This window comes from Apodemus sylvaticus, chromosome 19 (assembly GCF_947179515.1).
Source record: "Apodemus sylvaticus chromosome 19, mApoSyl1.1, whole genome shotgun sequence".
NCBI classification, from domain to species: Eukaryota; Metazoa; Chordata; class Mammalia; order Rodentia; family Muridae; genus Apodemus; species Apodemus sylvaticus.
In genome coordinates, this window is record NC_067490.1 from 31,270,453 (window position 1) to 31,554,724 (window position 284,272).

General features: G+C 38.9%; 2 protein-coding genes and 2 pseudogenes across 2 annotated transcripts; 1 reads left to right on the forward strand and 3 right to left on the reverse strand.

The window, feature by feature from the left end:
• LOC127669186 (very-long-chain 3-oxoacyl-CoA reductase-like) overlaps positions 1 to 13 on the reverse strand; it is a 9,234-nt pseudogene extending 9,221 nt beyond the window's left edge.
• Positions 14 to 22,608: 22,595 nt separating this feature from the next.
• LOC127669187 (60S ribosomal protein L21-like) lies at positions 22,609 to 23,050 on the reverse strand (annotated as a pseudogene).
• A 3,992-nt stretch (positions 23,051 to 27,042) lies between these two features.
• Positions 27,043 to 227,265, forward strand: Tbc1d32 (TBC1 domain family member 32). The gene is made up of 33 exons (XM_052163596.1): positions 27,043 to 27,405; positions 30,492 to 30,653; positions 41,153 to 41,330; positions 54,905 to 54,973; positions 59,293 to 59,418; positions 60,920 to 60,998; positions 61,121 to 61,224; positions 61,313 to 61,374; positions 62,667 to 62,811; positions 65,414 to 65,473; positions 70,630 to 70,720; positions 83,790 to 83,930; positions 86,808 to 86,900; positions 90,135 to 90,277; positions 91,546 to 91,673; positions 99,130 to 99,331; positions 100,119 to 100,201; positions 108,196 to 108,334; positions 112,779 to 112,866; positions 115,469 to 115,587; positions 123,671 to 123,787; positions 129,109 to 129,197; positions 158,097 to 158,219; positions 159,671 to 159,779; positions 160,496 to 160,589; positions 173,363 to 173,488; positions 181,391 to 181,474; positions 193,700 to 193,769; positions 195,997 to 196,112; positions 196,926 to 197,080; positions 207,223 to 207,363; positions 212,820 to 213,008; positions 226,962 to 227,265. The coding sequence occupies exons 1-33, from the start codon at positions 27,251 to 27,253 to the stop codon at positions 227,079 to 227,081; spliced, it is 3,900 nt and encodes a 1,299-aa protein (XP_052019556.1). The 5' UTR covers positions 27,043 to 27,250; the 3' UTR covers positions 227,082 to 227,265.
• Positions 135,854 to 137,637, reverse strand: LOC127669549 (male-specific lethal 3 homolog). The gene has a single exon (XM_052163595.1). It carries the CDS (start codon positions 137,541 to 137,543, stop codon positions 136,428 to 136,430), a length of 1,116 nt encoding a protein of 371 aa, XP_052019555.1. The 5' UTR covers positions 137,544 to 137,637; the 3' UTR covers positions 135,854 to 136,427.
• Positions 227,266 to 284,272: the final 57,007 nt, after the last annotated feature.

The following is a 284,272-nucleotide window of genomic DNA, read 5'->3' on the forward strand; positions in this document are numbered from 1 at the left end:
CACTGGAGGCCATGTTGGTATCCATGGTCAGAGCTGCCTCTGAGGGTCTTGTCTGGGTGCACTTACTGCAGCTGCAGGCTGTGTTGGTGATCTGTGTTGTCACCAGAAACCATGAAGAAGGCCATGGTCTGATCTCTAGCTGCTGACTTTAAAGAGCAAGGAAGTTACTTTGGCAGTAGTATCGATGATTGCAGATCGATAGAAAAGGAATCCATCACAGAGAATTCTTAAAGGTTGTGATCGGGTGTCAGGAATCATTTAAGAAAGACTAAGGAAAAGAAGTGACCTTCTGCAGGTGCAGTACAATGTTTGCTTTGCTGTTATGGGTAAATTCTGGATTGCAGGGCTTTCAGAGATCTCATCTCAGGATTGTTTCATGTTATTGTTGTGTCTTTCCTGTCATAGTCTGATGGTTCATGGTCATTAGCCCGCCTTATTGGGCAGATTTTCTGCAGCTCAATGAAGAGGTACTATGTATGTCTACAATGCTATGTAGACAAACTGATGATTTCATAATTCCTGATAATGATTTTATAGAATTCCTGATTTGATTCAAATAATCTTAGGAGGAGAGTTTTAAGAGATGGTTTTAGTTGCTTTGCCAGAAAGATATAATAAAGTTAGATCCAAGAATAGAATGTGTTTATTCTTCATAAAATAGTAAGTAAAGGCTGCATAATAAGGAATGCAATGAGTTTACACACATACACTAAAAAGAGAAAAAGCCTTGGGAAAAGTTTGTGATTAAGGAAAAGTATTCATTCTAGATCAGATCCTTGGATGAAGAAGCCACAGGTGTGCACTATGCTAAAGCTAGGCCATGTCAAAATGTTGCTTTGAACTTATAATGAGCTTACAGAATGAAACACTGCTTTGAACTTGATACCAACATCCTTCTGTAACTCCCCGTGAGTTAATTTTCGAAGAACTTTTGCCTATAAAAATGTCAGAGAAAAGGAATAAGGTGGTGGCTTAGAAGAGCTCTGTTCCATCCATCCATCCATCCATCCATCCATCCATCCATCCATCCATCCATCCATCCATCCAAATGTATATTGTGGTATTTGGACCTTCGCCCCATCCACTAAATGTATATATGTATATATCTGTCTATACATCTGTGTTTAGGTATATGTGTATTATGTAACTATCCATAAATACTTGTGGAGTTGATTGAGACAGGTGGTCCGGCCCAGCCAGAACGTATGTGTGCATAAATGTATATGTATCTGTGTGTGTTATCTCTGTAAATGAATTTGTTTCTTTCCTTTTCTTTTATCTCTGGTTCACTAAGAGTTAACAAGTGCAAGCCTCTCACCTGGTCAGCAGAGAGGTCTGAGAGCCAGAGAGAAGGGAGCCTTACCAACTAATCATTTTTTTTTCTTTTTAATCTCCCTGCTGCTAACAGAAAAAGTTTATAACTAGAAACCATTGGCTTTTGGCCTTAGAATGGCAAAGAGTTTTAGACAAAAGAAGAATTGGCAGAGATAAATGGATAAACTTTGACTTTGTCACTGACTCTATACTCTCCTTCTGCCTTTCCTTGGAACTCTTTTATGCCTGACAGGCCACTGGCAATAGAGATGCTCAGGTGTAGCTCTTCACAATTGCTAGCCTCTGGTAGAGGTGCACTTAGAGAAAAAAGGACTCAATCTTATTTAGGAAGCTAGTAACTGAAGGTTTGTCCATGCTCCAGTGAGTGTATGGACAAAACAAATTGGACTTACTTTTCTATTTTATTTTATTCATTTTTTTTAAATTTGTTGGATGGAGGTCACAAAGGAAGTTGTGGGGACTGGACATGGAACAACTGGGAAATGTGATGGGGTATATGAGATAAAATTCCCAAAGAATCAATTAAGAATATTATTTTGCAGAAGAGGAGGAGAGGATACAAAGGATGTTGAGGGTCCCCTCTCATATAGACATGGATTCTTATCCTATAAAGCTGGTAATTCTACATCTAATATTTTGCATGTTTATGTATGGTCATTTTATAATTCAGAAAATTCATTTTGAAATAAAATATTTGGTTTAGAAGTTAATGTTCTGTCATTCCTCAGTTTATGTATGAAATTGATTCCAGGACCCCATGCAGATACCAAAATATGTAGATTCTCAAGCTCTTTATATGAAATGGCACAGTCGCAGTCTGGCAGTTGTCCTACCTTTCTGTGGCTTCTCTCTGTGACCCCTAGTAGGTGAGGGGAGTCCCCACTTAGCTTGTAACTCTGTCCTCTATTGTCATCTGGGGGGGGGGACTGCCTTATGGGATGGCTGCCTCCTTCCCTCCAGGGAGAAAGGAGGTGTGTACTTGGAAAATATTGTATGCTTACATTTCTTTGCAAAGTCTTGTACATAGAGAGATATTTTTTAGGCATGAATGTGACAACATACTGTGAATTCCATCTTGGTTACAAATGAGAATCCTTCAGTCAGTTACCTGAATAAAACCAATTCTGAAACAAAACAAAACAAAACAGAAAAAAGGAAAAAAAAGGCATAGTGTTTGTATACAATTCACACACATCCTTTGGCGTCCTTTAAATCATTTCTGTATTATATATTAGACAATAGGACTCAATATGAAATCTACATAAATGCTTATTTTGTTTATTTTAAGGAATAATCATAAGAAAAGGCATCTACTTATTCTGACACATTTTTTTCTGGATATTCACTGATTTTTTTCCTTGGTGGTTGAGTACATGGGATAGGAATGGAATCCTGATTATAATAATTCCAGAATTCAAAAGACAGAGTCAGGAGTATGCATAAGATGTTTTCATTCAACCAGGTATATATAGTGATATCAAGTCTTAAAATTATAACAACTGTCATCAGCAACAACAAAAAAATCATTCCAAATGTTATGAGTTAAATTGGGTGCAAGATTAGCATCTTTTCACTATAAAGAAATACCTGACAAGATGCAAGATGAGGAAACTGAGGTTAATTTAATGGAGCTTAAGAAAAAAGTGGGTTAAAACAATTTTCACCAACCATTAAATAATTATAATAAATATTGCCATTGGCCTTTTAATTTATAGAAATGATCTTAACTCAATATTAGAAAATTTCAATAGCTTTTGTAACTAAAGTTTTTTTTTAAATTTTCCCAAAGTACCTTTGTAGCACTATTCCTAGGGGAAATTATTGCTGATATATAAAACACTTTTATTGAACTCCCATTACCCACAGAATATGTTTAAAGGCAAAATGAATGTAAGTAGTCATGCAGTAAATTTTTACTTCACTGTGAATTTTTATATAATTGCTAATCCTTAACATTTTTCCCTTGAGATTTTTTTATTTTTAAAAAACCATAAATGAGTAAACAGAAATGTGAAATATAAAATCTACCCTTGAATAATTAGGACTGTCAGATTAGCACTATAAATATACAGTACATAGAAAAAAGTTGATATTACACAATAATGAATCATAGACAAAAAAAAATCATTACTGTGGAAGCTGATATCCCAGCAGCACAGGAATCAGAGAGCAAGTAGGTAATAGAGCCTGGCTGTAGAGCCTGAAGTCTCTAGGAGCCACATCCTTCAGGTTCCCCAGTCTCCCCAAGCAGGGGTACAGCTGGGGATCTGGTACTTTTCACTTTCATATCACTAATTAATTTTCAATAGAAAGTTGAAGTGTTTACAAAGTTCTTTATTAGCTCAGTAAATAACTAGGTATGCAAGAACTTTGTAAAATGATTCTCTCTCTCTCTCTCTCTCTCTCTCTCTCTCTCTCTCTCTCTCTCTCTCTCTCTCTCTCTCTCTATTTTTCAAGAAAGAGTCTCTCTCTTTAGTGCTGGCTTTCCTGGAACAGGTTCTGTAGACCAGACTGACTTCGAACTCAGAGCTCTGCCTGTTTCTGCCTCCAGTATAATGGAATTAAAGGTAAGCACCACCACTCCTCTGTAAAAGCTTCTCTCTGCTACTTTAATTTGATGTGTGAGTGTGTGTGTGTGTGTGTGTGTGTGTGTGTGTGTGTGTGAGAGAGAGAGAGAGAGAGAGAGAGAGAGAGAGAGAGAGAGAGAGAGAGAGAGAATGTTCTTTCTTTATTCTCTTTAGAATAAATCTAAATGGTTATCTTAGTTAGGGTGTCTGTTGCTGCAATGAAACACCATAACCAAAGTACAAGTGAGGGAGAACAGGGTGTATTTTGTTTACACTTCCACAGAACTCTTTATCATCAAAGGAAGTCAGGTCAGGAACTCACACAGGGCAGGAACCTGGAGGCAGGAGCTGATGGAGAGGCCATGAGAGGTGCTGCTAACTAGCTTGCTTCTCATGGCTTGCTCTCTCTGCATTCTTATAGAACCTAGGACCATTAGCCCATGGATGGCCCCACCCACAATGGTCTGGACCCTTCCATATCAATCACTAATTAAGAAGATGCCTCACAGGCTTGCCTACAACCCCATTCACATAGAAACATTTTCTTTTTTTCTTTTATTAAAGACTTATGTATTTATGTGTACAGTAGCTATCCTCAGAAACATCAGAAGAGGGCATCAGATCCCATTCCAGATGATTGTGAGCCACCATGTGGTTGCTTGGACTTGAACTCAGGTCCTCTGGAAAAGACATCTGTGCCATCTCTCCAGTCCCCTAGAAACATTTTCTTAATTTTCTCCTCTCAGATGACTTTAGCTTCTGTCAAGTTATATAATGGACCAGATAAAGTCCATTGGTGTATTTCAGATTTGTGGCCACCAACTCCTTGTAGGGTATGGGTGTCTGATTTGGGGAGCTATGCCCCTAGCTCTCCTTTTTCCATAATTAAATACCATTCTTCTTCACTTGCCATTTCAGTGAGCCTACACTTCGATTTCTTACTTACCAGAGACTTTTACACAGTATATCTGCTTATGTTTGATAAGGTCTGATTTGGGGGAGCTGTCTTTGACAAAGGCTGACCCAATGCTACTTTAACTGGAAATAAAGCTGGCCCATACTCAGCGCACAGACATCTGTCACAGTGCTCTGTCTTCTTGCATGTCATGGTTCAGGTTTTGAGAACCTCTTATTTATAAAGACCGTATCTTCTTCCTAAAATATGCTTTCTTGTACAGGATGAGGGAACTCTTCAACCACAGTTCCTCAGCAGTCTTCCCAGAGGGTCAGCCTGTTTCAATATTTCTACATATCAAAGCTCCAACTTAAAGTCTCTACATTTAACAACCAGATTCTTGGCTATCTTCTCTTACATTTTCATTTCCCTTGTACGTGTCATAGTTATTTATACTTTTATTGCTATATTTGCATAGAACAGAAATAAATGTGTGTGTTAAAACTGTCATATTTAGCAGACTAGATATTTTTCATGTCATGAACCCCTGGCAAAAGTTCCATAGATAGCTTTTCTGGCTAAAACAAATGTGTACTATGGGAGGGCGGGGCGGGGGGCCTTACTTAACAGCAAGCTACATTTCTGGAAGTGATAAAAAGGGGATTTAAAAATGACTAAGTGTTTACTTTTATTAACAATACTACTAATGCTTTAATATAATTTTGTAATATAGCAGAATAATATGAGCATTGTTGTTTAACATGTGTTGTATTATATATATAAGATATAATATATTATATATTATCTTATATTATATCTTATATGCTTATAAGATATATATCTTATATTATATCTTAGAAGAAAGATAACTCAGCTAATACATACAGAAAAACTCCAGTAAGAGGAAGATCCTTGGGTCTTTTCTCTAGCTGATCCATTGGGAACCCAATGCTCAGTCTATTGTGTGGCTGTGAGCCATAGGTATTTTGATCGACTTTCCAATAAGGATCAAAGTAGCCACACTTTGGTTTTCCTTCTTCTTGGGCTTAATGTGGTTTGTGAGTTGTATCAGCGAGTGCACACAATGTGTGTTATTTTGTGATTGGGTTATCTCACTCAGGGTGGTATTTTCTAGCTCCATCCATTTGCCTAAGAATTTTATGTATTCATTGTTTTTAATAGCTGAGTAGTACTTCATTGTGTGAATGTACCACATTTTCTGTATCCATTCCTCTGTTGAGGGACATCTGGGTTCTTTCCAGCTTCTGGCTATTATAAATAAGGCAGCTATGCACATAGTGGAGCATGTGTCCTTATTACACATTGGAGCATTTTCTGGCAATATACCCAAGAGTGGTATAGCTGGTTCTTCAGGTAGTGCTATGTCCAATTTTCTGAGGAACTGTCAAACTTATTTCCAGAGTGTTTTTAACAGCTTCCAATCCCATCAGTAATGGAGGAGTGTTCCTCCTTCTCCACATCCTCTCCAGCATTTTCTGTCTCCCTGAGTTTTTGTATGTATTGGATATTAGCCCTCTATTGGATGTAGGATTGGTAAAGATCTTTTCCCAATCTTTTGGTTGCCATTTTGTCCTATTGACAGTGTCCTTTGGCTTACAGAAGCTTTGCAATTTTATGAGGTCACATTTGTCAATCCTTGATCTTGGAGCATAAGCTATTGGTGTTCTAGCCAGGAAAAATTTCCCCTGTGCCCAAGTGCTCCAGGTTCTTCCTCACTTTCTCTTCTCTTAGGTTCAGTGTATCTGGTTTTATGTGGAGGTCCTTGATCCACCTGGACTTGAACTTTGTATAGGGAGGTAAGAATGGATCAATTTTTATTCTTCTGCATGCAGACCACTAGTTGAACCAGCATCATATGGTGAAAATGCTGTGTTTTTTCCTCCACTGGATGATTTTAGCTCCTTTGTCAAAGATCAAGTGACCATAGGTGTGAGGGTTCATTTCTGGGTCTTCAATTCTATTCCATTAATCTACCTGCCTGTAAGTGTATCAATACTATGCAGTTTTTATCACTGTTGCTCTGTAGCATAGCTTGAGGTTAGGGATGGTGATTCCACCAGAAATTCTTTTATTGTTGAGACTAGTTTTTGATATACTGGGTTTTTGTTGTTGTTGTTGTTGTTGTTATTCCTGATAAATTTGGAAATTGTTCTTTCTAACTCTTTGAAGAATTGAGTTGGTATTCTAATGGGGGTTGCATTGAATTTGTAGATTGATTTAGGTAAGATGGCCATTTTTACTACATTAACCATGCCAATCCATGAGCATGCAAGTTCTTTCCATTTTCTGAGATCTTCAGTTTTTTTCTTCAGAGACTTGAAGTTCTTGTCATACAGATCTTTCACTTGCTTGGTTAGAGTCACACCAAGGTATGTTATATTGTTTGTGACTAGTGTGAAGGGTGTCATTTCCCTAATTTCTTTCTCAGCCTTTTACCCTTTGAGTAGAGGAAGGATACTGATTTGTTTGAGTTAATTATATATACAGCCACATTGCTGAAGTTTTTTATTAGGTTTAAAGGAGTTCTCTGGTGGAATTTTTGCAGTCATTTAAGAATACTTTCTTATCATCTGCAAATAGTGATACTTTGACTCTTTCCTTTCCAATTTGAATCCCTTTGACCTCCTTTTGCTGTCTAATTGCTCTGGCTAGGACATTGAGTACTATATTGAACAGGTAGGAAGAGAGTGGACAGCCTTGTCTAGACCCTGGTTTCAGTGGGATTGCTTCAAGTTTCTCTCCATTTAGTTTGATATTGGCTATTGGTTTGCTGTATATTGCTTTTACTATGTGTAGGTATGGGTCTTGAATTCTTGCTCTTTCCAAGACTTTTATCATGAAGAGGTGTTGGATTTTGTCAAATACTTTCTCAGCATCTAGCTAAATGATCATGTGGGTTTTTTTTCTTTGAGTTTGTTTATATAGTTGATTACTTCATGGATTTCTGAATATTGAACCATCCCTGCATCCCTGGGATGATGCTTACTTGATTATGGTGGATTATTGTTTTGATGTGTCCTTGGATTCAGGTGGCAGGAATTTTATTGAGTGTTTTTGCATCGATATTCATAAGGGAAATTGGTTTAAAGTTCTCTTTGTTTGGTCTTTGTGTGGTTTAGGTACCAGAGTAATTGTGGTTTCACGAAACGAATTGAATAGTGTTCCATCTGTTTCTATTTTGTGGAATATTTTAGAGAGTATTGGTATTAGGTCTTCTTTGAACTTCTGATAAAACTCTGCATTGAACTCATCTGGTCCTGGGCTTTTTTTGTTTGTTTGTTTGTGTGGGAGACAATTAATGAGTGCTTCTCTTTCTGTAGCAGTTATGAGATTGTTTAGATCATTTATCTGATCCTGATTTAACTCTGGTACCTGGTATCTATTTAGAAAATTGTCCATTTCATGTAGATTTTCCACTTTTGTTTTGTATAGGCTTTTGTAGTAGACTCTCATGATTTTTTTTTTTTTTTTGATTTCCTCAGTATCTGTTGTTATGTCCTTTTCATTTCTGATTTTGCTGATTTGGATACTTACTGTTTTTTGTGCCCTTTCTTTAGTCTGGTTAAGGGTTTAATCTATCTTGTTGATTTTCTCAAAGAACTATCTCCTGGTTTTGTTGATTCTTTTTATAGTTCTTTTGGTTTCTACTTGGTTGATTTCAGCCCTAAGTTTGATAATTTCTTGCTGTCTACTCTTCTTGGGTTTACGTGCTTCTTTTTATTTTAGAGCTTTCAGTTGTGCTGTTTAACTGGTAGTTTATGCTCTCTCTCTATTTTTTTTGTTTGCTTGTTTGTTTTTGCTTTGGGGGAGCATTAAGAGCTATGTGTTTTCCTCTTAGCAGTGATTTTATTGTGTTCCATAAGTTTGGGTATGTTGCACCTTCATTTTCATTAAATTTTAAAAATCTTTAATATCTTTATTTTTTCATTGACCCAGTTATCAATGAGTAGACCATTGTTCTGCTTCCATTTGTATGTGGGCTTCCTGAAGTTTGTGTTACTGTTGATAACCAGCCTTATTTCATGGGGATCTATCTTCTTACATCTGTTGAGATCTGTTTTGTGACCTGTTATATGGTAAATTTTGGAGAAGGTATTATGAGGTGCTGAGAAGAAAGGTATATTCTTTTGGTTTAGGAGGAAATGCTCTATGGATATCTGTTAAATCCATTTGGTCTACAACTTCTGTTAGTTTTACTGTGTCTCTGCTTAGTTTCTATTTCCATGATCTGTCCGTTGATGAGAGTGGGGCATTGAAGTCTTCCACTATTATTGTGTGAGGTGCATTGTGTGCTTTGAAGTTTAATGAAGTTTCCGTTATGAGTGTTGGTGCCCTTGCATTTGAAGCATAAATGTTCCGAATAGAGAGTTCTTCCTGGTAGATTTCCTTTTGATGATTATGAAGTGTCCTTCCTTATCTTTTTTGATAACTTTTTGTTGAAAGTTTTATTCTACATTATAATGACTACTCCAGGTTGTTTCTTGGGACCATTTGCTTGTAAACTTGTTTTCCAGCCTTTTACTCTGAGGTAGTTTCTGTCTTTGACACTGAGGTGAGTTTCCTTTATGCAGCAAAATTCTGGGTCCTGTGTATGTATCCTGTCTGATAGTCTCTGTCTTTTTATTGGGATTGAATCTATTGATGTTAAGAGACACTAAGGAATTTATTGCTTCCTGTAATTTTTGCAGGTATTTTTATATTTGTGTGGCTATCTTCTTTTGGGTTTGTTAAAAGATTAGTTTCTTGCATTTTTAGAGTGTAGTTTCCCTCCTTGCTGGCATTTTCTGTCTGTTATTCTTTGTATGGCTGGATTTGTTGAAATATATCGTGTAAATTTTGTTTTGTCATGAAATATCTTGGTTTCTCTATGTATGGTAATTGAAAGTTTTGCTGGGTATAGTAACCTCGACTGACATTTGTGTTCCCTTAAGGTTTATATGACATCTTCCCAGGATCTTCTAGCTTTCATAGTCTTTATTGAGAAGTTTGGTGTAATTCTTATAAATCTGCATTTATGTTGCTTGACCTTTTTCCCTTATTGTTTTTAATATTCTTTCTTTGTTTTGTGTACTTGATGTTTTGACTACTATGCGATGAGAGGAATTTCTTTTTCGGTCCAATCTATTTGGAGTTCTGTAGGCTTCTTGTATGTTTATGACCATCTCTTTCTTTAGGTTAGGGAAGTTTTCTTCTATAATTCTGTTGCAGATAGTTACTGGCCTTTTTTTTTTTTAATTCGATATAATTTATTTACATTTCAAATGACTTCCCCTTTTTTAGCCCCCCACTCCCCGAAAGTCCCGTAAGCCCCCTTCTCTTCCCCTGTCCTCCCACCCACCCCTTCCCACTTCCCCGTTCTGGTTTTGCCGAATACTGTTTCACTGAGTCTTTCCAGAACCAGGGGCCACTCCTCCTTTCTTCTTGTACCTCATTTGATGTGTGGATTATGTTTTGGGTATTCCAGTTTTCTAGGTTAATATCCACTTAATAGTGAGTGCATACCATGATTCACCTTTTGAGTCTGGGTTACCTCACTTAGTATGATATTCTCTAGCTCCATCCATTTGCCTAAGAATTTCATTGTTTCTAATGGCTGAATAGTACTCCATTGTGTAGATATACCACATTTTTTGCATCCACTCTTCTGTTGAGGGATACCTGGGTTCTTTCTAGCATCTGGCAATTATAAATAGGGCTGCTATGAACATAGTAGAACATGTATCCTTATTACATGGTGGGGAGTCTTCTGGGTATATGCCCAGGAGTGGTATAGCAGGATCTTCTGGAAGTGAGGTGCCCAGTTTTCAGAGGAACCGCCAGACTGCTTTCCAGAGTGGTTGTACCAATTTGCAACCCCACCAGCAGTGGAGGAGTGTTCCTCTTTCTCCACACCCTCTCCAACACCTGCTGTCTCCTGAATTTTTAATCTTAGCCATTCTGACTGGTGTAAGATGAAATCTTAGGGTTGTTTTGATTTGCATTTCCCTAATGACTAATGAAGTTGAGCATTTTTTAAGATGCTTCTCCGCCATCTGAAGTTCTTCAGGTGAGAATTCTTTGTTTAACTCTGTACCCCATTTTTTAATAGGGTTGTTCGGTTTTCTGGAGTCTAACTTCTTGAGTTCTTTATATATATTGGATATTAGCCCTCTATCTGATGTAGGATTGGTGAAGATCTTTTCCCAATTTGTTGGTTGCCGATTTGTCCTCTGGATGGTGTCCTTTGCCTTACAGAAACTTTGTAATTTTATGAGGTCCCATTTGTCAATTCTTGCTCTTAGAGCATATGCTATTGGTGTTCTCTTCAGAAACTTTCTCCCTGTACCGATGTCCTCAAGGGTCTTCCCCAGTTTCTTTTCTATTAGCTTCAGAGTGTCTGGCTTTATGTGGAGGTCCTTGATCCATTTGGATTTGAGCTTAGTACAAGGAGACAAGGATGGATCAATTCGCATTCTTCTGCATGCTGACCTCCAGTTGAACCAGCACCATTTGTTGAAAAGGCTATCTTTTTTCCATTGGATGTTTTCAGCCTCTTTGTCGAGGATCAAGTGGCCATAGGTGTGTGGGTTCATTTCTGGATCTTCAATCCTGTTCCATTGATCCTCCTGCCTGTCACTGTACCAATACCATGCAGTTTTTAACACTATTGCTCTGTAGTATTGCTTGAGGTCAGGGATACTGATTCCCCCAGATTTTCTTTTGTTGCTGAGAATAGTTTTAGCTATCCTGGGTTTTTTGTTGTTCCAGATGAATTTGATAATTGCTCTTTCTAACTCTGTGAAGAATTGAGTTGGGATTTTGATGGGTATTGCATTGAATCTGTATAGTGCTTTAGGCAAAATGGCCATTTTAACTATATTGATTCTACTGATCCATGAGCATGGGAGGTTTTCCCATTTTTTTGAGGTCTTTCTTCCATTTCCTTCTTCAGAGTCTTGCAGTTCTTGTTATACAGATCTTTCACATGTTTGGTAAGAGTCACCCCAAGATACTTTATACTGTTTGTGGCTCTTGTGAAGGGGATCATTTCCCTAATTTCTTTCTCAGCCTGCTTATCCTTTGAGTATAGGAAGGCCACTGATTTGCTGGAGTTGATTTTATAACCTGCCACTTTGCTGAAGTTGTTTATCAGCTGCAGGAGCTCTCTAGTGGAGTTCTTTGGGTCACTTAGGTAGACTATCATGTCGTCTGCCCCAGATTGTGTCTGTGGAGCAGATGGAGCCCGTGTGCACCCCCAGGGAGTGCCGATGGTGTATGCTGCTGTGATCTCCCCTGTGTTCCGCTCACTCCGCTGGGCAGCCGATCCGATCCACCAACCGGGCTGTTGCACACAAGGTTAGCCTGGCCGCCCAGTCCCTGAGTCCAGGCAAAAGCCTGGGAGGCCAAGGTCCGAGCAAAGTTCCCCTAGGGCTATGACTGTCAATTGGGTCCGCCAGGTGACTAGGATGGCGGGCGTGCGCGCCTGTGCTCCCTGAAAGCGCCGGGAGAGTCTGCTGTGCTAACAGTCACCTGGGCGGGTTGACTCACAGATGGCCCACCAAGCTGCCCAGTCCTTGGGGTCAGTCCTGTGCCTTTTGGGGCCTGGACCCCCGCTTTGTTAGCCTCAGGCTATGCCTGTTACAGGTCTGCCCGCCAGAGCTCTCTGTTGTCCTGCAGGCAAAATGGCGGCGGAGCGCGCGCAGGCCTGGGCAAAAAACCCCCTGGCTGGGTTGGCACCCAGATGGCCCCCCGACCAGCCCAGGGCCTGGGTGCAGGCCAACACCCATCGGGCTCAGACCACCGCGGTGTTGGCCTCGGATTATGTTTGTGTACCTCAGTCTGTCTGATCCCCGGAGTCCGGAACCAAGATGGATGCACCTCTCCTGACTGGTGGGAGGCCGAGTTCTGAAGTGGCCTCCATGCAGGAAAGGCGCAGCACAACTGCAGCTGCTTGCCGCCCGGCTGGTCAGCGAAGGTCAGTGGTCGTGGGCGCAGGGCCTAACTGGTCCCTGTGTCGCCCTGGCTCCACTGCTGATGGCCCTTCAGCTGGACCAGCTACTGCTGCACTGCCGCTGCCGCAGCCGCCGCCCATTTACTGGCCTTTTAAGTTGGGAATCTTTGCTCTCTTCTATACCTATTATCTGTAGGCTTGGTCTTATTGTGTCCTGGATTTCCAAGATGTTTTGCTTTAGGAGCTTTTTGCATTTTGCATTTTCTTTGACTTTTGTGCCAATGTTTTCTATGGTATCTTCTGTACCTGAGATTCTCTTTTCTATCTTTTGTATTCTGTAGGTGATGCTTGCATCTATGAGTCCTGATCTCTTTTCTCAGTTTACTATCCCAAAGACTGTCTCCCTTTGTGGTTTCTTTATTATTTTTATTACCATTTTTAGATCCTGGATGCTTTTGTTCAATTCCTTCTCCTGTTTGGTTTGTTTTCCTGTATTTCTTTAAGGTAGTTATTGATGACCTTCTTAAAGTCCTCTATCATTATCCTGAAAAATAATTTTAAATCAGAGTCTTGTTTTTCTGGTGTTTGGTTATCCAGGGCTTGCTGTTGTGAGAAAACTGAGTCTTGATGACAGCAAGTATCCTTGGTTTCTGTTGATTATGGCCTTATCCTTGCCTCTCACCATCTGGGTATCTAGTGTTAGCTGTTTATGGTGTCTCTGACTGTGGCTTGTCCTCCTGCAAGCCTGTGTGTCAGTACTCCTGGAAGACCAGCTTTCTCTGGGAGGAATTTGGTCTGGGCAGCTGTGGCAGAGGGTCAGTTCTAAGTGCAGATGAAAACTGGAAGGATCCTGTTCCAGGCTGTTCCTTAGTTCCTGTGACCTGATGGCTCTGGTTGGGTCCCTCTGAGCAGAATTGGCGGTCTTCCCTGCTCTCACAGGCTCATCAACACTCCTGGGAGACCATCTCTCTCTTGGTGGTATTTGGGTATGGAGTGCTGTGGCACAGGATCAGCTCCAGGTGCTGAAGGACCTTTGTGTATATATATATATATGTGTATATATATATATATATATATATATATATATATATATATACACATATATATATATGCATATGCATATATATATCTGTATGCATATATATCTGTATGCATATATATCTGTATGCATATATATATACATGTGGATGTGTATTAGTGTGCATGCTTGTGTGTGTGTGCATGGGCATGTTTTTGTGTGTGATGTGATGTGTGTGTGTGTCTGTGTGTGTGCACATGCATGTATGTGATATGTAAGCATATGTGTACAGTGCACAGGTCTGAGCATTCACAAAGGCCAGAGGAAGATATTGAATATATTCTGCTCAATCACACCCTTGAGAAAGGATCTGTGAGCCTGAGCCTGATTCTGATCCTGAGCCTGATCCTAAGCCTGGAGCTAGACCTGTGGCTAGCAAGCTCCAGCAATTCTCTCTCTCTGTGTGTATACACTCTCAGTGTTATGGTAACATGCCAATGACAATGCCTCCCATTTAAAAAAAATTCTAACATTCCTGATGAGGTTGGGAGAGGGCCTTGATTGTAATCCACCCACTGAAGATGCTCAGAATAGGAGAAGCAAATGCTCGTAATCGCCGAACCATCACTCATGTCCTGTCATATCTTTCTTTTTACTTCAGCTGTGGGGATTTGAACTCGGGTCCTCATGCTTGTGCAGTAAATGCTCTTGGCCTTCTTTCTAGACTGGTAGTACTATTTTCCCAATGCAAATATTAATGAACTGAAAAGACTTTTGTCTTAGCATGTTTATTGTTTTTGTTCAGATCTTAGTTTACAAAGCCATATGATGGGACTGAATGGATGTAGCTTCTCTGGAGATACAATGCTAAGCAGCTTTCCCTAGCTCTCCCAATGATCTTTGAGTTTTAGGTGCAAGATTTGTATTCTATATGTATACATGTATAGGAATGAAATATTCTTACTGGTGGAATCACTTGATACTACTTATCTAATTATTTGAATACATATGTTCTCCTTTCATGGTATAGGTCTCCATTACCAACTGTAAGCTACTGAGAATAGTAGTCTTGTCTTACCTATCTCATTGTTCATTTCACTGTCCATAGTAAAGAATCATGCTCAAAACAGAAAACTTAAGCAATACAGCGAGTGAGCTGATGGTAGTGTCCAGTGACTTCAGAGGAAAACTGACTACGCTTACTTCAACTCTTTTCCTGTCATTCTTAAAAGCAGCCATTGTACAAGATGCATGATGCTGTTCCAAGCTCTTCCTGGCTCTGCGAGGATAACTTGTTTAACCTCTGTGTAAAGGCCTGCATCTGTAGAAGGCAATTCATTGGGGAAATAGCAGCAACAATGCGCACCACTATCACACTCTTAAACCTTCGAGAAACATGAAACTTTATCTTTTGCTGTCTAGTTCCTATGTTTACCTCTTCAAGAATTTTCATCATAGATGGGAGAAATGAATGGTATTAATTCCTAGTTTACCCACTTGGAAAAGGTAACATTTAAAAATAAGAGTAATAATAGATATCTATAAATATTAAAGAGTGTGCCAAATATAAAGAAAAATAACGCTTTTCCTCATTACTCTTTCTTGGACATAATTTTCACATTTCAAAAACAACCAAATTCAAATGTTCTATTTAACAGTTTTCTTATAAATACAGTACAACTTTGCCAGAATTTGTTGAACTTTTACTATGGTGTGTGGGAAGTTAGTACTTTTATGCCATCCTTGTACTATAATTTTGTTACACATACACATTCTCTCTTACATTTACAGAGAGCTCACGATTGCAAGCAAAGGAGATTTTTACCCCAATTGTAAGATACACAGATAATATGTATGTGTTGCTGGTGTATAATTATGTATTGTGCTTTGCAGGCATTCTTTAACTATATTAGAAAATGTATAACATTTTAATTTCAAAATATCCATTTGAAATGTTATGAGTATTGTCTGTTATCAGAAAATCTGAGTGGATGACATTAACAGCATTTGGATACACCGGCATTCATTTAACTTAAAACTTACTGCAAAAATTTCAGTGACTTTCCAAGTTTCTAATTCTATGCATAATCTGTCTGTGAACACAAAACCAGCAAGCTATAAACCTTGTCTCTGCTCCACGTGAAGCCCGAGAGATGCAGTCACTGAGTCAAAAGCTCTTGATAGACATTCTCGGTTTCCTTTCCTGGAAGATACTTTTAAAAATTACTCCTAATATTATTATAAAAGAATATACATTTAAAAAGTCATAAGGAAATATATTATTATCTATGTCCCATAATACATATGTGTTTGTGTATATGCAAACATGTATAGATTAAATGAAATTTCCCCATCTGGTTGACAATATTCCCTCTAAGAACCATTGACTATCTTGCACAAACCTTCACATTAGTTATGATCAGACCTCTTTTGCATTGCTGGTTAGGGTTTTCTAAGAAACTCTCTGTCTTAGTTAGGGTTTTACTGCTGTGAACAGACACCATAACCAAGGCAAGTCTTATAAAGGGCAACATTTAATTGGGGCTGGCTTACAGGTTTAGAGATTCAGTCCATCATCATCAAGGTGGGATCAGGGCAGTATGTAGGTAGGCATGATGTAGGCAGAGCTGAGAGAGTTCTACATCCTCATCTGAAAGCTGCTAGTAGAAAACTAATTTCCAGGCAACTACGGTGAGGGTCTTAAGACCATGCCCACAGTGACACACCTAATCTAACAAGGCCACACCTCCTAATAGTCCCACTCACTGGGCCAAGCATATATAAACCATCACACTACCTGAACATTAGAGGCTGTTGCTATTGCTCTTGCTTCTCTATCCTATCTCTCAGAAGTGAAAGTTTAAGTTTCTGTTGCAAAAAACATCACACACTCTGGACACAGGACACAGAGAACCTGATCTAGATCTGACCTGAAATCTTTCTCCCTGAGGACTAGTTTTCATGGTATCAGAAGGTTCCATGCAAGTTTCCAAGGAACAAAAACAACCAATAGTCCTTCCCACCTATGACACCTGTGAACCACAACCAACATCCTGGCATAATAACTAGAAGGGTATGTAGTCATGACACCTATACCTCGACAGTAACAAGCAGACCTCTAATTAGAATTAAGGTTAAGCTCAACAAGAGGGAAACCATGCCTGGTAATGGAAACAGCCAAATACCTAGAACCAGTGAAGTCATGAATCTTGGAAGAGAACCTAAAATTGCCAAGAGTGGGGAAGCTCATGATATCTTAGCACTGGACAAACAAATACAAACAACTAAGGAAGTAGAGAAATAGTCCTTCGTCCCCAGTTCCTAAACCAATGGCAAGTGGACATCCATGAAATCATATACATAAAAGCAACATTACATGGACTTAGCAGGTTATATTTATATACTTAGGAATGTTCATATATATATATATATATGATATACATTATATATATGTATGATATACATTATATATACATATATACATTATACACACACACACACACACACACACACACACACATATATATATATATATATATACATGCATATATATATATGCATATATACATATATAGACCAGGCTGACATGAAACTGAGAGACCTGCCTGCTTTTGCCTCCTGAGTGCCAGGATTTAAAGTGTGTGCCATCATGTTCCATACCACACCCCACATTTCAAACTGGGGTCCTTGCCATGTAGGCCAGTCCTGTGGTTCTACTATAAAGTGTCCCCCATATGCTCACATATTGGAACACTTGGTCTCCAGGTGACTCTATGGTTTGAGAAGGTTACAGAGCCTTGTTTGTGAGGTTCTTGTTGAAGCCTTGCTGGAGGAAGCATGCTCCTGGGTGTGGACTTTGGGATGTCACAGTCTGGCCTCACATCTTGTTCCCTCTCTACTTTCTGTAGGGATGAAATGTGGTCGTCCATATTTCTGTTCTCCCTGCTATGCCTTCTCTACCAGCCCCCATGTCTTCTCTACCACAGTGGATTCTTCTCCTCTGGGGGCAGATAAGATAATTAACCTTTTCTCCCATAAGTAACTTTCGTGATGGTATTTTATCTCAATAATAGGAAAGAAAGTAGTTGGAGGCTAGGTGACTTCCAGTTTGTGGTTTTCCTGCCTTAGTTTCCCCAGTGCCAGCATTATATGCCTGCCTTAGCTTGAGTTTTGTTGTCTTTCAGATGACTTTTAATGATCTAAGAATTTGCTCAGATATTCACTACTTATCTTGGGAAAGTCCTCCCCATCCCCTGGCTTTTCTAAACAAGGTTTCTTGGTGTAGTCTTTGCTGTCCTGTAACTTACTATGTAGACTAGGCTAGTCTCAAACTTACAGAGATCTGCCTGCCTCTTCCTCCTGAGTCCTGGGGCGTGCCCCACCATTGCTTGGCCATTCTTCTGAAAGTTAAAAATAGATTTATGTTTATTTTATGTGAGTGTTTTGTCTGGGTGTATGAGTGGCACATGCACACAAAGTTCTTGGAGGCCAGAAGAAGGTATTAGGTTCCTTGGAAGTGCAATTACAGACCATAGCGAATTACTGTGTGGGTGCTGGGAGCTGAACCTTGTCCTCTGCAAGAGTAGTGAGTGCTCTTAACCACGGAGCCATCTCTCAAGCCCTTACTCATAAAGTTTTACTCATTCAAACACGTTGTTTTCCGTTTTCAATTTACTCATCATTGGTGATTCATTAAAAATATCTCAAAGGAAAGAAATTACAAAGATTAGCAATGCTATTAAAATTCACTGTGAAGTGAAAATTACCTGCATGACCGCCTGCATTTATTTTGCCTTTACATATATACTGTAAGTAATGTTATTTTAGTAAAACATTTTATATATCAACAATAACTCTCCCCAGGAATAGTGCTACAAGAATAGCATAGGAAAAATTATAGCTATAGAATTTCCTGAAAATTTGTAACACTGTTTGGTATAATTTTGATAAATTAAAAGGCTATTGAAGGGAGTAAATAAATAAATTTTTGATAAATTAAAAGGCTATTCATTAGGGAGTATGGCACGGTGGTGTAGGGGAAGGGGGTACCTAGGCGGGCCCATGCCCAGACACCTCTTCCCCCTGGGGGACCACACACACATAGACATGATATAGACAGAATAGAGTTTATTCAGGGCAGAGGATGAGTCTTAGAGAGGCAGAGAGAGAGAGAGAGAGAGAGAGAGAGAGAGAGAGAGAGAGAGGAGAGAGGAGGGAAGTAGAGGCCCAGCCATGACCACATGGAGAGAGGGGGGAGGGCAGGAGAGCCCAAGAGCAGCAGGGAGGTGAGAGTGCCAAGAGGCAAGAGTGATGAGAGAAAGCAATGAGAGAGTGAAGAGAGAGAGGAGGGGCAAGTAGCCCCTGTTATAGTGGGCCAGGTCTATGGGGTGGGGCATGCCTGGCTGTTGCCATGTACGAGTGGGGTGCAACTTAGACAGAATACTAACAGCTATAGCAATGTTTATTGTACTTCTTCTACATTTGGTGATTAATGATCGTTGATTTAAATGACTTCACTCTCTTTTATATCTAATCTCATTTTGACTGGTGTGCTACGCATGGTCTTATGTGATTGAAAAACAAACACAGCCCAAACCAAAACTATGATCTTCCCATGAGTAAATTAGCCAGTTCACAATATTTGTACTGGAAAGTTAGGATATCACACCAGGGGTGTGTGGCAGAGATTCCGAGGTATCATCCAACATTCATTCTTATTTTTTTTTTTCTTATAATGATTCCTACTTTCCCTTATCCAGGCCTACATGTATTCATGTACCCTACTCTATTTCAGCTATGGGCAGATGTGTTCATGCGTTTTCATATTAGCCAACAAAGTTTAAACAGAGTGACATATGTCTCCTTCTGATGATGCCTTTTCAGGTTTGCTTTGGCTGAATAGCGGATGGAAGCCATAGAAGCAGGAAGAACAACCCTGGATACAAGGGCAAAACCTCCCGATGGTGATGGCAAAGCTGCCCTTGTGCTCTGGGAATGACTCTATCTTTACCCACACACAAAATATAAATAAACCTTTGCCATCCTTAAAGTACTATATTTTGCCCCTTCTTTTGATTTTAATAAGCAGCCTAGATCAAAAACATAAAGTAATAAAAGATGTGGGTAAAGCCAAGTTTAAAAGTGCATGCTAAGGGTGGCAAGATGGCTCAGTGCTTAAGAGAGTTTTCTGTATAATCACAAAGACTGACATTGGGGATCCTAGCATATACTTAACGGGCTAGGAGGTCCACACATGCCTGTAACTTCAGATTTGAGTCCCTCCTGAAATAGGAGTTCACTGTCGCTTGCTAGCTTCTAATCTAGCCAAGAAAACACTGGACGTGCAGTAAAAATGTTGCTTTTATCTACCTTGGAGTTATCAATGCATGTACAGGGGGAAACAAGGAATTCAGGACTAAGAATTCTGATTATGGGGGTTGGCAATATGGCCTCCAAGTTCTCAAAGGGATAGGATGAGACTGATAAGAAGAGGGCCCTGATACCCTTTCTGGTCTTTGTGTCCAAGTGCCTGTATGCCCACATACAAATTACAAACACATGAATAAATGAGTAAATCTTAAAATATTTAACTGAGGTTGGTAGGTAAAGCTGTCTGCTGCTATACCTTGATGTTCTCAGTTTGATTTCTAGGCCTACTTTGTAGAAAGAGGGAACTGGATTCTGAAGTCATTCTCTTATGTGGTATTCTGTACAGACACATAAATGAATAAATAAATACAATAATAAAATGTGTAAAAACATTTTTAAGCCAGGCATAATACCTGGCCCATGCCTTCAGGAGGCAGAGGTTGATGTTCCTATGGCATCTGTGGCCTGATCTCCTCCAGTAACACACATTTCTAGCCTTTACAAATTAGAAGAATTATTATTTAGTGAGGATGATGTTTATTGTGATTTACCTAAATGTATACTTCCCACACTTGCTGTGTCTGAGGCCTCCTTTTGATCTATTGTCCTTCCTCCTTGGTATATTCCTTAGCATAGTTCTCACTTTGTGTCATTCTATTTTTCCCTAGAAGGTATTTGAAATGCGGGAGGTCATTGTTTTTCTGTCATACTGGCAAGGAAGCAATTGCTAGCATCTACAGTGTAGGATAGGGATACTAATCCTTTTCAGGGGCTGGAGAGATGGCTCAGTGGTTTTAAGATTACTGACTTTACTTCCAGAGGACCTAGGTTCGATTCTCAGCAGCCACATGGCAGCTCACAGCTGTTTGTAATTCCAGTATCTGATACCCTCACACAGACAGACATTTAGGCAAAACACCAATGCACATGAAAACAAATAAATTGATTAAAAAACAATTCTAAGTACCTTGAAACACACAAATGGCAGTCTTGCCCATTCAAAGGAGCGCTCCGTTTCTTAAGTCACTTTTCCGTGGCACTCCAGACAGACTTCAGAATATTAAGGATGTACTTTTCCACTGAGGTAAAGCCACAGCCCCTTTTGCATTCTGTTTAATACTTCTGCTCATCACTCATATAGATTAAAATGATCCATTTAATAACTGAATGGGCATAACTGAATCCAAGTGCTAATACATTTATATGAAAATGCAGTTGTCACAACTATACTAAAACATTCAGGGATAAAAAATATATATAAATTAGGAGACATGCATATTTCCCTATGTTCTTAATTTTACAAAGTACCTTTATTTAGTATGCCAGAAAAATCATATCACTATAGGTTCCTTTTTAAATTTACATTTCGTTGGTTTTCTTTTTCCTTCTGATAATTATATATTGACAAATTATGGTGCCATATAATCATAGGATATAAAGTGATACTTTGAGTTTTGAGGGACTTAGAATGATTAATCCAAGCTGAGTTATCTATTTGTCACCTTAATATTTGGCTTTTTGTGGTGACAAAAAGTTTTATTCTTAGTCATACTGACACTCAATTAATAGCTATATTTGTCACACTGTTCAAAAAAGTAGTGCTATTATTTTATTACTGTATTAAAGTAAGAGGAGACATGAGTTGTACTGCCTCATGATTCTAGAGTTTTCTTTTCTTCTTCTTCTTTTTTTTTTTTTTTTTGAGAACCCACTCTTACCTTTATTGTCCAATTTCAGTATAGCTGCTGTAGCAAGCAACAGTATAAGGAGCTACCAGTTTGACACCAGATTCCAACCCTGGGTTACAACATAAGCATTGCCAAAATGGCCATCAGAGAACGCTTAAGGCCAATGACTAACCTTACCACTCTGCGGCAACATTAATGCAACTGCCAAGAACAACCTGAAAGAACTCCAGAAAGGAGAACCAAAGGCCAGTACCGATTTTGTTCCAAAGATGGTATGGTGGGCCATTTATAATCTTTAGGTTAGGAAAAGAACCAATGCTTTTTCAGCAAGTAGGACCAAATGTCTGCGGCCAGCCCTCTCCTGGCTTAGTTTTGTTTGCCCACTTTGGAGAATTTAGACAATCTTCAACGTGGGAACCACGTCAGACACCCACTCCCTGATATCCCCACCTTAGGATACCAACATGCTACTGTGCACGTCATGCAGGCCCGAAGATTCCCCGCTTTGGCCTCTATAGCTGTTGCACCACCCACCACGCCTGGCCACCCACTAAATTTTCCCAGCTTCCCCCCTGGTGATTCAGAACAACTCTCTTGAAACTAGCAGACACGTCTTGTAAATATTTGGCTATTTTCTAATCAAGAGTATGTTTTTTATACACTAAGCCATATGGCTTAGAAGAATAATTAGTAAAATCTGAACAAGAAAGACAGTGAGAAGACACCACACTTCAACCTAAGGAAAACACTTTGCAGTCCGAGTCCTTTATTTCTGTTTTTGTACATTAGCCGGTGAATTCGTATGGAAAGGGCTCCAACAGCGCATGCTCCTTTCCATTAATTCTCACAAGCATGCTTCTCTTGGGTGGTGCAGGCTGGCGCTTCTGCTGAGCCCAGGTGCCCTTCTCTTTGGCTTCCTTTTTCTTCTGATCGTTCTCCTTCACCCACTTCAGGAAGCTGCCTCTGCTCTTTGAGTGCTTGATGTGCTCAGTCCTCACACTGATCCTCTTGGCCAGAATCTGCTCTTAATTTTCTTGTTTACAAGGATGCGCAAGGCATGCTGGGTAACATTTATGGGGCATTCCATTTTGAACAGTGCCCATTCCCTTGACTATCATCTTTCTTGTAGATTCGCATGTATGTGGTCAAAGGAACAACCCCATGTTTCCTAAAAGGCATGGAGAACATGTACCAGGTGCCTATCCTGTTTCCCTTTGTGTCTGTCATTTTGGCGAGTTAGTGGAAGATGGCTGCCGTGGCCGAAAGCTAGAGTTTTCTTTCCATGGTCATCTGTCTCTCTAATTTTGGACTTCAGTCATCTTGCATCAGAATGGGAAGCACCTGGTAGAGCAAAACTGTTAATGCATCATGGGAGCTGTGGGGCAAAGAAATAGATAGGAGGAGGTCAGGGCTTCAAAATACCCTGTATGTGCAGACCTCGATGAATATCTTAGTTAACTTTAACTTCAACCTGACATAGCCTACATCTGAAGAGGAAGCCTTGATTGAGGAATTTCCTGGTTTAAATTGGCTTGTGGGCTTTATGTGATGGATCATGCTGATTATTAATGGATTTAGGAGGACTGAGACCATTACAGCCAGCACCATTCCTAGGCAGGTGGTCCCATGCTGAATTAGAAAGCTAGCTAAGTAAGAAACCTGCATCCTCCCATGGTTCTGGTCTCCATGGTATTGTTGTGACTTCCTTTAATGATAGATTGAATCCTTAAAGTATAAGCTAGATGAACACTTTCCATCTCAAGTTGCTTTTGGTCAGAATTTTATCACTAGAAAAAAAGCTAAGTCCTCATACTAGGCCGCAGTTCCTAAAGATTTCTTCACCTTTCAGGAACTCCATGAGTTTAGGAACAAGCCTTTATTTTGTGGGCCTTTGGGTGACATTCTGAAAAAATGAAGAGCTCATTAGTGTGGCTTGAGTCCTCTGTTCTGCCCAATGCCCACCTTGGGGGCAGTGGGTGGGAAGGCAGTTAATCAATGGCTCAGACTCTGGGAGCAGGTGAGAATGGGGGGCAAACTCATTTATTAATTCTCAGGGAGTGTCCTTTATACCTTCCACCTGAGCCCCATTGGTCCCAAGAACGTGTGTTCTCCCAATGGCAGTTCCTGATTGGCTGTCGTTGTCTGCGTCACCAACACCTAGGCTCCCAGAGAAGCTTCAGTTTATCCATCATGTGGAAGTGGCCTCCATGACTATGTGGTACCACTAGTTATTTAGTGACATTTATGTGGAAGCAACCACTGCCTTGTCACTGAGGCCTGCTGTTCCTTCTACGCATGAGTGATTGCACACGAGTTGCAAACACAACCCATTCTGTGTTGGTATGAATATTTATCTGTCTCACTGCTGGTGACTCTGCATGTGTACACACATGCCTACATATGTACTGTGTCAATAGCATCACCCATTAAATAAGGTTCTGTCCCTTTGCTGCCAAGTTGTTCTTACTAACCAAGGCAATAGGCGACACAATTTATAAGATTAAGAATATGTTTTAAGAGTCCACACACTTGGTTGGAGAACATTAAGAAGGAATCACGCTGAATGTCTGCTGGGAGATTCCTCCCTGCTGGCTAGCTTTCATAGTGCCAAAGGGTGCTATGTGAGCCGCTGAGGAGAAAATTCATCAATAGGTCTACCCAGCTGTGGGTCTGATGAACCGCTCTGACCTTCCTAGTAAGATATGCCCATGGGTGTAATCATGCAAGAAAGTTATGGGTAAACAACGTGTTTTCTGATTGGATTTGAAGTCAGCTTTATGGAGAGAACTCATGCCTGCTATTGTAAACCTGGTAAGAACACCTGTGGGTGACGAAGTCATAGGCTGTAGCTTGGCTAAGTGGACATATCATAGAGCTGCCTTATGGATATGTAGACTCCTACTCACAGATCAGTGCTGCCGTCAGCCTTTCTCAGAGACACATCTTGCTGTACTACACACATCAGTTAATGCAGAGGCTTCCAACTGGTCAATGTGGAGTCCTCAGCCTTAAATGGGACATCTCTGTGGTTTCCCCTCTCCATGGCTCAGGGAATAGCTTAGAAGATGGTGGCATAGCACCTGGAGATTGGAGATTTCTTCAAGGCAGTGTCTTCTGGACATGGGATACCCACTGCTCCCCGGAACTCACTGAAGCTGTCGTTATTTGTATACAACCTGCTCAAAACTAGACGTGGCTGATTTTGTCCTGCAAGGGGCAGGTGTTCATTAGGACCTTCCCCTTACTGAGAATTTATGAGCTCTAAATGGATGCTGAAGGGGGTGGTGTAATTTTCTTCAATGGTGTAACCATTGATACATTGTCCATATTTCAGTAAACAATCCCTCTCCAAAGATGCTAACGCAAGCAGCGGGGTGGACCAATAGAAAATCAAAAGCCATCAAAACAGGAGGGATTTTGCTGATAGAAGGCTTTCTCCTTGCCAAAGTGTGACAAAGGTTGTAGATAAGAAAAGGGAGAAGAAACTCAGTATATACATATATGAAATTTTCAAATAATAATTAAAAAAACCAAATGCTAGTTTTATACTAAGAAGCAAAGACCCTATATTCTGATTGGATATGCTGCCATATCTGGGGAGAAACATTCATTTTTCAAGAAACACTAGCATAGGCTGGGTAATTACTTGATCTGGCTAAACTGAGAAGTGTGTCTGATACTAGGGTAGAATATACTGCTGGATTCCGGAAGTTGGTTGACGTCAAACCATTCATCAGTTGTTTAGAATCAGTAACTATTGGCATCTGACTATTGCACACTTGCTTTCAGGGGGTGGGAGGAGGGGTTGAGGGTTTTCTCCAGGGAGGAGGGAAACTGGGAAAGGCTTTTAGCATTTGAAATGTAAATGAAGATTATATTCAATAAAAAAAATACTTTTTAAAAAAAAAAAGCACTGGCTGCTTTTCCAGAAGGCCCAGGTTCAATTTCCAGGACCAACATGGTGACTTACAACCTTCTGTAAGTCCAGTTCCACAAGATCTGAGGCTCTCTTCCAGTATCTGTGGCACAACACATTTGTGATTCCCAGATACACGGGCGTGCAAACACTATACACATAAAGTAAGTTTTTAAATCTTTTTTTAAAAGAAGGGACTGTGGCAGTGGAATAGGAAAGGTGACTGTGATTTAACACATTGTACAAATACGAAATTCAAGAAAAACCAAAGATGTATGTCTTTAAAAGAAAAGGATGGTGGTGTTACTTGCAGTGGAAACCTAAGATTTCATTTATAACCCAGTAGGGAGTTTCAAAAGAAAACACATTGGACATGTAAAGTGTGGGAACTTGCAAGTGTGCAATAGTCAGATGCCAATAGTTACTGATTCTAAACAACTGATGAATGGTTTGACGTCAACCAACTTCCGGAATCCAGCAGTATATTCTACCCTAGTATCAGACACACTTCTCAGTTTAGCCAGATCAAGTAATTACCCAGCCTATGCTAGTGTTTCTTGAAAAATGAATGTTTCTCCCCAGATATGGCAGCATATTCAATCAGAATATAGGGTCTTTGCTTCTTAGTATAAAACTAGTATTTGGTTTTTTAAATTATTATTTGAAAATTTCATATATGTATATACTGAGTTTCTTCTCCCTTTTCTTATCTACAACCTTTGTCACACTTTGGCAAGGAGAAAGACTTTTACTGCCTATATCCTCATGGATGTTGGGCCATCCTCTGGAGCCACACCCTTAAAGACCAGTGACTCTCCAGCGCCCAGAAGCCAGTTGTCCATAGCTTTTAGCTAGGGTTGGGGACTCAAGAGCTACTTCCAGTCTGTCCTGTGGCATTTCCTTAGCAAGACACCTAACTGCCCTGTAATGAATTGTCAGTTTCTTTTATGTTATGCAGTGCTATCCTCATTGGCAGGAAACAGTTGTTCTAGTTGCTGTATGAACACGGGTTTTCCACATTTCAATACCACCCAATCTCCCGTTGCTTTTCAGTTTGGCTTCCTTTGCGCTGCTTTTATTAACTGTCTCTTCCCATTCCGAGCCCTCCCTCCTTCCTGCAGGTAAAGGTTAGGAAGGTTCGGTGCCACCTCCTGCTGGATTCACCCCTCCCCCGGACGCATCAGCGAGATGACGTCATGCGCGCCGGGGCGGTTCCCGTTAGGCCCGCCCAGCAGATCCTGAGAAGTCTGTCGTTCCTGTCGGGGGCGTCCTGAGCTCTGCTGGTACCAGCGAACGTCAAGCACCCAACGCTAGCCTCAGCCAGTTGCGGGTCTCCAAACCCAGAGCCCAACCTTCAGCACAACGCCACTCATCCGCGTCCCCGCCCCCTGGGCTCGCGCGGTGGTTTCCTAGGGAACGACGGCGATTGGGCCGGGTCGCGCGTGCGCAGTGTGCTGTGTTGGTGGCGACCCGGCGGTGGTTGTGAAGATTTTTGACTGCAGCTGCTCGGCATGGCCCATTTCTCCAGCGAGGATGAGGTGATGCTGCAGGCGATGCTCCGGCAGCTGTTCCAGAGCGTGAAGGAGAAAATCACCGGGGCTCCCTCCCTGGAGTGCGCAGAGGAGATCCTCTTGCGGCTGGAGGAGACTGACGAAAATTTTCACAAGTAAAATCGAGTTTATCAGTTTTTAAGCAAACAAACCAATGGCCCAGGAGAGCTGAAAATGATTTGGATAGAGCTTTATTTGATTGTTTTTGCTAAAAGAGTTGATCTTTGGTTCAGTTTTTTCCCTCACATTTGTCCCAATGCAGAATTTACTTTTTTCAAACTGATTTTCTAGAGCCTCTTCTGCCTATGTTCTTTTCTATCACAGTAGCTTAAGAACATCAGTTGTAAATTATGCCTTTCTTTAAAGAACAATCTTGACACTTAAAGGAATTCCTTTCACATTACCCTCTTCCCCAGCCCCCAGGTCCTTATTATTATTATTATTTTGTTGGTCTGTTACTTCACTGTCTGCTGTCGGAAGCTCTTCAACACAGCAAGGGCCTCCCATCCTGAAGCAGGTCTGGGTGCCTGTGAAAGGTTAGGGCGCCCAAGCAAATGTCCTTGACCCACTGAAAGGCAGGAGGTTACCCAGCTTAGAGGAGCCTGTGAAAGGAAGCGGTTAGGTGCTACCTGAAGGACCTTTTACAAGGCAAAGGCTTCTTAGACGTAAAGATTCTTAGGGATCTATGCTTTTCTTTGGAGTCTGTTCTTATAGTGAGTTAAGCCTCTCAGCTTCACTGTTTACCTCCAGGCGCCAGATTACTGTAGCCTTTTACAAGCCAGTGTTTGTTTTTCCGTTTTCCTTGAGATGTTGCTTTTGTCTGTTTATTGACTTGGTCATTCCGGTGCTGGGGATGGAACTCTAGCCTCATGCCCAATAGGGGGCATTTTCTGTTGCTTTTATTGACTTTTGGTTATCCCGAAGTTCAGTTTCTCTAGAAATGGGCATTAAGGGACCTTTCAGTCCTTTAACAGTCTATGTAAAAGGTTATGTTTACTTGTAGTTTTATGGTGGTGGTCTTTACAATTTTCTCAGGTTCTCAAGGGAATTTTAAAAGATGTACAAAGAATCATTGTAGAGTTTCAAATTTAATAGTCCGGGTTTTTGCCACCCGCTTGCTGTATTGCCCAGCAAGCCCAGGAGAGCCTGGACATGACTATTGAATTTAAGCATCCCAAGTAGTGGGGGCCTGTATCGCCGTTTCCCTTGCTTTGGCTTTTCCAAATTAAGTTAATGCTGATCACAATGATTGGCTGATATTCTTGTTTAGACATACTTGCAATCAGTTTTGTTGTTTTGTTTTCTTTGGGTCATAGGTTTATTACAGTAAAAGCACAATATAGAAAATTTGTTACCTTAAATAAAAGTGGATTTATTCCATATTCATTTGTTTGTTTATTTTATGACAGGATTTCCCTGTGTAGTTTTGATTGACAGGAAACTTGCTATGTAGACAAGGCTGGCCTCAGACTCATAGAGGTCCACTTGGCTCAGCCTCTAGGGTGCAGGGACAACAGGTCATACCACCATACCTGGCGCATTCGTGCTTTAAAAATAGTCAGTAGTTTTAGTATTATATTTGTGGATTTTTTTCAATTTTATTTAGATTTTGAAGCTAATTTACATAAACATTTTCCTTAGTGTTTTCTTACCTTAATATTAAATCTGCAATTATATCTCCCTTTTATCATCCCACTTTATCAAAAGCTTATATGGATACTGAGTTTCTGGGATATTAGCAATTTTATAAGTAGATGCTGTTGGAGACAATTGAGTCAGTGACTAATGCCATTTCAGGCATAATAAACCAAAGTGGGAGAAAGTGTGGTCATTGGGAGAGACTTAAGTATAGACATTACCATTACAGAGAAGACTTGAAATGTGGAGATGCTAGCCTGTCCCTTCCTGCAGCAGCCTCTGTTGTTTTTCTCTCTAAGCCGCAGACCACATTCTCCTCCCTTCCTTTAATGTGGCAGAGAAGACTTGAGGCCTCTAGAAGGGGAGAGGGAGAGAGTACATGTTTTATGTCTGTCTTTCTGTTGTCTGTCTGTCTGTCTCTCTCACACATGACATTATGAAATATAGTTTTTGGTTTTCTGTAGTTTTGTATCAGTTTTCCAAGAAAGTCACAAGTTCATCCTTGAAAAACAATCACTGAGTTCTCTTGGGAAATACAGGTAATAGCACTGGGGAAGGAACAGTGGAAACGTACGTGCCTTCACCCAGCTTCGCAGTGTTTTCCTATGCAAAGGAAAGGTTTTCCTTAGTGGATGACGCAAGGAGGCTTAGGGTTATTGAGCTGCCTCAGAGATGTGGTGGCTTTCAGGTGTCTTTTCTTTTCTTTCTTTCTTTTTTTTTTTTTTGGATTTGTTTTTTTCGAGACAGGGTTTCTCTGTGTAGCCCTGGCTGTCCTGGAGCTCACTCTGTAGACCAGGCTGGCCTCGAACTCAGAAATCCGCCTGCCTCTGCCTCCCAGAGTGCTGGGATTACAGGCGTGCGCCACCACCGCCCGGCTCAGGTGTCTTTTCTTATAAGAAAAAAAATCCTGCAAGATTCAGATGTGAATCTTTGAGGACATTTTAAAATTCTATCTTTTTTGTTTTTAACACTGGCTCTGAGGAGCTGCAGGAGAATATATTAAAAAGATGTTTTCTGGTGTCACTGAAAGGAAGTTTAAACTTTTTCAATTTATTTTTAAAGTAACAAGATGTGTGTGTGTGTGTATGTGATATTTTCCAAAAAACATATATGATACCTATGCAGTAAATTGTTTTTATATTCTCACATAAAATTGTTTTAGAATTCTCACTTTAAATTCAGTATTATGACTGCACTGTATCATGGTCAGTTGCTCAGTTATTTTACTTAAGTAGGAACATTGGTCAGTCTAAGATGCAGAACTTGCTGGCATGGTATACACGTGTAATTCTAGGACTCAGGATGCTGATGCAGGAGGATTTTGAGTCTGAGTCTAGCCTGAGCTACATAGAGAAACCCTGCTCCTATGCCATAACTCTCTCAGTAAATAACTGCAAAGAGTTAGAGGCTGGAAGTGTTCTTGTCAACATTTGTTATTTATTTTCTTAATGACAAGGCAAAAACATCATAACATGTTACAGGCCTTTGTGTGTGAGATTTCCTGGATCCGATTAATAACTGGGAGGACGATATTTACTACATTTTATTTCTATGTTCATTTCAGCTATGAATTTGTGAAGTACCTCAGACAGCACATATGTAACACACTGGGGTCTATGATTGAAGAAGAAATGGAAAAATGCACATCTGATCAGAATCAGGGGGAGGAGTCTGGCTATGACACGGTTGTACAGCATGTTACCAAAAGAACGCAGGAATCTAAAGAGTGAGTATAACCGTAGCAGTTATGCACATATTTTACAATGCATACAGTCCTCACCCTGCGAGACCTCTGTCTTCCCCTTTCCGTGGACTCCTCTGACTTCCTGACCTCTGCAGATACTCCATATCGGAATCATAAATCTAAAAATTAGGCTCTAGGCCAGGCAGTGGTGGCACTTGGGAGGTAGAGGCAGGGGAATCTCTGAGTCCAAGGCTCTCCTGGTCTACAGAGCTGGTTCTAGAACAGCCAGGACTGCACAGAAAAATCCTGTCTTGGAAAAAAAATTAAAATCTAGAATCCATATGTGAGTGGGAACATGTGATATTTTTCGTGGTGAGTCTAAGTTGCATCACCTAATATAGTATTTTCCAGCAAATTTTATTTTATAAATCTCTTTATAGAGGAATAAAATTCCATTGTATGTAAATGATGGAATTTCCTTTATCCATCAGTTGGTAGACATCCAGGCCAGTACCATTTCTTAGCTATTGTGAATAGAGCAGCAATGCATATGGATGTGCAAATATCTCTGTTACAGAATATACATATGGATGTGCAAATATCTCTGTAACAGAATATATAGTCTTTTGGGTATATCACATGGCTGGAGCATAGGGTGGTTCTAGGTTTAGCTTTTTAAGAATTTTCTACACTCATTTGCATAGTGGCTACACCATTTACACTCCTGCCAAGGGCGGGTAAAGGCTCCTCTTCCCCCCCAGCCTTTGCTGTCATTTCATTCTTAATAATAGCCATTCTGTCAGGTGAGACGGAACTCCCAAATTTCAAAGTAGCATTCCTTTACATTTTACTGGGAGTTAATAGTGCAGAACACCTATAAAGCCTTTATTAGTAATTTTTTTCTTTTAAGAACTCTCTGGGTATGTGGCTCTATTTATTTATTTATTTGACTCAGTTGTTTATTTTGATGTTTTGTTTTTTGAATTCTTTATTCTAATACTAATCCTCTGTAGGATATATAGCTTTGGCTGTTTCTTATACTTTGCATTTCATGAAATCCCATATATATTGGTTTTATTTTCTGAATGATTCAGAGTCCTCTTCAGAAAGTCCTGTGATACTTCTGTGAAAGACACTCCTTTTTGCCCTTTGGAAGTTTCAGAGAATCAGGTCTTATGTTGAGGACATTGATCCTTTTGGAGTTGACTTGTTGTTGTTGTTGTTGTTTTGAGGCATGGTTTCTCTGTGTTCCACCATGTACTGGCTGGTTGACTTTTATGTGCAGCGAGAGATAGAAATACTTCCATTCTTCTAAATGTAGAAATATAATTTCCCCAGCCCCTTTTGAAGAAGCTTGCAGAGGTGAGTTTGGGCTACACCTCTTTGTGCTCCTGGAGGGTTGTGCTTCTCCAGCCACCAGCCCAGAAGCTCCCTGGATCCGAGAATGAAAGACACACATCCACATTAATTTATTTTTAGTATGCCATGTAGCTCAATGACTGGCCAGTTCTAATCTTCTGCCTGTTACCCCAGGCCCAACTGGGGCAGTGGATAGTGGTCACTTACCTGAATTCTTGCATGGCTCCTTGGCTCTTTCTCCTGCAGCTCTAAATCTGATCTGTCTCCCACCCCATGAAGGTGATCCTCCTCCTCCTCCTCCTCCTCCTTCTCCTCCCCTCTGTCTTAGCAAATCTAAAGGTCCCACCCCATCTTCCTTTGTCCAGCCATTGGCTGTTGGTTCTCTATTGACTGATCAAAAACCAATTGAGAACAAGGACCTTCAGCATTTGGACTCCCAGATTCCTGATTAAATCAAAGCAGTAGAACCATTATCCAACAGATGCTTTCTTTTCTGGAATGTGTAAATGCTGTGAGTCCGGTAATGTTCCCACCTTTCCTATTTTACGGACTAGTTTGAGATGCAATGGTGTTATTTTTCCTTCAAAGTTTTTATGCAGTTCCTCCATGAATCAGTCCATCTGGGTCTGAACTTTTCATTAGTAGGGGCATTTTAAGTTACTGCTTCAACCCCATTGCTCGTTATAGAGTCATTAAAATTGCTTAACTCAACTTGTTTATTTTTGTAGATCACATGCATTTAGAAATTTATCCATTCCTCTTAGGTTTTCCAATTTTAATATGTGATATTTTCAAGATAAAACCTAATACATTGAGTCTTATCTTTCTGTAAAGAGCCTTATTGAGGTGCCATGCCACTTGGCAGGAACTTGACATGGACCAATGTGAGACTCCTCTCCCAGCCTTTGAGCAGGAACTCAATGTTTTATTAACTGCCTGAGAATTTCATACATGCATATGACGTATTTTTATCATACTTATCCCCATTTATCTGCCTAAGTCCTCCTAGATACACCCTTCTCATCCTTCATCCTTCCAACTTCTTGTCCCTGTTTTTTAACCCCATTGAATACTATTAGATGTCCTCATTGGTGCCCCTCGATGGGTGTGGGGCCATCCACCAGAGCATGGTAGACCTATGGGGGTCACAGCTTTAATGTCAACTGTTTGCCACTTGGAAGCCATCAGCTGTCCATAGCTCTTCAGCAAGGAGTAAGGGCTGGTGAGCACCTCTCTTCTCTGATCATTATGATTTCTTCCCATCTACTGATTTCAAGTCTGGCTTCTTTTTCTTCTTTAGGTTTATAAAGTATAAATAATTAAATTATTTATTTGGGATCTCTATGATTTATTAACATAGGTTCATATAACTCTACACTCTCTAGGACAGCTTTATTTGTATGGCATACTGTGTGTGTGTGTGTGTGTTGTCTATTCATTTTCATCTGATTCTGGGAATTTTTTGCTTCCTTCATAATTTTAAAGCCTGTTTATCATTCCGTGGTGTGTTGTCTAATCTCTACGAGTTGGTGTATGTTCTAGGGCTTTCATTGGTATTGATTTGTGGTCACATTCCATTGTGATCAGATAGAACACAAGGAGTGGTTTTAATTTTCCTGTAGCTATTGTGCTCTAATATGTGATTTGTTTTGGAATAAGGTTCTATTGGCTGCTGAGAAGACTGTATTCTCTGCAGCATTTGCACTGAATGTCCTGAAGATTCCTGTTCAGCTCATTTGATGTATGGAGTCGTCTTTGATTAATGATGTCATCTAGTTTTACTATTTCTGGTTTCATTGTTGTTGCTATTGGGAAGTCCTGTCCATGCTGACAGTGGAATGTTGAAGTCACCTGTTACTGTTGTGTAGGCTTAATCTATGATTTAATAGATTATTAAAGAGGGCTTATTTCACAAAACTGAGTGCATCTTGGTTCTGGGAATGGATGTTTAAAATTATAATGGCCTCTAATGGATTGTTCCCTTATGAGTCTGAAATGATGTTAGGTGTCTTTCCATTAGTTTTGATTTGATGTCTGCTTTGTCAGATGTTTAGAGCTGTGACATCTGCTTGTATCCTAGGTCCGTTTGCTTGATGTTCCTTTTCCCATTCTTTCACCCAAACTGATTGTCTGCCTGTATGGTGAGATGTGTTTCTCAGAGGTACATGCTCTTGAGTTTTGATTCATTCTACTGCTTTGTGCCTTTTGACTGGAAAATTTACACCAATAATACTCAGAGTTATTATTGAATGTATATATCCATTTCTGTCTTTTGTAGTGTTTTTTTCTCTTCCTCTAGTTGAATGACTATAGTTTAATAACTATTATCAACTATTATTCTAGTGTTATTTATACTGTGGCATAGTTCATGGTTTTTTTTTTTTCTTTCTTCAATTAGAAGGGTTCTTTTATGTATTTTCTGGAGAAATGTCTAAGTGATCATAATTTCTTTAGCCTCTTTCTTATCATGGAAAACTTATTTTTTCTGTCAGTTATGGCAAATAGCTTTACTGTTATAGTATTCTGTGTTGGCAGTTGTTTTTGAGAACTTATAGTATATATGTCTAGGACCTTCTGGATTTAATGTTTTAGTTGCACAATCTGCTGCTGTTCTGATTGGCTTGTCTTTGTGCTTTGGTGTTTTTTTCTTGTCATTTTCAATATATTTTTACAAGGGTCTAAACATTGCTGAAGGAAGACCCTAACCTTAGATAGTAAGCAAAGACAAAGAGCTTGTATTTTGCAGAAACAATCAGCATACTGTGGTCAACTATTCTCCAAAATGACACTCCCCAAACCCTCAACCAAGTCATGCAGGCCTTCATATAGCGAACAAGGGAACTCTCTAAAAGAATTATGTAATCTCTACCATGGCTAAAGTGGTGATAGTAGTATAACTTTGATTGGCTACTATGTTAATTCTTCTATATTTAGAGCATGGGTTACATAATCTAAAATTTCATTAGTGGGTCTGGGGAGGTCACAGGGGTCTTCTGATTGGCTTGTGTCAGGTGGTCAGTGGTCTGCATTCCTCTGTCATGAATGTTTAACTACAGGATGAGATAGGACTGCCCAGCATAGATGGCCCATTCTGAGATATGACATTTCCCATTCTTGTGGTTATCCCTAGGCTGTTCTTGGGGGTTTTATGATCTTGTTCTGGATTTTATGGTCTGTTCCTGGAGCTGGTGTCTTATGGCCTTCTTTTCAAAATCAGGCCTGGTCTTTAAATGGAGACACATGGGGTTTATATTGTTCTTTCATTTCTTTGTTCAGCTTATTTATTGTTTGAGCTATAATATGATGATGATATTATCTTCTGGTCTTGTCTATCTAGCGTCTGTCTGGATTGGCATCTCCTTTGGTAATTCTGCACAATATTCTGTTGTAATAACCTCAGAAAATTTCCTATGCACGTAGAACTAGAATCTTCTCACTTTATATCTATTGTCTCTAAGTTTGGTCTTTTCAGAGTGTCGTGCATATCTTGTGCTTCTCACTGGGCTCTTTGTTAATTCCTCTTTTGCCTAGTTTGATGGCTGCCGTTCCTCAGCTTTGTGTTCCAGCGCAGACATTCTATCCTCTCCTTGGTCTGTCCTATTCAGGGGACATGCACAGAGCTCTTCATCTGATTTACGAGGCTTTCCTTTTCCAGCATTTCGTATTTCATTTTTCTTGATCATCTCTGTCTCTTTGCTGTATGTCTCTTTCACACTTTGCACTCTGTTCTTCATTTCGTTCAGTTGTTTGCATTCTCAATCACTAGCTAATCTTATTTGAACCCACACATATATACATATGTGGTTCTAATCATTCCCTTGCATTTCTTTCTGTGATTTCCTTCAACTTTCATTATATGTCATAGCTGCAGTCTGAGTGGGTTTTGGGAGGGTCATGTTGTTATGCTTGTTTTTTTTTTTTAATATTTCTTTGCTTGTTTTTTTTTTTGTATCTTACACACACACACACACACACACACACACACACACACACACGCACGCACAATTACATTGTTTTAATTTGAAGTTGACTTTTCTTTTAAAGGTTTATTTATTTATTATATGTAAGTACACTGTAGCTGTCTGCAGACACACCAGAAGAGGGCATCAGATCCCATTACAGATGGTTGTGAGCCACCATGTGCTTGCTGGGAATTGAACTCAGGACCTCTGGAAGAGCAGTCAGTACTCTTAACTGCTAAGCCATCTCTCCAGCCCCTGAAGTTGACTTTTATGTTACAGAATTGAATGTATTATTCAGAAAATAGTGCCTCAGCCCAGGATCTCGGTGTGCCTGATCAAAACTCTATGTTTCTTTTTTCCTTTGTTTGGATAGAGCGATAACTGCAGTAGCAACCACGGCTGCTTTAATGTTGTGCTGGACAATTAAACTAGGCTCCCCTTTTTGTTCAAGACCATTGTGGGATAAACAACCAAGGACAGGATAGAAAGATTATAGTTAATAAGATTAGGATTGGGAGGGAAGTAGGGTAGATCTTGCTCTTTATTAAGTAGTCCAGTAGGCGCGTCTGCTGGGTAAAGTGCCCTTTCCCTAGACCACGTGACTTACTATTCAGTTTGGGGGCATCTAAGTTCACTGTCATCTTTGCAAGGCCTTCCATTCTCAGTTCTGCTTTCCCTGTTCCAGTTTTTTATTTTGCTTTCAGCGCTTCTGTCACTACTAAAGGACAACATTTATATCTGTCTTATTTCAGTGTTCCTCACTAAGATGGGTGTTCTACAGAACTAAATTTTTATCTGATTTGTTTTCTATTTCTGTATCTTAATGCCTAGAAAGTTTCTTGTATAGTTTAGATACTTATTAATTAAAGTGTTCTATTTGCCACTGTAGATAGTTTTAGGTTACAAACTACAATACTTTCAATGTTTATTTTCTAGCAGTGTTAGAAGCTTGGTCATCATTGTGGCAGAATTCGGAGGTTATAAAACCCTGAAGAAAGGCTAGATACAAGAAGATTCTGTCATTGAAGACAGCCTTCTCAGAGAGGATTAAGGCAGTTCTTGTACCCTAGTTAGTTTTAGCAAGAGAGTGAAAAGCATGCATGCTTGCCACAGAGTAAGAGAAAAGGAGGGATGTTATAAAAAGCAAGACTGCCCTTCCCTATCTGCTGGCTTCTGGTCATGTCAAGTACTCTCCATATGTTGAATAAGCAACCACAATGTAGTATGCCGTGAGGATGACTAAGATGTTTTCTTCCCTTTACTAATCCATAGTGTCAAGAGAAATTGAGCGTACAACAGTTCTACTCAGTATAAGTGATATGATCCATGCAAAAGGCTGAATGAAAATATCAGAGGAGAAATATATTAGGAAAAATATGTAACGAATAACTATAACTGAGAAGCATCAAACGCCAGCCCCAAAGAAATTAATGTTTCCACAGGAGCACACGAGTGACCGATTGGTGGGTGGATCTGTTCGGTGTCCACATCCTGGGTGGCAGGTTCCTTTCACTGTGGTATTTCACTGTCTCTTATGGCAGAGGTTGACAGATGTTTCCTGTAAAAGGACATGTATATAATAAGCATTTTAGATTTGCTAACTGTGCTTTGTATCAACAGTATAAAAATAGCCTTGAGTAATATGTAATAGAAAGAATCTGCATGTGTTTCCATAAAATTTATATAATGGAAAGCCAGTTTAGATCAATAAGATGATATCTTAGGTGCTTTTTCTATTGCTGTGAAAAATTCTACCAACTAGAGTTCAAGGACTTAAATATATGAGCCCACAGGGGCTATTCTGATTTAAACCACCAAAGATAAGAATCTGCAAACCCCAGTATCAGAGGTACTAGAATTTATACCTGAGTATTTATCTCTGTATTGTAAAGCATGAAGTCTAATTTACTTTTAACCTAAACTTTTAAAAGCCAGTCTGGACAGGAGTTCTGCTTCTTTTGTGACAACTATTTATTGTGGTTTCCCACTGGGATGAAGTAGCAGTATATAGATATTAAGAGTGAGTTTAAACCATTAACATATGGAGCAAAACCCTTAAAGTTGGAATTTCTTATTTCTTATTTTAGAGAAAAATATAGGAGTTCTGTTGATCTTTATATTTTAATACCTAGTAGTCTATGTCTAGCAGCTTATTCCAAAAAGAATACTTACTAAAATTAGTCAGACAATGGGCACCCTTTAATGATAAGTGCAGAGCTTTATATGACACTCTTAGGAAATTATTTTAAAAATATCTCTAGGTAAGCTATTTAACTTGGTTTACTTTAATTTATCCATGTATCAAATTCAAAATACTACTTCTCAAAGATTTAAAAGGGCTTAATGAGTGTTTGTCTTATGCTTTATGAACTAGGGATGATAGACTTTTAAGTTGTACAGAGTATTATTTTCTTTTTTTTCTGTGATTTTTTATTATTATTTTCTATATTCTTTGTTCACATTCCAAATGATTACCCCTTTCCCTGTTCCCCCTCCTCATAAATCCCATAAGCCCTCTTCCCTTCGCTGCCCGTTCCCCAATCAACCCCCTCCCACTTCTCTGTCCTGGAAATGCCCTACAATGCTGCATCAAGTCTTTCCAGGACCAAGGCCCTCTCCTTCCTTCTTCTTGGGAATCATTTCATATGTTAATTGTGTCTTGGGTATTCAGAGCTTTTGAGTTAATTAATATCCATTATCAGTGACTGCATTCCATGTGTGTTCTTTTGTGAATGAGTTACCTCACTTAGGATGATATTTTTCCAGTTCCAACCATTTGCCTAAAAATTTCATGAATTCATTGTTTTTAATTGCTGAGTAGTATTCCATTGTATAAATATACAACATTTTCTGTATCCATTCCTCCACTGAGGGACATCTGGGTTCTTTCCAGTTTCTGGCTATTATAAGTAAGGCTGCTATGAACATAGTAGAGCATGCATCCTTATTGCATGCTGGGGAATCCTCTGGGTATATGCCCAGGAATGGTATAGCAGGGTCCTCCGGAAGTGACATGCCCTGTTTTCTGAGGAACCGCCAGACTGATTTCCAGAGTGGTTGCAATCCCACCAGCAGTGGAGGAGTGTTCCTCTTTCTCCACATTCTTGCCAGCACCTGCTGTCTCCTGAGTTTTTAATCTTAGCCCTTCTGACTGCTCTGAGGTGAAATCTGAGGGTTGTTTTGATTTGCATTTCCCTAATGACTAATCATGTTGAACATTTCTTAAGGTGCTTCTCAGCCATCTGAAGTTCTTCAGGTGAAAATTTTTTGTTTAGCTCTGCACCCCATTTTTTAATAGGGTTATTTGGTTCTCTGAAAGTAATTTTTTGTGGTTATTGAAAAATTACACGAAGGTCATGTGACCAAGTACATTTTTAATGTAAGAATTCCAGCCATCTCCCTAAATTAAACATTTTGATGGTTATTTCTCCAATATTGGCACATACAGGAGCATCCTTTTAGGTATTTCATGTTACTTAATGAGTTTGGAAGCACATAGGGAGATTTTCATTGTTGACGAGTTTTCATTTCTTGAAGCTTTTTATTTCCCCAGACTTTATGTGAATGTTTCTTGAAACATTATAGGGAGGTCTGGATGGTGTCTGTATCCTGTATCTGCTTCTGTTTGCATCCTAAGAGCTCCAGTAGCTGCTGCTGTGTTTCAGTTCATTTAACCCTCCAGGCTAATGATCATAGACTACATAGACTTTTAAAAAAGATCTTTGCTCTTCTCTTCTCTTCTGACTATTTTCATAGAAGTTTTTACCGAAGAATTCATAGTTCTGTTTTTTTAAAAAAATCCTGTTAAAAGCATCTATGTGCAAATGGAAATTTCAGATATTCTATGGATTTAATAAACCTCACATTTTACTTTTTATACTTCTTCATTTAACTACTAAATTGTCTATCTTTCTCTTTTTCTTTTGAAGTAGGCTTGAACTAAATCTGCCTGTCTCCACTAGGACAGCTGGAATTAAAGGCACACTACACCACATCCAGCTAAATTACCAGATTGTAAATTTTAAAGGAATGGAAGCATCAAGATGAACATGTGGACATAGCTAACTACAAAGAGTGCCGAGAGCATAGTTTAGCTACTATCCAACTTCTGAGGAAAGGAAGGACAGCTTTGGTTTCTTTAAGACACGGTCTCGCTCTGTAGCATTTGCTGTCCTAGAACTTGCTTTGCAGGTCAGGCTAGCATTGAATTTTCAAAGACATCCCTCTCTCTGCTTCCTGGGTCCTGGGATTAGAGGGCTGTGTCACTGTGCCTGGCCAGAACATCTTTTGATGGACAGAACTTAATGTTTACCAGAACATTTTCCTCCCTTCTTCCTTGTGACCAGGCATTCCTCTGTGGGTTGGGCTGCCTTTGAACTCACCATAGTGCCCAGGGTGGTTTCAAGGGACCCATCTCCCTTACAACCTCAGAGGCACTGTAAGCACATGTTACATAAAAACACATACAGACAAAATACCCATACACATAAAATTCTAAGGTGAAGTAATTCTTAAAATTGTAGGTTTTCTTCTTTCGAGACAGTTTTTAGACTTATAGAGCTGAGGGGATGTAGAAAAACTTTTTTTAGTTTTTAGTCTTACTTCAAGAATCTGTTTTCTGCCACCCCTTGTAATTGTTTCTGTGGCTTTTCTTGCAAAGTACCCTCTGACTGCCTATCTCCTACTTAGAGCCCAAGAAAACATAGAATGTCTCAGGGTTATGGGCGCCTATAGACATGAAGAAAGGAAGGGAGGGAGGGAGGGAGGGAGGAAGGGAGAAAGGTGGAGAAGTGAGGGAGAAATGAGATGACAGCAGGAGTGAACACCTGTGTCATAGTGTGTGTGGCTTCCGGAGGTGTGATGTGAACATTTGCTTGTGTTGCTGGTAACAGAATGCTTGTCACAGGAAAAGCTTGGCTTAGAGCTATGTTGATTTTACCACATTGCTTCATATTCCCAGATTCAAAAACTGTAAGAAATCATATGCTTTTTGAATTCCTTTTTTAAATTTTCTGTTTTTTTTTTTTTTTTTTTTTTTTTTGCAACAGCATTTTCTGTGTGACCCTGGCATTTCTCTAGCCTGTTGTGCCATTTTTATGAAACAGAAACTTAGATTTTCCTTGTTACCATTACGTTCTTAAAAAATTTTTCTTTTTTTCACAGAAGAAAGTGTACCTGAGTGTCTTGAGTTCATTGACTAAGTCTACCTTGAATTTAAAGGTATAAGGAAATGATGCATTCCCTGAAGAACATTATGATGGTGGTGGTCGAGTCGATGATCAACAAGTTTGAGGACGATGAGACACGGAGTCAGGACAGGCAGAGGAAAGTGCAGAAGGAGCAGAGCGGAAGCTGCTGCACGGACAACTGCTCAGACAGCGACTCCTCCTTCAATCAGGTGAGCTGTCCCCTTGTACAAGCTGGGCTGCACAATCAGAGCATCCTGGGCCGTGAGTGCAGAGACAGTGATCTGAGCCTAAGTAAGCACGCAGAGTTGCTGCTTCTGCTCTTGACTATGTGTGCGGTATGACTAACTATTCAAGTCCCTGCTTGATGGAATGCCTTCTGCCCCTGCTTGATGGAATCCATGATGGACTGGACCCCATCCATCTTGTAAGTTCAAGATCTTTCTTCTCTGGGTTTCTTTATAACAGGACACCAACAGAAACTGGGAAAGAGTTCTCGCATTATTACTAACTGGGACCTTTGCAGAAATACTTGTCATTTGATTGATTGATACTAGACTAGTCCTAACAGAAGACAAGGGTAAGCAGCTGGACATGTGCCAGGTGCCCCTGAGAAGCTTCCAGGACAAACTCTGTCAGTCTGTTCGCCCTGCATAATTTGTCAACAAATGTGAGAAGGTTCCTGCTGCTTAGCACTGGATACAGATCACTTACTTTCCTTAGTGTCTCAGGGCCTGGACTTAATCTCTTACACCACAGATAAAGAAGGGCATGCTTAGAAAGTGGACCTAAGCATGTTGCCAAGATAGATTGGAGGAGTTTGGATCAAACATGAAGAGTATGTGCACAGTGCCACAGTTGAGTCTGCACTGCTGCACGGTGGTGACTTGGAAGTGCTCGGAGCTGTGCTTAGGTGCCGCTGCTGCATCATTGGTCAGGAGAGACCCTGTCGAGCTGTGAACTCTACAAGTCAGGCTGACACAGTGTGACAGAGGATGTGAGAGAGACTGGGAGTTTTCCATGTTATAGCCCATAATAATCTCCTGTTGGTGGGCGTTTGGGAAGAAGATAACCTTGGTGTATTCATGGACTTGGCTTAATTGCTTAACTGAGCCTCTTTGGAAATTAAAAGACAGACTTTCATCTTAGGACTCAGGAGCTCACCATTAAATGATATTACTTATTTAATGAGTCCCTTTCATACACTGAAACACAAGAGAAGAGAAAAAGAAACAATGTTAATATGCCCTGGTCCTTATGAAAGTTTTCAGATCTACCTAAGTAAGCTTATTTGAGTAGCTAGGACTTCATCATTTGCTAATTCCAAAATGCTAAGTTAGTTCTAGTGATTCGAATAATAGATCTTTCAGGTTTTGAGTGAATGATGTCATAATTCCCTATACTTTTGTTTTTAAGTTTTGTTTTGCTGGTATTCAGATGAACCCATACCTTCAGATCTGTGGCTTTGGTATGCACACAGGCAGTATTTGAATCTTCTAGCAGCTACTGCATGAATGTGACTGTTTCAGGAGAGTTTTAATGGGTTGAAAGTGATCAAGGTCAGGGTGAATTACTCTATAAAGGTTCTGACCCCAATCATCCCTAAGCATCAGCAGCTGTGTTTTCTTTCATGACTGTGAGGTTGATAATGAGTGGGAGAACCACAGTGCAGCTCCCTGCTCTAGTCAACCCAGTGTGTATATGCCAGGAACTTTCTGTAGACACACCAATCAGCCACAGGAATAGGCCAAGAGAATGACGATCTTTGCTCCTGATACTTGCTGAACTGAGAAGTATCTCTGTCTCGGAACAAAGGCCAGAGACTCATCACTTGACCATCAACCTCTGTCTGTGAGAAGCTATTTACTAGTCTAAAGCCATCTGTTTTCCCATATAAGCCACCTTGGATCAGCCCCAAGAAAGTCTTTTAGGAGTAGCTTGTCTTGTACCTTGGCATCAGCCAGCTTACTGTTAGTTTAATAGAGCTGTTACGATTACCACTCATTGCTTGCTTTTGGATACTGGATCCTTAACTATGACAGTAAGAAGACAGACTCTGCCTTGTAAGAACTCCATTAACCGCTACGAGTCTCATCGATCCCTTTAGAATCGGTACTTGCCCTGGCCTGAAATCAATGTATCTGGATTTTTCTTCTCTATTATCAAAACCTACAGTTAACATCCAGAGGAATGGGTTTCACTGACATTGCACGCGCATGTGGACCTGTTCTCATTCCCCGCTCCGTCCGTCCACTCCCTCAGCATCCTCAGTGCCCTTTGCTCGCTAGTCCCCTCCCTTCTCCCAAGCAGCTTCAAGTCTACTCTCAAAACCTTCTCACACACAGAGTTACATCTAGATTTTGCAAGCGAAAGCAAGTGTGGCATTTGTCATTCTGAGTGTGGCTTATCTCTCTTAGCACAGTGACCGCAGCTCTATGCATTTTCCTTTAGTGTCTGTTTATTTTTTCTTTTTGGCTGCCTAAATTTCCACGGTGTCTCTGTACTACTTTATTTTATCCATTCATCATTTGATAGACATCCAAGGTGATTCCCTTTCTCAGTTATTAAAATAGAGCAAAAGTAAACGTGCAGGCACAAGTTTGTGGTGTGTTGACTTACAGCTCCTGACAATATAACACACCTAAAGCTGGAGCATATTAGAGTTTCATGTTCAGGTTTTTGAGGAATTTCTGTATTGATTTACATTTCTACCAGTTGTGTAAAGGATCTCTTTCCCCATAACCCCACCAGTCTTTGTTGTCTTGACGATAGCCATTCTGACTGGGATTAACCAGACTGGTTTAAAGCTTTTTTAAATTGCATATCCCTGACAGTTCAAAGATATTGCAGTGTTCAAAGATGTTGAGCATTGTTTCACATGTATATTTGTCATGTGTATGTCTTTTATTGAGAACTATCTACTTGGATTGTTAACTCACTTATTGATTGGGTGACTTTTTTATGTGTTTAAATTAATTTTAGACATCAGTCCTCTGTTTAATGTACAAATGGCAAAAAATGGCTTCACATTCTGTAGATTGCCCATACATTCTGGTGATTGTGATTTAATTTTCATGTTGTATTTTTATGAGTGGAATAATCATTTCATTATTATTTGAAATATTTTAAGTTGATCATATCTGTATTTTAATCTATTCCTGAAAAATTGGAGACTATTATTAATATATTTAGACTTATAGATACTGAAAAATAAGGAAGGGATAATAGGTTTTATTAAAATTTTGAGCAGAGCAATGGAAGAGTTTGGCGTTGAGCCATTTTCTACTGAAAAATTGGAATATTCCCTCTAATATACATTAAGATTTCACAATACATGTCCTTTCTTTTCTGCCATCTTCTCCTCCCATTCTATATGGCAAAGCAGTTATATTGCTTTGTAATGGGCCTGCTGTTTCTGTAAAGGAAACCTACCCCAGGAGGTATAGTTTTTATGAAGAAGGTATATATAATAGGGACTGCCACCTGTTGCCCTTACATTATCACATGTTTAAGGCATTAGCTTCTTCTTAGCTTTATAAGAAAGTTCACTTTGTGATGAGCCATCCTTTGGTTCTTGTGATGGGCAGAGTATGTGCCCTCCCTAAGATGTCCATGTGGTACTGTTTGGAACCTGTGAGCATGGGACCTGGGGCAGCTAGGACTTTACTGATATTATTCAGTAAGTGGTGTGCAGGCTGCCAGGGCTGTGGGCTTGAAGATGGAGGAGAAGGCCAGGAAGTGCTCTAGAAGCTAAAAAAGGCAAGGAGTGGTTTCCCTTTTCTGGGAATAGCACAAGCCCCATTTATTGGTAGGATCTGAGTTCTTCTTGTTGGAATTTTGTTGCGTACTTTCTTCCTATCCTAGGTGTATAGCCTTTCTCATGCTTTTCAGAATGTAGGGTTTCAACTCTTCTAATGGACTATTGTTATTATTTTCCACACCTCTTTGAACTTTAATGTCTCCAGCTTAACCCATTTTCTGGCCTCTTCTGAAATCCCCCTGACTCTGTGGTGCTCTGTGTAGCACATTCTCCACATGTTAGACTCCTTCATTTTCCACTGCTCCAGCTAATGTTTTCTATTGTTTTCTTTTCTCCAGATTTTTTTGAAAAAGCAGAAAAGCAGGAGCCTTATGTCTTAAAAATATAGAGATGAAAGGGGAAGATTGGTGAGACTTTTAAACATGAGAGTAATAGTATCATCTAGTCTCATTAAGATGGATAGTTTGGGGGAAAACCTGGGTAACCAAAGCTGGAGCTTGTGTTTGCCTATTTCTTGATTTGCTGTTATTCCTTTGGGGAGATAGTTTGACACTAGAAAACAAAAGTACTATGATTAATTATGTTAATATACTTCAGTGCTTCTTCATTACTTAATAGATGTTATCATTTTTAAATGTAGCACTTTTTTTTTTTTTATTGATCATTCCATTCGGTTGCATCTCAAATGATATCTTACTTCCCGGTTACTTCTTCCACCAACCCCCCATCCCACATCCTCCCTCCCCCTCCCCTTTGCCTGTTTGAGGGTGCTCCCCCACCCACCCACACTTACCTACTCTACCGTTCAGGCATCCACCAATGCTGGAGCATCAAACCCTCTCAGGACCAAGGCCCTCCCCTCCTATTGTGGTCAGGCAAGACCATCCTCTGCTACATATGTATCTGGAGCCATGGATCCCTCCAGATACACTTTGTGGTTGGTGGTCTAGACTCTAGAGAAAGGCATGGTCAAGGCCAGCCTATGTTGTTCTTCCAGTGGGGTTGCAATCCCTTTCCACTCCTCAAGTCCTTCCACCAGATCCCCAACCAGGTTCCCTGAGCTAAGTATGAAGGTTGTCTCTAAGCATTCACCTCTGTATTGGTCAGTTGCTGGCCAGACCTCCCAAGGAACCACTATACTAGTTTCCTGCCAACAAGCACCTCAACCACAGTAACAGTGTTGGGTTTGGTGTCTGGAGACTTGATGGATTCCCAGGTAGGGCAATCCCCTGTTGGCCCTTGCTTCAGTCTCTGTCCCAGTTTTGTCCCTGTTCTCCTATGGATGTTCTTTTGTGTCTGGGTTACTTCACTCAGCGATATTTTCTAGTTCTATCCATCTGCCTGCGAGTTTCATGAAATCATATTTTTAATCACTGCTTAGTACTCCATTGTATGAACCACATTTTCTGTATCCATTCTTCCGTTAACGGATATCTGGGTTGTTTCCAGCTTCTGGCTATTATAAGGCTGCTATGAACATAGTGGAGCATGTATCCCTGTTATATGTTGTAGCATCTTTTGGGTATATGGTCAGGAATGGAATTGCTGGGTCCTCAGGTAGAACTATTTTCAATTTTCTCAGGAGCTGCTAGACTGATTTACAAAGTGCTTTTACCAACTTGCAGTCCCACCAGCAGTGGAGGAGTGTTCCTCTTTCTCCATATCCTCTCTAACATTTGCGGCCACCCGAGTTTTTGCACTTAGCCATTTTGATTGGTGTAAGGTGGAATCTCAGGGACATTTTGATTTGCATTTTTCTGATGATTAAGGATGATGAACATTTCTTAAAGTGCTTCTCAGCCATTTGAGATTCTTTGGTTGAGAATTCTCTATTTAGCTCTTGACTCCATTGTTTTAATAGTATTATTTGGTTTTCTGGAGTCTACCTTCGTGAGTTCTTTGTATATTTTGGATATTAGCTCTCTATCAGATGCAGGGTTGGTAAATATCTTTTCCCAATCTTTTGGTTGCCATTTTGTCCTATTGACAGTGTCCTTTGCTTTACAGAAGCTTTTCAGTGTTATGAGATCCCATTTGTCGATTTTTGATCTTAAAGCATAAGTCATTAGTATTTTCTGTTCAGGAAAATTTCTCTGTACCCCAGTATTTGAGGCTCTTCCCACTTTCTCTTCTGTTAGATTCAACATATCTGGTTTTATGTGAAGGTCCTTGATCTACTTGGACTTGAGCTTTGTACAAGGAGATAAGAATGGATTAATTTGCATTCTTCTGCATGCAGCCCACCAGTTGAACCACTATCATTTCTTGAAAATGTTGTCTTTTTTTCTATTGGATGGTTTTAGCTCCTTTGTTAAAGATCAAGTGACCATAGGTATGTGGGTTCATTTTTGGGTCTTCAGTTCTATTCCATTGATCTACTTGCCTGTCACTGTACCAATACCATGAAGTTTTCATCACTATTTCTCTGTAGTATTGCTTAAGGTCACAGATGGTGATTCCCCCAGAAGCTCATTTATTGTTGAGAACAGTTTTTGATATTGTAGGTTTTTGTTATTCCAAGTGAATTTTAGAATTGATCTTTCTAACTCTATGAAGAATTGACTTGTAATATTGATGGGGATTACATTGAATCTGTAGATTGCTTTTGGTATGATAGCCATTTTTACTATATTAATCCTGCCAGTTCATGAGCAGAGATCTTTTCATTTTCTGAGGTCTTCTTCGATTTCTTTCGTAAGGGGTTTGAAGTTCTTGTTTTACAGATCATTCACTTGCTTGGTTAGAGTCAGACCAAGGTATGTTATATTATTTGTGACTATTGTGAATGGTGTTGTTTTGCTAATTTCTTTTTTAGCTCTTTTATCCTTTGAGTAGAGGAAGGTTACTGATATTTTAGAGTTAATTTTATATCCAGCCACTTTGCTGAAGTTATCAGCTTGAGTTCTCTAGTAGAATTTTTGGGGTTGGTAATATATAGTATATCATCTGCAGATAGTGATATCTTGACTTCCTCCCTCCCAATTTGTATCATTTTGATCTCTTTTTGTTCTCTAATTGCTTTGACTATAACTTTAAGTACTATATTGAATAGGTAGGGAAAAAGTAGGCAGCCTTGTCTTGCCTCTAATTTTAATGGGATTGCTTTGAGTTTCTCTTGATTTAATTTGTTGTTGGCTATTGGTTTGCTGTATACTTCTTTTATTATATTTAGTTATGCACTTTGAATTTCTGATCTTTCCAATATTTTTAATATGAATGGGTGTTGTATTTTATCAAAGGCCTTTTCAGTATCTAATAAGATGATTATGTTTTTTTCTTTGAGTTTGTTTATATAGTGGATTATCATATGATGGATTTTCATATATTGAACCACCCCTGCATTCCTGGGATGAAGCCTACTTGATTATGGTGGATGATCATTTTAATTTGGATTTGGTTTGCAAGAATTTTATTGAGTATTTTTACATTGATATTCATAAGGGAAATTTGTCTATAGTTCTCTTTCTTTGTTGGGTCTTTGTGTGGTTTAGGTATGAGCATAATCATGGTTTCTTTTTTTTTTTATTCGATATATTTTTTATTTACATTTCAAATGATTTCCCCTTTTCTAGACCCCCCACTCCCTGAAAGTCCCATCAGCCCCCTTCCCTCCCCCTGTTTTCCCACCCAACCCTTCCCACTTCCCTGTTCTGGTTTTGCCCTATACTGTTTCATTGAGTCTTTCTAGAACAAGGGTTTCATAGAGTGAATTAGGTAGTGCTCTTTCTGTTTCTATTTTGTGGAATAGTTTGAAGAGTGTTGGTATTAGGTTTCTTTGAAGGTCTGATAGAATTCTGCACTAAACCCATTTGGTCCTGGGCTTTTTTTGGGTGGGAGACTTTTAATCATTGCTTCTATTTCTTTAGGGGTTATGGCACTGTTTAAATGGTTTATCTGATCCTGATTTAAGTTTGCTATCTGGTATCTGTCTAGAAAATTGTCTATTTCATCCAGATTCTCCAGTTCTATTGAGTATAGTCTTTTGTAGTAGGATATGATAATTTTTTGAATTTCCATAGTTTCTGTTGTTATATCTTCCTTTTCATTTTTGATTTTGTTAATTTGGGTAATGTCACTGTGCCCACTGGTTAGTCTGGCTAAGGGTTTATCTATCTTGTTGATTTTCTCAAAGAACCAGCTTCTGTTTTTTTTTGTTGATTCTTTATATAGTTCTTTTTGTTTCTACTTGGTTGATTTCAGCCCTGAGTTTGATTATTTCCTGCCATCTTGTGTGTATTTGCTCCTTTTTGTTATAGAGCTTTCCGGTGAGCTGTTCGGTGCTAGCAGCTTTCCGGTGAGCTGTTAAGCTGCTAGCATGTGCTCCCTCTAGTTTCTTTATGGAGGCACTCAAGGCTATGAGTTTTCCTCTTAGCACTGCTGTTATTGTGTCTCATAAGTTTTGCTATGTTGTGCCTTTATTTTCATTAAATTCTAGAAAGCCTTTAATTTCTTTATTTCTTACCTGACCAAGTTATCATTGAGTAGATGGTTGTTCACCTTTTTATGTGTATGTGGGATTTCTGTTGTTTTTGTTGCTATTGAAGACAGGCCTTATTGCCTAGTAGTCTGATATGATACATGGGATTATTTCAATGTTCTTGTACATGTTGAGGGTTTTTGTGTGTGTGTGTGTGTGTGTGTGTGAGTATATGTCCAAATAATCCATGAACTTTGGCCTTGGTTCTCAACCTCTTATATGCCTCAGATTTCTTTTTGAATTTTTATTAAAAAAGATAAATTTATTTTGTGTGATTTTGTATTTTAACAGTATCCTAGTTTTGGTTTCTTTTGCTGTGAAAAAACTCCATGACCAAAAGCAACTTGGGCAGGAGATAGTTTATTTCAGCTTACAACTCTCAAGTTATGTTTAATCAGTGAGGGAAGAAGTCATGTCTGGAACCTGGAGGTAGGCACAGAAACTGAAGCCACGGGACAATGCAGTTTGCTGGCTTGCTCAACCTGTTTCATATTTAACCCAGGCTACCTGTCCAGAGGTGCCAATGCCCACAATGGGCTGGGCATTTTTATATCAACCACCAATAAGGAAAATGTCCTATATATTTGCCTACAGGCACTTAGAAGAAGTTGGTGGTTTCCTTGGAGGGCTGGGTTCTCTCATAACAATGATCAATCATGAAAATATTTCACAGACATATCCACAGATCAGTCTGACGGAGGCAATTCTTCAAGTGAGGTTCACTTTTCTCAGAGGACTCCAGGTTGTGTCAGTGTGACAGTAAAAATAATTAGGACAAAGATGAAGCATTATTTAAGGTAGCAATGCAAGGGTATGTAAGAACAACAGGTGGCAGTTACTATAAACTTCTGTAAATACATAAATTCAAAATCAGTTTTGTCCATCTTTTGTTCTTGCTTTTCTCCTTTATATTAGGCTTAGAAGTGATTTCTTTAGTTTCTGCTTTAACACATGCAATTATGGCTTAATTCTTTCTGGAAGCTTCTTATGTTGTCATGGTCACATCTGTTACCTACAACAGATCCAAGTGGTGCTTCCCAGATTAAGCCACAGTTACTGCTTAACACCCTCATGGGCTTTTCCATCCAGGCAGTATTTAGAACCACTGAAAAGCCAGCAAATATGTACTAACATCAACACTTTACATGCTCTAGTTAAGTATATTCTAATTAGATGCTGTAACTATTTATATTTATCCAATAATAAGCAACAACACAAAAACAGTTCTTAATATAATGTAGGTCAGCTTTAAGTCAGATTAGACTAGTGGTATATATGAGCCTCTCTTGGTATTTTATCTGAAAGATTTATAGAAGGTTTGGGGGGAGTCGTTTGGAATGGTTGATGAAAACCAGATTGTAAAGTGAAGGCAAAGGTTATGCTTTAATCATTATTTATAGATCCCAGCTATAAAACCGGAATGCTGAGTAAATATTGGCGACAAATTACACTCTGTGGCTAAGTTGTGTTATATGTGTGCAGCAAAGGGAAATCGTTTCAAGGTTTTATAGAATAGTGCTTTCAGGAAGACTTCCACTGTGTTGTAGGTGTCAGAGCATGGTGGGGCACAGTTGTCAGGAGACAAGTTGGAAGGCTGTCGCTGTCATTAAAAGAAACAATGAGAATTTGGACTGAGGAGGCTTGGTAGTAGTAAATAGAGAAGGATTCATCAACTTCATTGGTGGAGTCTAATAGTTGGCGCAAACAGTATCAGAACAAAAGTTGTAGCTGTGGTTTATTAGCTCTGATAGCAGTACCTTGAATTTGGTAGATTCTCAGATGTAGAGACTCAGATGTGGAGACATGGTTAAGTTAGTTTTTTTCAAAATCAGATGCTACTAAGATGACAAGTAGCGAAAAAATGCCACATTCTCCCGATAGAAAGGTGTTGGAACTAACACAGTATGAATCATCTGTGAAGTTTAATTGTAGACAAGTAAGTGACAGTTGAGGTAGCTAATGCTTTTAATGTGAGTAGAGGCATAATTGTTAGAGGAGATATTAGGGGCTTTGATGTCTTATTTTTATTGTCACCTTTTAATTAATGAATTTATTAAGTTAATTAACTAACTTAGTTTCTAGTAAGGATTTTGTAGTGTAGCTGACCTTGAACTCCCAAACCTGCTGCATGGGTCCAGCATTCCTGACTTTATATATGTATGCCACCTTGCCCATTAGGTTCTTTGGGTTGGGTAAATCTCAAAGCAGAAAGGAAAATTAATTAGCTAAAATGAATGATCACAGGATGCTAAAGGCAATGAGGCTGAACCGTAGGTGGTAGCACATGCCTGTGGTCCCAGTAGTTTGTAAGTGGATTCAGGAGGATAAGGAATTCCAGCTTTGGCTAGACAGGGAGTTTATCAAGTGCTGCCTGGCCATGGAATGTCTTCTGAAGAAACAGAGATGAAAGATTTTTAATTGTGGTGTCTTAGTTGCGTATTGTTGTAATGAGACACGATGATGAAGGTAATTTATAAAAGAAATTGTTTAATTTGGTGATCATGGTTCCAACAGGTTAGGACCTATGGCCACCATGGCAGGGATAATGGTAGCTGACAGGTAGTCAAGTCTCTGGAGCAGTAGCTGAGAGCTCATGTTTTGATCCATAAACAGGGCTGTGTGTGGACTTATCAAACCTCAAAGCCCACCCCCAGTGACACACCTCCTCTAACAAGGTCACACCCACTAACCCTTCCCAAATAGTTTCAACTGGGGATCAAGCATTCATATATATGAGCCTATGGAGGCCATTTCCCCATGCAAACCAGCATGAGAGATGGATGAGAGAGTAGTAGTGACAAAGGAGAAAGTTGAGGAACTACAGTGTTGGTGAGCCATGAGAGTTCCATAAACTATACGGTTAGCGATTTCAGTGTCTGGGAGGGATGTTAGAAATAAAGAGACTAGAACATGAAGTCTTGTTGCAGCAGCCACTTAAAAGAGATGAGTTCTGTTAAGAACTAAGGATTATCTTTTTAATTGACTGTTACTTAGCATAATGCTGCTTGTCTCAGCAAGTGTAACAGAACGTTCAAGTAATTGCTCGCTCACCATTTGTCACCGCTGTTCTGGAACCTGTAACTGTATTGTAGATAAGAATGGATTCATGCGGGTATCAGTGAATTATGTTTTCAGGTTTTTTCTTAAATAGGCTGTTGTAGGTGAAAAGCAGTTACTTCATATTTTATTATACAGTTAACAGAAAAATATAAGATTTATCTGAAACATTTTCAAAGTTTAATAATGATAAAGCAAAGTGCTCGATTAGCTCATGGATACTGTGATGCTGTGAGGTGATACCAGGACTGAGGAAGAGAGCTGGGAGTCAAGGCTGAGGCAGCGAGAAGGAGGAGCCAGGGCGTAGAACTCCAAATACAACCCCTGTCCTGCATCCATGACATGGTTTGTCCTTGTTTGCTTTCTTGACCAAAAACAATTTGGGGAGAAAAATGTCTATTTGCTTAACACGCCTCAATCATAGTTCATCATTCTGGAAAGTCAGGATAGAAACCCAAGCAGCAACAGAATCAGGAACCATGGAGAAAAGCTGCTTCCTGTCTGCATGTTTGCTTTGCTGAGACTGCCCATATCAAGTATTGATCAAAAAAATGCACCATAGCTGTGCCCATTGGCCATTTTGATGGAGGAATTCTGTAACTGAGGTCTCCTCCTCCCAGGATAGGAAACTAGCTTTTCTCTGCTTGTGTCATGTTGATAAAACCTAACAAGCATGCTCTTTTGATTTTTTTAAATCTTTCTAATGAGCTTGTAGGTAAGACATTTGTAGACTGATAACAATCTGTAAAAATCATATGGTAGAAATGGCAGCATAAATCAATTACAAGAGAGATGGAAGAGCATGGCAGAAGAAGCATCATCTGTTAATTGAATGAGTATGTATAATGAGTAATATAAGCATATGCTTTAGTGCATATATTTTCATATCCATATATATGTGCATGTGTATGTTGTGCACATTCAAATGTATACTTATAAAGGTGTTTGTATGTGTCATCTGTATGACTTCTACAAGTTATTTATCTTTAAGTATTTTTTCACTAAGCAAGATAGTTGCTTTCCTGTATACCTGTGTATATTCCATTATTATCTTTCATAATCTTAGTTACTTAATTGTAATAAAATTGAAATTCTAAGTTTGGGCTCTGTTTTCATGTCTTTTAAAAACAGTAGTGCCTAAATAGTAACTCATAACCATCTGTAACTCCAATTTCAGGGAATCTGATGCATCTTCTGATCTATTCAGGCACTGTGTCACCCAGACATAGGCAAGATACTTATACATATGAAATAAAACAATTAATTTTAAAATTAAATTAAATAATATGTATAGCCTTTTCTACAGCTAAATTATACAGTTTTAAAATGAGCAAGATGGGACATCTTAAAGTCTTTTCTAGTAATTTATAAAGATTTATTTTATGTGTATATATGTTTGTTTGTATGAGTATATACTGTGTGTGTGTGTGTGTGTGTGTGTGTGAGTGCACACCTATGGTGACTGGGAGACTTTGAATTTCTAGAACTGGAGTTGTTGACAGTTGTGATCTCCACGAACCCAACTCAGATCCTTTAGAAAAGAAAAAAGTAAGTCTGACTCGTATTCCTAGCCCCTGTTTTGAAATAAAACTTATGTTGTCTGATATGAAATAGTAAGTTCATTTGGCCTTTCGTGTCATGGGGCAACTAGGCCTGTTCTTTCTCATTGTCCCCAAGAGAAAGACAATAAGACAGAGCCTAGCTTTGGAGTAATTTTTCTTCAAACAAAAGACTGAGTATTTAACCCTGTAGTTGGACACTTAGCCCTGTAATTGGGCACTCCTTTAGGTATGGGTTTGCTAACATGATAAAGAACAAGGCCCAGACCTCTGTGTAGTAAGGGAAATACTTCGGCCCACTAGGAACTGTCAGTGACCATGTTATACTATCAGTAGAGCAGCGTGTGGAGGAGGGTGGTGCAGGGTGAAGACAGACCGTCCTGTCATCAGGGGATGTTTCTTCCAGAAGGGTTGTTTCTGAGGTAAGGTCTCAGTGGAAAGTGGGCAGGTGTGCAGATCTCTAGAGGAGCCCGTGGGTGAGCAATAGCCTTTCTCTAGATGGAAGCTATTATTTTTTTGGACAATTTTACCAAGTACAGAGGTGAAGGGAAGTCCAGGGTCACACAGAAGGGTCTCAGTAGTGTTCTTAGATGTTTCTGCATTTCTGTGTTTGCTGTTTGCTAAATTTGTTTCATACATATCACATTTCTGGGTACGCAGTGTGTGTGTTTTTAAATGGCTTTTGAGTCTCACAAGGTTCTGTACATTATGTTGTGCAGTAAACATGTACAGGAAGGTATGGTATTCTGTTACATAATTTCAGTTCTGACTATAATACTGTGGTAAACAAAAGTTAGGAGTTTCTTCAAGTCAAAATAGATCATGTTTCCCTTGTTCCGAATGACTGTGTACCTGCAGTTGTGTCAGCAGTCATTTATGGTGTCCTGCTGGAAGTCTACTAAATAAGTATTTGTTCTGTTTGTTCCATTACAGAGTTACAAATTTTGTCAAGGGAAGCTACAATTGATTTTAGATCAGTTGGATCCTGGGCAACCTAAAGAGGTAAGCTTGAAGGATGACTATCAAACAGGATGCACCTATAGGCTAGGTCCCCAGTAGTAGCTGGGTTGGGGTTTTTGTTTGTGTGGTTGATTGAGTTTTATTTATTTGTTTGTTTGTTTGTTTTTGTCATTTCTTTTTAGGAGGTTAGATGCTAGGCGTTTATTATACGTAGTTCTGGGTTGGTAACCTCGGTTACTTTTTCCATCTGAAATGGATACTTGTATCTTGCTTGTGTGCCTGCTTGCCCACTCACTTCTTTCTTTACTTCATGTGTATCCATGTGTGCACATGTGTTCATGTGTGTGTATGTTCTTGTGTGTGTGTGTTTGTGTTTATGTACGAAATCCAGGGGTCAGTATCAATTGTCATCCTCTATTGCTTATCACTTCATTCATCCATTGGTTTATTTATTTGTTCATCCACTGGTTTATTCGTTCATTCATTGGTTGGTGTATGTATGTATATATGTATGTATGTATGTATGTATCTGTCTATCTATCTATCTATCTATCTATCTATCTATCTATCATCTTTTTATTTATTTAGAGACAGGGTCTTCTCTGAGCCTGGTGGTGTCATAATTATTTAAATCAGGTCTTGGGGCCTTTTACCCCCACCCCCCACCCCCAGGACCATTTAGTTCCTGGATAAAACACACACAGCCTAAATATTTATAATAAACCTTAATCAGCACGAAAGCAGGGCACATCTCTACCCCCTAAGCTATTAAACTCTGCTTTTCTATCAGTAGCCCCAAGTCATCCCTTCCTGTTTCATCTGGGCTGCTCCTGACTAACTGTCCAGCCCTCAGAGCCATGCTCTCCTGAACTCACCTGACCTATGGCAGTTTCTCCGCCAATCACCTTCTTCCCCCTTGTAGTTCTCCAACTCCAAAGCCCTAGAGAAATGTAAACCCCACCTATGTCTGTTCTGCACAGCTACTGGTTGTTGTTACCTTTATTTACCAATCAGAAATAACTTGAGGGCAAGCGCTTGTGAGGAGTGTCTCCTGTCTCTGGGGCAGCCAGGTTTTGGGGCCTCCAGGTAGCATTATAATAGACAGTAGAGGACAACACCTTCGCAGCCTGGTGCTCACCGGTGGCAGGCATAGGCTGGCCTGTGAGCACTGGGGTTCTTCCATCTCTGCTATACCATCCCCCAGTGCTAGTGTTCCAGATGTGCATCCCCCTGCCTAGATATTTATCTGGGTCCAGGGGATGTGAACCTAGGTCCTCACACCCCCAGGAAGAATTTCTTTAGAGATTTATTTGGTTCAAGGAACACACATGCTCCATTTGTTTCCCCCGCTGCAGTTTGAAAGCGGTAACACTAAGTGTGGTTGTTTACATAGCTGTCTCCATTCAGTATTTTATTGTTAAGAAAACTCAGTGCTTGTTTGTTTTCAGAAAATCTGAGCATCTACTTAATGATCATTTTTAATAGATAATGTGGTATATTATCATGTATAATGTCCTGAAATTTGTGTATCCTGGGTAGTTATTAGGTTGAGCTAGAGAGCGTGTGTATATATATATATATATATTACCACCCATACTTAGCCTTTTGAACATTTTGATTTTGAGTGGCCCACAATCTTTCCAGACCAGTTTTTTTTTTAGAATTGGAAAACATTATATACACGCATTGTGCTATATAATATATCTCACTAACTTTTCTCTTTGCAACTGATATTTTGTATTTGACAAATGTCTGACCAACTTTTATTCTTGAAACTTTGAGCAATTAGTAGAAAAAAACACACACACACACATCTTGGGCGAGCAAGATGGCTCAGCGAATGAGGTACCCGTCACCGAGCTTGATGGTCTGAGTTCAGCCCCGCGGACCCAAATGGAAGACAGAGAGCCTGATTCCTGCAAGTCCTCTGACCTTCCTGCATGCTGCCGCACACGTCTGCGCCCACGTTCACACAGTGACTGAGCGAATAGTAAATAAAATAATGAAAACCATTAAAAAAGAAAAAAAGACTTTAGAAGAGTAATTGTATTAAATTATCTCTGTTCAGATTTCAAGAGCTTTCAGGAACTAGTAATTATTGACATTTTGCTTTATTAGAAAATCAGTTTAAATGAGAAACTATAGTAGGATTTGTAATGATTTAAAAAAAAGTGATAACTGCTTATTCTGTGTTCCTAATTATTTTGCATATTTCATGGAAAAATGAACTTATAATTTGTTAAGAGGGATTTAATATGGCTTTATTTTTAGAAATATGTTAGTAAGAGAAATAATAAGAGACTTGTTTGAGCTATTATGTATTTGAGTGAATTTCTGGGACCAGAGCCACATAAATACTCTAAAGTCCAGTGAATATGTTTGGCTTTTAAGTTGTTGATTGGTAGAAACAACTATTACCAAAGCTAGCAGATAAAAGGTGGACTGAGATTTCAAAAATATAGAAAAGCACAAGAATAGGTGAAAACAGAAATTTCCCCAGCAGGAAAAACTCGTAAGATTGCAACTAAAATTAAAAATCTGTGTTTGTCAGTCCCCAGAAGGGTATAGTGAAAAGGGTACTCAGCAGTGGGTACAAAACTGGGTACCATGCCTTTCCTTCTACCAGGATCTGTTATTTGGCAATATTTCAATAAGTAACACGGGTCCCATGAGCTCCTCTCCCATCCAGAGCTGACCGAGGGCAGGACTGGTCTTGCAGAGGCCAGGATTGCCAAGACCGTGTCTCGATTAGAAGATACAGCTCTCTTTCCACAGCCCAGCTTTTCTTCCCGCCTTCTGGCCCTCACTTCTGTGATGACTCCCAAGCCTTACACAGATGGGACAAAGGTTTCGTGTCGGGATGACCCCTCAACTGTCACTGTTCTCAGTATCCTGTCCAGCTATGGCCTCTGCATCAACCTTTTCTCCCTGCATTTTATTTTTCAATATTGGGGCTTAGAGACGCATTTATTGGTCCACTCCTTGGTCATGTAGAGAGGTCTTGGCTGAAGGTGTTTAGACCTTTTATATGTCCTGACATTTGGGCATATCGTTTGCTATATTTTTAGGCATGTCATTTAGTCTCAGTTTTTCAAATGAGTTACTTTTCAGAAATGTTTCTGTTTAAATGAATAGTTATTATTTATCCAGTTGGAATCTAAAAGATCAGAGAATGTTTTACTTTTGATATGTTAAATTCTGCCTTATTTTCTTAATTATTAGTAAAAAGTGTTAAAAGAAACTGGATATGAGACTATTTAAGCTATTTTTATATATTAAAATTTTGTATTCAATTTAAATTGATTACTTGTAAATATATTCTTGTTCAGAAACCTATCTTTGTTCAAGTAGTGAATTTTTAATGGGATGTTGTTCTAGTAGTTAACTTTAAATGAGAAATTATTTAATATTGAAGCTCCTGATTTTTCAGACTCCCCTTTCCAATCCCCCTAATCCCCGTGCCACAGGTGTGATTAGGACTTTTCCCTCAATGGGGCTTTATAGATATTTTCAAGCATCCCATATTCCTCCACATCAGAAACAGCTGAGTCTGTGATGGAGGAGTATGCTCTTGTCTCTGATGTCTCTTCCTGTCACTCACTGGTCTTCAATTGTTTCAAATGACTAGACTTTGAGTCGAAGCCTGCCTGGCCTTGCAGTATTGCCTTTCTGCAGTCATGAGCGTGCGGAGGAAGCCGTGCTCTACTGAAGTGGAGACATCTCCACTCATGTCCCTTGGGTCATAGTGTCTTGGGTGAATTCTGATTGGATTCCGAGTTGTCTGATTAGAAGAAGCCTTTCTGGGGGAATACAGAAATTCAATTTTGCATTTCACTGCTGAATTAGTTTTTCTCCTTCAGTGGCTGGAAGGTCAGAAAATATGGTCCAGGAGAAAAATGAAAATGTTTGCTCAGATTGTTCCGTGGGAGCTGTTCAGGGAGGCTGTCATGGGAATGCTTTTCCAGGGGCTGTGTGTACACTGTGCTAGAATTAAAGCTGGCAATCTGGAGCTGCTCCAATGGGAGCTTATGAGAGTGGGGAACATCTGGGAGGAGGCCACTGGAAGATGCAGTTCAGTAATTCCGATTCAGCCACCATCCATTTCTCGAGCTGTAACACAGTCTTTGGTATGCTGATTGTTTCAGACTTACCTATAACTTATCTTTTGTTTTCTTATTTATTACTTAGGTTATGAAAAAGTATTCGCAGGAGTCATCTTATAAATGCTTGTCTGATTCTTAAAGGGCCTCATTAACATATATTCTTACTGGTGGCTCTACCCTTTAGTAGTTTGTTAAATAATGTGTTGGAGAAACGGCATTCTTCTAGCGTTAATATCGTCGTTGTTTTAAAATCTGTAGGTGAGGTATGAAGCATTACAAACGCTGTGCTCAGCTCCCCCATCTGACGTCCTGAGCTGTGAAAACTGGACCACTCTCTGTGAAAAGCTGACCACGTCTCTGTCCGATCCAGATCCTATGTTCACTGTAAGGAGATGCTCACCACTCTGTGCCCGCAAGAGGGATTTGATCATGTTCATTAGTAGTTCAGCTATCGGACTTTAGAGTTTCAAACCAGAGTAGACAGTAGGCAGATAGTTATGGGGAAACAAGGTATCCAGATAACATTTGTCTATTTTAAATCACATTCTTCCATCAGTGGAGGTATATTAGACTGGGGAATAGAAAAGGTTTGGGTACCAATTTTGTTATTTATATCAAAGAAAAAGATGCTTGCTTAGTACTTAGACACAGTTCAAAGTAAGGACCAGCAGAGAATACTCTACACTTCTATATAAACTTTGATATGAGGAGTTCAGGTGGAGGGGGGAAGAAGTATTTTTAGGGTCACCTTTAGTATCTCAAAGCTAAGAAGAAATACACTTGTCAGTTTGCTGGTATTTTTTTTCCTGTATTTGATAGAAGAGAACCATGCTTGACTATATTTTCTTTATTTTAGAATGTGTATCTCTATTTTAAACACATTAAAAGTTTCTAGTTGGTCATTGCAACTTGCTTTATTCAGCCATTGTATACTACTGTGTAATAAGGTGCAAACAATTGTTATAAAGAATTGGAGATGGGATCAAATTATTTTAGAGTAGAAGACAAATATGCATCCTTTTTAAGTTTGTCTGAATTCCTAGCTGCATCATTGCTGTTCTGTAGAACTGTTCTGAGTCGTTGAAAAATGACTGATGCTCATGTGTTACTGCAATTCTAAGCATGGGCTTCAAACACTTGGTAACCTTTGTTCAGTGCGAATGTCTTAGCGTTATTGGAAGATATTAGCCATCTGGGGTCCAATTTTCTATGAAAATATTAGCCTTGGAGATAGAAACTAGACCATTTAATTTTATTTATGTAGCTTAAAACAATATGAGGCAAGATTGTTTTTATTTAATGGGAACTTGTATTTCACTAGTAGAATTACGCTTCTCATGGTATTTAAGTGGTTATAAAGAAAGTGAAGCGACAGGTACCATTTTAATGCCTGCTGGTGTCAGGCATGTTTGAAACTACGTTGACTTCTTGTTCAGTTTATTTTGTGATAAAATTTCAAAATATTGCGTAGTATATTTCCTCTAGTGACTAGGCAGTTACATATAACGAAACAATCATGTATTTGGAAATGTGAGGTCTCCAAACGTAGTGTTGCCTACTGTGCCACTGTCAGATGGCCCCATTAATGCCTTCAGCTTCTTTCACAGCACCCAGCTACCCTTCCTTCCTCCCGCTGTCCACTCCCACTTCCTGCTGTGGCCGGATATCACAGCAGTGCATTTTGTCCTTGGTTTTACCATGAGTTGTGGTTAATTTTACTTTTGGATAAATGAAAACATGCTCTTTAAAGTAGACAGGTCCTTCACCTGGTTCCTGAATAGTGTATTTTGTGTTTATTTTCTGATTTTCTGTTTAAATGTGAAAAGTGTTTCATCTGTACTGATATAAGATCGTAAATGAGGATGAGCTATTTTTGTTTCCTCAGGACCGGATTTTAAAGTTCTATGCACAGACTTTTACTCTCTCCCCATTGCACATGACCAAGGAGATTTATACAAGCTTAGGTATGTTCATTAAGTCACTTCAATTGTTGTTTTCCTATAGGCACTTAAAATCACATAAGAAATGACTTTTTCCAGAAGCCTTGCATAAGACAATGACTGTATATTTTCACTTTCCTTTTCAGCTAAATATCTGGAGTTATATTTTCTTTCTAGAGAAAATCACCTTCCTACTCTTTCAAGTGGAGTGGACATAACCAGTCCCAATGTGACCCGCTTACTGAAAAAGGTAACCATTTACTACAATGTACTTTATTTAAAGTAGGGCTTTATTTCAGAATTATACTATTCTGAGAGCTTTTGAATACTCCTTATAGGTTCGCCTTCTGAATGAGTATCAGAAAGAGGCTCCATCTTTTTGGATTCGTCATCCAGAGAAGTAAGTCCCTCAATTCATGCGATGTAAGGCACGGGCAATGTCACTTGAAGGACATCAGTGATGTATATAGTTCAATGTGCCGCTTACTTTTTGCCAGCTTGACACAGAATAAGACCACCAAGGAATTGGCACCCTCATCTGAGGAATCGCCCCATCACTTTGGCCTGTGTGTCTGTTTGTCACTGTAAATTGATATAGGAGGCCTGCCAGGGGCAGTAACTTCTGTAGGCGCGTGGGCCTGGGTTGTGAAAGAGAAGTAGCTTAGTGAGCCAGAGGGAGCAGGATTGAGGCAAGCCAGTAAGCAATGCCTCTGTGGTTCCCCCAGTTTCTGCCTTGAGCGTCTGGTCTGGCCTCCCTTAATGACGAAATATAATTTGTAAATTAAAATAGACCTGTTCCTCTCCAAGTTGCTGTTGTACATGGAGTTAATTGTAGCAACACAGAAGCCCATAAGGATAGAAGGTATTAGCACAGTTTTGTCGGTGTATTTGTATAATTGTATAAATGGTTCTCCCCAAGTACTGTTTTTTTTTATTAGATATAGTCTTTATTTTTTTTATAAATTTATTGATATATTTATTTACATTTCAAATGATTTCCCCTTTTCTGGACCCCCACTCCCTGAAAGTCCCATAAGCCCCCTTCCCTCCCCCTGTTTTCCCACCCAACCCTTCCCACTTCCCCGTTCTGGTTTTGCCCTATACTGCTTCACTGAGTCTTTTCCAGAATAAGGGGCCACTCCTCCATTCTTCGTGTACCTCATTTGATGTGTGGATTATGTTTTGGGTATTCCAGTTTTCTAGGTTAATATCCACTTATTAGTGAGAGCATACCATGATTCACCTTTTGAGTCTGGGTTACCTCACTTAGTATGATGTTCTCCCCAAATACTGTTTTTATGTCCCTTAAGCATTGTAAAAATGGGATGTTGAGGCCCTGGATTCACCTGATGTTTGCTACTTTGGCCACATTTCATAAATGTTATTTTATGTTTCCCTTCAGTTAAAAAAGTTCTGATGAGGTTGTAAGAGCCTCTGTGAGTCTCAAACTGAAAGTTAACATTTGGAGGCTTGAGTATTGAAGTAGAAAGAACTTGAGTTTTTTTAGAGAAAGAACTTAAGTTTTTTAGAGTAGAGTGTGGCTTTTAACCTCTTCCATTTATAGAAAACAATTTCTCAAGATTACATTTCACATTCCATAAGGATAAGGATATCACTGACCTCACATATACTAACTGTTGTCATTTTTTATTTCTTTTTACTTTGTAAAATCACTTCTTCCCTAAACTGAAGGTATATGGAGGAGATTGTGGAGAGCACTCTGTCCTTGCTGTCAGTCAGACACGAGCAAAGCCACCTGGTGTCACAGAAGATTTTGGATCCCATCTATTTTTTCGCGTTAGTTGATACTAAGGCTGTGTGGTTCAAAAAATGGATGGTAAGGGAAAATGTTTTCTCTCTGTCGTTTTAGGGACTGGCCTGTATTTCTGTGCTTGGTGTGTGCTGAGTTCTCATTGCTTTTCTGCATGTGCTAATGTCTTTAACCTGTACACAGACAGATGTGCTAATAGATAGGCATCAGTCTCCCATTTGGAAGCTATTTTGCCCAGGATTTTTGCCTAATCAAAAGTCAGGATAGTCTTTTAAGTGGTGCTCTGTTTCAATCTTCTTAAGATGATTTATTAAGGATTCTAATTGTCATGAATCAGAAGACTTCAAAATTTTTCCATAGGTGTTGTGTTTTAGGACCTAAGGATTCAGGACTCATTTTTCTTGAGTCTAGAGGATAATGCCTAGAATCAATTTCTGTTTGCTGCTTCCTGATCCTGGACTGGGGGATGGATATGTTTAATGCCAGAAATGGCATTTTCCTCTGAAGCTTATGACAGCTCAAAACTGAAAGTCGTGTTAAAGCTGTGGTCTTTAGACTGTCGCCCCTGTCAGCAAATGTGGAGTAACAGTTTCCCTTGTAGCAGTAGCTGCAGCAATATGGACTTCTGTGCTGAAGTCTTTGTCTTTCTCACCCCATCTACCCAGTTCTAGGTTTTTGTTTCCGTAGAGCAGAGAGAGGGTCAGGGACCTGCCGTGAGAGCACTGACCCCCTCATGTGTACCCCTCATGTAGTACTCAGCAGGGCAGCTTCATGATTGCCAGCTGTCTGTCTTTGCCTTTTGATGTGCTGTATATGTGTGTATGTGTGTGTGTGTATGTATGTATATATGTATATATGTATGTATGTATGTATGTATGTATGATATGCCCCATTAATTAGAACACAACTGTCTCTAGTACTAACCAACCCCTTACATTACCTAAGTAGTAGTGTCTGATGAATCATTATTTTTTAAAATTCATTATTTTTAATTAAATCAGTTTAATTAATAAGCGTGAATCTTTTGTGTCCCAGATGTGATAATTTTTTTTAATTTTCTCAAGGATGAAACTAGCTTTATTGAAGACAGCATGCAAAAATGTAACAGCACATTAAAAAAAAAAACCCTAAACAGCACAGGGATAACCCTTAAGTACTAGGCTTATATAGATTTATATTTCCATAATATATTAGTATGTTTTTTTGTTTTAAACAAAAAATGAAATGATATTCCAATAACTGTAAAGTTTTTCACTTACCCTTTGATTTGCAAAGCCTAAGTGAATGAGGTAGATTACAAAAGTAAATACCACAGAGTTATTATCAAAGCAACAGAAATTTTGCTCATTCTCCTGTATCCTGTGTGTCTAAGGTCAGGGTTCACAGACATACTGTGTAAAGGAATAGATAGTAAGTATTTATAGTTTTGGGGACTGGACAGTTTTGCAGCTTTTCAGTAAATGGTAACAGTTGGAGGGGGTTTCAATAAGATATTTGCACAGGTGCATAGTAAGTGGGTTTGGTTCAAGGGCTCTAGGCTGCCGATCCTGTTGATAAGGCGTAAATAAGGCTTGTTTCCCAGAAATCCCTGTGTGTGGACCAGGCTGGTCTCAGACTCACTGTGTAGCTAAAAGTGGACTTGAACTCGAGTCTCTCATTCTCCTCCCTGAAGTACTGGGGGTGATAGGTGTGAGTCACCACGCCTGGCAGAACAGGGTGATACGAAAAGTGCTTGCATTTAAATGCCGGTATATTTTCTTTAGTAACACTGAGAAAGGAATTAATGTTTTGCCTTGAAACATTTAAGCCAAAGGGTTAAAAAAAAATTGCAGGGTTTTGATGAACTTTGAATAAAAGCACTGTCTGGTAAACTAAAAATCCTATTACCATAATTCTAACGAAGTGTAAAATCATGTTTTTTTTTAAAAGTTTTATTTATTATTACATCTAAGTACACTGCAGCTATCTTGAGACACACCAGAAGAGTCTCTTAGAAAAGTAATCAGATTTCATTACGGATGGTTATGAGCCACCATGTGGTTGCTGGGGTTTGAATTCAGGACCTTTGGAAGAGCAGTCAGTGTTTTAATCATTTTATTGTTCTTAGATAAAATGAAAGAACTAATTAAAACATTAAATCTGCCTGGTACAATTTAGCTAAAATAGTTATAGTTTTCCCTTGTTTTCTATAGTGTTATGTATGTATTATGTATGTATGTGCTTTAATTCCACCTATTTTTGGTCCTGAAGAAATAAAACCATTTTAGGCATAGCTGAAAATATTACTGAAAATATGAAAATATTACTGGCATAAGGTGACAAAGATGCTGTCTTGTTAGAGTGTTTCACCTTTGCAGAATTCCGTGTATTTGGTCAGTATACAATTGATGCTCTTGTCTCTTTCTTGTTTACATCCTTTTCCCTTGAATCATGCACTGGTACGAATTGTTCTCTTCAGCTCTAATCTGTCCCTAAATGACATATGGTATTTTTTATGTAATTAGCGTTCCTATGCTTGTAATTCATTGCACTTTGGAAAACCTGCTTGACATTGTTTATAATATTTTCCACCTGAGTTATGGTGCGGTTTATGATATTATAAAGGATGGAGGAAATAGGTTTTAAATGACATACCTTTAACATTAACTGCTTTTCTCTTTCACTTTAGCATGCATATTACAGCAGAACTGCAGTACTGAGACTTCTTGAAAAAAAATATAAATGTCTGGTAAGGTACACATCTGTTTTTATGATGAGAAATAATATTACACAAAGATATGTGATATAGTGCCTTAAGTATACAAAGCTGAGTAGGAATGATTAATAGTGGGCAATGAATCAGTCACTTTTAATGTGACTTCTATGAAATATAAAGAGACAAAAGTTGAGTCTTAAAGTCCTGTAAGGGAAGCCGGGCGGTGGTGGCACATGCCTTTAATCCCAGCACTTGGGAGGCAGAGGCAGGTGGATTTCTGAGTTCGAGGCCAGCCTGGTCTACAGAGTGAGTTCCAGGACAGCCAGGGCTACACAGAGAAACCCTGTCTTGGAAAAACCAAAAAAAAAAAAAAAAAAAGAGTTCTGTTCTGTAAGGGAAATAGTTAACAAATAGATGAGTATGTGGCAAATTGGCCATAATTTTAAGTACTAACATGTAATTTGACTCAAGTCAGTTATTAATAAGGGAATTCCTTCTATAAAATATACTGATATACTTGAGTGACAGTTCATGAAAAAAAACTCAGTGAGAAATGTTTCTATATTTGCAAAAATTGCTGTAGATGATACCAAATACAGATGGATATTATAAATGTCTTACTCCCCCCTCAAAAACCCCCCATGTTCTTTGCCATTATGGAACAATGCATAAGGATATGAAAGAAGTTGAAAAGAAATCAGTAAAACATGCTACTTGACAAATATGAAAACATGTAATTTTAAAAAGTGTTTAAGAAGGCAATGATTACGGTTTATGTGTTGAGGCAGAACCTCGAGTCTAGCAGCTGTTAGGAGGCAGGACAAAACAAATGACCAGAAAGACAAATACATGAGAAGAAACACATAAGATGCAGAGATGCATATACGTGCACACACAGAAACGTCACAGACACAACCAGAAGAAAAAAACAAAACAAACAAAACCCACACCAAACCAAAAACCTCCAAAAATATCATTGAGTTTGTTTTGGACCTGGAGAGATGGGTCAGTCTTGAACCTTGAAGACTGGGTTCACAACCAAAACGTCAAGAGTTTGTTCTGTGTTGGTCAACTACTTCTGGACATGGGGCCCGCCTTTAGGTGTTACTTATATACCCAGTAAGACCCTGTTAGAGAGAAAATTTTCCTTTGTGAATAGTTATCAATTGGAGATAACTTCTGGGTTAGAGATAGAGGCTTGTGTCCACTTTCCCTCTCAGCATTAGGGCTCCATCTGGTTTAGTGCAGGCTCTGTGCATGGTCATAGTGTCCGTGAGGTTATAGGTGCATCAGTCCTCTTGTGTCTAGAAGGTTTTGGTTCCTTTGTGTCTTCCATCTCCACTGGCTTTTCCAGTCTTCATGTCTCTTTGGCAGAGTTCCCAGAGCCCTGAGGACACTTGATCTCCCCCCTTAGGACTAAGTGTTCAAAGGTCTCTCACTTCCTGGTTCCTGGCTTATCTGGTTTCAGAATTTTGGCCACTCAAGCAGTGTTAGGTATGGGTTCCATCTTACGGACTGTGCCTTAAATCCAGTCAAATATTGGTTGATTTCTGTCTTAGTTAGAGTTACTATGGCTGGGATTAGACACCATGACCAAAAGCAACTTGGGCAGCAAAGGGTTTATTTCATTCAGATTTCTATATAATAATTAATCATCAAAAACAGTGAGGGCAAGACCTCTACAGGGTAGGAACCCAGAGGCTGAAGCTGATGCAGAAGCCATGGAGGGGAGTGCTTGCTGGCTTGCTCCCCATGGCTTACTCAGCCCGTTTTCATATAAAACCCAGGAATACTAGCCCAGGGCAGGCATCAACTACAATGGGCTGGGCTCTTCACCATTGTTCACTAATTAAGAAAATGCCTTACATCCAGATCTTATTGGAGGCATTTTTTTTTCAATTGAGGTTCCTTCTCTGTGATGTCAGATTGACATAAAACTAGCTGGTGCAGGGAGGAAAGGGTTTATTTGGCTTAGTCTTCCACATCACTGTTTATAGTAAAGAAAGTCAGGACAAGATCTCACACAGGGCAGGAACGTGGATTTAGGAGCTGATGCAGATGCCATGGACGGGTGCTGCTTATTGGCTTGGTTCTCATAGTTTGCTCAACCTGTTTTCTTACAGAGTCCAAGACTACCAGCCAAGTGGTGACACCACCTCTCATGGGGTAGGCTGTCTCCCATTAATTACTAATTAAGGAAGTGCCCTACAGGCTTGACTACAGCCCATCTCATGAAGGTATTTTCTCAATTGAGGCTCCCTCCTCTCTGATGACTCTGGCTTGTGTCAACTTGACGTAAAACCAGCCAGCATAGTTAGCCCTACAACATTTTTGCCCCTATTGCCCCTACATATCTTGCAGGCACATTACCATTGCAGATCGAAGTGTTTGTAGCCGGGTTGGTGTTTACCCTTCTCCTCTGATAAGTGTGTAGAGTACCTTCCAGCACCATGAGCACTACTCAGCTGGGTTGAAGGCTCAAGGTGGGCACCAGCTTGAGGTCTTCATGCTCAGTGATTTATCATGCTCAGAGGGTGTTATCTTCAGCAATAGGGCCTTACCATCAATGTGTGGAGAACAACTAATAGTTTTGACAATAGTGTGTGTGGTTTTGGGGGTTCCACGGGACCCTTTGGCCAATAAGTCAATTAGATTTAACTCATTCCTGGCACTGGAAACTTCATTTGGCTGTGAGATATGTGTAGAAGCTTCTACTGTAGTGGGTTTCCATATGACCCCCTCAAATGACCCTTAGTTTTAGCTCTCCTCCCTGCATCTCCTTTCTTACCCCCTTCTTTCTCCCCTTTTTCATTTTATTCTCCCCTTCCAGTCCTCCTTACCCCCCCCCAATTCAACAGTAACTATTCATTCTATTTCCTTTTCCTTTTGAGATTCCCCCCTTCTCCCTAGTGCTTTACTCTGTATGTACTGTGTGGTTATACATATCGTAGCCTGCTTATTGAAGACTTAACAGCTAATATCCGTATTTAGGTGACTACACATCATATTTGTATTTTGGGGTCTGGGTTACCATACTCAGGATGATTCTTCTAACTCTATTTTACTGTGAATTTCATGATTTCAAGCAACTGCTATTTTAGATCACTTTAGGTGACGTGACAGTCTCATTTTGTCGGAAAATGTGTTGAGAGTTGTACTACAGAGAAGCAGTAAAGCAAAAAGTGACAGTTAAGAGTCTGAACAAAAAGGTGATGGAAGTATAAGTTAAGACTGTGACAGTTAATCAGGATACAAAGATGATTCAGGGATGCCATATTTAGGAGGTAGGATTTAGAGACCAGGGCTTTTGAGTGTGCAGTTGCTGGAGCCTTTGATAACGTAATGATTAATGTCCTTAGCAGAAGTGTCACAGTAGGAGAAGAACATTTTCTGGGAAAGATAATGGTGTGTAGATGTGGTCAGTTTGGGTATATTGAGTGTGTGATGCATACCGCACCAGGAATAGGTCCGGACCCCTGAAGTTTGATTTAGGCAAGGTGGAAGTGAATAAAGAGTCTGAAGACAACCTATGGATTTGGTGACTTTCTGGGACGATGCACAGGACCTTGCAGTTATGTTTCAGGCAGTCATGGTTTACAATGAAAGAAGAGAGAATGAAATAAAAAAGAAAAGATATATTCCGGTGCCTAATGACTATGAAAGGGTAAGGTCCTAGCTGTCTTTTTCCATTTGGGTTTCTTCAGGCCAGTTTACATCTTCCAGGATTGCCATGTGATAAGTTGAGTTGCATTGTCTGTGGAGAGGTCCTTTAGAGCCTCTGTACCCAGGTTATTTGGCTGGCTTTGATCCAGGGTCTCAGATTAGTAGACTGAAAGCAGAGGTGCAGTGTGAACATTTGTATTTGTAGAAACAGTTTAGGTATATGGAAAGCCTTCTTACCATTCTTAGAGATACTAACCAAACAAAACAGCAATGTCAGAAAACGAACCTCCATGTGACCATTGCCTACCCATCAGAAAAGTAGTATGACCCTGCTCCAGCACCGTACACCAGCCGAAGTTGTCTGTTATTCAGTTCTTTATGTTAGGTGCCTTTAAATTTTCAGTTCTTATTCCTTCATTATACTCTTGTTGACCCCACCACTTGAGACTGATGGTCACCAAAAATGTCACCAAATTCAATTCTCACCAGTCTTTATCTTACTGAGGGCATCTGTTTTGTTCAGAAATTATAAGGCAGAATTATAGAACTAAAAGGCCTCTATAAGAAGTATGTCTGTAGGTCAGGAGAGAGGGCTCAGTGGCTAAAGGCATTTGTTGCTCCTGTAGAGGAACCAGGATCGCTTCCAGCACCCCCATGGTAGGTAGCTCACAACCACCTGTAACTCCATTTTACGGGATTCAGTGCACTCTTCTGGCCTCTGAGTGCATATGGTGCCCAGAAACTCACACAGGCACATACACATACATAATATAAATAAATAAAACTTAAAGAGAAGTATGTCTGTGATGAAGGGGGTTGGGAATCTCTGCTGTGAAGAATGGAGGCATGATAAATGAGACCTTTGCGGGCAACATCATTTTTTACTGTGACCTTGTTCTTTAGAGCTTGAATTTTTTTTTTTATTAGTTGTATGTGATTCTGGTATTTGAGGTGGAAACAAATGCTTGATCCACTTGGCGTGTTTCTGGGTGGTGAGAAGAAAGTCGAGGGAGTTGTGAAGAGACTTTTGTAATAACAGGCACAGACCGATTCTGTTGGGTAAACAGAGCATTTAGAAAAAGAATGAGATTTTATTTCTATAAATATAGTTTATTATTTAAAAATGTTTAAATATGTGTGCCTTGCATGTGTGTCTGTGTACCATGTGTGTGCCTGCTGATGGCAGAATCAGAAGGTTTTTGGTTTCTCTGGAACTGGAGTTATATATGGTTGTGAGCCACCATGTGGGTTCTGGGAGTTAAACCTGGTCTTCCGTAAGAACAAGCTCTGTTAACCACTTATCCATCTACCCAGCACCTAATGTTCAATTTTTAACAATTATTAACTTGTATAGGAGTAATTGTCCCAATTTCTTTTTTGTTAAATTATTTTAAAAATTAGCGTGCTCAGTGATAGGATCTCATATCGCACACATCATTAGATACTTTTATAGCTTTGATTGATGTTTGGCTTTTTGGACACTATATATTTCTGAAACTAATCAGTTATTGTTATTTCTTCCTCAGATAACTACAGCAGTGCAGCAATGTGTTCAGTACCTGGAATTATGTGAAGCTATGAAAGCTGATGGAATTTTGGGACATTCAAAGCATTGTGGTAAGCATTGTTTTCTCTACTACATATATTAAAATAGCTAACGTTCTTATTAAAATAGCCTAGTAATGGCTTAAGTTGTTTAAAAAAATCTAAGTTTTTCATTGTATTCATTATATGTAATACTATATGGACTTTTTTGCTTATTTTATTTATTTACATTTCAAATATTGTCCCACTTCCCAGTCTCCCCTCTGCAATCCCCCATCTCCTCCCCCTTCCCTTTGCCTCTAAAAGGGTGCTCCCCAACCTACCCACTCCCTCCTCACTCCGCTAGCATCTCTCAGTGCTGGAGCATCAAGCTTCGACAGGACCCAGGGCCTCCCATCCCATTGATGTAATCCTCTGCGACATATGTAGCTGGAGCATTGGACCCATACATATATACTCTTTGGTTGGTGATTTAGTCACTGGCAACTCTGGGGTGTCCAGTTAGTTGATATTGTTGTTCTTCCTATGGGGTTGCAATCCTCTTCAGCTCCTCCAGTCCTTCCCCTAACTCTTCCAGTAGTGTCCCTGGGCTCAGTCCAGTGGTTGCCTGTGTCTCCATCTGTCTTAGTCAGATGCTGGCAGAGCCTCTCAGAGGACAGCCATACTGAAAGTACTCTGGGAGTAATTCTTGGCATCAGCAATAACGCTGGGTTCGGTGTCTGCAGATGTGCTGGATCCCAAGGTGCTGTGGTCTCTGGATAGCCTTTCCTTCAGTCTCTGCTCCATTTTTGGTGCTAGTTTTTTCTTTAGACAGGAACAATTCTGTGTTAAAAATTTTCAGATGGGTGGGTGGCCCCATCCCTCAACTGTGAACTGTGACTATTGACTGGAGGTGATCTCTTCAGGTTCTTTCTCCCCTCTGTTGGGTATTTCAGCTAATGTCAGCCGCATTGGTTCCTGGGACCTTCTTGCTTCCCTGGCATCTGAGACTTTCTACTGGTTCCCCCTGTCCTGCAACTCCTACTGCTACATATTTCTGTTTATTTTACGGACTCTCTGGACTTCTTTTCTGTCTCTTCTCATTATATATATACATGTAATGTGCATATATTTTAAATGTGCGTATTTATGAAGTGGTCAGCACTTTTCACCCTTACCATACCTCTCTATTTTCCCCTACCTTACTTCCCATCCTATTCTCCTTTATTCTCCTAGACGGTTTGGTCTCTACTTTACTCTTATATATATTATATGATTTATGTGATACTAAATATATATAATAATATCATATAGAATTAATTATATATAATAATATATCATATAATATCACAGGTATGTATGTGTATTTGTATATACATGATTTATATGTACATATAGACATGATTTTATGTATATGAAATGTAGGAACTTAGAGAAGACATATTTGTCTGACACTGGTGTAATTTCTTAATATGATTCTTTCTAGTTGAATTTATTTTCCTGAGAATGGCATAAATTCATTTTGGTTTGTGTCTGAAAATGCTATTAATTACACACACACACACACACTGCCATTGTGGATGGTGTCTTAATAAGACTGATATGTAAACATGTCTGTGGTACAAATGACTGGGAGTTCTTTTGGACATCCACTTAGGAATGTCTATGTATGGCTGGTGCCTGTGGAGGCCAGAAAAAGACACTGGATTCTCTGAAATGGTTGTGAGCCACCATATGGATGCTGGGAACTGAGCCCAGGTCCTCTGGGAGAGCAACAAGTTCTCTAACAGCTGAGCCATTTTCTCATTACAATTCATTGCTTGCTTCCCTTATGACTGCTATTCTGATTAGGGTGAGATGGAACCTTGGTATATTTTAGTTGGCATCTCTTCAATGGTTAGTGAGGCTGAATTTTTTTATACATTTTTTGATCATTTGTGGTTTATCTTAATTGTCATTCTTTAATTGGCTCACTTTCAATTGATGTGGTTGATTTTCTATTTTGTTTTTGAATTTGCTTGTATATTCTAGATATTAATCTTCTTTCTGATGTATAGCTAGCACAGATTTCTCTCCCATTGTGCAGACTGTGTGCATTCAGTTTGCTGTTGGCCTTGTTTTATAGATGGTTTTTGATATGTTTATTTCTGTCTTGACCAAGTTATCATTGAATAGAGTGTTGTTCAGCTTCCATGTGTATGTAGGCTTTCTATTGTTTTTGTTATTATTGAAGATCAGCCTTAATCTGTGATGATCTGATAGGATGCATGGGATTGTCTCAATTTTCTTGTAACTTTTGAGGCCTGTCTTGTGACAGATTATATGGTCAATTTTGGAGAAGTTACCATGAGGTGCTGAGAAGAAGGTATATTCTTTTGTTGTAGGATAAAATGTTGTATAGATATCTGTTAAATCCATCTGGTTCATAACTTCTGTTAGTTTCACTGTGTCTCCGTTTAGTTTGTGTTTCCATGATGTATGCATTGGTGAGAGTGGGATGCTGAAGTCTCTGAGTATTATTGTCTGAGGTGCAATGTGTGCTTTGAACTTTTGTAAAGTTTCTTTTGTGAATGTAGGTGCCCTTAAATTGGAACATAAATCTTCAGAATTGAGTGTTCATCTTGGTAGATTTTTCCTTTGATGAGTATTAAGTGTTCTTCCTCATCTTTTTTGATAACTTTTGCTTGAAAGTCAATTTTATTGGTTATTAGAATGGCTACTCCAGATTGTTTCCTGGGACCATTTGCTTGGAAAATTGTTTTCCAGCCTTTTACTCTGAGGTAGTGTTTGTCTTTGACACTGAGGTGATTTTCATGTTTGCAGTAAAATACTAGGTCCTGTTTGCATATCTAGTCTGTTAGTCTATGTCTTTTCATTGGGGAATTGAGTCCATTGATATTAAGAGATATTAAGGAAAAGTGATTGTTTCTTCCTTGTATCATTATTGTTAAAGATAGAGTTATATATATGTGGCTATCTTCTTCCTTATTTGTTAATGCAAGTTTACTTTCTTGCTTTTTTGTAGGGTTTAATTTCCTTCCTTGTATTGGAGTTTTCTATTCATTGACCTTGGAAGGGCTGAATTTGTGGAAGTATATTGTGTAAATTTGGTTTTGTCATGGAATATCTTGGTTTCTCCATCTATGGTGATTGACAGTTTTGCTGGGTATAGTAGTCCAGGCTGGCATTTGTGTTCTCTTAGGGTCTGTATGATATCTGCCCAGGATCTTCTAGCTTTCGTAGTCTCTGGTGAGAAGTCTGGTGTATTTCTGATTAGTCTGCCTTCATATGTTATTTGACCTTTTTCCCTTACTGCTTTTAATATTCTTTCTTTGTGGTGACATGGTGGTGAGTCTACACTGAGCATGGAACTTTTGGCTTCTTAGATCTCCCCACTGAGATGTTCCCATCACCCAGCACATTCTAAAATCTTTGAAAACTCTTGCACATGCAATTAGGAATTGGCCCATGGCGTTTCTGAGTGCCTTTTGCTTGTGTTGTGTTTCCTCAATGGATGCAATAATATGCTTGAGCTACTAGGAAGACAGAGTTTGGGGTTGTTTGAGGGTGTGCTTAGTGGTCTGCTGGGGTCTGTAGCAGATGTTTACAGGGTGAAGGATAGCAGCAGGTTGGAGGCAGCCAAGCACTTGAGAGACAGAAAATTCTGGGTTTCATTGTCTGTTTGGTGGTGACTGACTCCCAAGAGAGAATCTTGCAGTGCCTTGGATCCTGAAATATATTAGAAACTAGAAACATTTTGAAATAAAATCCAGGCTGTATTTAAAACAAATATTCTTTCTTTGTTTAGTGCATTTGGTGTTTTGATTATTATGTGACGGGAGGAATTTCTTTTCTGGTCTAATCTATTTGGAGTTCTATAGGCGTCTTGTATGTTTATGGGCATCTCTTTCTTTATGTTAGGGAAGGTTTCTTCTATAATTTTGTTGAAGATATTTACTGGCTCTTTAAGTTGGGAATCTTCTCTCTCTTCTATGCCTATTATTCTTAGGTTTGGTCCTCTCTTTGTGTCCTGGATTTCTTGGATATTTTGGGTCAGGAGCATTTTGCATTTTGCATTTTCTTTGACTGTTGTGTCAATGTTTTCTATGATATCTTCTTTACCGAGATTCTCTCTTCTATCTATTGTATTCTTTTGATGATGACTGCATTTATAACTCCTGGTCTCTTTCCTAGGTTTTCTATCTCCAGTGCTGTTTCCCTTTGTGGGTTCTTTACTGTTTCAGTTTCCATTTTGAGATCTTGGATTGTTTTGTTCAATTCCTTCACTTGTTTGGTTGTGTTTTCCTGTAATTCTTTTAGGGATTTTTGTGTTTGCTCTTTAAGGGCTTCAACCTGTTTACTTATATTCTCCTGTATTTCTTTAACAGAGTTATTTATGTCTTTCTTAAAGTTTTCTATCATCATCATGAGCAGTGAGTTCAAATCCGAGTCTTCTTTTTCTGGTGTGTTGGGGAATCAAGGTTTTTCTGTGGTGGGAGGACTGGCTTCTGATAATGCTAAGTAGCCTTGGTTTCTATTGCTTATGTTCTTGCCCTTGCTTCTCGACATCTGGATATATCTGGTACTAGCTGGTCTTGCTGTCTCTGACTGTGGCTTGTCCCTCTGCAAGCCTTTGTGTCAGTACTCCTGGGAGACCAGCTCTCTCCTGGAAGGACATGCACAGAGGGCTGTGGAACCACCTGGCTCTTGGGTGCAGATGGTGACTGGAAGGCTCCTATCCCAGGTGTTCCTCTGTTTATATGTCCTGTGTGCTAGCTGATGCCCTCCATACAGTTATAGGAGAGAATATGGAGATCTCACCTCTGAGCCTAAAAGTGAAAGCATTGCTGGGAAACCAGCTCTCTCTTGTTGGGCCATGCACAGAAAATTTTCTTCTGTTGTTTTTTTGAAGGTGTTTTCTGGGCCTCTGAGCTGGGAATCTTCTCCTTCTGTTCCTATTATTCGTAGGCTTAGTCATTTCATAGTGACCCTAATTTCCCAGATATTTTGTGCTCGAAACTTTTTAGATTTTGCATTTTCTTTTACTGATATATTGATTTCTTCTATTATGTATTCCATGCCTGAGATTCATTCTCTCTTCCATATCCTGTATTCTGTTGGTGATGCTTGTGTCTGTAGTTCCTGTTCTCTTTCTTAGATTTTCCATCTCCAGGATTGCCTCAGTTTGTTTTAATTCTTGCTTTTATTTCACCTTTCAGGTCTTGCACCTATTTGATTATATTTTCTGTATTTCTTTATATTTATTTTCTTCTTTTTTGAAAGCCTGTACTTGTTTGAATGTGTTTCCCTGTGCTTCTTTAAGGGACTTATTCATGTCCTCTATCACCCTGAGAAGATTGGATTTAAGGTCCCCTTCTTGTACTTCAGTTCCATTAGGATATCCAGAGTTTGTTTTTGCAAGATAGCTGGGCTCGCATGATGCCATATTGCTCTGAGTGTTGTTGAATTTGTTCTTATGCTGTCCTTTAGGCACCTGGTTTTCCTTGGTGTTGGCTGGATGATTCTAATGTCAGCAGGAATTCTCAGGAAGGTGGGGAGAATGGAGGGTACTTTCCTGCCTGTATTTCAGGTGGACCCCACTGGCAAGGGATTGGTGGATAAATATTCCAAACTGGTAGTTCTTGGGGTCCCTCAGGCCTCCATGGGAAGCAGGATACTTTTGTGTTCCTTGGGACTGAGTCCACAGCTAGACAGTGGAGTTCAGGGAAGCATGACCAACTCACTTTTTCGGGCTATGTCCTAAGTGAATTCTACTGAGAAGGAATTCTGGAGTAGTGTTCCAAGTTGGTTAATCTTAGGGCTCCAAAGGCTTCCTCAGGAAATAGGATGCTCTTGGTGTCCTACAGCTTCCTGGTGACTAGTCTACCAATCTTTGTCTCATTGATAGTATTGTTTTCTTATTTTCATGTCATTAATTTATTCTCTGATCATAATTTTTTCTAAAAAAATTGCCAATTTTCAGTTTTGCTTGTTACTGTTTTTCCAAGATCCTTAGCTATGTCGTTATTTATCTGATATCTGTCTGGTTTTCTAATAGTGCCATCTGTAGCTGTAAGTTATTTTCTTAGGATTACTCTTGTTATGCATTATAGCTATTCCTTGGTACATCACTTGGTTACAAGTGATGACTTGTTAGTTGTTGTCAATAACAGAGTAACATCACTTTCATGTAATATATATTAATGTTATTTTATAAAAATATGTATGTATTTGCCCTCCGAATGAGATGTACCTTCATGCCTGCCTGGGTGCTGCCATGTTTCTTTGCCTTAATGGTAATAGACTGAATCTCCGGATCTATAAACCAGCCTTAATTAAATGTCCTTTTTAAGAGTTACCTTGGTCATGGTGTTTCTTCACAGCAATTCAAATCCTAACTAACACACATACACAGACACACAGGCACACAGACACACAGACATACACACAGACACACACACACACACACACACACACACACACGATGCATTCAGTGACTTTCAGAAACATATCTGTCTTCAAAATGAATATGTAGCCGTGCTTGTTACATGGCCCTCTTTAGTGTGTACTTGATTCCCATGTCTGACTTGTTCTGAGTATAAGCTCACATCACCCTTTCCCCTCTGCTGCTGTGCTGCTCATTTAATCAGGTACTTATGAGCTTTGACACCAGAAGACGCATAAAATACAGATTATTTACCTGTGTGTGTATGTGTGTGTGTGTGTGTGTGTGTGTGTGTGTATGATGTGTATGATTGGACACCCACTTCCATCCTGTGTTGTTCTCTGCCAGTTTTCAGTAAGAGCCTCCTAACTTGGCTCTCCGTTCCATTTATCATCTGTTCTGCATATGCTTCTTTGAGTATCTGTGCTTTTTATTAATTCTTTCTGCTCCTATGCCCTCATCCACAGTGACTGCAGAAATTAAATTATTTATTAAAAGGAGTGAACTTCATCTTGGATGTTCAACATTTTACTCTGCATCATCTGTTTTTTTCATTAAACAATTTTTTAAAAAAATATATATTATTTTTATGTCCATTGATTTTTTTTTGTCTGAGTTCTCTGTCTCTCCATGTATGTGAGAGTCTCAGATCCTGGAACTGGAGTTACAGACAGTTATGGGCTGCCACGTGGGTGCTGGGAATTGAACCAGGGTACTTTGGAAGAACATCTCATGCTCTTAACTGCTGAGCCATCTCTCTGGTCCTGCATCACCTGTTTTTCATGCCATCTTTCTTACATTTTATAGATCAAGCTGTTAATCTGATACAGTTTGTGACCCTGTTATTGTTATTTTCTGAGCAAAGAAGGTATTTCAAGAATGTGAACATATTTTATGATTTATCCTTGGGTGAATTCTTAAACTGAAAGCAATGAAAAATCTTCAAAGATAAGTAACTAATTTTTTAAAAAGCCAGTGCATGTAGTAGATGAAAAAAAGCAGAAGTCCTATTTTACTTTTCACAATAAATTTGTGTTACTCCACACATTAGTTAACTTTTCTAGTTTGTTGATTTTAGAGGTTGCACTTTACACTTGCTTGCCCTCTTTTCCATTGTAGTAGCTTCTCTTTTCTTTTCTTTTTTTTTAATGGTCAGCTTAGTTTATTGAATTATCTTTTTTTGAAAATTTATTTATTTTTTTACACTCCATGTTTTATTCCCCATCCCTGTTCACCCTTTGACTGTTCCACATCCCATACCTCCTTCCCACCCCCTGTCTCCACGTGGATGTCCCTACCCCCCACCTCACCTGACCTCCAAACTCCCTAGGGACCTTGAGTCTCTTGAGGGTTAGGTATATCATCTTTGAATGAACACAGACCTGGCAGTCCTCTACTGTATCTGTGTTGGGGGCCTCATATCAGCTGGTGTGTTCTGCGATGGTACAGTGTTTGAGGGATCTCAGGGGTTCAGATAAATTGAAACTGCTGGTCCTCCTACAGGATTGCCCTTCTCCTCAGCTTCTTTCAGCCTTCTCTAATTCAACAACAGGGGTCAGAAGTTTCTGTCCATTGATTGGGTGCAAAAATCAGTATCTGACTCCTTTTTTTAGCAGCTTGTTGGATCTTCCAGAGTGCTGTCATGTTAGATCCATGTTTTTGTAAGCACTCCGTAGCCTCAGTATTAGTGTCAGGCCTTGGGACCTCCCCTTGAACTGGATCCCATTTTGGGCCTGTCCCTGGACCTTCTTTTCCTCAGGCTCCTCTCCATTTCCATCCCTGTAATTCTTTCAGACAGGAACAATGGGTCAGAGTTGTGACTCTGGGATAGTCCCCGCCTCTCTCATTTGATGCCCTGTCTTCCTACTGGAGGTGGGCTCTATAAGTTCCTACTCCCTACTGTCAGACATTTCATCTAAGGTCCCTCCCTTTGAGTCTTGAGATTCTCTCACCTCCCAGGTCTCTGGTGTAGTTTGGAGGGTCCCCCCAACCTCCTATCTCCTGAGGTTGCCTGTTTCTCTTCTTTCTGCTGGCCCTCAGGGCTTTAGTCCTTTTCTCTCACCCAATACCAGATCAGGTTCCTGTCTCCTTCCAACTCCCCCAACCCTCCCCCCATCCACTTTCCCTCCCAGGTCCCTCCCTCCCCACTTGTGATTGTTTTGTTCTCCCTCCCAAGTGGGACTAAGGCATCCTCACTTTGGGCACTTCAGCTTGTTGACCTTTTTGTGGCTAATATCCACTTATTAATGAGTACATACCATGCATGTCCTTTTGGATCTGCAGTGCCTCACTCAGGATGATAGTTTCTAGTTCCATCCATTTGCCTGCAAAACTCAGGATGATCTTGTTTGTAATAGCTGAGTAATATTCCATTGTGTAAATGAACCACATTTTCTGTACTCATTCTATGTCATGGGACATCTCTGTTGTTTCTAGCTTCTGGCTATCACAAACAAGGCTGCTATGAACACAGTGGCCCCTGTGGCCTGTTGGGACATCTTTTGGGTATATTCCAAAGAGTGGTATTCCTGGGTCTTCAGGAGGTTTTCTAAGGAACCTCCGGATTGATTTCCAGAGTAGTTGTACCAGTTTGCAATCCTACCAGCATTGGAGGAGTGTTTGTCTTTCTCCACATCCTCTCCAACATGTGTTGTCACACGGGGTTTTGATCTTAGCCATTCTGGTTAGTATAAGGTGGAATTTCAGTGTTGTTTTGATTTGCATTTCTCTGATCACTAAGGACTTTGAATATTTCTTTAGGTGCTTCTCAACCATTTGAGAATTCTCAGTTGTGAAATCTTGGTGTAGTTCTATACCCCACTTTTTGATTGGGTTGTTTGTTTTTTTTGGCGATTGGTTTCTAGAGGTCTTTATAAATTTTGGATATTAGCTCTATATCAGATGTCGGGTTAGTGAAGATTTCTTTCCAATCCTTAGGTTGCCAATTTATCTCATTGACTATGTCCTTTGCCTTACAGAAGCTTTCCGGTTTCATGAGGTCCCATTTATCAATTCTTAATCTTAGAGCCTGAGCCATTGGAGTTTTGTTTAGTAAATTTTCCCCTTCCAAGTTCAAGGCTCTTTCCCACTTTTTTTTTTCTATTAGATTCAGTATACTTAGTTTTATCTTGAGGTCTTTGATCCACTTGGACTTGATCTTTGTGCAAGGTGAGAAATATGGGTCTATTTTCATTTTTCTATATATAGACAGCCAGTTGGACCAGCACCATTTTTTAAAGATGCTTTCTGTTTTCCATTCTATATTTTTGGGTTCTATGCTAAAGATCAAGTGCCCATAAGTATATGGTTTTATTTCTGGGTCTTCAATTCTATTCCATTGATCAATGCGTCTGTCTCTGTACCAATACCATGCAGTTTTTATCACTATTGCTCTGTAGTAAAAAGCTCGAGGTCATGGATGGTGACTCCCCCAGCTGTTCTTTTATTGTTAAGAATTGTTTTCATTATTCTGTTTTTTTTTCTTTTCATATGAATTTGAGAATTGCTCTTTCCTTGTCTTTGAAGAATTGTGTTGGTATTTTGATGGGGATTGCATTGAATCTATAGATCTCCTTTGATAGGATGGCCATTTCTATTATGTTAATTCTGCCAATCCATGAGCATAGGAAATCTCACCATTTTCTGAGATCTTCTTAGATTTCTTTCTTGAGAGACTTGAAGTTATTGTCATACAGATCTTTCACTTGTTTTGTTAGAGTTACCCCAAGATATTTTATATTATCTGTGGCTATTGTGAAGGGAGTTGTTTCCCTAATTTCTTTCTCAGCCTGTTTATCATTTGTACCAGAACAGAGAAGTGGCAGGGGGTTGATTGGGGAACGGGCAGAGGGAAGAGGACTTATGGGACTTACGAGGAGGGGGAAACCGGGAAAGAGGAAATCATTTGGAATGTAAACAAAGAATATAGAAAATAAAAACATAAATAAAAAAAGGAAGGCTACTGATTAATTTGAGTTAATTTTATGTCTGGCCACTTTCCTAAAGTTGTTTATCATCTAGAGTTATCTGGTAGAATTTTGGGGGATCACATATGTATACTATCATATCATCTGCAAATAGTGATACTTTTAGTTCTTCTTTGCCAATTTGAATACCCTTGATCTCTATTTGTTGTCTTATTGTTCTAGCTAGCACTTGGAGTACTATATTGACTAGATAGGGGGAGATTGGGCATTCTTGTATTTTCCCTGATTTCAGCAGGGTTGCTTCAAGTATGCCTCCATTTAATTTCATAGTGGTTGTTGGTTTGCAGTAAATTTCTTTTCTTATGTTTAGGTATGGGCCTTGAATTCCTTATCTCTCCAATATTTTTAACATGAAGGGGTATGGTAGTTTCTCAAATGCTTTTTCTGCATCTATGGAGATGATCATGTAATTTTTTTCTTTTTGTTTATATAGTGGGATACATTAATGGATTTTTGTATGTTAAACCAACCTTGCATCCCTGGGATTCATTCATTGTGGTGAATGATGGCTTTGATATGTTCTTCAATTCGGTTTGCAAGAATTTTTTTTTCTTTTTTTAGATTTTTCCTTAGATATATTCCACATAAGCAATCTCCCATCCCACTGTTCCCCAATCAACCCTCTCCTGCTTCCCTGTCCTGGTATTCCCCTATGAGGCATCGAGCCTTTCCAGGACCAAGGGCCTCTCCTCCCTTTGATGTCCAACAAGTCCATCCTCTGTTGCCTATGTGTAAGGAGCCATGGGTAACTCCATGTGTACTCTAGGTTGATAGTTTTGTCCCTGGGAGCTCTGGGAGTACTGGGTGGCTCATATTGTTGTTCCTCCTATGGTGCTGCAGACCCCTTCAGCTCCTTGGGTCCTGTCTCTAGCTCTACCATTCGAGACCTTGTTTTTGGAGGAGTGGCTACTTCAGGAGGTGGGCTTTTGCTGGAAGAAGAGGTTGCCTAGGATGTGTCACTTGAAGGTTCTAGCTTGTTCCTATTCTAGACTGAGCTGTTTTTGCTTCCTGAACTACCAAATTGTGAGCAAGTAGTCTGGTGCTCATGGATCCCTTGGATTTTTCCATTTGGTGCCCTCTGTGCCATGACAGGTTATATCCCCTGAACTAGAAGCACAAATAAACTTCTTTGCAATTATGTTGCTTTTGTCAGGTGATCAAGAAAATTTTTGGAATATGGTTCAGTAATGTGATAAATTGACCTTGCAGTTTTTAATCTCTTTGAACATGCTTTGTGGGAGGATTCTGCACATTTTGGAGGTCTGGAATGGAGAAGCACTATAAGACATCAAACAACACATATCAAGGGCTATGCTTGTTGAGGCTCCAGGGACCAGAATTCCAAGAGCAAGAGAGCCCAGAAAGGTTAAGCTTATGGTATTTTACAGAAGTCAAGAGCGATATCAGGATCTTGGTTAAAGTTCACTTGTGTTATATCGTGGGTATTTGGAGTCCAACCAGAGTCCAACTTCAGAACCGTTCCTTTTAGACTGCCTTTCTTGAGACAGGTTCTTTTTCACTAGCCCGACACTTGCTGAACTGGCTGAGGTGGGAAGCCAAGGACCCTTGGGACTATAATGTGTTCACGTTTCCTGTGCTGGGATTAGTATAAATGTGTGCCACTATGTCTTCTTGATATTGTTGTTTGTTTGTTTAATTCTATCTTTAATATATTCTAGGGATGAAATTCAATTTCTTGTTATTTCAAAGTAAGAAGTTTATTGACTGAGTTATACCCCTGTTTCTTTGAATAGTTCTAAAGTTCACTGAATATATTAAAGTCTTTTAAAACTGATGCTCAATACTCCTTGAACATATGGGTGAGGGATAAAGAAATGGAGAATAGATTAGATTAGATTATACTCATTCTAATTTTTGTTGCAAAAACAGTTGTAATAAGTATGACCTTCTGTATATAGTGCAAGCTGAGTATCCCTTATTCAAAATGCTTAGGACAAGAACTGTGTCAAATGTATTTCAGAGTTTGTGCAATATTGGAATATTTTCAAAGACTTTATCTGTGTTGGCTTTTTACATGGTTGTTCCAGTTTTATTTCTGTTGCTGTGACAAATGGCAACAGATGGGAGGTAAGGATTTATTTACTTGATGATTCCAGGTTATAGTCCATTCTGATGGGGAAGTTAAGAAAGGAACTTAAAATACCACATTCACAATTAATTATGTAGAGAGAATAAAAACATGTAACGTTGCTTGCTTGCTACCACTTAGTTCTTTTCCTTAAATTATTCTAACCCCCCTGTCTAGGGCATCATACACCCACAGTCACTGGGGTCTTTATTTATCAGTTAAAAATCAAAATAATTTCCCAAGGACATGTATAGACTTCTCATCCAGACTCTCTTTATAGGTTGTTTAAGTTTACAGTTAAAACCTGCACAGTGGTAAAAATGAAATACTTTTTCTGTTGACTTCTTCTCACCTTGTTTCTTTTTTATGAAGTCTGTCTTTTTAGCGATGGATAACTCCCTCAATATGATATTTTTAGGTTGAAGACTGGCAACAGTAGTTACTAATTTTATAATGATTACCTTCCCTCCAATATATTATAAAAGGTAAAAAGAAATAACAAGAAAAATAACTTTAGAATTTATACCAATTGTTTCCTCCAATGTAGATGATTTTAGGTTTGATTTTCAGGTAGGTTTAAAGACAAGTGTTATGAAATATAATATAATTAAAATAAATGTTCTTGTTTGCTTCTCTTTTAAGGAAACAAGCAAAAAAATTTCTACTACTCAGGACAAGAATTGCAATATATTTATTTCATTCACTCACTGTGCCTTTTAGGAAGATTGTTGATCTATACACAAGGCAGGAAATTATTCCCCATAAAGCTGAAGAATAGAAAAGGTAAGTCTCATTAGGACCAATGAGAAGGAAAAGGTATGATAAGATTTACAGTACACAGGTTCACGTTTCTAAACTAGGCTTGGTATCTGTCCTGGTCACTGATCAATCACTGTGAAGACACACCATGACCAAGGCAACTCCTATAGAATAAAACATTTATTTGGGCCTGCCTTGTAGTTTCATAGGGCTAAGTTCTTTATTCTCACGGCTGGGAGTATGGTGGTGCACATGTGCTATAGACAGACATGGTGCTATAGAAGTAGCTGAGAGTTTTACATCCTGATACTCAGGCAGAAGGAAGAAAGAGACACTGAGCCCGGATTGGGGTTTTGAAACCCTAAAGTTCATTCTTCATGCCATACTTCGTCCAACAAGGCCAGACCCCCTCATCCAAGTAGTGCCACTGCCTGATGACTAGGCATTCCAACCAATGAGCTGATCGGGGTCATGCTTGTTCAGACTTCTGCAGTATCTGCTATGGTACCATATTACTTTGCTTTTCATTGTTGTAATAAAACACTGTGACCAAAAGCAACTTGATGGTGAGAGGCTTCATTTCATTTTATAGCTTATAGTCCACCAAAAATGGAACTCAGGAAAGGAATTCAGAGTAGCAACCTTGAGAATTCAATACAGAAACTTGAAGCAGAGGCCATAGAAAAGTGCAACTTTGCATCCTATGACCAAAACCAAGTCAGGGCATTCAGAACCTATTTTACCTTAAGGCTTCCTCAGTCCATCACTGAGGAGAGCCATGGCAGGAACTCAGGGCAGGGACCTGGAGACAGGAGCTGATGCCGAGGTCACGCAGTATTGTTGATTATTGACTTACTTCTTACAACTTGCACAGTCTGCTTACTTATAGAACTCAGGACCACCAGCACAGGACTGGCACCATCCAGAATGAACTGATCCAGCCAACATATATCACTGATTAAGAAAATGCCCTACAGGCTTGCCTACAGCCTGATTTTATGGAGGCATTTTTCACAGTTGAGGGTCCCTCCTCTCAAATGACTCTAACTTATGTCAAGTAGATCCAAAATAGCCAGCACATAGGATGAGCCTGGGGAGACTATTATAACGTGTAGTGCCATATTGTTTTTATCCACTCTCGTTTATTTCAGCAAATAGAGATCAGTTATCATCGTTAATTCTCCCAAGATATTATATCTCTTCTAAGAACACAGAGGTCATCAAACCTTCTGAAAATTAACAGTAAATATTATAGCTTTGGTGAATAATATTCCATGATTATGATCATGCAGGAGAGTCACCATAGCATGCCTAAGGCTGCTTTCCTTAGAATGACCTATTTGTAAGCTTGGCTCTTGGCTGCCATGTGGGGACTTGGGGTCGTATTAGTCCCAGCACCAATAAGGGCACTTAAATTGTTTGTGAACTGTTCCCTGTGCCTAACCTGTTTGTATAAGCCATTTATGCTGAACACCAGGTTTGCTTTTGGGACTTTAGAATTTTAATAGGCACGAGGCAGAGGACATCTATGTACTCACCTTCCCTGTAAGAACTCCAGGCACTACATCTCTAGTGAGATTTTCTGGAGTAATTGAATGTCTTCTTCATGACTCCCCTGGGAGAGGCTCTCACGTGCTTGTGCCTGCTTTGCTCTCTATTTCGCCTCCTATAATCTTTGTTTTTGATTTTGCTTTGCATGGTTTTATTATAATGTGTCATGTGAACTTGGTTATATGAGTCCTATGGGTCTTCCAATTCAGTCAAATCTGAACATGGTTTCAGGACCTCCGATACATTTTAGAAGTGGAAAATCCGTTCTTAGCTTGTCAGCCCCGTCATAAGAACTGTAGTTGATTGATACTGCTTCAGAGTCTATTCATTGTGATGCTCTTGACTAGTTTATTTGTTCTAATTTATTTTGTCCCCATGAGAACTGACAGGGCATTATGTAGTTCTCTTACAGTGTTCAAGGCTGTGTCATATAGTTTAAGACAGAATGGGGACATCATGAGCTCTTCAGTTAAGGAGGTAGTATTTCATATGGTTTTACAAAACTACAAAAACTAGCGAATACATATGATATTTTTGCAGGAATTCAACTTAACTTTACATGCCTCTCATCTATAATAAATTTAGCATTTTATGTTCATTTTTTAATGACTGTATTTACTCTATAAACAATCACATCCCATATCAAAACTAAGGTTTAGAATAACACAAACCAGCAATCAACTTCAAATTACATAGTTTTTCCAGAATGTTTTAATGAAAGAGTCAATAGCAAGCCTTGGTAAACTGTGCCTGTGGGCCTAACTTGGTCTTCCAGCTGGTTGGTGCCCTTGTGAGCTAGGCATGGATTTTAACTGTTAAATAGACTATTTTGTGCCACGTGGAAAACATGAAAGCTAAATACACAAAAATGGTTTGTTTGGCAAGCCATTATACTCATTATTTATTTGTTCATTGTGTATGGATAACTGTACTACAAATACCAACTTTTGTCTTTGTGATAGAGATGGTCTGGGCACAAAGCTTAAATTACTTAATGCTGACCATGTTCTGATGTACTAAAAAACTCAGCAGAACCAACATATTAAGATGAATTTTACTTATCATAACTGAATTAACTTAAATAGCCCTAGTGAGTCTCATGCATCTGTTGTGGATTTACATGATCACTTCCAAATGGTAGGCAGAACTGTGCCTGAGCACAGCAAGACCCTAGGATGGGAGCCGCCTCTCACCATGCTCTGTTCTGCAGTGATATGTGTGGGTTCGCAGCTCACATCTGCCTGGGTTTATGTAGAAATTATGATGTAATCTTATAGGTGAGTGAAATACAGTTAAGGATGTTTTAGATGGTAAACTTGTTATAACTTCTTTTTTTTTTCTTTTGTAAAGATTCAGTATCTCTCACAAATCTGCTGGTTTTGTTTACTCAACTTATCTATTATTCACCAAGTTGTCCAAAGATGACATCCGTCATGTATTCAGGTAAATGCCTCTTCCCTATGTTGATTGGATGATTGATTAACTGTGATGTCTAGTCAACCTTTACTCCGTCTATTTTAAATGGAGGAAAAACAATAATTAAAACGTTTGATTATTTTCTTGTCTAGATGTTTGAATTATTTATCAATTTTGGTAAGTGGGTTTATTAAGGCTACATAGTACTTGTAAGACATTACATTGCTTCTGAAGCAAGCCATGAAATTTAATTTTGTTCATAGATGTTTTAAGACATTTATAATCTAAATTAATGTTTTAATTTAGAGTCAGTTTGGCTGGAAATCTTAATGTTTTCTAAATATCAAGATGTTCTCAAGTGATATCAAGGGAAATTTGATTAATTGATGTGCTCTCTTTTTGGTATTTTCTGCTCTTTTTATTTCTAAGGTATTTTGATCAGCTAACTAGTTTGTCCGAGTTAGGGTTTTACTACTGTAATGATGAAACACCATGACCGAAGCAACATGGGGAGGAAAAGATTCATTTGGCTTACACTTTCACATCACTGTCCATTCTTGAAGGAATTCAGGACAGGAACTCAAACAGGGCAGGAATCCAGAGGCAGGAGCTGATGCAGAGGCCATGGGTTGCTGCTGCTTACTGCTTGCTGATCTGCTTTCTTATAGAATCCAGGACCACCTGCTCAGTGGTGGCTCTACCCACAGTGGGCTGGGCCTTCCGCATCAATCACTCATTAAGAAAATGCATTAATGGCTTGCCTATGGCTTGATCTTATTGAGGCATTTCCCCAGTCAAGGTGTCTCCTCTTGAGAATGATTCTAGCTTGTGTCAAGTTGACATAAAGCTAGCCAGCACAACTGAACCCTTGTCAACTTGATACAGAAACACAGCACTAGTAAGCAACAATCTCTACTTTCTCATTTATCTCCAAGATCTCACATTAATAAGATCATCACAATATTAAAATATTTCAAAGCTTGAAAGTCACTTAGTCTTTAAAACTTCAAATACCTAAAAATTTAGCCTGCTTACTGCTATTGGAAGTATCACCAATAGAATACAAGAGATAGAAGAGAGAATCTCAGGTGCAGAAGATATCATAGAAAACATTGACACAGTAGTCAAAGAAAATACAACATGTAAAAATCTTCTAACCCAAAAAATCTACGAAATTCAGGGCACAATGAAAAGACCAAATCTAAGGATAACAGGTAAATAAGAGACAGAAGATTCCCAAATTAAAGGGCCAGTAAATATCTTCAACAAAATTATAGAAGAAAATTTCCCTTAACCTAAAGAAAGAGATGCTTATAAACACACAAGAGGCCTACAGAACTCCAAATAGATTGAACCAGAAAATAAATTCCTTTTAAAGTTTAAATAAATTTTAAAATTGGTTTAGTACATATTACTTTTAGCTTCAGTAGATATCATATATATTTAAGAGGCATTGAAGTATTACAAATTATTTTGATGACTTAAAAATGTCAATACTGAGTAGTATAGTTTGAAATAAATTTTATTAGTTTAATATAAAATGAAAAATAAAAATTAACTGGAAACATGAGCTTGTGTTTTCAAGCATGAACTGGTTTCAATCTTTTCTTGACTTCAAATGCAAAGAATATGTAACTATATATAATATATTTTCTGTATCAATGCCTCCACATTTCTGTACATGCTCCTTTTTCTTATTTAAACCTGAAATCCAGGGAATGGGGATAACATTTAAAATGTAAATAAATAAAATAACCAATAATAAATTAAAAAAAATAGAAATCCAGTCTTTTCAAAGATCCAAATTTAAAATTCAGCATCTCTCAACTGTGCCTCCTGTCAAATCAAAAATAAATGCTTGCTTTCTTCAAGAGAGAAGAACCAGTATGCAGACATGTATTTCAAATCCAAAAATTCACTTGTTTTCAGGATCTTCTTTGTCAAGTGTAAAGTAATAGAGAATCTGTTCGTATTTTACAATAAATTGTCATTGGCTCTGTGCTTGCTGCACAGCTTGTAAAAATGTCTTAAATTATCGCCATTTAAAATAAATTCCCCCTTTCTTTTGTATGTCTATAAAAATCTCCAAAGCAAAACCCAATATCTGAAATAGTAATGCAGATCCTAGTCTTTTAAAATTGGGAAATAGCTTGGAGATGTTACCACAAATTCTGAGAGAACCTGGAGTTAAGAGAAAAAAAAATGCATTGGGCTACATGTTAGTCATAGAATACATGTGTCAACCAGAAGGGTTTTCCTGTGTGCTTATAATAGTGTATTATTCTTACTGTGATTCCTAGACCTCTTCTGCCTTTACAGCATTTATACGGTAGAGTAGTAGCTAAGACCCCGGCTACATGCTTCTACAGCGTCGTTTATACTGAAAATGAACTTCCCTGGTCAGAAGTACTCAGTATCGTGGCTCACTGTCCACTCAGCTGTCTCTGTCTTCTCAGACTGCAGTGCCTAGTGCATTGCTCAGAAGGCATTTCCTTCTATATGTCAGTGGGTAAATACATATCCACAGTGTTTGTCACTGCACACAAGATTTCTCATCTGAAACGGAATGAAAAGTCACTAAATCCTTCTTCTGCTCAGGTATGAACTTGAAGTTAGCACACTTATGGAATGACATTAATTAAAAACGTTGTCAGTTTTATACTGTTTCTAGGGCACTCATGTCACATTTGTACAAGGAAGTTAGATTAAATATCTAATCAAATTAATCAAATTAAATACCTAATCAGAAAGTCACATTTATTTCAGGGTCCGTTCCCTGCACGGTCCATTGTGACGCCTTTTGGTTTCCTAGCTTTGGAGGATGACTTTGGCAGTGCCTCTGTGTCCCTGCCTCTTGTGCTCACACAGGGTACCACCTTCTTCTGGAGGCATCCATTCTTTGGTGTCTTCCTTTTGCTTGTAGTTTAATATAAATGTTTCATTTAATTCCCGACTAAGCTCCCGCACCCAAGTACATTATGAAAAGAAACAACAAACAGTGAATGTAATTAACTTGTTTTCTGAGAGGCTAAAAGTTGAGTTATTTGGCATCTAACTGAAACATGTTACATGTCTTTTGTACTTTTTAAATTTGCTTGACAATATAGTAAGCCAAATGAGTTACATTTCAGTTTATAATTCTCATCCTCTGGGCTTTAGTTGTCTGATTTTTTTTTTTTTAAAACAGCTAAGTTCCCTTTGACCTGAGAATCAGAAGTAGGCAGTGCTTTGACTTTCTGATTTGTTCTTTCTGGTTCTCAGAGAATTATTCTCCTGCCAGTATGGTGACTGACGTTCTACAGACGCTCTGCGACCAGAAGGAATGTGCTGTTGAGTGCTTATACAATAGCACCGTGACCGAGGCTCTTCTCCAGCCCATTCATAACCTGATGAAAGGAACTGCGGTGGGTGTCACTGAGGAGGAAGAGGAGTCCTTCAGCTGCTAGGGCTGGTCAACAGCCAGGGCCTCCACATTTCTGACATGGCTGTGATGTTTTCCGACAGATACTTACATGTATTTTTGGGTTTTTTGTTTTTTTTGTTTTGTTTTGTTTTGTTTTGTTTTTTTTGCTTTTGAGGATCTTTATTTGTTAAGTCATAGTGTTTATGCAGTTATTAAATTTATTAGTTATGATGGGTGTTAGGGATGTATACCCACAGACCACATCTTATTTTTTTATATATACTTAATTTCAGATATCTAGAGTCATATAGTGATCTACTACCATATCAGTGCTCTGTACTGGGCATTGTAAGTATAGAAAAGAATAAGGCAAGCTTATGTTAGCTCCCAGTTCAAGGGACAGTCTGTCGTGGTAGGGACCTCGGACCTTGAAGGTCCTGTTCATGTTACACCCCACAGTTAAGGAATGGAGACTACTGCTCAGCCCTCTTCTTACACTTATACACTCCGGGATCCAAACTTGGGAATTGCACCACCCACAATGGGCATATCACCGCCAAATCAGTTAATATAATCACATTTTAAAATACATAGACTGTGGACATTAGCATCCATGCAGGCACAAAGCAGTAAGTAGACCCTGAAAATAACAGGAGTTTCTGTAAGCTGACTTCATCATTAACATAATTTCTAGGTTTCAGTATTTGTTTTTGATATTTTCTTATGTGTTGGCCAATCTATTAATGCTTCCACTTAAACTATGTAGATATGATTGGTCCAATTTGTTTTCCGAGTGGATGATATTGCCTGCTGTCTAACTCGTGACCTGGCTGCCTCTTGTCAACCTTTATCCAGCAAGGTATATAAGGTGATGACATTATTTGGACAAAGCCACAGTGTATTGGATAGCATTTACAACTCGATGAATTTGTAGGAATGTGGTACCTGAAAAATAGAAGAAAATTCAGGTTGGTATGGAACTATCATATTTAGTAGCCAGAACTGCACTTGAATCTGTAACACAGACAGTGATTCTCAATAGCTGGCTTATATGTAAATCTTGGATTGATTTGCCTCATCAGCTCTGCTAGTAAAAGAATATCATCTAATGATACATGTACCTCTCATATATTATTTCACAGTCAGCAGTTGTGAAGGTTTCTGTTGTTGTACTTGTTATACAACTTTATTAGACTGCATACATCACCCCTGCTACGTCGCACAATTACATGATTTATCTTGTCATTATTTTTTTTTTTTAATGTGCAGGCTGCTCCAGATTGCTCTGAAACAGCTCTTATTCACATAGCTGATATTTTGGCAAGAATCGCTTCTGTAGAGGAAGGACTCATTTTGCTTCTGTATGGAGAAAATATGAACTCTTCTGAAGAAGAGAGGTGCGTGTATGTTTTAATCGTCGTAACTCTTTGGGTGTACTTAGGTTTCCTGAACAGGTACACGTTAAACTGTCTTTGATAAGCCCTTTTAGATGTTTATTGTTTTTCTGTGTCTGTATGTGTGTATGTCTGCATAAGCTTAGGTACATGCATTCAGGCATCCCTGGAGGGCAGAAGAGGGTATTGGATGCCCCATAAGGGAAATTACAGACAGAGGTAAGCTTCCATGCAAGTGCTGGGAACCTGGATCCTCTGCAGGAGTGACAAGTTCTCTTAACAACAGAGCCACTTCTTCAGCCCCTTTCCTATCTAATCTTAGCTCACAGGAATGATAGCGGGAATCCTTCCAGATGGGATCTAATATCCTCTTACCTGCTCTCCAAGACCATCTTATAGGCTTCTGAAGCCACAAATAGTTGGTTCAAGTCAAATATATTCCTAAAGGAGAAGCCACACCTTTCCTCCTCTGTTGTCACCCTGTCCTAGCTCTGCCTGTGCCCATGGTAACCTTGTGGTACTTAGACTTCAAGTGCTGCTAGACTCTGTGCTTCTGATTGTCTGATACTTCAGTAAACCTGTGAACCTATGGAAGTGTTTACTCTTGGTCTGTAAAAATGATATCATATATGCCATCCTGAGATCTCAGTTCTTAAGTACATTGTGGACATTTTCTTGGGTGAGTACAGAATAATACATCATTATATTTTAGCATTATACTCTTATTTCAGTTTGCTGTAATTTATACAGATTCTACTCCACTCCCCCTTTAATAGATAGCAGGCTGTGCCTCAGACCTTGCCTCCCTAAATGACTGTAATGTGCTCAGCCAGTTGATATGATGAATTACATTAATTGGCTATTAAATGCCAAGCATCCCAACTCAGGGACTAAATCACACCTGGTTGAGGTGAACATTCTTCTCCCCCATTGTGACTTTGAGTTTCTAGTGGTTGCTGTGGATCTTTGCTACTTTGACAAATGACATTGGCCTTGAAACCTAGAATGTCTTTGTTCTTTGATATTACTACAGTGCTGGTTTCATACGTTAAAAATGTGCCAGGAGCTAAGGCTGTCCCACAGCCCTTCACACCCAAATCCTGCCAGGAGAGAGCTGGTCTCTCCCAGGAGTGCTCTCACTCCTGAGCCCTGAGGTGAGATCACCACTTTCTTTTCAATAACTGTCCAAAGCCAGACATGCCAGTAACACACAGGGCACAGGAACAAGGGAACAGCTGGGGACAGGATCCTTCCATTCTGCATCTGTATCCTGGAGCTAAGGCTGTCCCACAACCCTCAGCACTCAAATCCTGCCCAGGAGAGAGCTGCTCTCCCCAGGCCTGCTGACACACCAAAAATCACAGGCTCATAGGCTCACAGGAGGGACAAGCTCCAGTCAGAGACAGCAACACCAACTAATACCCAAGATAACAAGAGGGAAAGAAGGAAGGGCAAGGAAGCAAACAACAGAAACCAAGGCTACTTGGCATCATCAGCACCTAGTTCTCCCACCAAAGCAAGTCCTGGATACCCCACCACACCAAAAAAAAAAGCAAGATTTGGATTTAAAATCATATCTCGTGATGGTGATGATAGAGGACTTTAAGAATGACATAAATAACTCCCTTAAAGAAATACAGGAGAACACAGGTAAACAAGTAGAAGCCCTTAAAGAGGAAACATAAAAATCCCTTAAAGAATTATAGGAAAACACAAACAAACAGGTGAAGAAATTGAACAAAACCACCCAGGATCTAAAAATGGAAATAGAAAATAAAGAAATCACGAAGGGAGACAAGCCTAGAGATAGAAAACCTAGGAAAGGGACCAGGAGTCATAGACGCAGGCATCACCAACAGAATACAATAGATAGAAGAAACAATCTCAGGTACAGAAGATACCATAGAAAAGATTGGCACAACAGTCAAAGAAAAGGCAAAAGGCAAAAAGCTCCAAACCCAAAGTATCCAGAAAATCCAGGACACAATGAGAAGAGCAAACCTAAGCATAACAGGTATAGAAGAGGGTGAAGAGTCCCAACTTAAAGGGCCATTAAGTATTTTCAACAAAATTATAGAAGAAAACTTCCCTAACCTAAAGGGAAAAAAAATGCACAAAAGAAAGAATACTAAAATCAGTCAGGGAAAAAAGTCAAGTAACATATAAAGGCAGACCTATCAGAATTACACCAGACTTCTCACCAGAGACTATGGAAGCTGGAAGATCCTGGGCAGATGTCTTACAGATACTAAGAGAACACACATTCCAGCCCAGGCTACTATACCCAGCAAAACGTCTCAATTACCATAGATGGAAAAACCAAGATATTCCATGACAAAACCAAGTTTACACAATATTTTTCCACAAATCCAGCCCTACAAAGGATAATAGATGAAAAATTTCAACACAAGGAAGGGAACTACATTCTAGCAAAAGCAAGAAAGTTATCTTCTTTCAACAAATCCAAAAGAAGATAGCCACACAAACCTATTTCCAACTCTAATAACAAAAACAACAGGAAGCAATAATCACTATTCCTTAATCTCTCTCTCCTTTTGATTAGATATTTTCTTAATTTATATCTCAAATGCTATCCCCGTTCATAGTTTCCTTTCCAGAAACCCTCTATCCCACCCCCTGCTTACTAACCCAGCCACACCTGTTTTCCTGACATGGCATTCCCCTACCCTGGGGCAATGAGCCTGCACAGGACCAAAGGCCTCTCCTCTCATTGATGTCCAACCATGCCATCCTCTGCTACCCATGTGGCTGGAGCCATGGGTTCCTTCATGTGTACTCTTTGGTTGGTGGTTAAGTCCCTAGAAGCTCTGGGGTTACTGGTTGGTTCATATTGTTGTTCCTCCTATGGGGCCGTGAACTCCTTCAGCTCCTTTGGACCTTCCTCTAGCTCTTCTGTTGTGTACCCTGTGCTCAGTTCAGTTGTTGGCTGAGAGCATCCTCCTCTGTATTTGTCAGACACTGGCAGGGCCTCTCTGGAAACAGCTATATCATGCTCCTGTCAGCAAGTACTTGTTGGCATCCACAGTAGTGTCTGGGTTTGATAACTGTATATGGGATGGATCCCCAGGTGGGCGCAGTTTCTGGATGGTCTTTCCTTCAATATCTGCTCCACACTTTGTCTCTGTATTTCCTCCCATGGATATTTTGTACCGTATCTAAGAAGGACCAAAGTATCCACACTTTGATCTTCCTTCTTTAGCTTCATGCGGTCTGTGAATTATATCTTGGGCATTTCAAGTTTCTGGGCTAATGTCCACTTATCAGGGAGTGCATCCCATGTGTGTTCTTTTGTGATTGGGTTACCTCACTCAGGACCTCACTCAGGAGGATATTTTCTAGTTCCATCCATTTGCCTATGAATTTCATGAATCTGTCATCCGTAAAAGCTGCATTGTACTCTACTGTATTGAGTTGTATTGTATTGTATTGTATTGTATTGTATTGTATTGTATTGTATTGTATTGTATTGAAAATACCATATTTTCTGTAACCATGCCTCTGTTGAAGGGTTCTTTCCAACTTCTGACTATTATAAATAAGGCTGCTATGAACAGAGTGGAGCATGTGCCTTTATTACATGTTGGAGCATCTTCTAGGTATATGCCCAGGAGTGGTATAGCTGTGTCCTCAGGTTTTACTATGTCCAATTTTCTGAGGAACCACCAAACTAATTTTCAGAGTGGTTGTACTAGCTTGCATTCCCACCAGCAATATCCCTTAACATCAATGGACTCAAATCCCCAATTAAAAGACATAGACTAATAGACTGGATATATAAACAGGACCCAGCATTTTGTTGCATACAGGAAATGCATTTCAGTGTCAAAGACAGAAACTACCTTAGAGTAAAGGTCTGGAAAACAATTTTCCAAGCAAATGGTCCCAAGAAACAAGCTGGACTAGCCGTTCTAATCATGAATAAAGGTGAGGAAGGACACTTCATACTCATCCAAGGAAAAATCTACCAAGATGAACTCTCAAGTCTGAAGATGTATGCTTCAAATGCAAGGGTGCCCTCGTTCGTAAAAGAAACTTTACTAAAGCTCAGAGCACACATTGCATCTCACATAATAATAGGGGGAGGCTTCAACACCACACTCTCATCAATGGACAGATCATGGAAACACAAACTAAACAGAGACATAGTAAAACTAACAGAAGTGATGGACCAAATGGATTTGACAGATATTTATAGAACATTTCATCAAAAAACAGAAGAATAAACCTTCTCAGCACCGCATGGTACCTTTTCCAAAATTGACCATATAATTGGTCACAAAACAAGCCTCAGCAGATACAAGTAGAGTGAAACAATCCTATGCATCCTATCAGATCACCACGGTCTAAGGCAACAAAAACAACAGAAAGCCTTCCTGCCCGTGGAAGCTGAACAGTGCCCTACTTGGCTACTTTGGTAGCAAGGTTTATAAAATTAAAAAAACAAAGTTACCGATTATAAAAATGTTAAAAAAAAGAAAGGTCCTAGTATTCCTGGCCTTATATCCACATGTAAGTTTTGTGTTTTTATATGAATATTATTAATTTTAATAAATCAGGGTTTTGCCAGGTACTGCCTCTAGAGTGTGTATGTATTTTTGTTTTTAAAGAAAGGTTCTGTCACATTGAAGTGGGACAAACAAGATATAAACTACCAAAAGTGACTTCTGATTATCATTGTGTAGTACCTTGATTGTTTCCTTAGTAGAAAGGCTGGAATGTTTGGAAACACAATTAGAAAGAGTCCAGCTCATTAAATTTTGTTTTTCACAATGGAGCACTGAGCAGCTTGCTAGCTGTAAAAAGGAATTAGGGGGCTAGGAAATATCTTAGCAGGGAAACGGGCTAGCTCCTAAACTTGATGACCTGTATTTAATTGCTGGGACTCACATGGTAGAACCAGAGACCTGCTTCCTGCAGTTGTCCTCTGATCTCCAGGCTGTCCCATGTCTGTTATGCACACATACCCCCCACAGAATTAGCAGTGGTTTTATGGACTGCTTGTGCTGTTAGCATTGACATTAAGTGAGAAAAGAGAAAGGACAGATGGATGTTTATGGACTGCCACCCTCCGTGGACCAGGCTCTCCATAGCTTATGTCACTTAAACAGATTAAGAAGCAAGGCAGACGGTCAGTTCCGGGGAACAGAAGAAACATACATGGAGAAATGTTCTCCACGGGATATACATTGTCATTCTCAGATTTTAGTTTAATATTAGGTGTTTTAGGCTCCAAATGTTAAACAAAATAAAGAAGAAAGAAATCACAATTTTTAAAACCTGTGAAGCAAATGAGTAAGCAAACTTAATAGGCTGGTTAGTGACAAAGCTGTATAAAAAGAAAACTACTTCAGGTAACCTCAACACGATTGAACTGTAGTCGGGTGTAGTGTGAGTGAGATAATCTTCAATGCCAGCTGCATTTGGAATGTTTAGAAGGAATATTGGTGTTATTTTGAAATTGTTATGGGTAATAGATGACTAGGTAATGGCATATAGAACTAAGATTTTTCAGTGTAACACACAATATAAACTCATAAAATTAAAGAAACAAGTAAAAAATTGTTCAGCACATAATGGAAATGCAATTATGAGCCTTTTTTCTAAAAAAGATACTTTTTTCTCAGGTCACTACCCTGGCAAAGGCCTAGAAGCTATGATATTACTGACAGCAGATTCTTGCATTGTAATATCTCTGTATCTTTCTTTTTTCCCCATAAGGAGATATAGGCAGCCTTGAAGAAATGACTTTTTCTACATCAGTAATAAGTATAAGGAACCATCCTTATATCATTTTGACTGTAGAAAACAAAGTAGCCATTTAAAAGTAGCAGGATAGTGCCAAAATTTCTCAAGGAAGATTCTACTGTCTTAAGACATGTAATTTAAGGATAAAAAAATAATGGGTACAATAGGGTAAAATATTATTAGGTCTATAAAAAACATGGATTAAAAAGATTAAAATAATAAACATGAAAATAGTAGAAATGAAGCACAAATGAACAGAATAATTTTTTTGATGTTGCTATGATACCAAGTATATTTATTACTTTACAAATGATATTAGAATAATTTTCTAACTTTTCTGTATACACCGTACTTTAACAAGTTACCCAGGAAACATTCTTTGCAGAAGACGTCTAGTTGCTAAATACCAACAAAATTCTTGAATCAGAAAATATTCATGAAGTGTTGTTTCTTCATGAAATCTTGGTAATCACTACAACAGTTTCTAAAATCATGAGGTAAAAAAGACTTTCTTAGAAATGCCAGCATGCTGCCATCTGCCAAGCTAACTTTTAACATCACCTCAACCGGGACCACCAAATAAGGGGCGTATGCAAGCGGCACACATCACCAATGAAGCTATTTGCCAAGGAAGAAACAAAGAACTAAAGTTTAATCCTCAGACCTAATTATTATCCTAGAGACCATTTGTGGAAATGGGAAATGGGTTGGAGGATACTATGGGGAAATAGTTATTCAAATATAAAACTATTGAATCATTGACTTGGAGAAAAACTGCACAGGGAGTATAAATCAGCCTGCAGAGCCTGCACAACTTGTAGGGAATGTTATTTAAACAAACCTATCTAGTGGACATGGCATCCTTGAGATACTAAAGAGAAATTTGATATGGGCTGTCTAACTAAAAGTTGTAGTTTTTATGTGGGTGCACTGCATTTAAGATAGAAGTTTTGTCATTTGGAGACGACACTGGGCCATATATACAAGGCAAGGAGGAAAACATGTTTGTAATGGTGCTGGAAGCTTGACTGCTCTCCCACATCTGACGCTTAGTGCTTTTGCTTTGACTTTTGCTTTTGTAAAAATCGAGAAAAAGTGTTAGTACTGCTTCTCTCTGGTGTTAGGCAGACTAGGTGATCTTGTTTCTTTCTCAGCATTAGTCGTGTGTTACTATGCAAGTTAGTTTCAATCTGTAAACTCCTATTTTAAAGGATTATTAAAAAAAATGTAAGCACATTAAAATACTTTCACACTAGAAGAATCTTTTTTTTTTTTTTTTGTCTCTGCCACTGTCGTTTCCAGGAAAATGATCTCAAACTTTGAGATAGGGTGGGTATGTTGTTGTTATTATAATGGGGAAGGTAGCAATAGCTCAAACAATATGATATTCTCACTGTAAGATTAGGAACCCTCATGCATGGCCCTGGCTGCAGGGCATCTGTGTCTCTTTAAGTATACACATATTGTCTGTGTCTCCCACTGGGTTCCCCTTTCCTATGTTCCACAGAATCCTTTGTCATGGCTGGACGTGTGCACATTGGTGAATCAGGTATGCTGACTTGTTAGCAAAAGCCTTTGAGGTTTGTCAAAGGCAACCAGCAAGGGAGCGGTGTGGAGATCGGCTGTCTCCGTTACTGCTCCATGATATCAGGCTCAGGTGCGCTTGGGGTCACATCTGTGCTCTTTTTCTCAGTCTCACAGGTGCTCACATCATAGCCAAGTTTTCAAAGAAACTTCTCGAGGAAGATATTTCTATTTTTTCTGGCTCAGAAATGTTGCCTGTGGTTAAAGGAGCATTTATTTCTGTGTGCCGTGAGATCTATGGTACATGTGAGGGCTTGCAGGTGTTGCTTCCTTATGGTTTACATGAATCTATAGCAAAGGCATGGAAGAAGGTAAGTCCTTCAAACATTCCTGTAGATCTTCATTTCAGTTCATTTCAGTTGTAATACCTTATTATGGGCAGGGTATTTTAATGATACGTGTATCTCTCTTTTTTCTGTTTCCTTTCCTTCTCCTTCCTTCCTTTCTTCTTTCCTTCCTTCCTTCCTTCCTTCCTTCCTTCCTTCCTTCCTTCTTTCCCTCCCTCTCCTCTCTTTCCCCCCTCCCTCCCCCTCTCTCTCCCCCCCCCTCTCTCTCTCTTCCTTTCTTTCAGTTTGAAACAGAGTCTCACCCTGGAACTCTAGTTGGAATTTACTATATAGACAAGGCTGATGTTGAACTTACAGAGAGCTGCCTGCCTTTGCCTCCTGAGTGCTAGTATTAAAGGCGTATGCCACTATGATAGATTAAATATTACTTCTCTAGCATTGTGGTTGTTGGTATTAGCTATCCATATTTTTTAACTTCACAATCTCCTTCGTAGGGCTATAATGTAAGCCTTTACCTGATTACCACAAAGGTTTGTACTCTGCTAGCAGAAGTTTGGGGTGAATTTTCTTTACATACCCCCCTTCTTCTGTGGAGGTTAAAACATCAAGCCCACAATGCAGCAGGAGCCATGTATAGACCAGTGGATTACTAAGTCTTTCACTTTTATTGAGCCAGATAATTTAATTTTGAAAACAATTGACTTAAATTAGATCAAGGATTAAAAAATGAGATACAGCATTAGAAATCTTGTGAGTAGTGTTATTGGTCAGAAAAGCAGAAAAATGAACTAATCCATTATTTTTTTCTTAGACAAGTTTGCTATCAGAAAGGATCCCCACTCCAGTTGAGGGCTCTGATTCAGTTTCCTCAGTGAGCCAGGAGTCTCCTAACAGGTAATTATCATTGTCTCGCATCTCTCTATTGTATTTGTTGAGATAATTTAGAGATAATTGAAGTACAATTGAAAATGGTGGAAAAGCATTTTCCAGGAAGTTAAACTGTATATGTACAGGTTCAAGGTAGATTGCATTTTATAGGATGTTATTATTTATAGATTGTGATACTTGTTACAAATGTAGACATATTAAGTAGTTTTCACTTCATCCGTATTTGTATTTTGTGCTAGGAAGCTTGGAGGATTATAAAGTTTTCAGAAAAATCAAGGAATTATCAAATACTAAAACTGGAAAGGAATCTTGCATGGAAGTAAGATGTTTCTAGACGGCAGGGAGATCCACTTCCTTAGTTGTCAAAAGACAGCAAGAATGCAGTTTAATTATGGTTTCAGCATTTGACAATTGTGTAAATTAATACTTCACTGTATATATTTGTGTTTCTTTAGAAAACTTAAATGGCTGAGATGTTAGGTTAACAGGGAAACAACTTATCAAGCTAAGGTTTAGTGCTCTGCATGTTCCAAGTTTTTATTTTATTTTATGACTGAGCATTGGCACAGTGTGGGTCATAGTAGGGGTGACTCTCATTGGCACAGTGTGGGTCATAGTAGAGATGGCTCTCAGGGATCGTCTTTGCTAAATGCTGACCTTGCTTCTTTCTCTGTTATAGGATAGAGCTTAACTTATAAAATCCTTTAATTTTTTAAAATTTAGGAAAAGTTTAAAGGTTCAAAGTAGTTCATCTTCTGAAAATTTCATGCATATTTATTTATAATATAGTTAAAAAAATACATCAACTGCTTCTTTTTCTCCCTTTCTTTGAGAGAGTATGGAGAAGTTAGACAAGCTTTGTCCGTTTCCAATCTATAGACATAGGCTTCCCTCGAATGCACACCTCACTGCGATCAACTTCATTGCATATTAAACAGAGCAGAGTACATGTTCACTATAGTGAACTGCTTCCTATGGAGCAGAAGTTCTCGGTCTTCCTCATGCTGGGAACCCCTAATACAGTTCCTTACGTTGTGGTGATCCCCAACCATAAAGTTATTTTGTTGTAACTTCATAACTATAATTTTGCTACTGTAATATAATGTAAGTATATGATATGCAGGATATTTGATATGTGGCTCCCAAAAGGGTTGCAGCCCACAGCTTGAGAACCACCACTATGGAGGTAGTGTACTGGAGAAGTGACTACTACTTATTCAAGAATTCATTCTTCCTTCATACAGAGTACGGATTGGTTCATAGGTAGAAAGAGGCAATCATACCTATGAGTATGTGCTTATAGGAAAGCAGTGCTAGGGAAAAAGAGATTTCCTAACCTCTGTTATTGTCTGTGTACATCAGAGCTTTATAGGGAGAAGCAAAAGGATAGATTCATGGATCAGTGTATGAGTGAGGAGAGAATCAAGTAGTGGTATTGGTTCATGCTGTTGTGGAGGACAGGATATTTGAAAAGTAGATTCTGGGCTGTTGATAATATTGCTTAGTTCAAGTGTCTAGAGTCTTCTGTTGTGAGATTTGGGCTGTGAAGGCCAGAAGGCTAGTGATTTTGATTTCAAAGGGCAAAAGAGTGTTCCTGGGTTCCTAGGGTAAAACTCTCTGTTGTCCTCCTATCTGGACCCCATCCAACTGAATGGCACCTTCTCTACACTGCAGATAGATCATTTCTACTTAGTCTACTAAGATTTATATACCAAACTTCCCTGGAGAAAATCTCACAGATATATCCACAAATAATGCTTAATCTCTTTTCTAGCTATTCTTCAAATCTATTGAGAGTAACATAAATTACTTACTACAATGTCTCAAGAAAAATCAAAATTTCAATACAATTCACAGTATAAGTGTATATATCACTTTTGTCCTAATAATTCAGTTTACCTTCTGAAAAGACTTGAACATCTTTTGTTCTTTTTTTTTTTTTTTGAAGCAGATTGGTGAATATTTATTTTTAAAGTAATAAATGGTACCCATTTACATTCCTCCTCTAAAGGCAATATATGGCTTCTTTGCTAGGGGTTATTAACTTGAGAGAGTATCACTAATGACAAATTATATTTTAATGATGGACAGAAAAAAACTTTTTTTTGTCTTTTTTTTTATTCGATATATTTTTTATTTACATTTCAAATGATTTCCCCTTTTCTAGCCCCCCACTCCCCGAAAGTCCCATAAGCCCCCTTTTCTCCCCCTGACCTCCCACCCACCCCTTCCCACTTCCCCGTTATGGTTTTGCCCTATACTTCTTCACTGAGTCTTTCTAGAACAAGGGGCCACTCCTCCTTTCTTCTTTTTTTTTTTTTTTTTTTTTTATTCGATATAATTTATTTACATTTCAAATGATTTCCCCTTTTCTAGCCCCCCCCCCACTCCCCGAAAGTCCCGTAAGCCCCCTTCTCTTCCCCTGTCCTCCCTCCCACCCCTTCCCAGTTCCCCGTTCTGGTTTTGCCAAATACTGTTTCACTGAGTCTTTCCAGAACCAGTGACCACTCCTGCTTTCTTCTTGTATCTCATTTGATGTGTGGATTATGTTTTGGGTATTCCAGTTTTCTAGGTTAATAACCACTTATTAGTGAGTGCATACCATGATTCACCTTTTGAGTCTGGGTTACCTCACTTAGTATGATGTTCTCTAGCTCCATCCATTTGCCTAAGAATTTCATGAATTCATTGTTTCTAATGGCTGAATAGTACTCCATTATGTAGATATACCACATTTTTTGTGTCCACTCTTCTGTTGAGGGATACCTGGGTTCTTTCCAGCATCTGGCAATTATAAATAGGGCTGCTATGAACATAGTAGAGCATGTATCCTTATTACATGGTGGGGAATCCTCTGGGTATATGCCCAGGAGTGGTATAGCAGGATCTTCTGGAAGTGAGGTGCCCAGTTTTCGGAGGAACCGCCAGACTGATTTCCAGAGTGGTTGTACCAATTTGCAACCCCACCAGCAGTGGAGGAGTGTTCCTCTTTCTCCGCACCCTCTCCAACACCTGCTGTCTCCTGAATTTTTAATCTTAGCCATTCTGACTGGTGTAAGATGAAATCTTAGGGTTGTTTTGATTTGCATTTCCCTAATGACTGATGAAGTTGAGCATTTTTTAAGATGCTTCTCCGCCATCCGAAGTTCTTCAGGTGAGAATTCTTTGTTTAACTCTGTACCCCATTTTTTAATAGGGTTGTTCGGTTTTCTGGAGTCTAACTTCTTGAGTTCTTTATATATATTGGATATTAGCCCTCTATCTGATGTAGGATTGGTGAAGATCTTTTCCCAATTTGTTGGTTGCCGATCTGTCCTCTTGATGGTGTCCTTTGCCTTACAGAAACTCTGTAACCTTATGAGGTCCCATTTGTCAATTCTTGCTCTTAGAGCATACGCTATTGGTGTTCTGTTCAGAAACTTTCTCCCTGTACCGATGTCCTCAAGGGTCTTCCCCAGTTTCTTTTCTATTAGCTTCAGAGTGTCTGGCTTTATGTGGAGGTCCTTGATCCATTTGGATTTGAGCTTAGTACAAGGAGACAAGGATGGATCAATTCGCATTCTTCTGCATGCTGACCTCCAGTTGAACCAGCATGTATTATGTTTGGGGTATTCCAGTTTTCTAGGTTAATATCCACTTATTAGTGAGTGCATACCTTGAGTCACCTTTTGAGTCTGGGTTACCTCACTTAGTATGATGTTTTCTAGCTCCATCCATTTGCCTAAGAATTTCATGAATTCATTGTTTCTAATGGCTGAATAGTACTCCATTGTGTAGATATACCACATTTTTTGCATCTACTCTTCTGTTGAGGGATACTTGGGTTCTTTCAGCATCTGGCAATTATAAATAGGGCTGCTATGAACATAGTAGAGCATGTATCCTTATTACATGGTGGGGAATCCTCTGGGTATATGCCCAGGAGTGGTATAGCAGGATCTTCTGGAAGTGAGGTGCCCAGTTTTCGGAGGAACCGCCAGACTGATTTCCAGAGTGGTTGTACCAATTTGCAACCCCACCAGCAGTGGAGGAGTGTTCCTCTTTCTCCATATCCTCTCCAACACCTGCTGTCTCCTGAATTTTTAATCTTAGCCATTCTGACTGGTGTAAGGTGAAATCTCAGGGTTGTTTTGATTTGCATTTCCCTAATGACTAATGAAGTTGAGCATTTTTTAAGATGCTTCTCTGCCATCCGAAGTTCTTCAGGTGAGAATTCCCTGTTTAACTCTGTACCCCATTTTTTAATAGGGTTGTTTGGTTTTCTGGAGTCTAACTTCTTAAGTTCTTTATATATATTGGATATTAGCCCTCTATCTGATGTAGGATTGGTGAAGATCTTTTCCCAATTTGTTGGTTGCCGATTTGTCCCTTTGATGGTGTCCTTTGCCGTACAGAAACTTTGTAATTTTATGAGGTCCCATTTGTCAATTCTTGATCTTAGAGCATACACTATTGGTGTTCTGTTCAGAAATTTTCTCCCTGTACCAATGTCCTCAAGGGTCTTCCCCAGTATCTTTTCTATTAGCTTCAGAGTGTCTGGCTTTATGTGGAGGTCCTTGATCCATTTGGATTTGAGCTTAGTACAAGGCGATAAAGATGGATCAATTCGCATTCTTCTGCATGCTGACCTCCAGTTGAACCAGCACCATTTGTTGAAAAGGCTATCTTTTTTCCATTGGATGTTTTCAGCCCCTTTGTCGAGGATCAAGTGGCCATAGGTGTGTGGGTTAATTTCTGGATCTTCAATTCTGTTCCATTGATCTGCCTGCCTGTCACTGTACCAATACCATGCAGTTTTTAACACTATGGGAGCTTGTGTGAGATAGGTGTTATAGCCGCTAACTGGTCTTATGTCTCTCTACAGCAGGTACCTGATTTTTTGAATGAGTGAAGAAATGAATTTAGTGAATGGGTTTTGTCTAGTCCAAGTTAGGGAGAATAAGAATTAGCTTAACTAGATAACAGTAAAATAATAGCAATCTATAAAAACCAAGGTTATCATCATCATCATCATCATCATCATCATTATACGTATTCTGGAAGATTCTGCTCCTACTTCCCATTTAATGATGTGTATAGTACTAGAGCATGACCAAGCCAGCTTAGTCAGTCAATGTGTTCTTGGCAGGCAAGTGGGGGAGGAGAGCAAGGATTGAAAAGAAAAAGACAATTAGACAACACTGTAGCATGACTGACTCCAGTGTCTCCTGAGGCTGAAGTCCATTTATCCCAGCCCCCCCCATCTGCTTTCATACCATTTTAATTACATGCAAGTAATAAGGTCTCTAGGTTAAGGAACAAACTGGGCACTAAACACAAATAGACAAGGAACAAGCAAGGCAATAAACAAATAAACAAAATAAACAGTCTTGATCTCTGTTTCTAGGGTCTTATCAGGATGACTAAGATATCTGAGCCTGCTTCCGAGTCCTAGCCCAAAGTCAGATTCTTGCCTGAAGCCTACTTCTTTGTTCTAGCCTAAAATTAGATTCCTGCTGAGTTTACTTCCAGGTCCTGGCCCAAAGTCAAATTCCTGCCTAAAACCTACTTCCTTGTTCTGGCCCAATGTCAGATTCCTGACAGGTTTCTAGAAGTGGCCTCATAAGCTCTCCACAAGAGAATGGAGAGGCTGATGCATCCTTCTGGTGGGCATTCGTGTCCTTTTCATCTGCCTATTGCTTGAAGATACCAAATAAAGTTTCATATAAGCTTATTCAAGTGCCCTCACACTATGTGAGCCAAGTCACTGTGTGACCTTAGAGAAGATTCAGTCACAGAGAAAAAGAAAGGATGTTAAATTTGCTACAACCAGCCCGTAAAAGATCTTCTTTAAAATGGGAAGATAAAATTACAGAGGGTTCAGAGCTCAGCCCATGGTACAATGAAATTAATCACCAGAGACTATATTTCCATTAGAAATACCTCGCTGGATAGTCAGTGTTCTGTCACAGTGTTCTTCCACTGACTGTGGAAACTCTTTTCAAAGAAAGCATCTGATTGGGTCTTGCTCATAGTTTCAGGGGTCTAGTCTAGTCTCATGTCAAAAAGCCCAGTGGCACATGAAGACAGATATGGTGCTGGAGAAACAGCTGAGAGTTCTATGTCCAGATGCTCAGGCGGCAGGAAGATAGAGACACTGGGCCTGGCTTGCGCTTTTGAAGCCACAAGTGACACATTTCCTCTAATAAAGCCACACCTACTCCAACAAAGCCACACCTCATAATCCCTCTCTAGTAAAGCTACTCTGTGATGACCAAGCATTCAACTCTGAGTCTATGGGGCCGTGATGGAGAGTGCAGTTTGCAGCTTCACACTGTTTACCATTGCTGCCTCCTAAGGGAAGGCAGTAAAACTGAGTGGCTCAGATCTTCTGCCCCCTTATTAACGAAGGGCAGTTAAATAGTCCCAGAGGAGATCTATGAAAGCACGGCAACACTTAGTTTTCAGAATTATATCCATTCTTTCACATTACATAGTGGTGCCACTCATATAATTTGTTTCCTGTTTTATTAGTGGTGAATATGGAAACATTTTTATTGATCTTATGACTAATTTATTGATTTAATGACATATTTCAAATGTATGTTCTTTTTTTTGAGTGGCTTGGCTTGGCTTAACTTTTCTAAAACTTACTTGAGTGTTTCTTAAGCATATACTAATTGTACATAATAATGTCTTTTTCATACGTGTACATAGTATATATCTATAATAGTCACCCTCTCTTGTTTCTTTTACTCTCCATTCCTGCTAATCCCCTTCTGCTGTCTAACTAACCTTGCCCTCTAGTTTCATGCCTTGGTAGTGACCCAGCCTGCTGCCTTAGGATTGTTTACAGCATCAAGGATAAGGGTTTGTTTTGTGGAGCATGGACACTTGGCTAGAGGTCAAACCATTCAAAACACATCTCTCTCTCTCTCTCTCTCTCTCTCTCTCTCTCTCTCTCTCTCTCTTTCTCTCTCTTCATTACCATAATTAGCTGCTTATAAATCCTCAGGCAGGGGTGGGCCTTGGCATCAATGTCATGTCAAGGAATGAAGAGACTTTATACAAAGAATAGTTTAGTCCAAGAGTGAGTCCAAATTTGAATTCTACATTTTCCTTCACTGCCTTTCTTCCATCTGTACTTTGTGATTTCTGTCTGCATTCTCTGTTGTGTCTTATCTATCCCTGTGTCTTTTCCTAACAAAGAGCTTTGCTCTGTGTTTGTTGAACAACATAGAAAATTTAGTATGGCAAAGGGATGTTACAGTTTTACCAGATGTTACTTTGCTGATTCCAACTGACCCAGAAGAGCATTTGAAACAAACACAGATGTTATCATCCTATCTCCATCTACATGTCGCTTTCCAACATTTTTAAATACTTGCTTACTTTGAGATTGCTTCCAATCTCATGACTACTTTCAGAAAATGATTACCACATGCATGTGAGCACACACACACACACACACACACACTTCTGGACCAGAGGCATGGAATTATACCCAATTTAAGATTAAAGCAATGCATTTAGCTTAGGCTGTAAAATCTGATTAAATGGGAAATACAAAAGTCCCATTATTGTTTTAAAGGCAGGTTCCACCAGACTGAACTGGCTGACTAAACGGTAAGATTGTAGACTGAGTTTACAGCTCTAGATGACCTCAGGGCACTACTAAGCTGGATACAAAGTCTGGCTAAAATTCAGTCTCCCAAAGGCTAGAGCTTTTTTCCTAAAGAAGATATTGCTACAGGCCTCATGCCCTCCCATTCCATGGCTGGCTGCTGGGGTTCAGTTCAGGTCCTCAGTGCATCTGAGCTGAGCACTCCATCACTGATGGGAAGCTGTCAGAGCAGAGTTGAGAAAAAAAAACCTCACAGACCATTTTCACCTCATAACATCTACAGAGTAAACTGCAGTCAATGTATGCTCTGTCAGTTTAATTATTGTCCACACCCATCTTACATATTTTCTATCCTGAGCGTATTAAATGTCCCTTTACCTTCCTTTTCCTGTTTCAGTGTGGCTTGGGAAGACAATTTGTTGGATGATTTACTCAATTTTGCTGCCACCCCCAAAGGACTGCTGCTTCTTCAGCGCACAGGTGCCATCAATGAATGTGTGACGTTTATGTTCAGCCAGTATGCAAAAAAGCCACAGGTATGACTTGCCATCTGCTTTAAGCGAAAGGATTGTTGTTGTTATGAAAGCCATTGAGAGCATCACTCTGCCCTCCATGTGTGACGAGGTTATTAAGCTTCAGTTAAAATCCTGGGTTGCATTGTAACACTTACTATTTTTTTTTTTAAAGGAAAGCTTTAGGTAATAGATATTGGTGTCTGTGTTTTGAAATTGCAAGCAGCCAGATGGAATTGAAAAATTCAGTTAATTTTCCAGATGTTTTATAAGTGTGATATCATACCTCCATATGTACTGGGTAGAATTTCTGGGAAAATCTAAATATATGTATCCATGAAGGTTTAGGCCTTAAGGATTTTAAAGCCACAAACTTCCCCTTAGAGAGATTATATTCAACTGTTAAATAAAACTTACAAGGTAATTTATTTAATCAAGTAATTGACTCATAATTAGCTTTGCTTTTTTTTTCTGGCATAGTAAAGACATTTCTGGGACTTTTGGAACTTAACTATGCTATTGAGGATATTTTTCTGCATAACAACTTGGTCTTTGGGCTAGCATCAAGGCTGGTTGGTATGTGTGTTTGTTTGTTTGTGTGTGTGTGTGTGTGTGTGTGTGTCTGTCTGTGTGTTGCACACTTGCATTCTTTTTTTCTCTTTTCAATCTGGCCTTGGTGGGAGAGAATGCACCTATTCCTTCAGTGACTTGATGTGCCAGGGTAGGGTGATGCCTGGTAGGGGACACAGACTCAGAGGGGAAGGGGAGAGAGGATTGGGCGAAATGTTGTGGGAGGGGTTGACTGGGAGCAGATATTGGAATGTAAATTGAATAAATAAATGAATAAATAAATAAATAAATATGAAACAACAGAAAAAGAAAAAGAAAAGAAAGAAAAGTAAAGAAAAAATGAAGAGAAAAATGGAAAATTTTAGGGAGAAACAGATTTTGCAGTGAGTAGTGTACTCCTGTGCAGGACCTTTCTAGAATGCATGGCAGACTGTGAGTGTTTCCAGGTCCTCTAGCATTACAGCCTTTGGCAGCGTAGGGCTTCTATTTTGGGTCCTTCGCCTTGGGCTGCCCCTTATAGGAGTGCTTCAGCCTTCTCCTTTGTGTCTGGCCCGTCAGCCTTCTCCCCTACCATCTTGCACAATGGCGAAGAGTTCCATCTTATTTTTTGAGCTAGGAACTCACCATTTTTGGGGCTAGGCTGGAGACCTTGTCTCTTCTTCCTTGGTGTTGAGATGCTAGGTCTGTGCTCCTGAGCCCAGCTTCCCCTGCCTGCCTTCATCCCGAATCCTCAGGCAGATTGAACTTATGCCTGTGTAGCAAGCACTTGACAGACGTAGCCAGGCCTGGAACCAGTTCTTTCATAAAGTGTTTTGATATTTTATGTTGCTAATGGCAAGTGCTTTCCCCTCTACTTCTTAAATTTGAACCTCCTCCTTTGTTTAAAACTATTAGAAAATAAATAACCGTTTTTGTTGTCTCTGCCTGATAGTTACCTCAGTTCTTTAATTTATGGCCTACGTACCCTATCCATCTGTATGAGGTTCCTACTCTGTCTTATTTATTTTATTCTAGTATCATTCCAGATTGCTAGTTATATTTCACCCTGTACACATTTTCCTTCCCCAAGCTTCCACATTTAAGAGTTTATTGTATGTGATACACACACACACACACACACACACACATACACATACTTTCTTCTCCACAGTTGTTTATGTTATTATAAATATTCTGCTTTATTTTGAGCCCCCCCCCACAACCCTCCCCCCCCCCCCAGCAAGCTTAGAGCTGCCCTTGTATACTAATTACTTGTTCAGGCTTCCTATTCTGTTTATACTGCTTATCATGATGAAGGCTTCCTGTGTGTTGATACTGTCTGTTGTCATGATAACGTGCAAGTAGTTCACACACATTTTTCTTCATGCATGTGCTTCACATCAGGCAGGCATGTCTTCACATGGTACATCTAGAATTAGATGTCATTTCTATGTCTGTAAATTTCAAAACCCAATATTCCTTGCATTGCCCTGTGTGCTTGCAGAATTGCCTGCTCCTTTGACATTGGGATTTTACAACCCATAGCTCTCATTTGCACATTTATCACTTTATTGTACCCCAATATACCAGATGTTTTCATCATTTACCTCCTAAGATATTTTCCACGAAAACCTGAAGGCTAGGCTATTTTCTTTATTTTGTGGAGGAAAAAGTGGATGCTCAGGTTAGTTACACAGTGTGTCTTATGGGTCTGTTAGCTGGCTCAGTTATAATGGTCAGACTAAAACTCAGATTACATCTTTTCTAGTTTTTGACCATGTGCCTGAAGACTTACCTTGTTTCATAAGCTGTCTTTGACTTATGATAAATTTCTCCATTTTCACACTATCTGGGAAGTGGACAAAGAATGTGGCTGCTAAATAATTCAATTTTTAGTGCCTGTGGGAGGGACTTATGAGCAGGCTACTTTTTGGGAGCAAGATGCAGGGAAAGAAGGATAGATAGATTTTTATCTTCCTGGTCATTTGTGTCACTCGCTGCTGAACAATGGATTCTAATTCAAGGAAAATTGTTGGTGTATTTAGTTTTGGCTATTTTATTGGGTTCTTATACCTCTACCTCCCTCCCAACCTTCTTCCACCCTAATCCCTTCCAACCCTGCAACACTAGGAAGTAGAGAAACAAGGTTAGAGGGAAAAGGAGATATAGAGGTCTATAGGCTACCTCCTGCTGTTTGGGTTCCTTGGGGCAGGTCCAGTCTTTGTCAGAATATCCACCAGTCTAGAGAACCATCAATCCAGCAATAGCAGTGTACCAGCAGGAATCAGCAGGGACCAGCAGCAGCAGGGGCAGCAGCAGCTACCACAGGCCCTCTTGGGTTTTCCCATTTATACCCTGTCCAGAGTCCCCAGAATGAAACTCTGCAGCTGGCAAGAATCACACCCCTGCTAGTGCATGAGGCAAATCATAATCACTTAGCCTGACTAAGTGACTCTTTTAAATCAAAGTGCTAGGATTAAACTCAGACCAGAAGTAAAATGGTTACCAGTACCACATTGGTACTAATTCACTGTGAGGCTTTCATTGTTCTCTACTGTTATCGCCTGGAGGAAATTTCTAGTATTCTCATTGCTGAGGAGAGTAAGTGGCCGTACCTGCAAGTCTGCATTGTATGTCATTAGGATGCTGTGAAACAGCATCTTATCCCACACTTGGGCTTAAAACAACAACAAAAAATATTCATAAACCATAACCAGGTTTTTAAAGAAACCAAAAAGTCTCACTATAGAAAATGGGAAATATGACTAACCAGATTGGAAAAGAAGGCTAAATTAAAAAGATATATGGGATATAAAATTGATGAAATCGGCCTAATTTTTAGCGTGGTCTATTGGCTCCCATTTAACTACATTTTTTACCTTTAAAACTGAGGGCACATTTTGTGTTTTAAGAGTTTGAAATTAAACCAGGCACTTTTAGTGAGATGTTCTAAAGTAAGAATTCTGAGTGGTTAACTCTGTTCAGAAGTTCACATCTGATAGGCTAGAGAATGTGGCGTGTGGTGGTTGCTTACAGTGCCACTTCGCCCTATATTCTGATTCATCCAGAGGTCAACTCACTTTTGTAGTTATCCCAAGCAGGTCTGCTCCTTGTAAAGTGACAATTACTGAAGGCCTTCTACAGCAGAAAACAATATATTGATGATTAGGACCAGGGAGCTCCTCTTTAGAAACAAAAATTATATTTTCTAGAAATACTTATTTTAAGGAGAAAGCATCGGATTTTAAGTTTGCTTTTTGTTTCATTTTTATAATTTCTTAAAAACACATTTAAGAATTTAGTGGTGAAAGTTTACATATGAGGATGTGGCCTAAATACTAAAACCAGAATGCTACAGTTTAGTAATAATAGTAATAATTAGCTGTCCTACTTTTGTCTGATCTAAGTCCCTTACTTTATTTATGAGAAAATTCAGGCCAAGAGTAATAAACGACTCCTCAAAAATATTTTTAACAACTATGTGTGTTCATGTGTGTGAGTTGTAGTGTCCACCAAGGCCATGGTGTTGGGCCACCTGGAGCTAACACTAGAGTTACAGCTGGTTATGAGCCCCCAGGTGTGGATGCTGGGAACCGAACTGAGTTCTGGGAACTGAGGTTCGGTCCTCTGCAAGAGCAACAAATGCTCTTAACTGCAGCCTCATGTCTTCAGTGCCCGACTAAGTGACTCGTTAAAATCAAAGTGCTCGGATTAAACTCAGACCAGAAGTAAAGTGGTTACAAATGCCACATTGGTACTACTTCACTGTGAGGCTTCCATTGTTCTGTGCTATTGTCACCTGGAGGACATTTCTAGTGTTGTAATTGCTGAGGAGCAGGAAGTGGCTGTACCGGTAAGTCTGCATTGTGTATAACTAGTATGCTGTGCTCTTTGCTTCTCCTTGTGTTCTTCCTGTTAGGTCAACAGGCAGAAGAAGTTTGGCTATGAAGTCTTGGTGGTGCAGGTGGCATCCACAGCAGCAGGTGCAGTGGCTCTACAGAATTCAGGTGAGTCTTTCCCCCACTAGATAGAATATGATCATCATAAATAAAGTGAATAACTGAAAATTTAGCATGATAAACTTTTGGAATATTTTTACCTCTAAAATTCTACTTCCCACGTTGTGACTATGTTGAAGAAAGTTTTTCAGGATTGTCTTTGCTCTCCATGAAATTCCAGTTGTACCTAATAATCTATGCTGGAACATTCAATTATTGAAGAATCTCTTTTCACTTTATAAACCTGAAGAACGTCTTTCTGTCTCAATATAATTATGCCTGGAAGAATAGCCCAATGTTTCATCTGGTTGATTTGCATGTGCATACAAAGGCACAGTCATCATAGTTGTCACATGTCTGTACCAGTTTCTTACTCCTGTCATTCCTCTTCTCCCTAGAAAGCATTTCCCTCATTCTGTAGCTTTCTCGTGCTCTTTGCAGTCTCTTATTCATATATATATTTTCCAATATCAATTTGAGATGTGGAAAAGAAGCCACAATGATTTTACTATGCCAAATGTTTAGTTTACCAAGCACTGGCTGATACATGCTTAGTGATAGAGAAGTGGAATTCCCAGTTGGAGGTTCCCAGTTGGAGGTGGTGAATCTTCATGTATGTATCAGTGATTACCATTGGTTCTCCACTTAAGCCAAATGTGTGCAAAATTTTATATTTCTGCCCAACAAATTTGGGCTCTCTGTATATGTTCCTTGACAAAATCAAAACACATTTTTCTTCTGCTTAGAATAAAATTTATGTAGCACTGTAGACAAGAATATAATAAAAGAACCATTTGAAAGTTCTATTTGATCCCAGAGCTGCTTCTCCTTAAGTAGTTAAGTTTTTGACCCTCATACTTTCAGTGTTTTTTTTCCAATGGTTAAATGCAATTCTACATAGGTTACAGGATGACTACCGATTCCTAAGCACTAACATTACAGGTACTGGACTGACCACTTTACGTGAGTTGTCCCATTTGCACGCCATGGAAACTCCGGAATTTTAATTTTCAAATACGAAAATGCCTTGATCTCTAAAGAAGATGAGGGATTTTTTCCTCTGTTGATGGTAAGACTTTTAAATTAGACCCCAGTATTCTCAGTTTTAGAGCCTGCATTGTGCCCCCAACCAAGCCCGCTCAGTCAGTCAACAGGTTCTCCAGCATAGGAGCAAGGATTGAAAAGAAAGAGACAATTATACAGTACTGCAGTATGACCTCTGTCAATTCTGAGACTCAAGGCAGGTTTATTTTTCCCAATCTGCTTTTATACCATTTTAATTACATGCAAGTAATAAGGGCAATAAACACAAATAATCAAGGAATAAGCAAGGCAATAAGCGAAGTCCTGGTGATCACTCCCATAATTGGGTCTTCAAACGGCTTGTCGGGATGACCAAAAATCTGAGCCTACTTCCTTGTCCAAGCCCAAAATCAGATTTTTTTTTGCCTGAAATCTACTTTTGTTTTACCCTAAAATTAAGATTCCTGCCTAAACTTACTTCTGTGTCATGGCCTAATGTCAGATTCCTGCCTGAAGCCCATTTCCTTGTCCTTGGCCAATGTCCGATTCCTGCCAAGCCGCCCCCAAAGCTCCCTACTACTGTCCCCCAATACTTACTTCTCTTATTTAGTTATAGCCATATAACAATATATACTCCCATCATTTCTTGGTTGCTTATAATTCTTTGTGTAGAGTTGAGTGCTCATGGGCTTTCCGCTGTTTGCTTTAATAACTTATTGTTATTGTCCCTGGTCAGCTCACATATAGGCAGTTGTATTGATAAAACTCTGTGGATATAACTTCTGACATTACCAGTAGACACAATCTCACAGCAAATACCCTGAGCTCAGGTTCTTCTGTCTTTTCACCCCATCTTCTGCTATGTACCCTGAGCCCTGTGTGTGGGATTTGTGTTGTAGCTGTATCCACTGGGATGGGACTCCACCACTCTGCATTTGATTGGTTGTGGCTTCTATAACAGTCTCCATTTGTTGGAAAGGGAATTAATTCCCTTGATGAGGGGTGAGGTCTATAGTTTTCTGTGGGTATAAAGACAAATATTTAGAATGTAATTAGGAGTGAAGACATACTGACTTTATGATTAGATATTAGGTTTTTATAGGTAGTGTATGATTTGAAGAATTTAATAATCAGCTTTAATATTCATTTTCATTTAGTGAAATAGTATTTCACTCAAGAGAACTTAAAAGTTAGAGTCAAGCAAAGTTCAGAATTGTTTCAAACATATGGAATTATAAGTGAATATTTTGTTAAGTAAACATATTCCTTGGATGCCTGCCCTACTTTTTAATGCCTCCTTTCTCTTCCTCCAACTCCTGAAAAGTTTTCCAGGGAAAAACTTTTTCATGATTTATTTAACATTGCAAGGAAATAGGGTATTCTCAACATTAAGTAACAATAGCAAGTACCATTTTTTCTCAAGGGTAGAGATTACACTATTATTTCTATAATAATCAACTATTTTTCCTCTGTGAGAAAATCTTTTCATAAGCATAATCTTATCTTTATTCCTTAAACCAAACCTGATTATATTATTTCATAGTATAAATGATGCTATCAGTATGACATCAGTAATACTTCTTCCTAGGCTTCATTAGTACACTTATAACTGAGTTATGGTCCAACCTCGAATGTGGAAGAGATGATGTAAGACTAACTCATCCCAGAGCTACCCCAGTGGACCCAATTGACCGAAGCTGTCAGAAGGTAAGAAGCTGTGTGACGTCATATGCACAGGCTTGAAGGGTGTGAGCAGAAATGATTCCATAAGCCTTACCTTTGTCACATACAAGCAGCAAACTTAATCTTAAGTGGACCCTTTCCCATTTAATACCTCAAGTTATTTTTCATTAAAAAGTAAAGTTAGTGAACTATAAAATACCAAGATTCTTTGTATAAATAGACTGGAAGGACACTTTCCCTTCGTGTTATTTTTATTATATTTTTTCTTTCTTAATAAAGGGTTATAACATGCCAGGTATGTTATGAAACACAGCATGTCCCTAAAGCAAACACAAAGCAGCATCACAGATACGCAGGAAGCTTTTTGACCCCTGGGTTTGAATCTGATGAATGTGTGGGGATGGAGCAGAGGTGAGCAGCAGAGGGAAGATGCTGCTGGTGAGGGGAGGGCAGGGCAGGGGAAGGGAGGGGAGGGCAGCAGTGTTCTAACTGCTCGCACATTCCGCCGTTAAAATTCAATACCTTTTCCTGGATGGAACACCTAATTTCTTTTGGTTAAAGTGATGATTCCCTTCAGCAGAAGCCAGAACAATTTTTGGTAGAAAGATGCCATAAAAAAATTTAAAGTACTCCCCATCATTTCAGACGTTCCTTTACCCTGGGATGTTAGGCTGGTTCACTCTTGTACAATACATGAACGTTAGAAAATAATTAAAAAATGAAGTGATTAAACAAATGTTTGAGGGAACAAAACCAGGCAGTAAGTGCAGGACAGTGACTTGCAGGATGCTCCTGAGTCGCAGTCTATTTAATAGGCAGTGTTTGTTTGTTTGTTTGTTTGTTTGCTTAAGACAGGACAGCTGGCTGGCTTTGAGTTCTCTATGTAGACCATGGCGGCCTTGAACTCTTTGAGATACCTGTGCTTCGGCCTCCCAAGTGTTTCTGCACCAATCCCGGCTGCAGAGTTTAAATTTAGGAAAAGTACCCATTGATCTTCTAAAGATGGCACCTCACAGTCTAGAAAGCTTAGCAGAACAGAATGCCAAGGTTAGGGTCATTTGGCAGCTGAAAATGGAGCTGGGAGTCTGGTGTGGGCAAAAGCACAAGGTAGGTTTTACAAAGAGATGTGGTAGCCTCCAAACTACAGTGTACCTGTGAACTGTCGTAATCCTGCTGCTCACCAGCAGTGTAGCCATCTCTAAAATCCATCTCATGTCTACCCGTGCTGGGCTTGCTGAGAATGTGACTTCTGAGGCTGAGGAGAAATGTCCATTGGTAAAGTGGTTGCTCTGTAAGCACAAGGACCTGGGCCTGATCCTCAGAATCTACATTAAAAACAACAGTGGGTTGTCTCAGTGGGTTAAGGTATTTGTTCCCAAGCCTGACCATCTGAGTTTGACCCCCTCAGGACCCACATGGTAATGGAGAAAACAGATTCTTGCAAGTTGTTCTCTGACCTTACAAACCATCATTCTGTGGGATTCCCCCTTCCTAACTTCAAATAAATAAATAAGTGAAAAGATAAAATTTGGAAGATTAAAATACCCCCCCACCCCCCACCCCACCACCAGATAAAAAGAAAGGAAGCAAAATAAAATTCTCCAAACCAGGCACAGTGATTCGAGCCCTGCGGGGGAGGGGGGGAGGGGGATGCTTGAAAACAGGCAGGTACTTGGCACTTATTGGACAGCCAGACAAGCTGACATGTGGAGTCACAGGACATTTAAAAGGTGAACAGTAAATGAGACAAGCAAAGATTAAAGAGAAAGCTTACAGACTGGGAGAAGTCTTTGCAAGCTTTGTGCTTAACAGAGGTTAATATTCATAATGTATAAAAAGTTCTAGAACCTAAAACCCCAGAGCCTCCTCATCCAGTCAGGAACAGGCCAACAAACTGAATAGATAGTTGTTAAAAGAGACAAAAATATGCTAATAAATACATAAAAAACATGTTCAACATCTTGAGTCATCAGGAAAATAGAAAGCAAGACTCCATCTCACTGCGGTCATAATGAAGTCAAAGGAAGCAAACATTGTCACAAGGGTTCAGGGCAAGAGCAAGCTCTGTGCATCTTGCGAGGTGTGAGTGACAGTTGTCAGTGACAGTCGATAGTACGAGTGTGAGTTACTATTGGGATTTCTAAGAAAACGAAACCTAGAGCTATGATACAGTTACTCTGTGCTGCTGCCTGCACATTCATGTTTATCTTGGCATAATTCACAGTGGCCAATTTAGGCATCAGCATAAGAGTCTATCAGTCAAGGAATACAACAGATGTCTATGCGACAATGCAGTCTCTTCCCTCCATAAAGAAAGAGGAAATTAGTTACCTGCAGGGAAATGGATGGGAGATCAGCTAGGCTCAGAACAAATTCTCTAACACTCATTCCACATTCTCTAACACTCAGAACCTAGATTAGCTAATGGCAGGGAAACCTCCTGACAGCGTGCATGCCCTTCACATATGTCCAAGAATGGTTGGTCTCCAGTTGGAAGTTTAGATTTTCCAGAGAGGAAGAGAGGATTGCAGATAGGTAAGACTATAGAGGTAGAGTATGTGGCCACATGAACATGAAAGTTGGACACATTATTATTTGACTCCACACAGTTACAGAGTCCTTCATATATGATATGAATCACCACAGTGGTATAAGTTGTAGATCTATATGAAATGTTTTTCATGCAAGTTTAATGTTATTAAAATTTTATTCATGTTATTTAACTTTGCAATGGGAATATTGGTATAAACAGGATTAATTTTTCTTGTGAAAAACTATATACTTTCCTAGTTTACATATGAAAACATCCAACAATTGACAATTCATAGTATTAAACAGATCTGGCACCCACCTTGAGATCTCAGTTGTTCCATGGGGTTCTTCTCACTTTTGGTTCTATTTTTTTTTTAAATTATAATCAGTATGTGATTACAGCCTCAACATATAATGAAGTACATTAAAACATGTATTTGAATTCCAGTCCCTTTCTTGTAACTCCCAGGTCTCTCTCTTTGGCTGCGTCATTAAATATGGTAGGCAGCCATCCCAATGCTGTAATTTAAATATACAATAAATAAAAAATAAAATAAAATAAAGCTCATTCCTCACAAGGCTCAATGACTATTACAGAAGAGGGGACAGAAAGATCCAAAGAACCCCAGAGATCAAGAAGGACCTGAGAGAAAGCATCTCGTAGGCCTGACAGTATCAGTGCACCACTTGAATTTGGGTGGCTGTGGTTGCCTGTACAATATTAAGCCAGTGAACATTCAAGCATGGAGGAGGGAGAGGCTTGTAACCCCCACCTTGTGTGGAGCTCTTGACAGTTGATGGCTTCTGCAGAGGGAGTGTCAGTGTTCTTAACGGTGGCCTTTGCCCCTGTAGTCATGATCCTGTGGATGGTGCCACACCCCCAAATAGTTGGGCAGCATGAAATGGACTCAGTAAATTTAAACAAAGCAAAACATGAACATGGGAGGAAGAGGGGAAGTTCAGAGGGTGGGAGGGTCAGCTGTCCCTCAGAATGATGTCCATCATGTAGTCCTACTGACAGCTGGAAAAGGTAACACGCACAGATGCTGGGAGGAGACTGCCTGGCAGAAAGGAAGTGCTCACATGCTGATTACCATCAAGTCCTCAGCACAGTCTTCTTCACGCCTTGCTGCCCAAACTCTACCTGCCATCTTTGCTGACCTTTTCTCTCCATAGACTTACATGTTCCCAAGGTTCCCTTTTAAAAAATATTTTATTAATTAATTAAATAATTAATTAAGCAATTAATTATTTAATTAATTTTATTAATTGGTTGGGAATTTCATACATGTGCACAGCGTGTTGATCACACCCACCTCTTCTCTTTCCCCAGATTGTCTCTCACCCCCACCCTCCCCAAACTTCGTGTCGTCCTTTTTTTTTTTCCCCCATAACCCATTGGGCCCAGCTCATGCTGCCTGTGTGTGCACAGGTGGCAGGGCGTGAATGGAGAACTAGTTACCTACCAGGTACCACACCCTGAAGAAAACTTCGTTCTGCCCTCTTCAACCTCTCCAAGTCCAGGCTGGACTGTTGACTGACGTGAGGTCAATGCAGGTCCCATGCAGGCAGCTGTTGCTGATAATTCAGAAGTGTCCCCATCCTGTCATATCCATAGCTGCTTGTTTGGATGCAGTCCTCGGGAACGTTCAAGTTCTCTGCCCCCACTTCTGCTTTGTGCCCTAAGTCTTGAGGGAAGAGGGTGGAGTGTCAATATCTAATGTGTGGTTGAGCACTTCATAAAAAATTATTCCCTGCATGTTGACCTATTGTGAGTTTCTATATTAACCACTGTTCACTGGAAGCAGAAGCTTCTCGGATGTGCGCGGAGACTTGCACTGTCAGGGGATGCAGAGATGGCTCAGGGGTTAAGAGCACCTCCTGCTCTTCCCGAGGACTTGCATTTGGTCTTAGCATCCTCATTGGTGCCTCATAACTAACTGTAATTTCCTGTTGCAAGTAATCTGATGCCTTCTCTGAGCACACCAGGCATACATGTAAGTAGGAAAATAAATAAAATAAGTAAATCTTAAAGACAAATTTAAATATTGAGAAATAAAATGCATCTCTTTTAGGGGACTGAAAATTGATCCCTAGAAACTATGTCAGGTAGCTTACAACTCCTTTTAACTCTGGCTTCAGGGGATCAAGTCCCCTCTTCTCCCTTCTGTGGGCACACGAGCATACATGATATGCACTAACACAGACACAGACACATATGGGTAAATTTTTAAAATACCTTAAAACAGAGAGAGAAAAATCCAAGAGTAAATATTTAGAAGGCAGTTCCATAGTATGTCCACTTAGCAAAATATTAGTGATAGGTTTTTCTTTAAGATCTGTTATTTCTCAGCCACAGATTTCTGCCCAGGATTACAGTATTAGGCAGAGTTTTCTCCTGTGGAGTAGATCTTAAATCCATTCAGGAAACAAGCAGTTATTCCTATCTTTTTGTTGCTGCTGGGAAGTGACCCCAGGGTACTGTGCACATGAAGAATGTTCGCCACTGTGAACCAGCATGTCCACACTTCATACCACATTCTGGGGTCACTTGCTGAGTTTTTCTTTATATAAGGAAAAACTTCCTGATATAATAGAACTATTCATGCCGCTCTTGAAACTTTGAAATCAAAATTAGTTTCATGCCTCCTAATATTCTTGACTACACACGCAAATTACTGTTCTTCAGAGAACTCTTTCTAAAGTATAAGGATAATTTATACTTTCCTGAAAACACTGCTCCCTTTTTCCCAGAGGATGGGTCGTACTAACAGAGAATTTCTATGTGTTTGAGGCCACCTCTCTGTAAACCACACTCCCACATCCCTTTACAAAGTAATGCTCCTCATCTCCTCTGAGCTCTCTGCAGAGCACAGTACCACCCCAGGCTACTTACAGTCCTGAAAGTCCTGAATGGAATGACTTCCCCCTCACCCTGTGCCTGCCTGTCCTCAGGGCAGCGACTATTTCTTCATTTACATTTTAACTGACATCTGGCTTTACTAGGACTGGCAGTAGGCATTGGAATATTTTGAGTGAGTAGTCATTGTGAACCTTAAAGTTTTAGTCCATAAGAAGTTTGTACTTAAGTAATTTTAAGTTTAGATGCTGATATTAATGCTATGAGGCTTTCAATTGGCTTAATTAGCATTAATACAGAAAACCTTGTTATTCCCAAACACAGATGAGCATATAGATGTTTGGTGCTGTTTCAATTTTAGGATTATATCTGGTACCAGAAACATATTAAATGTGCTTTTGTGGCAACTGATGATTGCATCAAAATATTTTCATTCGTATGAATGCTTAACACATACAGTTTATAATATGTTAAGTGCCTTTAAAATTGTCTAGCAAGTGAGAAACGGATTTGTTTATTCTTGTGGTAATCTACTGAAATCTTCTCAAGTCTCTTTAAAATTATCTGCAGGTTATTTGTTTTCAAATACACTCGTTTGATGGTTTTTGTCTGAAGCCCTACTTAATTCGCTGAGAGTAGTTTATCAAAAATTACCACAACTTTATGGTTATTTTATTTCTTTGAGAGGAGATTCCAGAGACCTCAGAGACCTCTATTCAGAGATGAATAGAACTGACTATGTAAACAAGAGACCCTCAGTGTGCTAATATATGATTGGTAAAGAAATCCACTTTTTCCTATTAAATTGCATGTTTATCCATTTTGTAAATTGCATTTATAATCCATTTACTGTGGTGAAGAAGAGATTTATTTATTTTATTAAAAATTGCTGGATTAGTATCATGAAATGTTTAAAGCATTTTTAGTTTTCATATTTTATCCTTGCTATATTCTCTGGATATTAAAGTGAACTTTTAAAAGTTATATTGGAATGTGTAAATTACCCTTCTGTTAACACCTGCTTGGTGAATTTGTGCAGTTGTTTCATTGGTAGCCACAAACCCTCTGGTTCCTTTGTAGGTTCTTTCATAATAATGTAGAGACATTTTTCTACCACGATTTCCCTGATAATTAATCTTTTTCCCTCTCTGCCGCACTACACTCATATAGAGTGGAAGTTTTCCTGCATAGCATAGAATTCTCTGTAAATTTTAGCTAAGCCATTGTACTTATTCTTTGGTAATTTTACTGTTATGCTAATATATATCAGGTTTAAATCCTTGATTATGTTGTTATTGTTGTTAAGAAACTTGATCTTTGTTTTAAGAGGTTGTCCTTGATGGGGGAAATGTGGACACCCTAAACTTAATGCACGTTCATTCTTTGTCCAGAGATACAATTCACTACACATCACCATATGTTATATATATTTATTATACGACCACTGTCACATGATAAATGATACTCCACCATGAATAAAAGTAAGGAAAAGGATGTGGACTCTTTTCCTACTCACAAGCAAGAACTGGACAGTGGCTAACCCTGTTGAATAGTATCTGATGGCTCTGCTTTTGTTTGCAGAGAGATCTTATCAGAGAAAGTAGAAAATCTATATTAGTTCTTGTATGAATGTGTTATTAGTCATGCCTTTTATCACAAGTTTCCTCACCTACTAGTGAGAAAAATGGAATCAAATAGTTTTTATATTTTTCTCAAATTTCGATTTTTCTTATAGTGAATAATCTGATTCACAAATTTTCAGACTACTCTAGTTTTAAAATCTCTACTTTTAAGCCCAACACAATGCTTACAAATATCTAATAAATGTGTCCAATTTTGGCAAAAAAGATGGAGTCGGGTGGAAAGAAAGTGACAAACTTTTGAGGTTAGTGCTGTTGAGGGCCAGTTCAGCAGGTTAGCAGCAGGAGAGAAGTCCCTGTAGCTAGCAGTCAGTTGAAGGAGAGCACAGGACTTCATATTGGGGACTGATGAGAATGAGGCTTTTGAGACAAAGGAGAAGAGGGTCAGGTGCCCTGAAAGTCATCTAATTTGGACCTCCTGCTGTCTAATGATGGATACCCATGGAATGCTTTAGGAGCTGAGAATGAAATTTGTGTGAGCATTATATCCACTTGTTGTTAAGTAGATGAAGTGAAATGTCATGGACAGATACACTTGGCTTACAAATGCCATGCAGAGGTGAACTTGGTCAGATTAGACCAGGATAAAGGAGCTATTTTTCATAGGAAGGCCGTTGCTTTGGAAAATTAACTATAATGTCTAGGTTATTTTGATTTTCATTGAATATATTAATAGATAATTTTATAGACTAAGCCTGAGAATATGTAGACTTTATTACCTTGCCTTAGAATATTATTCTCTTGTATTTTCTTAGATCTTATAGTTTAAAGAATGAGAAGGAGGGAACTTTTCATTTTCATCAGAATCTAACTTGATGAATCACATAGAATTATGAAATGTTTTTCTAACTCTTATATGTGCTTCTTGTATATGTTATATTAGCATTGGAAGATTTTAGGCTATTGCTATTTTTGTCATTTTTTAACCTATTATGAATAGATATCTTATACTGGTAATAGATATATTGAAATTACTAGTCCTCATAGACATTTAGTTATAGCCTTTACACAAGTTAGAGTGTCTGTGTAATATTGAAAATAACGAGTTATATCAATGTCTCTTCCCCTCCCCCAGTCTTTCCTTGCACTGGTGAACCTATTGTCCTACCCTGCAGTGTATGAACTCACAGGCAATCAGGAGCTTCCTAATAAGGCAGAGTATTCTCTTCGTGAAGTTCCAACCTGCATCATCGTAAGTCACTTTCTTTCAACTGTTCTCTTTTCTAACTGACTGCTGTTTGAGATTTTTAGGGAAAAAAAGTTAATTTGACAAAAACACAGGGTACCCAGTGCTTACTAACATCTAAATTGATTATACATCGTTGCATCATCAACTTTTGAGTTATCTTCCAGTGGAAACTTTGGCTCAAGACATGTAGTTGTTCTTTACCTATCGGAATGCAAAGCTAACCCACTGCAATCAGGAAAGCATCTTACCATACAGACAAGCTTTTTATGAATGAGTTTAAGATGATTCATTAGCTTATATGGGTGATATAAAGCCATTCTTAAACTGCTCCCTCCCTGACTAGGATAATAGTAAATTAATTATATCCAAGGAGTCTAATATCTTTTCAACCTGTTTTAATGAATTATTTATTATGTCCATGAGGACATTATATGCATACTTATTTAATTTGAAACTTAATTCATACTTAAAATTGGCCATATGGTTAGCTTGGCTTAACCATTAAAGGGGACCTATGTCATTATCTTTGAGTGCTTATAAAGTATACACAAATGAATATATAAACATATGTGCATGAACACAAATACATGAGAATTACTAATGAATTACTTAATCAGGAAATTCTATTTCTAACATTTTACCCTGTCATTTTGTCTTACATAATCCTAGTTTTAGAAATGGTTTTGTCATTTATGAATATGTTTCACCATTTGAATTCTTAAACTTGTTTTCTATTGTCATAAGGTTTTGGTAACCATTGTGAAGTAAAATGTAAAGTTGAATATGTTTTTCATTAGGCCTTTAAGAATCTAAGATCTCTTATTTCTTAAATTTTCTCAGTCCCATCTTCTTGTGCTCAATTTTATCTCATTGCTCATTGCTGTGATGAAACTTCATGACCAAAAGCAACTGGGGAGGAAAGGATTTATTTCATTCATATTTCCATATAGCAGTTCGCCATCAAAACCAATGAAGGCAGGAACTCCAACAGGGCAGGAACCAAGAGGCAAGGAGCTGATGCAAAGGCCATAGACGGGTACTGCTTACTGGCTTTCTCCCCTGCCTTCTTATAGAACCCAGGACCACCAGCCCAGGGTGGCACCAGCCACAGTCAGCTGGGCCCTCTCTATCAGTCACTAATTAAGAGAATGCCATAAAGGTTTGCCTAAAACCCAGTCTTACCAAGGCATTTTCTTAAGTGGGATTCCCTGCTCTCAGATGACTTCAGCTTCTATCAGGATGAGATAACACTGTTCAGAATAATAACCTGTCAGGGAGCCTGTCCCTAGACAAAGCCGATTCTCTTTCTTGCGGGGCCATTGGTTGCTTGTAGATCTTCATTGAGGAGCGGGGCTTTGTGAAATTTCTATCATCCTCTTTGTTACGTTGACTGGTGTTGTCACTGTTCAGGCAGCCAGGGTGCTGATGTTTCATGGGTGCAGCTTCTCTATCAAGTATAGAAGATGCTATCTTGCTGCCGACATCCTGGCTCTCTGACAATTAAATATTCCCATCCCATCCTCTGCCACTTACCCTGAGCCTTAGGTGTAAGGGTTTCATTGTATATGTATCGGTTGGGGTTGTGTACCTCGTGTTTACTCATTGTAAGCATTTTGATCTGTAATGAATCTCTGAAATCGCCACCATCTACTCAAATAGAAGTTCTTTGAATAGGAATGAGAGCTATAATTACCTGTGGGTTAAAGACAAGTATTTAGGATGCAGTTAGAAATTGTCTTAACTTAGGACACTCATAGGTTCTTGTATAAGGTGTATAATTTCTCCAGCCATATGTAGCTGGCTAGGTTTATAGTACCAGGCATGTACTCCCTCCTGTTAAGCAGGCCTTAAATCCAGTTCCACAGTTGTTGGTTACATATAGAATAAAGGTGCCACTATTACACTAGTGAGGGCATTTTGCCAGGTCAGTCATTGTTGTGGTTCATCTGCTTCACAGCTAACAAAAACTGCTGATTGCTTTTCTCCCAAAGCGTGCATGCCATGTTCTGATACTGTGTCCTCAAGGCAGAGGCTTTCAGGTCAGCTGTAGCTCAGTTTCTCCAAGTACTGTGTCCAAAGTACATTGCATCTTTAGGGTCTTAACATTAAACTTCTGGGAGTCAAACAAGGATACAACAAAAGGCTATGTTGTTTTGCAAGTCTCTTGGACTCTACAACCAAACCCAAAGAAAGACTTACAATGCCTAGCACTAGGGTTTTTGCAATACGGTCTATGGTTTGTTGGGGAAGCATTATCAACTGTGTACCATAATTCTATCAAAACTATCTATCTCTCATTCATCTATGAATCTATCAAAGTATTTATGTATCTATATATCTATGTATCTATGTATGTATCTATCTATGTATCTATGTGTATATCTATCTGTGTATCTATGTATCTGTCTATGGATTTATCTATTATATATTTATCTGTCATCTAGTTATCTATTATCATCTATCTATATCTACCCATCATCTATCTATGTATTTGTTTGTCTTTTATCATCCATCATATTTATCTGTCATTTATCCCATCTTCTATATAACTGTCTGTCTATCAGTCTATTAATCATATAAATATTTTTAGGTATTTCATGTCATGGTGCTGCTAGACTCCAGTTTTTTATATGCCTAATCATCTTTGACTGGCCCTCCCCTCTTCCTGACTGAAATCTTTATTTGTTTTTCTCTTCTCAGGATATTTGTCCTGGATAATCTAAGATGATCAGATTTTTAACTTAAATCTTTCTGCAAAGACCCTCTTTTCAGATAGGGTGACACTGAGAAGTTGTGGGGATTAGGGCACTGATGGATTTTTAGGAGTTTAATACTTAACCCACAGTATAGGGGAGTGGCCTTTTCTTCTACTTCCCCTGTAGAAAATGTCCCAAAGAAGGACCTTGACTAGTTTCATTTTTATCATAGGCTAAGCACTAGCCATCCATGTTTGGAACGTGCAGTTTTGACCTGCTTCTTACCCTGCATCTGCTCATTTCCCTGAAACAGTCAGATGGCATGAGTTTGGCCCCTGGACAGTCTGAATAGAGGGGGCCCTCAGCTGTAAGCCTCCCTACACAGAATTCCTCTTTGCTGATCTAGCTTGGATTGCAGTCTGACTGCTAGCTTACTGAACTTCTTCTCAACAAGGACAGTATCCTTTGAAACAGGATATCTGTAGACTGTTTGCCAGTTCTGGGCCTTAAACACTGGCTTGCTGCTGGATCAGTTTGATTTAAGAAGCTGATTCCTTTTCTGACACGCTGTGGTGCTTAAAAACCAAAGCTCTCCATAATGCAGGCTTCCCAAGAGCTCCACTTTGTTCCCTAGGTGGTGATACATCAGTGTAATCCTCTCTGATGAAGAACTTATTTACTATAACATTTGTTCCCTCAAATACATTATCCCTGATAGATTGCTTCAGTCTCGCTTTCCAACAGCTTGTTGTTGGTAGTACCATCTCTTCTGATCATGTTATTCATCCTAATCTACTACTTAGATTCAGAACCAGAACTTCAGATCTCCCAAGTGTCACCAGCTGTCAGGATGCTTAGCTGTGTATTTAGAGAGCTATGCAGATCTGTTTTAACTGAAGACAGAGGTGGGCAGCTGTGGAAATGATGACTTTGCAGCTGGAATATGATTGTGAGTTGTATAGTTCAGTTTATCAGTTGGAAGGATAGGAGGAAGAATGAGTCTTTTTCTTCTCTATTATTCATTCATATTTTTATTTAAATTTATTTATTGGTTATTATACATTTCTACAAAGTACCAATAAATTTGTGAATGTATAGGTATGTATGTGATAGGATGTGTGTGTGTGTGTGTGTATGTGTGTGTATGTGTGTGTGTAGAGAGAGAGAGAGAATAGTATACATCAGTGCATATATTTGAATAGGATAGTATCTCATGTAGCCCAGGGTTGTCTTTAAGTTGCAATAATTCCAAGGATGTCCTTGAACTTCTCTCTGTCGCCTGTATCTCCTGAGTCCCTGGATTGCAGGTATGAGCCACCATGACTAGTTTTGTCATATTAGAATCAAACCCAGGGCCTGGTGCATGCTAGGAGACAAACCACACACTGCACTATACCCCTAGCCCAATACATGAATTCTTTTAAATGTTTAGCCTTCTGTCTTACTAGGTTAGGGCTACCTTGTCCATTTTTGTTGAGCTTTAGTTAGGATTTATTATATTTTTAGTCACTTATTACTTCTTCCTCTCATAAACTCATCCCCTTACCTCCTATCCATGTGCTGGCACCATTTTATTTGTCATCTTTCATGAAGGCATTGATACATTTCATTTGACTTTGTCTCTTACCTAAACCTTCTTTTTCTCCACAAATACACAAAAATATGCTGTATTTAAATTCATTAATTTACTTATATATAAAGTTCTTAAGTCTGTACTCCGGATATACACAAAACAGAGCTTTATGTTTGGTTTTTAATTACTTAGTTCATTTTTCTTTATTTTTATTGAGACAGAGTCTCACACTATAGCCCAGGGTGAGCCAGAACTCACGATGTAGCCCAGTCTGCCCTCAAACTCAGGCAGTCCTTCTACCTTAACTTCTTACGTGGTAAGATTATGCCATGGGTCATGACATCAGGCAAAAAGCAGAGCTTTAAAGAAAACCTTTTAGAGGTGGCTGTATTAACAGAGGAAATTGTGTGGTAGATAATGCCATCAGTGCTTGAGGCAGCATTTTGCTTCTGATTTGAGGGATGGGCACATAATGGGAAATCTAGAGAAACTTTAAGAATACTAATGCTGGAATCTCACCTGTAGGCTTTGTGCCTTGATTGCTCATAAGTAGATCAATCTATCCGTTCTTCTGTCTATTGATCATCTACTTGTTGGTCATCTTTCTTTGTTTCCTTGATGATGACAGTAATATAAACCACTGATATCTACATCCACACAATAGAGAGGCTATTAACACAGTCTCAATAGTTTCTAGAAAAATATTTCATATCGATGTTGTTGCTTCACACTTGTAGACTTTATATTTTCTCTCATGATTAGTTTGTATTTTGGGCACTCCTATCTTTATTTTATTCTACATACAGTGTGTTTGCTAGGTTGAAAGTTAGGTGTATGTTAGACACAGTTTGGACACATTTCCAATCATAATGCTCAGGCCTCACTTAGACCTGTAAGTTCACAAATGCTAGGATGGGTCTGGGCATCCCTGATCACAACTCCTCATGGCTTCCAGCTGGTTCCAGGGTGAATCCATGGTTTGGAACCACAAATTAAAATGATTATTTATCGCTTTAATTGCTTTGAGAATCTCAGTGCTTCTCTCTTATCTTTAGGATATAATTGATAGGCTGATCGTTTTGAACTCGGAAGCTAAGATCCGGTCTTTACTGAATTATGAACAATCGCACACCTTTGGTCTAAGGTAAGCAACTCAATTTAAAGCATATTTTACAAATTTCAGAAGTTGAGCATTTGTTCTTTATATCTCTTATGTGACTATATAGTATATGTACATGTGTGGTACATGTGCGCAGGGAGGTAACTCTGAAGAAGTCGGACATCTTGCTCAGTTTCTCTCTCCATTATTGAGACAGGGTCTGTCAGTGATCCTGGGGCTCACAGGTTGAGATAGGCTGGTTGGCCATGAGCTCTGGGAAACCTGTGTCTCTGCCTACCTGCACTGTGCTTCCAGGAGGCAGTCTGTCCTCTGGGTGAGTGCTTAGGGTGAGGCCCAAGTCCTCAGTGTTTGTATAGCAAACACTTTACCTACTGAGCTGTCTCCACTGTCCAATTACCTATACCACTAGAAAGTGCAAAGATAGGTTAATTTAAAAGATCATAGCTAAAGATAGTGTATCATTCTATAGCACTATAGTAAAAGCAAATGATAATACTTGGGGTTTGTCATTGCAGCCTTTGTAAGAATTTAGGTTCTGTATGATTAGTGGCTGCTACCTTTGTTCAACATCTAGAAGCACAACATCTAGAAGCACATCGAGGACTATGTTCATTGAGATTTCTTAGGAGTCACATGAAGAGTCTTGAACCTGGTTGGTGATTAGATCCTTGTCACAATAAAGCCTTGAAATAGGTTGTTCTCGAGGTCCAGACTCTGCTCCTCAGCGTTGATCAGTAATTCTTGAGGTTTGAAACTTTCTGGTTGCATTCATATTCCTTGGCATTTTAGATGGGGAAGGGTACGTGTTTGGGCAGGATACAGAGAATTAGGAATCTTCAGTATTTTGCTCAAATGTATATGTGTAACTTGCTTTCCCATCTGAAAATGACGGCCGTGAAAAGCAGCTGATTTAAGGAGAATTTCTTTTCCTAGGTTCATGATTTTCTATTGTGTTAGCACAGTAACTTTCCCAGGCATGGAGGAGGCCAGTGATAATGTGCTTCATAAGAAATACAGTGAATGCTGCTCTAAAAGGAGGAGTCTTTGCTGGCAGTTTGTCTCACAGCTGTATATGTTAACTTCTTACTTTTTACTTGTTCATTAATAGCTGAGCTTCATTTTTTGACTTCTTGGTTAAAATATAAAAAGGCTGTAGCTATTAATGTGGTTTGTTTAGATATTGTATTATTTATCTTAAAACATGTTTTCACATTAAATTTTAACTATTAATTTGGGGCATCACATAGCAAGAAGATTGTAGATTAAAATTGATTCAATAGAATTCTTTTGTTTTGTATTTTGAATAATTGAAAATAGATTTTACTTTCTTCTAATTATACATCAAGTACATCAAATAGATACCTTTTCCATCTTGTATATTCCTTTTTGGGGGGGGGGGTGTTCGAGACAGGGTTTCTCTGTATAACCCTGGCTGTCCTGGAACTCACTCTGTAGAGGAGGCTGGCCTTGAACTCAGAAGTCCGCCTGCCTCTGCCTCCCAGAGTGCTGGGATTACAGGTGTCCGCTACCACCGCCTGGTTTCTATGTTCCTTTTAAAGCTTACATTTATTTATTTAGTATGTGTGCATATGTACTTACCCTGAGACCTGGGTGAAGGTCAGGGGCAACTTGTGAGCTGGCTCTGGGTCTTGGAACTCAGATAATCTGGCTTGGTGGCTACTGACTTCACCCCTTAAACCACATGCCCTTCGCCACCCCCTCTTCTGTCACCTTACCTTTCTTTTGTGATATTTTTAACAACTGTTCTTAAGGTAAACGATTCCTAGAAGTTTGTTAAATTACATAAAAGAATATAAAAATGAAAGCTCGCAATAAGCATTTTCTACATCCTTTCTTACAGTGTACAAATGGAATTATCTGTCTTGTAGCATCCCATTGCTGGTAGAGAGAGAACTACTTTCTAGCAGTCTGAATTCTGGACCCTCAGGATTGTTTGCCTGTATGAGCAGCTGCCATACAGCTGTAAAACGCAGGACACTCACAATATTATTACATTTATTATTATTATTGTTGTTGTTGTTGTTGTTGTTAGTTATTATTATCATTATCATTATATTACATAGAAACAATCCAAAGGGCTTAAAACAGTATCTAGCATATATAAACACTTGGTAAAAGTTCTAATAGATAGTCCTTTGTGTTTTTAAATACTTAATCAGCTCTATGTTTCAGTATGGAACAAATATTGCCAGGCCAGCAATCTCCAACACATTTGCCGCATTACCCCCTTAGTGTTCAGAGAAAAGGACTGTATGTAGAAAAGGCTGCATGTTAATTTTGGGCTTTCTGGCAGTATTTTTTTTCAATCACTGCTTTGATTTTCTTTTAAACATTAAAAGTGATTTATGTGTGTGTTTATGTGAGCACACCAGCATAAATCATACGTGTGCAGTTGCTTACAGAGGCTAATGAGGGTGTCAGGTCCCTAGTAACTGGAATTTCAAATGATTGTGAGCCCCCCTCTCGTATGTCCTCTGCAAGCATAGTTAGTGCTGTTAGCCACTGAGCCACCTCTCTAGCTCTCTCTGACATGTTCTTGTTTAAACCTTTGTATAAGAATCGTATTCATTATTTTTCTCCTTGGCTGTACCACAATACTTGACAAAAGCTGTCTATGGATGGAAATCTTTACTCAGTCTCATGGTTTCTGGGCACATTACAGTCCATTGGGAAAAGCGTCACGGCAGAGCTAGAGACAACTCTCCATATTGTATTTATAGTTAGGAAGTGGAGAAAGATGGATTCTGGTGCCCAGGGGGCTTTCTGGATCTTGTGATTCCAAGACCCCCAGCCTATGGGAAGGTGCTGCCCATATACAGAGAATCTTCTTATCTCAGCGAACCCAATCTAGGAAACCTCTCTCACAGGCATGCTCAGAGAGGCTCAGCTTTCTCAAGGTGACCATGAATATTAACCATTATCATTCTAAACTGATTTTCCTTGTATTCTGAAGTATTTTCATTGTCTCATTCAGGTGTAGTTTGAGGGAATTAGTTCTTGTCGGTCCACTGTTTAGTGTTTATTGAGGTTCATGATAGACCATGGTGTCCCATTATGCCCGAAACCTGTGCTTCTGTGCTTTGGGGTTTTCCCTGGAACTTCCTCTCTTACAGCCTCAGTGGTGTGCTTGCACTCTCTCCTCATTGTGACGTCCTTTCCAAGATGCTGCCTCATGAGTGTGTCTGGCTCCTCTTGCTTATACCAGTCCCTCTACTCTGTTCTGCCTCAAGACTCTAGAAATAGCATTAACGGTACGTTTGCAGTAGCTTGTGTCTAAACATGGCAGTGAGACTAATATGAGATTCAGTGAGACGCGGCTTATGGCTTTTCACATTTCAACAGCCTCACAGATTACTCTGAAGGCCATTTTGCCAAGATGGCCTTAGAGAGCTTTCAAGGTAATTCTCTGACACTCAAGAGCATTGCTTCTTTGATTAGTCCCTGAGCTCCTTCCCGCTGTGGTGCCATGCTGGATCATTCCTAGCAGGGTGAGAAAGTCTCCATCCATCCCCCCTACACTCAGCCAACACTAAACATTGTAAGACTCTTAACCCCCACCCCCGCCCCACCCCCCAGCTCTCCACAGCTCTTTCTCTACCTCCTGTCTTGTTCACCTCTCTCCTTTTCAGCCAACTTCACCTTGGCTTTGAGTTTGCAACCTCTCAGAGGGGTGCATCCTTCTGTTTCAAACCCTAGGTCACTTTCATGTTACTGAGTCTGATGTGTCCTTTTTTGCCTGATTCTCATCCCATTTTAACTTTCAATAGCATTTGATTTTTGTATATAAAAAAAACAATTGTCTTTGTGTCTGGGCAGCATGGCCCATGCCTGCAGTCCTAGCATTTGGGAAAGTATGAGAGGATAAACAAGAGACATTTAAGGCTATCCTTGGCTACATGGTGAGTTTGAGGCTACATTGAGTTTAGACTCTGATTCAAAAAACAAAACAAAAAAAATATAGTTTTGCTTTTCTGTAAAACTACATATGCTGTAGCTATAACTTCTACATCTTTTTCTGAGAGTAGTCTTTGAATGAAATTCTGAAGCTATTTCCTGGGTAAGCCTTCCACCCCCAATACTTTGCTTTTAGTTCTTATCACGTTTGGCCTTTTGACATGTCAATTCACACATTTCTCAGGCATCAAAAACTTAATATATCAAAAATTGAACTCTGGGATCTCCTATTCCTCCCATGAAAGCAAACAAAATGAATCTTTTGTTTCCATGTCGCTCCGTGGCTCATCCAGCTCTTGGGTGAGCTTTTGTTTGAAAGTCATCTTATTTTTTTTTCTGTTTTTCAAACAGTAATTTATCTTTATTATAAATAAATTAACCAATATGGGAAATTAAGTATAATAAATTAAGCAAAATTCCTATTAATTCCCAGTGTCATTATGAACATTGAAGAAAATTATTCTAGACATCGCTCTGTGTGTGTAGTAATATGTATGCATAGAAATTAATTCAGTTATGAAGATGGAATCAAGAGTGACACTTTCAATTCAGCTGAACTCCACAGGCAGGAAAAGACACCCTAGTGAGATGGAAGGAATTTCTGAATTTCAAATAACTTTTTTTTTTTTTACTTCAGTAAGTACTTTCCTCAGGATCCCTGTAAGGTTAAGAAATAACATTATGTAAAATCCTTTAAGAGATCTGATACTTCATTTTTGGACAGAGCTGATTGACTCTACTGTGAATAATGAGGGCATTAATGCTTCCGTAGGGCTTCCACTTCTCATGTCCCTATCTGCCTTTTCTGTTTTATGTTGTTATAACAAAATCTCTGAGGCTAATTATGAAGCGTTTTATTTGCTCTGTGGTTCTTATTGGCTGGGATGTCTGAACACCATGGTGCTGGTATCCAAGCCACAGCCTGGAGCTGTGCTGTGTGTGATACAAAGGAGAAACAGAAAGGGCACTCACCGTGCCCAGGAGGCAGAGCTCCTGTGGGAAGGCAGGAGGCTGGAGGGATGCAGAGTCAGACTCGTTCGTTTTGTTACAATTAGGGTCTTGTAATAAAACCCATCAGGGCCTTATAGGAACATAAATGGGCCAATGGGGAACTCAGCTCTGAAGGTGACATCCCATCGATGTCATCACTGTATTCTAGGCCTTATCTGTTAGATATTGTATCACTTGTCAAGCTTCTACTAAATGAATCCATGGGCAGTACATTCCAACTACACTGAGCCTCTCACCTGTATCAGTTCTCTGATTTGCATAATTCTGAGCCTGTCTTCATGAGGCAGAGGCCATTCTTTCCTCTACACTCAGAGAGTAAGCTGACCAGTGATGTGGGCTTCTCAGTATAGTGCCTTTTATATATAAATACAATTCTTGTTAATTTTTTTTTAAGACAGGGTCTTTCTATGTACTGGCCTCAAACTTATGGCAATCCACCACCTGCCTCAGTCTCCTGAAGGATTATGTGTAATTTCAAAATTTACACTTTGGGGGCTGGAGAGATTGGCTCATGGGTTAAGAGCACCGGCTGTTCTTCCAGAGGACCTGGGTTCAATTTCCACCACCAACATGGTAGGTCAGAGCCACCTGGAACTCTAGTTCCTGGAAAGTTAATGCCTTCTTCTAATTCTCCGGGCGTCAGGGATACACATAAAATAATGAGAAAAAACCCACCTTTCTTCATAGGTTACTCTGTTTCTGGTCACTGAACACTTAAGAACTATGCTCTGTGCTACAAGGGGGTGATCAATTGCCTGGAGGTAGGGTGTGGTTATTATTCTCTCCAATCTGTTGTCTCCAAAGAGTTCATGAATTAATAGAGAGGAAATTAATGCAGGAAATAAAACAGTGACATTAAGCTTCCTTTCCAGTTTCCCATTTTCAAAATCAGAGCTACCCACCTTTGGAGAGCTTTCTTGATCTATGCCCTCCTTTCCAGTGTCCATTATTTCCTATTTGTTCAGCTTTGACTAATACTGTGAGGAAGGCAGTCCTTATCTCCCAGAAGCAGTGTTCCTTGCTGCCTCTAGGCCTTTAGCAGTCTTCACTTTTCCCTCCACACACAAAAAAAGGGCCCATCCTGAAGGGCAAAGCTTGCTCAGTGACAGACAGCAGACTCCTAGCCCCTCCCCAGTGTGACCTTTGTCTTTAAGGTTGCTCCCACAGATTAATTCTAAACTTTTCTTACCTATCCCATTGTTCAGCACTTAAAAAAAAAACATTTGCTAAATTGGTTAAATAAAAGTATTGCCTGAACTCATTCATCATTCCCAAGGCTTAGCAGCTTAGTTTTCCTAGCCATTTGAAGTGTTTAGAGAAATATTTTCCTTAGGATGTTTTATTTCAACATAAAAAAATGCTTCTTTCAAGGTAAAAATAAAGTAACAGCATCAATCACTATTGTTTTCATTGTATCAGATTGGAAAGTGAATTCTAGTCTGTCAAACTGCTTTTTAGAATTTACATCTCATATAGTAATTCTTGAGTATACGATTAAACTTAAATAGTTTAAAGTATTAATGTAATGCTTTCATTGAGACTATATATCAAATTATTGTCAGTTCTCTCCAAAACAAAACTAGGGAATCTGCTTTGTGCAGCAGCGTTCTACTTTGTGAAATATTGGTTTTCATTTTACTTTATATTTATGCATCAGTAGCAAACTTTGCGTAAGAATAGAGAAGCCTTATGAATAATTTTGTCAGACAAAAATGCTTTATTTAGATAACCAAAGATAATGTTTCACAGAAAGGGAATTTTACAAATTCTATAGCTGCAAATTCTCTTTTGCTGTCAATATTTGTTTTCCCCGGAAGTAATTTGAGATTGCCACATGTCCAACTATAAACTCATATATGCTGAACAGAGTCCTCCAATCTCATCACATTAGAAATCTTCAAAAACATTTTGCTTGATGCTAAGAAAACTAAACAACTCTTGTTAACAACCTCTTGTGATGTCTACCAGAACAGCAGAACCTATGTATAGTTTCATGAATGTTCCCTCTGAACACAGGAGCGGCTGCTTCCTGCTGTCACACACAGCCTGTGTCATGACATGTATTTTTATAAATTATTAAGCACTTTACCTTCCCTACAGGCAAGACAACAAAACAAAGCACATGAAGTAATTGTTAACAAAAATAACTGCAGTATGCGAGGAAGTGAAATATGGTTTTCAGAGTCCTCACTCCCCCAAGGTGGGCCAACCTAGAACCCAGAACACAAAGCGAGGTGGAACAGCTATGCTTACAGAGACATTAAAACGTTAACAGATTGTCCTGGGGTTCTTGCTGCTATAGTGCGCCTCACAGGCAGAGACATAAGCTGACTCCAGGAAGAAGTCAGCCTGGTATTCTGCTAAGAACCTCAGAAAGAGATCCAAGTGCTTCAGTAGTGCCTTCAGATTCTTCTCAGAGAAAGACATCTTTCCAAGAATCTCTGGAAGTTTCACAAACAGTCGCAGTAAATGCTGTGCGCCATAAATGTAGGAGGGAGGAGGTGGCTGGTGTCCCGGGGGGTAGTTGTCGGGCACGAGCTTCCAGGAGAGGATCTCATTTATTTCCTCGGTGGTCCCTTCAAAGCCGGGGAACAGGGCCCCGCCTTCCTTCCCGGGGGTCAGCGCGATGGGGGAGGGCGCTGCGCTGTGCACCGGTGTCTTTTGCAAGTGCGGGAAGAGCTTGGGCACGCTGCGCTTGCCCTGGGGCGAGGCCCGGTCCTCGGCGGGCCAGTGGCCGTGGGTGCTGTGGCGGGTGGACCGCCGGGGCGCCCGCGTCGCCTCGGCCTCCGCCCGGCGCCTCTTGGGGGCGGCTGGCCCCGCCACGGCCTGGCTCTCCGAGGGCTGCGGGGGAGACGGGCCGGGCCAGGGCGCCTCCTGGCTCCTGCCGGCCTCGCCGGCTCGCTCCTCGGTGGGGAAGAAAAAGGTGGAGGAGGTGACCATTTCGTACTGGGCCTGTTCCTGAGGGTAGAGCAGCACCAGGGGGAGCGCGTGGTCGAAGGTGATGCGCAGCCCGTCCGCCATCTCCCGGCACAGGCCCACGCTCCTCTCGGGCGCCGCACGGTGGGGCTGCGGCCGGCGGTCCCCCGAGGCCAGCGCGCTCGCCGAGAAGTGGCGCACGTAGCACTCAAGGATGGCGCCCACGTTGGTCTGGCAAGGCAGCCTCACCAACCGCCGCCTGCGGTTGATGTAGTAACAGTCGTCCGCCAGCCGCTGCTGGAGCACTTCCGGGATGGGGATGCGCACGGCCCGCTCGTCCGCCTCCCGCCTCGCGTGTGGCTCCACTTCTTTCTTGCCTTTAGGCTTTGGGTCGCCATCACCTCGATCGCTCCCTCCCTCATCCTTCCCCTCACCGTCGTCCTTGGGTGCGCAGCCGAGTGTGGCCATGGTCGTCCCCAGCAACCCGCCGCGCTCGCCCCTCCGGCCTGGGCTCCTCCCGCGGGCGGCTGCCCTCCCGGCTGCTTCACACTGTAACCTGAGACTTCATGAGACTTCTCGGAGCCGGCGGTTCAGGCTGTCACCTCCCATCTCAGCCTTTCAAGCAGATCAGAGAGCCTGGAACTTTCTGCCAGTTTTTCTCCCCCAGCAGCTATCCGGTGATCTCAGTGCGGCTCAGCTCGCGCGCCCGCCGCAGTGGTCAAGCTGGAAGCGCAGCACTTCCTGAGTCGAATTGAAATTCAGTTCGTTTTTTTCTTAAGGACCAGCCACTATGTGACTTTAGGAGAAAATGAGTAACATACATTTTAGAAATAAATTTAGATTGGAAATTGATCATTTTAACCTAAGAAATACAGTTGAGAGATCCTTAATATTCCATCACACCAAATCACTTATTCTCAGTAACTAGTTAAATCTGATTAACTTTAGGAATGAGACAGTTAAAATTACCTTATGGAAAATATTTAATATCATAAATTAGAATATAACCTTGACTACAAATTCCTCATTTTAAAAATGTACGTGAGCACAATCACAAATACCCATATACATACCCAGTACTTTCTGATCTTTATAATCATTTAAATGATCATCTGTTGCTAATTATTTAATCAGCAACTAATGTTTTATTGTACATGTAGAATCTGCAGTGCTTATAAAATTAGGATTCATGAACATTTTAATTAAAACCGATACATAAATCTGTGGATATCTACATTTAAAGAGTTGGCAAATTTTCAAATTATACATTTCTGTCTACCCTCTTTGCATTTCTCATAGTTTGTAGCTGTATCCATTCTGCCGATCTGATGAAATCGATTTCTTCTATTCAGTTGTTCGTTCATTCAGAATATACTTAAGTCTCCACCAAGCACCATGGTCTATTAAATATTCTTTGTGTGTGTGTTACTTGTGTGTCTTTTGCATTCTTTTTATTTAGGGATTTATTTTTTTTTCACTTAGCTTTTTCCTCCTCTTCAAGCTCAGGTGCATTTATGCCCCCCTCCCCAGTTAGAAAAGTTTTTTAGACATAAGTCTAGTCCTCTGGCAATTCTTTCTACAGTGGCTTCCATGAGTAGTGGTTCTAGCTTTTGTTTGTCTGTTTTTATGTCTGTTTTTAATACAGCAGTCGTGCTATGTAGCCCAGGCTAGCCACCCTCTGCCTTCACTGCCAGGTGCATTCACTGGGCTTTGCAAATGTGTTCTACTTCACCTGCCAATGATTAGTCTGTATTGACCCTGTCTTGGTAACCAGGTTTAAAGCCTTGTTTTGAGCACAGACACAGCTTTTATTAAGCATTCAGATTTGCAAAATATGTAAGTAAATTCATCAATATATATAACAAAATGTGTATATTCACTGTGCTCCTAATTTATACTTTATCATATATATATTTGCAAAGCTATGTATTTACAAAAGTCCAAACCTGAAGTTGCACAAGGTCCCAGAGCCTTTCTGAAACTCAGATCAGAGTAGGGCTAGGGGCAAAGCCTAGCCAACATTTCCACTCACTCTTCAGTGCTAATTCAGAGTCCTGGTGGCAAACAGACTCTGTGCTCTTTCTTCTACAAATCTGTAAATACTGAAAACTTGAAGCTTCATCCTCATGTGCACACCTGGTATGCATGTCTACTGTTTATAATTTATGTCCCCATTTTTGGTTTTTGACTCTTAGGCAGTTAGGAAGTTTTCTCCTGCGCGTGGGAGGAAAACTTTTATATCAAAGAAATGAATGTAGTTAAGATATAGCTGCATACGTGAATACAGGAAATACACAAAAACGTATTTGTGTGAAACATACATTCTATAGGATTAGAGTTTGTAAAGGTATACTTTCTAGAATTTATGATAGTACACAAATAGATTTAAATTATTGTTAAAAATGAAGTGTACTTCATTTTTATTTAATGCACTGAATTAACAGGAGAGAGAAGGGGCTTGTGCCTATGGAAGGGACTAAATTAATAGTGAAATGTCTTCAAGTGGAGGAGAGGGTATCCAAGGCCTATCCACACAGTCGTTCTTGTACCCTAGATGGCTGCCTCCCTCCTCACACTAGTGCTATGCGATGTTGTAAAGAAGCACCGAGTATTTCTAGTAAGTAAAGGTAGATTTAGTGTGGGTTGTGCGAAAGTTCCTAAGGCAGTAATTCTCAACCTGTGGGTTGTGACCCTTCACAAAGCAGCCTAAGACCATGAGAAATATCAGATACTTACATCACAACTGATAACAGCAAAATCATAGTTTCGAAATAGCAATGAATATAAGTTTATGGTTTAACAGCATGAAGAAATGAATTAAAGGGTCGAAGCATTAGGAAGGTTGAGACCCACTGTGAGGGATCCATTATATTAAAGCATGTATTATGAAGCAAGTGAAAGGGTCTATACTACCACAGACTTTACTCAAAGACCTCAGGTATTTCACAGTGAAGTAATTGTCATCTCTAGTCGTGAATGAGGAAAGAGATAGGAGAGGAAAGAAATATAAGAAGGAAGAATGGAATGAAGGCTGAAGTTTTGGCAAGAGGATGAAAGAAGAGTAGGAGAGGAGGGAACTAAGGCAGAGTAGAGGGAGGAAGCCAGGGAAAGAGGCTAGTGGGTGTGTCAGTCCTGTTTCTGTGACAAAATAACTTGCAGAAACAGCTTTCAGGAGGGACATGTTTTGACTCCTGATTTCATAGGTTTCAGTCCTTGGCCAGCAGCTTTGATCGTCCACAGTCCTGGGGAGGAAGGGCGGGGCGAGGTAAAGCTCCTCCCCTAACGGCACTTAGGAAGATCACAGAAGAGGAGGAGTTGGTGGCATGGACCATCACAGGCAAGTCCCTGGCATCCTACCTCCTCCGATTAGGCCCCCTTCCAATTCCCACGGTCTCTTAGTAATTCACTCAAGGAAGAATCCATGAAAGGAAATCCATTGAGTAGAGCAGTGCCCTTATGGCCGGTCACCTCTATATGCTGCACTGGAGACCAAGTCTGTAGCACACAGGAGTCCTCCCAGGGGATGTTTAAGATCCCAAATTGTAAGATGATGTAGGATGAAGTGAAGGGATTGGGGGGTGGGGGTGATGTGTAATAGCGAGTATACTACATCCCTAGAAAGAGAACTAAGGTAATGTGTACTAGCCTTAGATTTCAGTGTTTTCTATGCTAGTCTAGTAGGTTCCATTTGCAGATGAGTAGTCTTCCTTGGCAGTTGTGAATGAAAATATGTCACTGGAGCTCAGCACTCTGGCCTAGTTAGTCCACAACAGGTTTCTGGAGTCAGCATCATAGGGACTTCAAGCACGGTGAGTGTGAGCTGATGTGCTTCACATGGCAGCCACACTGAGACAGTCTCTTCTTAGGCTATTGTTCTGATCATAGGTAGACTGTGCTAACTGGGACTATCAGAGCACACACACACAGAAATATTGGCATCTGCAAATAAGCACTGGGTAAGTTCTTTTGCTGTATGTAGGGCTATAATGGAAAACCAGATGCTTCTAAATTACTGGAGATATTAAAAGAACATTTTTGATTTCCTACACAAAAACCTCTTCTCTGTGATTTTAATATACATTATATAACATGAATCACAAGATGTCATCAGTTCAATATATCTAATGTATTCACATGTATATAATAGAACATATATGACCATTATTTGCTAGCAGGACTCCATTACAGTCTCACTGGAAGTCTTAATGTTTAAGAAGCTAATCCAGAAAGTCTTAGGAATCCAGACTGGTCCTGGGTCTGGTTCTTTGCCCTAAATTTCTGACAATGTATTTTGAGTTGTTCCTGAGCACCTTCCCTTTGGTAGGTTCATGTGATGGTTTGTATATGCTTGGCCCAGGGAGTGGCACTATTAGAAGGTGTGGCCCTGTTGGAGTAGGTGTGTCACTGTGGGGTTGGGCTGTAAGACCCTCATCCTAGCTGCCTGGAAGCCAGTCTTCTGTTAGCAGCCTTCAGATGAAGATGTAGAACTCAGCTCCTCCTGCACCATGTCTGCCTGGATGCTGCCATGTTCCTGCCTTGATGATAATGAACTGAACCTCTGACCCTGTAAGCCAGCCCCAATTAATTGTTGTCCGAATAAGAGTTGCCTTGGTCATGGTGTCTGTTCACAGCAGTAAAAACCCTAACTAACACAGTTCAGTTTCCAAGATTGTCAGTCATTCACCCAGGAAGAATTTTATTTCAGGTTTGTAGTATAAACCAGACAAACTTGTTTGGGGTGACTGACAGCTGTGTGCCTGTGTATTTCTTTTTGTCCACTTGCAAACCTTCTCAAACAAAAATCAACATTATTTAGTATTACATTAGAGAAAATATTCAGGAAGGAGCAAAAAACTATTTAAATTATTTAAATTATTTGTTTGATCTGAGCAGAAGTAAGACCTTCTGTGTATAAACTGACATTTTCGTCCCTTCAGAGCCTGTTCTGGTTGACAGAACACAGAGAAAATATTATTTCATAGTCTATATCAGCAGTTCTCAACTTGTGGGTCACGACCCCTTTGGCAAACCTGAAGTCTAAAAATATTTACATTACAATTCATAACAGTAGCAAAATCATAGTTTTGAGATAGCAACTAAAATAATTTTATGTTTGGGGGGAGGGGGGTCCACCACAACATAAACTGTATTAAAAGGTGGAGGTGGAGAACCACGGAGCTAGATGACACCTGGCAAACAGTGCTTTTCATTTATTTTCATTAAGTAGTAATTTAAATAGTTTAAAAGTCAACTAGTGTGGGAAAGCCTTTACATGGAAGAGTAATTCTTCATCCCTCCCCACTCCCACATCCCACCCTGAAGAGGCTCCTGCTGCCCAGTCATTGACTTATTTCCTTTGGGATTTATATTTAGGTCTTTAACTGAATGCATATATAAAGCTGTCTAGATGTTTCACAGTTAAGACTTCTGGTCTCTCAACTTTAGATACCTGGGTGATTTCAATTTAATTTTCTTCCCTTTCCCTTCCTCACTCCACTTTTTACTACATTCTTGATGGGATCATCCTTGAAGCCTTACATCATTATGTCTCTGTAAATATTATTGGTGATGAGTTCAGTAACCGTACAGTATGGCTATATGATTCTTCCTGTAACTTGGCTTTTCTTTAATACCGGTGTGATTTTATAGGTGCCTTATTCTGTGTGTCTCTTCTAACTATGGTACCTTGAGAATATCCCCAAATACAAACCATTCCTTTCCCAATACCATATTAGGCTTATTCGGTGCCATGAAGTTCTAGACGCTCTGCACTGGTTCTAATTTAAATTATGTCATTTTGGAGCAGTCTCCTAAGGGACTTTCAGGCTCCTTTGAAAAATAGCTAATACAAGTAGGGCACAGACAAAGTAAGCTATTTACTTCAGGTATTAGTAATTTGTAAAGCTTTTAACCACTGAGCCATCTCTCCAGCCCAGCTCTTAAAATTCTCCCCTCTACAAATTGTTAAGTTTGAACTGGTATTTTTAACTTCCCTATATTATATCTACTTTTGTTTCCTATTCAGAGAGTCTCAACTGCTTATAGGGTTCTATATCTAATCCTCAGTTCTGTGCCTAAGGCTGTATTTTTGTGGGTTTTGAGCCCTCACTGTGCTGCATTAATCTCGTGTTGGTTTGGGGTGCTAGATGGGCGTCCCCACGAATTGCTTAGGGAGCTCTCTAGACCCCCGCTTACTCTTCATGGCATAGATAACTGTTCCTACAGTTAACAATTCCCGAACTGTTCGGTGCCGAGATCTGGAAATGTGGCAGAATACTCTATGACTCTAGAATACCTCTCCAGACCCTTTGTTCCTTGAGACTTTGCTAGAGAACCGTAGCTTATGTTTGCCCAGCCCAGAGAGGGCACTGACAACAGATCGGAGTCCGCTAAAGTCCAACTTGGGAAATCGAGAATCTGGTGCTGGTCAGTGGATCAGGGAGGCTCCAAGGCAGTTGTATTTCTGAAAAGCCTACCTCAGCTCAGGCGAGGATTCAGCAAAGCCGCTACTGGACTGCTCTCTGCAGGAATCCCAGCCAACCGCTGTTCTTTCTCCCCGGGAGTTGTTGACTGCTTTTGAAGCCAGGGAGGGGCGGAGCTTGGGACCCTGAGAATCTTGCTAGTTTCTGTTTTCACCGGATTTGTCTGGTTTACTTCCTGACTCTCTAGCGCCCCCTCCCTCCAGGAGATGTTTCAACTTGAAGCCCAGTGGGTGGCATTGCCATGTTGTCTAGGACCCTCTCACATCAATCATCAATAAATAAAATGCATGACAGGCTAATCCGCTGAAGACATTTTCACAGTTTGGGGTTTCCTCCTCCAAAATGACTATAGTTGGTAATGAGCTGACCTAATGCTAGCCAGCACAGCTGCTGAAATCTTTGTAGACCCTGCTTCCAGCCTTTAAGACCTGAGGCCTCACCCCACTACTTGTCCCACAGCTCCAGGCTTCAGGGCGATCGATCCGCAGTTCCTGACAGGCAGGCTTGCAGGGCTGCTCTCAGATGATACTTCTACATCCCAAGAGCTTTTGAGCTATAAACACTTCCCAGAGCTATAACACGAATATCCTGCATCCACTGAGTGCGAACCTGATTCATTTAAATCCTTCATGGCGATCTATTTTTAAGTTGCTTTATCCTCTTTAAAGGCTGGTAGTTCTGAATTTACAGAGTACTTTATACTCGTACTCTTTGCTGTCTGCTCCCTCTCTTCTTGAAGACTGGCGGGGCAAGAGAGAACCTGTCAGAAATATAATCGAATCTTCAATTATTCGGGCACATCACACTCAGCTATCAAAGCAAGTGGCACTTTTGTAAAATAAGGTTAAACTGACCCAAAGAACACAGTAAATTTTATGAACATATGAATTATATGTGCAGCATAATCTCTAGTTTATGTGAATTTTCTCTAGCAACAGAAGAAAAAAAAATACCAAGTCTGGGTTATAGATAATACAATGTGCTACACCTGCAGCTACTGATCTTTTGACCGTGTGTATTTCAAAGAGGGGAATTTTAAAGTACCCTGTCTACTTACTCGCTTTGTCTGGGAAGATAAACATTTAGGTATTGATTTTTATAGCTTTTTGAGCCTTGGCTGATAAGTAGAAAGGATGGTCAGGGGCTCAGGAGATGAATTTAATAAGATGGGTTGACCATGGCACTTAGGATTCAGTGGATAAGCAGTGGGCACACAGGGGGATCTGATTAAATTAAAAGGGACACAGGACAAAGCAAAGCAGTCGTGAATCCAGGAAAGGGACTGGTAGGGATACAGGAGGGATAAGAGAGAAGAGAGGGGGATAAGGAGGAATATTGGGGAGCTAGTAATTGGCTTAGACTAAGCATATGCCCATATGATATTGTCAAATAACAAAGTAAATGAAATATAAAAAGAGAAGATCAGCAGAAAAGTAAGTAAAGCGTTCTCTAAGAATAACCCCAGTTTTTCTTGATATCTTCGCCATATTTATTGATGAGTTTAATGAAGTTGTTTAACGTGTACCATGTGCTTTGCTGTATTTACCCCCCACACCTTCACATTTCTTCCTCTTCCTGCTCCTTCAGGTCTCCTTCCTTCCTTTCCTCCAATCCTCTCATCCTCACATGCACACACAGGAAAGGGGGGGGCAGGGGGAGGGGAGGGAGAAGCTAAATAGAATCTAGGATCCAGGTGTAAGAAAACATTAGACACGTTGTTTTTTGGGTCTAGCTCATTTTGTTTAACATGATCTCTAGTTGCATCCATGTTCTTTCATATATTCTTATGTATTCACATATATTAATTCATTGTTATAATGGCTGATTAAACCTCCACATTCATACCATGTTTCTTTCCTGTGCGTTTGTTTGCATATGCCTATGCTGGCCTCATGACTTGAATACTGTGGATATTGCAGTCAAGGCAGATGGGCAGGTATTGCTGTAGCTTGCTGAATTTGAATATGTTCCCTGGAGTAGTACATCTGGATTTTCTGACGGTGTCCTTGCAGTTTTGTGAGTAGCATCCACACTGATTCCTATGCTGTCAGAATAATTTGTATTCGCACCAGCAAGAAATGAGTTCCCTTTTTTCTCTATACCTTTAACATCCTTTACTCTTAACTTAATTTCTGAATAACAGCCATCAGATTAATAGAATATTAATGTACTTTTGATTTGCATTTCCCTGGTGGCTAAGGATGTTAAATATTTCTTCATAAATTTTTTTTTTAAAGGAGTTTCATGTTGTCTAAGTTGGACTGTCACTCCTGTAGTTGAGGGTGTCCTTGAACTGATCCTCCTGCCTCCACCTCCCAAGATCTGTATTATGCTACCATGCCTGGTTGATGTACTGCTGGAGGTCAAACCGCAGCAGGCACCCTATCTGCAGACTCAGCCGTGGCCGTTCTGAATTATTGGCTACTTTGAAAGCTTTTCATTTCATTTGTCCATTAATTTACTGTTTTTTGTTTATTTTGGTGTTGACTTTTTCAAGTTCTTATACATTTTATACATGATTTCTCTGGTAGATGTATAGCCACCAAAGATTTTGTACAGTTCTGTGAGTTATCAAGGAAACGTGGTTGTTTCCTTTTCTATGTAAAAACTATTAAATTGCATGCAGTTTCATTTGTCCATTTTTGATATTGCTTTCTGTAGCCTTAGATTTTTTTAAAACCTACCTTAATAAGGGTTCTCAAATGCTTTGACCCTCATTCTAGCCCACCATATTGTAGTAGGGGAGAAAAGTTGGTAAATAAGACTTTAGGGGTGTAAATCTGTTTAGAAGTAGTTCCTTGGGGTGATTCCAATCCATTGTCAGGGTACCAGCAGTCTAGTTTGGTAGTGGCAGGTTACCAAGAGTCCGGTTCAAAAAGTGTCACCAAACATGAAAAAACAGTGGTGGCAAGGTCCAGCCGACATGGCCAGGCCTCTGCTAGATCAGCACAAGTCAACAGGAGAAGGTTTTGTCCATGTCTCTCTCCACAAAGTGAGTATCAGTGAAGAAGGGAGACCAAGAAAGAATTGCCCAGCAAGCAATGCAAGCACCCCATTCACTGTCTGCTGGGTCCTACTAAAACATCCAGACGTCACATGTCTTCTCGAGGGTCTGCCACAGAAGAGCATCACATGATACAACCAGAAATTTCCCGCTTTCTGAGTATTCAAGATTTTTTGTTTTGTTTTGGCTTTTCTTTTTTGATTTTTTTTTTTTTTGTATTTAAGTTCGTTTGTTTCTCTCTCTCTTTTTTTTTTCTTTCAGTAGAAATTCAGGACTAATTTTTCACCTTTTCCTGTGAAGAAGGCCATTGGAATTTTTATGAGGAGTACATGGATCTGGAAATTACTTTTGACAGTTTCAGGCAGTTTTAATTCTTATGAATGTGGGTAGTCTTATAGATAAAAAGAGATTTGAAAGACTGCAGAAAAGAAGTGATAAATCTACATTCGGTGAAGTAGCCTTCTACTTTGTAATCAACCCTTCCTTTCTCATGTACCAGAAATAAAAGTGTTAGAAAGAATTCAGAAAGGGGGAAAATATGAAAACCTAGAAATAAGCCTAAGCAAGGAAGCTAGTGACCCCTATAATGTAATGAAACATTTTAAATACTGACCAAGGCAATTGAGAGAATAGCCTGGCCTTGCATGTATGGTGCGTGAAAAGCTGCTCACTTCTGCAAAGGGAACCAAGTGATTCATGACGGGGTCACCTTTTCCACAGCGGCCCGTGAGCCTGCCCAAGAAGGATAATGGGGCAGGATGGCCTTGTGAAAGCTTGAAGTTATTTTTGTCAAAATAAGAACAAAATAGGTCTTTTTTTCCCTAACAGGAACAACTGGATGTACTCCAAAATTCTAGGAGTTTGCGTGCAGTTCCTGCAGTTATTTCGCCGGACACTCTTGTAGTCCATAGTTTCTGACTGAAATGTGGACTGCTGTTGCCGTTACCTGGTTAAAAGTCCAAATGATGGGCTTGCTGGATGTGGAGACTGACTGACATCCAGATTTTATTTCTGACCCGGGCTGTACACAACTGGCAGAGTTTACATAAGTCATTCAAAGCAATATACAGATGGTACCTGCTGCTCCCAGAGCTAAGAGAGGCCAAAATTACACAGCACACCACTTTCTTAGAGGTCAACACTAGAAGACTTAGCAACTTGTGAAGCATTTTAGAGTTAGTGAAGTTCTTCTGAGATGGTCAACCTCTCAATTTCTTTCTATTAATTAATTTATTCACTTTACATCCAGATTGCAGCCCCACCTCGTTCCAGTCCACCCCTCACACACCCCATCCTTTCATCCTTCCATCCCTCCATCACTCTACTCCTTTCTCCTCTGAGAAGGGCAAAGGTGCCCCTCCCCAAGTACCAACCCACCCTGGCACATAAAATATTTTAAGAGATGCTTCCCCTGTAGTTATTAAAACATTTAGAAGCAGCTATTTCCTCCTCACTCAATTAGTAACACATTACTACTGTGTTAACATTAGAATAGGATGGTAATGGTTCCACACTTGCAATCTGTCTTATACTCTGCAGTTCTATCTATACCAGGTGGAAGCAAATACCTTTCAGTACTCATATTAACCAAGTCATTGTTATGGGGTAAAAATGCAGAAACCACTGAGTACAATCAGTGTTCTAATTGAAAGTTTGTATAAATCTGGTATCCGCCTGTGGTGGAAACAGAGAGTTTTTTGTTTTTTGTTTTTTGTTTTTTTTAAAGAAAAATAACAGAGAGAAACTCTTGGCTGGCAGCTGCAGGGAGAAGCAAGCAAGAAGTTTAGCAAAAGCCAAGACAATGCAGTTAGCTGGGGCATTTCAACCCTGAACAGAGTTCTAGAACAGAGTTGGGTGCTTTCCCACAGGGCTTTCCAGGGTAGAGGTAGAAATGAAGGATGGCTTCAGCTGAGACAAAGTGAAGAAACCTTCACCCTGTTGCACCATCAGTGCAGTTATATAGCCTGTGCCGATTCAGTGTTGTAAAGAGAGTTTATATGGCAATATATTTCATCACACATAATGAGTAGACACATTACATATTATAACAGGGCAGAGGGAAATGTTGTGTGTGAGAAGTTTGTTTATTGGAGCACATGTCTGTTTATAGTGTCTCAGAGTGTTTTAATAGCAACAGTAAAAATATGAATAACTTTTGCTATTATAAGAAGCCTCAGGAATATCTCATGACTATTCATTGACACTTTCTACCTCTCCTCCTTTTCCAGTAGGAGCAAATACAGCTCTTAAATTGGGATTGTTTCAATATGGAAAATACTTTAGGGATTTCAGTATTTCTTCATGAAAAGACTACCTGTGGTAGCCAGGGAGAAAAAAAAAATGTAATGATGATGATGAGAACTGTGTAAAAAGTTGTCCTCTTGAGGGGCCTCAGATGTCTTTAACAGTGAAGAGGATGCAGCCTGTGGCACCTGAGCAGGCCATTTTTGAATGCTGTCAATAAGCTTGCTTCAGGTAAGGTTAGCTGTTTTGATGGAGTCTTGTCAGATGCTTTCCTAGTGAGAAAGGGTTTGGATCCTCCATGCTCAGCCTCATGCTGTGCTTTAAGAAGAGCCTCTATAGGCAAACAAGTTCTCTCATGTTGATTGCCTTCATTCCTTAACTCACATTCCCAAGAGTACTAGACTGTGCAGCTTCTTGGGAAGCACCAGGTCATAATTTACCACATGAGTTGTACCTTGTTAATGTTGTTGGAAATAGAGCATACATTGATAGCTAATATTTTTTGCCTAGCTTCTCTGTGTCTTTTGGTGTATAGAAATTTGTCTTGACAAAAGTAACCTAATAAGACATTGCCTAAGAAAGTTTTTGTGGGGGTAGCAGTCCCTCTATTATAATCATATTAGGGTTACCCACTCTTCTAAGACTTAATTTTAATTTGCTATTGATGATATATAAATATATCTTAAATTTTTTTGTATTTGTCTTTTATTTTAAGAAGTTCTGAAAACTTATATGATTTACTAATAACTTTGGATTTAAGATAGATAATTGTTAAATTTTGCTGGAATATTTTTTTAAAGATTTATGTGTTTACGGGCTGGTGAGATGGCTCAGCGGTTAAGAACACTGACTGCTCTCCCGAAGGTCCTGAGTTCAAATCCCAGCAACCACATGGTGGCTCACAACCATCCATAATGAGATCTGACCCCTCTTCTGGTGTGTCTGAAGACAGTTACATTGTACTTACACATAATAAATAAATAAATCTTTAAAAAAAAAAGATTTATGTGTTTATTTTATGTACGTGAGTACTCTATCTGCATCCCAGAAGAGGACATCAAATCACATTACAGATGGCTGTGAGCCACCATTTGAATGCTGGGAATTGAACTCATGACCTCTGGAAGAACAGCCAGTGCTCTTAACCTCTGAGCCATCTCTCTAGCTATTGGAATATTTTTGATGTTGTTTTTACAGAGTCTCATTTTGACTGTATTGTATATATCAGGTTTGCCTTGAAGGAATATTTCTGAATATAACCTTGTTGTATTGAAAACAACCATTTTCCCCCTATGATTACAGTTGAACAAAAATCAAACCTGACATTCTGTTGCTTATAAATCTCATGAGTAAGATTTAAAACAAATTTTCTAATTTTTTTGTTTTTTATTCAGAGAAAATACTAAAATAGTATGTATGTTTTAATTTACTTAATACTGCATTAGCAAAAATAATACTCTTTTACTCAAGTGACATTTCCTTCTATATTTAGTCTATTTGCTGTTTTATACAAATATGGTAGTATAATTAGTGAGCCATTAAGATTTGCTTATTAGAAAAATGCATAATTAAGTTGCAAATTGTATTAGCTGATCTCAAGTCTGGCAAGAATCTGTATTCTTTAATTATCATTAAAATGTTCTTTCTTATTAGTATTCTTCATCTGCTCACATGTCACGTACACATTTATACATCTTATGGCTCTAATAATATACTCTTCCCCATTATCCACTGTAGCATAGCACTTGTTTTTAATGAAATATTAAAGAAAATTTGAACATGCAGTTTAATAAATTGTTATAGAACAGTTACCCAGATACTCCTAGTCAAGTAAAAATTCATTAATATTATTTGTCACTCTTTTTTCATGGCTTCTTCTCTTCCCCACTAATGGTTACTATTATTTTATTTTTAGTAGTATTTAATTTTTATTAATATTTTATTATCTAGACATGCATCATTAAACAACATTTTAATTTCTTGCTCCTTGGGCTTTGTGCTAATGATAGGATAGACTATATGTTCTCTTGGGACTGCAATTTCTATGTAGCCATTTGTTATTTAAGTTAATATTACATGTATTTGTAGTCTAATTTAGTTATCATATAATATTCCATTATGTGACTGTGCCATGTTTTGCCAATACATGTCTATTAAAGGTCTTTCCTATTTGGGTTTTTGTTAACAAAGGCCTTTTTAAATTTCCTATTTTATTCATTACATTTTTGTCTTTCATTATATAAATATCAAGTGGTTTTTGTTGCTCTGTAGCTCTATACTAGGCTTCAAGTAGTGGTAGGGAAAGTCTGTTGTTCTTATAAAAAGTCAACAATAACAACAACAACAAAACACTGCCTCCTTTCTGATCTTTTGTCATGTAATATTTGGAATCAGCTTGACACACTGACCTCACTACTGGGATTATAATGATCATTGTACTTACTCTAAAATTAATACTGAATGAATTGGCATCTTTACCATTCCAAGTTTTCTAACCTATAAACGTACTATATATCTCTGTTTAATTAAATATTGCTTAATTAAACATTAACAATTATGTCTTTCCTCCGAGAAGCTTTACAGCATGGGGCACTTGTTTTCATCCCACTGTTTTGTGTAGCATAGATACTATACTGTGGCCGCATCCCCAAGTTGCTCATTGCGTGTGCGATATGAGGCTCGACCTCTTTGCTCTTGGGTCCCAATGGGTGATGTGTTGACAGGGACTATGTTTGTGAGGTAACTATGACACGAAGTGTGGCTCGCCTCTTCCAAGCTTGGAAAGTAGGAAGCACTTGGTAGGGGGAATTTTCTATTGGATTATGAAAATACATAAATTATTTTATTAATGCTTTAAAATTATTTTAGCTCACTATAGTGAAAATTTTGATAATACTGTGTTTAAATTGAATCCACATTTTTTGCTACATTTATCATGTAAGTAGGATCTGTCCTTCCTTACTGTATTACTTATATTCTTCAGTCATACACTTATAGTTGTCTTCATCAGATCCTATGCTTCTGATACTTTAAAAGATATTATATGCTTTCCTATTATTAGCAAAACTTCTTTTTTTATGGCAATGTTTAATTGATCATTGCTAGTATAAGTAAGTGTATTGAGTATTTAAAGAATCATCCCTCTGGCTTCCCTATATAATTTCCCTACGAAAGACATTCTCCTCTCTCTCTCTCTCTCTCTCTCTCTCTCTCTCTCTCTCTCTCTCTCTCTGTGTGTGTGTGTGTGTGTATGTAAATCTTCCCCTATAAGTTCTAGTTGCTTTGTCATTATCAGCTGAGTGGCAGGATTATGCTTTTAATTCTTAGTGTTGGCCTTAGAGTTTCTACTGCTTTTCCTTCTCTCATATCTCATACATTCCAGAATCCAAAGTAAATACCTTACATTTTGTATAATAGTAAATCTGATATATATTACAGTTTTTGATTGCTATGATAAATATCTTATTAATAAATTAAGTATAAGAGATAAACAATTACTAATAACAATTGTAGATTCTAAAATTGGTTTGAATAATGCCGTTCTCTGAAACTGCTCCATTGTGCCACGCTCTGCCAGTCTGTGTGCCTCTCCAATGGCACACATGGTGCTGTTCTTCTTGTGACAATGTATGGTTCGATATCACACCTCTGTGCCGGGATGAAACAAGGTGAGTGACCAGAGTGAACTCACTCTGTCAGTGTTGCTTCCACACAGGTTCTGTATGTGATACCTGACAGTCGATCTAACCAGCAAGCCAGCTACTGCATGCCCAGTGGGCAGCTAGCATGTGCAGGCTGCGACAGGTCCTAAGCCATGTAACAGTCACTCAGAACATCTAACCCCCTTCTCTTTAACCTACTCAGCTAGTTCTAGGGCGATCACAACTGCCGTCTACACTCAGCAGTAGCAGTTCACAAGGATAAGAGCTTCATGGGATTAATGAGACTGGTATATGTTGTCCTAAAAGATCCTCTTTCATTCCGGTAATCCTTACAATAGCCTGCCTTAAACCACTGTCTTATCTAAGTTATGATAATATATTCTTAACTGATTTCTGCAATCTACCCCTATCTAATTTCAGACTATTCTGTAATAGCCACCAGAATTATTCCTGCCTCAGGATTGCAGTTTCTGACATTATTCTTTTAATTTTTACTGCAGAGCCCTCATGTTAATATATATTTAGTTATTCATGTTTATATTTTACATTTTAACACATACACATATTTATGGGATAATATATGCCTTTCTATATACTATTCAATGTATAATATCAGGTCAGGTTAATTGTTGCATCCTCTTTGGATCATGTATCATTTATGTGTGTTAGGAACACTCAGAATTCTAGCTACTGGTTATATTTTTAGTTTTTAATTTTTTTCTTTTTGAGAATTTCACACATGGCTGACTGTAGAAAGGTGTAGAGGCATCACTGTTGCTGATGTTGTCTGGATGTGTGGGTCCCTCATATTCCTCTGGCCGTGCCTTATCTCTTTACTGTTTCTTGCCACTTTGCCTACTGTGTTCCCTTCTCTGTTGCTCCACTGTGGTAGGATTGCTCCCCACCTAGGCCGTTTGTTCAAGCCCTTTGCTCTTTGGTTGGACGCTAGTCATTGGTGTCTCTGTGACTCATCCTCCTTTTGTTCTTTGCATATTTGTTCCCATCTCGGGGTTCTTTTCAGATGGCTTTGCTTGGAATCCCACAGTGAGCACTCCTTGGTAGCAGCCCCCTTTGTATTCCAGGGTTAGATGTATCCATTCATGGCTCTACCTTCCAAACTTCTCAAGACTTTGCAGTTTCTGTAACTAGTCAGTGAAGCTAACTCACTTCAGAAATGATGAGTGATGCACTAGGAACGTCTAGACTGTGTATACACCCTTATAATAAAATCCTAACACCTGTTTATGAAATAATATTAACTGCCTATTGTTTGTGTTGATAATCTGTGTGTTTCATTGATTTGCCTAGTCACCATAAGCACACTGAAAGCCACACACCACTATAAAATTGAAACTACGCATATACAAATCTCAAGAACGGACAAATGGGTGTTTTACATTATTCTTAGACATGAGCTTATCACCTACAAAATGCTTGCACAAAAAGCGAATAAGTAAGTTACAAAAATAATGCAAAGATTCTTGCCTTTCTATTGAGTTTAAGATTTTGGCATTGGGTTATCATAGCTATCCTGTATCCTTGTTTAGGCATTTAGTCAAGTTGACAGATAAAATTAGTCACCTTGAGAGTGTATCAGTCCTGGCCTTTTCTTTGTCTTTTCGGAGGCCAGCTATGAGTTTCCTTTCAAGGAGTTGGAAGGACAGGACCAACTCTGGGCTGACTTGAGTTCATTTGCATATTATTTTATTTCCGGTCTTGTGAATACATTTTCTTACCTTTCAGTGTTAAATGGGAGTAGTGGAGAATATTTCATGCCTAACTGCCTTGTCCAAGAATTTCCTGTCCATTGTTAGCTAGACTTGACAGAAGCTAGACTGATCTTGCCTGGCTTACTACAACTTGCCCTAGAGCCTTTCTATAGCCGCCTCTATTACTCCCTCTGTGTTGCAAAGCAAAATGTTTGTTTGTAAATTTTTAGACTATTGAGAATAAGATATTCCCCTTCCCTGAGAATGGAGAAGGGAGGACCATTTGGTCTTTTGTAACCTTAATGGGAATCTTGTCAAACAACATGTTTTTTCTGGGTTCCATATTTGTATCATGAATTACATTAAGGCAGACTTTAATGTTATACTTGTCTTTTTCTACCCATAATGAATTATATTTGGTTGCAGTATAAAGTCCTTTTGATTTATTGTGTAGTTAAATTTGTTAAACTTTGAGCTACTACTGGTGGTTGCATGATTTTTAAAAATCTTACATCATACATTGGTCTTAAGTCTTCATCATTGTACTGGCTAGTTTTGTGTGTCAAGTTGACACAGGCTGGAGTTATCACAGAGAAAGGAGTTTCAGTTGGGGAAGTGCCTCCATGAGATCCAGCTGTGGGGCATTTTCTCAATTAGTGATCAAGTGGGGAGGGCCCCTTGTGGGTGGTGCCATCCCTGGGCTGGTGATCTTGGGTTCTATAGGAGAGCAGGCTGAGCAAGCCAGGGAAAGCAAGCCAGTAAGGAACATCCCTCCTTGGCCTCTGCATTAGCTCCTGCTTCCTGACCTGCTTGAGCTCCAGTCCTGACTTCCTTTTGTGATGAACAGCAATGCAGAACTGTAAGCTGAATAAACCCTTTCCTCCCCAACTTGCTTCTTGGTCATGATGTTTGTGCAGGAATAGAAACCCTGACTAAGACAATTGTCAAGTGAGGATTTGGTGGAGTCTTGAATTTTTTTAAAAATAGAGTTGCTCGAGTTCCGCACGAATTACCTCTTTGCCCACCTAGTTAGTAAGGCCCTTTCATATGTTAATTGAAAGTGCAATTGATAGTCATTTTCATCATCAATTCAGTAGCATTCAGTAGCCTAGAAAAAAAAGGTTGACAGTTGACTAAATCTTTTTCTTCTGTTGCTGTGTGTGTGCGTGCGTGCGCGCGTGTGCGTGCGTGCGTGCGTGTGTGTGTGTGTGTGTGTGTGTGTGTGTGTGTGTGTGTGTGCGCGCGTGTGTGCGTGCGCGCGTGCGCGTGCGTTCTGGTGACAAGTTCCCCTTGCTTGTTTGAACTAAGCATCATCTATCATCCTCACTTGCTCCTTTGATATCACCTGTATCACTAGGAGTTCCCATGTATTTATTAGAACATACCTGCCTCTCAGCTCCAGTCCTTCGCAACTGACAGGCTACTGCTTTAAGGGTTTGGGCATACAGACGGGATGGGAACACAAGCCCAGTTTCCCCAACTCCTGCACATGTTAGATAAATCTATGATCTTATCCCTGAACCCAGCTTCTTGGCACAAAGACTGTGGCAGCATAAATCACGTGATGAAGGACTTCTCACCATCTCCTGAGAACTTGCAAAAGTCAGAAACTTTGGGGGATTTCTGTCTCCTGTCTCCAGGCCTCCTGTCTTGTCCTCCATGAAGGTGGCAGCTCTCTCCCTGCCCCCATGCCTCTTTCTCAGCTTTCTCTCCTAAGGATCCCCTCTCAAGGTTTTCCCAGGGGTTCCAGTTTCATTCTCTCTCTAGGCCCCACCTCACTGAACTGTCCTTTGTTTTATTTTTTTACATAGGCTCTGAGGATTCACCTGAGATCCCCAGAAGAGGTTTCCCCATTGTACTGAACTTTAACTCCTTTTTATGCTATTTTCTATAATTGTCATTGTCTGACCTTGAGCTTGCTTTGTGTTTAAAGCTCTCTGCTATTTACCCCTTCTTCCTTTCTTTGTATTATTGGATTTGAGCAGCTCAGTCTTTAACTAGTCTTCCCAGTGTCTCCATTTGTATAGAATCGATACAGCAGCAGCAGTTCATCTCTTGACTTCTGTAAGTTGAGTGGAACGTTTTTTCTGAACTGTCCTGGTGAACCTTGCTTTGGTTTTATATCTCGTGAACCATTGTAGTCAGGTTCTAGACAATGTTATGGAACAGCTATTTTTGGTAAGAATCTTATGTGCACTTTGAATAGGTAATATCTACTGTTGTGCCAAGATATGAAATTCATATCATTTCTGAAGACATGAATAGGTAGTGATAGTTTAGTGAACACCCGTGTACTAGTCATAATACAAACAATATTCTGTATTATGTTGGGAAACGTTGGGTGTCTCCCTGGCCAACGACTCTTTAGAGAGGTATCTCTCACCAAATTATAGGAATCTGGTATATATAACATCCTTTCCTTTCTCCTACCTCCTTCTAGATTTCCCCCTCCTCCCTACACAACCAACTTCATGAGAACCAAAGCCAAAGAACCAAAACAGATAAACTAAAAACAACAAACCAGCAGCATGAAAGAAAACAAAACAAAAAGCACACAACAAAACACGGAGTCCATTTTGTGCTGTTCCTCCACTGCGAGGCATGAGGTGTGGTGGACATATCCAGTGAAACTTCACTGGAGAAAACTGATTTTCCCCTTGCTAGTGGGTATCAGTCATGGATAAATTCTTGTTTAGGGCTGGAGACTGTGTCTACTTCCTCTCTCAGAGCTGGAACCCTGTCTGGCTTGAACCTGGGAAGGCCTTGTGTATATTGCCACAGTCTCTGTGCATGCCCATGTGTATCACTCTTGTTGTGTCTAGAAGCTCCTGTTTCCTTGGTGTAAACCGTCACCTCTGGTTCATACACTCTTTCTGCCTCCTGTTCTCTATGGACCCTGAACCCTGAAGGGAGGGCTTTGGTGAAGATACCCCATTTAGGTAGGATTCATTGTTCCAATGTCTCTCACGCTCTGCACAGTGTCCAGTTATGGGTCTCTTTGTTAATTCCTTTCTACTGAAAGCTGTGGGTTAGGTGAGGCATGAATTTCTGAGACTTCCATTTGCTATCCTAATACTTCTCACTTCCAGAAAAACAATTTTGAAACTGCCATTTTCATGCTATCATTTTATTTAGTAAGCAAAACAACTTACATTAATGGCAAAATTGTCATTTCATCATTCCTTCTGTAATTAATTATTGAAAAACTTTCAATTAAATATTGAAAAACTATATTATATATGGAATATCTAATATAATATAAAAATGAATATTTATAGTTTTAATGGATTTGCTAATGTTCCCCAGTTAATCTTTAGGTAAGAGTTGAACTATATTTGTTGTTATTGCTATTGTATTTTGTTTTTTGTTTCTTTTTTGTTTTTGTCTCGTTTTTGTTTTGGGGAACAGGATGTTCTATATTACAAATTGGCTTTGAATTTATGGTAGGTTTCCTGTCTCAGCCTTTGAGTGCTAGGATTATAGGTGCCCACCACTTAGCCTGGCTACAAACAATGTCCTTATAATTTGCGATGATATAGATACAGTTTGAAAAATCTGGATTAAACATTAAGAACAACTTCTGAAGCAGAGATTGCAATTATAAATATTCAAAAATTAGTCTGAGAGGTCAGTATGGCAGCTCACGGCTGTAGTCCCAGCCCTTGCAAAGCTGAGGCACAAGGAGTACTGCAAGTTTGAGAGCAGCCTGGGCTTCAGAGTTCAGCCTTCCAAGGCAAACTGGACTACAGATTGAGTTCCAGGCCAACCTGGGCTACAGTGTGAAACTGAAAATGAAAAGGAACTTGAAAAACCCATGTAGACATTCTTGTAACATTGAACCTCAAGGCTCAGGGATTATTTGAAATCTGAAGACTGTCCACATTGGGCTTTCCATGATGGCTCCTGTCTCCTCTTTGTAGGTTGCTAAGTGTGGTGTGCTGTGATCTGGATGCACTGCTCTTACTGCAGGCTCAGTATCAAGTATCCAACATGTTATTCCATGCTCAAGAAGAAAATACCTTTGAGACCTCCGAGAACCACAGGTTAGAATAAACAAACACACAGACAACAACAACAACGTCAACAACAACAAACAGGGCAACATTAGAATGATACAGTCAACAGGTCACCTTACAAATTATTTGAAACTAACTTTGTCTTGGAATTGCTATGTTTAAATGAAGAAGTAGAACACCATTTAAGCATGAATGGCCCAGAAAGATAACGGTATGTGTTTTTGCATGTAACATTTGTTCCTTTTGACTTAATATTTTTCTTTAGTTTTTACAAAGTCCTACTACTTTTAAATTCATATCATTTTTGACAATGACCCTTTGAATACAATTTTGGTTTTACATCTCTCATAGAGACATACTGTCGCTAGTTTCCTAATGTCAGCTTATGGCCATGCATTCTGATTATCTGCCAAGTGAGGTTTAGATCTTTTTTTTTTCCTTCTTATAAATCACACTTGCCATGACCTCAGTCTGACTGACATTTATAGAACAAACCTTCAGTAGCTCTCATTGCTGTCATGTCTGTAATTTAGAACATAGTAGCATACCTCCTTCTACCAGGTCATGGAGAGGGTATCTCATTGGATGTTGAGGTTTAATATAGAAAGGAAACAGCAGCAGCTGCAGCAGCAGAAACTGCCCATCAACACCTTGTGTGATATAGACTATGTCCACTGTAGAACACAGGCAAAGCTTTTGTATTCTTGGTTGACAGCCTAGTTTTCAATTGCTAATCCATCTCTCCAGCCCAACAGGAGTTTTCTTAAAGATACAGTTTAGTTACTTCAGAAATAATATAGGTCCTACTCTCATTTCTCCAAGTATAGGATCATTTATCAAGGACATTCTCTTATTAATCTCACTAGTCTCATGTCAACTATCAATTGCTTCCGCTTTACCAAAGAACTGATAATATCTATAAAAATGAATGTAGCCTTCTGTAATATGCTGATGACCAGTATGTTTTGCAGATACGTTTTTGTTTTTATATGTGTGTGTATTTGTGTGTGTGTGTGTGTGTGTATGTTATGCTATGAATGTGGTGTGTGTATATAAGGTATGTTATGTATGTGATGTGCTGTGTTGTGTATGTGGTATGTAAGTATGTATCTATATGTGTATATGTGTATAGATGTGTGCATATGTGTATGTATGTGTGTGCATGTGTTTATTTATATATATGTGTGTGTGGTGTGCTGAATATGTGGTGTGTGTATGTGGTGTGGTGTGTATGTAATATGTGTATGTGGTATGCTCTGTATGTGGTGTGTGTGTGGTATGTATGTGTGTATGTGTATATATGTGTGTGTATGTGTATGTATGCATGTGCATGTGTGAGTATGTATGTGTGTATATGTGCGTATATATGTATTTGTGTGTGTGTATGTGTGTGTTTCTTTGCAATCTAGTGACATGATGTAAAAATCAAACCATGTTCATTTAAGGAGACAGCAAAATTGATTTATATTCTCTTTCAGGAACTTTATAATTGATGGATTATCAGTAGAGAGAAATCATGTTCTCGTAAGGATTAATCTAATTGGTGGACCTTTGGAGCGGATTTTGCCTCCAAGGACACTTGAGAAGGTGAGTGAAATAGTTTGACATGTTTAGATCATGAAGCAACATTTTCCAACTGACTACACATCAGTAGTACAAGTCAAGTACAAAAGTATTCCACTTTCGTTGCTTGACAAACTTTAAAAACAGATAAACTCATTCAAAATGAAAGTAGTATTGTCTCCAAGAGTGCATGATTGCCAGTGTGTGTACAAGAGCAGTTGATTATTACTTCATTACATACTTGTCTTTAGTCTGTGTGTCCTTGAGTGATTGAACTTTGAAGTTTCTCCTTGTTACCACCCTTACCTCTTGTGTATTTACTCGTTTGGCCTTATGGTGTCCATATGATCTTTATGGAAGATGGCTGGCAACAAGAGCTTTCTTTCTGCAACTATCACCCTGAAAAGATGAGCTACAAATCATTGGTAGAAGAAAAATAAAGTTGTGGGGCAAAAGAAAATACGGGGCCTTTAAAACATAGTATTTTCTTTTCATGGAAAAAAAAAAAAGTAAGTCCATCATCATCAGTCCTAGTCAGAAGAGTAAGTTATCATATGTCCAAGTTGTTTAAAATTTCTATTACATTTTGTTTATTGACTTTAAGGAGTAGCTGATTCTCATAGCAAAATAACTTTTGATTAATTGAACAAGATGTTTATGAGAAAAAAAAAGTTAGCTTAAATGAATGATACTTCAAAGTTCAGTATCTTAACACAGCTCACTATCTGTTGTGTGTTTAGGGGGACAACCCATATCCTTGGCCAATGTTTTCTTCCTATCCAGTGCCACTCTGCTATCTGTCAGAAGATCCACGAAGTGCTGATGTAAAACAAGGTAAATCTTTCCTATTCAGTGATATTCCAATGCTTCTATACTTCGAGAACAAGGCTGTAAGGAAGGTAAGTGTGGGTTTCCATTCAGCATGTACACATGAATCCTTCGCTGCCCCCTCCCACTCCCTCTCGGTTTTTCCATTTACTCCTGTTTTTTGTTTAGCTAGTAACTGTATGATGTCAAAAAGTAATATTTGCTGCAAAGGTATAACACATTTCTCCACTAGCAAAAATGTTTGATTTAAAGACTGACTTGGTGGTGCCTGCAGAGACAGCCCAGCAGTTAAGAGCACTCCCCGCTCTTGCAGAGAACCCCAGGTCAGTTTCCTCAACCATCTTTAACTCCAGCTCTGTGGTCTTTGGCACCCACTCCTGGCTCTCAGGACATTCAGCACACATGTGCTACAGGAATACATCTTTAAAACTTTTTTTTTTTTTAAAGAAATCTAGATCAGTGGCTACTGTTTAAATTCTGCACATGAAGAGGTTTGTTTAGCATGGTAGTCTTTTTTTTTTTTAAAATAACTGCTGTGTTTGCACAAACCCCATGTCTTTAAATTTGAATTATAATGGGAAGTATTTTATCCACCTTTGGAGGAGGCATCCTTACCAATGGATAGTTGTATAGCTTTGCAGGATAACATGAGTGAAATCGACGAAGTAATGTGCTAGGATAGTATATAATCAATCACACTGCCTGGCCAAAGAGAGTCTTATGTGAGAAGATGTGTGTATTGCAGACTGTATGTGAGCTTTGAAGGGCAAAGCAACAGCGAGCAAAGACAGGGCTCAAGCAGAGGAGGGAAGCTCGATGACATCACACTCTGCTGGGACCACACCAAGAGGTTCTAGGCCAGGAAATCCCTACAAGAAATATGAGGATTCACCATCAAGCTTTTCATTATTTTCGTAGTCAATTCTTAACATCAACATCCTGTGCTTTATAATGCTGTCAAACTTACATTGGAAAGAAATCATGTGTGAAAGATAGATGCTGCATTCAGTTTATGTGCTTTCAAGTTTTGGCTTTGGGTTTCACTCTTGCATGACTAAATCTATTACTTTTTCAGACACTTGGGAGTAGCGTTGCACATTGTTCAGGGGGAGGGTCTTGCTGTGGTACCTTTGAATGTTTTCATGCTCATGCCCATCCTTCGGGGAACCCAGGCCCTTTTCATGTTTGCTCTCATCCTCCGGTTTGCTCTGAGACTTTCTTTTAGGCTGTTTATTCTGTAGCTTTTGTCTTTAGATTATTAACCTGCATGCTTGCTTCTCTACTGTGCACTTAATAAATGCTAAATGCAGGATGCTTCCCAGGAATTATAAATAATACATCAACACCCGTTTGTTTGTTTGTTTGTTTGTTTGTTTGTTTGTTTGTTTCAGTGCCTCAACGTTTAGCTTGGGCTTTCCTTGACATAATACAGCATTGTTTTCTTTTGCTAAGTTTCATTTGGCGATAGACATTTCTTTATTGTATTTTGAGTCAGATTCATTGTCAGTTTTATTAGCTGACTTCCACCTTTATTTTGGGAACTTGAACAAAGGAAATGAAAATAAGGCATAAATAGATATTTCCCCAAGGATAAGCATATCCGTCAGTACCTAGGAATCAGTACAGATGGAAGTGTATTTTTACTCCATGCAAAAGTGATTTATAAAAGAGCAATAGTGGATTTATGTTCTGCCAGTAGGTGCCAGACAGTTATAGGGTGTTTCCAGGTCAGTTTACTTTCCTGTTCTCTTGCATGAGTAATTTCAAAACTCTTTTCCCTCTTTCCCATTCTGCATCCTTTAGACAAAAACCAAACCTCTCATTTTGCTGCAATAGAAAGGGTCAGGAGCATCCGTGTGTTATTAATGCACATCAACCCTTTGACTGCCCACGTGCCTACTTGGACTTCAGCCAGAACAGGGAGCCTTGGCTGATCTGTAAAAGCCAACGTCCACTTCCTCCTCGCTTCCCCTCAGTGATAGTGATTCTTACGGTTCCTTCTTTGTCTCTCATTTTAGATCTTCATCCTGTGAACCTACAATGTGCCCATAATTTCCTGAGTCTAGGCTTAGATAAAGTGTGTGTGTGTGTGTGTATGTGTGTGTGTGTGTGTGTGTGAGAGAGAGAGAGAGAGAGAGTGCATTGTGTCTAGTAGAATAAGAGAATAAGCCAGGCCATCAAAGGTAAATATACACATAAGTGTGAACATACTCTCCTTTTCTGGAGGGCCCTCCGATATCCTTCACGATGCATAGCACAGTTGGATGGAGTTCACCCTTCAGCCTTCATCAGTCTCTGCTGCAATTGCCTACTTTTTCATTAATGGGTATTAATTGTACAGCCCAATCAGATTCATTAGGACATGTTAATGCTTGTTTATTATGTACCATGATAGTTTTTACTCCTCTCCTTGACTTCCGTTACCTCCCTTCCCATTTTCTTCTCCTTTCTCTTCCGAGTAGCCTCTGTTTACATTTCTGTTTACAAAAGCTAGAGTCTGTATATAAAAGATAAAATGAGACACTTGTTTTCATCATATAGGATATTTTAGTTTATATTGAAGACTTTCTGTTCTATGCAAGGAGTTTTCTCTTTGTGATTAAATACAACTCAATTATGTGTGTGTGTATACACAGACACACACACACACACACACACCACTATATCCTCCATTGGCAGGCTTCTGTGGTGCTTCGGTAGCTTGGTTTTCCTCAGTACTCTGTGGTATAAATGTATATACAATATCTATATGCTGACTTAGATTCCTTTAGGTATATCGTCAGGAATGGTATGTCTGGATCATTTGGTAATTCCGCTTTTGGGTTTTTTGAGAAATCTCCATACTGATATTATACTGACTGTACCAGTTTGCATTTCCATCAGCAGGGTTTAAGAATTTCCTCCTAGCCACTCCCAATTCTAGGTTTTGGGACCTGGCAAGCAGGAGGTGGGATTGGCTAGAAGGCAGGGTGCTGAGATAGGATAGGTAGGATAAAGGAAAGTTGAGTTCGCCATGAGAATCTATGGATTCAGGGAGTGGAGGCAGAGAGGCAATACAGGCTACTGCAGTTGCTCTACTATGTGACTGGGGGTGACAAGGGGCATTGGAATTGGAGGACAGGTAGAGGGTGAGGAGTAAGTTAAAAACCTTTCTTTTTTAGCATAGAAGGCTGTGTCTTTGCCATAGCCCTCCCGGCACAGGCTTTGTTATAGGAAGGACTGTACAAGTCTAGAATTATTTAGTCTCTCATTTTCCACATGATAGGAAGTTGTTTATACTGCAGTTCCATCTGTGAACAACCACAAACGTGTGCATCAGACAGTAGTCCTGATTTAGCAGGAGTACCTGCTGTCTCCTCCTAAGACCCCTCTGAACTCATCTGTGGTTCTGCATCACAAAGAAAATAATCTAAGTAGTAATGATCATGTGAAGACGACTTCAGGAAGAGTTCTTGCAAAGATATATTACATTTATAAATTTTATTTGTCATTCTGAGAGTCCTAATATCTTTGCCATGATTGAAGATGAGGGCAGAAAACAGCAAATGCTACAGGAAGTAAAAATATGTCTAGTTTTCCCTCAAATGTAAGTATGGACATCAGAGCTCAGTGAACTTAATGAGGAAAATGTAACCAACTTCTTATTCTAAAAGGGTAAGTTCATTCAGAATTAGTGAGGTTGAACCAGTTACACAAACAGTACTAAAGCTAATAATGACTAGCAGGGTTCATATATTTTGTGCTCTGCTTTTTGATTGAGAGGCAATAATTCATTGATTCGGACAGGCATCAGGTTAATCATCATTTGCACACAAAATTTTAGAATGTTATTTCATTGTTGAAAAAATTAATTTCAGTTATTTGCACATGATGAACTGATCCTCGTTCTTCTTCCAGCTTCTAGATTTATTCTGCGTGCGGCAGTTGGTATCTCCTCGTTGATTAAATTGTCTCCTGTTAGCCACTCAGCATCAGTATGAGCTGTCAGATGATTCGTCTCTAGAAACACGACTCTGGAGGCATTATCTAGTTCAGCCATTTCTCATGTGAACATTTCAATGCAACGTTATTAAAATTTAGGTGGCCTTATAAAAAGCTAATGATTTCCATTTGTATGTATACACACATATATGTGCACATACATGTATATGAGCAGAGAGGATGAAAGGCAAACATTATATTGCCTATAGCAGCAGTAATTATTACTTGGGATATATCTGAACTGTGCTAGTATATTTTATATTGTTCATTTTGCAGAAGACAAAAAACTGAATCTGTGGCCACAGAGCAGGTGCAGGTTAACCTGTTAGAAGCTATCCACAGGAACTGCTGGAAGGTAGCTCATGGGGTCCACCTGTTTGCAGCAGGATGCTTATAAGATGGTATTCATGCATGTTTCTTTTTATTCTCCAAGTTCCCCCAGGAGTTTTCAGGACCTATTGACCAGTCTGCTCTACTTTATTCTGTTTGCCTGAATGTAGGGTGAAAACTCTGTTTTTGTAACACGCGAGAGAAATGTAGGCTTCCTGTGCTGAAACCGAAACATAGTCAGAGGGATTGAGTTGCACACTCCAGATACTGAAGGCATTAGAGAGAAATATCTCAAAAAAAAAAAAAAAGACATTTTCTGTCTTTTTTTTCTCTGACTTTCATTGTTTTATTATTTTTTAAAATTACTTTTATCCCAAGTGGGGAGAGGACTTTCAGGATCAAGTACTCGCTGAGCAAGTGTGAGGGTCTGAGTTCAGATACTTTGCCACCACATAGAAACTGACTGGGAGTAATGGCACATATACATTGGAGGAAAATACAGCCAGACCCTGTGGACTCAGTTGCCAGTCACTCTGGACCAAACTGCAAGTTCTGGGAGAGACTCAGTCCTAAAATACAAAACTGAAACACAATTCAAACATGCCAACATCAACCTCTAGCATCCATCCGTAGCTGCACAGATGAGCACAGCAGCACACTTGGGCACATACAAATATGCCACAGAAAGAGACATAACATATATTGCCTTTATATAGCTGCCATAAGCCAACTCTACTATATGTACACCCCATGTATCTTGATGCTATGGTACTATACCTACTGTGGTGCCAGGGCCAGACCTGGGACCTCAAGGGGATGAATCAAAAGCACACACACACACACACACACACACATACACACACATACACACACACACACATACACACTTGGGATTGGGTGGTCTGGACTCTTCAGGAGACTCCGCATGTTAATTATATACAGTTCAATGGAGAGGCAGATTATTGCATTCAAGTATACTAGGAGGTAATGTTATAACAGATAAACAAGGAGTCAGGGCTTATGGTGAATAACTGGGTCAAGGAGACAAGTTTACAATCACAAAAGAACACACATGGTATGCACCCGCTGATAAGTGGATATTAGCCCAAAAGCTTGGAATACCCAAAATATAACTCACAGACCACATGAGGCTCAAGAGGAAGGAAGACCAAAGTTTGGATACTTTGATCCTTATTGGAAAGTAGATCAAAATACGCATGGCTCATAGCCAACCAATAGACTGATCATAGGGTCCCCAGTGCTGCAGCTAGAGAAAGGACCCAAGGAGCTGAAGAGGTTTGCAGCCCCACAGGAGGAAAAATAATATGTACCAACCAGTACTCCCAGAGCTCCCAGGGACTAAGCCACCAACCAAAGAGTATAATTGGAGGGACCCATGGCTCCAGCTACATATGTAGCAAAAGATGGCCATTTCAGACATCAGTGTTGGTCGATGGTCCTGTGAAGGTTTGATGCCCCCAGAATAGGGCAATGCAAGTCAGGAAATTGGAGGGATAACACAGAAAGGGGATATCATTTGAAATGTAAATAAAGCAAATATGTAATTAAAAACAGACAAGCTTAGCTAGTCTCCATCAGAGCAGTCTCTATAGTGGACCATTGACAGGCTGTATATATCCAGGCAGAGAAAGCTGTGGTAGGCATTTTCTTCACACACCAGCATTGTCCACATGTGGACCAGAGGAAGATGTTGCCTTCTTTCTGAGCCTTACTGTGGGGCAGAGGCTTTGCCATTTCCCCAAGGGTCTAAAGCTTCAGGGACCTGGCCACGGCCATGTCAACAATACGCCTTTGCTCGGGACGACTTGCACTCAGGGCTTCTACACACTGTGGAATTTCCTTTTTATTGTGATGTTATTTTGATGTACATTTAACACAGTGGGTGCTGGCACCCTCAGAGGTGGAGGGTATGCTGTCTGTCTTTCTCTTGTGTATTGTTACGTCCATTAATAAGTCTCTTGGGGTAGCACTACTCACTGGTTGTTTTCTCAGGTCTGAGAAATGTGTATGGGCCATCTTTTGAAAGTTAAAAATATTGTAGTAACTTCTCACAGAAGGGAGTGTTTTGTGTTCACGGGAACTCCTTGACAGGCACTCCTTGCCCATCCATTCCTCCTTCCAGAAGGTTCGCTTTCCTGTGTCTAAGTGAAGTGACAGCTAGTGAGCCCGCTGGTAAACACGTGCGCTTCTTCCCTGTCCTTTCCCCTAGTTGGTCCTCCTCTCTTGCTTCTGTGGCAGTCTCTATCAGAATCCAGATCAGTCATACAGACATTTTTCACTTCCGTCAATAACTTTGCTGAGATAAAATTAATATATGATATAATTCATCCGTTTAAAGTACACAGTTCATTTGTTTGTTTGTTTTTCTAGACTAAATGTCTCTGTGTAGACCTGATTATCTTAGAACTTGCTCTGTAGACAAGCCTCGCTTTGAATTTATAGAGATCTGCCTGCCTCTGCCTCCTGAGTGCTGGGACTAAAGGCGTGTGTCACCACCATCTGGCCAGCTTGTTTATTTTTAGTATATTCATAGAATGAATATTCACAGCCTCAAAGTGAAAAAAAAAAATCAGCAAAATAAACCAGATACAAGCAAAATCGGATAAAATCACCCAGTACTAAAATCCCTGGGACTGCAAATCAAAGAAATCTGTGTTCCCTTTGCTGATTTGTCAGGGTGTCAAGGGTCTAAGGAAGTCAGGCCATATCATCTGTTTAATGACATGGGGAGGGGAGTCAGCATGAAGTCTCTTCTCCCATCAAACCTCTGCCTTTGAGACTGTTCTCATTAGACGCTGGGGATCATTACCAGACTAACCCCAGTGACTCTGCCTCTCAGCTGTGGGACCCTCAGATCTGACCGAGCATCCACAGCATGTGTAGATTTGTGGCTAAAAGGTCCTCGCAGTGAGTACACTTGAGTTTACATCTTTCCTGAGCTGGGCACCCACATTACACTTACTTTATCATCTATAAAACATCACTGTCATTTTCAAAGGCACATAAATGTATGTATTGCTATCATTTTATCCCATTTTTCTCACAATTAAAAAAAAACAAACTTTATAATGTCTCATTGTACAATTATTCCACATCCATCCTTTTGTAGTGTCAGGGTTCTACTTTTATTGTTTCCTCTGTCATATTTCTACTTATTTGATGGAATAATGATTTTCTGCCTGACAAAAAAATTCTCTTACTACTATATAAGAGTGAGTTAGTTCCTTATTGATAATCATTTTCTGTAATGCAATGTGTCAGCTATTATTAAAATACAGATAAATTCTTCTGATATCTTCTCATATGACAAAACAGTTATTTCATCTTATAGTCCATAACTGTAAATGGTAATAGCTCTTAATTTTGGACATAATACAAACTATAAGCAAATTCTAGACCAGACTCATCGGCTTGTAAGTTGTAAGGTTTGAACAAATTTAGTATACGTGCTTAAACCTTTAAGCTCTATATGTTCCTGTCTGCAGGACATACCATGTCTTAGGTGAGTGCAAGAGCTCCCTGCTGTGCCACATGTCTGTTGTCTGACACATTACAACACATTATGAGGGCAAGTGAAAGTCCACAAATATTGGGAATTATATACTATGGAATAGAAAAGGATTTTTTCTCTGAAAAGTTTCTTTTGAGATAGGGTTGCACATCTCTCTCAATGGCCTGGAACTCAATCAAACTAGACATGTTCTTATTCTTTCTTATTTCTATATTGTTTTTATTCTTGGAATTTATATTTATTCCTTGAAGATAAAAGTAATTCACTCCGATTTGACATCAGCTCTTTAAGTGAAGGGTCTGATATGATAGTGATACTGCTAAGATCATGGTTTCTCTCCTGGACTGTAGGTGTTAAAGTAGCCAGTTTAGACAGGAAAATACACATTCTCTTTTGAAGAATGAGGATGTATTTTTATGTGTTTATCTCCTTAAAAATTGAAATAAGTATATAGGTAGCAATGAGAAAAAGTAGACCATACAGTATTTTTATCGAGTACAACCATAACCGTTATGTTTTCAAACTTGGCTGGTATCTCCTCCAGTAAATGTTTAGTCAACAAGTTAAAAAAATGAAGTGATCAATCGAAGAAAATGAACACTCTGCTTTAAATGAGTTCTGTCTTTTAGGAATGCAGTTCTTTAACATGGACTAGGAAGCCTTTAGATGCCAAGTCATTTATAATGAAACAGATGGAACTAGAGACCATCATATTAAGTGGAACAAGCCAGATTAAAAATGACAAATGTCACATGTCCTCTCCTTTATGGAATCTAGATTAAAAAGAAAAGGAACCGGAGATTAATTTGAAAAAGGATGGAAACTATTGGGGCCAGAGAAGGTAATGGAGGTAAATATGAGTAAAATATATGTTTTAGTCAATGTTCTCATGCTGTGAAGAGACTCTGTGACCATGGCAACTCCTATAGAGGGAAATCATTTACCTGGACTGACATATGGGTTTAGTGCATTGTTCCTGTGGAAGGAAGCATGGTAATGCACAGGTAGTCATGATGCTGGAGAGATAGCTGAGAGTTCTATATCCGGAACTGCAGAAAGAGAGAGAGGGAGAGAGAGAAAGGGAGAGGAAGACGGAGACAGAGAGACAGAGACAGACAGAGACAGAGACGGGGGCGGGGGTGGGGGGAGGTACCGCCTCATAGTGCCACTTCAAGGTCACCAAGCATTCCTGTCTGTGAGCCTGTGAGTCCATTCTTATATAAATAACCACAGCACGATATACACATGCATGAAAATGTTGCGATGAGACCTGTTTGACTAATTATAACATGGAATGTTATGTATATTTTCAAACTTAGAAACTGGTAAATCTGCCTGTATTAAGTGTGCTTCTTGGAAAAGTATTCTGTTGCTCTCTCTTGCTTATTATAATATAATCTGAAGTGATGGCCATGTTAATAAAAGAATAGAAACACAAATGGAAATCAGTAATTCTACAATTAAGCTTCAGGATGCAATTCTGGATATGTGCAGTAGGCTGGGCATCTCTTGGTACTTACCTTGAGATTCCCATTCCTTCCACAGCATCTCTCACATGTTTATATGTGGAAATTCACAATCTCATATGAAATTAAGGGAAGGCTTGTTTCCTGGGTGAACAGTAGGGCTTCTTTGTATTTATATCAAGCTGATGTTATTTCTTTTTTTTTAATTATTTTTTGTTATATAGTCTTTATTCCATTGTGTATAGTATTATATGGTAAATATAATATTTGAATTATACATTTAAATTATACAATATTTCCTATTATTAAAATGAAGTGAAAAGCTCTACTCTTCTATGAAACAGGAATGTTGTCATTCAGAGAGGAAACAAAGTCAGTTGTCAGTGGTGAATATCAGGAATGGGGAGCTTTCTGTATTTCTTTTCTTGTTTTTGTGTTTTCTTCAATAGGAGCTAGAATAGTTTAAATTGAATGTTTTCATTTTCTCCTAGTTTTTCATAGGTACCTTTGATTTATATTGATCTAAAGAAGCATATAGAGGAGTGATATGCCCTTTTCTATCTTTTAAGATATAGCAAGCTAATTTGGGCATAGAACAGTGGTAGTTTTTTGTAGTGAGTTCATCAGAGCTGAATTATATAATAACTGAGTATTGGTTTGTGATATTCAGTTTCTAGAAATACTATTATGCCATTTGAGTTATATAGAATTGTCTGTTCTTAAAATGGTGTTAGAAACCAATAATGAAATTTTTATATTCCTAGAAATATATATATATATAAATAAAGATTCATTTATATATATATAAAGAAAAAGATTCATTTTATTACAGGCCCCTATAGAGCACCCAGAAATTCATCAAAATTATAAAACTGTCATGATTATAAAAATTCTTAAACTAGTTTGGTAGCTGTCTTATTAGGCTGTCCTATTACTGTAATAAAACACCATGGCAAAGCAACTTAGAGAAGGAAAGGTTTATTTGGGCCTATGGTTCTAGAGATGAAGGGTCCATCTGGCAGGCGGTGTCAGCCGTGGTACTGGTAAGCTGAGAGTTCACATTTTAAATCACATGCTGGAAACCAAATGAATGGGGAATGGCAGTTGGTTTTAAACCCTAAAAGTCCACTCCTATCGCCATACTTCCCCCAAGGAGACCATACCTCTCCAACAATGTTACCAACTGGGCACAGTGACGGAGCCTGTCATCCAAACCACCACAGTGGCACGGGCTGTTAATCTCAGTGTTTAGAGGTATAGCCTCAGAATCAGAACTTTGAGATTACCCCCATGATATATGAGTCACTGTATCAAAAAAATAATTCTTTAAAAGATAAAGTATACTCTTGAAAACGTAATTAACCATTATTTGATCATTAAGGGTTTTCTTCTTGATGCTGCCCTTTTTTTTTTCGGGGGGGGGGGCACTTACTCTGTAGCCCAGGATGGCCTTGATCTTGGGCCAACCCTACCAGCCTCACCAGCCTGTGTGCTCCTAAGGAAATTGGGATTCTCTTTCAGGCTTTTAGTCATGTTTGTTAGTTACCGAATTTATGTTCAGAGGGAAGCTAAAGACCATTTTACTAAAGTTTGAGAGAAAAAATACAGGACAGGTAAACAGTAATCTTGGCAGTAGTCAGGAGGAGTGGGATGGAAAAGAAGGAAGTCCTGCTTTTGAGTTAGGGTCTAACCCAGGCAGCATGATCAGCAATGGAGAGTCAGGAATTTGGGTCCAAAGTTGACCATGAGGGAGCAATGTATCCTCAGTGCCTTCCAAGCTACTGGAACACTGGGATTGTTGGCATACGCTTTCACATCTGGCTTCCTTAGGATTCTCGTAAGTGAGCATTGTATAAAAGCGCCTACCTTTAATAAAAGTGTAGTCAGTTCCAGTGTAAATGGCATACCAAGTTGTGATATAGAGCCACTCGTAGTTGAGGGCATGCTAACTTGCTTAGTTATTGGCTTTCAATTATCTATAAACATTCACATATGCGTGATATATGCATGATATGTGATAAAATGCACTCATTTAAAGAAACTACTGTGAAATTTCATAAATGTCTGTAGTTATTCGTACCATAACATCTTCTCATGTCCTCACAGCAAGTCTTTCTTACCCCGAGTCATCTTTTCTCCATCCTCAGTCACGGGTAGACACTGGTCCTTCTCATTCCTCTGAATTGGTGTTCCTCCTCCTCCTCAGCTCAGTCATAATACTGTTAGTATTTTGCAATGTTCAATTTTTGGGCGAGCCAGGGTGTTACCACTTAGGCATTTTAGCAGTATTTCTGGGGTTCTCTGTCTATCAGATGCCAGGTGAGAACTCATCCCACTACCTCAGTTGTGGGAACTGAAATGCCTATTGCCAAATTCCCCCCTTGGGATCAAAACTGCAGCTACTTGAGAACCGGTACTTACTATAAGATTGCTTTTCTGGCGCCCACATTTCACAGGAATAATAATGCAGAGTGTTCATCCTCTGTACGTCTTTCAGTTTGTTCAGTAAAATGAATGACTCAAAAGTTAGAGATGCTGCTATACACATGCTACTTGCTTTCTTTTTACAGAGTTCCAGGAGGTCAGTATTTAATCATAAACTACACTCTGTTTAACTGTTTCCTTTTTATGTTCATCTAAATCCTTTAAAACAATAGTGGATACTTTTCGCCAGGGAATTATTTGTGTATCGGCTTGACTTTGCAAGGCTATCATTTTCTGTGAGGGGCTGGGCATGGTGGTATACACCTATAATTCCAGTACTTTGGAATCTTAGACAGTGCAAAGTGTGTGCACAGCACAGTGGCAGTAGGGTTGTGTGTCATTCAAAGCTTTTTTTTTGTAATTTAAATATCCTTATCCTTTCTTAGTTATGCTTACAAATACAACTTTGGCTGTGATAATTGTGGGATGATGGATGATATGTCTCGGTCTTTTAAGACTAATTAGAAGGGTAATTTAGATCGTGTTTTCTTTACTGAGATGTCTATGTGTATGTATATTCTAGGTGTGTGCACATGTGCCGGAATATGATAGTTTTTCCCTACCCTTAGCTTCAGCTTCTCTACTAACCAAAGTCTGAAAATACTAAGTAGAAAATTCTGAAACTAATCATTGGTAAATTGCTTTTTGTTGGAGTTAATCTGATAAGGACCTCTACTGCCAACTCACTTTGTTCTATTCTGTATGGGACACGCCCCCTGTCCAGCCATGTGCTACTTAAGTTCTTTGCCCATTTCTCACTTAGTGGCCAATCTGATGATTGGCAATTGTGGTATACTAGTATCAGTGTTCAGTTAACCATTAAGTTACTTAATAATTCCAATATAGAGTGGAAGGCTGTCATTTTCCTATACTAAATAATCATTGCTCTATTTTGATATTAGGGATTATTGTTAGCTCCTTTGACTTTAATACAGATATTTGACTATCTAGCCTGTAATATTCTAACCTGTGATTTTGCTTACTAGACAATGATATTGGAAACATGTTATCATGCTTCAAAATGTCTGATAAACAAACGGAGTGGATAGAAAACTGCCGAAGACAGTTTTGTAAAGCCATGAAATCCGAGCCGGACGCAGTCTGTGGAAGTGGTGAGTGCTTTGTTCCATACTGGGGATCTCCCTGCATGAAGTCATTACAACAGAAGCTGTGGCTCCTGGGAAGTTCTGCCTGTGTGTGCAGGAAACATAATGCTAATTGGAAAAGTCCATGGCCCTTCAAGGGATTTGTAATTCTGAGAGAATCAAAGATTAGAGTACTCTTAAGCCTTGTAACAGACTCTCTGACGTGGTGAGCATCTCTGATGTCCTGTTGTCTTTTCTTGGGCTACAGCTTACCTGGTTTCAACAGTCTTCATATGCCACATTGCTGTATCTTTGTAGAAGGCTTAACCAGTTCACTAGTAACATAAGTATCTTAAAACATCACCTGGCACCCAGCAAAACCAATTAAATGATTCCTAAGGAAGCTTTATCATAAGGCAGTGTCTCTAGTTTCAAACTTATCAAGCAAGTTTAACCCCAATAATTTACATGTGCTTTAGCTTTCTGAAGCCGTAACTTTAATCTGTTGCTGCCATAAGATAGACTTCCTAAACATTGTCATTTATAAGTGACTTAACTTCATCAGTCATACTTAATGGCTTTCATATTTTTTATAAAATTGGAAAAAAGGAATGTAAGAACTAAATTAATAGTTTGCTAGAAATGGTATTTTAGAGAATAATTAAATATTTATGTGGCAACAAAATCACAAATTATTCAATTATTCTCCACAGCATGAGTATAAATGAGCAGTTAAACGTTTCGTATCCCTTAAGATTTATAAAGTATCTATATATTTATTCTTGATTGTGTAAGGGAGAATATGTAAAATAGGCTTTCTCAGTGGGTTTAGCACATGGCTAAAAACACATAGCAACTTAGGAGAGGAGCGGCTTGGAAGAGTTTAGTTTAAATGTTTAAATACATCAAAAAAGGACAGCCCTGGCCTCAGAGTTGGTGGCAACGCCTTTAATCCCATCACTTGGGAGTCAGAGAGGCAGATGGATCTCTGAGTTTAAGGCCAGCCTGGTCTACAGAGAGTGTTCCAGGACATCCAGGGATAACCAAGAAACCCTGTCTTGAAAAACAAAATAACAACAGAACACAGTTCAGAGTATTTCTGTCTCATAGGGAAACAGAAGAGAAGTGTCACTTGTCTATCCATTATCTTCTGAAATGGAAGAGACAAACCCAACAAAGGGTTTTCTTTGGCATTTGGGACACTGTCCACATGTCCTTCCATAGTTATTCAGCTTCTTGATGCTGTGTCCGTCAGTATACTGTGAGCTACTTCCAGTTCTAGCTCCAGGATTCTCTGCCCTAAAGCTTATTCACTTACATAAAGCTCAGTGCATTCCACAGCAACTTTATTATGTAACCTATATTTTATCAATGATGAAATTGAAATTCATAATTTATATAACAGCCTAGTTCTCTGTAGCAGTAGAGGCTAGAGGTGGATCCAGGTAATCTAATGTCAGAAGCTTACAGCATCACTTTCCTATGCCACTTTTTTATACCTAACCTTTAGTCTATTAGAGACAGTATTTATCAGATAGACAAAGAAAAGGAAAACACTGGTTTAATAATAAATTATATTGTTGCATGTAGTATCTCACAGCATACTTGTTTCCAGCCTTACAATGGGCCATCCTTGGTCTTGAACCCCTGACTCTTGGTGGCTAGGAAATTAAAACAGAGAGACACACAGACACAGGAGATGGGGTTTTTCTGTCTCCACAACCAGGAGCCTCAGTGTGTTTGCAGTACAGCACAGGGGGAAGGGCTATCTAATCTTAGTAGGAAGTCCTTACAGAGGCACAGCATTAGGCTATGAACACCTCAGGAGAAAGCCACAGTTGCCAGTTTTTACATAGGCTGGTCTCATATTATGGGCACGCACACTGGGACCGCTACAGAAAGTCTTACACCCATGTGCATATCAGCTTTTCCAGTTTCCTACAGCTCAGAGGCCTTGTTATCCTTGACATGGCTGTGCCTGTGTCAACAATGCGTAGTCACTCATGACTTCCCTCATTTAGGTTTTCTTCCGGTCCCTATGTACACTGCCTGTAATCTCAGGGGAACTCATTTCAAAGGCAAACCCATTGCAAAAATATTCGGCAGACACATAGATATATACATATATACATGCACATAAGTCTACCCCTGCAGCCTTGGACAGCTTGGGTTATAAATATGAGTGACCTACAGTTACGAGATTTAATGCTTTATAAATTATCCATCGTAAATTAACCTATTCAATTACCTGTTCAGATTTCCAAAATTATGAGAGATTGAGATTTCATTTTAAATTTCTATGACTACAAGTGCCCCAGTGAAAAGAGGGAAAGATAGAAGGAAGTGTGTAATTACAGTTTGAGGACTTGCTTGTTGAGAGTATTGTCCTACAGTGGGCAGATGCTACCCTGTTTTGGCAGTGGGGAAGGGGTGGAGAATAATCCATTAATAAGCAGTATTCACACATGTAATTAAATCTGACCATCTTCACAATGATCAGAGGATTCCCCACTTTCTTTGCGTGTGGGCTCCTTGTATTTGTGGGTTTCCTTCCTGGCAGGAAGCATGTGAGAGGATCAAGTGATCCTGTGAGGATGGACATGCGCATGCCTGCACTTCAGTCCTGGTGAAGTGATGGTTTACATGACCCCGAATCTCTCCTAACCCCACAGGAATGTTAACTAGTACAAGTACTTTGCTCAATTTGTATTAACACTCCAGTGCCAGAAGAAAGCAACAGGGGACACTCTGCTTCACTGGTTGAATTTCAGATGTGGTTATGATGCAAATCATTACAGAATTCCCTTTGTTCTTTTCCTGTCTTATTGTCAGTGAATTAACTGGTTTGTGGTGTTCTTTTGGCTTTCCTACCCTAGTTCCTTAGTATTTGCCCATTGTTAGCAATCAATTTCAGAAGCAACCCCGGATATGGTAATTTCTAATCCCTTGCATCTGATATCCTAGAGGCAGCTCTCCATTAAAACACTATTTTCTCATTATTTTCCAATTAGTATCTCCTGCTAATCTTTTATGAGTCTTGTAGTAGTCAGACAGTTTAGTATCTGCCTTGTATATTTTTTTCATTGATACTGACCAATGACTTAGTCTCTTACTGAAATTCTTATGAGTGATTACTACAGTTTAAGTTGGTCACTGTATAACACATACAGTGTATTTAATAGTCAATGTTTGAAATTTTGGTTGTACTTGGCAGAAGCAGTATATATACAACCTTAACTTTTCCATATAAGATGCTACCTTAACTGAAGTACTTACTCAGCAACTGGACCATTATTATTTAATACATGATTCTTTTTTGACAGGCTTTTACTATGAATCCTAGACTAACTTCAGACTCTAAAATTTTGTTCCTGGGCCTTAAAAATTCTAGGATTCCAGGCATACTGCCTTTCTAATAATTTTAAATAAGCAAAATGAAGGCATTGATTTCATTTATAATTTTATTATTCAGTGATTATTTCTATATCTAAAAAGTATTTTTCATTCTTGGGTGTGTGCTTGTGCATGTATGTGTACATGCAGTATGATCTTATGTGCACCCATGTGGGTCAGTAGGATATATGTGTGACATAACATGCATGTGGAAAACAAGAGTACTTGTGGGAGTTTAATATCTGTCTTATATATATATTTTCATTGATACTTATCAGTGACTTAGTTCATGGCTAAAATTCCTATGAGTGATTACTACAGTTTAAGTTGGTCACTGTATAATACATACCTCTCTATCATATGGGTCCTGAAGATTGAACTCTCCTCATTAAGCTAGATCTGCAAAGGCCTTCTCTGATGAGATTTCAGGACTGCAAGAGAATGTCAGTGGTAGAGCACTTGCTTAGCATATAATGTCCTGTGCTTAATTCTTAGCATCTCTCTAAAACACTTTTAAAGTAGGCAACAATAAAAAAAAAAAAAGAAAAACCCATGGGAGACTCATTTATCTGACAGAAATAACATTTAAGGACCTGCACAGTAATCCTATGAAAAGAGGTTCTGAAGTGACCTATGATTTTGGAAGGTCAGATATTTTTGTCCTTATTTGTGTTGGGATACGCAGGTATCCCACCGTGGGATCCCACTTACAGCAAACAAAATGACTCCAGAAAACAGCAGGCAAGCTGGCTGCTTAGGATCCACGGAAGTAACTGTTGTGTGTTTTCATTTGACCTCTATATTCTAGCCTGATTGATTGAGAATGACAGCAGATGCTGGACGATGGAATGGAGCAAGAAAACCCTGCTTTCTGTCACTGCAGGCCCAGGGAAAGGGCAGCCTCCCAAAGGCAGAGGACTTTTCACAAGTTACCTTCTTGTCTTGGAAACAGTATAGGAAATGGTTCTCAGCCAGACTCAGTATTTATGTCCTGAAAGATAATCTGGGACAACAAAGGTGTCTGCAGAAATGATGGCTGGGGAGTTGTGAACTTATCAGCAGACCTGAGCTTACAAGATCTGAGTAGACCCTAATATGGAGACGTGCAAGGAACCCCACGACAACCACAGTGTTATCAAGCTTTCGAGCAAGACAAGTAGGCTTAAAAGCAAAGAGAATCAGTACATTTTCTACCAGGGATAAGCATACAGTGGACAGTGGGCATCTCGGAATAGATGGAGGTCAAATCAAAGTGGAACATTAGTGAACATAATGAAACTGTCCTCACAAATGAAGAGAGGTGAAAAGGTTCTCATCTGAAGTAAGGTTGCCCTACAGCATAGCTAAAGGAAGTTCTTGTCATTGTAGCTTCCCCACAACTTGTGAAGCTTTAATTGTTCAAAGATTTTTAAATGAAGAAACAGCAAAGATTTTTAAATGAAAGAATGAAGCTGGACAGCTTGAAAACATGATGAACAGGGTGGCCATGCATACAATAGTTTTTATTAAAGCTACATAGAGTTGTGTGGACGAAGTTTTTACAAAGTTAGAATTCTGATTTTAGGGAGTAGAGGCATGAGAAAAAAAATATGTTCTTAAATATGCAAGGGTCTGAGAAGCAAAATATCTGCTCGCCTCCTGCATGATGAGTAGGGGGAAAGTGAGTCTTTAGTGTAGCTCCCCTATGCTGTGAGGAGATAGCTGTCTTGTACTCATTTTAAAGTGAGTGTGGGTAGGGAAACCAGCAGACAGTTTGAGTGTTTGCAAACATTGTGTTGTTGTGGTCATAGTGTCTTAATTTTCTACAACTTTAAAAATATGCATTTAAATCTCAGTTTTGAAAGCTGGGAAAACAGAGGAAAGGGCTGAGGCAGATTCCATGTCTAGAACAGGCTTGTTATCTACTTCAGAGATGGAGCCCTCGCTGTCTCCTCGCCTAACGGAAGGAGGCAACGCGGCTCTGCACACCTCTTTAAAAGAGTGCTGGTCATATTTAAAAGGATAAAATGTTTCTGGCTTGCTCACTTCCCAAAAGTGTCATCTCTTTTAAATATATGTTTTGTCTAATATTGGTTCAGTATGTTTTGATCATATCTACCTCCTATTCCACTGCTCTCTACTTCCTGTTCTCCATCTTTTTCTCCATCCATTTCTAATGCTGATGCTCTTGCTCTCTCCTCCTCTTCCTTCCCTGAAGAAAACCAACTGTTGCTCCCCAAGCTGTGTTCACTTGTTCAGGGCAGCCTCACACTTGGTGGGGTGGCAGGCATGTGCAATATAATTATCTTATAGTATGCCAGTCTGGGGGAATGCCAACATTCTCGTTGGATGGTGTTAGGGTTGGGTAACGTCAGTGGAGAACTAACGTCAACCTCTTTCTCTTCAGCTCCTGCTTTCTGTCTTTCCTCTACAGAAAACCCATGTGTTGTTTTAGGCCTATGAATATAATTATAGAGTCACTTAACTATGTCCCTAGTCTAGAGAGCAGGCATAATTAAAGGTAGAAAATCCATAATTTAAAATCCTTTATGGAAATCTCAGACGTGTCACTTAAGACTCATATACACATTAGATGAAACAATACTCGATAGTTTGCTTTCAGGACAACATTTTAGACTGATTTTGTTTTTAACACTAAGAATTGCTTCCCACACCCTAAAGTTTAGTTTCTCACCAATAAGCTAGAATATTGGTGACCTTCCATACTTCCTTGGTTTTAGGAGATTCCACTGGCATTTTGAGTCTGTTGCTTCCAAAATAAAACAAAAAACAAAAACAAACAAGCAAACAAATGAAAATCCAACCAAACCAAACAAAATAAAATCCCAACATGCAATTTTTAAATTGCTCTCTGGTACCTGTAAGATTAGAAAGCAGAATCTTCCTTCTTGCTTTTTTTTTTTCCAGTGTAGAGAGAGAGGCCAGCTCATTCTTTTCTCTGGCTGTCCTTTGAATCACCCTATCTCAGGTCAAGCTTTCCATATGTAACTGGCCTCTAATAACTTCCATACCGTACAGGTATCAAATCTCATGCTTTCTGTGTGAGGTTTAAAGCAACCTGTGGACTGACACATGAGCCAGTGTACAAAGACTGCCACCAAACGTTTGCCCTTGTGTTTGAGAGACCAAACGTTTGCCCTTGTGTTTGAGAGAGTGCACACCAGTACCTGCTTAGCAGCATGCTTTGATTTTCCCCGTTATTTCCAACATTATGCTCAAATACATAGCACATAGTTACAAGATAATTGAAGGTTGAAATGGACATATCCAAAGAAAATGTTGTTTTTGAGCAACGTTTGTTACTCTGTATCTTGCACTTTATTAGTCTTAACCATTAAATTAAAAATAATTGTACGTGAACTCCATCACATTATCCTTTCTAGAAAATCTGCTCAAAGGTTTATTTACATAGAAGTTAAAAGTGCCCCCCCAGGAATATATTATATGTGGATTCATAAAAGACAAACTTCTGAAACAATTTTAGAAATACGATTGGCTGATGCCCCTGTTTTATAAATATAGAACCAGCCTAGACAATTTCAAACTTAAGTCTCTACACAGAGGTATTTTTGAACCATGACTATTGAATTTTCATGTTTCTAAATTCTTACTCTGCTTTGAAATCCTATAATGAATGGAGCTGAATGAATAAAAACATTTCATTTTCACCTCCAGCCATCAGATTGTTGTAATACATAGCTTGCTCTCTACAACCACTGAAAACTATGCCGCTCCGTTTCTGTTACTTGACTTTTACATTTTGAACACTAATTTTTCTTTGAAGAATTACATGCTTAGAATATACTTGAATGTAAAGCAGAATCCTTGTAGCTAATAAAGGTCATGGTTAATATTTCAAGCATAAGAAGGGCACAATTTTAAAGTGAAGCAAGATCACTGGCTTCATTGTATAGCAATCAGCCACACTCTACAGATGTATTTCTTTAGAGAATAGAAAACAAATTCCTCTGGGTTGCATATTAACCTTAATCCCCTGGACCATCCAGTTGTAAAATATATGCAAACACTCTGTGATATTGTCACAATAACCTAGAAAGGAATCATCTCACTTCTAAGTCAGATTGTGCATGCTTTCTTTGGTCTGGTTTCTTGACTAGAAACCATCAGCTGCAAAGTGTAAAAGACATATGCCACAAATCTGAAAGTGACATGAGCTATGCATTAATCTTGATCTTAGAGTTCACTATTTTCTGTTGTATGCAAATGATGAGAAACAATTACCTCATGAATACATTAAAAACAATTAACAAATTCCAAAGTAATTGTTAGGTAAGCTAAAGATGATAGCTATTTCTTCTTTAGTTATTTACTGAATGAGTTCACAGCTAAGTTATTAAGATTTAATTGAAATCAGAACATTATGAATACTGATAAAAGTCTGAGTTTTGAATTGAACTCCTTAGAGCTGTCGCATTCAGGTGACTTTTATGTGCTAGTCTGTGACTTAAAAATGCGCTGTCACGCATGGTGCTTTCTTGAAGTTTAAAATTCTAATCACTCTTATCCCTGTTACAGCCTTAGGAGAACTCCTGGAAAAATTTGTGCTTCTTCTCACCGAAAACCCCTCTGAATGCTACTTCCCTTCAGTGGAATACACAGGTATCTTTTAAAATATTGAGATATTTGAAAAAAAAAAAAAGGTCAGTGTGTAAATAGGTGCTGTTTCATAGTGCTAAGTATGCAGAGTACTAAGATATGTAGGTTCTCCTGTCTGAAAATGCTCTCACTTGACACCTACATGCTCCACATATCAATGGCCATTGCTAATTTCTGGGTTCCTTGTGATGCTGGGACTTCATTTGTTTCTGGTCTCTGTAGAAACTTTTTTTTCTTAGGTAGCGTAGCCTACTCTTCAGATTTTATAGTACATCTCTTCTTATCTTCTCATAATTGCCTTCTATGCTAATCTGCTTTCTGCTTCATAGTTGCAAGACTGGGAAAGTTACAACCAAAGTTTATTTTGACTCACGCTTCTGTCCTGACACAAAAGAAATGTAACCGGGGAATACCTGCTTGCTCCTAGTTCCCTATTAGACATCATTTGTTCAACATCAGTCAGTTTGTGCACTGACATCTAGTCGTCACGGAGTTCTGAAGATCCCACCTTGAAAGTATGATTGTCACAATAACTTTTTGTTTCTTTTTAAAAATAATCCTTTTATGTGTATGTGTTTTGCCTGCATGTACGTATGTATGTGTGTTCTCTCTCTCTCTCTCTCTCTCTCTCTCTCTCTCTCTCTCTCTCTGTGTGTGTGTGTGTGTGTGTGTGTGTGTGTGTGTTGCTCATGGAGACCAGAAGAAGGCACCAGGTCCTACAGAATTGTAGTTTGTAAGCTACCACATAGGTGCTGGGAACCAATCCAGGTCTTTGTCATAAGAGCAAGAGCTCTTAACCGCTGAGCCATCTCTCTTGCCCCTCATTTCCCCTTTTAAGAATATATTGTAGTTATTTGAGTACCTCCCTCCCTTTTTAATATACTGAGTCCAATTTGTGGTCCCCAAATACTCTTGGGTGGGAGGCCTGCCACTGATTTACAGGGCTTCATACCCTTACAGAAAACTGACTCCCTTGTTTTTTTAACAGCTATCGCATGATAGCTCTTTAGCTAATGGTAGAACTTATGCCTCCATACGTCGTGCTAATGATGGGATTTTGTCTGCCTTGAGCTTGGATAGGTCCTGTGCATGCTGCCCCAGGCACTGAATTCATATGTGCAACTTTCCTGTTGTTTTTGGAAAGCACTGTTTTCTTGTAGTTGTCTACCTACAAGCTTTCTACCTCCTCAAAGTTTCTGTTTCTTGAAGCTCCCATTTGGGATTAATCTTCAAGTGTTGCTTCAGATGAGATTAAACAATAGAGTTTACCTGCACCATATAAATTAATGATTTTAAAATTTGCACCTTCTAGTCAGACATTTTTATTTTGTTTTTGTTTTGTTGGCTTCATTCTCATAATTCTAGTTGCCAAATAGGAGCTTTTCCTGGATGCCTGGATACTATGACATTTTTAACCTTAGAATGTCAGCAAGAACTCTTGTGCCTACTGACATACACTGTTGCTCTATGTCTTATGTCTGGCTAGGAGGTATGTCTGAGTGGGGAACTGAAGTCAGCACTGGATTTGCTTTTCAAGATTGCTTCCGTGTTCTACTCTACTACACGTCAAATTTACTTCAGTCTGTCCGTCATTATTCTCCTTTATGCTAATTAAGGCTAGTGTGGCATCCTGCCTAGGGTCTCAATGTGTGTTTTCCATTTAACAGTCTGGTTATTTATCACATAGGATCCATTCATTCTTGTTCTTTGTAGGGTGGTGCTTTCTTTAAGATAGAGCTTCCTAACGTAGCTTAAGTCAGCCTTGTGCTTCCTCTCCTCTTGTCTCAGGTTCCCCATTATGGTCAGAAGAGCAGCACACCCAACAAAATTGATATTCTTTATGTACGTTAAGAGTGCTCCCTGACATGCAAATCTGGGCCTGCTTGTTCCTCTCCTCCTTGATAGACCGCTGTCAAGTACGACTGAGTACCCACACCCAGCCGCACAGTACCCATCGCTTTACAGTGCTCTGCTTCTTTTGTTTTCTCTGGTATCAGCCCTTCCTCGCAATGACCTAGTTTTATTTTTACTCTAGACCAGTGCTAACAGCCCTGACAACTTTCTCCAGTCCGAGATAACGGCATTTTCATTTTTTTCAACAAACATTTATTTGTGTATAAGCATTTTCCTAGTCATTCGGTATGAATGTTTGAGTGGTTTGCATTTAAGAAGCATAATATGGCTTCTACATTAGAAAGACGGAAGGGGTCAAGGAGAATAAAGCAGAAGGAGCCAGCTGGGAAAGTCGACTGACTGCAGTGAATGCACCAGTAGTGGAGGTAGGAAAAAGCGTTTATAGTCTCACTGCACTGTAAACACACGACTAACAAAACCGAGGAATAGCTGCATACAGACTGTGAAAGAAAGGAGGACTTTCTTCATTGTTTTAAGCTGCTGAGAGGATAGAGCTAGTATGGTTAGCCGATGAAGATATTTCTCTCTTTTGTTCATAGCAGCTATGGCTGCTTGCACAAGATCAAGCCAGTCAGCGTTGAAGCATGGAGTGGGAAGGTGCTCATGGAGCCATGAACAGTTGATGGGTCCCAGGGAATGAGAGACAGTTTTCTTTAAGGATGTGATTCCTGGTAGGACAACCATATGCTAGTGAATGGCCCCACTTCCAATAGTTAATGGACAATGTAAATTGGAGTTGATGGGTTATTGAAGAGGAAAAGAACAGGACTTTGGAAGAGGGTAGGAGGTAAAGTCAGATTTTGGAGGAGGCATGGAGGAGAGTTGGGGGTTGAACATGATAAAATATATTTATGAGATTTTCAAAGAAATAAAAATATTTTAAAATGAATATGGTAGGAATGGGTGTGAAGTCAGGGGAAGGTTTGAAGCTAGCTGTTCCTCTTGTGCTGTGTTTTGAGTACTTGTTAGTATTCAAGCAGATACGCTCACTGTTCACTGGATCTGTGATTCTGGATTTTAGAGGAAAGATATGCTAGAATGATTAATCATTAATCCATCAGCTTTGTATTAAAACTAGTAACACAGATCATTCTCATTTCTTTCTCATGCTCTGACACTGTACTTGATTCTTCATGACGCCTCAGTCTCCTATAGATAGTTGCTGTGTTTTATAATTATTGCGTCCTTTGGCCCTATTTTGAAAATAGTTAAATGATATATATTACTACCCATGTATGGGATGCACATGCATGATAATGCCCAACACAACAGTTAAATTTGGGCTAAGGATAAACTTTGTCTTTAATCCTAGGTAGAAGTTCTTCCTCTCTGCTATTGGGTGTTCTTCCAACTACTGTTTGGTTATTTTATTGTGTCTGGCTAAATTGCTCTATTAGGTCTCACACTTTTTTCTACTTTTGAGGTAGCACTTGGTTAAATATTTTTGTTGTTATATAAGTATCTTAGGGTTTCTACTGGTATGATGAAACACCATGTCCATAAGCAACTTGAGGAAGGAAGGGTTTGTTTCAATTACATGTCCCGAATCCGAGGCAGGAACTCAAATGAGGTAGAAACGAATGAGGAGTCCATGGAGGGGCACTGCTCACTGACTTGCTACCCCTGGCTTTCTCACTCTGCTTTCTGGTAACACCCAGGACCATAAGGCATGGGCTGGTTCCTCCCAAATCACTAAGAAAATGCCTACAGGCTTACCTATAGCCCAATTTTATGGAAGCACTTTCTCAGTGGAGGTTCCTTTCCCTCAGAGGGCTGTAGCTTGTGTGAAGTTGACATAGAACTAGCCAGCACAGTGTCTCTATTCTCATGAATTTAATCCAAAACAAGTCCAAATAGACTGATTCTTAAAAACACACAGATGATTTAATAATAGTTTACATCTTGCAACATATAAAATCAAACTGCAGAAAAGGTAAAAGAAGCTATAAGAGAATGAAATGCAGATAAAAGAGATCTGGGAAACCTAAGGCAGGGAGTGGGCCTGACAGCCCCTGGGCTTCCTTATGGCTTAGATGTGTGCAGAGTCTTCATAGGATGTACCGTATAACCTTCTACCAGCTCCCGGAAGAGGGAAAACTTTAGAAACAAGGGAACAGACAAAGGGAGAGAATCCACAGATTAGGAAGATTTTTAAAGAGGTGCATCTGGGAAGGAGACTATAATTTTATGAATAAACCTTACAACATACCTGAGAACATAACAGCTTTGGAATTGACAGTTTTAACACGAGGTGAATAGAAGATTCTAAGCTTGTGGAGTCCTATGACTAAAGGGTGGGATGGGCAGATCTTTGTGGCAGTGTAGTGATCTCCAGTTCCAGCAGCTCTTTATGGTACATGGTTCTGCCCCATCATATTTTCCACAGTATGAGAAGATTATGTGTTCTGACTTATCAAAATACATCAGAGGACTGATCACTTATTGGACATGCATTTACTACAATCATTTCTGAATTGTGCTGAGTGAGACCCCAGATGTTGGATTCCTGGGATGTATTTTGTAGTCAGATGCACCCTGAATGTGAATTTAACTTACTGAGAGGGATCAGATGATCAGCTGTGGACCAGTGCTTTGTAGTAAAAAATAAAGTGGCTTCCTGCTGACTGGTGGTTGGAATCTGTTATTGTGTTGCAGCAAACAAGTGCTGTTCTCTCTCGGATGTTAAGGGTCTTCATCCTCCAGTGGGTTTAGATGTGAGGACAATAGCTGTCATTGGAAAGCTCCCCTTCTAAAATTACTGCAAGCTGGCAAGCCCAGGCCTTAATAGAAAAGATGCTTCGAAACAAATTCTAGACATAGTCACTGCTTCTCTGTGTTTCTTAAATTGAGAAATTGATTGTCTTTTTACAAAGTGACAGCTTTCTAAGACCCACGGTGTCTGAAATTAGAACAACACAGCTATCCATCTGCTGTTAGTTCCCCCAGGAATTCAGACCGCTATAAATTTGCAAATCTGAAAAAACCAAATTAGTTTGGCTGTTTATTCCCTCAAAGAAAGAAGAACGGACAAACAGATAAAAGCCCTGCACATTTGCAGTCAGTGGTACACCTATTCAGGGATCTTTGTAAACCTTAACAGATGGTCATTTTTGTCACCTCCAGTCTCTGGAGGTGACAAACTAGATCCTTGTAATTGATTCTTTGCAATGTTCTATTAAATGTCCCTTACAAAGGAGTAGTTTGTAAAAATCTCTTCTCTTGGAACTAGTCTATTGACTGCAAAGATACCATTGTTTTATGTTTGACTATTAAAATGTAACTTTGAAAATTATTTTTATTTTATGGGAATAGGTGTGTTGCCCGAGTGTACCACATGTCTATGCACTGCATATGAGCCTGAAGGCATGAGACATTTGTGAGCAGCCGAGTGGCTGAGAATCAACCCAGATTCTCTGAAGAGCAGCCAGTGCTCTTAACTTCTGAGCCATTCACCAGCCCCTAAAATGTAATTTTTTGAAAGATATTTTTGTTTTAATTATTACTTTTTTATGTATATTGATGTTTTACCTGTATGCATATGTATATATGCATGTATATATATTATATGCCATGTATTAAACATATTATATATTAAATATTATATATCTATAAAAATATATAATATACATATAATATATACTTTTGTTGGGTCAGTCAGCTTCACGCACCTGATATTTATGTCATGTTTATGGAGTGCCCACAGAGGTCAGCAGAACACTTGCATACCCTACAACTGGAGTTGCAGATGGTTGTGAGCAACCTTTTGGGTGCTGGGAGTTCAATGCAGGTCTTCTCGAAGAGCAGCCAGTGCCCTTAACTGCTGAGCCACCTCCCCAACCCCTAAATGTAACTTTTAAATTTAGTACATATACATACACATACACACATACACACACACATACACATACACATATATGTATAATTTACACACATTCATACATGTCTTTTAATATTTGCTCAAATGTTAGGCTAGCAGATTCTTTTCTGCTTAATATTTGTAGAATGTTTGCTGTTTTTTGCTTAATATTTGTAGAGTATGCAGGAAGTATATCAGATAAAGTTGCATGTAAAGAAAGGTCTATAGCACAGACTTAAAATGATCAAATAAAATGAAACACACAGTGATTTGGGGACTCATGGAAACTCATACTTTTTAGGTATAGCTCCTTTATTTCAGGTGAAATGCTAGCACCTTTAAAGCTGGCATTTGAAGAGTGTTCTTGTCACTGGGAAGTTCTGCTGTAATGTCACGTGAACAGTTGAGTGAACCGTTGGTGGTGACTGCTGTCATAGAAGATGAAAGTGGGAAACAAAGGTATAGGAGTGTATTATCTGTGAGGACAGCAGAGCTAAAAGAAAAGGGTGATTGCATAGCCAAGGTGCCGAAGCAGGAACACCCTTTCTTTCAAAAAGCTTGGACTGAAGATGCTTGTGGTAGCTTGGTCACAGGGTACTGAATATGTAGTGGGCTGAGAAGTGAGTACAACTTCAGTTTGACAAATCGGCAAAAGAGCCCGCAGGCTGACTGGGAAGGAAAGAGGAAGGGAAGGGCCTGTCTTGAGCTGCTCTCTCTGGCATGAGAGTTCTCGGACTTTAGGACATGCACGGCAGGGCTTCAGTAAGCAGCCATGAGGTCAGTGTTCCTCCAGCCATGGGTTTGTCCTCCACCGCAGAAGTTCTTTACTCTTCTGCAAGTTTATTTATTCCCACACTGTTAGCCAAGTGCCACGCTGAATAGATTTACTCTCTTCTACCCTGGCAGTGTGTGCTTACTTTGTAAACCTAAAACAGCGATGGCAATCCCAGATGAGAGCTTGCAGTCCATATTAAACAAATTTTGTCAAGGTATTCTATTTTCAGAGTATATTTGTAACTATAATGGTTGATTGTTTTAAATAATTTTCCGATGAAGCTAAAACATTAGTTTGAGTCAAACATTGGTAACTGAAAGGCGTTAAGCATTAATTCATTGGCAATGCCTTTTCGACTTCTTAGACTTTCCCAATGATTCAAGTAGGTAAGAGCTTTGGTTTCTATTTCCTGGTTTCATAAAATACTTTTATGCTAGTGCCTTTTTCCTTCTCTAGCTTTTCCCCAGCTTTTTATTATTTCTATGTACATGTATGTGTATGGGAGTGTATGAATGTATGTCACATGAGTATATACTCAGAGTCTAGAAGAGAGGACACCAGGTTTCAGGCAGTTGTGAGCTGACCACCATGGGTGTGGGCTCTCGGCCAGGTTGGCAGCTAGAGCTGAGCTTTCTGTTGCTAGTCCCGTGGGGTTGCTTTGATGGGTCAGTCAACTTTAGGCTCCTGTTCTGTCTTCTACATCCTCTTGTGCATATCAGTAAGAGTCACTCATCCGAACAGTCATTCTACTTCATTTTAATTTTGTGAAAGTCACTTGCCGTAGAACCCAGGGTGACCTTGGGGGCTCCCTGGCTCAAACTCCCCGTTGCTGGGATTACAGACATACAACACCCCTCACCTGGTTCAACCTCATTTTTTAATCATTAATTTTTTTCCTATTGTTTTTTTTCCACAACATTTCTTTTTTATTTTATTTCTAAAGATTTTGATCCTTCTGCAGTAAGTTGCCTTTGGTCCAGGATTATACATGAATATATCTTTCCAGGAACCTTTATAAGCTAATATTAATGTCTTCTTCTTACAAAGGTGTGACAATATATATTAAATAAAGTCAGTAGTTGAATTTTCTCCGTTAATTTATGTTCTGAAACCATTTTGGGAGCAGGGAGTAGACTTCATTCCTGCTTTGAAGACCTTTAAAACATAACTGATTTTTTTTCCCTGTAGGATTTTATTCTTGTCAAAGTTTGGCTTAAAATCATTTTCACAATATTTGATTTTAAAAAATCAAGTAGGTGATATTCACTTTAATATTTTCAGTACCTCCAATGCTTTTAAAATACCTTTTTGATCTTAGTAAATATTACTGACCCCTTGGCTCAACATCTTAATTATACATGTATAGAATGTGAATATAGGACCTTAAGCCCAAGAAATAAAGGCATAGAAGCATAAAACTGAACCGACTGAGGACCTCACTCTCTGTAACTGAAGTCACTAGTCTTCAGTGAAACTTGCTTCTCTTTTCTGTTAAAAAAAAAACATATCCTCAGTTATTCCCCCTGGGGAGAGTTAAGGCTCCTCCCATGCGAACAGCCACCCAAGCTGGAACCATCTGCATAAGCAGGGATGGCAACTGACTTTCACATAACATTCAGTGGTGCAAGCATCTCCTACCTCCTGTTTAACTCTTCCCTGCACCCCTTTGATGTGGAGGGCCTTGTGTCTAGGCAGAAGCCACCGTGACTCATAGAACATTGGAAATGGGAACAGCCACTGCAAATTCCTCCTCTCCTCTCCCTTAAGCTAGCTGTCTGAGGCAGGGGTGGCGGTGCATGTCTGTAACCCAGCACTCAGGAAGCCATGAAGCGGAAGTATTTGTGAGGGGCTTAATGCCAGGCCAGTCTGCAGAATAAGATCTGCTTTCAAACAAATGTGAAGGCTACATTCATTGTACTTTTCCATAAGCGAAATATTAGCATTATTTCAAGTGTTAGTGAGGGAGAAGTTTTATTTCTCATGTCAGGTAATGTAGTTTTATATGTCCTAGAATTTCAAGTGTTATCTAACTTATACCAGTTCTGGAAATCATATTATCATGTGATGCTCTATGGCTATTAGGAAACTATGATCACATTTTAATTTTCATTTTTTAAATGTTACATATTTAGTTTTATTTTCATAAAAAAACGTTTAAATTTTACAAAATCAGATGTACCCACAGCAGACATAAGTGTCAGTCTTAGACAGTAAACCAAAATCATAAGAATGTTTCTAGTTTCTACACAGACTTAACCTGATTGTGTTGTAGTAATCATATGTACAAGTATACTTATGGCTACATCTTAAAAACACATTAGCAACTGAAAATTAGAAATTATAATTAATACATAAATGATGATAGTATTAAAAGTTTACCAGAAAATTATTGGAGTGAGAAATGGTTGTGTGTATATTTATGTATGTGTGTATATAATATGTGTGGGTGTATATATATACATATATGTATGTTTATGTATATATATCTGTGTGTATACATGTGTGTGTGCATGCATGTACCTCTGTGTGTGTTTGTATGTCTATGTGTCTGTGTGTCTGTGTGTGTTTGGTGCCACATAATGGAAACCAAAATTAAACTTTCATCCTGTGCAGAAAAAGGAACAGAAATGTGAGCTCACAATTAGAGTAGACCTGAGCTTAACATTGTCTCTTATTTCTCTTTACAAACGATGCATTTTCTTCTACCAGAGACCCAAGGGTACCTTATAGGTTTGTGGAATTCTTACAGATTGCATTGCTATGAGTTGCTTTTGCTACAGATTAATCATCTACTATGGAAAGGGTAGAGCAGGTCTCCTCCACCAGCGAAAGCATATCTACTAGCTCAGTGAAAATTATAAATAACAAGGAATGCTAAGCTTTGTGAACTGAAACCTAATTGCTATCATTAGAAACAAAATAAATTGATTTTTTTTTCTGATTGGATTCCAACATTATATAAGACTCAGCTATAGTTTACCAGAAACTAACCTAGTTAGCATCTTATAAAAGGTGGTTTTAGAAGTTGTATCTATTGCTATGATGTGTGTTAAAGTGTGGGGACACACATGCTCTACTGCACATGTGTGGAGGTCAGAAGACAATTTTGTAGAGTAGGTTCTCCTTTCTACCTTTATTTGGATTCCAGGGTCAGGCTCAGATGCTCTGGCGTGTGGCAGAAGAGCCTCAACTTGCTGAACCATCTCAATTCTGCTCTCTTTAAGTATTAAGGCTTATTTTTGCTTTATTTTATTTTTCTATAAGAAAATTGCCATTCACTCCTATTTTGGCATGGTCAGCATCCGTTAATTTTCCAGGGACTGGAGTAGTCCCGCAGCATGAGACTTTCAGGGATTCAGCCTGTGAAATGGGCAGGTAAGCCAGGATGTGCCAGTTCCTTTCCTTGCAAGCACTGGCGATCCATTGCTCCTGGTCTAGAACGTCAGTATTCAATAGCAGTGACAATTAACTTGTCCTTGTCCATCTCTAAAGACCTAAAGTCTACTCATATTTCACGATCTCACTCAAATGCCGCTTGTTAAGCAGTTGGAAGAAATCTCTTCCTCCTTGGGGTGTTCACCCTATGTTTCATCTGCCTCATGCTTCTGCTTAAAACCTTGAAACACACTTAGCAGTCATCTTATCTCTGACACTGCATGAAAAGGTCTTCCAGTGTATGGTATTTCATTTTGTCATTTATCCTATGACTTCTTCAGACTGTTCCCCACTTTATCAGAGGTGTTTCGTTACTAGGAATGAATGAGTGCACTTGAAATGGATTCCATCAGTAGCAGGAGATATCCCAATATGCTATGGAGTCTTTAGTGACAGCAGGATCAGAGAATCTCTCTTTTCTTCCTCTCTGCCGCTTATTTGTGAATGACTCCCTTCACAGTGGTCATTCTGTGCACAGACAGTATTTGTTTATGTGTATGGACCAAGACTTTCTGCAGATAGAAGTAGAAAATGTCAGCTAACTTCTGAGTGGTACCGAGCTATGCTCTCACTCACATTAACTTGGTCATTCACCATGTCTAAGAACCAGTCCAAACTTTCAATCTTTCTCGACCCCTTTGCATTTTTTGGTAAATGATCACAATTCCTACTTCACAAACAAAATCTGACCTGAAAAGAGAAACCTAATCACTCAACCCTAATGTAATGTTATCTAGTAAAAGTTGAATCTGGTCTGCTGAAAGATTGTATGGGGGGGACTGAAGACTGACACCCCAGAGGCAAATGAACTATTTATCTTAGCCCTTAAACATTTTTAAAATTTATTCTTTGGAAACTTAATACATTCATAGGATGTAATTTAATCTTACCCATTTGCAACTCCCTCCAATCTTCTCTCACGTCCATATCCTGTGTCATTCCCAACATCATGTCACCTTTTTATTGTTGTAACCAATAGCTCCTTGAGTCTAATTAGTGGTACCCATATGTGATTGGGTATAGAGACAGCTACTCAGGCATGGGAAATGTCTTAGGGTTTCCATTGCAGTGAAGATACATCATGACCAAGTCAACTCTATGAAGAGCAGCATTTAATTGGGGCCAGCTTACAGGGTAGAGGTTCAGACCATTATCATAAAGGTGAGAAGCATGGCAGCTGGGGATAAGGAGCTGGGAGTTCTACATCTTGTTCTGAAAGGAACCAGGAGAAGACTGGACTTACAGGCAGCTAGGAGGAGGGTCTTAAAGCCCAAACCCCACAGTGACACACTGCCTCCAGCAAGGCCACACCTCTCCTGTGCCAAGCATATTCAATCCACAACAGGAAACCTACCCTGTTCTGAAAGAAGTCTCAGTCCCTCTCCCTCCCCCTCCCCCCTCCTCCTCCCCTCTCTTCTCTTCCCCTCCCCCATCTCCTTCCCCCTCTCCCTCCTTCTCCCTCCTCCTCTACCCTCTCCCCCTCTCCCTCCCTCTCCCTCCCCCTTTCCCTCTCCCTCTCCCACTCTCTCTCCCTTTCCCTCTCCCTCTTCCCACTGTCAACAGTTCCTTCTCAGGGTAGACTTTATCTCCTGACCTCTTGATCATGTAAAGGTTTTGTGCAAGTAATCACAGCTGCTTCAATATGGTATATAAGGATGTCATGTCAGGGAGTCAGAGTCTTATAGGGCTTACTGAAAGATTTCAACATAAGTGTTAGGAAGCCATGATTAAATATACTTGTTGTTTAGAATTTTATATAAGCATTACATGATACAAACATTGTATTTCAGATTACTTCTTAATGTATTATAGCTTTTTATGTTTTGTTCATTTTTCATTGTTTTGCATCGAATAATTTATTCATTTTACACATTTTACCTGCTTTTTGGTTTCATTTTCTTTTGGAGACAGGGACTTATGTAGCCCAGACTGGTCTTGAACTTAATGTATAGCCACTGATGGCTTTGAAATGCTAATTCTTCTGCCCATGCCTTCCCAGTGCTGATAAATATGTATCCCACCTCTCCCAGTTTTTAAATCATTTTTATAGGATAGAAGTTTTTGGAAAAGTTTTCTGTTAATTTCTTTGAAAATATAAGTGACAGCTCCTAAAAGAACAAATTCATCAGCATTTTCAAAATTCTCATTACAATATGCAAAAATATTGCTTTCATCAATTTTCAATTAACATGTGATTATTATGCAGACTTTTATACATTTTTATAACTCCCTTTCCTATTGTTGTTAGCTACTGATGCAAATGTGAAGAATGAAAGTCTCTCATCTGTGCAGCAGCTTGGCATTAAAATGACTGTCAGGTAGGTAGGAAAATGTCTCTTTACGAATTCCTAGAATTCACCTACCTGATGTGTGCTTAATAATATTTAACAACCAAGTATTTTGTAGACTTTAAATGTAGAGTTTATCGCTCACAAGATATTAGTGTTATCTTTGAGGATTTTGGCACATGATTAAGTTACCTCTAGCTGTAATTTAGTTACAGCTTATTATTATTCCAAAAGCTAATTAGTGTGTTTTGCTATGAGTATCCAGTTTTCTTTTTCACCAAAAACATCAACGTTGCAAAGATCAGCAAGCGATGGCATGATCATACATCTTCTAAAATATGATTTGTTGTAGTAGTCAGGGTACAGCGAAGACAGACGTACCTTAAGGGTAGACTGAGAAATCCAAAGAAGAAAACAAAAATTATGATTATTTTGAGTGTGTAAAGCTCATATATTAATTTTCGAAATAAGTGAGTATACTAGATCATGAACCTCCTGCTCTTGTTCATCATGAGCCTCATTTAATATGAGGTTATTAACTATCACATTATAATTAGAGGGTTGTCTTCTGGGTCTGATCTAAGGAAACACATGTGAGAGCTATTAAACGACTGAGTCTTATATAAATGTCCACTACAATGAAAATCATGGCATGGAGGTGTTGGCAAGGATGTGGAGAAAGAGGAACACTCCTCCACTGCTAGTAGGGTTGCAAATTGGTACAACCACTCTGGAAATCAGTCTGGCGGTTCCTCCGAAAACTGGGCACCTCACTTCCAGAAGATCCTGCTATATCACTCCTGGGCATATACCCGGAGGATTCCCCACCATGTAATAAGGATACATGCTCTACTATGTTCATAGCAGCCCTATTTATAATTGCCAGAAGCTGGAAAGAACCCAGGTATCCCTCAACAGAAGAGTGGATGCAAAAAATGTGGTATATCTACACAATGGAGTACTATTCAGCCATTAGAAACAATGAATTCATGAAATTCTTAGGCAAATGGATGGAGCTAGAGAACATCATACTAAGTGAGGTAACCCAGACTCAAAAGGTGAATCATGGTATGCACTCACTAATAAGTGATTATTAACCTAGAAAACTGGAATACCCAAAACATAATCCACACATCAAATGAGGTACAAGAAGAAAGGAGGAGTGGCCCCTGGTTCTGGAAAGACTCAGTGAAACAGTATTCGGCAAAACCAGAACGGGGAATTGGGAAGAGGTGGGTGGGAGGACAGGGGGATAGAAGGGGGCTTATGGGACTTTCGGGGAGTGGGGAGCTAGAAAAGGGGAAATCAATTGAAATGTAAATAAAAATATATCGAATTAAAAAATATATAACTAAAAAAAAGAGAAAATCATGGCATGGACTTCGGATCATCCACCTATAACAGAGTAACTGTTTTAATTGTGTTTTATATATATATACTGTCTAATAACAGTATTTTGTGCTGCCATATTTCCAATGGAACCTACAGATTACATTGGCAGCCTTGTCACATATTTAATTCAATGTAATTTATGATTAGTAGAAAGTAAGTGGAAACTAATGAATGATGTAGAGTTTGGATATACTGTGTGGTTACCATCCTGTAGAATCACTGACATAAACACCAGCAACAAAACTAAACTAACAATGTTGCCACTATGGAGACTGCCGATCAAGTCACGTCTTAGTAAGGTTAGAAATGGAACAAATGTATTGTCTCCCCTTGATGGCAACACACACATTAAGTGTGTTTAAAAATATAAGAACTTAGATAAAACGGAATTAGTTTCAGTTAATTATAGTGTTTGATCCATGGATATGCCAAGATACTTCAAGTTATGGTTCAGGATTGTCCTAGTCACAATTTAAAATGCCCACATCCCCCTCAATATACAGTAATGGCTTTGAAAGTTGCTTCTTGATTTAACATTCTATAAAAAGAAACTATATTGTGTGCTTTAAATTAATTTCAGAAAAGATCAATACATTCATCTCATCTGTCATATATTATCATGTTATTTTCTCGTTACTGTTTCACCATCCCAGAAAGTTAACGATCAGTGCTGCTGATCCAAATGCGCTATAATGATCAGGCATGAATCCTGAGTCGCGTGTTTGATGTAGTCACCCTAGAAGGAGACTCTTAAAATCTCCAGACCTTGAGATCTTAAGAGAAATTCACTGTGACGGATTTCTAAACATGCATTTTCAGTGAGCATCCTAATGGATTTCTTATGTTTTGTGGATCTTTAACATAGGTATGGGAAGTTTCTCAACTTGTTAAAAGATGGTGCAGAAAATGATCTTGCTTTGGTCTTAAAGCACTGTGAGAAATTCCTGAAACAACAGCAGTCACCAGTCACTTCTTCTCTCCATATCCTTTTCGAGTGAATTTACACAGAACTGAGCTGTCTTCCCTTATTTTCATAGTTCTTTCCTAGGATGTGTTAGCACACTGAGCAATTTATTACAGTGAATCATGATGTTATCTTATTCTGTGTTTTGAACATACATTTTATTAAATTGACCTATGGTCCTTAGACTCAGTTGTATTCACCAAATCTTAAACTAAGTGAAGTCATTTTGAAGGCATTTCCAAACAAATCCAAGGTGTTAAAAAAAAAAAAGTAGGCTCTATAGATATAAATAGAATAATAAGAAGGCTGCTGCTTTTTGCAATATATTTATTTCATTTGAATTGGTATTCAGAAATGAAATTTCACTTTGAGAAAAAAATATAGTAAACCATTTGCATTGCTGAATTCTAAATTTATAGATTTTGCCTTGTTATGCTAGTCACTTAGCAGGAAACCTCACGTAAAAACCATACTGTCCTCTTATAGATCAACGTAGATGAATGTTCCTAAGTCAGCTTTTTCTCTGATCATAGTTAATATCAGCTCTCCCTACACACGTAATCCAATGGTACATTAAAGAAATTATTATGCCACTGTTTTTTCATATATTAATTTAACCTTAACAGCTTCAGTATCATCAATTATCAGTGCTTACAAAACTGAAGACAAAATGATTACTACATATAATGAATATTTCTTTCTACACTTGATCTTACCCAAAATGCTGAGAAGTGATGACTATTTATTTTTAGATAGAGATATTAAAAGTGAGTATTGATGAAATTGTGCCTCTCCTAAGATAATGTGAAAGTTCCTTAACCATTCTGCAGTGTGCCTGCAAGGAAACTACGCAGGCCACGACTGGTTTGTGTCTTCTCTGTTCATCATAATGCTGGGAGACAAAGAGAAGACACTGCACTTTCTCCAGCCCTTCTGCAGGCTTCTGACCTCTGCCTTCCTTTGGGTACCAAGGCTCCATAATTCGGTAAGATTTACAGATCTGTTTTTAAAGGAGAGTGGAGCTTAAGAAACATGACATTTAACTTTACTAGAATCTTGTCATATACATTAATATCTTCCCTGGTTTGAGTTATTTCGACCCACCTACTTTTGGGTTTAATATGTCTTTGTTTTCTAAACTCATAAAGTCTCTAATTAAGTAATTATGATTTCTCTCTGACTTTTAATGTAGTTATATAGAACTATAATCTTGTCTTCTAGGATGACTTTGATTTTGTCATGGACATTTTACCATGCAGTCCTTCCATTTTTATTTAAAAATTTTATTCTTGATTTCTCCCATGACCCATCCATCCTTCAGTAGTGGGTTGTTTGATCTCTAAGATGTCTTATTTTCTGAAGTTTTTTTTTTTAAAGCTATCGATTTCAAGGTTTATTGGTTTGCAGTCAGACAGAATATAAAGAGTAATATCAGTTTTTCTGAATTTGTTGAAATTTGACTTATCACTCAGGATATGGAATATTTTAGAGAAAGTTTTGTGGAGTGATAGGTAGAATACATTCTATAATGCTTAGGTGAGATACTCTGTAGATACCTCTTATATTCATTTGATCTGTTTCCTTTCTTAGGTTTTTGTTGTTGTTGTTGTTTTTGTTGTTTTTTTTTTTTAGTTTGTTCTTTCCTCTTTTTTTAATGGACGACATGACCATTTGTGAAAGTTGAATATTAAATTCACCTACTGTTACTGAGTTGGGCTTGATCTGCTTTTAATGCCTATTAGTATTTGTACGTGTAAGTCTTTGATACACTTAAGTCCATAGTTGTAATGTCCTTTTAGTGGATTATTCCTGTGATCATATTGAAGTATCTCTCTTTATCTCATCTAATTAGATTTGCTTTGAAGTCCATTTAGTCAAATATTAGAATAGTGATGGCTTCTTATTTTCTGGTCCTGATCATTTAGAATACTTTTTTCTATTCTTTCACTCCAAGGTAATGTCCACAGCTGGAGGTGAGATGTTGTTTCTTGTACATAAAACATAATACTTTTCTAGCTATTTTGTAAACTGATCAAGTAGTCATTTTCTAAACTGGTTGGCCAGACTCTATCTTTTGATCAGGGAATTGAGTCTACCAATATTTGAGGTTATTATTAAAGTTCTGTCATTTTGATGTTGTGGCATTTTCTTGACCTTCTTTCTATTTTTCTAATAATAAGAATTTTTCTGATAATAGTTATATCTTCACTTCCTCCTTTATAATTTTGATCTTTTGATGCCTAATTGCTCTGGCTAGAACTTCAAGTACTATATTGAATAGATAGGGAGAGAGTCGGCAGCCTTGCCCTGTCCCTGATTTTCGTGAGATTGCTTCAAGTTTCTCTATGTTAGCTGTTGGTTTGCTGTGTGTTGCTTTTATTATGTTTAGGTATGGACCTTGAATTCTTAATTTCTCCAATACTTTTAACACGAAGGGGCATTGTATTTTGTCAAAGGCTTTTTCAGCATCTAATGAGATATGTTTTTTTCTTTGAGTTTGTTTATATAGTGGATTATGTTGATTGATTTCTGTATATTGAACCATCCCTGCATCCCTGGGATGAAGCCTGTTCGATCACGGTGAATGTTCATTTTGATGTGTTCTTGAATTCGGTTTGCAAAAATTTTATTGAGTATTTTTGCATTGATATTCATGAGGGAAATAGGTGTGAAGTTCCCTTTCTTTGTTGGATCTTTGTGTGGTTTAGGTATCAGAGTAACTGTGGTTTCATAGAATGAATTAGGGAGTGTTCCTTTTGTTTCTGTTTTGCGGAATAGTTTGAAGAATACTGGTATTAGGTCTTCTCTGAAGGTCTGATAGAATTCTGCACTAAAGCTAGCTGGCCCTGAACTTTTTTTTTTTTAACATTTCTTTCCCCATTTCCCCTCTGAAAACTCCCTACAATCCCACTTCCCCCTGCTCACCAGCCCACCCACTCCCCCTGCTTCCCTGTTCTGGCATTCTATACTGGGGCATCAAGCTTTCACAGGGCTAAGGGGCTTCTCCTCTTATTGATGTCCTACCAGTCCATCCTTTGGTACGCATACTGCTGAAGCCATTGGTCCCTCCATGTGTACTCTTTGGTTGGTGGTTTAGTCCCTAGGAGCTCTGGGGATACTGGTTGGTTCATATCGTTGTTCCTCCTATGTTTCTGCAAACCCTTTCAGCTTCTTGGGACCTTTCTCTATCTCTTTCATTGGGAGTTATATCAGGCTCCTGTCAGTAAGCATTTGTTGGAATCCACAATAGTGTCTGGGTTTGGTAACTATATATATGGGATGGATCCCCAGGTGGGACAGTCTCTAAATGGCCTTTCCTTCAGTCTCTGCTCCACACTTTGTCTGTGTATCTCCTCCCATGGGTATTTTGATCCCCCTTCTAAGAAGGACTAAAGTATCCACACTTTGGTCTTCCTTCTTCTTGAGCTTCATTTGGTCTGTGAGTTGTGGCTTGGGTATTCTGAGCTTCTGGGCTAATATCCACTTATCAGTGAGTGCATACCTAATGTGTGTTCTTTTGTGATTGGTTTGCCTCACTCAGGATATTTTCTAGTTCCATCCATTTGCCTAAGAATTTCATGAATTCATTGTTTTTAATAGCTGAGCAGTATTCCATTGTGTAAATATACCACATTTTCTGTATCCATTCCTCTGTTGAGGGACATCTGGGTTGTTTCCAGCTTCTGGCTATTATAAATAAGGCTGCTATGAACATAGTGGAGCGTGTATCCTTATTACATGTTGGAGCATCTTCTGGGTATATACCCAGGAGTGGTATATCTGGGTCCTCAGTTAGTACTATATCCAATTTTTGGAGGAATATCCAAACTAATTTTCAGAGTGGTTGTACCAGCTTGCAAGCCCATCAGCAGTGGAGGAGTGTTCCTCTTTCTCCACATCCTCACCAGCATCTGCTGTCACCTGAGTTTTAGCCATTCTGACTGGTGTGAGGTAGAATCTCAGGGTTGTTTTGATTTGCATTTCCCTGCTTCTATGTCCTTTGGGGTGATGGGACTGTTTAGATGGTTTATTTTATTCTGATTTAACTTTGGTACCTGGTATCTGTGTAGCTGAAGGAGTTTGCAACCCCATACCATAGGAAGAACAATGTCAATGAACCAGACCCTGCAAAGCTCCCAGGGACTAAATCACTAACCAAGAGTACACATGGAGGGGGGGGGGGAGGCTTCAGCTAGATATGTAGCAGAGGATTGCCTTATCTGGCATCAGTGGGAAGTGGAGGTGAGCCCCTTGGTCTTGTGAAGTCTCAATGCCCCAGCACAGGGGAATGCTAAGGTGCTGAGGCAGGACTGGTTGGGCAGGTTGGGAAATACCCTCAAAGAGGCAGGGGGAGGGGCAAGAGTATCGAGTATGGAGGGGAAACTTGAAAGGGGATAACATTTGAAATGTATATAAATAAAATAACCAATAAAAAACGAATTATAAAAAAGGAACTTTCCTAATATCATCTATTTCTCTTTGTTGCCTCCTATATAATAATATCCTTTATTATTATTATTTGACCTTATCCCTTCCAGCATTCTCTATGGAGCTGGGTTTAAGTATAAAGCACCCTAGGTTGTATTTATTATGGAAAGTATTTCTTTCTTTTTTAATTAGGAGAGATAGTTTTGTCATGTTAATAGTCTGGATTGGCACCTGTGGTCTTTTAGAACTTGAATTACATTGCTCCAAGACCTTCTGGATTTTAAAATTTTCATTGCAAAATCAGCTGGTGGCCCTGCTTTTGTATCTGCCTTGGACTGTCTCTTTCAGCTATAAATACCTTTTTTTTGGGGGGGGGTTCTGTATAAAGTAATATTTTAACTAAAATAAGTCATGGGGACTTTCTCTTTGGGTCCTGTCTATTTGGTATTCTCTGTGCTTGTAATACTGGCATTTCTTTCCCTAGATTTGAAATTTTCTCTCTGTAATTTTATGGAAAAATATTTCTATATTATTATATCTGGAATAAGTCTTCTTCTATGCCCATAATTCATAGATTTGGTCTTTTTAAAGATTCTGCATGTTTTCTTCATCCATTCATTTAAAAGCATTAGCATTTGGCATTCTGTCATTCACACCATCCATTCTCTTGCTGTGTCTTTCCTCTGAGATTCTTTTTATTAGTATGGCTGAAATCTTCATGCCAGCTTGTGTGTTCCTTGCTATTTCTCCTTTTATGGAATTCTATTTTTGTATCCTACATTGTCCTCCTTATTTCACTCAGCCCTTTGTGTTTCTTTGGTTATCAATCGGGAGTTTATTTCTCACTTCGTTAATTGTGGTGTTTGTGTCTTCTTTCAATTCCCTGACTTCCTTGAGCATGTTTATGTAGTTCTTTTGAATTTTGTGTCGTGAATTTCAACTAAGTTGATCTTATCTTGAACCATTACTATGGGACTGTAACTTTTCAAAAGGACACACTGTCATGTTTTTTATATTGCTTTGTGGGTTTTTTGTTTTGTTTTGTTTTGTTTTGTTTTTGATGTGTCCTAAGCTTCCTGAGTTAGGCTTTTTTTGTCTGTTTTGAAATGAATTTTTGGCTCCTTGGAGGAATGTGCATTTAGATCTGTATATAATATTACCATGACTTGTAACATTTTGATTGGCTAGAAAATGCTTAAAAGTCATTATTTACAAAATAGAACATTTTTTTAAACTGTATTTTCTCAAACACTGTGCCATTATTTTCTGTAGGTTCATAAAACGAGAAAGTCTCTAGTTTTCTGGCACTTTTTTAACTGCTTGTGACACTTCTTTCGCTCAAGCTCACATTCTTGACATGGACCTCAAAAAAGAATCAACCTGTGTTGGTTGGGGAAGCCCCACAAACTACCAAAGCAGTAAAGGCTTTTGTCATTCCTTTCCGTTGGCCTCTAAAACTAGTTGATGTGACCCTAGTGCTGAAGATACCAGTTCGCTCAGTTGTAAGACATAGAGAAAACAAACTGGAAGTGAGCTACAGCTTCTTCCCAGATAGCTTCCATAGTCCTGGAAGGTGCAATGCAGGCTTCTGGTGTGGATCAGGGATATCCGTGATTTTAACCAACAGGCAAGATGTGGCCATTGGTGTGCAATAATGGTACAGCTCTTATTGGGGTAGTTAACTGCCCTATTGGACTCAAGACCTGGCTCACAGGAGAGTATACACACCTGGTACTCTAAACCTGTTCAAAACTTCATTGTTATTAGGATGCCTTAGCTCCTATGGGATCTATAACTGCTACTTAGCTAAAGTGATAGGGTATAAAAGTGATTTCTAAATCTATATGTTAAACCATAAAAAAATGCTACTTTTAGTCTAATCAGAGGATCCCCTCTTTGCCAGGAATGGTGATTATTAAAAGGACTCATGGCTGCTTATCATGAGAATCAGTGATGACTGTGAGGTTAATCCTATGCAAGATATTTAGGCTACTTCCCTCTAAGGCTCAGAGAGGGAAGTTACATGTTATGTTACAGAGGCAAGAAAGGATGGAAGAGCCATGTGACAGAGAGAAGAGCGCGCAGTCTTCAGTCCATAATGCAGTCCTTGCTGTCAGGCTCTCCCAGCAGCTGGAGTTGCCTTTACTGGGTCAAGTAAGACAACCTATCATCAGTCAGTCTTCGACCAGTAAGGAGCTCATGAGGCCTACTTCTCCCAGCTAAACTATTGGCCATGCGTTGATGCTATGGAAGGGTTGCTAGGAAGTCATCAGTTGCTTATCCATTAGTGAACATGGGTTCCAAACCAAGGGTCACGCAGACTGCCCTGGTTAAATTCAGTGGGTCACAAAACAAAACAAAGGTGGGAATGTGGGAAAGGTACTTGAAGGGAAGGTGGCCTGATAGTTGTGAGAGGAAATAGGATAGGATAAAAATTGTGAGTAGCACGCACACACACACACACACACACACACACACACACACACGATGCATATTATATCGCCAAAGGAAATAGTTAAGGAAAATTATAATCTGAATAGTTATCAGGTTTCTCTAATCTTCCTTTGTTCTCCTTTTTTGCTATAACATTTATCATCTGCTAATATACTTATTTGCTTCATGCCATATCCCTTATCCATATGCTTTGCTGCTAGCCCTAGACAAGTTTCCATTTTGTTCACTGACACAGCCCATTTTATTCAAAAGTTAGAACCTCTTTTGACTACTCTATAAACATGTTGAATGTGAATTATTGTTTAAATTGGATCATGTTTGGAACAGTAGACTTTTATGATTTTAGAAAAAATACTAAAAAAAAAAACTTGATTATCTGCCTTCTTAAGAATGTTATAAACAAATTAAATGAAAAAAAAATTTCCTTGCTTTTTGGAGACAAGAGTTTGTGTTAGCCCTGGCTGTCCAGGAACTCACTCTGTAGAGCATGCTGGCCTTGAACTCAGAGATTATCTTGCCTCTGTCCTCAAAGTGCTGGGATTAAAGGTGTGTGCCATCACTGCTCAACCTCAAAGAAGTTTTTAACATAAGCCTAACATAAGCAAAACAATCACACTTAATCATTAGTAAAAACAATAAGAACTTCTCAGAGTTTTCTAAAGTGTAGTGATATTTACTACTCATTTGTTTAAAATAATTAAAATACTTTAGCCTTTAAGGTTATTTAGACTGGAAGAATCAACTTAAACTATCTTCAGTTATTATAAGAAAGACTCTATATTATAATACAATAAGTCTTCAGGGAATTTCATAAAAAAATCAAGAGAAATCTCTATTAGTAATAGGTATGAAAAGAACAACAATTACGTTAAAATAAAAGACATTAATTTATGAGCATTTACAAAACAAACTCCACTACTGTTAGACCAACCTATAGTAGTAATCAGATGAAGTGATATAGTCCAACAGGAAGGAAGTGGACAGCTCTACATGTATGTGGACTTCACTTGCTCCTGTGAACTGCTTAGTGTTGAAACACAGTGTTAAAAATGCTAATGGAATTTAAACACATCTACAATGCCAAGAACATCATGAGGATGAGCCTCTAGTCCATCTGGGGAAGTGAGCCATATAAAACACATTTGCCTGTGAAATACTAATGGTGTATAATATCACAATATCGAAGTGTTGAGAAATCTTTACATTTCCGCTGCATTCCTTTCCACTCTGTGCAAATTACCAATCAGTATTACAGCAAAGCTTGCCTGGTTCCGTGCCTGAAGAGACTCAGATAAGGAGCAGAGTGAACTGCACCGGATCAGTCTCTGTCGGATTGCTAACTTTCAAGTCTTTCTAATACAATCTTTCTACTTAATTTTTAAATATTTTTTTCATTTTACTTTTTAAAAATTAACTTTACATCATGATTATAGCCCACCTTTCTCCTCCTAATTTTTATTGCAACATAGAACTAGGTTGTTCATAGTTCCAGTAATAAATAAAACAACAGAATTGCCGAAGGATTAAAGTAAAAAACTAAGACTGCTCTGCTCTATTTTTAACTGAACATCTTTTATTTTAACCATTAGCAAATACTATTCTAATGTTATTTCATAAGGCTTTGTTTCATTTCCTATCATAGACTACTAATAACTTCTAAGCCCCTGATTTACTGTTTTTTTTTTTAATTAGCCTTGTTCCAGTACTTATTTGACCTTACATGCCATTAGCCGTCATGTTCTCTGAATAAGAGTTGATAATATTTCAGGGTGTTAGAGCTGAACAATATACACAAAATTCTAAAAGTATAAATTATAATTTGATGGTTCACATTTCCCCTTGTTTTGTTTATATTGATCATCTGCTATTATTGTTCTGGCATTATGAATACAGTTATTATATATTGGAGCTATGATACCCAAATAGTTGACAAATTAGAAGTCTTTAATCATAAAGGAGTTTTACTGTAATTATAACTGTAGTCATTAGAATCTTGCTATTTAGTCAATATTACTTATACCAGGTTTGGAATCGGGAACAGGTTTGTTATCAAAAGTGTGACATAAGGTTCTTCTGGCAGTGGTATGATTTATGAGAATAGAGGAACACTTATCTCTGGAACTCCATTACATGATAATGGCTTGTTTTTGTTGGCAGTGTAATTAATGTCTACTGTCTTTATCTCTTCATAGACCTATTCTAAAGGTATTTCTGCCACAGCATAGAACAATGCTGTATAAGAATCAGTTCCAGTGTGTTCAGTTCTCATAGTGCCTCAGTACATATTATACAAAATTAGTAAATTCACATTGAAAACACAAACGTGTAAGTTAATCTTTGATTTTTATGTTTGTTAGATTTACTTATTATATAAATAGTCAGTGAAACACATTTTGTATTGAACAAGAGGTAAATCAATGAATATTAATTTTTACTTTGTATTATATTTAATTACCTAATAGAAAATGTCCTTGTTCTCTCTAGAAAGGTGACCATAGGATGCCCACTTAGCATGCTGTGTTCATCAATATTTCAACATTTTTATGTGCAGGATCACCTACAAAACCTGCCATAAAACACACAGTATTCACACTGATTTATTCCTGCAAATAAATTTTTGTCGTTTGAAAGAATATAAGTCATTTGTGCTATGGAACAAAACCCGAAAAATCACTGATAAACCATTGTAGTGATTTCAGAAAATTCATCCAATAGACCTAACTAAATCTTGAGAACACCATAGCAACAAGTCCAAAAGGTGTCTACATCTTTTAACCCTTATGTAATTTTATGAGTTTAGTTTTATCTAAGACCAAATTTTAAATAAGATTGGGAGATGAAGTTAAATGTAAGATGAAGTTAAAATAAAAATATTTTTTGGCCATCTCTTAATTAGGTACTGTTCAGGGCTGGGTGTCAACTTTACTTACTCTAATTGCTGTTAAAATAGTTTTTCTTGAGACAATTTGTTTGAGCTGTCTATGCTTTGCTGTAAATAATGATTCTGCGTTGGTATTGAATTTATAGTCATAACAAATAAAATACCCTTGATCATTCATGATCATAAATTGTACCTAAGAACTAAGTTTTTTAAATCAAAGCTGAGAATTGAACTTTGCCCCTTATGTGCCAGTCCAGCGTTCTACACTGTGCTGCATTCCCAACCCTGGGAAATATATTTTTAGAATCCTTAACTTTATAAGCACAGTGCTAAAGTCCCTGTTTGTACATGTATATATGACATGTATGTACATGTATTCACTGATACACAATTTAGTATATGCATGTATATATGTATATATACATGTATATAATTTCATTAACACCAGAATCCTTTGAGTAAATGTTATACATTTTCCTTTGGCTTAGAAGTGAGTTAATTGTGGAATTCTGAGCTTGTGTTCTAATCAGTTCAAGTCCAGATATAAGTTAAAATCAAAAAATCAAATAGAACAAGTTAAAGGATCTGAAGAGCTGACTAAAGCTTATTTTTGTTTGTTTCAAGGCAGAGTCTCTCTGTATAGTCATGCCTGTCCTAGAGCCTTTTGTAGACCAGGTTAGCCTTGAATGTACAAAGATCCTCCTGCCTCTGCCTCCTGAGTGCTCAGATTAAAGGCATGTACCACTACACCTGGCCTGACTAAAGGTTTTTAACGTGGACTCATTGGCTGAGACCAGCACTATTAAACAGCACACTTCTGTTGACATGGTTAACACGCACGGTTCGTCACTCAGCTTACGTGTTTATTGTTCATTTTGTCACGTAACTTTTCATCTTCTCATCCACGGGCTTTGAAGTTCCCTGAATTACAAACCACCCTTACGCCTGTGTTTGGAACGATACCTTTATTGAGGTTTATTACCCCACAGTGTTTAACTCTCTGACCTTTACGTATTTATAATAATTGTCATAGCACCTGACACCACAGTTTTCAAATTTTAACTCCTCTTATCGAGGCAGGGTCTCTAGTAACCTTGGTTGACTTCAAATCTCTGTTTATCCAGGATGACCTTCTGATAGCTGTGGGTTTGCAGATTAGCATCCAGCATGCATGGTTTCCTGTAGTGCTGGGTTCCAAACTTGGGCTTTTGTACATCTGAGACCAGAATGCTGTCCACTGATCTATATTACGCATGTAACTTTTAAAGCAGCAAAACGTAGCTTAAGCAGAGAGGCTCAGCTAAGCACACTTTTGATTGTATTAAATATACCATTGTTGCTGGTTTCTACTCCTCTCTCCACAGAGGTACCTGCCTGTTGACACCCTGGAGACCGGCATCCACCCCATCTATTTTTGCAGCGCTCACTACATTGAAATGCTGCTGAAGGCGGAGGTGCCCCTTGTGTTTTCAGCCTTCCACATGTCTGGCTTTGCTCCATCCCAGGTAATCCAGTGGAAAGAGAGTGCCAGTTCTTCACCACGCAGGTCTCTGACTGGGAAGAACAAGACTCTCCCATAAGATAGAGGAAATATACTTAAATTAATAAAGGTTATTTGCGTAAATGTAAATGGATGCATATATATTAATTAGATTAAATATTTACATATATTCATTTTTCTCTCCAACTTTTAACTAGCATGCTTTATATCTTTGTTTTTATTAAATTACCAGTGATTCAAAAATAGGTCTAAATTGTAGTTGTTTAATATAATGTATTATTTATATTCCATTATATTTTTATATTTATACAAATCATTATATTTAAATTGATAAGAAGTTACTCGGTCATTTTGTCATTAGTTAATAACTACACGTTGCCAAAAATTATCCACTATCACTGCTGCAGAAGTTTTCTGTTCTTGGCTTATCTTTAATTTCATTTCCTTTAGTCGTGTTTGAAGTTAACCAAATAGAAATCTTCCAGTTTTCCTCATGGCAAGCCTTAGCTTGACCTGTGGCTTACTGGCTCCACGCTGTGGCATGTGGGTAGTTAGTTGCCTTTGCTGTAAGCTGCTTTCATTGCTGTCCCTTTACCCTGCTAGAGAGAGCTCCTTCTCATCAGCCAGTACCTGCTCTTGACAAGGCCTGTGCTTTGATGACGTATACCATCATTCCTCTCGTGTACTTCTGTGAGGCATTCTGCCGGCTCTAAGTTGTGTGAAGTGATTAGGAAATTTAGCTACATCACGGGCTTGCAGTCAGTGGGAAGGAATAATTCTTTGTGACCATTTTTAGCTTTTAGTGTATGAAGCATCTGCTTCAACTTTGAATCACAGAAATTTTAACTCTGGATGAAGTGGCTTAAACAGCACAATATATTTAATATAATTTATAACACTTCATTCTTTCCTAGCATCTAACAGTACATTTTGAGGGCAGTGCTGATGAAAGTTATGGATTATTGTCCTCCTTTCGAGTAGCAGGGTTGATATAGTTTATTTAGTACATTTTAGTGCCTAATGTATATAATTTAGGAATAGATTGCCAAAGATTAGGGGGGAGTTATAATATAGGAAGCCCTACATTGTTAATGTAATGTTCAACTTAATTATCAACTCAATTCAAAAGAAAAATGTTCATCTATCAGTTTTATGTATCTTGTAAGTCTGAGATAGCTTTATCCATATATAACTGCATAAAACCTTAGCATGATGACTTACATTCACAATCCTAGCCCTTTGAGAATATGAGGCAGCAGGATTGCCGTGAGTTTAAGACCAGCCTGGGATACATAGTGACTTCTAGGCCAGTCTCCGTTACAGTGTGAGACATTTTCTAAAATTAACAAGCAAGCAAAACAGAAACATAAAAGAAGCCTGTAGATAAATAATCCATTTATTTAATAATACAATTTCTAAATAGTGGTATTATTCTCTTAATAATATAAAAAGCCTTGTAGCAGCTCCCACTGTGAGCTAATCACTTGTCTTAAGTGCTTATCACTGCCTAACTGATTATGTACCACCTTATTACTAATTGTAAAATATAAACACAGGCATTAGAAACTAAATGGGTACATATGATTAAGTCATTATTTGGGTATAGATTTTGCAGTTTGAAACTTACTCCTTTTGATCTAATTAGGAACAGTGATTTTTGAAGCTGTGTATTTTTAAGCGCACAGGACTGGCTAGTTAGTGCAGGATTTGTCGGAACATTGCTGAATGAAACATACAGATCTCTAGAGTGAAAGCAGTAGGCTCAGCTGCCGCGCCCCAAACTATGTGTGGTTAGAAAAGCGCATTTGTTGAGGGGAGTTTCTTCTCAGAGTAACAGACTAGAATGAAGACAGCAATAGGAATTTAAGTAAGCAACATGAAATCACATTCCAATTAACTTTCCATCAGTTTTACCTTTTGCTAACAAACTTATCTTACTGCATTTTCTGTACTTTCCTGGTTTTTACAGTATTTTGTATCTGTAATGTTGTATTTCTTCTTCCTTGGGGACATCATGCTGCATAGCATTGATTATTACACGAGACTGTGTCAGGAAACAAGTTAACTTGGGTGACCCTGCTGCATAGAATGCATGAAACCACATTTAGTATTCATTTTCATCATATTAATCATCATCAGCAGCAGCAGATCAATCACCATCATCACCATCCTCATATCCATCCTCCTACTCCTTTCTTCCTTTTCACTTCCATTATAAAAAACAAGACAACAGAAAACTTCCATGGTTTGTGACACAGTACTTTCTTAAAAATGTAAAATTATGCAGTGGAACCAGATCTTCCAGATGTATAACAAAAATAATGTCATATTTGCAATCAATGTTTGTGCTCGAGGAAATGTTTGCCAATTGTAATTCACTCACAGTTGTAACTTTCATCATGTGGAAAAACTCCATCATCAAATGGAGAAACTTAGGGATGATGTAGTGGATGCACTCTCCATATTGAAATCACTCAAGGACACTTCTGTGAGGGTCTAACTATGCAATCTGCACTGGTCTCAACTTGAAGAAATCCTCCTGCCTTTGCTGTTATTTTAGGTTTACGTCACCATGCCTGGCTTTAAAACCACGTTTCCTCTTAAGTTATTTTTTCCTTTTCTCTAATTCCTTGTATAGAAACTAATAATGCAAAACTACAAGAATTGTTAAAAGTGATACCTTTGACAAAATAGGTGATCATTTAGAAATCACACTTATTTGGACTTCCTTAGGCATCTGCAATCAATTGTTTTGACTTTAATATTTTCAATCCCTTGATTTTTCTTGTAATCTCGATACCAGTAGAAATAATTTATTTCATTTAAAATAATATTGTATTAATTTTCTATTAATGCCATTTGACATAAGTATATGGTAGAATATCAACATTCTTAAGAAAACTACAGTACAGTATGTGTTTTGTGTGAGTGATCTACTTCTTTATGATCCTGAATGTAATTTACATGTGTGAATACCTAAAAATAGAACGACAAACCTAAGATTTAATTTACCATGTGGCTATCATTACTTAAAAACGCATTATGATCACAGGATGGGATGAAAAAGTGTGCTCTTAATGACCGGAATTCAAAGGTCAGTAGTTGATATCAGTAATGATATATAGAAAACAAAAATCAGTAAGGCATTCTGGTATAGATGAATCACATCTCCCTCAGTAATCAGAAGATGGAAGTCCTAACCTTTACCTCATAGTACACTGTACTATACATAAGGGCTCTCAGAAGTCTTTACGTTAAAATGATGCTGTTAGAGTGGCCTCAGTCTTTTGTAAGAAACTATTTAGACAGTGTCTTAGGCAGGGTTTCTATTCCTGCACAAACATCATGACCAAGAAGCAAGTTGGGGAGGAAAGGGTTTATTCAGCTTACAGTTCCACATTGCTGTTCATCACTAAAGGAAGTCAGGACTGGAACTCAGGCAGGTCAGGAAGCAGGAGCTGATGCAGAGGCCATGGAGGGATGTTTCTTACTGGCTTGCTTCCCCTGGCTTGCTCAACTTGATCTCTTATAGAACCCAAGCGCACCAGCCCAGAGGTGGTACCACCCACAAGGGGCCCTCCCCACTTGATCACTAATTGAGAAAATGCCCCACAGCTGGATCTCATGGAGGCACTTTCCCAACTGAAGCTCCTTTCTCTGTGATAACTCCAGCTTGTGTCAAGTTAACACACAAAACCAGCCACTAGAGAGAGGGACAAGACAGTTACCTACATGGTAGAAAGAGATAACTCTGAAGATACCAGCCCCCCTAATACCTTCACCATAGGTTTCCTTGGAAACTAAGAACGTTAATTGTTTTCCCTACCTAGTTTCTGCTTCTTTGTTATGGTGGGACTAGCAAACTAACGTGCTAGCCATTGGCAAACAGATTTGGCATGTCAAAGTGTGAAATAAGAAGCAGAAAAAGCACCTTTCAGAATTTAAGACTAAAGTTCCTAAAGGACATAGAGTTAGAACAAAAAGAACAGCTATATCTGTATCCTTAATACCCATGTTAAGTTGAGATGAGCCACAATTTCTGCTTGCTTTCTCTTCCCAAGTTCCACTCAGCCCCAGGAACCTAAGGAGCCTGTGGCCTTGGGCCTGCATTACTCAGACCCTGCCTACACCCAGCATGCCTGTCTCTGCATATGTCTTCCCTTGAGACATGTCTGTTTTTGTACACATTTCTCCTTCTGTAAGAATAACATAAGGCACACTGAGTCAGTGCTCACCTTGATTTTTATTTGAACTTGACTCCCTTCACAATGACCTTATCTCCAAATAAGGTCAAATTCTGAGGTACTAAACATTAAGGCCTTTGCTGATTCTTTTCTTTTGAAGAGAAGTAACGTGAGGGGGTGTTAATATGTGCCTTAATTGGGCCTTCTTTTGTTGTGAACATACACTGAGACCACAGCAACTTTTATAAAGGAGCACATTTAATTGGGCACTGGCTTACAGTTCAGAGGTTTAGTCCATTATGGTCTTGGTGGTCCACATGGTCACATGCAGATGGACATGGTGCTGGAGAAGGAGCTGAGAATTCTACATCTGGATCAGCAGACAACAGGAGGAGAGCGACTCTGGGCCTGGCTTGAGTATCTGAAAATTCAAAGACCACCCCCAGTGACACATTTCCTCCAATAAGGCTACACTTCCCAATGATACATATAATATATAACAATACTATACCACTTAAAGAGTCAAAAAGAAAAGCATTTTTGTAAAAGTCTTGTTTTTAATTACCCTTTATGTTAGCTCCTGGTTTATATGTACCTTGATTGTGTTCAGTTTAAATTCTTCTCCGATTCAGCAAAGGTTCATTTGCATTAATGTAAAATTTTACAGTCTGTCATCTGCATAATTACACATCTGTGATCACAGGTGGGATGGAAAAAGCTAAGCTGTCTGAATTCAGGTAGCATCATAGCATTTGTTAGTGGAGGGTAGACTGTGTTTTGGATAAGAGGAGGACAGTATGTCAGATGAACTCGCATACCAGCAGGAGTGTGAGCAGGACAGACAGCATCAGGTCCTTAGCTTTGGAGTCAGGAAGCCATGAATCTTCTTACCCACGCAGCAAACAAGACAAACAGAGTTTTAGATCACTAGGTAGAATGTTTTCCTTTTTTGATTAAACACAGGACTCTTTAATCATTTCATGTATTACTGTTTATTACATTTTAATAAGCAAGTATGTCTTTTGTTTGTTTGTTTTGGTTTTGGTTTTTTGGTTTTTTGTTTTTTGTTTTTTGTTTTTTTTGAGACAGGGTTTCTCTGTATAGCCCTGGCTGTCCTGGAACTCACTCTGTAGACAAGGTTGGACTCAAACTCAGAAATCCACTTGCCTCTTCCTCCCAAGTGCTGGGATTAAAGGCATGTGCCACCACTGCCCAGCTAAGTGTGACTTTCAGTTCTTTGTAAAGTAAACTTTTTTTTTCTTTCTTTTTCTTTAAGATTTGCCTGCAGTGGATAACTCAGTGTTTTTGGAATTACTTAGATTGGATAGAAATATGCCATTATATTGCTACTTGTGTCATCCTTGGCCCTGATTATCAAGTGTATATCTGCATAGCTGTTCTCAAACATCTGCAGCGAGACATTCTCCAGCACACCCAGACTCAAGATCTGCAAGTCTTCCTCAAAGTAAGTATGGTCATGTCTAGGGGAAAAGTTGTTATAAAATAATCACTAATTTGGAACACTTCATTGTTGTCTTAGTCATTTTTCCATTGCCGTGATAAATCACCATTACCAAAATAATTTATAGAGGGAAGTATTTAATCTTGGGGCTCACAGTTTCATAGGGTTAGGGTCAATGACCATTGTGACAAGGAGCATGGCGGCAGGTAGGCGTGGCATTGGGGTAATAGCCGAGAGCTTATGCCTTTATCCACAAGCAGGAAGCAGAGAGAGCTAATTGGAAATGGACAATGATATAACTCCATCAACAAGGCCATATTTCCTGATCCTTCCCAAATAGTTCTACCAACCAGGTTCCAATCATGCAAATGTGTGATCCTACAGAAGCCATTCTCAATCAAACCACCACAATTGTCAAATGTTATCAGATTCTTCTCCCAAATCTACTCTGATCTGATTGTCTTTACTTTCAAGATGAGGATGGAGTTAAGTTGCCTAAACACTATACAGTTAGAGTAGAGATGGATCCAAAGCTTCAGTTAACTGAATCAACTGAAAGATATTGCTGCATCGTGTTTGATCAATGAATGCTCAGTTTGTTAGTTCAAAACTTTTATACTTGTTAAAAAATTAATGTTTCAGAATATCTTCCCAACTTTTCCATTTTCATATAATGTTTACATGAAATATTATCCTTTCATAGCACTCATAAGAATGCAATATTTGATAGTGTCTTTAAACAAAATAATTCTGCTTACTTCCTTAATCATAATGTAATATATTTGAGGTTTGGAAGATAAGCAGGCATGATATAAATACATTGCTATTTGGAGTTATTGTTGGGCTTGTTAGAAATCAAACTGTTTAATGTTAAAATCATAACTGAGTTTGGCATTTTTTTAGTGCTGTTCATACCCCATCCAATCCACAGTGACACAGCCACATTTGTTCACCAAAGAGAGAATATATCTTTTACTAGGTGAAGGAATTTTGTTTTAGTAATTAGGTGTTATTCTTTGCTGTTAGCTGTTTGTCAGAGTTAGTTTCCATTCAGTGACATTTTTGAGATAATACCATCAATCACATGAGACTGCCAGTCAATCATTTTTGCTTAATACATTTTGAATTCAAGACACCTTAAACTATGAATATCAATAGAATTATAATCATATGATCTTTATTAATGAAAATGTTTGACAAAACAATGGTTGTAAGAGAAACACTAACACAGAACCACAAATAATGAGTTGTCTGAGGAGATCTAGAGAAAAGGCCTTTTAAACATGGGGGCTCTGTAGACAGTGAAGGTTCATACCTAAGTCGGGGCCATTGGTCAGCTGTATGTGGTGGCCAGGTACTAGAATTTTAGGGTATAAAGTGTGTCTATACTCTTATATCTAAATTTCCCCTAGCACATAGTTCTGTATGAGTTTATTATATAAATTGTATTGATGTCTGAGATTGTGTTTCTGTTCATCATTTCCATCATATCCTTTAGATTTAAAAGAACTGTGATGTGGTCTGTTCAATACTTTCTCAATAAATACTTGATGAAAAAAATAGAAATTTCAATTAGGTGAGCAAATTAGTTTTATTTATACTGAGCAAAAAACATTGTTAAGGTTTTGAGATATTTCCTGCTGTCACCCCTGTTAGATGAATGCCTTTATATACCTTTCTCTAGTTAATGTTGGTGACTTCAGCAGTGTCATCTTACTCTGGATCATGTTGATGACTACAGTAATGCTAGTTTTAAGAAAATCTCAAACATTCAGTTTACCCAATAAAGATTCAGAAGCCAGATATTGAGTGACAGCTATCTCAGTGACAGCTATCTTAGAGAGGTAGAGAAAATACAACTGACCTTCCCCCTCAGCCAACATCCCAAAAAGAAGGTCTTCTCCATACTGTCTCAAAAACCCCTTACACTGAGTGTCCTTCCCTTTGAATTCCTGTGCATCTCTCTATCCATCCTCCTGTCTTCCTCGTCCTCTATCATTTTTTCCTATGTTCAGACCCAGTCAACTAGTTGCTTGCTCTGTGTCTTGACCTATGGTTGACTTTATTTAATCCCGATTACAATAAACAGATAGTTCTTGGATTAAAGGTGTGTGCTAGATCTGAGTCACACCACAAGGATAAACAGGTTTGTCCAGAAAATAACACAGTCTTGGGGGTCTCATTGTGATCACGTATTCTGCAACACCGCACTGTCATCTTTTTCTGGTTAACATTGGTGGATTACTGCAATGCATCTTTGGACAGCTGCCAAGAAAAGTTGTAATAGTTTCAAAAAAACGTGACTAGTTTAAATGTGTACCAAACTCCATTGTGTGCTTGCTACAGTGCTGTCAGTTTAACCTGAAGGGTTTAAATAGAGTGGAAAGTTTATCTTCTAATTCCTATTTAAATTACTAGAATTTGAATTGAGTTGGTTCAATCTAAGATAAGATCTGTTGAGACAAAATGAACTTTAGTATGTGTCCTAGAGCTGACCTTCCTGTTAAATCCTTTATTTGCAGTGTTTTGAGACACTGGGAAAAGCCTTTCTGGCTGTTACTGTGATTTTATTCTTTTTTTTTATTCAAAATATTTTTTATTTACATTTCAAATGATTTCCCCTTTTCTGGCCCCCCCATTCCCTGAAAGTCACATAAGACCCCTTCCCTCCCCCTCTTCTTCCCCACACTCCTTCCCACTTCCCTGTTCTGGTTTTGCTCTATACTGCTACACTGAGTCTTTCCAGAACCAGGGGCCACTCCTCAGTTCTTCTTGTACCTCATTTGATGTGTGGATTATGTGTTGAGTATTCCAGTTTTCTAGGCTAATATCCACTGATTAGTGAGTGCATACCATGTTGATCTTTTGAGACTGGGTTACCTCACTTAGTATGATGTTCTCCAGCACCATCCATTTGCCTAAGAATTTCATGAATTCATTGTTTCTAATGGCTGAATAGTAGTATTCCATTGTGTACATATACCACATTTTTTTGCATCCATTCTTCTGTTGAGGGATACCTAGGTTGTTTCCAGCTTCTGGCTATTATAAATAGGGCTGCTATGAACATAGTGGAGCATGTATCCTTATTACATGCTGGGGAATCCTCTGGGTATATGCCCAGAAGTGGTATAGCAGGATCTTTCAGAAGTTAGGTACCCAGTTTTCTGAGGAACAGCCAGACTGATTTCTAGAGTGGTTGTACCAATTTGCAACCCCACCAGCAGTGGAGGAGTGTTCCTCTTTCTCCACATCCTCGCCAACACCTGCTGTCTTCTGAATTTTTAATCTTAGCCATTCTGACTGGTGTAAGGTGAAATCTCAGGGTTGTTTTGATTTGCATTTCCCTAATGACTAATGAAGTTGAGCATTTTTTAAGATGCTTCTCAGCCATCCGAAGTTCTTCAGGTGAGAATTCTTCGTTTAACTCTGTACCCGATTTTTAATAGGGTTATTTGGTTTTCTGGAGTCTTAACTTCTTGAGTTCTTTATACACATTGGATATTAGCCCTCTATCTGATGTAGGGTTGGTGAAGAACTTTTCCCAATTTGTTGGTTGCCTTTTTATCCTTTTGATGGTGTCCTTTGCCTTACAGAAACTTTGTAATTTTATGAGGTCCCATTTGTCAATTTTTGATCTTAGAGCATACGCTATTGGTGATCTGTTCAGGAATTTTCCCCCTGTACCAATGTCCTCAAGGGTCTTCCCCAGTTTCTTTTCTATTAGCTTCATAGTGTCTGGCTTTATGTTTAGGTCCTTGATCCATTTGGAGTTGAGCATAGTACAAGAGATAAGGATGGGTCAATTCCCATTCTTCTGCATGCTGACCTCCAGTTGAACAAGCACCATTTGTTGAAAAGGCTATCTTTTTTTCCATTGGATGTTTTCAGCCCCTCAGTTAAGGATCAAGGGGCCATAGGTGTGTGGGTTCATTTCTGGATCTTCAATCCTGTTCCATTGATCCACCTGCCTGTCACTGTACCAATACCATGCAGTTTTTAACACTATTACTCTGTAGTATTGCTTGAGGTCAGGGATACTGATTCCCCCGGAATTTCTTTTGTTGTTGAGAATAGTTTTAGCAATCCTGGGTTTTTTGTTATTCCAGATGAATTTGAGAATTGCTCTTTCTAACTCTGTAAATAATTGAGTTGAGATTTTAATGGGTATTGTGTTGAATCTGTATATTGCTTTTGGCAAAATGGCCATTTTAACTATATTAATCTTGCCGACCCATGAGCATTGGAGGTTTTTCCATTTTTTGAGGTCTTCTTCCATTTCCTTCTTCAGAGTCTTGAAGTTCTTGTCATACAGATCTTTCACATGTTTGGTAAGAGTTACCCCAAGGTACATTATACTGTTTGTGGCTATTGTGAAGGGTGTCATTTCCCTAATTTCTTTCTCAGCCTGCTTATCCTTTGAGTATAGTAATGCTACTGATTTGCTTGAGTTGATCTTATAACCTGCCACTTTGCTGAAGTTGTTTATCAGCTGTAGGAGCTCTCTAGTGGAGTTTTTGGGTCACTTAGGTAGACTATCATATCATCTGCAAATAATGATAGTTTGACTTCTTCCTTTCCAAATTGTATCCCTTTGACCTCCTTATGTTGTCTAATTGCCCAAGCTAGTACCTCAAGTACAATATTGAAAAGATAAGGAGAAAGGGGGCAGCCCTGTCTAGTCCCTGATTTTAGTGGGATTGCTTCAAGTTTCTCTCCATTTAGTTTGATACTGGCTACCGGTTTGCTGTATATTGCTTTTACTATGTTTAGGTATGGGCCTTGAATTCCTGTTTTTTCCAAGACTTTAAGCATGAAAGGATGCTGAATTTTGTCAAATGCTTTTTCAGCATCCAATGAAATGACCATGTGGTTTTTTTCTTTGAGTTTGTTTATGTAGTGGATTGTATTGATGGATTTCCGTATATTGAACCAACCCTGCATTCCCGGGATAAAGCCTACTTGATCATGGTGGATGATTGTTTTGATGTGTTCTTGGATTCAGTTGGCAAAAAGTTTATTGAATATTTTTGCATCGATGTTCATAAGGGAAATTGGTCTGAAGTTCTCTTTCTTTGTTGGATCTTTGTGTGGTTTTGGTATCAGTGTAATTATGGCTTCATAGAAGGAATTGGGTAGTGTTCCTTCTGTTTGTATTTTGTGAAATAGTTTGAAGAGTATTGGTGTTAGGTCTTCTTTGAAGGTCTGATAGAATTCTGCACTGAAACCATCTGGTCCTGTGCTTTTTTGGGTTGGAAGACTTTCTATGCCCCCTTCTATTTCTTTAGGGGTTATGGGACTGTTTAAATGATCTGTTTGGTCCTGATTTAATTTTGGTATTTGGTATCTGTCAAGGAAATTGTCCATTTCCTCCAGATTCTCCAGTTGTGTTAAGTATAGGCTTGTAGTAGGATCTGATAATTTTTTTGAATTTCCTCAGTTTCTGTTGTTATATCCCCCTTTTCACTTCTAATTTTGTTGATTTGGATACTTTCTCTGTGCCCTTTGGTCAGTCTGACTAAGGGTTTATCTATCTTGTTGATTTTCTCAAAGAACCAGCTCCTGGATTCATTGATTCTTTGTATGGTTCTCTCTGTTTCCACTTGATTGATTTCAGCCCTATGTTTGATGATTTCCTGTCTTCTACTTCTCCTGGGTGAAATGGCTTCCTTTTGTTCCAGGGCTTTCAGGTGTGTCATTAAGCTGGTAGTGTATGCTCTTTCCATTTTCTTTTTGGAGGCACTCAGGGCTATGAGTTTTCCTCTTAGCACTGCTTTCATTGTGCCCCATAGATTTGGGTATGTTGTATCTTCATTTTCATTAAATTCTAAAAAGTCTCTGATTTCTTTCTTTATTTCTTCTTTGACCAAGGTGTAGAGTAGAGTATTGTTCAGCCTCCATGTGTATGTGGGCTTTCTGTTGTTTTTCTTGCTATTGAAGACCACTCTTACTCCATAGTGATCTGATAGGAGGCATGGGATTAGTTCAATCTTCTTATATTTGTTAAGGTCTGTCTTGTGGTCGGTTTTGGAGAAGGTACCATGAGGTGCTGAGAAAAAGGTATATTCTTTTGCTTTAGGGTCAAATGTTCTATAAATATCAATCAAATCCAATTGGTCCAAAGCTTTAATTAGTTTTACTGTGTCCCTGTTTAGTTTCTGTTTTCCTAATCCGTCCATTGAGGATGACTTTATTCTTATTGTTTAACTTTCCATGTGTGTTTCTCAAAAGCCTGCCCCCCCCACTTTCTCTTTTCTTGTAGGAAATTTTTGTGTAGTTTACTTGAATGCGTACATATGTATATATACTATTTGAACCATTAGTAGCATCTTGTTTGCAGAATATGTGGCTACATATGCAAATTTTTCATAGTTTGCTGTATGTAGTCACATTTAGAAACATGCAGCCTAGACTTGTTGAAGGGGGGAAAGCATTTATCAACATTTCTCCATACAATGAGAAGCCAGAGCTATGATAATATTTCTTAGATTGACAATTCTATCATTTTTGTTCTTGGTTTGTCTGTCTGCTGATACTACTTCTGAGAGGGAAAAAAATTGTAGTAAACAACTGTAAACTTTTCTTTTATAAATCATCCGTGTTTAATCTATGAAATCTAATAAGAAGGGAAAGAGATGGCTCAGTGTAACAGCAACTAAAAACCCAAATTTAACCCCCAGGAACCTCTCAGGGTAGAAGGAGGGGACTGACTCCTGCAATTGCCCTCTGACCTCTGCTAAGGGATTGTTTTACACAGGCATACAGAAAGACATGCATAGAATTAAGGAATAGAAAGATGATGGTTCATTGTGTAAAAATAACTAGAACGAGCATTTGATTAGAAAAATCCTGAGTTTCAGTTACTATGACATAAGTAAATTACGTGTTTACTAACCCTTCAGTTATTACCAGCTGTCCCAAGAGCCTCTAAAAAAACTAGATATGTGTTTCTTATCCCAACATAAGTTTCACATATTGATTGGAAATGATAAAGTGTTGTGACCAAGCCTGTGTTGCCAGTAAAGGTCTGTGTGAGATATGTTCCATAGAGATGATATCAGCCCATTGTTATTCATTTTAGATTAGGCTCAGGGTTTTAAATCAGACCATTGAGGGTCTAGCGCCCTTGTCTTCATTTCTAACAGCCCACTGAAGAATTTTTTAGTGTTCTGAATCACTAAACTGGAAAGACAAGAAGAGATGGCTTAGATCAGTCAGTGGGGAGCACCACTAATTGAACTCCCAGTTCACTGAGGGAGTGCTGTGGTTGTATGGAGAATGCATTTTGATGGGGTTGGATAGATACTTGATTTCCCTGTTCTCATTATACCATTAAGATATCAGAGTCACTGAATGTCATAGATATGACTTGATATAAGCCAATATCGATGTTTTGCTGTTGCTTTGACTTACCTTTTTATTTTATTTATTTATTTTTAAGACAGTACCATACTACTTAGCCCTGGCTGACCTGGAACTGGCGCTATAGACTGGGCTAGCCTCGAGTGCTAAGAGATTAAAGACATGCACCACTGTGCCTGGCTTGTTTTGTTTCGCACAATATCTTTATAGACAACAGAATGTGAGCTGGATAATAGAATAGTCAAGAGTATTCTCCTCACGCTTTAGTGAGACACCTTTTGAAGCTGTGATGGAGCACTCAAGCTTAATCCTGAGACTCGGTGTGACATATTGACTTATTTATTAATGTATTTTATTCCTTCATTATTAATTTGCCTTCAGCAGCCACTGAGAGTCTGTGACTACCACAGCTCCAGAGAGAAAAACATTCAACAAAGTTAATGCTCTAAAATGTTCTAGCTAACTAGAAAATCCAAATCATTTTTATTTCAGAAAAATTTCAATAGTGGCTTTCTATGTAAGAAGAATTTCATTAGTGGACTTCTGTGTAACAGGACTATTAAAAATCATTATATCTATCCTCATAGATTCATTGGAAGCTGTCCTTGTAGGGTCCTGTCAGGGAAGTCTGAGTGTTTCACGGCCTGGCCTATCACCTCCTCTCTCACATGCTTCTGGGCTGGCAGAGATTGTTCACATTCATCTGTCTGTGCTCACAGGGGACAAAGCTCGCCCAAATGCCAAGGCCAGGGGAAGACTGCCTTCCTCTAGAAACCAGGCTGTGAAAGTTCAGAATGCTTAATTAAAATGCCTCCAGTGAATCCTGCATATTATAGAAAATTAATTTATAATTATGAGAAAAATCAGATTGATTTCAACCCAATCAGTAAATTGTTGAGAGGGGATTTTTGTTGACGGCTACTGCAGCTGCTGTTATCAGAAGGTAATGACAGAGTAGAAAATGGAGATTAGACAGAGAAAAACTGATTAAATGCTAAGCTTTAGAAGACAAAAGTGCACATATTATTAGCGAAGTTCATCCCAGGGAATAAATAAAACAAGCCTAGTATAGCATTAGCTGTATTTTCAGATGTTGGCTACATTGTTCTCTGTCACTTGAAAACACATTCTTTATGTCTCCCTCATCATATCAGCAAGGGCCTTTTGCCCACTGATCCATCTCCATAGCCCTCCCCCCAGGCATATATTTTCATAATAAATATTTCAGCTGAACAAAAAGATTTCTTAAATGCTTTTATGAGATTTGGTATTATTATAAATCACTTAAGTAATCCTTGTTAAATTTTGCAGTTTTAGTAAATCAACTATCTTCCACTTAAACCCACCCTAGCCTTTTCTTCCATAAATTAATATTTTTTAAATTACTACCTACAGGTCACTATTACCTTGTAAGCACCAATAACCAAATGTTTGAGAGTGAATAGACTCAGTCATAAAATCAGAAAACCAAGGAAGGTAGCCCATCTCAGCACAATGATCTTTCCGTGCCTTGTGTCTGTGTCACAGTAAATCAAGATATCAAGCATAATGGGCATGTGGTTGCTGAAAAATAAGTCTCTGTTATCTTAGGAAACTATGATGTATACAAAGGGCTTTAAAGTATAGGTATGATTTGCCTTCCTTATAGGCATATCTCTTTGGAAATTATAATATATACAAAGCACTTTTAAAAGTATAGGTATAATTTGCCTTTCCTCATAGGCATATCCCTGAGGCTTTGTGAGAAAAGACCAGGAAGTCTTAGTGTCTGCAATCGGTGTTTCCCTTACATTCTTGACAAGGAGTTGAGGAGGTAAAACTGAAGTCAGTATCCATGCTGTATTCTCCTCACTTCTCCCTCTGTCTGATGTGCTCAGGGGAGGGTATCCCAGCCATTTCAAGACTGCCAGTTGACACTGTTATGGCCAACAGTAATGCTTTAAATGCTTATTGGACGTGAGGCATGGACTGAGGATTTTAGAGGTATTGTCTATTTATTCTTTAATTTATTTCACTACTTACTGGGTACCAACAATATCCCAAGCACTGTAGTAGTCACATGATAGAGTGTCCATGTTTCACATGGTTCTTAAATTCTTATGGGAAAAACAGTCAAAGTAAATAATATTACTGACACACTTCTTACTAAAGGACACTGACGTGGTGAGGGAGACATTGTTTGAGATACTCAAAAGGATCAGAAGGGCCCTGTACGTCTTAAAAGAAAAACCTTATAGAGATCTGGGCTGGGGGTAGTCTTCATAAAAGCAGAGAGAGGGAGCTGTAAAGATCAGGGGCAAGAATTAGCTAAGCTTCCTTAGAGAAGTGGTTCTCAACCTTCCTCACGCTGAGACCCTTTAATACAGTTCATGTGCTAACTCCAAGCCACAAAATTATTTTTGTTGCTACTTTGTAACTAATTTTGCTACTGATGTGAATTCATAATATAGATATCTCATTTACAGGCTACCTGATCTGTGGGTCACCACCCACAGATTGAGAACCATTGCCTTAGAGGGTCAGGATAAGCATTGTGGGCAGAAAAGGTGGGCACATAAGGTGGTAAAGGAACATAGAAGGCTTTGTGCCCTTTGATAAGACTTTCAGGTTTTAGAATATATCATCCACAGAGCAATCCTAGTACTGTTTCCCATTGATACATGTGAAATTAATAATTAGAGTTAGTAAACTTGCATAAGTTCATAATCTAAAAATTAGTGGGGAAATGCTTTGAAACTTTATTGGCTGAATCTAAAGCCTAGCTTCCTATTAAATCTAATTGCCCCTGGTATCTGTATGATTACCTTCTAAATAATATTCTAAGCTCACTGGACCCTGTAAAAAAGAACTTGGAATTAAAGTTTTATATTTTAAGGAAAGATGTTTACATCATATCAGGTAGTAACATGCACAGAGCTGTAGGTAAGGCTGCTTATTTCTAATGCTTTGTGGTAATTCAATACCTGCAATGCAGAATTAGTGAAAACCAATAATTTAAAGCAAATTGATTGAATAGCAGTTAGGTGTAATATGAAATATAGCATACCCTCAGTGAATATCCTAACCCAAATTTAAATTATTATAATATAACCTATTAAAGTATTTGCTTGAACAACTATTTCACTATTGTTACAAAAATGGTTTGTGTCACTATACCTGCTTCCCTGTTCATAGAACAGAATGATTCCAATGCACTTAGGTCTGCCAATGAAACTACTAAAGGAATACTCCAAGGAAATGGTTAATTATTACTTGAACAATAGCTTAACAATCTAAATGGTCATAATCACAAGGAAGGTTACCCCAAGAAAAGCATTTGAGAATGTTTAGGATGACATGAAAAATATTCTGCTTTAAAGATAAAGTGGAAGTTTGGTACTTTAAATTTTTCTTTAGAAATAACATTGCCTGCAAAATTTTAAAAACGAGCAATACCACTTAAAACCGCATTTAAAATGTATATTTAAATCTTTCACTTATAAAATGAGACTTCAGTAACCTTGTATGCCATTATTATGAATCTATCTTCAGTATAGCTACTCTAATAATTCTTGTAACTTTAAAATTAATATTTAAAAGCAGAACCAGTTTTTGAAAATGATATATTTTAAAGCAGAAATATATTTCAGCCAAATATTAGCTGTCGTTTCCATAGGTAGTTTTATGTTTAAAGGAAAGTAGAACAATAAGTAAAAGATGTTAAGTCATTTTGGTTCTTTTTTTGCCAGGAAAGTATTATTAGATCTATTGTTCAAGCACTGCTGAATTCCATTGTAATTTGCATTTAATGAATAATAGCTTTTATTTGACAATCATGAATACCATGGGAAGCAGGTCTCACAGCGTTGGACCTTCTCTGTGAGGAAAGATGTTACTGGAGTTGCCTTCAAACTTAGGGATATTATTCCTGTAAAAACCATCAAAGCCAAGTCACAAATAACATAAATAAAATGGGTGAATTCATAAGAGTTCTGTACCTACAACAGTAACCATTTAAGGTGAATACTAGTCTAGTATGATTGGGCTCTCGCTGATCCTTTTCTACATGTGAATAAGTACTTTTGGTAGACACAAATTTACAAAGACCTAATATTCTGCCATTAATCAAGTGAACATCTCTTTGTGTGTGTGTGTGTGTTTGTTTGTTTGTTTGTTTGTTGAGACAGGCACTCAATACATTGCCCAGGTGGCTTTGAATCTTCTGTCCTCTTGCTACATCTGTCAAGGAAAGGGTTACAAACATATGCTGCCATATCCAGCCAAACATCTTCTCTTTGGTTCAGTGTGTGCTGGTTAGTTTTATGTCAACCTGATACAAGCTAAAGTCACTTGAGAGGAGGGAAGTGCAATTAAGAAAATGCTTCCATGATATCGGGTTATAGGCAAGCCTTTAGGGAATCTTTTTAGTTAGGGATTGAGGGGGGAGGGCCCTGCCCCTTATGGGTGCTGTCATTCCTAGGCTCATGGTCCTGAGTTCTATAAGAAGGACGGCTGAGCAAGCAGGTAAGCAGCACCCTCCATGGCCTTTGCATCAGGCCTGCCTCTGGATTTCCACCCTGTTTGACTCCCTGTCCTGACTTTCTTTGCTGATGAGCTGTAGTTCTCTGGAATACCAAATAAACCCTTTCCAAGCTGTTTTATAGTATTGGCGTTTCATCACAGCAATATGACCCTCAGACAAGTTGCATGTTTATCAATCTGAGAGCATGCTTTCGACCATGGGTGTTAACAGTCTAGGTGCGGTCCTCATCTTCCTCACCTTTCTGTCTCAAGTGCATAGCCAAGAGCTTGTGTGTGCTGATAGGATGCAGGAGTGAACGGTGGGAGAACCGAGGAAACAGTGTGCTTTACTTTCAAATTAAAAAGAGTTTAAAGGTTTTCCTCAGGGGGTGTTTGCCATAGCCTTAACAGCGGATGTCAACTGTAAATGTTCAGTTTCTTCAGCTTCTGTCAACTTTCATTGATCAATAGTAGTTTTTTAGATTGTCTGTACCTTGTCTTCAAATTATCTGGATTTTAAGTAACACATGGCACAATAATAAAATTTTCCCTATTTGCTTGAATTATTACAAGTTTGTATGGATGAGGTTTCATATATATAATATATGGATATCAATATATATAATTAATATATAATATATAATATTCATGTATAATATAATCAGTATAATATATATACACACATATGAGTACTTTTGAGGATTTTAAAATTATCCTTTAGACTAAAGGAGCTGAAGGGGTTTGCAACCTCATAGGAAGAACAATAATATCAACCAACCAGATACCCAGAGCTCTCAGGGACTAAGCCATCAAACAAGGAGTACACATGGCTCCAGCTGTATATGTAGCAGAGGATGGCCTTGTCAGGGGTCAGTGGGAGGAGAGGTCCTTGGTCCTATGAAGGCTTGATAGATGCCCCAGAGTAGATGAATTGAGGGCAAGGAGGTGAGAGTAGGGTGGGTGGAGGAACACCCTCATAGAAGCAGGGGGAGGGAGGAATTTCCCAGAGTATGGGAAACTGGGAAAGGGGATAACATTCGAAATGTAAATAAAGAAAATATCCAATAAAAAATTATCCTTTGTGTAAAAAGTTACATGTATTTCTAGCTATCTTATATTGATATCTCTGTTCTATCACCTCAAACTATCTGGTATGATATGCATTGCCTTTTATTCTTTTGGCCTGCTTTTTTGTGTATGATTTCATCATTTAAGAGTTTAGGTTTTGTTAATTTCTCTGTTCCCTTTGGTCAGTCTGGCTAAGGGTTTATCTATCTTGTTGATTTTCTCAAAGAACCAGCTCCTGGATTTGTTGATTCTTTGTATGGTTCTCTTTGTTTTCACTTGATTGATTTCAGCCCTGAGTTTGATGATTTCCTGTCTTCTTCTCCTCCTGGGTGAAGTAGCTTCTTTTTGTTCCAGAGCTTTCCGTGTGCCATTAAGATCAATCATGGTATGCACTCACTAATAAGTGGGTATTAGCCTAGAAAATTGGAATACCCAAAACATAATCCATAGATCAAATGAGGTACAAGAAGAACGGAGGAATGACCCCTGATTCTAGAAAGACTCAGTGTAGCAGTATAGGGAAAAATCAGAACAGGGAAGTGGGAAGGGGTAGATGGGAGAACAGGGGGAGGGAAGGGGGCTTATGTGACTTTCAGGGAGTGGGAGAGCCTGAAAAGGGGAAATCATTTGAAATGTAAATAAAAAATATATCGATTAAAAAAAAAGAAAATAAAAGAGTTTAGGTTTTATCGCTTCTCAGCCTTTTGGCTAAGATCAAGTGAAGAGTTTAGGTTTTGTTGCTGCTACTGCTACTGTTGTTAGCTGTGAGGCGTGTGTGTGTGTGTGTGTGTGTGTGTGTGTGTGTGTGTGTGTGTTTTCCAATAACCTTGCTCCATAAGGCCATGATTCACTCCTGACAGGTAACAGACACAGCTCCCCAAATGAAAAGCAATTACATGTTTACCAACTATCTAAAGTGCCCCAACATCTATAGCTGACAACAACTACAGCTATTTAAACATTCTGCACTTGGAATTGTGTGTATTTCTCTGGGTAAATGAATTTCCCTTCCTGTTTTCCCGGCAGGAAGAAGCACTGCGTGGGTTTCGAGTGAGCAGCTATTTTGACTACATGGAGATTTTGGAGCAAAACTACCGACCAGTGCTGCTGCAAGACATGCGGAGCATCAGAGTGCAGAGCACATAGATCAGGAGAAGCATCAGAGTGCAGAGCACATAGATCAGGAGAAGCACACTCTGTCCTATTCATTTGGAAAGGAGACAAGACAACTGGATGGTGTTCTGTGTACATCTATAAGATGCTTTGTGTGTCCATGTGCTGTAAAGCAGCACTGTGGGGCTGTGGAGCAGAATATATTCATCTTACTGTTCGCTCAGTGTGTGAAATGAAGTGAGTTCATTTGTGAAGTCCCTTGTTCTTTACATTTTCAGAATCAGTTCTGGGTTATAGTTTTTATTTTTTTATGTTTTGCTTACAAAGGAATCAAAGACCTTCATGTAAAACCTAAATATCTGAAACTACTAGAAGACAAACTCTTGAAAATATGAACATCTGAGTAAGACCCCAGCTGCTAAGGCAATCAGAGCAAGCAGAGCCAGCTTGTACAACGCACTTGCAAAGTAAAAGAAAGGGGAGCTAGGGTGTAAACCACTGAAAACCCTAGCCAGTTACTCACCCAGTAAAGGGATACGACTTAGAACAGATGTTGAACTTAGTTAATTACAAAGTAGTAAAAGTTCGAAATTACCCCAGTCAACAAATGGGCAAAGAAGGGAGCCAGACCCATTGTAAACAAGTATGTGAAGAGAGGCTCTCTGCCTTATCCGCCTGGAGAATACCCATCCAAACTACTTTACCCCATCAAAATGGCGGTCATCAAGAAAGCCAATGCCAGTCAGGGCTAGTGGGGAGAAGGGACTTAGAAATTCCTAGTAGCTACGTAAATTCATCTAGCTCCTCTGGAACTTGATGTGTAGGTTCCTCAGAAAGCTAAAATGTGGCCCAGCCATACAGCTTAACGATATAAATAAATACACACATAAATGTCAGGTGACAGTAGATATTCCTGCACGTTTTTGTTTATCATGACACTACTGACAATAGCCAGGTTATGGAATACGCGAAAGTATTCATGGCATATGAGCACAATAGGGAGTTACTCAGCCACAAAGAACAAAATTAAGCCTTTGTAGGAACTTGCAATCAGGGATCATGTTGGGTGATAAAAGCCAGACACTTAAAGATATGTACACAGCTTTTATCTCCTTTGTGGAAGCTGGGGGTGGGGCACTAAAATAAGACTACGCTGTGGGAAAGGTACAGGGATTATATGAATCCAGTGGAGATCTGAGGACCACAGACATGGCTCAGAGAGTGAAGGCACTTGGCTCCAAGCCTGACAACTTGGTGTCATCCCCTCACACCCAAAAAGAGAACCGACTCACAAGAGCTACTCTCTGACTTCCATTTGCACATGGTAGATGTGCCTGGAACTGTGAAGTAAAATGTTTCTAAAAATGAAAGAGTAATGTGAGACACAAAGTCAAAGTATATTGCGTGCATGTTGGGAATATTATAATGACACCCTTTATACAATTAAATGCAAGTTTTAAATTAAATGTCCCAGCACCTATATAATTGTTACTGTGGTAATATTTTTTTCTAATGATCTTGGGAGAAAGAAGCATTATTTTTGGAAGGAAAACAATGAAGGAAGGAAGGAAAGAAGGAAGGAAGGAAGGAAGGAAGGAAAGAAGAAAGGAGGAAGAGGAATGGAAGGGGGAAAAGGAACAAAAATCTGAGTACTTGAAAGAGTCTATAGAGATAGAACCAAAGCCATTGTCTTCATTTTTGTGCCTGTACTGAAGGAAGAAGACAGACAATATCCCAGTTGCTTATTTCTCCCATGGAGAAACAAAGGATCCTACAGGGCATTGTCCTCACACGTCTTCCTAAAAGGCACTTTTAATATTGATATCAACCCCTACTTTTTCATTTGAAATATAAAACTCACGTGGTTCTTTTAGAAGACAGATTGGCTCCCTTGAGCTGATAAGCATTCCACTAATTTTTTGGCATTTCTTGGTGAGAGATCTGATTTGTGCCAAATTTGGAAACATTAAGAAGAATAGATTTCTAAATTGAAATGATTGATTACTATGCTTTATTTAAACAGAACTCTCTGTGCCCATAAGATTAACATGTAAGGGGCCTGTTTTTTTTTTTCTTTTTTAAATAATTGTCCATTTACTGTTTAAAAGCCAATACTCAAATATGCAATTAATTTATCAATTTCAGTCTTTACAAAAATTCCCACAGGTTATTGTGTATTCTTAGCTACATTTAAACTAATACTACTTTTTCTCTCTTCTACCAAAATGGGACATGCCCAATTTTATTTTTGTCAGTATGTGAGGCAACAGGTTCCATACAGTTTTGAATTTAGGGACATTCAGGCATTTGAAATATGCTTCTTCCCGAATCAGTTTTTGTGCTGCCCATGCCAGCAATGGCTTTCCAGTAGTGGTGCTGTTAGAGGGCATGGTGAATTGGAGGAAGGTAAATTGAACAAGCGAATTAGATTCCGTGCACACTCGGCTCCTGCTGAGTGAGGGAAGTGGGCAGTGACCCCAGCAAGTTCTCCGTCTGCAGAGTGCCTCTGTGGAGCCAGAGTGCGCGTGCACGCTGTAGGTTCCCATGCCCTGTGTTCCCGAGTGATGCTCTTAGTGCTAAGAGGCCAGGACCTTTCCTCCTGGGAAAGCTCTTGCATCACAGAGAAATTCATCATCAGCGATGGATGGCTTTTATTGGAAATTCAGGAAATATCTATATTGCAACAATTACATGATGACATCGGGTTCTGATTTTCCTTTGATGAATTAGAAGCTGGGCACGGTGGCACACACTGGTGATCCCAGCACTCCAGAAACAGAAGCAGCCCGTCAATGCAAGGCACTGGTCAAGTAGGGGTTCATAGTAAAACTCTATCTCAAAAACAGAAAATAAATAAAAATAACAAATTAGTAAGTAAAAAATAATGAAAGTAATAGGAGTAGGCAAGATGTCTCAGCAGATAAAGATGTGTGTTGCCAAACCTACTAACTAGAGTTTGATGCCGATGACCACACAGTATCAAAACACCACCCCCACAAGTTGCCTCTCACCTTGCCCAGCACCTTTCCTTAACAAAAAATGATACAATATTTAAAAAATAAAATAAAGAAACCAAAAATAATCCAAAATTAAAAATAAATAAATATCTTAGGAAGAATGACCTACATTGTTTCATGGAAGAAAACAAAAAATATAGTTTGTGCCAGCAACCCTTGTGATTTGTGATTCTATTTATTTTAAGAATAATGTTCTTAAAGAATACTGCCCTGCCTCCACTGTGTAATTAAAGTATGAGCTCTTGGGACAGACTTTGTCTCTTATTTGTGAAGAAGCAATTCATATATTTTACAAAATTTAATGATAAATAAAATTTTATGATATAAACTATCTTGTGAGAACATTATTAGTATATAAATCTTTGCCCATCTGTTTTCAGTTTTTATATTCAGTGGATAGAAGCATAATAGCTCTGGTTGAATACTTTCTAGGAAACAGAAAGATGCAGACTCCACCTTCAGAACTTCAGAACACAACCCTTGTAGTTTGGAGTCTCATGATATTTAAATATCTAAATTTTATCTGTCAAGATATTATACTATAACTCTCAGGAAAGTATTTAAACTTCCTAAAATAGTCTATTTAAATCTGATTAGTAATACAGTGTTTCTGTTTGAGTTTCTGTTTCCCAGATGTCAAAGAGTTTGTTTCATTGTTCATTTAAATAGTTTGAACACCACACATGTATATATTTTAAAAATCTAAGATATGGGGTGGAGAAGTGACTCAGCAGTTAGGAGCGCTTGGTCTTGTAGAGGAGACAGGTTCATTTCCCAGTACCCACCTGGCAGCTTGCAATCATCTCTAATTCCAATTCTGTGGGATCCTTCTGACCTCCACAGGCAAGCACACAGTGCATGTAGACAAAACACCCATACGTGATACAGTTTTAGACACAAGTCTGAAGTTTTTAACTCCTAAGAGAAGTGACAGATCACACTACTACTCAGAGATTACCACCCTCAGGAATTATTTTTAAACCATGCAAATATAAAAAAATGACAAAAGCCTTCCTCCCTGGACTTAGGAAGTTTTGATGATGTAATAGGAGATAATGCCTGATTGGATTGGGTTTAGTAGAATATATTTTTGAAACTGATCTTTCCAGGAGTATTACTGTAAAATAAAAAAGGCATGGGCTCAAGCATCATTAATTTAATTTTTTTTGTAATTTTAAAAGTGCAAGTAGACATACACTTGTATTGGGGTGTGGAAGATGAAGTGGGCAGGGGAAGCTGATCTATTAGACTCAGGGTGAACTAAATGAGTCCTGTAGTTAAGTAGAAGAGATTATAATGATCCTTAGGGTGAGCATGGTTGTGTCAGCATTGGCCATGATCATGGCCACTTCATTCAAAGAAGCATGAGGCAGGAATGCATACATATCGTAGGCATTTCAGAACCTGCTGTTTTTGTAGTGATACAGGAAACACTTTGGTATGGAAATTCCATGGTAGGATACTTAAGTGATGAGAGTACGTGATCTAAGCGTCAAGGAAAATAGAAGTTAGGAACCCATGTCTATAGGATGAGTTAGCAAAGCTGTAAGTTTCCCCCCATCCTTTTGTGTGCAGGGGCATGTAGGCATAGATATTAACCAGGATTAAATAGAGAGGGGAATGGGAGGACTGGGTAAAGGAAGGAATTTAACCCTTCCCATTCTCTTGTTCTGCTTTCTCCCTTTAGAACACTATTTTATATTTTATTTCCCCTTCCTTGACTGATCTCCTCCTGCCCTATGGCCCTTTCTTAGTTACCTAAGCTGTAACTCTTACTCTCTAATTAAAATTTAAAAGCTAATATTCACATGTGAGAAAATATGTAATTTCTATCTTTCCGGGCTATAGTTATCTCACTCAGCATTAATTATTTCTAGCTCCATTGATTTACTAGAAAATTTCATACTTTTCATTATCTCTAATACCTTAATATTATTTCATTGTGTAACTTTATCAAATTTCATTATCCATTCATCAGTTGATGCACATCTATGCTGTTTCCATTTCCTGACTATTGAGAATATAGCACCAGTGAGGATGGATGAGCTGATCTCTCTGTAGTAACGTATAGATAGAGGCTTTGCTTGTAAGTCCAAGGGTAGTTTATCTGGCTCTTTTAGTAGATCTAATTTCAGCTTATAAGGAAAAGTCTACTGTCTCCATAGTGGCTGTGCCAGTTTGTTCTCCCACCAGCAGTGAATAAGTGTTCCCCTTTCCCCTGCATCCTCACAGCATTCGCCATCGTTTGTTTTTGTTTGTTTGTTTGTTTCTCCTCTTAGCCATTCTGACTAGAAAAAGGTGAACTATTAAAAAGACATCCTTTAGTGAAATACAAGTCACAAGAAAATAGATTGTCAAAGCATTTCTAGTAAAAGCCAGATGATATAGAGCTTTTAGTCACACAGGAGTGATATAAATGACATGATATGTCCGCATATACATCTATTTATTCCCAGTCGTGAAAATACATAAGTGTGTTAAGCACACTTTGTTTTCAGTGCTAAAAATGGAATCCAGGCCACATTTATGCTAGATAAGTGTTCAACCACTGAGCTACATCGACAGCCCATTAGATACTTCACAAAAAAAAATGCACATTTAAGAAACACTCAAAAGTACTCATAATCATTAATTTAATGAAACTGTTTATCTCCTGATACCCAGGAGATAAACAATACATTGTCACTGAAATCTCTACAACAAAATACATAACATGAATCTCAACAAAAATGTCTTACAAGGTTTATGAACGCTGTGTGACAACCGAAACTCTAGAATTCACATTTCTTGTTTGGAAAGTAAAGTGGCTGGAAATTTTTCTTTGTAATTTGTCTATCATATCATATACCTAATGATACGATAAACATATTCCTTCCAGGTGTTCCCCAAAAGAAATACAAAGACTTAAACATCAACAGCAAAGTTTTACTCATAGAATCCTAAACTGGAGACCACCCAGATTTCTTTCAAGTAATGAATAGATAGTCATTTGAATTTTAACTTGGTAATAATGGTGATGTTACTTTGTTCACACACAATCCTGGAGGAAAGCAACATGCATGATGGTAAATAAAAACAGAATAAAACATGCTGTCTGATCCTACTTGGAAAGCTCTAAAACAGGAAATCAGGAATGACTGTGCAAATGTTTGTGACTTTCAAGTACTGGGGTGAGAGACAGAGAAAGGGAACTAACTGGCTGTATAAAAGCTTGGGTGATTTCAATTTCACAGAGACATGTTTTTAAAGAAACTCCGAAATGTATATTTAAAGAGAGGAAGCTGACTGTAGCAAAATAGTACGTACTATGAAGAGAGGGTCTCTGACAAAAATCTCATGTGATAGAATCTCAACATTACCATGTACTTTAGCTGCAGGCTTCCATAACACATTTATGTATTTACAATGCTAGGAATATATAGATGTATATGTACACATATTAGGTCATTTATATTATTACCATGTAGTTAAAAGCTCCATATAATCTGAACAGAAAAGCTTTTACTTGAAATGCTTAGACAATCTATTTTCTTGTAACTTGTCATTCATCAGATTTTGCATCCTTCTGGTTTATTTTACTTTTGTCAGAAACTGTCTCCATTAAAAAGTTTATTTAATCAATTGCTTTATGTGAAAATTGTCGCAGGTGTTTGCAGAGGACTTACATTTGGTTTGTGGCACACATAATGGGTTCTAGAAACCTTAACCCCTTCAAAGGGATGTGACACCCTCTCCTGGTCTCCATAAACACTGCACACACACACTGCACACACTTGCATGCACTTAGGCACATGCACATAAAATAAGTGAATCTTTTTTTTTTCTTTTTAAAGAAGAATGATTCTAGGACTTTTTCTCCTTGCTTTTCATCTGAATGTATTAACATCTGTTGTTCTTCTTAATGCTCAGCTAACCTTGCACTCTTGACATTAACTTTAGCTAATCGTGTTATTTTATCAGTTTTACATATTGTTAGTCTTAATATGTTAGAATTCGAAAAATTTTCCATGTGCATAAGAAATAGTTATCCGTAGTTTGTGGATTTGATATATGAGCAATGTCCAGGACAGTGTTCCATCTTTTTTATGTAAGATTTTACATATAAATAATATGATCTCTTCCTAGATGTTTAATAGAATTCTTCATAGAAACCTACAATTTTTATTATGATAAGATCTAAACTAAATGTGTAATTTGTGTAATATTTTTAGGGCTATTTCACTTATTTTTTATTTTCCTTTTCTTTTTTTAAAAAAATATTTTTATTTTCTATATTCTTTGTTTACATTCCAAATGATTTCCCCTTTCCCGGATCCCCCCTCCCCATATGTCCCATAAACCTTCTTCTCTCCATCCATTCTCCAATCACCTCCCTCCTTTTTCTCTGTCCTTATATTCCCTTCCCATGCTAGATCAATCCTTTCCAGGATCAGGACCTTCTCCATACTTCTTCATGGGAGTCATTTGTTATGCGATTTGTGCCTTGGGTATTCAGGGCTTCTGGGCTAATTAATATCCACTTATCAGAGATTGCATTCCATGTGTATTCTTTTGTGATTGGGTTACCTCACTTAGGATGATATTTTCCAGATCAAACCATTTGCCTAAAAATTCTGTGAATTCATTGTTTCTAATTGCTGAGTAGTATTCCATTGTGTAAATATACCACGTTTTCTGTATCCATTCCTCCTTTGAGGGGCATCTGGGTTCTTTCCAGCTTCTGGCTATTATAAATAAGGCTGCTATGAACATAATGGAGCATGTGTCTTTATTGCATGCCTGGGAATCCTTTGGGTATATGCCCAGGAGAGGTATAGCAGGGTCCTCTGAAAGTCTCATGTCCAGTTTTCTGAGGAACCTACAGACTGATTTCCAAAGTGGTTGTACCATCTTACAGCCCCACCAGCAGTGGAGGAGTGTTCCTCTTTCTCCACATCTTTGCCAACACCTGCTGTCTCCTGAGTTTTTGACCTTAGCCATTCTGACTAGTATAAGGTGAAATCTCAGGGTTGTTTTGATCTGCATTTCCCTAATGACTAATGACGTTGAGCACTTCTTAAGGTGCCTCTAGGCCATCCAAATTTCTTCAGGTGAAACTTCTTTGTCTAGATCTGTACCCCATTTTTTAATAGGGTTATTTGGTTCCCTGGGGTCTAACTTCTTGAGTTCTTTGTATATATTGGATATTAGCCCTCTATCAGATGTGGGGTTGGTGAATATCCTTTCCCAATTTGATGGTTGCCGTTTTGTCCTTTTAACAGTGTCCTTTGCCTTACAGAAACTTTGTGATTTTATGAGGTCCCATTTGTCAATTCTTGATCTTAGAACATAAGCTATTGGTGATCTGTTTAGGAACTTTTCCCCTGTGCCCATGTCCTTGAGGGTCTTCCCCAGTTTCTTTTCTATTAGTTTCAGTGTGTCTGGTTTTATATGGAAGTCCTTGATCCACTTGGAGTAAAGTTTAGTACATGGAGATAAGAATGGATCAATTAGCATTCTTCTGCATGCTGACCTCCAATTGATCCAGCACCATTTGTTGAAAAGGCTATCTTTTTTCCACTGGATGTTTTTGGCTCCTTTGTCGAAGATCAAGTGACCATAGGTGTGTGGATTCATTTCTGGATCTTCAATTCTATTCCATTGGTCCACTTGTCTGTCACTGTGCCAATACCATGCAGTTTTTAACACTATTGCTCTGTAGTATTGCTTGAAGTCAGGGATACTGATTCCCCCAGAATTTCTTTTGTTGTTGAGAATAGTTTTAGCTCTCCTGGGTTTCTTGTTATTCCAGATGAATTTGAGAATTGTTTTTTCTAACTTTGTGAAGAACTGAGTTGGGATTTTGATGGGGATTGCATTGAATCTATAGATCGCTTTTGGCAAGATGGCCATTTAAACTATATTAATCCTGCCGATCCATGAGCATGGCAGATTTTTCCATTTTCTGAGGTCTTCTTCGATTTCCTTCTTCAGAGACCTGAAGTTCTTGTCATATAGATCTTTCACTTGTTTGGTTAGAGTCACACCAAGATACTTTATATTGTTTGTGGCTATTTTGAAGGGTGTCGTTTCCCTAACTTCTTTCTCAGCCTGCTTATCCTTTGAGTATAGGAAGGCAACTGATTTGCTTGCGTTGATTTTATAACCAGCCACTTTGCTGAAGTTGTTTATCAGCTGTAGGAGTTCTCTGGTGGAGGTTTTTGGGTCACTTAAGTAGACTATCATGTCATCTGCAAATAGTGATAATTTGACTTCTTCCTTTCCAATTTGTATCCCCTTGACCTCCTTATGTTGTCTAATTGCTCTAGCTAGAACTTCAAGTACTATATTGAAAAGATATGGAGAGAGAGGACAGCCTTGTCTAGTCCCTGATTTTAGTGGGATTGCTTCAAGTTTCTTTCCATTTAGTTTGATGTTGGCTACAGGTTTGCTGTATATTGCTTTAACAATGTTTAGGTATGGGCCTTGAATTCCTGTTCTTTCCAATACTTTTAGCATGAAAGGATGCTGGATTTTGTCAAATGCTTTTTCTGCATCTAATGAGATTCCACTTATTTTTTTAAAAGTGAACTTTGGTATATCTTTCGCCACATTTGTCCATTTTGATTGTTAATTTTCAATAGATATGCTAATGTGGAAGGGGGAATCTCACTCCTAGACAGAAAACCACTGGCAAGTAATGAGTGCTGAGAGAAGAATTAACCTTGTGTAGGGATATAAGGCCTATGCTTAGTTATCTGATGCAAAGTTATTCCTAAACAAAGCTACAGTGAAGAGCTTAGTAAGTTATATTTATATATTTATGTGCATATATGTGAATAATAGAGGAAAAGAGGCCCATAATTAGAGAGCAAGTTGCAGGGACTTGAGAGGGGTTGGAGAGGGAAAAGGCAAGGGAGAAGTGACATAATTTTAGTATAATTCAAAATTTTAATTAAAAATATAAATACATAAATTGTCAAGGTTATTGGCCCCAATTAATTCAGGGAAGTCCTTTATTTTTCTTCTTTGTGCAGGATTTGTATGATGTTACTGTTTTTGTTCTAATCAGTTTGGCTGATGCCTGGTTTTTGATGTTTTTAGACAGTGATCTTTATTTATTTTTCTTTTTGCTTTTTTTATTAATCATTTTATTTATTTCTATCCCAAATGTTGCCTCTCCCAGAGTTCTTACCCCTATCACCTTTGCCTCTGAGAGGGTATGCTGGTACCCCTTCTCCCTGGTGCATCAAGTCTCCTCAAGATTAGTGTCATCAAAGACCCAGAAATAAACCCACATACCTATAGACACTTCATTTTTGACAAAGAAGCCAAAACCATATAGTGGAAAAACGAAAGCATCTTCAACAAATGGTGATGGTTCACTAGTGGTCTACATGTAGAAGAATGCACATTGATCCATTCTTTTTCACCCTGCATAAAGCTCAAGTCTAAGGAGCTCAAGGACCTCAACATAAAACCAGAGGTACTGAATCTAATAGAAGAGAAAGTACTTCAAATGATTTGGCACAGGGAAAATTTCCTGAACAGAAACCAGTGGCTCAGGCTGTAAGATCAACAATTGATGAATGGGACCTCTTTAACTGAAAAGCTTCTGTAAGGCAAAAGACATTGTCAGTAGGACAAAACAGCAGCCTATAGATTAGGAAATCTTCACTAACCCTACATCCAATAGAGGCCTAATATCCAAAATAAATAAAGAACCCAAGAAGCTAGACTCTAAAAGGATCAAATAACCCAATTTAAAAATGGGGTACAGAGCTAAACAGAATTCTCAACAGAGGAATCTCAAATGACCAAAAGTCACTTAAAGAAAGGTTCAATACATTAGTCATAAGAGAAATGCAAATCATTGATTTTTCTACTTTCTGTTCTATTAATCAGATAGCCCAGTGTTTAAGAGGACTTGTCCTCCCAGAGTACCTGAGGTCCCAGTACCAGCTCACAACCTGATGGAACTCCAATTATATGGGTTCCAAGACCCTCTTCTGGATTCCACCAACACCTGTATATTTGTGTACACACGTGTACACATACAAATAAATCCTTTAAAAATAATGTTCTTTGTATAATTTTAATCTTTTCAAATTTATTGAAAGTTGGTTTTATTTCAATTTTAACTCATGTTAATGTGTACATTGTGATTTAATACTAGTATTATTGTTCAATTATACTATTTGTAAATCATATCTTAAAAATTAAGCATACATTAAGCACAAGCAAAATTGTTCAATCCTATTTTCCAGAAATTCTAGCTTAGTGCTATGCATATCCAACAGTATGATGAGTGAAATATCCACGTGGCTTTGAGTTATAAAACAGACACAATTGGAATATTAAGTGTGCTGATATTATTTAGATAAGACTCTTAACAGATGGCTTAGCAGTTAAGGGGACCTGCTGCTCTTGCAGTATCCCTGAGTTCTGTTCCCAACATTTACATCAGGTGGATTACAAGCATCTGTAACTCCAGCTCCAGGGGATCTCACATACGCATGTGGCATGCATATGCATAAATAAAACTAAAGCTTAAAATTAGACCAGATCTCTCTTAAGAACTGATCTATGTTCTTGACAAACACATTGTTACTCATGTATTATGAGATACATTGCTAATATAAATATCAATAGCTCATTTAATTCTATATAATCACATTTTTAACTAAAACATACATGTGTATGAATTTTCCTTCTATGAGAATATGCACATATGTTGGCATTATCTGGACTATATTCATGCTTCTGACAGACTGAAGCCTATCCTGGAAATCCAGTCATAAATTGGAAACCATATGACTTTTTAAATAGAGCATTGTGCAAATATATGCTTCTCTCCTACGGAAACTAACAGGGATTGAATTTGTATAGACTCTTTCCAGATACCATTCTGAACAGCCAGTCATGTGATCTACATGAAGTGGCTGTGACAACGGAAAACTTGAGCTTCTGATGGATCAAGATTTCTGCTAGCACAATATCGTTACAGATTCTTAAATCTGTTCTTGCTAATCCCAGCTCAAGTATCCTGTTATATGTGATAATCAGCACAGTACAGACTACTGGTCAACCCCAGTGCAACCTTTCTCATTTATACTATTTTGAAATAAACATGCCTTGGGTGGTATATTTGTGATGTTGGGAATGGAATCCACATGGTAGGTAAATATGAAACCACTGACTATGTATCAAATCATAATGTCTTATTGAACATGATGCCCAGTGTTTATATATTCACTGTGTCTGCTTTTGTGCTACAAAGGCAGCATTGATTTGAATATTTGTGACAGCTTGCAAAATATTTTAAGCTTGCAAAGCTTAAAATATTCATTACCTGGTCCATTACTGGAAAATTGGACAATGTGGTTTAGAATACTAATTATACATTTAAATCCAATTCAAGTTGACTTAATAACAGCTTTAGAAATAGAGGGAACCATATAGAATATGAAGTCCAAACCCACTATGTTTTATCAGTGATGAAGATACTATTCAGAAGTAGCTAGTATACCTCAAGACGATATGTAAAAGATATCAAATATGCTGTGTATCCTGCCAGAACCAGTCTTACCTGAATTTAAATCCCAGCTCTGTCATCAACAAGTCATTGAGCCTTGGTTTCCTTGTGGATAAAAGAACTATGAAATTGGCATCTGCCTCAGGAAGTTTTAATATGGTACATTTAGTGGTAACAAGTTTTTGGAGAAACATTATTAATTATATTATAACTTGTTATTGTGTGGTTAGAAGGGGATATCAAATCCTACAATTCAGGTCTTCTGATTTCAATTCAGTAGTCTCATGATATTATTTATTCATTCATATAGCCACTCATACTTTTATCAGAACCTTACTATGGATGGGGTATTGTTAGGTTTGGCTCTAATGTTTAAACTCGTTTTGACTTTTAGAGGAGTAACTGATTTTTTTCCCTTGCTATAAGCTGAGAAAAATTAAATTCATGTATGATTTATGGTTGGAGACATATTTTATAGAGACTCAACTTACCCATATTTCCTTCTTATATCACTAACTTTGTATTGTAGATTTAATGATACAGACCAGATCAATGCATAATGGATTATCAATGCATTTTAATTGTTTTATACTCTCCATGGAAAAGAAAAATGAATATTTCTTCTATATGTGACATAAATTTTGCTAATGTATTCTTTGTAATAAAATTGAACTATTGGGTTTTCTTTTTCCCCCTGAAGAATATAAAAGGAAAGCTTATTCATTTGATAGGTGCTTATTTATTTAATGTATTTATTCATATGATGAATTGGAACAGGGTCAGGGAAGCTAGCCTTATATAAACCATGAATTTTCAGCACTAGCAATATTTTAGCCTTTAAAATCAGTTAACTTCCTTGGCATGTTTCCCACCTTATATTCTGTTGTTGGCAATAGGCCACCATAAAATGCTAAGCACCATGGAGATAATTGGACTGTCATGTTTGCTAATAGAGTGTATTTGAGATACATTGGGGTAGACAGTTATTAAAATGTTGGCTGTTAATGTTTGGATCATCTAATCCAGTATTTATACATGGATTTATCATCAGGATACATCTCAGGAGTTTTTTACTGAATAACATATTTTGTTCTTTCCTAAATTACCAAAGTTCATTTTTAGAGTATCTTTCAAATATAGTCTTCTTTTTTCCAATATCAGATATAATTAAATCTATCTTCATTGGAAATAAATCTTATAATGAAAACCAAAATTATATTTGATCAAATTATCTTTTCATTTGCCTCTGAGTAAATTCATCAGATTAATATCTGGTTACTAACAAGAAATTATTTTGATTCTCAACATTCTTCAGTGAAATAAATAATGGGTGTGTCAGAGACTTGGCAATGGGCATTCGGTAGCTTTCTTTTTCTGATTTAAATATATCAGTTAATTCACTCCACTGAAGTAAGAAGTTGTCCAATCCAAGACAGAAAGCTGTGTGTAAGCTTTTTTCTCATTCCTGTGTGCCCTTGAAACCTGGCTCCCTGAGTTTATGAAGAGCAAAACCATGAGAGAGAGAGAGAGAGAGAGAGAGAGAGAGAGAGAGAGAGAGAGAGAGAGAGAAGTCATATAATGTGACTAATATCATCACCAGTGAATATCCTATTTTTGTTGGTTTTTTTTTTTCTGAATAACCTTGCATGAACCTATATAGCCAAGACTTTAATTTCATGGTGTTTTATTAGACTTTATGTTGATGGTTCAAGAGTGCATGGGGAGGCATGGCCATTTAGTACCAATTCAGCTCAGAAAGTCTCAGTTGTATATTTTCCCGTTAACAGTTTGGGGAGCATAATGGACAGCGTTTGAATACATTTGTGTCCTGTCAAGAGGCCCCTGTCTGTGAGTCAAAACTGAGACAGAGACTTGACTACTTTAAGATACTAATCATACCAGTGTACTCAAAATGATCACACGATTGTTTCACATATCCTATATGTTCTTTTTTTTTTTTTAATTTGAACACTTGGGTTCTCTTATGCCCTGAAATCGGAACTCCTAGACTCCTAGTATTTTATATGAAAGGATGAAAGGATCATATTTTAGGTCTGGTGGTGAAATAGATGATGGATGGGAGAGAAACTGAGCGATGGAATCTCAGTGGTTTGTGAGGCTGAGGCAGGAGGATTATAAATCCAAAGCTTTCCTGAATTACAGAAACTCCAGCCTAGGAAGTTTAGTAAGAACTAGTCACAAAAAGAACAAAAAGAAAAGAAATAAAAAACAGAGAGGTGCTAGAAGTATTCTGACTAATATGGGATATCCTAAGGTAATTTCTTAGGAACACACACACACACACACTGTTGACTGGCATATCAGTGTGAATTAGAATATGTTTTGATGTGCAAATAGAAAAGGATTACTTCAATAATTTCACTATGGGTTGTCAGGCTGGCCCTTCTACATGCACTTGTGAAATAAAGCTAGGATCCCAGTTTACTTCGCCAGTAGTTTACCAGGAAGGACAAGGACATTTTACTAAAAGCACATCGTGGTGATCAACTCATTACTACCTCAAAAACAATGGAAGCCAATCTGCAATTTGTTCCTCAAAATATGGCTCAAGATTCCAAAAAAAAACCTCAATTGCTTTGGTTGCCACTAATTTATTTTGGGTGCATCAATCATCAGAAAGGATCTGCTTAATCCATTCATATTTCTGTACTTTAAAAATCAGTTATAGCTTTGGGACTCTGCATCATTGAGGTTGTCCTGGGGATGAAAGCTGCTAATAAAGAAAGGAAGTTCAGTCCTAAATTTGCCAGAACTTTACCCAAATCGTAAATAAGAGTAGGGAGAGTGGATAAAGGAAGAGAAGAGCAGAAAGAAAAAGTGGGAGAGGGAAAGAAGGTGAACCGGGGGGAGGGGGAGAGAGAGAGAGAGAGAGAGAGAGAGAGAGAGAGAGAGAGAGAGAGAGAGAGAGAGAGAGAAGAGAGAGAAGGAGGAGGAGGAGGAAGAGGAAGAGGGGGGAAGGGAAAGTGGCTTACATATTAAGGTATATAGTCTCTACTTTTATTTGGTGATATGTGTATACATTTCTCATGAACTAGTTTAATCTTTTATGGGACAAATTGTGAGTGTATTCTATAGATAACTTCCTTGCTTATGTTTTACAAATATTACAATACAAACTGATCAACATTTAAAGTTATAAATAAGCTATAAGTAAAAGCTACATATTCTTTAAATATAAAATTCCACGACAATGACCTTTTTTTAATCTGCCAGTGAGTATTGTTACTTAAAGTCAAGTTACACAAAGCATCAAATATATGATGGTCTTTATCATCAAAAAGTTTATAATATCCTCTAGAAGCATCAAATTTTATGTGTCTTCAAAATTCAGTGTACACATTTGAACTTGCAAGTCTTGAGCATTATCAAGTGCCCTGATGGGCTGTGGGTGCAGGTGGACACCTCTGTGCTTGCAGAGCCTGCTCAGGTCTCTGAGTTTGAATCCCTGTACCCCAGGTTTAAAAACAATCTTGAATCATAGGAAGACGCAGGGAAGCAGAGACTACCATGAGCTGAGCAGTTGTGAGAGAAGTCAGATTTTAGCTGGTTCCCCCAGAAAGGACTGGGAGAAATAAAGTAAGAAAACCAAAACCAAAACCTCCCAAAACAGTGAAATGCTGCAGATACTGGAGCACTGAAGTGTGAAGAGTCCACGTGAAGACCAAGCTATAAACTCAGTAGCTACATTTATCTAGCTTACTCATTTAAATGTATTCTCTTAAAAAAAAAAGACTCCTTCAAAGTAATTTTCCATTTATCTCATCAAATGTCATTAAAATGAAACATAGTTTGAAACCTGTTTCTTTAAAACAAACTCTTATTTATCATTTTATTTGCCAATAGTATGTGTTTCTTGTTCTTAAGCTGTGGATTCTGTTAATTGGGAGGACTTTTCAGAAGGACTTCCTGCCTCATTTTTCGAATTTCCCCCTGAATGGTATTTTTAAGTACAATTCTGGAAAACGTGAAGAGGTTCACAGTCAGAACAAAAGAGCAAGTTAAAACATTCAGCGATTCTAAAATAAGAATCGATTGAAGATAGTTACGAGTGAACACTGCTAAATTTCGTTAATGAAGTAATTATTTCAAGCTGTGTTTCTTAAGGAATATTTAGTAATTAAGCTTATGAGTCTTTAATGAGAGCCAACCTAAAATAAAACCCTGTACAGAATACTCTCGACTGTTACAAAACAGCCACAGAGAGAGAATGAATGGCTGTAACCTTGAAAGCCCCTGCATGTCCTATTTCCTCATTGGCAGAGGAACCATACATTTAATGCCATTTGAATGCTATGTGGCTGCAGCTTTGGCAGTGAAAACTGTAGGGAGGGAGATTTGTTACCCTCATCATCCTTGCTTCCCTCCATTACCTACCTACCCATCCCCTCTCTCTCTTTGCTAGGGCTTTTCCTTAGTGAACCAATTTGTTTGATTCTTTCTAATCAGAAAGGGAATGAGTGTTGAACTTAACTTGAAGGTACTTTCAAATTCCATTCTATCATTCATTGGGACGATTGTCTAGATGAGGTCTTTGTGGGTTTTTAGGTTCTTATCTGAAGAACTAAAAGGCATACACAAAATGAGAGATGGAAAGAGATGTAACTTTTTGAAAGTGAAGTGGTAGTACAGGTCTTATACTGCATGTGAGCAGCCAGCTCCACCTTAGAGTATCATAGGGTCCCCAGCTGTTTTATGGGGGTCTAAGAGAGAAAAAGTTGGTTGCTAAAGACTATAGCATGCATAGCTATCTGTTTTTGATTGAAAAGCTTGATTAAATAATTGCTCACTGTGCATCTCCTTTCCCATGATGCACTCAATTTTAATCATATGCATATCCAATTATACATAGGCATAGGTGGTAAATAGGAGGTTTTCCCTAAGGGTTCACTCAAAAGACACCACTTGTCTTACTGTGTGTTCAAAACTAGGTCATGATGGACTGGTCTCAAGTCACTGATGCACGATATTTTGTGGAACACATTTAAACAAAAATGTTGGTAGAGAAGAATAATTTATTCCATTGATTGAAGAATACAGTGTCTGTGTCAACCAATGCAAGTGAAAGATAGTAGCTTGTTAAGTACATTGTTAAGAGGGTCTGTATTCACAGCCCAAGCCAAGTGGAGTTCCAGCTTGCTAAGATATCCCTATGTTTGCTTACCTTAATATTAGATAGTGTATGACAGAGGACAAAATCTCAATAAATACATACCCTGGTCTTGCTATTTTGGACAGCTATCTCTTACACCTTAGCCTTAGTATCTACTAATGGAAGAGAAGGATGACTGACATCAAGATCTTGGAATCTATCCTAACTGAAGCATAATTCAGAGTGAGGCAGACATGTCTTTTAGAAGTTTTTGATGATCCCTTTCCCAGATTCCATTAACATTTAGAAATAAGCATATTAAATGAGGTTATGCAACTGCTATGGCTTTGAACATACTAGACATGCTTGTCTTCATTAAAAGGATATTTTTTGAAGGTACAGGTAATATGAAATATTGTTGAGGATGCTAGCCTTTTGTATTGTAATTCAGGGAAAGTGCAACTGCCAGAAGTCAAGGAAGGATACTAAGAGAGCAGAAGAAAGAGGCAGACAGATCCAGAACTGCACAGAACTCAGACTACTGGGGACTATGGACCAAGGTGTATCTTGAGTAAATATCAGTGGATACTAAGGCCTGATATACAACACAAGAAAATCTTCACAAGACAAAGCAGGAGGGAAGGGGTTATTATCATAAGCCCAATAAAGTAAGCCTGTGGACAACTGAGCTGTACCTAGATGTTTGCAAAAATGATTGACATATCAATCATCACTTAAGAAAAAGCCCAGCTAGCAGTGACGAGCATGGAATGCTTGGCTGGCTGTCCAGCAACTTTATAATATTATAGGATATGATATGTGACATTTGCAAATGAAGCAAGATGGCAATTATAACCAATATGTCTGCATTCATCAAGCTGGAGGCCTACATTTCATCAGTAGAAATGTCACACACTACATAAATGAGTACGCTTCACATTAGGAAAACACTGGTTTAAGATAATTTGTCAAAATAGGGTTGTTCTGAACTACCCCTTTTGTACTAATACAAATATTTGAGATGTTTGTGAATATGGTCTATAATTACAATTAGCCCATGTTCACTTCATATGTCAAAAATAATACCCAGGCATTAAGAAAGATCACCTCAAATAGTTTGCCTTTGCATATTAATAACTGAAATTTTGATGAACATTATAAAATGCCTTATGTTCCAAAGGTTATTATGTAGTTTTATCTTGTTCCTGTTTTTTATTCTATTTTTTTATTTTTTTACTTTATATCCAAATCAAAATGCCACATCATCCTCTCCTCCCAGCCTATACTTCCATCTCCTTTTGCCCTTCTCTCTCCCCTTCTTTTCAGAGAAGGGAAAGGCCCCTGCCCTGTACTAACCCACTCTGGCACATCAGTTCTCTTCAGGGCTAAGCCCATCCTCTCCCACTGAGGCCAGACAAGACAGCTCAGCCAGGGGAAAGGAATTCAAAGGCAGGCAACAGAGTCCTAGTCAGAGACAGCCCCCACTCCAATTGTTGGGGGTCCAACATAACAACAAACTGCTCATCTGCTACATATGTGTAGGGTGCCTAGATGCAATCCATACATGGTTTTTGATTGGTAGATCAGTCTCTGTGAGTCTTCAGGCCCAGGTAAATGTCTTCTTGTGGTGTTTTTGACCCCTCCAACTCCCTCAATCTTTCTCCCAACTCTTCCACAAGACTCCCTGCGCTCCATCTCGTGTTTGGCTGTGGGTTCCCTTCATCAGTTTGCATTAGCTGCTGGTTGAAGCCTCTCAGTGGACAGTCTCCTGTCTGCAAGCATAGCAGAGTATCCTTAATAGTGTCAGTGGTTGGCTCTCTCCCATGAATACAATGGGATGGGCCTCAAATTGGGGCAGTCATTGATTGGCCATTCTCTCAGTCTGTGCTTCATCTTTATCCCTGGACATATTTTAGGCAGAGCAGATTTGGAGTTGAATGTTTTATGGGTGTGTAGGTGTCCCTTCCCTCCACTGGAAGTCCTGCCTGGTTACAGGAGGTGGTTACATCAGGCACCATATACACTCCTGCTAGGAGTGTAGGATCACCCCATAGACTCTAGGAGCCTCCCCTGTGCAAAGGTTCTGGCTTGTCCAAGGGATACCCACCCTCACTGATTTCCTGTCTCTCTTCCAGTCCTCTCACCCCTCCCTGCTCTCTCCATACCTGATTCCCACCCCAAAGTAAAGTCAGTTTTAGCATAGGGGTGAGAGGGGATCTAATTGTTTTACCTAAATGCTACAACTGAATTTTAAATGATATAAATTGCTCAAGAAAACAGTTGGAAAAGCCGTCTAGGTTATTTTGCTTCCCTGTTATTTTATAGGAAACTAGGAGTAGGGATTAGGGTGCTCTAATGATAAGAAAAAGAAGAGGATGAGGAGAAGTTGGTGGTGGTGGAGGAGGAGGAAGAGAAGCAGAAGAAAGAGGAGGAGGAGGAAGAGGAGGAGGAAGAAGAAGAGGAAGAGGAGGAGGAGGAAGAAGAGGAAGAGGAGGAGGAGGAGGAGAAGGAGGAGGAGGAGGAAGCCGCCTAATCAGTCCCCTGGGGAAAACTATTTGTCATAATCTTAGCCCTTCTTAGCTGCCTTTGTCTCTAATTGAAGCCTTGTGAACTTTACCCTTCCAAGTTAGCATGTCTATTGTCATTATCCTCTTTCAGGTCATGTTTAGGCTGTCATGATTTATACATACTAAGCAAGTTGCATTTATATATTTAGGATAACACACACACACACACACACAGAGCCAGACACACAGACACACAAATACACATATGCAATGCACCTGAGATGCTTTGAAGGAAGAAAGGGGAAAGGAATGATGTGATTATAATTTTAAAATAAAGATAAAAATAAAAATAAAGGAAACTGGGAATGAGACATGGTGGCATGGTATTTACCCTGGGACCAGATAGTAAGGAGATAATAAGGGATGGATATAGGCTGAATACATTGCATTCATGGGTAGATATTTCAAAGATTATTTTGTAAAGAAAATAATCCAGTTACCAATGTGAAAAGCTTTCTGTTATATCGAGCACAATATAGAGCTAGCATCATTTTGTCTAATTTAGACAATCATTCATCTGAAGAACTTATCAACATGTAAGCAAGCAACTCAAGTCCCCCATGCTTAAGATTCCCTAGGCATTTTGGGAGAGAGCACAAGATTAAAACTGACAATTGGATGCAAATCTTAGGCTTGATAGAATTGATTAATAAAGAGTGTGTGAGACTGGACAGGAGCACTTTCATCGTGGCAGGTGAAAGCAAGACAGCTGAAGTTTCTGTAGACTCTGGGCCTCTATAGTCCCTCAGGTGACAGAGTACATGGAACTAAATCTAATCATGGTAGGCAGAGGTCTGTAGTGTCAAACAAAGAGCTCTTCACCCTGATCCCTCAGAAGCTTAACATAACTTTCTAAAGATGGCTACTCTGGGGAGAACAAAAGATCTTCCAAGTGAGGTCGACTGAAGTCAGTGTCACACGCAGGGGGATTGCTCTTGTGATTATACAAGGAAGTATGGTTCCCTGATGAGGAGGGGTTCAAACACTGAACTAGCACCCACAGCGCCAAAACTAAGGGCAACTGGAAAGAAGTGGGACTGCTTCTGCATGTGGACATGCGGGCAGCCATGTGGTGTGGCTAGATGTGGGTCAGGAGCAGAAGGGACATGGGAAGGGTGTCATGTGGTGTGAGCCTTGCAAAGGATTCCTGCTCAGAATTTTTAAATTCTCCCCTGAGAAGAGAAACTTTGTAACAGTGGGTCTGAGGCTTAGTGCTAAATCACACTCTAGTGACGGATTCTCCTCATCAGGGGTGTGTAAACCAAACCATCTTTTGACATCCATTTATTAAAGTTGTGCAATAAGTGTGTGTTAAGCATATGTTCTTTGTGTGTGTTCATCTGAGCTGTGTATTGCCTATGCATTTACCCTCTGTGCCCAGACTCTTCCTACGTTTGATATTCTTTTTCAGAAATAACTCAATCGTGATTTCTGTCACAGTCTCCTAATTTTCACACCCAATGCTTGGACTCGGAATCTCCTGTGCTCTGGATCCATCTCTCTTGATGAATCTCTAAACGTAATTCCTCAGCTGTGCAATCCTTTGCCCCTATCTTGGCAGAAATTTAACACACTTCTTGATCTTGTAATATGCTCATCTACAAACCTCAAAGCTATTGTAGATTATATCTTTTAAAAATAAGTTTCCATTATTCAGGTAGGATTTTGAAAAGAAAGATGACCTGAAGATATGCTTTTTGGAAAATAGGAGATGGTGGTCAATTAATGTGGACACTCAGGGAATGGCTGTTTCTTCATCTTAATTTAAGAGACAATACAGATACATTAGGATCTCTTGAGGAATAGATCAATAAGATGTGTATGTGTGTGTGTGTCTGTGTAAGTGAGTGTATTAAATATTGTACTATATTGAAGTAGTAAGAATAGCTATATAACACTTGAGAGGCATTGAATCTGGTGTTGCTCAATCCTGGGGCTGGGTACCTCAGCAGTCCAAATATGGTGCAGAAAAACCTGGAGGATTTCTAGAGAGCCACTGATTCTCAGTTATTTTTGGAAGTCTGAAAATGCTGGTTCTGATGTCAGAGGAAGAATCGTCAACGTTGTCGTCGTCGTCATCGTCGTCGTAGTCGTCATGATCATCATCATTGTCATCATCATCAACATAAATTAACCCAGCAAGGAGGGAGGAAAGGCTAACTGAGCAAAAGACTAAACACCTTCCTTCTGTTAGGACCATATTGTTGTTTTGTTTTGTTTTGTTTGTTTGTTTGTTTGTTTGTTTGTTTGTTTTAAAATTTGGACTGCTACCATGAAGTGCTGCCTACATTTGAGTTAGTCTTCAACATCAATTTAAACAGCACAGTTCTCAAATAAGGTTCCCTACTCAGGTGATTCCAATTTAAGGCAAGTCAATATGAAAACCAAGCAACAGGGTGTCAAATTGAAGATCCTTCAGTCTTAGACCCCCTCCAGTGCCAGAATTACATCCATGTATTTTTGTACATATTTATCCATGGCTGACATCAGAAGCTTAGATGAAGCCACCATAGAAATACAAACTACAGCGTCTCCTAGGTTTTCTGTTTGGGATAGGCTTTTCTTTTCATATTTCAGAGAAAGGTAAGAATCTGGAAAAATAAAATAGTCAAAAATCTACAGCATTTAATGATTACAAAAATCCCTCATCTGTGGTTTCTAATTTTGTCATTTTATTTGCCATATTTCGTTTTGCTTGAATAGAATTATTTTTCCTCCAGTGAAAATATTACCACTAATGCTGTTAAAAACACATATTTGTCTATAATTATCTTAAAGTTGTGTTTTGACAGGATTTTTTTTTGCTACAAACTCCTACAGTTTCACTAGATTCATATTTATGGGAGATACTTATTGGGGAAGGAGAGATAGCTTGGTGATCAAATTATATACCCTGTAATCAGGAGGACTAGAATTCTCATCCTTACCACACCAGCAAAAGTGCTGGGCAGCAGGGTGTGATGCCATCAGTTGAGACACAGAGACATGGACTCCTTGAGGCAAGCTACTTAGATGGCTAGATTAGCAGGAATTTGAATTTGGCAAGCTCTGGGCTCAGCAAGAGACACTGCCTCAATAATAAAGTACAGAGTGATCCGGAGAGACACCCTGAATTAATTTTGAACCTGTACACACACACACACACACACACACACACACACACACACACACACACACACGCACACGCGCGCGCGCGCGCGCACGCGACTTAAAACATTTTTAAACTGAGAAGATCCCTATTAAGTGGAAACTTTATTTTTATTTTTATTTATTTTTTATTGGATATATTCTTTATTTACATTTCAAATGTTATCCCTTTTCAAAGTTTCCCTCCTCCTGGATAGCCCCTATCCCTTTCTCCCTCTCCCTACTTTTATGAGGGTGTTCCTGTACCCACCCCTCTCCCACCTCCCCGGCCTCAATTCCCCTACACTGGGGCATCTATCAGGCCTTCATAGGACCAAGGATCTCTCTTTTCACTGATGCCTGACAAGGCAATCCTCTTGTCTACCTTCTACGTGTCTGCATGTAGGAAAATGCAATTAGATACTTGACTGATTTTTAAATAAAAAAGGCTACCACAAATGACATTGGAATTTTAAATTGCAAATTAAGAGTTTAAGGATCAGCCAGCTCAAGATCCATCATCAGAAATCCTCAGATTCACTTAAACCTGAACCTTGCCTGTAACTGCCTCTTGCAAAAACATATGCCTCATTCCTTTCTGGGTATTTAGCCCAATTTGATTATACTCGATTTAGGTGTTTGAAAGAAGAACCAAAACCCTTGACTTTGGACTAATGAGCTTTTGTAAAGTTGTAAATCTGTACAGTGACCAAAAGCTATTGCTTTGTTGTTTTCTGAAGTGGTGAGACCAGTTTTCCTCTGACATTCCTCTGAATAGTTACTGACTATTCAGTAAAAAAATATAAAGAGTATAAAGAGTATAAAGCTCTTGAATTGAATAGATTTAGGTTATGTTGTCATTTGTCACAAGGCAACACCTTCTGTCTTCTTTGCTATCACTGAAAGTTTTTTAATTACGTTGATGTTTGACTAATGCAGTGCCATATTTTTAACCTATGAAAAGCCACCAAGGAAGAGCCTCAGCTTTCTTAGTTTTATGACTATTGTGGTAGTGACATTGCTGTAACATTATTTGTTTAGCCACAACTTAAAAGCAGTGGATATTAAGCTCTGTAGGTCTCTGAGAGCTCACAGGGGTCCAGGTTGGTCAATTCTGTTGGTCTTACTTTGCGGTTTCTATCCCCTTCAGGGCCTTCAGTCTTTCCCCCCAACTCTTCCATAAGGGTCCCTAACCTTCATCCAATGTTTGGCTGTGAGTATCTGCATCTATTTTAGTTAGCTGCTGGGTAGAGCTTCTCAGAGGACAGTCATACTAGCCTCCTGTCTATAGCACAAGATCATTAATAGTGTCAAGGACTGGTTCTTGCACATGGTATGGGTATCAAGTTAGACCCATTATTGATTGGCCATTCCTTCAGTTTCTGATCTATGTTTGCCCCTGCAACTGAGCCACCAACAAAAGAACACACAAGGGCTGGACCGAGGGTCCCAACACATATGTAGCAGATCTGTAGCTCAGTCTCCATGTGTATACCCCCCAAACTGGAGGGGAGGCTTTCTCTTAAAGCTGGAGCCAGCTGTGGTATCTGTTCTGCAATAGGGCTGCTTTGGTCTCAGTGGAAGATGATGCACCTAATCTTGCCAGGGTTTGGGGATATGGGGGGGTGGGTCACACCCTGTGTGAGAGGGCAAGAAGGAGGGACAAAATTTGGGATGCAAATAAACGAATAAATGAATCCATAAATACTCAAACTTTACAGGTGAAAGGGGCAGTTGTGGTTTCAATGTGCCTTGAGGGGACTGGTTTGGCAGAGGTATTACATTTAGTTCTGAGTGTTCCAAAATCTCTCACTTTCTGTCCATTTGTGGTCCTTTGTGCTGTAAGAGGAAGCTTCTCTGATGTGGCTGAATAAGGCACTGATATTTAGCTATAGAAGAATGTGTTAGGAGTCATTGTATTGCTATGTTCAGCAGCAATATTATTTGCTCTTCCCCTAGATCCATGTCCTATCTTCAGGTCCTTGAGTAGTTTCAGACATGGATTCCATCTCACATCGTAGGACTCAAGTCCAATCGAATAGTGGTTGCTTGTTTCCACAATCTCTATGCCACAATTGTACCAACCTATAATGCAGACATTCACAATTGTAGATGGCATAGTTCATATGTGAGTTGGTATTTACCTTTCTCCTTCAGTAGCATGCAAAGCTCTAGTCAATATGAGTGAAGGCCCTAGCTTGACTTCTGTATGTGAACGTGGTAAAGGCTTAACCATCAGTTTGTGGAAAGCAGCCAATACCTTGGCAAATAGCAATTAGATGTAACCTATTCCTAGTCCTGGCAGTTACACGAAAGATGCCTAGATGGGGCGTGGTCTCACCTGTTAGTTGGTGACTGTATTTATATTTCATCTATATCTATGCTTATCTACACACACACACACACACACACACACATGCTCAAGCCTTCTGTAGTAGGTTTCCATATGACCCTGAAACAGTTCATAGTGTCAGTTGTGCCTTTCTTAATTCACCACCTTACTCCCTTGTCCCTCCCCTCTCCCATTTAATCCTCCCATTACACCCTTCCAAATCTCCATAACTACATCCTGTACTTTCTTTTTCTTGTGAAACCCTCTACTTCCTCCTAGACCCTTACTCTATATCTAAGTTCTATGGTTAAACAGCCATGCCTATCAAAGGCATAATAGAAAACATTCATTTATGAGAGAATACATACTATATTTTTCCCTTTGTTTCTGGGTTAACTTATTCAGGATGATTTTTTTTTTCTAGTTCCATCCATTTACTTATGAATTGCATGATTTCAATTTTTTAAATAGCTAAGTACTATTCTCTTTTATGTAGATAACCACATTTTCTTCACCCATTCATCTGTTGATGAACTTCTAGGGTTTTTTTCAGTCCAATCTCTGGGAAGTGCCTCTGGAGTAGCGTGTAGAATCCTGTGGGTATATATGTCCAAGACGTGTATAGCTGGATCTTGAGGTAGATCTAATCTCAGCTTCATGACAGACCATCACAGTGATTTCCATAAATAATTATATATGTTTGTATTCCAAAAGCAATGGATGGGTATTTTGTTACTCCACATTCTTGCCAGCATGAAATCTCATTTGTTCTATTGATCATATTGATCATTTTGACTGGTGTAAGTTGGAATGTCAAAGTAGTTTTGATTTGTATTTCCCCTGATGACTCAGGATGTTGAATATCTCTTGAAGTGTTTCTCACCCAGTTGTGTGACCTCCTTTGAGTACTCTTCTGTTTACTTCTGTACCTCATTTTTAAATTGGGTTGTTTTCTTGATGTCACTTCTTTCAGTTCTTTACACATTTTGGATATTAACCCCCTATTGCCTATGCAACTGTACAGACCTCTTCCCATTCTGTAGCCTGTCCCATTGAATGATGGTGTCCTTTGCCAGACTAAAGCTATTCAGTTTCATGAGGTCCCATTTAATGATTGTTGGTCTTGCTCCCTGTGCTTTCAGTGTTCCTGTCACCAAGCCATTTTCTGAGCCAATAAATACAAAACTAATTCCCACTTTCCCTTCATTCTTATTCGGGATATCTGTTCTCTGTTGAATTCCTTGGTCTACTTGGAATAGAACTTTGTATAGAGTGATAAGTATGGATTTATTTGGATTTTTCTATATGCAGTCTTCCACGTTGGCCAGCACACATTTCTAATGTGTATTTCAGGCTTATTTATAAAGAAGAAAAAAGACAGCCATAGGCGTGTGGATTTATGCCTGTGTCTTCAGTTCTATTCCATTTTCCAACATGGGTGTTTCTATGTTAATACCATACTGTTATTATTATTATAACTCTGTATAAAAACCTGAAATCAGGGATGTTTCTGAGTATCTGCATCTGAATTTCAACTCACTGTGCCAACTAGTGGTCCCAGGTAATGAACACAAAGTTTAAAAAATTATTAAATAAATAAAAATAAATAAAATAAAAATCTTCCTTTCTTTCTTCCTTCCTTAGGTTACTTTTGTTAGGGTATTTTTATCACCATAACAGAAAAAGTTACAGATTCTCCTTTGTCTTCTTCAAGTTTCTTGAATATTTTTAATTCTTTGTGTTAATTTACACATTTTAGGACCAACAAATCAATTCCTATTCTGTCCACCTATTGAAATTTCTCTATATTGACTGGGTCGATGAATTAGAGGAGAAATGATCTTCTTCTAATATTGAAACTTCTAATACTTTTATGTCCTTAGTATTTCAAAAAGATTCAATACTGTTTATGTACTGTTCTATAACAAAGTTCTAGACAATTCTTGATAAATATATTTAGATGCATGGATTTGTGATGCCCAAAATATTTCCATAGCCTATTTTAACTTCTTAATTGATATGCATGTTTCCTATCCAGCATTCTAACTCAAATGATGTCCATATATATTATATGTATATTCTTTATGTCCAATCATTTTTAAATGTCCTTATGTTTAAAATTGCATTTATTTTTAGTTTTTAGCTTTCTAATATTCATAATTTGTGGTTTTGTTTTTATATACTCTAACTAGAGCTTGTGGTATAATTGTCAAAGAAACTAGCATAATTTTGAATAAAATAAACAAAAATGGAGACCATTGTGCTTCAAATCAAAAGAGACATATTTTAACTTTTTATTATCAATATGATTATATAACAAAAATTTGTAGATAAAATTTTCAGAACAAGGATTTAATTTTCTGGAAGTTTTATTCTTTTTAAATGTCTGAATATTGTTCTTTCATGTATGTCTGTGTACATGTGCGCCTCAGACCCAAGCAGATCAGAAGAGGATACCAAATTCTTTGGAACTGAAGTTATAGATGTTTGTAATCCACTATGTAGGTGCTAGAGGTTGACCCCAAGTTGTCTGGAAGAGCAGCCAATGCCCTTAACTACTGTGCCATCTCTCCAGCTATTTTTTTTTATTCTTGGTTTATAACATTTTAGAAGTCAGGAATCTTTGTTTACTTTTATCATCCTTGTGTTCTTTATCACTTTAAATAATTGTATGATTTTTTCCCATTTTTTTCTTAATGTGAAGATTTATTGTTGACTTCTTTTTGAATATTAAACAATTCTTGGGTTAGTGGGCTACAATTTTACTGGTTCATGACATCATTTTTCAATATATATCTGGATTTTATTTTGTTTTAATTCATGTTGATATGAAAGATCAACTTGAAGATCTTTCTTATAATGTATTTGTTCACTTTTTTGTTTTAAAATTACCCCGGATTCATTAACTGAATGAGAAATTATTGACCTATTTTTGGAAAGTACATGAAAAAGTAAACTATTTTCCCCATAATTTGATAGAATTTACCTCTGAAGCTATTTAGTGTTTTGGAAACTTTAATGATACTACTTTAAGTAAAAAAATATTTACACAAATATTTAGGTTTAGTTCTGTATATTAGTGACTTATAGTAAATTATATTTTTAGCATGTGCTCATTAATTAAAAGATAATTATTAAATATCTTTTACTGCAAAAGATTAGTGGTAGTTTTAAAAAATCTGATTTAAAACTATTTCTCTCTCTCCTGTGTGTGTGTGTGTGTGTGTGTGTGTGTGTATGTGTGTGTGTGTCTGTTGAGGAGCAGGCATCTACAGCATGCGTCTTAAGGTCAAAGGATAACTTGCAAGAGTCAGTTTTTGATCCGTACCTTTCCTATTTTCTTGTTTTTCTTTTTTTTTTTTCATGAAATTTTCCTCAGTTCTTTCTCTAGTCACAATCACCCTTAAACTTCAGCCATCATGAAAAGGTACTTGTCCTTTCTAAAGGTCACGCCAGAGTGAGAACAATATTGTCAAGTTACAAAAAAACAGAATCAACACCATCACCCCTGCCTGCCCCCAAACTCACAGAACTATCCCAAGATGTACTGAGTTTATGACTTAGCATTAGGCTATACTCATAGGTGTCTTGAATTGCATGTAGATGTGGCCTATATATTATGGATTAGATATGGATGTTATTGTATTATTCATTATATGTATGTGTATGTATATGATGTATATGTGTATGTATATGAGGTATATGTGTATGATGTATATGTATATGATGTATATGTGCATGTATATGTGTATGTATATGATGCGTATGTATATGATGTATATGTGTATGTGTATGTATATCCCTATTGTGATTCTGTTTTCAATTATAGTCTGCTCCTAACTTTATTTCCATTTTGGGGAATGAATTATATGTTTATATTAATAAGCCTACAACATACCACGTGACAGAGAATCACTGAGAACTCCTGATCCTCCTACCTCTCCCTCCCAAGTGGTAGAGTTGTACATTGCATCACCACACCAGGCTCTAAGTTATTTTAACATGCACCATTTTCTTTGTTAGCTTTTGCAAATATTTCTCATTTTCTGTTTGTTTGAGATGCATCTCTATGTAATCCAGACAAACTTCAACATGGAATCTTGACAGTCGCTGCACACTTCTGGAGCTGCAGGCCTGTGCTACCACGTGGGACTCATAATTTCTTCTTTACAATGCAAATTTAATGCGAAATTTTTCCTCGAAGGTCTGTTTCTCCGCATCTTTCAAGATTTGATGTGTTGGCATCCATTAACATATAATTCCATGCATTTTAATCTTGGGATCACGGTGGTTTGATTACAGAGTGCCTCAAGTTTGTTTCAATCTCTCATATGCATGGGAAAAAAACCTGTCTGGAACTACCTTCCAGGTCTGCTGTTGCCATTAGAGAGTGAAATCAGCAGACCAGATATATCTCTCTGTGTGTGTACATACACACACACATATGTAGATGTAAGACTAAAGTCAGAGGATGCAGCATCAGAATACGCCTGTTTAGTAAACAATGACTCTGCTGATTAATTTGAGAAAGAGCAGCTACAGAAATAGCTCTGAAAACAGAAGGTTGCCTGTAACCATGGTCTTTTCTACCAGTACATATCCAGAATAATGACTCTGAGAATTATTTATGAATAAATGCCTAGAGCATTAGCTTGGCTTGGTCCCCAACTAGCTCATAACTTATATAACCTGTTTATTCTATTTTATTTTATTTTATCCATATGGCTTACCTCTTCTCAGTTTCGTAAGCTCATCTCCTCAGAGTCCAAGTGGCAAATTTTCCTGTATCTGGTTCTTTCCCAGAATTCCCATCTCTTTCTGCCAGATATCCCACCTTATGATGCTCATTGGCCATCAGACTTTTATTTATAGGTGATGCTTTTATGCAGCATGGAACAGATTCTCTCTCTACCTGCCCACTCTCTCCCATTTTTGGAAATTACAGCAACAGAGGGCATCTCCCATCACAAAGATGTCTCCTTGTAGAACTAGCAAACTCTGAAAAGCCTAGACATGGTGCACGTACTGAGTTACATCTGCATAAGAAGCCTTACCTGTGTTTATTGTACTTTACTGGGCGTCACCATCCCATATATGACATTGGCATCCTGCAACACCTTCCTATGAGCTGAAGATGGCACTCAGCCTGGACTCAAAGCCATTTCACTGAGATTATTTATTGTTCTCTGAATATATATTTGAGGTGTACATATTAATATATTATGTTTTTTCTTGTTAATTTATCTACTGTTACAAGGAGCCCAGGAAAAATTGATAAATATTTATTTCTCAGCACTATACTCAGTCCATCCACAATTACATTCTTCAGTAGTTTATGGTGTATTTTTCTCACCTTTCCATTTTCTTACGTGAAAGCAGTGATTCAAAGCTATGTTGCAATCTCTCGCCACAGTGGTGGATATATTTCTTCCTTTTCATCTCATGATTTCTTTTTAAATTTAATCTGAGTGTATTTAAATTTACGCTTCCATGTTTAAAATGCCGTCATATCTTCCTGGTGAGTTCACCATTTTAGTATGGCTGAGCAATTCAAACTCAGAAACTGCAAAAGTAAAAAGATTGTCTTCGGGGACTTAGTGTAATGTAATGTATATACAACCTAGGAATTTCAACGGTTGTAAGAAGTGCCATACTGGAAAATGGAAATGGTCCATTCAAGAGCCCTGCCATTAGGAAAAGACTATAAGCTCCTAACTGGAGCTCATATAAAAATATCAACAAATGAATATGTTCTAGCTTTTGTTTCATCTTTCGCTATTCTATAATAAGCAGAGACTGATTAACAATATCATTCTTCCTAGTTTTGCCCTAGTATACATACATATACACATACATATGAATATTCATAAATATATTTTCTCTCAATATAACATGTAGACCAAGGACAAAGTATTATGCTGCTGGTTGCAGTAATATTAGAAACTATACTTTGGGGGGCTTCTGGGCGGCCAGCGGGAGAGGTCGGTGTGCTCCGGTGAATCCAGCCGGCCACAGCAGGAGCCTTCAGGCGCCTGCTTTGGGATCTGAACAGCCTGGGCCACAGCACTCGGTCTCCAGGAAGTGCGGGGGACCTGGTGTGCACCCAGAGGCAGTCTGGGAGCTCACAGCACAGCTCATTCCCTGTGGCACAGAGCTTAGGCTTCAGTCCTGAGGCCTCTGGCTATAGCTCTCGGACCTCTCTGCTTCCAAATCCAGATCGGCCTGAGCAGCAGCGCCACATCTCTAGGTCCTGGAAGAGAGCTTAGGCTTCAGTCCTGAGGCCTCTGGTGGTAGCCCTCGGACCTCTATGCTTCCGGATCCAGATCAGCCTGAGCGGCAACACCACATCTCCAGGTCCTGAAAGAGGCAAGTGGGGCTTCCAGGCGGCCAGCGGGGAGAAGTCTGTGTGCTCCAGTGAATCCAGCAGGTCCCAGCAGGAGCCTTCAGGTGTCTGCTTCGGGGTCTGAACAGCCTGGACAACAACACCCTGTCTCCAGGCAGTGCAGGAGGTAAGCTGTGCACCAGAGGCCACCTGGGAAGGGGCAGCTTGCACTGGTGAGTCCAGCATTGACAACACCAACTAACACCAGTGAGAACTAGATGGCAAAAGGCAGATGCAGGAACGTCACTAACAGAAATCAAGGCAATATGGCAACATCTGAACCCAATTCTCCTTTACCGGCATGTCCTGGATACCCCATCACACCAGTAAAACAAGATTTGGATTTAAAATCACTGGTCATGATGCTGGTACAGGAACACATGAAGGACATACTTAAAGAAATTCAGGAGAAGATGGATCAAAAGTTAGAAGCCCTTGCAAGGGAAACACAAAAAAATCATTGAAAGAAATCCAGGAGAATACAAAAGCCAATAATGAGGAAACACAAAAAACACTTATAGAAATACAGGAGAACTTTGGTCAACAGGCTGAGGTCATGAAAGAGGAAACACAAAAATCTCTTAAAGAATTACAGGAAAGCACAAACAAGCAAGTGAAGGAGCTAAGCAAAACAATCCAGGATCTAAAATCAGAAGTAGAAACAACTAAGAAAACTCAAAAGGAGACAACTTTGGAGATAGAAAGCCTTGGGAAGAAATCAGTGGACAGAGATGCAAATATCAACAACAGAATACAAGAGACAGAAGAAAGAATCTCAGATGCTGAAGATACCATAGAAACCATGGACTCAACAGTTAAAGAAAATGCAAAAAGCAAAAAGCTTGTAACCCAAAATATCCAGGAAATCCAGGACACAATGAGAAGACCAAACCTAAGGATTATAGGCATAGATGAGAGTGAAGATTTACAGCTTAAAGGGCCAGCAAATATCTTCAATAAAATTATGGAAGAAAACTTCCCTAACCTAAAGAGAGATACCCATGAATATACAAGAAGCCTACAGAACTCCAAACAGACTGGACCAGAACAGAAATACTTCCCGTCACATAATAATCAAAACACCAAATGTACTAAACAAAGAATATTAAAGGCAGTAAGAGAAAAAGGCCAAGTAACATATAAAGGAAGACCTATCAGAATCACAGCAGACTTTTCACCTGAGACTATGAAGGCTAGAAGATCCTGGGCTGATCTCATGCAGACTCTAAGAGAACACAAATGCCAGCCAAAACTACTATATCCAGCAAAACTCTCAATCACCATAGATGGAGAAACTAAGATATTCCATGACAAAACCAAGTTTACCCAATATCTATCCACAAACCCAGCCCTACAAAGGATAATAGGAGGAAAACACCAATACAAGGAGGGAAACTTCACCCTGGAAAAAGCAAGATAGTAACCTTTCATCAAACCCAAAAAAAAGTTAACCAATCAAAATTAAAAAATAACGTCAAAAATGACAGGAAGTAACAATCACTATTCCTTAATATCTCTTAACATCAATGGACTCAATGCCCCAATAAAAAGACATAAACTAACTGACTGGATACGTAAACAGGACCCTACATTTTGCTGCTTACAGGAAACACACCTCAGGGTCAAAGACAAAAACTACCTTAGAGTAAAAGGCTGGAAGACAATTTTACAAGCAAATGGACTCAGGAAACAAGCTGGAGTAGCCATTTTAATATCAGATAAAATTGACTTTCAACCCAAAGTCATCAAAAGAGACTCTGAGGGACACTTCTTGCTGGTCAAAGGAAAAATACAACAAGAAGAACTCTCAATCCTGAACATCTATGCTCCAAATGCAAGGGCACCCTCATTCATAAAAGAAACTTTATTAAAGCTCAAAGCACACATTGCACCTAACACAATAATTGTGGGTGACTTCAACACTGCACTTTCCTCAATGGACCGATCAGGAAAACAGAAACTAAACAGGGACATAATGAAACTAATTGAAGCTTTGGACCATTTAGATTTAACAGATATATATAGAACATTCTATCCTAAAGCAAAAGAATATACCTTTTTCTCAGCACCTCATGGTACCTTCTCCAAAATCGACCATATAATTGGTCACAAGACAGACCTCAACAAATACAAGAAGATTGAACTAATCCCATGCCTCCTATCAGATCACTATGGAGTAAAAGTGGTCTTCAATAGCAACATAAGCAACAGAAAACCCACATACACGTGGAAATTGAACAATATTCTACTCAATGATACCTTGGTCAAGGAAGAAATAAAGAAAGAAATTAAAGACTTTTTAGAACACAATGAAAATGAAGACACAACATACCCAAATCTATGGGACACAATGAAAGCAGTGCTAAGAGGAAAACTCATAGACCTGAGTGCCTCCAAAAAGAAAATGGAGAGAGCATACATTACCAGCTTAATGACACACCTGAAAGCCCTGGAACAAAAAGAAGCTATTTCACCCAGGAGGAGTAGAAGGCAGGAAATCATCAAACTCAGGGCTGAAATCAATCAAGTAGAAACAAAGAGAACCATACAAAGAATCAACAAAACCAGGAGCTGGTTCTTTGAGAAAATCAACAAGATAGATAAACCCTTAGCCAGACTGACCAAAGGGCACAGAGAAAGTATCCAAATTAACAAACTTAGAAATGAAAAGGGAGATATAAAAACAGAAACTGAGGAAATCAAAAAAATCATCAGATCCTACTACAAGAGCCTGTACTCAACACAACTGGAGAATCTGGAGGAAATGGACAATTTCCTTGACAGATACCAAATACCAAAATTAAATCAGGACCAAATAGATCATCTAAACAGTCCCATAATGCCTAAAGAAATTGAAGGATTTATAGAAAGTCTTCCAACCAAAAAAAGCACAGGACCAGATGGTTTCAGTGCAGAATTCTATCAGACCTTCAAAGAAGAGTTAACACCAATACTCTTCAAACTATTCCACAAAATAGAAACAGAAGGAACACTACCCAATTCCTTCTATGAAGCCACAATTACGCTGGTACCAAAACCACACAAAGATCCAACAAAGAAGGAGAACTTCAGACCAATTTCCCTTATGAACATCGATGCAAAAATACTCAATAAAATTCTTGCTAACCGAATCCAAGAACACATCAAAACGATCATCCACCATGATCAAGTAGGCTTTATCCTGGGAATGCAGGGTTGGTTCAATATATGGAAATCCATCAGTGCAATCCACTACATAAACAAACTCAAAGAAAAAAAACCACATGGTCATTTAATTGGATGCTGAAAAAGCATTTGACAAAATTCAGCATCCTTTCATGCTTAAAGTCTTGGAAAGAACAGAAATTCAAGGCCCATACCTAAACATAGTAAAAGCAATATACAGCAAACCGGTAGCCAGCATCAAACTAAATGGAGACAAACTTGAAGCAATCCCACTAAAATCAGGGACTAGACAGGGCTGCACCCTTTCTCCTTATCTTTTCAATATTGTACTTGAGGTACTAGCTCAGGCATTTCGACAACATAAGGAGATCAAAGGGATACAAATTGGAAAGGAAGAAGTCAAACTATCATTATTTGCAGATGACATGATAGTCTACCTAAGTGACCCAAAAAACTCCACTAGAGAATTCCTACAGTTGATAAACAACTTCAGCAAAGTGGCAGGTTATAAAATCAACTCAAGCAAATCAGTGGCCTTCCTATACTCAAAGGATAAGCAGGCTGAGAAAGAAATTAGGGAAATGACCCCCTTCACAATAGCCACAAATAGTATAGAGTATCTTGGGGTGACTCTTACCAAACATGCGAAAGATCTGTATGACAAGAACTTCAAGACTCTGAAGAAGGAAATGGAAGAAGACCTCAAAAAATGGGAAAACCTCCCATGCTCATGGATCGGTAGAATCAATATAGTTAAAATGGCCATTTTGCCAAAAGTAATCTACAGATTCAATGCAATACCCATCAAAATCCCAACGCAATTCTTCACAGAGTTAGAAAGAGCAATTATCAAATTCATCTGGAATAACAAAAAACCCAGGATAGCTAAAACTATTCTCAGCAACAAAAGAAATTCTGGGGGAATCAGTATCCCTGACCTCAAGCAATACTACAGAGCAATAGTGTTAAAAACTGCATGGTATTGGTACAGTGACAGGCAGGAGGATCAATGGAACAGGATTGAAGATCCAGAAATGAACCCACACACCTATGGCCACTTGATCCTCGACAAAGAGGCTGAAAACATCCAATGGAAAAAAGATAGTCTTTTCAACAAATGGTGCTGGTTCAACTGGATGTCAGCATGCAGAAGAATGCGAATTGATCCATCCTTGTCTCCTTGTACTAAGCTCAAATCCAAATGGATCAAGGACCTCCACATAAAGCCAGACACTCTGAAGTTAATAGAAAAGAAACTAGGGAAGACCCTTGAGGACATCAGTACAGGGAGAAAGTTTCTGAACAGAACACCAATAGCGTATGCTCTAAGAGCAAGAATTGACAAATGGGACCTCATAAAATTACAGTTTCTGTAAGGCAAAGGACACCATCAAGAGGACAAATCGGCAACCAACAAATTGGGAAAAGATCTTCACCAATCCTACATCAGATAGAGGGCTAATATCCAATATATATAAAGAACTCAAGAAGTTAGACTCCAGAAAACCAAACAACCCTATTAAAAAATGGGGTACAGAGTTAAACAAAGAATTCTCACCTGAAGAACATCGGATGGCGGAGAAGCATCTTAAAAAATGCTCAACTTCATTAGTCATTAGGGAAATGCAAATCAAAACAACCCTGAGATTTCACCTTACACCAGTCGAATGGCTAAGATTAAAAATTCAGGAGATAGCAGGTGATGGAGAGGGTGTGGAGAAAGAGGAACACTCCTCCACTGCTGGTGGGGTTGCAAATTGGTACAACCACTCTGGAAAGCAGTCTGGCGGTTCCTCCGAAAACTGGGCACCTTACTTCCAGAAGATCCTGCTATACCACTCCTGGGCATATACCCAGAGGATTCCCCACCATGTAATAAGGATACATGCTCTACTATGTTCATAGCAGCCCTATTTATAATTGCCAGATGCTGGAAAGGATCCAGGTATCCCTCAACAGAAGAGTGGATGCAAAAAATGTGGTGTATCTACACAATGGAGTACTATTCAGCCATTAGAAACAATGAATTCATGAAATTCTTAGGCAAATGGATGGACCTAGAGAACATCATACTAAGTGAGGTAACCCAGATCCAAAAGATGAATCATGGTATGCACTCACTAATAAGTGGATATTAACCTAGAAACCTGGATTACCCAAAACATAATCCACACATCAAATGAGGTACAAGAAGAAAGGAAGAGTGGCCCCTTGTTCTGGAAAGACTCAATGAAGCAGTATTCAGCAAAACCAGAACGGGGAAGTGGGAAGGGGTGGGTGGGAGGACAGGGGGAGAGAAGGGGGCTGATGAGACTTTCTGGGAGTGGGGGGGGGCTAGGAAAGGGGAGATCATTTGAAATGTAAATAAAAAATATATCGAATAAAAATTATTAAAAAAAAAAGAAACTATACTTTGGAAAATACAGATTCAGAAAACCTCAAATCATTGTTCCAAAGGAATTAGGCAAAATGTGAGATTAAATGGCACATAGTACTGAGGAGGTATGCGGGATAGGCAGGGGGCAGGGGGAGAAGCAAGCTGTGATGTGAATAGAAGCTTATGCTATCACAGAGTACAGAAAACCAACTTGGGTCAACTTGGCTCACCACGATGACCCCTAACTATATCTTTTGTTTGATCACCATGGCATCTCTGTCTCATCACCTTGCAAAACCACCACTCATATCTTATCACTTATACAGTGGACAGCATACCTGGAAAATTCTTTATAAAAATAGAATATTACTGGACATTTCTGACCTATTCTTAGATTTCCTACATCATACTCCTCCTCAACTTGTGAATAATCCTCCCTTATTACAGTGTGTCCATTAAAGAGCTACCTACAATCCTAATGATGAACTAACTCTCACTTAGAAGCCTTTGGGCATATGGTATTATCTCCAGGTCTTTGTTAATGGCCTCACTTGAATCTGTATTAATGCTGCTTCTGGTTGATACTTCTCCATTGTGAAATGTTCTGCTGTGTGACTCGAGACCTCCGATGCAACTGAGTAGATATCTCATAGAAACAACACTCCGGGTTGAATCCTGGCTATGTGGGGCTGTGTCTTTCACCACTACTGACAGCACGAAGTGCTAGATATTCTTCTATAGATAATTTTTGTTGAAATGGAGACAGAATGTGCGCTGTAAAACAAGGGGATGTGCTGATCATGGATAAATAATACAAATATTTTATTTCAAATATCTGGAAAGACAAGAGCCCCTAACACTGCCATGATTTTGGAGTTTGATTATAGTTGTCTATTCTAAGTACCTAGTCAGATGCAGGTGTCAGAGTGAGGATGGTTAGCTAATGTTTATATTCCCAGAAAGCATTTGAAACTTTGCCTAAATCCTGCCTGCTTTTCCATGGGTTTCTGTCCCCAAATTGGATAGTTCATTCTGAGTTATTATTTTCACCAGGAATTTTCTCCTTTGGTTCTCAAGGTATTATACAGCTTCAATGTTCTTTTGATTTAAGATTGTTTTATGCCTGGTGGTGGTGGCGCACGCTAATAATCCCCTCACTCTGGGAGGCAGAGGCAGGCGGATTTCTGAGTTCGAGGCCAGCCTGGTCTACAGAGTGAGCTCCAGGACAGCCAGGGCTATACAGAGAAACCCTGTCTCGGAAAAAAAGGAGATTGTTTTATAACAGTACAGCAGCATCATTTGATCATCCTTTAAAATATACCTTTTCTATTCTTTAGCTTTCAACTTTTGCTCATTCAATTTTAGGCTTACCTGTAATATAAAAGATGATTTTTTAAAATAGTTTGACAGTCTGTGCTTTTAAAAATTTACTTTTTTTATATATTGGGGTGTTTTGCCTATGTGTGTATATGCCACATGTATGCCTGATAGTCACTGAGGCCAGAGGAGGGTGTCAGATTCCCTGGAGCAAGACTTGCAGATGGTTATGATCTGCCACGGGTTTGCTGGAAAGCAGAGTTGAGCTATCTTCAAGAGCTTGTAGCTGAGCTAGCTCTCTCATATCTCCAGATTCCAGCCTGTGCTTCTTTAACTGTAACGACTTTAAAGTAACAATAATCACATGTTACTGAATTTTCACTGCACATCTATTTTATTATTTGCATTGTTTCCTCACTATGAAAAAAAATCAGTATCTGTAATATTGTTTAGACTAAATAAGAGTGTTCTAAATGTCTGCATTTCTTTTTTATCTTCTTCAAAATGTTCACGGTTTTATATTATGGTTTTAAACCTAGGCTGCAGTAAATATATATTTCTATTTTTGTGGTGAACTGTCATTGTTTTGTGAAAATAAGTAAACTACATCCTTACCTTTCATATTCTTACATCAGTATGGTTTTTCTTCAGTACTTTCTCCCAAAGTGCATTCTGGGTAGCCTTTTATAAAGTGTGACTTCAGAGGCTTAAGAACCTGAGTACGATTTTTTTCATATTATGGCCTGACACTGTGATATCAGTGTAAGAAGGATAAATAATTGTAAGTTCCGAGCTGTATGCTTTTGATATTGTAAAGTATTACTCCATTGTCTTCTGATATGCAGTGCGGCTGTGAAGAAGGTTCTTTCCTTCTGATTCTTTTTCTTTTGAAGACGGTCTGTTCTGGGCAGGAGCTTCCTTCCTACACTACTGCATTTCATTTGGATGAATCTAGGCCTTGGCTTTTTCTGTTTAAAGCCTGTGTGTTTTTCATCTTTCTTCAAATCTGTGATATCTATCTCAATCATGTTTTTACTAGTCATGCCCTCTAAGACCCCCTCCCCATACTCTAACTTATAGTATCTGTATCATGATGTATTTATTTCAGCAGTCTGTGAACTTCATATTTTTCCTGTATTTTCTCTTTGTTTTACTATTTATTTTGCTCTTCATTTTGGGAAAGTTTGCCAAATTAATTTTCTATCCTCTTTAAGTTTTATCCATTCAACTTCTTTCCCGATTTAGTATATTTTCAACGATTATAGCTTTTAACCTAATATTTATTATTTGTTTTTAGAATTTAAAAATATTGATTACAGAGTCCTTCATTTCCCTTATATAATCATTAGGGGAGTAGATGATGTCTATCCTCTTTTAATAACTTTGGTTTTGATGAGTGTGCCACTTTAATTTTTTAATTTAAAGTTTCGAATTTCCTCTTTAGTGCTTGACTTGAAAATTGGGTCGGGTCTTTAAAATAATTCTTTTTTTTTTTTTTGGTCATTTGTCATAGTTTTACTTTTCCATGTGGAGTAGGGCAGACAGCTAGCTAGTAACTTTCATTATTTTCTAGAGGAGGCTGGAGAGATGACTTAGTGGAAAAAAAAACAGCACTGGCTGCTCTTTTAGGGGCACCTCAGTTCAACTTTCAGGCTCCACAAAAGCAGTAACCATCTCTAACATAGTTCTGAGGTATCTGAGCCCCTCCTCAGAACCCCTGTGAGAACTATACCCTCATGGTAGACAGATCTATATACAGACAAAGCAGTTACGCAGTAGCAATGAAATTTTACAGTTATGAAGTAACAGCAAACATCATTTTATGCTTAGGGGGTCACCAGAACATGAGGAACTGTATTAAAGGGCCACAGCATTAGGCAGGTTGGGAATCACTGTTTTAAAGAATCAAAGTGAAACTGCTACCGATGGTACATGGCTCGACACCCATGTGCCTTGTTGCCTACTCTCTGTCAGGCACTTCTAGGTAACTCTTGCAATAAGCAATCTCTCTCTCTCTCTCCAAAGTTCTGCTTTTGGGAGTGGTGAGTTCACCTACTCAGTTCTTCTGTCCTGTCATTTCATTAAGCCCGTTGTTCAGGTGGCCATTATTATGTTCACTGTAGGAAGTATAGTGTTAGCTTTGGGTTAATGTTTGCTTTCAGATTTTAGAAATGGGAATTTAGAAGTTACAGACGGGATTCAGAAGACTTGTTGCCAAGAGAATCAGTTCTTTTACTTGTTTTTATTAATGGCTTCAAGTCTCAACCAGCTTATTTCATGAACAGATCTCACAACTGGTAATTAGTCAAAATACTCAGTTGCCATGGAGATGAGGTTAAAAAGACATTGTATTATTTTTACACTTTGCTCCTGGACGAAAGTTGAGGCCAGGGTTTTACCATAGGTAGTTATCTCTATTAATAACACAAACATAATCTGCCTTTAATACCCCATTTCCTAATGTATAGAGAAGGGCAGAGGTTAGACCCTTCTGAGCTTTTCTCCCAGTGAAAGCCAAGGGAATAAAAAGAGCTAAGAACTCTCAGCCAGAAGACAATAGCTATTTTTCTAACAATAATCAATAAAAAGTCTTTACCATTTATATCTCTACCACCTATCTCTTTAGGGGAATACATTCAGTGGAAGAAATGACATTGGAGGGAGGTTACCATTCAAGGTTGCAGTCTAAGAGTCAGAGCTTTACAGCTGGACTATAGACAAGAACTAACAAGAAAATCAACTCCAGATGTTTTAATTAATGGTTCCAAACTTTAAAGTTTCTCCAGTGTCCATATGTAAAATGGGTTGTTGGTTTATGGTGTTTTGAGGAGAAAGTGGAACCTGGAGTGACTTGGGTCACTGGAGTTGCCTCCTTGAACACAGCACATCTCTGTTTTTTTCCTCAGCTTCCAGGAAGTGAGCAGTTTTCCCGCTTCACATTCTCTTTGCTTCAATACCAAAAGGGAACAGGGCCCAGGACTAGAACCTGAAAATATCTGAATCTCGGGCAAAAAAAAAATGTTTCCTTCTTATAGATTAATGATCTCAGTTATGCATTGCTCTGATGGAAAACTGGTTAAAACTACTTCCCTCAGGTTCAATTTTTACCTGATCATTTTTTACATTTCCATGGACTGGTTTGCTAACATATCCCCATTCTCCATAGTTTCTACAATGAGTGTTTGGCAATGCTTTCAAACTAACGGTATGGGGGTGGGGAGTAAAGTGGAAAAGGTGTTTCTCTGATGTGGACAGATCCTCAAGTTAGCTCAAGCCAACTATTTTTTGTGTTTCTCTCATTCTTCAGAGTCCACTGCACTCTGTACAGCTTCAGGGGTTTTCCACAGAGTTTCTCCCACTACTTTATTTCTGAGTACCTTGTTTACCTTCTCCAGGTCTTTATGCAGGGGAAGGGAGCCAGTATCTACTGCTCATTTTTTAATTCTGGCAGAAATTAAATCTTGCTCTTCCCCTCCTTACTGTAATACATAAATAACTAATTATGAACAAAAAAGAAATTCCCAGGTTTACTAGATTACAGTCAAAGGGGAAAAAAAAACCACCTAGCATGGAAGAATTAGTTATTTCTAAGGATATAATACATTGGAATTCTTAAAATATGTAATGATAGATAATTATTAAAGTTTATTTTCGATTCCACATACATTTTTTGTTTGTTTGTGTTTTGGAAAATGGTCTATGTAGTATGGATTGTCCTCGAAGTCTTGACTTAGACTATCGAGTGGTGGGGTTAAAGGTACATGCTCTCATATGTGACTCTAATGAAACCCATGTAAACAACCCCTGGGGTTAAAATATGGGTGCTTAGTAATGGGCACCAAACCCCGCTTGAGATTCTGTTAAAATCATTAACCCAGTTACATAGATTCTGGAAGCGTACAGGAGTGTGCAGGGCAATAGACTTGAACCATATTTGCAGAATAATCAAGAGAGGCCAAAGAATATAGACACCATTTTAAGACTAGGATTGGGTTTTCTGAAAAGTGTGAGGTCCTTGTTCAAGTGACCTTGTACCAGGGGAAGTACTGCATTTGTCCTGAAGATTCCAAGATGTCAGGAAGTTTGCAGTGTCAAGGAGCTACAGTGTAAGGGAGAGCAGCCTGCATGTTCAGTTCTTATACATCTCTGTGCCAAATGGCCTCGTTTAATTAGTGTTTATTCTCACCCTCATGACAGTTACTCAATACCTCATTAATAAAGCAATAAAGGGACTCAGGAAACGGGGTTCGTTTTCTATTTCTATTTCTCTATTTTTTCGTAATCCAAATGTATTTTAAAGAAGTAGAAATATGTCACAGTATAGCTACCATTAAGAAAAATAAGAAGGAAAAAGTTCTGTGGACTATGTGATTGGATGAGAAAGATAACTAAAAGTGGAATGTTACTGTTTATTGTGGGAGAAGAAAAAAGAAAACTTCAGAGATGATGATGTTATGCTTAGATACTATCTTAAGAAGATGTCTATATGATGCACAGTAGAAATGGGAAAAGCAAGAAGCCCAGTACAAAGAGGATTAGAAAAATTGGTATCCATCAACATTTTTGGATTGTGTTGAGAATACTCGGATTTGAGGATATCTATTTACTTGATTTTTTTAAATGTATTGATATATTTATTTACACTTCAAATGATTGAATTTTTTTTTAGGAGAAGCATCTAAGATCTTCAGTGGGTTTGAAAGAGCATGTTGGGAAATGATTTCCTGACAACCATGTCTTTGTTAGAGGATCAGGGTTTTACTTTAGAATAACTGACATTGTCTTTAGAGAGGGTATCAGATCCCATTGCACTCGGTTGTGATTCATGGTTGCTGGGAATCGAACTCAGGACCTCTCGAAGAGCAATCGGTGTCTTAACCACTTAGCCATTTCTCCAGCCCCATGGAAGGGTTTTGTAATTAACAAAATTAACTGTAGACTTGTCTACATCTTCCTTCAATTCTGTCAACTTTTATTTCGTGAGTTTTGAAGACCATTATTGAGTATATACATAAGTATGATGTATATGTCTTCTGAATTTATTCAAGATGTTTTTTCAATCTAGAAATATTTTTATCTTAAAATTTTCCATATTTGCTGGTCATATAGTAATCAGTTTTCTTAAACTTACTTTTATATGAAAAATAATGTTTGTACAGACAACTTGCTTGCAGCCTAGCTATGTGTTGTATTTTGAGTGCACTCCTTCAGATGACACACAGTTGTATCTTATTCTTTTATCCTCTGGGAGGGAAATCTATTTAGATATTGTTGTTTCAATTATTAAAATACAATGCAATTGTTTAAAAAAAAAGAATAACTGACATTACAATAAGGTAATTGGCCAGACTGACATTCCTGGTACTTTGAAAGCCATAGAAATAGGAAGGTCAACAGGATAGGTTCCTTTCCAAAAGAGAGTTACTGAAGAAGCATTATCTTTTTCTTGAAATTTGATAAAGAACTTGAGTTTCTGGGCCAAGGAACTAAAAACACCCTTAGGTTTAACCTGAAGTTTAATACTGTTGGCTTCCAAGGCCTTCTGGAATTGTTCCAACCATGTGATAAACCTGATTGGTTTTTGGGTTCAACTTCAAGCTCATTAAGTATGTGTCTTAGTCAGTGTTCTATTGCTGTGAAGAGACACAATGACCAAAGTAACACTTACTTTTAAGACGCATTTAATTGAGGGCTTGCTTACTGTTTCGGAGTTTTAGCCCATTATCATCATAATGAGAAGCATGGTGACATACAGGCAGAAATGGTGCCAAAATTGAGAGTTATATCCTGGCTTAGCTTGGGCTCTTAAAGCCTCAGAGCTCACTCCTGGTGGCTTTCTTCCTTCAACAAGGCCACATCTCCTAATTCTTTCAAATAATGTCACCCTCTGGTGACCAAACATTCAACTCTATGAGCCTATGGGGGGCCATTCTTATTTATACCACTGCAGTATGCTTTCATAAAGTGATATAGAAAGGTATGATAGAGTCATTTTGTCACAAAACAAAACTAGTAGTAATGGCTTTTAGAGTGAGGGAAATGGAGTCAAACAACCACATAATTAAAAAACAAACAAAACAAAACAAAACAAGAACAAAAAAAACTTTCTTAGATTGTAATTGCCAGAGTACCAGAAAGTGTACTGAAAAGTTTATCCTGGAAATTACTACAAAGGTAAGACTTGAACAATGTCAGTATCAATGAACATGCCAACCTGGAAGGAGGGGATATTACCAAGTATCACCCTACACAAGGAACTACAGGCAGCTAATGACTTCTGGGAGAAGTATTACCTTTTCCTATGGATGAGTCCCTTATAGGCTGTTCAATGAAGAGTGCTTAATCCTGAAACCATATAAACACAAAAGTCAAACATGCTTTTACAGGCTTTATTTATATATTCATGTATACTTACACATACATATGCATGCATATATATATATAGCAATAATAATTTTTAAAAGTGTTGTAATTCTATTTCAATAAAATATGCTAAAATACTTCTAAATGGAATATATTCAATTTATACAATGATGGTTTTCACCATTTCATTTTCACACACGTGCCTGATGTATTTTTACCCTCGTTTCCCTCTCTTTTCTACTTCTGGTCCCAAACTCACAAATTTAATCCCATTTCTTTTGCTTCTGAGATTCTCTCCCAGTTTTGTGTTGTGTGTCTGTGTGAGAGTGTACATGCACATGTGTGTGTGTGTGTGTGTGTGTGAGAGAGAGAGAGAGAGGGGGGGGGCAGAAGGGAGAAGGGAGAGGGAGAGATTGAAATTCAGTGAATTTCATTAGAGATGTAATAGGAATGTGTAGGAATGTGACTGTGATTTGTTTACAGGACCCTGGGTACGTTCCTAGAGGTCACCCCACTGGGGGAAAATATTTGTATTGAACCAGGAGACTCTTTGGATTAGCTGACAATGGCAACCTACTATCTAGGGTCAAGCCAAGAGGCATGCCATGTCACTTCCTCAGCCTGTTACATTCTTTTCCCCCCTCTTTCAGAGTGCATCTTGAGCCTTGGGGTGGATAATATATATGTCCCACTCCCAGATTAGCCATTTCACAGTGTCACTCTCAGTTTTCAACCAGTTATGAGTCTGTAGGGATTGCTGACCACTGTCAAGAGAAGTGACTCCGATCAAAACTAATAGTAATATTATTCTATTGACATACATGTGGTTATCTAGAAGGTAGTTTCTCATGTACAATCATGTTCATTTAAAAAGAGAAAGAAAGAACAGCAAAAAATAAAACAGCAGTCCATCTCTTCTAGGGCCTGTGAGTTCTCTTACCATTTTTTTTTTTTTTGGACTAGATTTACAGTACTTGATGCGAATTCCTTCCTGTGGAGCAGGCTTTCAATTCACTAAGAAAGTTTTGGGTTATCCCTATAACAGATTTGCCACAATTATACCAGTAGGGTTCTCTTTCCTGGAGGGGTCAGCAGTGTAGCATGCAAAGTCCACAACTGAACAATATTACTGATTACATCTATCCTCTAGCAGTCTGAATAATATCTTGTAACAATCCAAAGGGATCCTGAATGTCAGTCCAATATCTGTGAGCATCTATGAGCCTTGGCTAGTTGAGTCTGAAGACAATGTTCTTCTGATGTCCTTGAACTATCTGGTTCCTACAATCCTTCCTTTCCCTCTTCTGCAGAATTGTAGGGCGCCTTTCAAATTAATGTTGATGTGGAGGTCCCATCCCATTGTGGGTGGTGACATTGCTAGGCTGGTGGTCCTGGGGCTCTATAAGAAAGCAGACCATGCAAGCCATGGGCAGCAAGCTGGTAAGCAGCACTTCTGCAAGCCCTCTACATTAGCTCCTGCTTCCAGCAAGGAGGAAGCTGCTAGGTAATGCTAGCCCAATTCCAGCTTGATTTTTCTATGGTTTATGGCTAAAGCATGTATCATCTTAAGCAACAGGATCTCATCACTTAGTTCTGGGATAAAACCAACAGGAGTTCAAGTAACCATGCTTTCTATAGACATTCTTTTTAAAATGTATTTATTTTATTTATATTACACTGTCATTATCTTCAGACACACCAGAGGAGTGTATCAGATCCCATTGCAGATGGCTGTGAGCTACCATGTGGTTGCTGGGAATTGAACTCAGGACCTCTGGTAGAGAAGTCGGTGCTCTTAACCAATGAGCAATCCCTCCAGCCCCCTTTATAAGCATTCTTATTCCAACATTCCTATTACCATCAAATGTGGCAACGGGTGACATGGAGGTTCAGTGGGTTGGCCATATACTGCAACCAATAGTCAGGCTTAGTGATCTTCATCTCTTTTCCATTTGTATTTGGAGAAAATGTGTAGTCTGTGAATTGGGGAAAAAAACCAATGGTAACAAGCTGCAAATAGAAGCTACCGAGGAAGCAGAGGGAGTGACTGCTTCCTCTTTCCTGGGGAACTCAACCTGACAAAACACCTTCAGACTTCTGGAAGCATCAGTGAGAGTAGATGTCATAAAAGCTAAGGTAGAAGAGTCAATTTTTTCACATACTTCGAAGATCTTTGTGGTCTCTAAGGAGGAGAAACATTTATGCACAGTGATTTCAGACCATCTCCTTCCCCACTTAAGCGCTGGATCTGGAGCAGAGTGTTATAGTTAAGGCTGCCACTAGATGGCCACACCTTCACATTCCCTAATGGTACAGAGGGAAAGCAGGCTCTAAAGAAAATGAAGCAAGCAAGCTTCTTTAAAGTATTAGCACAAACTGATCTTGGATTATGAAGCACTTCATAAAGGTTGATAGCGTTAGATTCCCATTTGGAAACAAGATTAGAAGACACTGTCTCTGGCTCTTCTCCTGTGTCCTCTCCAGGTCTTTACATTTCCCACGGTGAGCCACATGTTCCCTTCTTAACAGCAGTATGTGACAGATGTGTCAGGGGGCAGGCAACTCTTTTTTCCCAAGTCACCAAGTTCTGCATACATTCCATGTCCTTGATTCCATACTGTCCTTGCTAGGGTTTCTACTGCTTCAATAAAACACCATGACAGAAAAGCTCACTGGGGAAGAAAGGGTTTATTTCCCTTACACTTTCGTATTACCATTCATTATCAAAGAAGTCAGAATATGCACTCAAAGCAGAAAGCTGAGACAGTAGCTAATGCAGAGGCCATGAAGAATTTCTGCTTGCTAGCTTGTTGCCCATGGCTGGCTTACACTGCCTGCTTTCTTATGGAGCCCAGGACCCACCAGCCTAGCAATGTCACCACCCACAATGGGATGGGCACTCCAATTTTAGGATGCTCTACAATTCTGCAGAACAGGGGGAGGAAGGATTGTAGGAGCCAGAGAGATCATGGACATCACAAGAACATTGTCTGCGGACACAACTAGCCAGGGCTCATAGAAGCTCACAGATATTGAACTGACATTCAGGGACCCTGTATGGGTCTGACCTAGATCCTTTGCATATGTGTTATGATTGTGTAGCTTGGTGTTATAAGAGGTGACTCTTAACGGTGTGAGTGGAGACTGTCTTTGACTCTTTTGCCTGACTTTGGGACCCCCTCCTCTTATGGGGTAGCCTCGTCCAGCCCTGAAATAGGGGTATGTCCCTAATCTTATTGTGACTTGTTATGTCATGTTTAGTTGAGATTCCCTAGGAGGCCTGCTGTTTTCTGAACAGAAACAGGAGTGGATCTGGAGGAGAAAGGAGGTGGGAGAACTTTGAAGAGTGGAGGGATGGGAAACAGGGGTCATGTATGATGTAATGTATGAGAGAAGAGAGAAAGGAAGAAAGAAAGAAAAAGAAAGGAAGATAGAGGGGAGAGAGAGAAGAAAGAGGAGGAGGAAGAGGAGGAAGAGGAGGAGGAGGAGGAGGAGGAAGAGGAGGAAGAGGAGGAGGAGGAGGAGGAGGAGGAGGAGGAGGAGGAGGAGGAGGAGGAGGAGAAGAACGTTGAGCTTATTGGGACTGGGAAGGCAGCCAAGTGGGGTGGACCTTAAGCTAGACTTGGTTTAGTAAAGATTGCTCACTATTAACAATATTTACTCTCCTTGATTCTTTGTGATTGTGGGATCAGAAGCCATGGCTTCAGGCAAATTATCACCTGTTGCTTAACAAGGTAGGTAAAGGATTAGGTAAAGGATTTATTGCTAGTGCTCCTTTTTCAAGCCAGGCAGCTGGCTAGGCTGGCTTCTTACTGGCTAGGATGGCTAACTTTTTGTGAACTAGAAAGGAAGGAAAGGAGAGTTAAAATCCTTTACATAGGTATATGCATATACACATATGCATTCATACACTCTGGTCTGTCTCTATCCACTTTACAAGTGTTCATGCATGTTAACATACATACACACACCTACATATAAAGAGACATAAACATTAGGGTGGATGGATGGACAGATGGATAGATGGGTGGATGGATGGGTGGGTGGATGGGGCAGAGCTCCCCGTAGAATGGTTTTTCCCATAAAATGGTTTCTTGTCCTTTTTTCAGGCAAACAATGGCTGAGGAAGGCCAACATTCCTAAGGATTCAGCAGAGCAGTTGCTTTGTTTAGCAAAGGTCACCTCCTCTCTTTCTGTGGGAGCAGCCTTCAGGAAGCACAGCAGACAATAAGGAAATCAACAATATCATATGTTTGAAGGTAGCTGACCAACTTGTCAAGAGTAGTCAAAAGCATTAAAAAGGGCCCAGGAAGACAGGCTTAGTTAGTAAAGTTCTGGCTGCTCAAACGTGAGGACTACAGTGCAGATTCCCCACCACCACTGTAAAAGCCAGATGTGACTGTAATCCCATTACTAGGGAGACAGGAACATGACGATTCTTGGAACTTACTTGTCATTTACTCTAGCTGAGTTGATGAGTTCCAGGTTCACTGAAGAGACCTGGTCTCAAAAAATAAGATAGAGAAACAATTAAAGGAACCATCTGCCTCCCCCCAGCCTTGGCACACACACACACACACACACACACACACACACACTGCACATGCATGTATCTGCACAGACACAAAGGTCATCAGAGCTCTTCCTTAGGAGGACCCATCTTCCATTCAGATTAAGCCTATTCTATTCCCCAGGCAGGAGTCTCCGCCTCTCCTCTCCTCTCCTTTTAGGTAAAGACTGTGCACATCTGAACAAAGCAAAGGTCAGGGGGCTTAGGACACTTAAGGTGAACAATGGATCAGCCTCAAGTCAGCTGGTGACCCTGAACTATTTTCTGAGCCTCTGGGTGATTATTTCCAATAGTTAGTGGCCTAAGATCACATACACAGGAATAAGAATTAGTAAACTTTTAGTGTACATAAAGTTTCCGTGTAGGTTTGTATAAGAAACCCTGGGCTTTTCTTTGTTTTGTCACCTAAAGATGAAATAATCAGCATAATACCCACTGCCTTGAATACCTCCAGTGTTTAACAATGGAGCATTATAACATATTGAATAAATACTCAAGTGTGCTTATGTGTGCTCTTAAGTAGGTAGACATGACAAAGGGCTTATGAATGGTGTATTTCATGTTTTGCAACGCGGTAATAATGATGGTCCTGTTTTGATTTATTGTGTGAGTGTGGTTGATGCACATGAATGTGAATGTGTGTGCACAACCTGCAGAATCCAGAACAGGACACCAGGTGTTGTCCTTGATCAGCCTCTGCCCTCTTGCCTTGGCAGGACTCACAATAAACCAGACCCTTACTGTTTCACCTAGGCTGGACTGCAAGGCTCCAGGATCTATCCACCTATGTCCCCTAACAATCGGGTGACAGGCACTCATAGACATGCTCAGCTCTTTACATGACTGGTGGGCATTTGAACTCAAGTCCTCATGTCTGCCCAGGAAGTGCTTCTACTCAATCAACTACCACTTCATCCTCTTCATCTCAATTCTTGTATCACTGAATGGGAGCAAAGTGAGTGTATTGTCTAAGTCTTAATGTAAACTAAGCAAATAAGAGATATGTTAATAACAGGGGAAATTGACTATGCACTGGGTGTTAGGCAACATTAGAAATTCATTGGTCAGCCTTATTTGTGATAGCCGGAAGCTGGAAACAACCCAGATGTCCCTGACAGAAGAATGGATACAGAAACTGTGGTTTGTTTATGCAATGGAACACTACTCAGCTATTAAGAATGAGGACATCCTGGCTTTTGCAGGCAAATGGATGGAACTAGAAGATATCATCCTGAGTGAGGTAACTCAGACCCAAAAGGACATGCATGGTATGTACTCACTAACAAGTGGATATTAGCCAGCAAAAAAGTACATAGTACGCAAGATACAGTCCACAGTACTCAAAAAAGTCAACAAGCTGAAGTGCCCAAGTGAGGACACCTCAGTCCTGCTTGGGAGGGAGAAGGAAAGAACCGTTAGTGGGGAGGGAAGGAGGGGCCTGGGAAGGAAAGTAGATGGGGATGGGGGAGGGGGGAGTGGGAAGAGAGGAACCTGATCTGGTATTGGGTGAGGGAAAAGGACTGAAGTCCCGAAGACCAGCAGAAAGAATGGCAATGGGCAACCTCAGGAAATAGGAGGTTGGGGGGGTTGTGCTCCAGAATGAACCAGAGACCTGGGAGGTGAGAGACTCTCAGAACTCAAAGGGAGGGACCTTGGATGAATTGTCCAACAGTAGGGAGAGGGAACTTATAGATCCCACCTCAAGTAGGAAGACAGGGCATCAAATGGGGGGGGGCATCCTACAGTCACAACTCTGACCCATAATTTTTCCAGTCAGAAAGAATTATAGGGCTGGGAATGGAGAGGAGCCTGAGGAAAAGAAGGTTCAGTGACAGGCCCAAAGGGAGGTCCCAAGGCCTGACACTATCACTAAGTCTATGGAGTGCCCACAATAAGAGACCTAGCATGACCACACTCTGGAAGACCCAACAAGCAGCTGAAACAGTCAGATGCAGATCTTTGCACCCAACCAATGGACAGAAGCAGCTGTTCTATACCCCTGTTGTTGAATTAGAGAAGGCTAAAAGAAGCTGAGGAGAAGGGCAATCCTGTACGAGGACCAGAAGTCTCAATTTATCTGGACACCTGAGATCTCTCATACACTGGACCGCCAAACAGTCAGCATACACCAGCTGATATGAGTCCCCCAACACATATACAATAGAAGACTGCTGGGTCTGTGTTCATTCAGGGATGATGCACCTAACTCTCAAGAAACTGGAGGCCCCAGGAAGTTTAGAGGTCAGGTGGAGTGGGGGGTGAGGACATCCTTGTTGAGACAGGGGGGTGGGGAGAAGGTATGGAATGTGGAACATTAGGAGAGTGGATGGGTGGGGGATAAAATATGGAGTGTAAAAAAGTAAATTAATTAATTAAAAATATATAAGAAAGTGTTATGGTTTAAAGGTTAAATGTCATTTTGTAAATAATTTACTTGTTATTTTAAAAACAAAATCTATGCAATATAAATAACAAAGTGCAATGATATGCAAGTCACAAATGTTTATTTTTAACTCTCCTTTTCTGCATATTTAATTTTTTCAGTAATGGAAATTTCAAAGGCAAGAAAAGACAAAAGGAAAAGAGAGGAGAGACGAACTATTAGCATTGTGGTAAGAAGCATAGGAAGCAATGGTTATAGAGCCACAAGTAAGATGGCGGCCTGGCTGCTGTCATGTGCTTGATTACCTGGAAGCCATCTCTACACATGGCTAAAACAAGACTGGCAAAATGCAATGTTGAGCAGCATTTATAATATATCTCATAATAGCACAAAACTGCACATAACCAGGTGCTATTTAATAGATAAATTGACAGACAAATGATAACGTGTTTTACAGAATAGTCACCAATAAAAAAGGTGAATTCTTCTACAGGCAACAACATGATGGTATACATACATACATATATATGATATATCTAATATATAGGATTTTATCTATAAAATCACATTGGGACAGGTAAGAAGGGTTCTTTATTCACTTTTTGTATTCAAACTATTTTTCAATTCCACAGAATAACAAAAAATTTCAGTATCCCTCTTCAATGGATGAAAAACAAGTAAAACAAGTAAAACAACACAAATTGTTTAATGAGTTATAAAATTGATCAAAGCTCATATAGTTAAATTTCACTTTATTTTGGACAAGATCATGTTCTAGTTTAAGACTGTGGCTCATATTTTTCCCTATATTGAAGTTCACATACTTTTTAAGTAAATTTGATGCATTTTGAACTACACTGATATAACCTTGTTCATGTGACAATGTTCACTGTCACATCTACGGTGAACAAATTTTAAATATTAATATATAATTATCCAATTATTTATACAGTTATTGGATAAGTGCCAGATGCATTGTTAGATACTGCATTGTTAGATAAATGTAACTAAGACATCTTTATATAATTTCACATTTTAGAAAAGTTAAATTATAGATGGGTTACATAAATTTTATCAGATACTATTTCTAATAAAAAGCCAAAACACTGATCATACATTTAAAAAACATGCAATCTCATTTTTAGCTATTTGCAACACATATTAAACTCATCTAATTTTCTTCAGAAACATCTACTAAGTTTCTGAAAGTGAAGAAGTATTTTAGGTTGAATGTTTATTGAAACACAATATAAAATTCTGATCTTCAGGTCATCTAAATACACATTAAACAAGATCATTTGAAATGTTTGAAACTGCAAATTGTTACATAGCTTCCTACTATTCAAATTTCTTTGGATATGTCCAAATTGCAGATGTTATTCTGAAAGGTGGCCGTTCTGCATTTCTGCTATAGATGGTGTGTTTTTCTTATTCCTCCTCAGTGATAATCACTTGGTGAATAAAATATATATATTTTATATATCCAATCTGATCTCCAATAAACATGTTAGTTTGCCTTCTAAATTCTGAAACTTGCCCTTGGAGTCTGAGATTTTAGTGTCTAAACCTTCCATGGTACTCCTTGAGAATATTTGAATAGGAAGCCTACAACTTGTGGGATTCCTGTCTTTCAGAGCATTAGGCACAATTTGATCTAAGGTGTGTGAGAATGACACACTGTGCCAAGCACACGATCATTTGAATGACAGATATGATAGCCACACGTCCCCATGAATCCTCTGGAGACCTTTTCAAAATTCAGGCACACAGAGCCCCCATTCTGAAAGGCAATAGATCTGCCTAAGCACCACTTTCCCGTTTTCATCTCCCAAGGTTTCATTTTATGAAAAAAATCTTAGTTGACGTTATAAAGAGGTGCCAGGATGCACTTGTCCAAGTAATGAAAAATTTAGCTTAAGTTTAGAAAAACAGCAAAATCACCTATTGGGGGAAAATGCCGTCTGATAGATGACCATTATTATAAGATAAATTATTCATATCTCCCCCAAAAGCAATCATTTGGTAAAGACTGAGTAATTTTTCACAGATTGGCAGGGAATAGGAGGTAGGAAGAGAGAATGCAGTGGAATGAGTGACATCACTGCTTAAGGCGCAGCTGAAATACCCCCAGCTGTGCAAAGAGGCACAGGTGAAGCCAGGCTGTGTTAACTTTTATCAAAGGCGTCACTGTCGATTCACATCATCACTGCTTAGGGACAGGGGCTGAGCAGATGAGTTGAGAGCCCAGAAACTCACTCTTTATGATTTCGTGGGTTATAGTAAAAAGGCTAGTTGAGAGTCGGGGCTATAGGAAGCTCACTATAGAATTAATCTCTTAAATGAGTGTTTGCAATCACAAAGACAAAGAAACCCTTCCAGAAGCTGTAACCTGCCGATTAGATACATGAGCAGAGATGCAGGGTTATTCTATTCCCCAACATTCTTTCTTTCTTTCTTTCTTTCTTTCTTTCTTTCTTTCTTTCTTTCTTTCTTTCTTTCTTTCTTTCTTTCTTTCTTTCTTTCTTTCCTTTCTTTCTTTCTTTCTTTCTTTCTTTCTTTTTTTAATCATTTATTTATTTTATTTATATGAGTACACTGTAGTTGTATTCAGACACACCAGAAGAGGGCATCAGATGCCATTAAGTATGGTTGTGAGCCACCATGTGGTTGCTGGGAATTGAACGCAGGACCTTTGGAACAGCAGTCAGTGCTCTTGACCTGAGCCATCTCTCCAGCCCCCTCCCCCAACATTCTTAAGGACAAAAATAATTAGGAACCAGAAGCATTTTCACAAAAGCTGAGTGTTACAACAATTTCCATACATTGCCTTCTATCAGATTACTCTATGTTTGTATAAATCAGAAAATACTAAATATTAAGTATGGATTAGGTGATCTGACATGTGTCTTGCTATGTCTAGTGCACACCTTGTGAAATTTTATAATTGTCTAATAATCATCTTCCTTAATTGTGAAGGATTAGCCTTTGTGTTTTGAGCTCTCTTTCTTTTATCTGTTCTCATTCAGGCATATCTTTAAATGCTTGTGACCTGTGATGTCTAGTTACATTGTGTTGGTTTTGAAGATGAGTTCCGGGAAGGCTGATTCTGCCATCTCCTGTCTGCAACCAATCTGGGAGGGCATGATAAGATAATGTCAGCCATCTTAACTGAAAACAGTTTTCCCTTCTACCTAGAAAGAAATGACCCTAATCCATGGATTAGGGTTTGTCTGAATCACAGGGTTATTGTGTTATAGTCTAGGCACAGCCAAGTACTAGTTTATTTTCAACTCCTGTGTTTGAAGTGACTCATATTATACTCACCATAGCTTTTATGCTGCTAAGATCCCATTAGGAATGTGCTAAGAAATGTGCTCATCATAAAAAAATTACATAACATGGTCCCATTTCCATAAACAATAACGCATTTTAGGGGAAACTGTGGCATAATGATTAATTGGTTTCTACCAAAAGTTCAATAGCAAACACTGCAAAGAAATATTCAGGCTGCAAGAGGCTGGAGTTTCTGTCCAATTTTCTCTGCCCCCTCCATGCCCCATGCCCTATATTATTCAGCCTGACCAATCTACATATATGCCCTAGAGTTACAGGATCAAAGGAGTAAGAGCAAGAGTTGTAAAAGGTGACCTGGCCAGACTTCTCACCTTGGCATGGATTATAGCAAAAATGCTAGGTAAGAATCGGGTCTATAGGAAGCTCACTATAGAATTAATCTCTTAAATGAGTGCTTGCAATCACAAAGACAAAGAAAACTGCTGCAGCATGGGACCTTGGGCTTGCCTTTTTGTCTCTGCTTGTCTTTTATTTCCTGCTTTATACTCCCCTTTGAATTCTTAAGTCCACAACTAATAGCCTCTCTTCTCCTAATGGCCATTTTGCACGTGGTTGGCCTTTAAAAAGTTTTAAACTCTTACTGAAAAGACTCGAGTGGGTGCATTTATTGACACTTTTTGCATTGAAAGTGCCCCACACTTGATGTGGCTTAACATTTAGGAATTGAATAGCGAGAGCACAGAAGCCCATGGAAAATTCTGAAACCAACAGAGAAAGCTGCTGGAGTTTGGAAAGCACAGTGAGAGCTAGCTGGAGCTCAAGCCCTGCAGCCTGGTCTCAGGAAACAGTTTGTCAAGGACAGATAAGTTCCAAGACATAACTTGCAGACAAAGTTGTAAGAGTGAATGGCTGCAACTGTAGGGGCATGTGAAAGCAGTCTTGGGCGTGCATTGCCCCTCCTAGTCAATCTAGTATTTCCGAGAGCATTCTCTATTTACAGAGAACACACTGCACTTCTGATCTGTGTCACTTGGACCCTGTGGTCCTCTTTTCCTTGAGGTTACCCTAAGATATTCTCCTTTATTCCTTCTCCCCATCCTTCCTTCTCTAGCTCCCCTTTCTTCTGTTTCACTGTTTCTATCTATCTATCTATCTATCTATCTATCTATCTATCTATCTCTCTATCTCTCTATCTATCTGTCTGTCTGTCTCTGTCTATCTGTCTCTGTCTGTCTATGTATGTATGTATATATATCATCTATCTATCTATCTATCTATCTATCTGTCTGTCTGTCTCTGTCTGTCTATGTATGTATGTATATATATCATCTATCTATCTATCTATCTATCTATCTATCTATCTATCTATCTGTCTGTCTGTCTCTGTCTGTCTGTCTATGTATGTATGTATATATACCATCTATCTATCTATCTATCTATCTATCTATCTATCTATCTATCTGTCTGTCTCTGTCTGTCTGTCTATGTAGGTATGTATATATATCATCTATCTATCTATCTATCTATCTATCTATCTATCTATCTATCTATCTATATCTACCTATCTATCTATCTATGTGTATATATATATCACCTATCTATCTCTATCAATCTATCAATCTATCAATCAATCAATCTATCTATCTATCCATGTATGTATGTATGTATGTATCTATCTATCTATCTATCTATCTATGTATCTATCTA

Coding starts and splice junctions, on each gene's coding strand:
- LOC127669549 (XM_052163595.1), bottom strand. CDS start 137,543: ATGGCCACACTCGGCTGCGCACCCAAGGACGACGGTGAGGGGAAGGAT.
- Tbc1d32 (XM_052163596.1), top strand. CDS start 27,251: ATGGCCCATTTCTCCAGCGAGGATGAGGTGATGCTGCAGGCGATGCTC. Junction 91,674..99,129: donor AACTCTTCTGAAGAAGAGAG/GTGCGTGTATGT, acceptor TCTTTTTCTCAG/TCTCACAGGTGCTCACATCA. Junction 108,335..112,778: donor AGTATGCAAAAAAGCCACAG/GTATGACTTGCC, acceptor TCTTCCTGTTAG/GTCAACAGGCAGAAGAAGTT.